Source organism: Ricinus communis, chromosome 7 (assembly GCF_019578655.1).
Source record: "Ricinus communis isolate WT05 ecotype wild-type chromosome 7, ASM1957865v1, whole genome shotgun sequence".
NCBI classification, from domain to species: domain Eukaryota; kingdom Viridiplantae; phylum Streptophyta; class Magnoliopsida; order Malpighiales; family Euphorbiaceae; genus Ricinus; species Ricinus communis.
This window is the reverse complement of record NC_063262.1, coordinates 4,201,309-4,453,012: the sequence shown is the minus strand read 5'-3', so window position 1 is coordinate 4,453,012 and position 251,704 is coordinate 4,201,309. Positions and strand designations below refer to the sequence as shown.

The window sequence follows — 251,704 nt, the reverse complement described above, 5'->3', positions numbered from 1 at the left end:
CAATCTTGTGTGCCAAATGCAGCCTAACAACGCTAATAAATCAAGAATGCCGCTATTTGGGCATACAGATTTTGACAATAAGCCCTAGTTCTGTCGTTAGTGTTAATTAAAGACATTAGTTATGGGGTAACAAGATTCTAAAATCAAGCACGAAATTTTTAAAACATCCCCCAAATTTTAGGACTAATTTGAGATTACTTTTTTAAAGCTTTTATGGCAAGATTGAGTGGCAAAAGCATGATAAATGTTGGTATATGGAACTACAAGAGTGAAGATATGCAATATCAGGATATAAGAGCAAAGCAGAAGTTTAATTGGTCATAAAAAATGGCTTGAGTAAAAGGTCTATACTCAACAAAAATTAAAGGAGATCCTCTTTGGGTTTTTATATTTGGAATGAATTAGGTTTTGAAAATACTATTTGGTATTGAATCGATTTAATTCCCATAATAGCTATTTTTTGTGAGATCAATATTGTCGTATTCCCTTCTATTTATATATTTTCTTTCTGTTTTATATCAAGGCGTTTTAGTGGTGGATCCCAACTATGTAGCTACATAGTTCTATGGCCAAGCAGTGCCGCTTACATTTAGTCTATACGTGCTATTTAAATTGTTGAATATTGTCGTGATTTTACTTTTTCGGGCCCAAATTGTATTTTTTATTTTGGTTTTGGACTTTTTACTCTTTATAAGTTTTTTATTTGTATTTTAATTTTGTCAATTGGACAATTATTAAAAATAGTTAAAGAGACTTTTAGATTAATTAAATTATTTAAATTAGCTTATTTAGACTAAATTAATTAATTTTTTTATTTCTTGAAATTATTAGATAATTAAAAGAGTTGGTAAACAAAAAATAAATTAAAATTAAGTTGATTTAAGGTTATTTTAAAAAAAAAGATATATGCTAAAAGTAAGATTTTATATATTTTACATACTTATAAACATTAGTCGTATATTAGCGTGTTGTACAACTTTCGTAATTATTTTGATTATGCATAACTGTAATACTCGTAGTTTTTAAATTTTAAATTTTATTTAATTTTGGAAGTATTTTAGTAAATAAATATTTTTTGGTGTTAAATTGAATATTTAATGAAATATTTTAATAATCGAGTAATATAAGTACTATTTAAGTTAATATTATCTAATAATTATATTATATTGATTTTTGGTGAATCTTAAATTTAGTTTTATGATTTTAAATAAATGAGTCAAAATTTTATTAAGCTAAATTTTAACATGTATATTTATTTTAAATATACAATGAGTCTAAATTAGAGTTGGATAGTTTGGTATATGATATATATGTGGGTGTTTGAATAATTATAAAAGGGAGAAATTGAACAAATAAATAGTGTTAGGGGCTTTTTCTATAACTATGCATTTTTTAGGAACTAAAAAGCAATTTTTTCAAAAAGAAACTAACCAACAGCAACCCCTGTCTCTTCTTCTTCTCCGCATATACCCACTCTCTCTCCCATTTTCCACTATAGCCACCACTATCTCCACCAACCTGCCACCCAACTACTTTTCCTCTCCTCCTCTTTCACTGGCACCACCCTCTTCCTCCCTTAGCTTGCTGAAAAACGCAAAAAAAAGTTGGTAGAGGAGCTGCATTTCGGCTGCCACCTCTAGAACAACCACTTGTCAGCCTTATTTTGCAAATCTGACATCAGAAACTGACTCCCCACCACCGAAAACCTTAAGAGCAGACCCTTTCTCTATTTTTCCATCGTCGGAAGCTGTGTCCAAGACTCACCGGAGCCGAAGCTTTACGGTCTCGATCCGATGGCTTCCGGTGAGATTCCGGTAAAGAAATTTATATATATAGACTCCACGCATGTCAAGCTTCATGTAGGCATATCCGGACTCGAATTCTGACACCGTTCACTTCACTGTACTGGCTTTCGACCCTAATGTTATCTGAAAGACCGAAATTTTAAATTTTTGGCTTGTTAAAATTTATTTGGACCTTAAAAATTATTTAAAAATCATTAGAAATTATTTACTCCATGAATTATTAATTATAAATAATTAATTAATTGATAGTTTAATTATAAATATTATGAATTAATTAGTGTGATTAATTATTATTCAGTTTTTGTGATAATTATAGTTGTGAATAATTAAATTAAATATTAAGAAATTATTTATGAGTTGGTTGTGGACTAAATATTAATGTCGTGGTCTGTTATTAATTATGATTTGTGGTGTATTGCGGAAGCGGAAAAATAATGCAGTTATGGGTGACCTGACTCCTGATAAATATGTAATGAATATTTGAAGTGTTTATAGCAGGTTTTGGACCCGTTATACGAGGGTAATGTCTGTATTTCAGGGGAGGTTTCGTCGAACTTTTAGTAAAATTTTCAAGTCGGGATAAGTCGAGATTTTTAGACAGTCTAATTCTAGACGTCGAGGACTAGAGTTAATTATAAATATTTTTATTGATGGAGTTATTTATGTGACTAGATAATCCGATGGTTTAGCTAGCTCCGCCCGAAGCGTAAGAGCAGTTAGAGAGAATTTGTCGAATTTGTGAGTTAAAGTCATATAATTACTGCACGTGTGTCATGTCTAATTTAAATGCAGTGTTATTTGATCAAATAATTATTATAATTAATATTAACATTATTATTATTAATTTTATTTTCATTGTTACCAATATCATCATTATTATTTTTACCATCATATTTATTATTACTATTATTATTATGAATATTACATTTTAAATTTTATGACTGTCAAACCGATAATATTTAATTTTAATATTTAAAATTAAATCAAATAATATTATGATTGTTTGGGTATCAAGACTTTTAATATTTTTTGATATTGTACGTGAAATGTGATCGGGATGAGACAACAGTAGAACATGCCACCTGATAGGTGGCATCAGGACTGCGTGCGCATCAGTCATAATCAGGGACAAGTAACATAGAAATAATTATTTGATGTGCCCTGGTGGAGCATAGCTCTCTAGGCTTACGAAAATTCTAATTTGCGAGAGGAAATGACCCTAGTCGAGCATTGCTCTTTGGGCGCTAGCTATATTGGTAATTAAATGACTAGACTGGATTTAACTATCCTGGTTGAGCTTTGCACTCTAGGTGCCAGTATTAACGGAATAAGAGAGCCGAATGACTGATAGCATTGGAGTATAGGGTTCTGTTAATGTACTCGTCTTATATATGTTAAAACTGCATCTTTTTAAATTATGACTTGATATGCATTTTAATTATTTTGAATTAATGATTTTAACTTACTCTTGAGATTGACAGTTTCAATTTTAATTTTTCAAGTGACAGCCAGGTTCTCTGCTGTCATTCTCTTTTGACAGCTCGACTTCTTTCATCTTCGGGACTAATGTAATTATTCTTTTTTTTTTTTACATTTTTAAGCATTTAAAATTTAAATTCTCCGCAGTAGTTCTAAAATTTAATATTTTATATTGGCATGTTAAATATGTGGAGGAATTATTAAATGATTATGTTGATGAATTGATTTAATTATACTCTATAAATGATATTATATTAATTTTAATAGATAATTTATTTTATCATTTATCGATAGTATATTGATTTTACTTTTTTCGAATATAAGTAATTGAAAAATAAAAGAATATTACTAATTATGTTAATTAATAAATTTTATTTACCTATATATATATTGAAATTTAAAATATAATATTTTTTGATATGCGATATTATATTTTGACACATTTTGACATGTGTATTTATTTTTAATATATAAAGTTTAAATTCATGTATAAAAAAAATTAAGGAAGACATTAAAAATATTTATTTTATTTTATTTTATTTATAAAAATATTAAAAAAATTATTTAATTTTATCTATAAATTCAATATACATTAATTTAAAATCAGTGTAATTATGACAATCACACAACGCACTTAGATAAAAATTAATTTTATAAATATAATAATATTTACTTAATGTATATTTTAAAATATACAATATTAATTCTCATTATAAATTTAAATATAAAAAGAAAAAGACAAACAAATACAAAGAACAGCAATCCGCCTGCACGTGTGCCCTGCCTCCGGATCACACACTCCAAGGTGGAGCGGAGTGCAGGGCATAATTTGCCTTTCTTAAACATATGAGAATCCATTAATGGAAAGAAGAAAAGAAGGATAACAAAGGGGGAAGGTGAAAAAGAAAAAGAGAAGGGAGGAAGAACACTGATATGGGGTTGGTTCCATATTATTTTGCCAACTTATTTGACACTCAGCTAAGCGTAACAAATATTAACTTTGTTTCTCATTTTTCTTTAAGAAAATTTTGTTTCTTAGTAAGGGCTTAAATTATAGATTTTTGATAATTTAATAGCCTAATTATACCAAAAAATAATTTAAGAGCTTAGTCACTCCTCCTACCAAATATTTACACTTTTTCCCTAATGTAATATTTTAGATGTAGGCCTAGTTATATTGACACCATCAAAAGGAAGTAAAGCCCTAAAGCCTATTATCTCTAATGCGTAGATGTTCTTGTATATCTTTAATTAGCAACTGGGCCTGAAGCCTGAAGTTAAAATGGCCCAGAGGACTATGGGTGTAAGGAATGTACAAAACAGACATAATCAAGTTCACAAGAAGAATGGTTGTTTCTTTGTAAAACATAAAACCTTTTTCTATGTATTGTTTACAATGAGATAAAAGGTATTTAAATATAATGATAGATATTGATTATGATAAATTACAATATCATGAGAAAATTTTGTCAACAATAACAAAATTTTGATATGAAAATGAGTTTCTCTAAATTAAATAAAGATTGCTTGCAAAGTTAGCCCTGCTTCTTCAATGTAAACAATTTGATTATATAACATGATGGTAAGTGTGTATCTAATTTTAAGCAATCCTCATTTGTATAAAAAAATGTCAAAAAAGAAGAAGGAAGAAGAAATCGCTTGGAAAGTTACTTAAGTGTTTATCCATGGCTGAATATAAAACGTTCAAGGCTTTGAATCTGATAATTTAATTAATTTATTTTTATATGTCAAATAAGTCAAACTCTTATTTAATTATCATCTCATAAGCAGGCTAATGCCACTTAAAAATAAATAAACAAAAAAAATACCCTTATTGATGGTACATAAGTCTCATCTATCTGAAAATAAGACATATTTGTATCAATTTATTAAAAATTAATCTTTTTATCTAACATTATCGAAATTCATTTTTTCTTTTTAATTATGCATATAAGAAATCTGATTACTCCTTGATGCAACTAGTTTTCTCCATTCAACAGATTCCATTGGAATAGATGTTTTAAGTGGATATCGTTAAAAATTATGCTTGGAAAAATTCTCTGCAGATATGATCCATATGACAAAAACAGGATAATGAATTTAAATTAAAATGTCAATGAAGAATATATAGATGCCTTAAAAAAAGAAGCATTGATATAAACAAAAATCATTTCTTAAAAGAATTAAATTTAATTAATCACTTTTTGTGTGCTAATCATCATTTAAGGAGACTATTTCTTGTTCAAAATGGGTTGAATGGGTACCATTATCTTTTTTTACCTAAATTTTGGTCACATCTTACAATAAGGTTATTCTTATTCTTGAAAAAGAAAGTTAAATAAATTATAAATAAAAAAAGCTCTTAAGCCTCAGGTTTGATTGAGATTGGCTAATGATCTACACATGGGATCAAGATTTCATCTAGGAGATTACCATTTGAGCATAATCACAATTATATTTTCAATCACCAATCAAAAGAATTACAATTTAGTGCTTAATTAACAATCAGTTAACTAATTATGCAAACTCGGCTGCCTGTATTATATGTAACTTGAAAAGCACCAGAGTGTTTATTTGAACAAAATCTGAATTTTGAATCAGTCAAATAAAAGAGAGAATAGTAGAATTATAAATCCTGCTGAATTTCTTTTGTCTCTTTCTGTGCAATTTGCACTAATTATATACTAATTGAAAATATTTTATTAGATTAAAATACTATGATAATAGCCTATGGAGTACAACATAAGAATTATATGTACGGACATGTGTTTATCAGATGATGAAGTTAATCTGCTTGCATCTTTATTATTTATTCTTATTAACGATACAACTTTTTAATGCTTTTCTTCCTTTCTTTTTTTACAGCCAATGTAAGCTCCATGTTGTAGGACAAGGAACTATAATGGAATCTAATTTCTTGATTAAATTAAAAAAGAAAAACAAAGACATGATTAATAATATGAATAGATAATGATATTTTATAAAAAAATTGTTAAATATCCCACGTCTTTAAAAACTAAGAGATATTAATGATTTATAAAAAAAAAAAAATCAATCAATTAAATGGTTAATTCTAGTCAGTTTGATATTAGTTGGACCTAAATCTAAAATCTATTTGTTAGACTTCTAATATTTTTCTATTTAATTAACTCTTATCTTAATGAAATTAATCCAAATTATAATAAAAGTACTAAGAGAGTTGACATTAATGCTGTTATTACATATAAGAATGGATATTCAAATTAATCTTAATTTATTTATTTTTTATATATAAATCTAAGGAGATCAGCTGTCAACCCAGAAAACAAAAGTAAAACATGTCACCCATTACACACTTAAACTAATAGCAGCCCGGACACTATCCAGTAACATCATCTCGCATAGTCTTCACCAACTTACAATCTTACATAATTAAAATCCAATTAATGAATCCTAGAAATTATTCACACAAAAAAAGAAACAACGAAGACTACTTAGCAGGACTCAATGGGTGACATGTATTACTTGGATATACTCATTTTATTTCAATCAAATGGCAGATATATATCATTTTTCTTTTTTTGGGTCAGGACCAGAAAGATACATGAAAGAAGAATTATTAATTGGGTTTATAAAGTCAATGATTTAGGTTGTACCAAAAAAAAGAAAAAAGAAAATATAAGAGGTCAATGACAGGTAGGTAAGAATCTGGTTTTGCATGCCCACTGTAATTACTTTGCCTGGTGGCTTTACGTACATCATCAACATCAGTAAATAAATCCCATAAACTCTAGTAATAATTCTCATCATATGTTAGATATTGGCATCAAATGCTGAAGGATGATTGATTTTGATGTTTGTATATTCATATCTAAAATTATGAATTTAGTGTTTTTTTTTTTTTAGTATATAAGTTATTTCTTTATTTAATTGAGCGTGAGTCTACTAAAAATGCTTAATATACTTTTTTTAGCCAGTTTTATGTTTATTAACTTACTTTAAATAGTAAAATAACTTAAATACTTCCCCTTTAAAGTTATAATATATATATTTATCAATTGCTAGCACTATTTCTTTAAAAAGATTTTTTTAAAATTAAAAACTAATATAATATCTTTATTTTTCATTACTAAAGGAATATTTAATAAAAAATAGGAAAAAGACCAAAGAAAAAGAAAAAGAGAAAAGAAGAAATAGAAAAGTTATAAATAATAACGAGTAAGGATATTTAGGTTATTTCATGTGTAAATTGAATTAAATTATTATTTTAACATGTAAAATATATGAGAGACACCATAATATATATATTAATAGAAAATAAAAAATTAAAACATTAAATTTATAATTCTTTCCATCTTAAATTTGAATTATTTTATCGGAATGGTTAGTCAATCAAATGAATCTTTTACAAAGTTATAATTATATGACTTTTCTTACAGGATATGATTGTTTTTTTCATGGAAGAGAAAAAGCTATCTCTCTCATTATTTGAAATGGTTTATTACATGATATGATTAGCTTAAATTTTCAGTCACTTGTGTACGATTCACAAAATCTGTACCAAATGTGTCATTTTCATATCTAATACATAAATCCTGAAAAAGAAAGAAGAAATATGGGCATCATCAATCCAGAGCTTGCTTGAAAAACTTAGGTTTTACGTTATTATTAATTAAGTTTTGTTTAGTCATTATACAGTGTAAGAAGCTAACTTTTGAATTCTGTATTAAGTTCATATTCTGCTTTTGCCAAACGAACTACATATAAACAATTGCAAGAAGAAATTGAATACCTCCTTGTAATCTAGCCGTAATTCAAATTGGAATTCTATTTTATCATAATATGGAAAACAAATTTAGTTAATTAGCTTAGCTAATTCTTTTTTACTTTTTGAGTTTTATTCACTTTTTTTTTTCATCAAGAGCTAAAAATAAGATCCAAAAGCAGTCAAATTCAACATTTTCATCTATGATTTAATTAACAATTAGGATAATACTGAGCACAGAATTTGAGAAAACATTTAGTCCAAAAGGCATTGAAGAAACCTATTTTAGTCTTATTATAATTTGAATTTAAGCATCAACAGTAGGCTGGTTCAAATTGGTATAAACAAATCATATATATATATAGATAACGTCCGGCCTTTACTTGGAAAAAGTCATCCAAATGCATTCAATAATTAAGTCCCAAAATGGCCCCTAAACCTTTTAATTAGTAGTCTTTTAATTGGAAGTATAACTCATTTGGTTTTAGTTTCTAGGGCTATGAAGATTCTAGTTCAAACCAATTAGAGCAGATTAACATGTAAATAAAAGCAAATCCCACCTATCCAAAATTTCCAAAATAATTAAAAATATAAATAAATAAATAAAACCAACAAAAGTAGTTCTTTTACAAAATCATCATTGCATATATACCCCATATATTCGTCTTCATAATCATAAGTTCTCTGTCTAAATCTAAAGATCTCCCTTCTAAGCATCCTCTCTCCATCCTTTCTAGTCACTTTCTTGCTGCATATGTCCTCTTACACAAATATATCAGAAAACAATAGAGAATTTCTTGAACTAGAAAACATGGCTACCAAGAAGCCTGTAAACAAGCAAAGCAAAATAAGCAAGTTTATCAAGTCACCCCTTAGGATCTTGTTAAAGGCAAGAGACTTCTATGTCAAGAGCATGACAGAATACTCCGATCGGATTGGTTATGGCACGTTCATGGGTTGCCCTACAGGTCATGTAGTCGAGACCTTGCCTAAGAGTTACAGTGTCAATTCAACAAAATCAAGCAGCCGCGATGATGATTACAGGGAGCTACTAAGGGCTGCTTCTACTAGAGGTTTAAGCAGTAGAAATGATTTGGGTGTTCTTCAAAGGCAACAATCAAGAAAATCTCCAAATAATACTAGGGCAAACATTAGTATGCCCAGAAGTCATAGTGTTGGTATTGGAAGAATCGATGAAGAAAAGGCATGTGATAATTTTGATGATATCAAGGTAAAAACTGATGTTTTTCCAAGAAGCAGAAGCCATGCTGTGTCTGCAACTAGAAGAACTACTAGAATGTACTAAATTAAGTAATTCAAGCAAGGATAAAGAAAATGGGCAAGTTTTCTTCTCTTTACTTATCAAGAATTCTTGGTTTCTATGTCCTTATCATTTTCCGAGGTTAAATTTTCTCTTGCCTTGTATTTAAACTTATACATATCATGTTGTTGACGAGGTTGTTTTGTTTGTTCTTTTGTCTATGTATGAAGAATTATTATGTAACTAGACAAAGAATCCGTGTATGAATTCAGATATTCATATATGCTTACCGCTTTAATATATCAGGATACAAGTCTGTGATTCCTGAGAATGTCTTCTTTATTTTTATTTCTTTCTGCTTCTCCATTCTTTGAAATTCTGATAGTGGCCTGCTAAATCATTTCTTCAATCGGCGAGTATGTACATGTGTGTATGTGATCCAAGGGTAAACTTCCAAAATTCAATAAGTCAACAATGTAAACTCCAAAGACAACCAAATTAATATGCATTAGCTTGACTGATTACCATCAAAGTGAGTCACTGCTTCAATGGCTGGATATGTATCAAACGAAGCAAAAAGGAGAATTGATAACCGATCATAATAAGGCCGAATGGTATACCATAAACTTATAATGCACCATTCTAAAGTTTTCCTTGCCCGTGCTCTTCGGCTATTCAATTACATACGAATTGAGCATAACTAATAGTTAAATGGCTTATTCATCTAAAAAGTCCAAATATTTGCGGATTTGATAAAATTGGTCCATTTTAATTTTGATTTAGCCAAAATTGAGAACGTTTTGACAAATCTAATAGAAAGCCAATGCTTATCAAAATTGAATGACATATCACCTGAATACTAATAGTAGTTTTAAGAAAATATGGATCCCACTTTACATTATATCGACACATCACCTAAAACTAAGATTAGTCATATGTATATCACTTGAATATATGCCACGTCAGATGACATGTCATTCAATTTTGAACAATATTAGTTTTAACTAAATTTGTCAAAAAATATTAAATTTTAACTAAATTTGTCGAAATTAAAAAATTAACCAATTTTATCAAAAGCCGTAAATATTTAAATTTTATTGAGCAATAACCATAGTCAAATTTATCTCTATTTTTGTTGTTGGATTATAGTTAATTTAGTGATTTCAAAGCTTACCTTATATATATATACACCTAGGTCAGTTCAAATCGTCACCATGTGCATCTATAATTTTTTATAACTACATTATTTCTAAAATCTTTTGAAATAAGTTATTTCTATCATTTGGGCCCAGCAAAGACAATAATTATATGTTTAAAAGGAAAAAAGCAAATGGGTGCCTGGCAGAACATCTTTATTGCAATTATTTTGTGGTCTAGGTTGCTTTCTAATGGTGAGTCTTGTATACTCATAAACAAGAGCAAAAAGATAAGTTAACCCTCTCTCTCAAAAAGGAGTTCAAATGTTATGCTTAAGAGCTAATATTGTTTAGAGAAGTGGCTGTCCATTCTAGAATTGCAATTAACAGTCATGATACCGCTTAAACCATTCATTAATGGAACCTGATAAAGAAATCACTATTGTTAAGGTCATTAACAAGGTCCACGAAAATCCATATTATTCGTAATCATATCCTACGCTTGCTTTTCCTTTTTTTTTTTTTTCTTTTTCTTTTTTCCTGAAAATAAATGACTTTCATTAAGAAGAATCACAAACATCAAAAGCAAGAGTAGCCTCTAAAAAGGGATAATGGATATATTTAACTATGTATTATATTAGTGTGAACATTTTTTAATAAAATAAATAATACATCATTATATTTGAAAAAATTAACATAACTGATATTTTTTCATGCAATCTATTTTATTTTTTTTATTATTATATTTCTTGATATTCTCATAATGATGATGTAATATTATATCAAGATGTAGAAATTTATTCTTAAAAATGACAAACATAATGATTTTGTTTAAATCAATGATACACTTACTTATGCGCACTTATGATTATATTGAAAAAAAGTTGCACATTATAGTGATAAAATAATAATTACTAAAGTTCATTAAAACAAAATAATCATAATAATTATCAACATGGGAATTCATAAGCCACACGTGTAGCTTGCTATTTTACACAGTATATTATTACCTTTTTCAATTGCGAAAATCATCATAATTCAATAAAGATACACTGAGACAACATCTGATGATTAGTAAATGGGATATCAAATTGTGAAGTCCTAATTTTTTAAAATTAACGCTATCATTAATTTATACTTATTAACAAATTTATTTCATTTTAAATAAAATAAATTTTATTTATAAATGAATTTTTATCTATAGTTACAAAAAATATTTATTTTAAATAATGTTAAACATGATTTAAATAAAAAATGTATAAAAAGAAAAATATAAGAAAACAGTAAACTAAAATGGTAAAATTAAAAAAATGCTTGAATCTTTGGAATATTAACTTATTAATATATAACTATTTGTAATTTTATATATTTTGTTAAAATTTATTTTAATTATAATAAATTATATAAATTTAATTATATAAAGCTTTAAGTGAATTTTTATGTCAGCTAATTATATAAATTGTATATTTATAAATAAATTTTGTAAAATTCATTTGAACAGATATAAAATGCAAGCATTAAAATTGAATAAAAAAGTTGTCTGTAATTCTAGTTTGTTAATTGCTGAGTTAACTTGATTAAACACTCCACTCTATCATATAAGCAGTCATATCATTTTAGGACCTCCACGTTATTCTTTATTGCCTTTTTCTTCCTCTTTCTTCTTTTTATCCTAATCAAACCTTAGCAACTATCACTACCACCAACAAAGTAACCACCACCCAAGTACCCTACGCGCCACCACTATCACTAGGTCCACCCTCAAACTATTAAAAAGAAAAGAATCAAAGACTTACTATCATCATTGTTTAATTATTAAGTTCGTCATGATTACAATCATCATCTTCACTCCCATCATCAAAATATTTATAATTATTTAGATTTTTAATAGGATTTTCTTTTAAAAAGAACAAAAAGAATTATCAAATTTTAAGTTCATATTCTTAAAATTTACTTCACAAATTTAATCTCAAATAGATCTTCTATCAATATTTATTTAATTCATCTCATTTAACTTCCTGATAAATTTATTAGCTTTTCGAAGTTTATTTGATGTGTTGATTCATGATGATTTAGCATACAGAAGAAGACAAACAGAAGGATTATGTGAAAGATTAATGGGTTAATTAATTTGTTGATATTTGAAAGAAAAAGAAGAAGAGGAGATGCAGGGTAACACTTCTAAGGTGATGTGGTTGCTCATGTGGTAAGATAAGTGTTCACTTAAGGCTGCATCTCTTAAAGAGTTGATGGAATTAGGATTAGGACTTAATTTAGAATTAGGCTAGCTGTTCTAAAGCATCTAATAGCAGCTCGGTATGGTAAAAAATTTGGAACCTTGCACTTCCTCCAAAAATCAAGAGTTTTTTTGTGGAAAGCATGCCATGATTGATTTCTACTTATGGAAATTTGTTTGATCGCAAAGTTCCTGTTAATGCTTTGTCCCCTCTGTGCTCATGTGCTAAGGAAACCACTTTCCATGCTCTTTGGGCTGCCCCTTGGTTAAACAAGTTAAAAAGAGTTGTGACTTTATTCAGGTTGGTAACTTAGGTGTTGCTTGTGATTTTCAGGAATTGGTGACAAACTGGATTTTCAATCTCCGGCAAGAAGATATGTGTAAACTGGCTGTTATTCCTTGGAGGAGCTGGTTCAGACGGAATAGCTTTATTCACTCCAGATTGTTGATTCCTGATGAAGACTTCGTTGGCTGGGCTGTCAATTTCCTCGAGGAATACAACACGGAAAATCGGAAGCCTGCAAGATTCAAAAGAGACTATCATTGTTGGAAACCTCCTGATTATGGCCTGCTCAAGCTTGACACTGATGCAGCTGTCCATTTTGATAAAAATATCTCTGGATTGGGAATGGTGTTGCGTGATCACAAAGGTTGTGTGAAGCTTGTAGGATCATATCCAATGAAGCAAGGCCTTCCTGTTGAGGTGGTAGAAGCTATGGCAATCAAATGTGGTCTTTCGGTGGCTTCGAGCCATGGTCTATGGCCTAGTGTGGTTGAGTCAGATTCTCTCCAGGTTGTCAACGCCATTTGCAATCGGGAAGTTATTTTTTCTGAGCTTGCAGCAGTCCTTTCTGAGATATTTGCTATGCTTTCTTTGAATTTCTCTTGTGATTTCAAGTTTATCTTTAGAGAATGTAATCAGATGGCTAATGCTTTGTCCAAATCTGCTCTGAATTGTGAAACTGAGGCTATTTGAATTGGAGCAGGCCCTCTTGTTTTCAACATCTTGTTACTGCAGATTTGCAGGAGATGTTGTAGCTTCAATGGTATTATTCCTTTCAAAATAAAAATTGTGAAATTTTTAGGACTACTCTTATTATATAGTTCTAAATTTAATAGCCTTAAAAAGAAAAAATGAATGAACAATTGATGGTTCTCTTCAGTAAGGTAAATTATAAGTCTTTAAAATTACGTTTAGTTGAGATGAATTTTATAAAATTTATTAGAATTCTATTTTTACAAAATTAGCTATAATTAAATTAATTCTAACTAAATAAGTAAAAATTATAAATTAATAAGACAATATAAATATCATCTTTAAATTTATCATTTCATTTCTATATTTTATATTTGTAAGTTTTATTTTAATTTTAATTTTAAAATAAATTCTATAGTTGTTATTTAGTAAGCTAAATATGTGAATTTATTTACAAATGAAATGGACCTTTTATTAAATATCAACCAATAAACTTTACAAATATTATCATCTTGTAAGAAAACAATTTTAAGAGTATTAGGCTGTAAAAATGTCAATGAATTCGATGTGTAAATGAATTCAATATTGGCATAATCCTAGTAACTCCACGAATATTAGGAATTCTGATCTTACTGAATTTCACATCAATAGCAAATTGTGCTTATAACACCTGATTTAAACAAAATTTGTGAGAAATTAATTAAAGGAAAGAGAAAAGTGGAAATAATCTAAATAGATAAAAGGTAATTGTCGTTAAAACTAATTTTTTTTTAAATTAACAATAAAACAAGTTCCTGTACCGTAATCATCACATGACCTTTTGGGTCCAGAGTATGTTGTTAAAAGGTAAAAGTTTTAAGGTAATTAGGATTCCTAATTATCACATTAAAGTGAAATCGATGGAGATTATGTTTAGTTCTTACTAATTAACTGTATTTAAGGAAAAAAAAAAAACAAAAATTTTATGATACCAGGAATGGTGGACAATTACGTAGTGAATGGGATTTTATGCAAGTCAAGAGGTGGGAATTGTCTGTAGTTCAAACACAAGAATCCAAAACCAGCCTCTTGAGTTGACAGTTAAGAGTTAAGACAACTGGAATCATTATTTCTAAAATTGCCAAGCAATAAATGACCATTGACAAGCTATATGCAACTTCAACTTTTAAATTATGATTGATAATCCTGTTTTTGAGTTAAAATTATCAAGAACTAGCATCAGAATGGGAGCAATAATCAGTAATCAGAAAACAATTCAGTTCTGTAAGAACTATCAACAGTTGGTATATATCCACATGACACTTACAGTAGTGTTTTTGTTCAAAGCTGCTGCCTCTTTCTCCATCATCAGGACTCTTCCTGGTTTTTCTGGTTCCGTTCCTTTTAAACTTGAAACTGGGTGAGTCGGCTGGTATTAGAAAATGGCCTGTGCTTGTCTTTGTGTTTGTGCATGTCATGTCATGATATTTTGGCGCGATTGATAAAGATTAAAAAGGACAGAAATGATAGAGTAATTATAAATGGCTGCAGATATATAGGTGTGGATGAAAAAGAAGACGTACAGCTTTTCTACTACTTTATTGAATCCGAAAGGAATGCCAGAGAAGATCCTCTTGTTCTTTGGCTTACTGGTGGCCCTGGTTGCTCTGCTCTCTCTGGACTAGCTTTTGAGATAGGTGGGCTTTTCTTTTTATGTTTCTTTTCCTTACATTGAAATGAAAAATTGGTTGACTGCTACTTGTTACATAAATACTACTATACCAACAGTAATTTTTCCCCCCTTATATCCCAGAAACGATTGAACAATGACCTTCTGCAATACAAGCTCAGAGAATATGTTCATCATGCTAAATATGATATGATTCTTCTAAATTGTTTTTTTTTATAGGCCCTTTACTCTTTAACATGGTTGAGTACAATGGGAGTTTACCCACTTTGAAGTTGAATCCTTATTCATGGACAAAGGTGGATTCAATTTATCGAGGGTTATACATGCAAGTAATATTTATTCTCTCTTTTTCTAAATAATTTTTTTTTTTCATGCTCTTATTTATTGAATATAGGTCTCAAGTGTAATATTTTTGGATGCACCTGTGGGGACTGGATTCTCATATTCAAGGAGCTTCCAAGGTTCCAAGACTGCGGACACTATCTATGCTACTCAGACCAGCACTTTTCTGAAGAAGGTGCAAAATAATTTCAATGTATATAGGAAGACATACTGGCGTCAGGTTCAATTTCTCATGATTCTTTTTCTTTTCATTTCACCTTCATTGGTTTATTATGCAGTGGCTGCTTTGTCACCCTCAATTCATAAAAATTCCACTCTATATCGCTGGAGACTCGTATTCTGGCATTATAGTTCCAATCATTACTAAAGAATTATCAGAAGGTAATGTCGACGTGATCCTTTTCCGTTTCATTTTTGGTACTTCCGAAACTTATAAAGGAAAAGAGTTGTTAGGATCTGGACCTCTGATCTCTTGCACTATGAGACAAGAACCAAACCAGTAGCTACTAGCCCAACGGCAACCCCCTTTGCTCCTTTGAACTTAAGCTTTAGTTCTTGTTAATTAAAACTGCTGGCGCAGGTATTGAACTTGGGGAACAACCACAAATCAATCTTGAAGTAAGTGATCTAGCTAGTAAGTATAAGATTCTTAAGGTGCAAGTTACCTAGCTAATTTTTTGGTTCAGGGTTATTTGCTTGGCAATCCAGGAACAGATTCGAAATTCGATGGCAATTCTAAAATCCCATTTGCTCACCGTATGGCAATTATTTCTGATGAACTCTACAAGGTCTTAGATTACTTGCTTCAGCAGCTCCCATGATACCATCCATTTACGTTTAATGCTATATTAGTGTCTGTTCTAACTCAATAGGCATAGATTTCTTCCAGTCTGCCAAAAGGAACTGCAAAGGCGAGTATGTAAAAGTAAATCCCAACAATACAAAATGTCTCGACGATCTTGAAGCTATCTCAAAGGTGGGAAAGCAAAGATGTGTGCTCTTTTCGTCCAGTATTGTAATATACATTGCTAAATATACAATTTGCATTTTGTAGTGCACTTCAAGAATAAAGAAATCACACATCTTGGAGCCCCAGTGCAGCACTACCTTCAGAGCATTAAACAAGATTTATGGAGTTAGAAGATATCTTCTACAGAACAATAAAGATTTCTTACTTCTACCACCTGGTTTTCCCCACTATGGATGCAGAGTAAGTCCATGTTTCTTCTGCAACTATTAGAAAATATCGGACTAAACTATTAGTTGACTGTTTATTGCAGGGCTACAATAGTGTGTTATGCAACATCTGGGCCAATGATGCCAGCGTACAAAGAGCACTTCATGCTTGGAAGGTGAATTCTTATATAGAATACTATAACATATTCTATACGTAGTACTTAACTTTGATTTTCATGACGACATAAAGGGAAATTTGAGGAAATGGATAAGATGCAATGAAAGCTTATACTACATTCATGATGTTCAGAGTACTCTAGGCCACCATCTATATCTCAATGAGAGAGGTTATCGAGCTCTAATTTACAGGTTTTGTTACAACTTGGCTGGTTCTAGAAATGTAGACAACTCAAATTACTTCATTTCCAAGTGCACTTAATGAGAGTGTTGTGTATTCTGCAGTGGTGATCATGACATGGTAATTCCCTACTTAGGAACCCTATCCTGGATAAAGGCGTTGAATATTTCCATTCTTGAACAGTGGCATCCGTGGATGGTTGATGGTCAAGTTGCAGGGTAAGCCTTGCTTTTCCTTTTTGGTAAATGGGAAATTCTTATAATTGAAGAGGGTTGTCAAGATTTGCACCCCTGTCCGTCTGCATTATAAAACAGGCATGTCATTTGATCGCTAGTTAACTATGTTACATTAGCATTTTTCATGCAGATACTCCATGGAATTTTCGAACCATTTCACATTTGCAACTGTAAAGGTAAGAATTGATTGTATTGTTCATAAATGAATCTACCAAGTCGGAGTGAAACTAGTTACAATAACATTGAGATTGAATTCTGACAGGGAGCGGGTCACACGGCTCCAGAGTACAAGCCTAGGGAGTGCTTTGCCATGTTCAAAAGGTGGATTTCTGGACAGCATCTATGATAACGAGTTACTAATTTAAAGATGAAGACTTATGTAGTGAACTCAAATAGATAAGAACTAAGAAGTTGCCACTATTTTCTTGGAACCAAAGGAGTGCAATTCAAATATGTAAGCCTTTTGCTTTCCACACCAATTTGGTTTAGCTGCGGAACTTTTGTGTAACACACCTAGTATAGGCAAGAATTTTTCAAAGCGCATACTCAATAAAACTTCTCAAAGCACAAATATCTTCCTTAAGCAGCTGAGCGTTGCTCCTTAGCTTTGCACAGCCAAAGATGGTCCACAAATAAGTTGCTAATTGAGTTGCTTCCAATGCTTTGGAAGAATCCATCGTGATTTCAATGGAATTTTTGAATCTCTTAACGAAGAGAAAATAGTTCAACAAGCTGAATATACATATTAATTATGCTTGCGGCTAGAAGACAGCTTCATGGACTTGCAGAGGAAGCTTTCCTTGCAATTAAAAGCACACACGCAGCCACCTGAAACAGTCAAGTGCCCGTGAGGCAAAAAAAAGAAGAAGATTTAAGTGTAGAGAGCAACTTGAGTGATTTATAAAAGAAACGAACTCCAGATTACTGCAGAGCAAGTGAATTAAAAGCTGTTGGTGATATAAAAGCTGGTGTTATAGGACTTGTTGATGCTGTAATTGCTCAAGTCCCGCGCATTCTCGATATAGCACCCACTTACTTGAACAAAAATTCATTTCCAGCTGTTTCCAAGTTCAGCTTTCCTATCATAGATCTTGAAGTTGTCGAAGAAGATTCAGCTCAACAAGTACATTGTCGAAAAAATCCATAATGCAGCAGGGACATGGGGATTTTTTTTCAAGTTGTAAATCATGGGATTCCTGTGAGTGTTCTTGATGACATGAAGGATGGTGTACACAGGTTTCATGAGCAAGATATTAAGGTGAAAAAAGATAAATTCACTCGCGATTCTTCAAGAAAGATTTTCATCATAGCAACTTTATTTTGTAGACTGCACCAGCAGGAAGGGGTTCGATTTCTTTTATAATGGCTCCTAATCCTCCAAAGCCAGAAGATTTCCCAGCTGCCTGCAGGTAAGAAACATGAAATAAAAACTAACAAATGCTACATATATATATATATAATCATTGTACTAATTCTTTTCTAATTTATGTCTGTCAAGATATGGCAATTGAGAAGTAATAAAATTAGGAGATATATTAGCTGGAAGTATTCTCTGAGGCTCTTGATGTGAACTCAAAACCACTTGAAAGACATGAATTACAGTGAGGGACTAGGTTCTGTGTCGTTACTATCCACGCCCCCACCCAGAACAGACCTTAGGTGTAACCAACCATGAAGCTGATAACTTTCTCACATTTCTTCTACAGGACCATATTCTTGCCTCCAAGTCCTCCATCAGGATCAATAGATTGATATTCCTCCCACGCCAGAAGCGCTAGTGGTCAACATTATAGATCTTCTGCAGGCAAGCCTCTTAATTTAAATTTTCAGCATTGTGATCGTAGATTTTGGTATCTATATATCGGCTAACAGTTGGTGCTGAGTGTTTCTTTTTCCTAGATGGTATTAAATAACAAATTTGTTATTGTTGAGCATAGAGTGGTGGCAAACAGCATAGGAGCAAGAGTGACGGGGGCAAAATGCTTTAGCACTTTTTAAAGGCCAAAATCAAGACTTTACGGACCTATTAAAGAGTTATTATCAGAAGAGAATCCTCCTAAGTATACAGAAACTACAGTAAAGAAAGTACTATGCCAAGTACAAAGAAAAGGCCTTGATGTCATACAAATTGCAGCTACTATCTGAAATTGACTAGTAAACTATCATTAGGCTCAATACGCACAATTTTGACGTTTGTCCTTCAACAGACAGCTCTAAAATAAAAACGACATCTCATGAATTAGGAAACACTGAAAAAGCCGTTTTGGATATTCAAGAGTTGAAATTGGAAGCTATATAGCAATTATCAGTAGTAGTAATACATGTTTTTTTTATGATGCGCCGCGAAGAGAGACGGCGCAAGTTCCACAAAGCGCTGCTTAACACTCTTTATCCGCCAACCCAACAACCTCAAGATAATGATGAAGAAGAAAAGGAAAACCCTGTTATCACGTCAAGCCAAGACTTAGATGTGAATCTTATTCCAGGTTTCGAGGGGCATTTTTATCACGTCATTTATCAAAGTTAACATTTATGAATTGAATGATTTGAGGGTTTTGATTCTTTCAAAAAAAAATGCAGATGATTACGGGCTGCAACAAAGTAGTTCCTCAACAAACGATAACAATGGTGATAGCGAGTCCGAGCAACAGAAGTTAACGAGGGCTCAAAGGAAGAGGCTTCGCAAGAAAATGCTTAAAGAAGACATCTGTCGTCGGGGACACATTATCGGGCCACTATTACCTTCATCAAGCAACGATATTGATGATGGTACTGGTGCAGTTAAACAAGATACTCCAGGTGTTCGACAAAATGCTGATGAGAGTCCTGGTAATGAAAATAGCCAGAAAAAGAAGCTAAAACAGAGGAGGATGGCGAAGAGATTGGCTAAAGAAAGACTGAAGTCTTCTGAAGTGGAGAATTGCGTTCAAGGTCACAGCTTTGATTAGCTAATGCGGTGAATCGTGGATCAAGATCAAAACTCTTTAAGTCCATTAATGTGGAGAAAATAACATCATAGTCATTCTCCTTCTGGTTGTTGAATCATGATTGCTAGCAAACACCTTTTCTTTTTTTGGAGAATAAGAATAATGATTTCATTGATGTGAAGAAACATGTGGACATGGAGTATATATGTGGCTTCAAGAGGTTCCAGCCTCTATTGAATTGTTACTTTCTTCAGATGTAGCAAACACTTTGAACAGGTGGTTTTAGGACCGGCATTTACTTGTCTACGTTTTGTTTCTCGGATGGCTAGTTACCGCCCAGTGGTTTACCACATCAAAATCATTCTGTTATCTTCTATTATTTTCAAATATTTTTGCATTTTCCAAATATAAAACTTATATTTAAATAATAGAAATACAATGTTTAAAATATTTTTTATGAATATATATATAGTAACATATTTTATGTTAACAAATTTAGATCGATTGAACATAACAAATCTAGTTCTGATAAATTAATAGTAAAATCACCTTAGAATCTACTTCCTTCCTTACTTTGTATGAGTAGTTCTAATGAATTAATAGTAAATTCACCTTAGAATTGGATACTATTTCCTTTATTTTATTTTTAAATAAAATAGATTTCATTTATAATAAAATTTTATATATGATGTGTTAAATAGTAATTGTAGAATTCATTTTAGATGAAACAAATATTATGTTAAAAATAAATTTTAATTAAAAATACGAAAGAAAATCTTATTCTTCCTTTCTCTGTTTTTTTTATCCTAATCAAATAGTTCATGGCAATATATATATATATATATATATTATATTTTATCTTTTAAAAACAATTAATTTAATTTTTTTACAATAAATTATGATGCTTAGATATCCTATTAGAAATTAAAGGAATTAAAGCTCACGTAGTTTTGAGTAAATAGCATAGCCGGTATTAAAATTATATATTTTATTTTTAATTAGTACCAAAATTTTTTTTTCTTTTTGCTACCTCATTTTAATTTGATAGCTGAATTTTTGTATTCAAAAAGATTCCGGTTGTATACTGCTGAAATGGCAAATCAAATTAGAATATTTTTTAATATTTGACACATAAATATTTATATAAATTCAATTCAATTATAATCAGTATATGAAATTAATATACATAAAGCATTTCTAAATTAATTAATTTTATCCAAATTGAAAATTTTAATCATATCTATTTTACTATCAGAAATTTTATTTCTTTACTCATTTCTCTCACTCTCGTATTTTCTCTCGTCCCTACTACCATTCATAGCTTTATATTGTGAAACCTAAGCTTGAATATCCATCTATACATTTAGAATAATAAAAACAATGTTCTATTATTTACTTCATTAATTATACATTATGAAAAAATAAATTTCAAGTGTACTCTGATTACATGAAATTTGTTTTAGAGAGGAGTAAGGATTTTCTTAAAAAATAAAATAAAAAACGAGTATGAGACCAAATCTCAACTTATGTACTGCCGCGCAAGTTACAAAAAGGGACCGTCTTCCTTGCATACAGAAAGAAAAACCCTAAACCCTAATTTTGTCTCTCTCTAAAATCTGAAACACTTTCTGTGTATCAAAACCAGTATCACCATGGCTGAACTCAAGCTCTCAGAGACCCGAGACCTAACCCGAATTGAACGCATAGGAGCGCACTCCCACATCAGAGGGCTAGGGTTGGACTCAGCCCTGGAACCGCGAGCCGTCTCGGAAGGCATGGTAGGCCAAACATCGGCTCGCAAAGCTGCTGGGGTCATCCTCCAAATGATAAAGGACGGAAAAATCGCAGGTCGTGCCGTGCTTCTTGCAGGCCAACCGGGCACAGGGAAAACCGCAATAGCAATGGGTATGGCGAAATCCTTAGGTCAAGAAACTCCTTTCGCGATGATATCCGGTAGCGAAATCTTCTCCTTGGAAATGTCAAAGACAGAGGCTTTGATGCAGGCTTTTAGGAAAGCAATTGGAGTGCGAATTAAAGAAGAAACAGAGATAGTTGAAGGTGAAGTTGTGGAAGTTCAAATTGATAGACCAGCTGTGGCTGGTGCTGCGTCCAAGACTGGGAAATTGACATTAAAGACTACGGAGATGGAGACTATTTATGACTTGGGTGCCAAGATGATTGAGGCGTTAGGGAAGGAGAAAGTGCAGAGTGGGGATGTGATTGCAATTGATAAAGCTTCTGGAAAGATTAGTAAGCTTGGAAGGTCTTTTTCACGGTCAAGGGATTATGATGCTATGGGTCCACAGGTTAAGTTTGTTCAGTGTCCTGATGGTGAGTTGCAGAAGAGGAAAGAGGTTGTGCATTGTGTTACTCTTCATGAAATTGATGTCATTAATAGCAGGTGAGTGTTCTTGGAGCTTCTTGCACCATTCTGAAATTAGAAAGCCCTGCAATTAGCACTTGTTATAGACTAGTCAATGTGCGATAATGTGCCTTAATTTGCTTGATGGGTTGAATATGAACTTGATTACATGGGAAGCTTGGAGGCATTTAGAGAATTCAAAGCATTAGATAAGTCCAACCAACTACTAATAGCACCATTGTGGCTCTCTTTTTTTTTCTTATGGTGAGATAGTTGTTTTGACTATGAGATCAGTCTGACCAAGTACTAATAGCACCAATGTGGCAAAAGTATTGCTTGCAATTGTTGATAGAAGAAAGAGTTTACAACCGATAATTTGGGAATGCTGTAAACTGGGTAGAGTTTACCTGAGTAGCATTTTCAGAATTATAGTTCATTATCAGCATTAGGAAGCTTTTGCTTCAAATAGTTAAACAATGTTCTATAGATATTTCTATGACCTTACTTCTGTTGTGGGTCATTAAACTGATATTAGTCTCGAGGTTCTGTAGAAGTTGTACTTGCTCCGTTTAGCCTTTGTCTCTAACGTGATTCCTTCTCTCAATCTAAACTTCCGTTAATTGAAATTGGAAATTTCCATTTGAGTACCCATCTTCATTTGTGGTTATCATGTCAGGCCAGGATCATTTTGCTGCTGGCTTATTTAAAATGAATTTCAGAATTTTCTAATTTGCAATCAGCGTTAGGCTTCTGGGTTCTGGTGATTTCTTAATGGCATTGAGTGAGTACGACTGTAAAATCTGGGTCTAACATGTAAACTTCTGCACTCATCATTCTTCTGAAAGACACCAATTTTCGTTTTAAGAGGGGAATGGGGACTGGAAAATATGCGAGAGGAGGGGTTTGGGTTAGAGAGAGAGGGAGAGAGAGAACTTGGCTGGAAAGAAGAGTTGATGAGAGAAGGTGAGACAAGAGGATAACAGCCTCTCCTACCTTATCTGTTTAAACTCATCCAAGTTTCCCTGACCTTTGCTTTGCCACAGCAATGTCAATTTAGGTCAATAGTGGCTATATCATTGACATGTTTGGATTAAAGGAGAAAATATGTGTTTGGATCGATGTCTCTCTCTAATCTGTTGGCATGGTTTTTGAAACTACTGCATGCAAGAAGGGGGAGTGGGGGAGGATATTAGAAATTAAGAATTGTTCGCAGTCATATATGTTGTGAAGTTATGTTTCCTACTTAATACGTCACTGTTAAAAATCTTCTCCCAACTAATTTCTATAGTTTATGTTTGCCCAGTACATTGGTTACCATATTTCGCAGAGTCTATAACCAGTTTCTATAATGATGTATCCAAACAGCCATGCCCAATTTGTTGACACTTTTTTACCATTTCCTTCTATGTTGAAGTTGAAAATTGCACATATTGCGAGCCTAGACACATAACCATACTACTGGACGCTGTGGTTGGGTCTGAGCAAATATATCTAAGTGTACAATAGGCTGTATGGCAATTACGTAGAGTTTATTCTATTTTTCTTACTCTATTTTATCTTCCCTTTCCAGAACACAGGGATTTCTAGCTCTGTTCACTGGTGATACTGGTGAAATCCGTGCAGAAGTAAGGGAACAAATTGACACAAAGGTGGCAGAATGGAGAGAGGAAGGAAAAGCAGAGATTGTGCCTGGTGTTCTCTTCATCGATGAGGTTCACATGCTTGACATTGAATGCTTCTCTTTCCTGAATCGTGCTCTTGAGAATGAGATGGCTCCAATTTTAGTTGTTGCAACCAACAGAGGGATCACTACAATTCGAGGCACAAACTACAAATCTCCACATGGTATTCCAATAGATCTCCTTGATCGCCTGCTGATCATCACAACTCAGCCTTATACAAAGGATGAAATCCGCAAGATTGTGGACATTAGATGCCAAGAAGAAGAGGTGGAGATGTCTGAAGAGGCCAAGTCTTTATTGACGCATATTGGGGTAGAAACATCCTTGAGATATGCCATCCATCTCATTACTGCTGCTGCATTGGCTTGCCAGAGGCGGAAGGGAAAGCTTGTAGAAAGTGAGGACGTTACTCGAGTTTACACTCTGTTTCTCGATGTGAAAAGGTCAACACAATACTTGATGGAGTATCAGAACCAGTACATGTTTAATGAAGCACCAGTAGTGGATGCTAATGAAGATAACGCCAATGCTATGCTTTCTTGAAAGTAACTTGGACATGGAGATTTTTGTAGTTTCTTTGTTCCTAATTTAATGATGATAGGCAGCAGCAACATGATGAATATGTTACTGTGGTTTTGGGTTTCATGTCAGCTCTGTGATTCTAATGTGCATTAATGAATGTGATCATTTTCATATCAACTACAGCATCAAATATTTGTTTTTGTTGAAGCTTGGGTTTGTCTGTGGAGGATGCTTGCTACAATTCATTTGGGTTTCCTAGAACAAAGATAAAGACCCTGCTGCTTGTCAAAATCAATGTTGATGTGTTCACTGAAATGAATGGCAATTTCAGACACTGTTATCAATTCATTGTGGATCATTTTCAATGAATCATGTTGATGTTTGGTATCCCTAAATTCTTGGAAGTTAAACAGAAAGCATGCACATCCTTGTCACCAGATGAGAATTATTATTAATCATAGAACTACTTAAGAGAAGTATAATTAAAACATAGAGATTGTTTAAAAAGGTGGTATTGACTTTCTTGCACTTCATTGTTTCTTCTTTGTCTCACCAAATGAAGTAGTTAAGGGGAGAGCTCAATATGAGACTCGGAAACCGAAAAATTAAATAAAAAATATTTAAAATAGAAAATATCCGTTGATGGTCTGATTTTTTTTCAAATTGAATTATGTCAATATTTTTTTTTTTCTTTTTAGATATAGTTCTGGAATTCATTACTTAGCAACACAACGTATAATTAACACTTGAATTTCCAAAATGATATGTTAAGTTCAGTCTTGACCATGGGCTCGATACTTGATTATAAGGTTGGATTCCGTCTCAATCATGACATGCATAGCAAACTATACTTGTTTTCTAGGGTTTGGTCCTCCATCAACAAGCATTAATAGTTGTTTTCTAGGGTTTGGTCCTCCATCAACAAGCATTAATAGTAAAAAATTAATCAACATTAGCTGGAATGCCATGTATGTGAATGCTACTTGTGAATTGTGATGTTCTATATTTGATTATTTTCAGTTAGCTCATGCCAAAGGAAAGGAAAGCATGTGAAATTCTATATGTGTTGCTCCAAAGCACCACAAATAAAAGGCTTTATCCAATTCTAGCCCGTGCTCTCTGTAATTGATGAATATATTAAAGAACTGGAACACTAGTTAGTGATTATAAAATTGTTGATTTGGATATTAAAAGTTAAATAAATAAATCAAAGTTTTTCCTCCAACATGGGGTGGGCTTATTTACAGAGATGGTCTCTTGAGATGTTTCCACTGTTAATTTTGTTGTAATGCTTCTCTAATCTTTCATTCAGATGTGGCCGGACCGACGGAGGAGGTCTATTCTACCCCTTAATTTCTCTGTAATCCACATCTGAAAGCTGATCTTACATAGTTGGTCATTATCCCTGGATTAGAGAAGTACCCCAAATCCAAATTCAAGTATGAAGGATTCGGGTTTTATTTTCCTGGTGGTGATGAGTTCAATACTCTTAGACCATGCCGACTTTCTTTGTTGATCTTAGACTTTTCTTTGTTGTGAGGCAAGCCTTCACCTGTAAATTTAAGATTTTAAGACCCTTGATCAGTGAAAAACATTTATATTAAAAAAAAAAAAATCAAATTACTATTCCAACAGAGATTAATATGGTGCATTATCATTATTTGGTTACTTTGAGAGAGTTTAAACGCAGACACAAGCTATGTTGGTGATGGGATTGAGAAACTCAGAGTTTCCAAATAAAAACAAAAGTAAGTAGAAATGTATTTTAGCCATTTTCTATGTGTGAAATACACAGGCCCCTATCAAATCAGGAACGCAAAAAGCGCCATAATTTAGTCAAGTGACTTCTTCGTATGAATGTACAAACTCTCAACATCATCATCTTTCCATCATATAAAGTCCTTAGATGTGGAGCATTATCCTTCAATCATGCCCTTGTTGAAGCCCTAAAAACCATTATATTATATATTAGCGCATTTGTTCATTACTTTTTTACATAAAAGTATAGACAACCAAAGAAAAAAGTAAAATTAAAATAAAGAGAAAAAGAAAAATATCACAGTCAAAAGATGAAGCTACCCCATCGAATACTTAAAAGACTCCTCGAGATTCCCATGTTTAATAAACCAACTTGTTCATTAAATAATGATTTCCATTAGATTTTTTCCCAAGTGATCCTGCTGAATTAACACACATAAAATAATTATAAACTTTTATATATGTATATATATATCATTTATTCATCTACTCAATTATAAATCATTCAATAATATGTACTCAAATAAAAACTTTAAATCTCTCTGCCAAAAATTAATAACATGATTAAGCATATTATATACAGCCTAATTTTAACATATATATCCACTCACTTAAAATAGGAGCAAATCAATAACATGAATCACCACCATGCAGAAATCGACACGCAAGATAAAAAGAAGCTCTTCATAGCTGATTTATAAGTTAATAAACAACACACCTACTCGTCATTCACCGTCTGTGTAAAAAGTTTACCATGGACCCTCATCAGGATAATCAAACGGTGTCTCCACAACCGTGTTAGAATTCAGTAAATCCGGATGCACAAAACCATATTTTCTGAGCACTTGATTATCAGCAAAGTTCAGAGCTCTAACCATCCCATCCCAACACGCGTCCCCTTCATACATCTTATTGTGTTCCCCACTACAGGGTTGACAGCCCGTGAAATGCGTGATAAACGGCCGTCTCCAGCTCCCTTTACCATTCCCAGCTGCCTTTAAATGTGGCTCTCTGAACGCACCGTATTGCTCGCTCACTTTCTCTGCGTGCCGTCTCCGTAACTTCACGTCCTGTCTCTCGATCTCCGTGTATTTTTCAGTTATGTTATCGTACGTAGGCACTATTTCCAGCCAATATCCTTCAAAGTAATACTCACCTTCTAAATAAATCTTGTCCGTTAAACTCTTATCCTTGTACAGCATATAAATCAGAGCCGTCTGATCATCCGAATCTGGGAATAGCTTGTCTTTAAATAAAGACCGTTGGATGTGGCCCCACTTCTGAAAATCGGGACTCATGGGACCCATATTAGCCCACGTGTCCATGAAATCCATGGACCACTGACAATTCCTAATTAAAAAAACGCCAGCATTCAACGCCGTCCAGCTTCTCTCCCCGTAAATCAACTTAGCCCAGCCGTGAACTACGAGATTATGGTTCTTGTAGTCGTAACGGCGTAACGGCAACTTGTATTCCATGTCGGAGATTAAAGCGTCGGAGTCAACCCACCAGATCCACTCGGCCTCGGGATGCGCGATCATAGCTGCTTTGACGACCGGATATTTCGCCCAGAAACTCGGCATCTTGGGATGGAGTAAAACGTTGTTGTAGAAAATATCGTAGCCGTGGATTCTACAGTAATCGACTTTGTTCTTAAAGAATCGTAAAAGAAAATGGTCGCCTATTGGGTTCTTGCACGGTTTGGTTTGGGATCCCGTCACCATCACGACTCGGTCACGTGCAGGTGCTGAGAATGATGGGTGTTTCTCTAGCCATCGTTTTCGTTTCTCGTCCCAGTTTTTGATAGGCTTTTCGATGGAATAGCTGAGGTCTGGGTCGTCGTAGAATGTTGTATCGGGCGGGTCGTACCCGAGATCAGGGGATGGGTTTTGTTGAACGCAGGTTTGTTTTCTAAGGTTGGAGGAACTAGAATCGGAAAGATTAATGTTAGGAGCGGTGTAAGACCAGAGAGACCATATGATCAAAAAAGAAAGTAAAGCGCCACCGAGATAAAGAAAGGTATCGCTGAAGCAAGATTTCCTTTTAGCCATTGGAGAATATTGAGACTTTGAAACCTCTGGAGAGACCATTTTAAAAGACCAGTAGCAGTGGATAAAAATAAAAAGAAGGAAGACAGATACAACTTTAACCTTATGCAAGTCGACAGCGATAATTTCAAGTTTGGTAAGGCCAAAAAGAAATTGGGTTTTTAATTAAGATTAGAAAGAGAAGGGTAGAGAGAGTGACATGAGGGAAGAGGTGAGTGAGCGAGTGAAGGAAGCGACTGGTGATGTGTGTCAGTTTAAAGAAAATTTCTTGGCATCGACTGCGGAAGTTTGTGAGAGAGTGACACGTTGACTATAACACGTGAGAGTTGAGACTGTGTCTGTACCGACACTTTAAAATTGGAAGAGATTTTCCCCGTAATCTCCGTTAATTACGTTTTAATTTTGTCCCCTTTTATTTTTTTGTTTCTTAAAAATCTAGGACTAGGATGTGCTGCTTCTTCCACGTGCTGCATCTGCCTGATTTTTGACCTTTTATATTATTTTATTAATAACTTGAGATGATGAGCCTTCGTAACATTGTCATTTGGGCTGCTTAAGATATCCTTACCTACTGGATTAGAAAGCATAAGCACCGATATTGTTTCGGATGCCAGACGTTAAGACTAATGCACCGACATTTTTACGTGAATCAACATATGGTTTTTTCGTTTTTCTTATATTCAACGAAAATCCAAAGAGCTGTGTGTATTATATAAGTGATTTAGTTCTCGCTATAAATGTCGTAAAGCTATCATTTGAATTAGGGATTTTAAATAAAATCTATGGATTTAATCCAGATCTGCAGGAAGCTAACCCAACAGCATGTGAGGTGTCAATTTAATCACAGGATGGAGGATTAGAAGCAGCCAACTGTAGACACAGTGATGCTTCAGTACACAATCGGCAACCTCATGTGACTGTCTGACATTAGTGGCCCAATTCCATCCTGCGCCTTATATAGCAGTTCTTACATATAATTGCAGAGCTTCCGGTATGCTTTCATAGCTCAGTTGGTTAGAGCACCCGTTTAGTAAGCGGGAGGTCTTGAGTTCGACTCTCAATGAAAGCACTGTATACTTTTTTTCCGATTATACAATCACAATGTCAGAGCACAGTATGGTACACACAAACCTGAAAAACTGAAAGCAGTCCTTGTCCGTATTAGTCAGGACAGGCTCCATCAATTCCTACCTTTGCTGCGTCAAATACAACAGTGTTATCATACATGATATATATAATCATGTATTCCACTATACACAGAACTAATGGAGGGCTAAGTATTCTGCTTTTTTCCGCTGCATTCCTATTTCTAAACCTACTTATACCTATTACAATGTAGTAGCATAATATTTCATCAGCTGATTAATTATTTCAAGCTTCGGGATATCATTTCTCTAGCATCCTTCCAAGTCCCGCCACTTGAGGTAAACCAGCCCTGCGTGATAATGAGTGTAAGCCCCAGCCACCACTAATATATGGAAAAGCTGGTGGCTGTGCCCAGCAATGTCAAATCTTCCAGGCATCCATCGTTCCGGTATCCTTGTAGCATAAACCACTGCTCCCATTCCATATAAAACTCCCATAAGAACTTCATAGCCTGTTGTGTGGAGTGCCTCAGGTTGGTTCCAGAACAAGATAAGCTTGTGCAGGATTGGTGCTATTCCTGACAATCCCATGCCAGAGAAGAGAGCTGCTCGAATGGGACGGAACTTAGGCGTTTGGAACATTGGCAGGAGAGAGACCAAAACAGTGGCAATTCCTAATATGGTGATGAACCCCAAATAAAGGTTGCAGAAAAAAGGGTTGCACATGAAGGAGTAGTAAACAGGAGGGTAAAAAGAGGTAGATATAAGTGCTGCAATTCCAGCATAGTCAAGCCTAAGCATGATGTATGACATGCGTTCGGAGTGGCAAGAGAGAAGATGGCACGTGCTGCTAGCTAGTAAGCAAAACATAGCCCCACCCAAGAACGCAAAAAATGGCCACCGTGTGATTGGCCTCACCATCAGAGGGGCTATAAGGTTAGCCACATCCTCCTTCATGCTTCGCTGTAATTAATAAGAAAACAGATCAGTTGCAGAAACTTTAAGATGAAAGAAACAAGCAAAGTGTTTAACTACAATATCAGCAATTATCCATCACCCTACATTATTCACCATGAAGTGAAGAGATTGGTTCCTTAATAGACCCCACTTAAAAGAATAGGGAAATGCTTGTGGTTCTGATTTGTGAAGCAACACTTTTTCCCAAATTTTGTTCAGAAGAGGTTTAAAACTTCTCTACTGACACATCACAACTATAAATGCATGACATGCGAATGATATGATGTGGCAACTAAAACTGGAAACGGTGCCCGCTATACAACATGAGCATGACTAGATCATAAAGACTAAACTGGAGAGGCTAAAATTATAGGTGATGATAAATAAAATGTTTTAAAATGTCTTCAAGACTCCATAAACCAAACAAGTTCCCCTCAATATTCAAGCAATTGGTCTCCATTCAAACGTTACCTTATTCAATAAAAGACATTTAGATATACCAGATCAAACATATCAAATTTGACAAATTTTATTTTGAGCCTCCTACCTGTGCAAATGCAAATTCACTGCTTTGCTTAACCTTCAAATATCCCATCTATTTTCAACTAGTAAAAACTGAAATCATATTCATGACCGGGCAACAAAAGTTAAACCCTGCATTCTGACTATTAATTAAAGCATACATCTTAGTTTTGCCATTTTATGTGGCATTCAAATCAGTTTAGGTGAAAGTGTATTGATTGCCAACCATTTGAATTGAGCAGCCCACACCCTTCCACTGTCTCCTTTTTGTTATTATTTATTCTCTTAAAAGCCCCACCATACAGACACGGTCACATGAATAAAAGACACAATGTCTGGCATTCAAGTTGATATAAAACTCGTTTTACCCAAGAACTCAATGAGTTGAAGGGTAAATCAATGCAAGTCCAAAACAATTTGCCTTTGCCAAATAATCAAATTGAAGCCCAGGAAACTATCACAATATCACAGAAAATCTTCACTGGCTAAATGGATCAAGGTTAATAAACATAGAACAAGAAGATAAACAAAGTGGCAGTAGAAAATCTACGGAGCATCGGAAAAACCAATCCTGCATGAGTTGATTCAAAATATCCAAGGTGCAAAAGATTAAAAATTTGTCCACATGATACTACAAACTGTTAAACTAACTATAGAAATGAAACACTAACAAAAATAATAAGAAAGATGTTATGATTAGATATTTCATAATCAAGCAGGCGATCACAACTCAAAGGCAATGAAGAAATAGAACAGTACCAATACACAGGCGTCTGTGTGGTTGCCATTGGAAAATCGCTCCGGCAAACAGTTGTATAGAAGTTCCATAATGTGCCACCCTGAAGGCAAGGTTGTCTTTAGTTCCTCCCTAAGTCTGTGCATATCAGTCATGGTGGGTAAAGAAGGGAGGCATTCATGCAATTTGTGCAAATCAGCTTTCAACACTTCCGGGAGTTGTATCGAGTGAAGGTCAACAACCTTTGGAACCTTCATGGCAGTGTATATGGTCAGGGAAAGGAAAATGAAGAAACCAATCAAATGCCTGCAATAAATAGTACCTTATTGGTAAAATAGGTCAAATAAAAGAAGAATGTTTATATTAGAATCAAGAAAACGGCAAAGAACAATTCAAAAACCTATGGTACTGAATTGTTACCATTTAAACATATGAACGAAATTACTTAATCTCTAGAGAAAAATAGAACTTTGGGAGGACGTTGTGACAAACGCTTACATTAGTAACCATCCCTCACCCTAGAATTGTCTGATAGACTGAGTGGTCTAACAGGGCACCATGGAGCAAATTGTTTGACTTGGTAATACTGTAACATAAACATTGTTTCGGCATATGATCTATCAACAACCTGAACCCTATCTGGTCTTTCTTATTACCTCTATGTGACTCTGCAATTCTATTTGAAATTGTTTCCTCTTCAACTATAACATCCATTTGGATGATTATATGTATCTTCTTAATAAATAATCTTGTCTTATTACAAAGACTTATTAGAAATGAAGACACTGCATTTATGGTATCAAACAAACAAACATGAAAATGTCCTAATTATGCCCGATTTCTTAATAAAAAGAAAGTAAGAAATACAGTGCACAGAACCTATACTACCTTATAACCAAAATAACTTGTACAGACATAAAAAGAAAATGAAGACTTACGTCCAAACATTTAATGTTTCATTGTGGACACTGAAGATGCTTAACAGAGTCTGCTTCAGAGGCCAGTCAGCTCGATAATGGCCCAAAATGTACTCATTATCCCTCAAATAACCTGGCAGAGAATGATATTCTACTAGTTGATACTTCACTTTATTCCATAATCTCTTCCCTTTACCAACCTTTGAAGAGCTCGTTTGATGCACCTCCATTGTTTCAGATGTTATATCGTAGCCATCACTGTTTCTCCTTTCACTAACCGTCATGGCTGCAAAATTATATAAATTGGCAAAAGGAAATGAGAACCCAAAATTTAGAATTTAATGAAAATATAAAAGCTAATTGACAATTGAATTGTTTATAGAGTTTTTTTAAAAAAAATTTCTTTTTCTCATTTTCTTCAAGAAAGCAACAAAATTTAATAAATGGTATTCCAATAATAGATAGAAAGAAGGAACCAAAAGAAAATACCAACCTGAAAATGAAGAACGCCAACTGAGAAAGAAAACCCAGATGGGAATTCTTTAGATAGAAAGATTTATATAAACAATTCACAATCAAACGCAACAAAAAGATTCAAGCCGCCAAAAGAAAATAAAACGACAAAAAAGAAAAAGTATTTGCAAGAAAAGAGAAAAAGAAACCTATAAAACAAGGGCAAGAAAGAAAACAGAAAGAAACATAGAGCTCAACGATGATAGATTGTGTGATCTTATTGATTTAAAGAGAGAGACGGAACAAAAGAGAGAGTCGCAGAGAAATGGCACAGATGAGGAGAGATGCGGAGATACCGAAGATGGATTCTTCGTGGAGAATAATAATAAATATTATTGAAAATATTTATGTGTAATAGTTGCTGGTTAATTTTGTTACGGCTTTTCTGCAATCACAGACAAACTTATTTTCCTTTATTGTATTTTGGTGAGATGTTTTATGTTGTTCTCTTTTTTCGTTCTTTTCTTTATAGAAATTGACAAGAAAAAGTAACAGAATGACATTTGTGATCAACATTTTAAGATTTGGCTTTCCAAATAATTACAATTTCCCATCACATACCAAATATGTTGTAATGATATGATACCAGAGGAAAACAATAATGATATAAAAATAAAATTAATGACAGTTCTACAATAATTAAGAATAATGATTTTATGTCATTATGCTGAATTTTTAATTTAATGCACTGACGTCTTAATCTAATCTCGTGGTATTGATAGCTTGTATTCAAAAAAAAGTTTTTTAAAAAATGAGATAACTTGAAATTGGATATTGTATTAATATTATTTTTCTTTTTTGTTTTCTCGGAAATTCTTTTTGTTTTCTTTTTCAATGCTAAAAGAAATTACAATCCAATAGTTTTTTTTTTTTTTTTCCCTATCTTGCAGTGTAGCAGAAGTCGAGGTTAATCCTAAAAACTTCTTCCTATATCATTGGAAAGTATAGTTGAGGCTTTAACAATTAATATATTTAATAGATTGAATATTTAAATTATTAAACTGTAATATTCAGAATTATAAATATAGTTTTAGAATTCTATAACTTATTTTGCTAGTTCATATACTAGTTCTTTTCTTAGAATATTCTCTTTAATAAATAATAATTATAAAAAAGTTATTACAATTTATTTTATTATTGATGATGAAGGCAGAGGAAACCCGCAGTCTAGGAATAGGAGGTTGAGTTCAACTTACATGGCAATAGAGGATGAGTCCCCTAGTGGCATTCATCTCCTCTAAATGAATTCTACTCCTGTTCGAATAGGATTCAGCCTCTGAGCCCCAGAGACATGTGCCGGTGGCTAAGCTCTCGCGGCAGACCAGCCGCGCGGGTCCTCTTAAATTATAATTTTTACCGAATTTATGTTTTCTAATGAAATTAGATTCAGTTTATGATACTACTGAATATGATAAAATTGAATTGTCGAGCCATATATAAATAATTTATTCAATGTACTCAAGTAAATAATTAATATAATATTCATTAAATTTTTAGTTAATTTGATTTTCAGAGTGAGTACTGGACATAGGTCCGATATTCCCTCTAGCTTTGTTTGCTATCAGTAAGAAAACTTAGCATAACTATATTGATTTTTTTGGGACTGTTATCAATTACTAATTTAAAATTAAAATTATTCAATAAAATTAGTTTTTAAAATTTAATTTAATTAATAAAATTATTAGATTCATTTAATATTAAATATATGAGGATAGATAATATAACAATTTAAATTATAGAAATTAGTGTAGTTATTTATTTATTATTTTCCTTTTACACTTTTTTCTACATATCATCAGATATTGTATAAAAAAATAAAACACGTACTACAGTAGATAATTCGAGTATATTTAGTGTTGATAGAATTTGGAGTAGAAGAGGGATTAAAATTACTTAGATCCTTCAATGAACTCTCCAACCAAAATAAAACACATTATTTAATTACTTTCCAATGTAAAGTTGTTTTCCAAAATAAGTTACTTGTAATTGTTGATCAGATAATGTCTTGCACATTATTTAAATTGAACATTCCCCCCATGTGGATAAAGCCGACAAAGTCTAAGAAACATCAGGTCAGCATCTACCTTAAGCCTCTACAATGAAAGAAAATTAACTAAACTTCTAATTTTCTAACCTACATTCTCAAATAATTTTCTTTGGCATCCATCGGACAATATTTTTATATTTAAATATAAAAAATAAATTTTTTTGTTTAAGTCTAATATATTCTTTTATATTTTATTCTTTTATTTTATTTTTAATCAATTAAATGTATAATAATTTATAATGTATTTATTAAATATAGAGTAGAGAGTGAAGTTTAGTCCCTATATTAATTCTTTATTTTATATTTAAAATATAAATAGTGCATTGAGTTATAACGCTTTAAAATAAAAAGTTTAACATATATAATAAATGCATTAGAAATGTCCTGATACAATCGTTTTTTTATTTGTTCGGGATAATATAGGGATTTCCTTTCCTAGAATCTGTCATATGCAATGTTCTCTAGTCTGCTTTGCCTCTTTTTGATTTCTTTATAAAAGAAAAAGTCAAAATAATTTGTTTAATTTGCTGACAGCTTAACAAAACATTTAATTTGAATTGAGAAAATGAGATCATTACTAATTAAAAAAAAAGGTTGTTATTCTAGTTCTGATTGCATAAAATTAGTGTAAAAAAAAAAAATTTACATAAAATTGGTAATCTAATGAGTTTATATGAATTATCCCTTTCATATCATATGAATGGATGGTCCAATCCAATTTCAGTTCCTACTTAATACTGATATTGTTTGCTAAAAGTTTTGAATTGTTTATTTAGTTGCTTTGCGATTATAAATTAGAATATAATAATTTATTACTAAAACAATATTATTTAATAGTTAAACAGCTTCAGAAATGCTTTGTAAAGATGAGATCTAGGCAAGTATTTTATTTTTGCAAAGTGTATTTAATTATTAGAGCTCCTGTAAAGGATTTATAGAGGATCACGAACACAATATATAGCATAGCAATAAAAGTCTGCTGCAAAGATGCCTTATCAGAATACGTGCAGCTTTGTTTTTCCTTTTGATTTGAGGGGGAAGTGTTAAAAGGGCATGCATGTTCAGGATTAGATGGCAGTGGATAAAAAGAAGGGACAAATGCTTCATTATCATCTCCTACTTACCAAGGGGCTCGGCCAATTATTTTTTTCACTTTCGTTGGTATTTATGCAATCCTGATCATACCAATTTGTGGACCTTTGATTTTGATGCCTTCTCTCTGTCCATTGGAAAGGCATAAAGCATTGTGCATCGCATCTAATCAGTCTCATGTTCTGCTCATAAATGGCTCTTCTACCCCACACAACAATCCCTGCTAATGGTCTCAGACAAAACGAACCCTACTCATTGATAATGCTTTGCTTGCTGGGAATCTTTATGATAGATTCAAGATTAACAGGAGATATCTTACTGTTTCTATTTTTATTTTAAGATTTTCATTGAATAAGGCCCAGTTGAGCATATCAAGAATACAAAAAACTACAGGCCGTTAGGAAGGCCTCAAACCCAAATAAGAAGAGAATTTCGAGCTACCCCGACAGCATCTTTCACTGGCAACTTTTCTGTAGTGTATTTAGACTTTGACAACCTGCCAACTTTTGAAAATCACAAAGACAGCTGACAGTCCTAGTTGGGGTGTTTACAAAAAAAAAATACCAATTTAGGGTAAAAATGAAAGAAATCTTAATTTTATGATAGTTTGACAAGTAATTCTCAATTTGAAATAGATTTTAATAAAATTTCGCATATATAGACATTGTCCTCCGGATGAATTGGCGGACAGGTTTAAAAAAAAATTAAAAGAGAAAAAGCCGCCTAGTGAGAGCCTGAATTCTCACACAATACATTCTCTGGACCTTCTCTAATTGCATTAGCAATAACAGAAAGGCCAAGACTTAATTCTCTGAGCAGAAATCAACATGTGCTAATATCTGCAAAACCTAGATCCAAGGCTGAAATTCTGCTTCCATGCTGCTTGCTTCAGAACATCTATCACGTACAATTACATTAGAGGAGAAGCTTTTAGTTAGATTCTGCCTACTATATTATATATAACCAATAAAATTTAACACCTAAAAGCTGAATAGACCTATAAAATATGATGTTACACTAATCAAGCGGCAAATTATAACAATACTCTTAAGAAGTTGTAACAAGATCTGTCCATTTTTATATTGCAGTCGTTGCCTCTGAAGAAAAGAGTGAAGTTCTCTGACCATGAGATGAGAGGCAAATAAAGCCTAAGAGAATCTTCTTTTTTCTCACCATTTCTTAAGGTTGTAGATTATGATGACTGTTTACACTGAAATTTGAACCAGAAGCAATGTAAAAGTAACTGAAAAGCGACTTTTTGGTCACTTTCTGTAAGATTGATGGACCCTCTTGCAAGCACCTATGATCCTTCCTTATTTCTGTCTTTTATTGAATGTTTGCTTTATGTTTAGATGCTTCGTCCTGATATCATACCATGTCATTAGCCATTCATTGCCTAGGCAAAAGGGAAAGCTAGCAGAACTTGTTGAGAAAATGGAATCACTTGCACACAAAACTGATGTCAACTTTCAAGCCTCACAGTTGCTATTCTTAATAATTTCTGACGTACAACTTTCATCAGCACTGCCTTGCAATGGCAACACATTCACGCACACACCAAAACAAAAAAAACAAAAGACAATCTGACAATTGTTTTGTTTTTTCCTATTCCTAAAGATAGAATTGGCAAAAAATAAATGCAAACTTCAACTTTCATCCCATAAATTTCGCGACTTCAAATTTTTAGCACTTATTTGGAGAGGAGCTGTGTCTTGACTTGAATTCCTTTGCACAAAAAACTTCTTTGCATGGCATCTTGCAGGAATAGTCCCATTGTGACAATTTAGACATGTTCTTCTTGACAAGATTGTAGCATCTTTTCACCTTATCCTGCATCCAATTTTCTTTGATGAATATATAAGACATTCTTGTTACTGTGGAATACAGCCTTATTGGCACATCTTGTGAGTACGCTACCTCCAATATTAAGTATCTTTTCAAATTCCCCTTCTTTTTCCATTAGAACAATAATCATTAGGGAAAAGTTGTTGCCTTATTATATCTATTTTTGTCTTTCCCAAGTAAAAAGAAAATATATGCGTTGCAAGTTCAAACTCCAACTCCAGTCAGAGCCCAATTAATTTAAAACAAAAACAAAAGAAAAATTGAATCAGAAAGTTTGGAATTAGCTGAAACTTCATCTTGAATTAGGAGATATGAGTTTGCTTCGGTTTTTGGTATGATATTTGGCATGTATTAACATATATAGCATTATTTCATAACTAAGACTTACTCTGTTCACCTTCTCGTGTAAGCACTCCAATTTTGGGTCATCAACTGTTTGATTAGTCACCCAAAGCACTGCACTTGCTGCTACTGCTGATGGAGTATAATCCAAGAAATTTATCACTGTTGTGGAAATCATAATCAGTTGTTATTCTTTTATGTATGAATCAGAAACAGAGAGATCTGAGATGATTCACCTCTACATATGTTGATTATAAGATCAGAGGAACGCGGAAAAACAGAGCTGAAATTATTACAATCAGGACTGGCACATGAAAGCTTGGCAATGAAATAGTGCAGAAAGTAGAAAGGTGTTATGATGTGTAATCGCCACTTGAGTTTTGCCATGACTAGAAGTTCCATCCTTTGAATTGTACTTGGCTTGAATAAAAATCTCGGTTCTAATATTTGCAACTCTAAGAGAAGTGGAACATTTGTTTCCTCCAATTTTGCAGCTACTGACAGACATGCTACTGCTAACAGCTGCATTGGCCATCCTTTCCCTTGCTGCATATAACAATAATAACGTCAGAATTTGAATTATGTTGCAGCAAGCTTGAACCCCAATTAGAGCCTAATTGACAAGAATTTAAGGTTTAATAAATGTGAATTTCAGTATGTGGACATCTTATAACTGGAGCATAACACAGTGCAGCTAGCAATCTTACATGTTAACTTGGACGGACTGTAGAAAAACTGACATTGTATGTAGCATTACGTATTAGGTACTTCAACATTAAGAAGACAACAACATGTAAAAGAAAACATTACTGGCAAAGAATGAAATGAGAGGAAACGATCCAAATAGTTGACAGAAAGATATGCAGTTTCAGGCCTAAACTGGTAGTAAGCATGCACCTGCAAGATAGAGATACTAGCATTAAGTGTAAAAAGAAACAAGTCTAAAAGGGAGCAAATAAAATTTGATATAGATAACAAGGAGTAAATTAAGCACCTTTAGTATCCAATTTACTGCATCTCGACGAGCAGTGACAATGTCTGGAAGCTCCAGAAGTCGCTTAACTAACTTGGGTTCCAGCATTTGATCAAGCTCAGAATCGAAAATACTATCAGTATAACTCTCATCATCAGCTAGAATATTGGAAGAATGAGTTTCAACAACTTCGCCAATGTCAGCTTCTAGTGAAACTACTTCAATAGCTGTTTCATTGCAGTACAAGTTAATAGTATCGCAGTAGTCTGCAGACACAGACATTGCCGCTTATATTTATTCAATGGAACCAAACGAAAATCATCGTTTCCATATCGCAATTTTCACGAAAGGTTCAGAAATTTATTGGGTACTATCATCTGTCAATAACCCATCCACCAGGTCATAATATACTTGATACTGACATTACATTACTGTCAAGCATGCTTTACATGAAATTGCATGAAGCTTCCTTGGAAACAAGCCAAATTTTCTGTAGGGCCAAAATCCTAGAATAGATAGAATGAACAAAAGTTCTGTCTCAGGATTTGTCCTGTGGCTGATTCACGTTAGTTCATATCTTATACTGAGTTGTTTGCCTTAATCATTGTACCTTTTTCTGTTCAAAATCCTGAATTCGTAGAGTACATACAGAGTTGATTTTGTAATGAACTGCGAATTTCCAAGAGAGGCAAACTATTCATTACAACTTTACAAGAAGCATAACATGTGCCCCCTGAAAACAAAGCAGCAATTTGTACCTCATATGCTAAATACTTCATTTACATAAATCGAATTTGACTAAGTGGGTACTGCAGTCTGTCATCAGGACTGTGAGGTTACTCCTTCCTGTTCACAAAATGAAGCTTTGTGTTTAGCTAGCGACTGTATGATGACTTTGGGCATGCCACATTAGGCAAAAACTTATTTTTCGGCTAATCTATACATCTTGCCTAATTTAATTTATCTTTCGGCCGTATTATACGAGAATTGTTATTATTTTGGTTATAAATATTTTCAATTCGTAAAATCTAATTATCTTTTTAAAAAATATTTATATGTATAAGATTTGATTAATACTAAATCATAATAAATATAATAATAATTTAATAAAAAATATTATTAATAATATGTCATGTAAGATTAGATTACTACATAAATTTATTAATTAATATACTAATATTAGAAATACGATTAATATATCATTTTTAAAATTAATAATCATTATTTTATTAGAAAAATAATTTATTAATTAACATATTAGTTATAAATTATATTTTAGAATTGGAGTTACTATTTAATTAAAAAAATAACATCTTAATTAATATATTAACTATATTATGATTTCTGAATACAATAAACATAAGAATTATACAGCATCACTATGTTTGTGTCAAAATTATTGACACAATGTCAGGAAAATTTATCATTTTGTCTATGTGTTAAAGCTGTAACTGATAGAATTATTTAAGTTCGAAAAGAAATTATTAGAACTATTAATACATGGCAAAAATTTTATGTGTCAGTTTTTTTATGGGAAAAATTAATAGATAAGCCTTTAAAACTTTAGCAAAAATACAATTAAATTCCTAGACTTCACAGATAATTCCATTCATGAAATTAATTCTGTCTTTTTCTTCTTTTACATATATAAAGAAATAGATACAGTTAATTTTAGGTGCTAATGGGATGAGACAGTTAATTTTAAGTGCTAAAAAAATCGTTTTAAAAGTGAGACATTTAATTTTAAGTGTTAAAAGAAGTCGTTCTAATCACCTGCTTCCAAAATAAATTAAAAAATTTATTGGAAATCCTATAAGATCCATTTGTTCTCTTTTCTTTAGAATTTCATTTAGATTTGAGTCCTATTGAGAGATTCACTAGAGATTATAAATTATTTAAGAAAGAACAAGAAAAGCTAGGTCTAGAGGGAAGTTATGCATGACCGTAATGCTCATAATTTCTCTGTACACCTAGTTGTTGTCGAAGCTCCATCTACAAAGGAATAAAGTCAGTCTTAGTATGCGTGAGTTCTTAAAAATAAAATAAAAATGAGGAGCAATAGCCAATCTCTTGTTCTATCGAAAGGGTTGGTATTGCTTCTTTTATTTAGTAATTTTTTTTAATAATATATATATATATATATGTTTATTTTATATACACATAAAAAAATATATTAAGACAGTTAATTTTAAGTGCTAAAAAAACTGTTTTAATCTTCTCAACCCAAGTTTTTTTTTATATAAGAGAGTATTAATTCTGCATTTTAGTAAGTAAAAATCATAAAATAAAAAAAGAATTTCACTTTGATAAAAAAAATTAATAACATCGTCATTTGTTAAGAAAGAAGGTATTTCCAATTATATAATTGTTATATTTTCAAACTTTAAAAATGTGATTGAGTTACTTTAAAGTTTAAAGGTTAAGTCATTTTAATGTATCATAGATATACGGTACCATATAAATCTATAAATATTGATATTATTTTAAATTTAATAATTTATTAATATAATTAAATATTAGATTAGTCAATCATATATAGTTGATCAATTAAATATATTATTTTTATTTATTAAAATTATTTATCTATTTTTAGAATTTAATTAGTGGCATTTAACAATTATAAGATTCAACAATAAAATTCTAAGTCACATAAATAATTAAAAATTATATATAAATTCATTAACAATTTATATTAATAAAAGAATAAATTATTTAGAATAATATTAGTTAATAATTTATAATTAAAAAATAAACTTATAAAGATAGAATACCCAATCGTAGTCTAGCAAAATTGCACTTTATCTATAGAACCTAATGCTTTTTTTCTTTCTTTTAATATGTACATAGATTCGTTCAATGGGCTTAATTATATATAGGCCGGACAGAGAAGTGTGGACATGGTGCGTCCGGGCGTATTTGATTGGAGTGAAGGTCCATACTCAATAGAAATGGTAAAAATGGGTTCGTGGGTTAGTGCCCATTGCCCAACCAGATCATGAGGTCCAAGAAAGAGAGAGATGTGTATAATTATAGGAAAAATAATAAAAATTTACAATCTAAAAAAATAATGATTTTAAAATATTTTTGAAAGTTACAATAATTATATTCACATAAAAAGTTGGAGGCAGGAATAAGAATTAAAATCCGAAAGTTTCTTTAGCTAATAATACTCCTTTCTGCATCATTGAATATACTGCAGTCAGTATGGTAATGGTTATGAAAACATGCATGGCGGCAATTTGTGGTTGAATGCTGCAAATTTTCAGTATATAATATTTCCTCACGATGAGACCCGAATTAAAAAATAAAAAATCCTGATGATCTTTCTTATGCCTTTCAAACCAAAACAAGTTGGACCCACAGAGTTCGTGCACTTATTTCTTAATTTCCATTGAAGTGCCTTTTCACCAGAAAGAAGAATTCTTTTATATAAAAAGAAGTTTGGTAAAGCACCTCATCTAATTAATTCGTCTGTATAGAGAAGCAAGACAGTTTGGTTTAAATCCCACTTCTGATCTTTTACCAACAACTGTGCACAAGGCTATAACTTTATGTATAATTAACTAACTATAATAACTAAGTGTATGACATTGCATGCTCAAGTTCGATGGTGAAAATGAACCCAGAAAAAAAAGGTTAAAGGAAATTCTTTGCCTTGTCGGCTACTAATTTAATTTTATTGGAAGTTAAATTTAAAAAATATTTAAATTTCTTACTGAATTGAGAAAAAAAAATTAAAAAACACGTACTAAATTTAATTTTTTTTCAAGGAAATTAAAGCTTTTAGCCTACTTAGTGGAGTGGGACCAACTATAAGTTAGAAACTTAATAGAGACCCGCCACGTTTGGACCAAAATCATAAATCACATTCAATATTATTGTTAATAATGGTTGAATAACTTCTTGGAACTTCTTTTCACAGGCGTCTCTTCACACGTGTAATTATATACACGGAATGATTATCTCCTTTTTTTTTTTTTTTTTTTTCATTTTATTATAGTCAAAGAACAGTTCCTTCTGAAATGAGTTTTTATTTCAGAAATAGTCGTGTATGCACATAAATTTTTAAATGAATGGTAGCAGCCAGGACGAAAACAATTTCCAAATAAGCTGAACCAATTATTCAGTTTGACTCGGGTTATATTTTTTTATTTAAATTTAATGCAATCTTTTAATTAGAAACCTATATTAATTTAATCTATTTTGGTGCTCAATAAGAAAATTTTAGTTTAATCAGAATAATTACTTTTCTAATTTTAGTTAAATCAAACTAAGTAAGTTTTCTTATTCATATAATAAAAAGTATTTTAGTATATAATAGAAAATTTTAATTGTTTAAAATAAATTTATAAAATTAAATTTATTTTAGTTAGCTCTTTATGATATGACTTTTTATTTAGTTAGGTAATATTCATATAAATTTTTTTTCGAGAGTTTCTTTAGTTTGGTGTCCGATTTAGTTTGTATTAATAAAATTTGTGGCAATAAATCCTAATTCAATTTAGCTTTCAACCGATTCAATTAAATTTAAAATTTAAAATTAAAAAAAAAAAATCAAAACCAAACTAGATTATAAATTTCAACTTAATTCATTACTTTTATTTTTATAAAAAATAAAATATACATAAAATAATATCAAATTACCATACTCAGTTTAGTATTAAGTGCTGTGTACTTTTATGGAAATAGCTGATATTAAACCTACTATATTGTTGCTTTTATATAGATTTATTTTAGTTCCATTAAATTTGATTTACCTGTGTATTATTTAAATACCTCATATTACCATTCAATTATTGATTTTATTAATTTTATTATCTTTATTTATAATAAAAACAAAAAAATTCTATAAACTTTTTTAATAAAAATATGAATTATGCTAGCGCTATAAAATAACTAATTTAAATAAAGTATATTACATAAACATTGTAATAGGATAGGGTGATCGATTATATCAAATTGCCAACTTTTAATCCAAACAACCGAGCGGTATCAAGTTTCAATAGGTTAGTTTGGTTCCACACCCCAAAGCACCTAACTACTAGCGGTTGTAATAGAATTAATGTGTTACTACAAAAAAAATAAATATTTTTCTTTTTTATTGAGTCATCACTTTAATAGTCAAATATGCATATTTCTTTTTTATACGCATAAAACACGTGTTGTCAAATTCATCTCTCATCCCTCGTCTAATTTGATTGTCGGAAATTTATTTAGTCATAAAATTTATTGACTTGCCGACTATTTTTCTTTTTTATTGATGGGATAACTCTTAATAATTTGATTCCGCTCTAAGTGAATCTTTCACGTTAGATGAGTAAATTTAAGAGAAAAGAATTCAATCTAATACTTAAATAATACAGATTGAACATAAATAACAATATTTGTATTTATACATTAATAATTGTTTTATTTTTGTTCTTTGAATTTGGAAATTGGAATGAGCCTTTCTGGTTCTGTCTCTGAAAGAAAGAAAACATCTGGAATGTCAAAACAAAAAAAGTCAGGATTAAGGGGAAATAAAAACAGCAAAGAATATTTTTTAAAAGGAAAATAATACGATAGTAAAATGAGTAAAGAGTTTAAGAAGAAGGAAAGCCAGCTTCGGGTCAATGGCTCTGCCCATAAATAAGGTAATAGACCCTTAGATACATACAGCGACTATAGATTCAGGGAGGGAGACCCCACTCCCACTCTTACCCAGGTGATTTGCTGATCAACACGTTTCCATTAATATCAGTGTTTTAATAAATCAAACCCATCATCCAACTGGTTATCGGTTTAATTGATTGGACAGTTGAATTATTACTCTGATACTGTGATAATGTCTGTTGATTTTTATTTCCTTTTAAGTAATTCAGTTTAATAGATGAGTTTTTTACCGGTTAAAGTTGATAAGCCGGTCCAACCGATCCGGTTATTAGGATTCGTAAATAATTGTTAATAAGTTATAGTTAACATTTGATAAATTATTAAATGAATTATATTACGTGTAAAATTATAAACTCTTTATTATAAATATGAGATGATTAATTTTTTATTAGATAATATGATAATATTAGATGTAAATACTTAATTATTATTGACCAATCTTGAAATTACATTTATTTACAGGATTTTATCAAAAAATTATTCTCTGAATAGAATTAGTTTCATATTAAAGTAGTATTGGGAAAGATAAATTATTATTTAAATTTAGTTATGTCAGTATTATATAAATAAATATTTGATATAATTTTATTATTTAAAATTAATAAATATAAAAAATTATCTATTAATTGGTACATAAATAAAATATGAATTTTTTGTAAAGAAATGGGACAAAAATTGAAATAGAAACCCTCCACGCTAATTGGCTGTTATGAATCTAAAACAAAAGGAAGAAAATATTACTAGCAATCGCGTCATTGGAATTTTTGTTTTTAAAAAGAAAATGTTTCTTGTTACCAATTGAAAATAACAACTTCGTAAGCATACTATATATCTAGCTGCCACCATCATATAATCAACCACCACCTCATTCTTCCATCATTTCTCCAACTCCAACTCCAAACCACCACCTCCACCGTCAGTGACCACCGGCCCTTTTCTTTGTTTTCACCTCCAAGCCATAAAAGCTCTGCTCATTGAACTGAAAGGAATCCTGCAAACTTCCTGTTCTGGGTTTTTCTTTATCTTTTTTGTTCTTTCCTTTCCTCGATCTTTGGTCAATCTCTGAGTCACATCTATGGATTCTAGCCGTACATCTTCAACGTGAACCAATCGTCAGCATCATTAATTTCCCGAATACCAGTTTTTCCCCATACTAATTATAAAATAGAGTTAAGACCTTCCTGTCTCATTTCAGTTTAGTTAATAAAAAAAGAAAATCTGTTTTGTGGTTTTGAAAGATGGGAAATTGTCAAGCTGCAGAAGCAGCAACAGTTGTTATTCAACACCCAGGAAACAAGATCGAGAGGATTTACTGGTCTGTTAGTGCTCATCAAATCATGAACTCGAATCCAGGTCATTATGTTGCAATGGTAGTTCCATCTCCAACAACGAAAACAGAAAATGGTTTGCCAGTAAAGCAGCTAAAGCTTCTTCGACCTGATGATACTCTACTTATTGGTCAAGTCTACAGACTCATAAGCTTTGAAGGTAAACTTATCATAATTCTGATGTGGGTTTTGTTGATTATGGCCAACTTTCTTCTGTAAAAATATGCAACTCTTTGTGTTGCAGATGTGTTGAAAGAGTTTGCTTCAAAGAAATGTGTTAAACTCGGGAAGCTGTTAAAACAGAGAGGAGGGCTTGGAGTTGGAGTTGAAATGAAGAGAAGCAAGTGCTCCAGCGCCCTAACCTTGAATCCAAATCCCAATTCTGTTTCTAAATCTGAAAACTTCAGCTCTCATGTTAAGGTAACAGGAACCTGAACCTTATTTTGATTCATTTAAACACTTCAGTTTGTGAAAATCTTTTCTGTGTATAAATTAATTCTCGATGCACTTATTCCAATAATTACAGATTAGTGCAATAATTAGGTTAGTCACAGTGGGTATATAATACGAGCTCTTTGGGTCTTTTCCATTCTCATTTCTCAGTCTCTACAGATTACAGAAAGAAACAGAGCATCTTCACTTTTATTTTTGTCATTTCATCAGCTGATATTAGTATGCTTTTCATATTGAAAAAAGAGAAATTTAAAGGAACCGGAATTATAAAGAATAAAAAGTAGGCTATTTTTCCTTGTTTTTATGGGTAAATTTAAAATTATATTATCTTCTGTTATTCGGAAGAATCTGAAATTTTGTTTGTAACTGCAGATCTCGAGGTACATCATTTATAGAACTGCAGACTAATTTTTATCTAATCCATATATTTTTTAAAGAGATAGTTTTTCTTTCTTTTTTTTAAACCGTTACAATTATGTTCATTTTTTTAATTATTAGTTTAGTAAGTAATTCTTAAATATGCTTTTTAATAATTAATATAACTATTATAATATGCAATTAATAGTAATTTTATATTTTAAAATTATAGCTTCAATAAAAAGTTTAATAAGAATAAATTACAAAAATAATTAAAAAAAATTGAAGAAGTTATATGGAACAGATGGGTACAATCGCCGTTTAAAAAATGTAATTCTTTTTTTATAGCATTACTATAATCTCCAGTTCCTTTATGGTTTGGAACAAGTAACCAACATTTAGGACTGTTCAATTTTCTCTTTTTCTGATGAAATGTGAAATCTTATTCTTTATCTTAATATACTAATTTTCTTTGCCATATCATCTTTTTAGTGGTTTTTCTAATCATCTTTTAAGTAATTTATAATCATCTTAACCCACTTTACAGCTAGTAAGAGCTTCCATAATAAGTTCAATTAGTTAGTAATTAACATATATAATTGTACACACGTGGCCAACTCCAACCCATTTTTGCTAGTCTTCAAAGTCTTGTCATAATAAGCTTGATTAGTTAGCAATTACATGTCAGTAGAGATTCTGTGTGTGAGAAAGCTCTATTTTGCTTTTACTGTCTTGAAAAGCAATTATACTTTTATCTCAATATATAATCGACCCATTTTGGTCACGAAAAGTCTTAATGCAATTATATAACATGCTCTATTATATCATGAATAATTTTATTTATTTCGAGAGTTGTGTATATCTAAACATACTTTCTGTTCATTCTTATTCTAATTTTAATTATAATAAAATTTTAAATATTTTGGTGGTAATAAAATTATAATTCATTTAAGAGAAAAAGTTTCTGGGATGCTACTAGATATGTGTATACAGTTTAAATCTTATTAAAAAATTACTGAAAATGAGTTTGTATAGTGTCTGGCCACCTAGACAAAATAGCAAAGATAACATTTTAAGAAAGCTCCTGCGACATACAGTAAATCTATCGTGAATCAGAAAAGGAGTTAAGTAGATTATAAATGGGGTGGTTATATTTAAACAGTTTCAATCAGGGTCAGGGGCGGCCTTGCTTTATGTCAGAGTAGAAATAATGAGTACTAATAAAAGAGGAAAGAAACTAATAATGGAACCATTGCTTTGGGATCAAGGTGCCAGATGATAAAAGAGAGAAGAAAAATAATAATAATAATAATCTGAATTGTCATTTTCTCATGGTGCATGTTTGTTTAATATTTTCCTTTGCTGCTTCATCTTTTGCAGGTGGAGCAGGAGGTTAACCGATTAGCAAGCAATGGTGGCAGTACCAGCAGCAGCGGCAGCAGAGGAGGAGTTGGCAGGCATTATGGTGGTGTTGGTGGTGGTGGTGGTGGTGGGCAATGGAAACCAGCCTTACAGAGCATTTCAGAGATTGGAACTTGAGAAACAAACACTAGTATACTATCAGCTCAGTACTGCTAGTGCAACTAGTTTCAACTTCTCCTTTTCTTGAATAAAAACAACAAAGAAACACATGCCTATCCTTTTCTCACTTTTCATTACATTTTTATTCTCTTCTGTTTTTCTTCTCTCTTTATTACTTTTTAGAACATGGATGCACACTGTAATCAGCTCTAACTAGACTTAGCTTTAGCAGCTTAATTAGCTACTAGCTAGGGCACTTTTGTTATTCTATATATGTAACTCAGTTCATACACTTGGAAGATGATTAAATTAACCCTTTTGCAATGATTGTAATTAACTAATTATTATCTTTATACCCTTTATGTTATTTAAATATTATCTACATTACGAATATATATTATAATAAATAGAACAGTGATACGTATATAATGTATTGTGTTTTACCATTGAATAATTGAAACATATTATATTATGTAATATTAATAAATATATAAATAAAAAAATATATTTAAATTAAACAAAAATTTTCCAATTCTCATAAATCATATTCTTTCAGTCCCACTCATCGAAGGGACACATTTGGTTGGGTTCATCGGAGTAGTTAAGATTCTACTTTGTCTAATTTAAGAAATGTTGAGTTTTGTGCCCCTGAAATTGCTTATGTATGGTAGTAGTGGTCAACTTGTCTTGGCCAACTATGAATTAAGTTACAAGTAAAGCTATGCATGCTCAGAAGTTTGGCTGGTGTGTCGAGTAAACTATTCATAAAAGCTTTGCTTCGATTCAATGATCTAATCTGGTATTTTACTGTTCTGTACACAGATAGAATGGAAAAGAGATAGATGTGTCCTTGTCTAGTACAAGCTATCAGATTGGCAGCTTTCAATTTCAGGATGCAATTAGGGTAAATGGAGGGGGCCACCACCCTCATTCTTAATTACACATATGGATGCATTGCATAGAATAATAGAATGCGCTTTCATTGATGAGCTCCTGAAAAAGAAATGAAATTCCCTTCAAATTAAAATATGGGTCAAATACATATTTATTTTAAAATTATATTAACTAGTCATTTATTTGTCACATTGTACGTCCCCGTTATTATTATTTTAATTATAAAATTAAATTTATAAATATAATTTAATAAAAAAATTAAAAATTAATATTAATTTATAATATTTTAAAAAAATAATAGCAAACAAATTATTTTTAAATATTTTTAACTGTTTTTATTTTATTTTATTAGTACAATAATATAAAAATTATTTTTAAAATATTTATTTATTAATTTTAATATTATAAAAAATTAAATTGATAATTGATATTACTATTTTCTAGAATAAAAAATTATTATACAATTAAAAATTAATTTATTAGTAAATATAATATTTAAAAATATTATTTTTTATAATTAGAATCATTATCTAATTAGAGAACTAATTTATTAGTTAACATAATATTAAATTTTAATATGCTATTTTTTAGAATAATTATTATCTAATTAGAAAACTAATTATTATTTAATTAAAAAATTAATTTATTATTAATATGTTTTTTTTATGATTAGAGCGCGTGTTTAATTAAAAGTATAACTTATTAATCAATAAATTAATAGAAAAAATTACAACATTCATATAAATTTTTAAATTTATGTGTTAAAAGTAATTGCACACAACAATTTTATGTGTCAAAAATCAAATACACATGGCAAAAAATTTAAATTTTAAAAATTAATATATATATAGATTAGTTAGTTTAACACTTTAATTTTTAATTTTACATAATACATTAGGATTTTATTTTTGATATTAAATATTTTTAATATAATGTATATCAAAATTTTAATTTTTGATATACGTGGACGAATTGAATGAAGACACGTATATGATCATAAAAAATAAATATCTATTAAATTAAATTAAAAATTAGAATAATAAATTTATTAAATGACCAAAATTCTGATGATAAATATACATCTGCCATAAAACAAGAGTAATAGTTTTGTGATCCCATTAATTTTTTTTATTTATAAAACTGTTGCACGTAAAATATAACAAGCAATAATAGTTTCTTTGGAATAATTAAGCAGAAAATGAAGATTAATAATTTAATTTTAGGAGTAAGGATAAAAATAATCGTGAAGTATGAATAAAACCTCAAACTCGGAAAAGAAGAGTCAATAATCAAGAAACCAATGATGATGTTACGGAATGCATGCATGTGTGGTAAAAACAAAAGAAAGCCGAATTGACATATGAGGCCCACCAATAAGCCCAGCTCAGCTAATTAAAACACCAGCAAGCATTAGTGCTGTCACCACCACCGCTATCTACTTTTTCTTTTCGAGTTCAAAATGGTACGGTTAAAATTGTTTTTCTCAATGAGATTAACGGCCCATAATTATTAACTTTGCTTTTGACATGTTTGTTGTATATACAAAATTGCCTTCTTTGTGCCATGGTTTAGTTTGTCTCTGCATGTATCATGTCAGTCATATATTACCACGTGTGGCTTGCTAACATTATTATTTTTATAACACAAAAATTAAAATTATTGATAGGAAATTCAACACCATGGCGAAATGGACTGATACCTGGTTTAGAACCCCACTTGAAATATGCTTTGAAGCTTATTTAATTATGCTTTTAAGAACTTCAATTAAAAAAATAATCATAGAGTAAATTCTAAAACTATTGTATATTAATGACAAAATGCTAAAATTAAGTTATGTAACTACAACTTTATCGTAACATATTATAAATTATTCGTGACAACTTTGTTATCACTATTGCTATTAATTTTTAGCTACACAGGTAACTCCATGGAGATTGTTTATTATAAAAGAAAAGTGATAATTTTTTAAATCTCGTGATACTTTTTATTTTTGAAATTCATTGTAATGTTGCTATTTATGTTATAAAGTTAGAAAGAAAATATTAAACATCTCGTATTTATTTGTTTTAATTCTTGAATGTCTTATTTGAATTATGACATATAATATTTTTATAAGACTGTCATTTAATATTTTAAAGTTAAAAAAATATTTTTATAAAATATTATAAGATAAAAGGTTAATTTACCTTTTGAACTTGTATTTAAGAATCAAATACATCTAATTTAAATTTTTTCAGTAGATAACTTCTTAAATTTATATTCAAGGGTTAAATATACCCGATTTAAATTTTTTAATAAGTAAATTTTTAAATTTACGTCCAGAGGTGAAACATACCTGAATTAGACTTTATAAAAGTAAAATAATATTAGATTTTTAGATTTTAATTGAGTTATAAAAATTTTAAAATATTTATTTCATTAATTTACTAATACAATATATAATGATGCGTTATACAAAAAGGCGTTTAGCAAACCCTAAATTTCGGGGGATGAAATAAATATTTATTTTTAGTTTTTATAATTCGATTAAAATCTAAATCAGTAATATTATTATTATTTTTTAATTTAAATTTGATGTATTTGACCATTGAATACAAGTTCATAGAGTTATTTGCTAAAAATTTTAAATTGGATATCTTTTTTAAGTCCATTGCACTCAATTATTGAATATCATAAATAATATGAATATTTCATATTTTTCCAGGAACCATTAATATTTCATATTTAGATAATAAGAGTAACATCTATTTTAAAAGCTTTTAGGAAAAAATTTATTAAACTATTTGTGCTTTTAACGTATTTTATTTTAAAATTTATGATTTATTTCTTGTTATTTTAGTATTCTGTGAATATAACTGTTAACAATAACGATCAAATTATACAATATCGTTAAGAGATTCAATTTAATTATTATATGATCATTATTCATAAGATATCTAAAACTAAAAATATATTAAATTACTGGATAGTTTACTAAGTTTACCGAAGCTTTTGACTCCTTGACCCATATCATTTATCCAATCATCTACCATTGAAAATAGCAAAATCAAGAAAAGAAAAATGAAGGATATCTCTCCCATTCCTATAGTCATAATCTCCTGATCATCAACAGCGTGCAGTGTCCATCTTTCTGCTAAATGATATATATCAAAGTAATCATTAATTGATTCAGTAAAGTTTCCTTATCATTTATGATTATATTGTTGGCGTTTAAAATGAGAAAGAAAAAGAAACTAAAGAAGACAAAAGATTTTCGCATAATTGTAGATCCGAAGAAGTTCAAAATGGGCTGCCATGTACAGCTACATAATGTTGTCAGATACAGAAACCTCTGCACCTTTCATAACATATTAATGGTCTTCGACTGCTGTTCTTCTATCTCCTTCTTCTTCTTCTTCTTCTTCTTCTTCTTCTTCTTCTTCCCGACAATTCTCAACATATAATTACAATGGTGAGAATTATTGTTGCTCGTTTTGTAACCCAAGAAATTGTTGAACAGCTTTAACGTTGTCAATGTCAGCATCAAGACTTCTTCTTTTCTTTTCCTTTTTCCTTTTCTAAAATAAGACTTACATATTTCATGTATAATGCTAAAATAAGTAAGTGTAAATATATAGTTTCAGTGTCTTATTCTGGAGCCTTTTTTTGAAAGAGATAATATTTGTCAGTAATTAAAAGGGAGGGAGGTGACATATGTGCATGTTGTGTTTAGTAATGGTTTTAAGAATTATAACTCCCTAAGCCAGAAGAAATATTTCTTAATGAAATTAATTATTAGGTGAAACAAAATTAAGGAAATGAGATGAAATGCCTCAATTATTATAGAGTATTGAACATGTAAAATAAAGGGTGTAATTGAACTATTTTCTTCTTGAATAATTTGAATTCATATAAATAGTTCATATTACTAACCTATTTTCAGCTAAACACTTAAATTTCATTTTTTTCCTCAGTTTTTCTTTCTCAGTATTTATTAAAGAAAAAAAGTTCTCATCAATATGATTTCTTTTAAAGATTTTTTTTTACGACTCTGTTTCAATTTTTTTATGATTTCATTTTCGAATATTTTATTTATGCGGTTTTTATTTTTTCAAAATTTTATCAAAATAAATACTAAAAATATCTCTAAAAGAAATTGAAATAATATCATTTATTATTTTTTGTATAATTATGTTTAATATTTATAAATTGAGTGATATTACTTTTATAGCAACTAGTAGTTTGACAGTACAAAGACATATATTCTAAAAAATATACTGTAATAATATTAAAAATACTAAAACACATTTAAAAATACATGAATGTATAATTAAAATAGAACTAAAAAAGTTATTTAAGGATGTCAATAAAAATAATAATTTTATGTTTATAACAGATTTTTAAATTTTTATTACAATGGAAAGATAGATAAAAACGAAAAATAAAATTATAGTCATAATTTTATTAACAAAAATAATACTAAAAAATAATAATGAAATATTAAAATGATATTATAATACAATTTAAAAAAAACTATATAGACAAAATATTTTAAATCTTAAATCATAAAATGTAATTTTGGTGTAAAAAACCTTGAGCCCGGATATCTTGTTAAAACGGGAGCTAAACCAGGGCCGCTATTCTGAAAGAAAGAGGCACCCTAATCTTGGACGAGTTTCAGATAAAAAGGAAACTCTTTGTTAAATAAATTTACAATTTTGCTGATGTTTGAACTCTTTTAGGCTGTTAGCCTGTTATTGTGGAATGACAGCCCACTAAGACAGTAGCCATGGAATGAGCCCAATAAGAAGCAGAGCCCGAGCAAGGGTTTTAACTCTTAGCCTTTTATTTAAAATGATGAAAATACCCTTCGTCCTATTTTCTATTTTCTCGCGCCTTTTCTCTCCACAATCACCACCAAACGGGAGAGAGAAATGCAATGGCTACTACTGCACAAACCTGTCTGAGCTCCCTTTTCATTATCCAGATTCTCTTACTAACCTTTTCTTTTTTTTGCTCAATTGTCTCCGCACAAGAACGCTCTTTGGGTACTCTTTTTCTCTTGTTTCTTGTTTCTATTTATCCTTTTCCTCTATTTTTATTATGCTATCAAATTCGACATTGATTTTTTTTATTCTAGGGTTTTCTTTTTTAATCTACCAATTAGCAATTTTAAGAAAATTCTTATAGGGAAGTTAAGATATGGGTTTCTTTCTTTTTTAGGTTCCTTTTATTTGCCTAATAAAACCCAAGAAAATTTACCGATGATATGAATGGAGTTGTTAAAGCATTAATTTTTAATAGTTTCTTTTAATTATATGTGCAATGTCTTAGTAGTTGTAACTAATTGTGTAATACCTTGTGTTTTAAGAGGTATTAAATGGTTTTCTTAATGATTAAGATATTTGCATTTTGGTTTTGTAGTTGTTGGCGAGTCTAGTAAATTGCAGCTCTCTCCTAGTTTGCAAGTGTTTAAGTCCCCAGGTACTAAGCCTGGCTCGTTGGTGCTCTGTGAAAGAGTTTATATTCATGGATTATCTAGGCTCAAAAACTTACAAAAGTTTTCCCATACGTTAAAGGTGACCATTTCACATTCAAGTTCAAGCCTCCGCCGGCCAAATGTTGAGGTTTGTTTCCATAGGTGAGTTGTTCTGCAGCTTTTTTAGCCAAAAGTTCCCTCTTTAATTACTTGTTTTCGCTATTATTATGTTTAAGAACTTAGTTGATTGCATACAACTGTTCGCTAAAAAGACAAGAAATGATGCCTAGATTTGTGATTGTAAAGCTTTTTCTTGTTACTTAGAGGTATATGTTTTTTTTGGTAGGAATGCTTCCCTTGCTACGGGGATGTGCCCTCAAGGAAAGTGGGAGAAGGTTGATAAAGGTCCATGGGTTCGAGCTATGTCGCCTTTTGACCACAAGATATTAGATGTAAGGATGGCTGGTTCATCCTTGGAAAACCTTGAACTGTCTATTGAAGAAGGTAACTTTGTTTTTCCTTTTTGTGTTCTTCAGACATCAGAATAATGTTTGAATCCCAGTTTTTCTTGATTCATTTTGATGTTAGTAACTTGTTCATTACTTTATTCCTTTGTAGAATTCTACTTATATCGCGTGATCTTCTTAATCTTGGGCATTGTCATGTTGAGCGTGGCGTCTGCTTTGAGCAAGTCATTAGCTTTTTACTACAGCAGTGCCATGGCAATTGGTATCATCCTTGTAACACTGGTGGTCCTTTTTCAGGTGATGCAGTTTTCCCATCCTTAGTTTGAAATTAGGAGTTCATAACTTTTTTGCTACTTAATGTTAATATTTTGACTAAAAATCATGTTTTCACTACAGTTGGTTGTGGTATTCAATTATTTTAATCAATGGTTTAAATGGTGTCTTAGTTAATAGTTCCAATCTGACTTGAAAGCTGGTTATACTAATCCTTTTGGACGTCTCATATGTTCTAAATTTGTTTCTATTTCCGTATGCAGTCTTACTATCATTAATATTAGGTGATTAAAAAAGAATGTGGATTCTTGACAGGGGATGAAGCTTCTGCCAACTGGCCGAAAGAACTCACTTGCAATTTTTGTCTACTCATCTCTTGTGAGTGCTATCTTCTCATCCCACTTTTGTTTATGGATTTGATAGACCATAGAATATCAAATTATGCTCAGCTTATCCTTATTTTATTCAGGTTGGCCTGGGATCCTTTCTTCTTCGATACGTACCAGGATTACTACGTTCATTACTTGTGGAGATTGGTATTAGTGAAGACATGTATTATCCTGTATGTAAGTTAGAAATTCATGATAATTATGGGTATGAAAGTATGTTTCTGAAGAAGAAAAACATGGAACTTTCTCATTGGGTGTACACATGCTAGATGAAAAATATATAGTCTTGGGTGTCAATAAGTAATTAGTCAACCAGGAAACAGTTAGCTCATTTTGCAAAGCTGTAGAGGCACATTTAGCAGTTGTATACATTATGCTTAGAAGTCAGCTTTATTTTGATGGTTGCAAATTATGATGTCGAAAGCCTTTTGACATCTCAATATTCTGAGCACGCATTCTGGTTATACAACGATCCATTGAATGAGAATCAGATTGATGACTTTTTCTGAAAGTCTCATCATTTTTGAGGTTTGCAAAATATTTTTTCACCTACATGATAACAGGCATTCTGTTATTTTAATAATGCTTTTGTAACTTGCCGAGTAAGTACATTTGTGCTTGTAATTATGTAAGTTTACAAAGTCCTTATTTTATTATCTGCAGTTGGCTATTTTTCTGGTGGCTTTTGTTGTTCTGGCTGGAGCATGGATGGGTTTCTGGGCTGTTCGTAAACTTGTCCTGACAGAAGAGGGTTCAGTTGATATAAGTACCTCTTATTTTGTTGCCTGGTCCATTCGGATTTTGGGTGTCATTATGATTCTTCAGGTAATTTTACCTCCTCTTTCTTGTACATTTCAAAATTTTATGTGTACTCAGATTATTCTGTTGTTCATAATTACTTCTATGAGACAATAATTTAATGCTTTTTTATAAATCTCATCATGGATATGCTGTTTCTAGAGTTCTTTGGATCCGCTGCTGGCAGCTGAAGCATTAATATCTGGAATAGTGGTTTCATCAATACTAAGGAGAATTTTCAGATTGAGATTTTTGCGTCGAATGTGCAAGTAAGTCTGCCTGTATCCATCCCAGGGCTTCTTCATTTTCTACAGGAGATAAATCTGCTTTCTTTTATTTAATAAAAGACTTATCATATAGTTTTTGGCCCTTTCTAAGTGTACGTGAGTTGATAAAACCCAGTCTAAGTTAAATTATTAAAGAACTGGAGTCTTTTTCTCCCCTATTTTGGTGGAATCTTTTCTCACTTCCTGGCAATTTCGAACCTAATTTGATCTGCTACCCAATTTTTGGGCCATGGAAAAATTTGGTATTAAACTACCTTTCTCCGTGATTTGTGTCTGTCTGTGTGCCTGGATGCTGTCTGTACTTTTCCACATTTTCTCTATTGCTAATCCATTGGATTCGCGGAATAAACTTGCAGGAAATTGGTCAAATTCATCAGAAACATCCAGATGGGATCTCATATTCTTCCTGATTTATCACCATTTGGGAATGCTCATGATGAATATGGATCGAAGACGCCTGAGGACCGGCGTCAAGCCAAGCGATTCACCCTAGCTTCTTGCAGTTCTTCTATGCAAGGTTCTTTTACACAAAAAACTTAATATAAGTTAGGAGTGCTGTTTATTCTGTTAGATCCTCTTTACATCAACTGTCTGTCACTCCTTCAGGTCTTAGCAGGACACCGCAACATCAGCTGTCAGATTCAGATGTTTACCCTTCAACGTTCCATGCCACTCCAGAAAGGAGAAAATTCTCCAAAGATGCATGGGAAAAGTTTACCAGAGACTCCACACAAAAAGCTGTCAAAGAACTTGTTTCCTCCCCTGATTTCAGCAAATGGGTTGCTGCAAATGCAGAAAGAATCACTGTAACTCCGAAGTCCACCAGTACTCCTAGCCAGTCACGTCGCAAGTGGCTATTTTGGTCTTAAAATTTATTTGCTCTGCCAACTCAAACGGCTAGGAGGAACGGAGCTAGAAACTTCAGACACAAGACCCATTATGAGGTGCAACATGTTGCTAGCCCAAGATGCGGGAATTACGTCTATTTCTTTGTAGAATTGTACATTGATGTCTGTAGAATGGCTAGTTTCTGTATCCTAGTTTTTGTATGCTAGATTACCTTAGATCCTAAAATTAAATCAGTAGGATCATAGTGTCATTCTTGCCCAGTAGGTAATTGAAATTTTCGATGACGATCACGAGTCTATTTCTGAATTTCATTTGAGACTACTGCTGTTGTGTTCTCAGTTTAGTTTAAGAAGACTAGGATCATAAACCGTTACCCCTTCAATTTAGACAGAATGATTATGCTGTGAAATGCTTTCACTAATAGTCTTGAGGGGGAAATTTTTTGTCGAACGCCTGTGAATAATATCATGAAATTTGTTGGCAAAAAGAATGGATAGCTTTTTCTTTTTTTTCCTTTTCTTTTGACTTTTAGAGTGCCTCCAAAAGATGCCATGACGGATTCGTTTCTTTCGTGTAGAAATTAATTACTTTTCTTTATGTAATATTAATACCCTTTTTTCTTTATAAGAAATTGATCCCTTTTCTTTTTTTAATGTCTTTTGGTCTGGTGTATGTTTTTTTGATGTCAGGTTTAGTTTAAAACAAGATCAATATATTTCTTCTGTAAATAATAATTGCATTGCAATTTGCAAACGTTTTTGGATTTTAAACCCTTTTTGTGTAAAATATAGGATTCTATTAACCCTCTTAAAGTTAAGATAGAAATAAAATTTATCCATTTAATTATCTTAAAATAGCATATAAAAAAACATATAAAAATTAGTTAATGACATTTGTCGTGGCACTGGCTAATTTTTATATTCAAACAAGTAAGCTAGTCAAATCTTACTTCACAAATGCTAGCTAAGATAGCAAGAAGAACAATAAAGAGTTTAAGATAATTTAGAGAGTTTTTATTATAAAGAGAACTTGTTTGATTTGCTTGATCTTTGCTTAATGGTTACAAATGAAGTTCATAAGCTATTTATAGGCTTTCATCTCCTCAACGTACACTAAGGATTGATTTGATCTAATGGTTAAGATCAAGTGTATAAAATTTTTTATATAATTCTATACTTTTCTCCATATTTCTGTATTATCGAAGAATATTTTTAAAATCTTTCTTTATATTTCAAAGAATTCTGGAGACTTTTAGGCTTCCAACCTCGTTTTAATATGAGATCTGGTGGGGTGTGACACACCTTATATCAGCCAAGTGAGTAGATTATTAATTAGAAACCAGAAAACTCGAAGGAACTGTGATAAAAGATTCTTTAACTTTCCTTGTAGTGGATGTCATCTTTAATCTAAATCTTCTTTCTATAAAAGCTTACATTTACACAGTACGCGCATACCGCGTTTTGTTGAGTTGCCTCTCCACCTGAATGTGTCGGTTTGGAATCCCTGTTTCTTAAGGAAACCTCTCTTTCTCTTCACTTTCCTTGAAACCCACTCTATAAAACAACCTTCTCTGTTCTCTGTCTAGCTTTTCATTCCAAGAATAACCCAAAACCATTAAGTATGAGTTATTATAATCAGCAGCAACCACCAGTTGGTGTTCCTCCACCACAAGGTATGCGTATGTCTTTGTCGTTAGTTTGATCCTCTGAGGATTTCTTTCTTTCTTTCTTTTTTTTTCTTTTGGTGTGTTGTGTAAAAGGATGTTCTTGGAAATGGGCTTGTCGTGTTTTTGTAATTCTTTTTTATTTCATAGGTTATCCTCCAAAAGATGCATATCCACCTCCTGGCTACCCAGTTCAAGGTTATCCACAGGGTTATCCTCCTCAGGGTTACCCTCCTCAAGGCTATGCCCAGCAGCCTCCTAGGAAAGAGACTGGTTTTCTTGAAGGATGGTATGTGCCTTCTTTTCTCTTTTCTTTTCTATATTTTTTCTTTTTTGGTTAACACATATCAATAATTCTTCCTTTTCCATTTCAAATTAATAATCCATTGCTGTTATATAGGATCTCTAGAAGTTAATTATGAGTTACGAGTGACTAGCTAGTCTTTTTGAAACTAAAGTAAAATATCTAATTAGGATTTGAATGTGGAAGAAAATTTGATGTTTATTTTACTTTTGTTTTGTTTTTGCTTGGCTGGTACATCAATATTGCAGCTTAGCGGCTTTATGCTGTTGTTGCCTTCTGGATGCTTGCTTCTAAGGAGACTTGACTGACTGATTGATTTAGTTCAAAGATTCAGCGAGCGGTTGATCAGTTCTTTTAGCTCATGACACACAGTTCCCTTATTATCTGTGCTAATACTTGTTAAATTCTGTTAGAAAATCTAAGTCTCAATTTTCTGCATGGAAAAGCTTGTCAACTCCTGAAATAAAATTGCCAGCAGTCCCGCACTGCACTAGCTTACCACTTTAGATATTTGATTATAGGTACAACATTTTCAATTTGATTCAGATTAATGTAAAATCTTTTGTTATTACTTAAAAAATATAGTCATGAAATTTACGCTATATATTTGTACTAAGCTTTTTATTATTTGATTTAATTTGACTTATTATTTATATTTCTCTTATTAATGTTCTCCAATATCATTCTTTCAATACTAATTTAAAGAAGAGAACATGATTTTCGAACAATTTTATTTATCATGGTTTCTTTTGAAATTTTTTTTTGCTTACTTATGGGATGAGTATCTATCAATATTACAGTGCCATATTAGACTGATAAAAAAATATTGGGATTAAACAACATTAGACCTTAAATAATATAATATAATAAAAGATCATTATATTTGCACTCCACACTAATTTTTCTGAAAATAAAAATGACACAGCTATCTTGATTTAAAATGGTTAATAATTTATTAATTAAAATATTAAAATTAATTTGATGAATCATCCTATCATGCTGCTAATTCCTTAAAAAATATTATTTTACTCAATATATACATAAACAATGCAGTAGAAACTTTTTTTGTTTGAATCAGCATTGTAAACGCGAGCGAATCAAGATTCCTGTAAGAAGCTTATAATTAATTCTCAGCCAAGAAACCTTACATAAATAGAAGTTAACCTAATGAATGAATCCTGTAATCAAGAACAAGAATGAACAGAAAAACCTCAGCAACTTTTAAACCAATTAAGCATGTATTTTTGACAAGGTAAATTTTCTCTACTCCTTTTTTCTTCCCAGTTTCTTACTACTCTGCCTGCATTCCCTTCAAAGTTACAAAGCTGTAAATGGCTGCAATCCTGGACATAATTTTTCCTGTAATCTTATCCAATCTTATATGAAGAACTCTTTCCTCCAAAGTATCTATATTATAAAACAGTGATTCATCTTCATTCTTGAACATCACCATATTTTTATTGCACAACTTTGGTACTAAATTTCTCTTCTTTTCTTCTTCCCCTTCTTCAATGAAGTTCAATGGGACTATTATCTTTCCGAAAAATTTATGCCTCACGAACTCCAGCAATATAACAAGAACCTCCTTCTTTACTATCTCAGCAAACCCAGGAAATACATCCCACCAAAAATCTGAAACCTTGTCCAAGTCTGAAAATAAACCCTCAGGCAAAGCGTTAGTAAAGCCACATTCTTCCTCCAAGTTGATAGATACCACTTGAGCCAAGTTGCTTTTAACTCTTATCAAATGAAATGCACGACCATTTTGGTATTGCAGATTCGGCCTAATCTTCTCTCTTTTGTGATCAAGATCATGTAAGCTAGGGATATCAAGGGTTCTCCATGAAAGATCATCACTCCCTCCTAGTGGTAGAATCTCGCAACCTCCTGCTCTGTTATTCGCTTCTTCATAATAAAATACAGAAATCAGTTTATGTAAATAATTTTTGTGGTCATAACAGAGGAAACGTGATGGATGGTAGTGAAACGCGGACTGGGTAGATTAAGTACATATCTAGTTGCAGGGTTTCTTGCGCGATTTCTTTGGGTACGATTGCCATTGCTCCTCTCCACTTATATGCCATAACTCATGGCTATTACTTCGAATGTCTGATGCTCAGTAGTGCAATTGCCTGCGATATGCCAGGTGAAGCTGCAGTGTATATTCTTCTTCATACGATCTTCGTGTTGTTCAATGAAATGCTGTCCTTGGATTAAGGCATGCCATTGCTTGCATACGCACTTGTATCTCATCACATCTCTTACCTCCAACCATTCAATATATCATAGATGATATCGCCTGGAATTGGGGAAGACAATTCTTTTTTTCCGTTTGTCAGGTTAGACAATTCTGCCTCATCAGAACCTAAATTTTTGTTGTTCTTCTTCTTCTTCCTCCAGTACTTTTTCTTCCCTATATTGTTCTTCTTCGATCCATGAGTCTCCACCTGTTTTCTTTGGCTGGTGTTTCTGGATCTTTTCTCTACCCAAAGATGTTAGTTTCCGGGAAGAGATGGAGAGTAGTTTCTTTCTACACTATCATATTTTATATTGATTTCTTTTGATATACACAATCAATTCCTAATAATATTGTGTTTGAATAAAAACTCTTGGTAAAGAACGATGCTAGAACAAAGATGCTGTTTTTTAATTTTTAGACTTAGTGTTAAGATGGCCGGAACTTTTTCAGTCGTACTATGTTCTTTTGTTACTGCAGAAAAGAGAAATTTCTGCACTTTGGCAAAGTAGCAGAATAGCAAAATCTTCAGCAAACCTTTTGGAGTTCCTGCAAGAAAATAACCTTTGATAGACCGAATGAATTAAAGTGTTAATCCCAACAAAAACTGACAGCCCATGGGCCACAGGATAGCATCAAAACCTTACATCCAAGCTATAAAATTATCTTTGCGTTTTGATATATGGGTGTCATATAAACTAAATCAAAAGCTCTGAATTGTTTTTCTTTTTAAGAAAAAGAATTGCAAAGGTGTGTTGATAGGATAAGAATAAGGGCAACTAATGCAACACAAACTCTTAAGATATTTAGATCACGTGTGTCCTGTCGAGCTTCTGGTAGGGACACCTGCATATTACAGACAAAGGACAAATGTGCTTTTCATTTTCCAGAGCTGATATAGCAAGCAATTTGTCCTTTTTCATATACTTGGTCCACGTGATTATCTCTCAACACTGCCGTTTAGCCGCGTCTCTTGATGATTACATCTCTCCCTCTCAATATATTCTCGTATATCTTCAACGAAGTTTTCTTTGGTTCTACATATATATCTCTGGAGAAAGTGAGAAATAATAATAATAAGAAGAAAAACATGGGCACCTTCAAACTGAAGTCAGTACAAATTAATCAGGTAGGGATTACTCCAAATCTCCTCGTTAACAAGCACCAGAAAGAAATTCCTGGTTGTAGGAGAAAACTTGGAAGAAAAGAGATAGCGATGAGCCTGAAAAGCAGCATCAGGAATGTTAATGATGAAAGAAGAGGAGACAATGTTATTGCAGAAGATGACAAGAAATATGTGGAGGTGTTGAGGGAAGTTCAGCCTTATATTCTTTTTCATAGAGGGAGTACTTTTGTTGTGGTGTTATCTGGGGAAATTGTTGATAGTCCATTCTTGGACAACTTGCTTCAGGTATGTCTCTCTCTTTCTTTCTCTCGCTTCTCTCCAGTTTATATAATATATATATATATATAGATGGCGTTCTGTTGTTAGATCATTCTCATAAGAAACCATGATTAGTAAGAGATTACTGTGAAATACCTTTTTAAATTATTGTAGGAATAATTTACCACTTGCAGATTTTTCTTTACTTTATCAGCTATAAAACAGATAATTCTGATAATGTTTGTTTTTTTGTCTTTTATTGTGGCAACATTCCAACTTTAAATCCTAAAGAAAGACCACGACCTTTCTTAAATTTCCAACAATTATAGAGAAAATGAACTAAAACCAAGCTCTCGCACCTGTTAAATTTTATAGAAATCAAACCAGTGAAAGAGACGCTGTTCTATGAAAGTGGGCAAGGCAAGGGGGAGAGCAAATTCAAAGACAGAGTGAGAGAGAGAATTAGAAATAGTACCTATATACTCCCTTTTCCTTTCTCCACCACACAAAGAAGAGAAAACAAATTTAATTTTTTCTTTTCTAACCTTTCTTTTGAAGTTTCGTTTCAATTCCAAGGTCGAGAGATGTTGATCAAACATCTTGCGTACTGTTTAAGAGAAACTCATTGACAGGAAAAAAATAAAGAAAGTCACACAGGGATAGGAATGACAATTACACTCTAATATCTGTCCGATTCCTGTCCGGTCAAATTGGATAATTTTCGAATTAACTAAGATAGAAATGATACTTTGTACTACCCGATTCTTATCGGGTAATGCCCGAATTGATTGGGTGATATACACTCGAAAGTAAATACTGTTTCTTCATACTAAATGCACAATATTATAATTGAACTTATACTTTACTTTCTCAATCTAAGAATTTGTGTGCTAGTGTGACAAACAAGATGAGCAGTAAAAAAGTTTGTTGGATAAGTAGCTTACCTGGCATCAAACTTTGGAATCATGTTTTCAATTACTATTCTTATTAATATTAATAAATTAATAAAATATATCGACTTAAAATACTTAACTAAATTATGGTTATCTGATGCTGATATGATGTCTGAGTAGGAATATTTCTTATGATTCAGCCATCAACATGTGATACATCATAAGGAATCATAAGAAATATTTATTTCAAATTACCACATCAGTATCAATAGGACTGAAATTTGATTAGGTGCCTTGAATTGATATACTTTATTCAAGTATTGGTACCAATAATGAAATACTAGTACAATTGAAAACATTGTCTAACCATTTGAAACCAGCTAGATTGTATGCCAAAAATTTGTTTGAATCCGTTGGTGCAAATATTTTTAACTAAGAAGGATGCTCATCTCTATATACTCTCTCCATTCTTCTCATCTCATCTGTCAATATATATATATATATATATATATATATATATATATATATTTTATATCTTTCAAATAAAAATTCTCAAATACTAAAGATTCAAAATCTATAATATTTTAGAATCTAAAAACAAGACTAATATTTATAGAATTTATATACTATATACTCAAAACATCTTATGACACTCTGTCTTCCAGTGTATATATTGTATGTTTATATAGTTTAAAGGGAAAGATACAAAAATATACTTTGTGGTTGGGCATTTTTACATTTAGAGGATTGTAGTTTTTTTTGTAATAAAGAAATACCCTATAATTTAGTTTTTTTTTTTTTATATTTTACTACCTTACAAATTAATATTTTTAAATTTTTATAATTTAATATTAGTATAATATTCATTTCAATAATAAAATTATTTTATAGGTGATTTGCTACCAAATTAACTACCGTGATACTCTTAAAAATATTATAATTTTATTTTAAATTTTCTTTTATTTTTAATAAAATTAAAAAATATATATTAATTTTATTTAACATAAATTCAGTATAATTAGTTACATGTTAAATCACTTAATTAGTAATTTTGTTATTAAAAATGAGTATTATATTAAATACTAAATCATAAAAATCTAAAGACATTAGTTTGTAAAGTACTTCTTTGTCACTAAAGAAACTATAATCTCTTAATTGCGAAAGAGCTAAATCACAACATACTTTTTTATACTTTTCCCTATTTTAAACTACACGTATTGTCAGATTTTTGCCACTAAACTCGTTATATGCCTTTATTTGACCTACATTTATATAATATTTACTTTTCTTTTCTGATATACTTATATAATAAGTTTGAATTCTCGGTATATACACAATAATTTTTGACATATTCTTTTTTTTAATCTATAATTTATATATAAATCTTGATAAAAAAATACAAATAATTAAAACATAAAGACTCTTTCTGAATTAATATATTTTCATTTATTGATAAATTAATATTCTCCCTACAAATATTATCTTTTAGTCCTAAAGCTCAATTCTCCTCGAACCTATTCTCTCGTTCTCCTCCTCCTCTTCCTCCCCCACCGCCATCTCCTCCTCCTTTTCGACCTCGCTTCTCCACCGCCAATGGCCTTTCTCTGTCCAAGTTGATCCTTAAGACACTTATAAGACATATGACAATGTATCCAAACTCATAACGTCGAACTCTTTCCTTTATATACTCCGTCGCCCTGCCATTATCAGCAACGATTGAAGCAGAGAGTGCATGACCGTTGAGGATTTTCTTGTTCTCTTGTTTCGATGCTGGAATGGCATCATTTCTAGAAACAAATTGAATAAAGGCGACGCCTTTTGACTGTCATGATCGCTCGTCTTTAAGGATGGTTACTCTAGTAATTTTCCCGAAGGCGGAGAGGAGAGTATTGAGGTCGGAGTTTGGGAGATTAATCTACCTCTGATATGTATAAGCATTGACTTTGATGGTGCTAAGCCTTTGAACCGTTGGATTTCGATTTAATTTAGTTTTTTTTTTAGTATGAAGATGGTGAGGCTGAGGTGGAAGTAGAGGAGTAGTCGGTAGTTGAAAGTTTTGTTTGTAAGAGATCTTTTTCTTTTTTCTTTTCAAGAAATCAGCAACTTTTTGAAAAAAGAAAATAATAATAAAAATTAAAACAAGTAATAAAATTAAAAATATAAATATTTTTTAGTATTAAAAAAGATTTTCTTAAGTAATTTTAAATAAAATCTAAACATAATTTTATTATATTAATTTTGGATATTTCAATTTTATCATATATTATAATTATATCATTCCAGTGAAAGAAAAAAGAAAGTTTGCGAGAGGTGGAAGAAAGCAACGAGTCATTTGTACATATAAGTAATAATAAGTGGGCCATACAAAGTTTATAAATTATATAATTTAAGTTGAAGTGGCTAAATTTTCTATAAAAAGAATTGGAAATGGTTAAATGGCTTATTTGAGAGAATAGGAGGTAGAATGATCTATCGTATCAAGTTCAGGGCCGCAGATAATTGTTTAAATAATTTGAATATTGAAGTACTAAATTTTTAATCCCTAATTTTGGATCATTAATCATTAAGAAAAACTTAAGTAATAGATATTGATATCAAATATCAAGTAATCTAACATTATTTAAATATATTTATGTATAAAAAAGTCTACTTGCTAATTAAAAAATTCAATGATTGGATTCTGAGGGATTATAAATCTTATAACAGGGACAACTGCGTTAGTTTAAAGAACAATTGTGCTTAATATTTCCTAAAAGCGGATCATTTATTAGGTAATATGTACTTTTCTATATACATACCTATAATAAATAAATCTTCCCTGTTTTTCTTTCTACATATATTCTTCTAACAATTAAAGCTGCAACAAAGTCTCTCTTTGATCGGTTGTCTGGAGAGAAAAAAAGAAAAAAGAAAGAAGAAACTCATGGCTGCTACCAAACTGAGACCATGGATTTATCTGCAATTTCATGGAGTAACTAGCTCTTCATGTCCCACTAGACCAAATATACACATTATCAGGTACCAACAAGATATTTCTGGTACTGGGTGGAGAAAACTTAGAGTGGAAAATGGCAGCATGAGGTGTATTAATGGTGAAAGAATAGGAGACAATGTTATTGCAGAAGATGACAGGAAATATGTGGAGGTGTTGAGGGAAGTTCAGCCTTATATTCTTCTGCATAGAAGGAGTACTTTTGTTGTGGTGTTATCTGGGGAAGTTGTTGATAGTCCATTCTTGGACAACTTGCTTCAGGTATGTCTCCCTTTTTAATTTAAATATCTCAAGTTTTCAATATTGGGTGTGTTAGTTCTACAGAAATCAAGCTTTTCAATTAGGAGTTCCAGAGCACGTTTAAGCTTGAGCTGTAGCAAGAAACCATTTTGCTCAAGCACTGTGAATTAGAATCTGCCTCCTCTTCTTTAGTGTAGAATTTGGGAATAAGCTATGTCCTATATTGTCAGTTGAACCTCCTTCTATTTAGGTGTTACAATGAATAGGATAATGTTATCCCTTTACTCAGCACGTAAAAAGAAAATATATGTCTATTTATGCCCGTATTCATACCTGTGTTAAATCTATTTTCGTATTTATAGAGTTTTGAGTAATTCACTGCTATTTAATATTAAAATAGTTATAAAATACGATATAATTTACTACCCTAAAAAATAAAATATTACAAAATATAAATCTCTATAAATAGTCATTGTTTTTACTTTTAGACTCTAAGAATATTTTTATTTTATACATTTAGCGAGACTATTAACTTAATACATTTATCTTAGAACTTAAAAATTGTATTATTTAATTATTTATTTATCAAAATTTTACTATATATAAAAAGAATCATAGTAAACTAAAACACTAAGTAAATTTTTAACTTATAAAATTATTTAACTAAAATAATAGATATGTAAAAAAACACAGATATTAGTAAAATTAATTTAAAATATAGAAGTTATATATTAATTTAATTCCAACAAATTTTTTTTTTTTTAAAAAGGGTGAATTGACTTTTTTGTGAAAAATTTAAGGGCCAAGTTGAGGAAAAAATATATCAGCCATGGACCACTAGAACTTTATAGAGTAGAGACAAGAGGGCGACGCGTACAAAGCGCTTCGCAGAGGCTAAGGAGACCATGGCCCCTATCATCCCCCCATTCTTTCAAAAAAAGATTCTAAATGAAACAGTAATCTAAGTATCATCAGCAAGGAAGTTAAATCACGTCTGAAATTCACTAGAAATTATAGAAATATTTTGTTTACACCAGGGTCTAATAAATTACAAGACTCATTATGATTTTTAATTTTCTTTCTTTAAAAAATACAAGTCGCATATCGATAAATTCTAATTCTAAAAGTAAATAGTAATTTTATATTGGTCCATGAATCATGGTCTAAATAAAGCAAATCTCAATAAAATAATAAATAGTTAAATCCTCCCCTGAAAAATTTCTTATATTTCTAAATGAAAGAATAATCTAAAATATTGTCAGGCTAATCATTGGAAAATATAACATAAATTTAAACCATTCTTTTTTAAAGTCAAAAAAAAAAAAAAAAACTATCAAGTGGTTAATTATAGTGGCCTTACTGGGAATCAATAAAATGTGAAAAGGGCACAAATGGAAAAGAGAACAAGAAAGAGTGAGTTAAATAATGTCCAGCGAAATAGTATAAGATTCTAATTGATTAAGAAGCATATACTTATATATGCCATAGCATAGTGCTTTGAAATAATAATGTAATCAAACTTTGTTTTGGTGGGATGCAATCAACCGGCAGGTCTATCAGTCGGACAATTATGGACCACCAAATGCTTGTGCTTTCTGCTTCTTGCAAAAGACTGAATTTCAATATGCACCGTCCCTCCACATTTTTGGCATTGGTACCCACTTGGTCGAGCATAATATATAGCTTATTGTGGTCGTCTATACCTATACGTGAACTTTCCCTGGTATATGGCTCCATGCACTTGGGTCATTTTTAACTTATTTTGTCATTAATGTAGACTTTGAAGTCAGTCATTACTATATATCTATAAAGGAAAACTAAAGATTTGTCTGGGATGGTTCATTAGTAAACATTTTGGACTTACTTTAAGAGATTTACCCTTTTAGAATAAGAAATTGAGCGCTACCAGAACTTGTTAAACTTACTTATTCATCTAAAGCTAACTTACAAACATTATAATTTTTGATATATTATTTCAATGGGTACGCATTTTAATTATTGCAAATTAAAAATTCGATTATATATTTACCATTTTGATTTAAATAATAAATCAGGACATCAGATTCTTTTAAAAAAAATATTGGAGACCGAAAATTCGTACTTATTGGAACTTGGAACTTGAACCAGCTGATAAGGAAATCAAGTATTTTAACCTTTTTATTAATTATTAATTAATGTTTCATCGGATTATTTAAATAACGTTAGTCCGACACGACATACTGTAATTTTATTATGGGTGACTTAATCGAATCTAGTAGTAAAATACAACTGTTTAAGTAATGAACGTTAGAATTCAAGGACTTCACAAAACTAAAAAGAAATTAATTCTTTTTTTCTATATAAATATATATTCTACATAATAAATAAAGAAAAAATGTGTGTCCTACCTTAGCCTATTGTAGGGACGACTGCATCATAGGGAAAAAAGAACATGTGTGCTTCAGATTCCAGAGCTCATTTATCAACCAATTTGTCCTTCTCCGTATACTTTCTCCACATCATGCTGATCATCTCTCAACTCTACCGCTCAGCCGCGTTTCTTGATGACAAATTTTTTGATGGCTTTCTCTTTATTCTTCCAAATCAATCTTCGTCCAAAGTTTTCTCTTTGATTTCGTATATATATAGACGTAGCTCGAGTGAGTGAGGAAGTAACACGTGATTAAGGAAAAACCACATGGCCACCTTCAAATTGCGGTCATGGATTTCTCTGCAAAATTATGGAGAAACTATCAGCTCTTCGTGTCCTAGTGCTAGCAGTAAACACAGCCTTCTCAGTTACACCCACCAGATAGATGTAATCTTGGGTAATAGGTCGAAAACGAGAAGAACCCTGGGAAGGAAAGAGATGGCGGTGAATGGTTGCGCCTGCTGCATTAATAGCGAAACAAGAGACAATATTAATGGTGATGTCACAGAAGATGACAGGAAATTAATGGAGGTGTTGAGAGCAGTTCATGGGTCTTGTGTTCTTTTGCATAGGAAGAGTACATTTGTTGTGGTTTTATCTAGTGAAGTTGTTGAGGGTCCATTCTTGGACGATTTGCTTAAGGTATGGCCTCTCTTTATCAAGCTCTGAACTTTAGCAAGTCTGTTTTAATTAATTCCACAGAAATATCAACATTTTCAATCTTGGATTTTAGAGTACAGGCAGTTGAGGTGGTAGACATGTGCTTTTAGGATGATTTTATATTTTTCTAAAATCAATAGCTAAATATTTATTATATATATTAATTATTAATATTAAAATATAAAATATTTTATATAAAATACTTATTAATTATAAAAAATCTGACTTTATAATTAAATAATAATATTAGTAAAAAGTTTAACAACTAAACAACATTAAAAATAATTTTTAATCTTCAATATTGTTCTCATCTTTCCTAACTAGCATTATAACTTGAGATGGCAAACATTAACATATTTATTATATCTATTTACTGCAAGTAAATATTTGTTAAAAGTTCATCTCTCTCTGTGTTTTCTTTTTCCAAACGACAGTCTACATTCCTTTCTAGGAAAAGAACAAATATCCACCAACCTCTCCTTGGTGACATGTGTGATATATTACTCATTTGACTGCCTTTTCAATAGATTTTATAACAAAATTAAAATAAATTTAATCTACTATAATAAATCATAAATTTGACTAGCACCATATATAAAAGAAATTATTAGACCTGCTAGATGGGTGAATAAAATTGGCGCATACCCACTAATAAATTAAAAAAAATTTAAGAAAGAAAGCTAATGAATTACGACCGTGGCCCGGGTATCTCACAGCATTTTGTTTGGACACAACCCCATAACCCAAAAATCTACTCATAATGTTTTTCAATTTTTTATAAAAAATATTTATTTTTTATTTTTTTTATATTAAAGTACCTTTTAAGAAAATATAATATTAGTTACTTTTTATTTTATTATTTTTTAGTAATTATCAAATAAAATAACACTAATGTTTTGTATTTTGAAAATTCAAAACATATTCCTTTTAATGTATTTATATGATAAAAATAAAAATAATTAAAAATAATCATCTCATCGTATTTTTTAGAAAGTATTTAAAAATATTTTTGTAAAAAATCTTATAATAAAAATAATATTTTTTTATTAGTTTTTAATTATTTTTTAAAAGTTTCAATTAACCTGTCCTGCTTAAATTCATGTACCAAATACGGTTCGATGGTTTTGTAGGGCATGGGTGGGTCACATATTCGCATCCATGTTTAAGCCCGTTTGGCAGTCCTTTTTGCAAATTTATTTTCATTTACTATTATTGTTCAGAGTTTAACACAATTTTTTCCATATTTGGAAAAATAAAGATTTTATCACATAAAATATTTTAAAAGAGCAGCAACGCGAAAAAATTGGCCTCTATTTATTTATTTAATAAGAGAAAAGAAAATCGAAATCTCGAGAAGGCGGGTGTTCGGATTTTTCTCGGGTGGGTCCTACCGTTCAGCGGTGGTGGCTGCCTCACGCTCTCTCTCTCTCGCGCTGCTTTGCCACTTTTTTAATTTTTTTTATTCTGAATAAAAAGATATACACTATAAATACTTTCTAATCTTTGAATCTTCTTCTTCTTCTTCTTCTTCTTCTGCTTTATCACATACTTCACACAATATTCACCCTTTTTCTTTTCCTCTGTTGGTTGTGTTTATGGCCGTTCCTAGTACAAGCCATAGCATTCCTAGTCTACAAAACAATCTCCAAATCTCACCTCTCTATGCCTTCAGAATAGAAGGAAGCAGAACAAACTTACAATTATATCCTCAATCGCGCTCTTCAAAATACTTACCTCTTTTAGCGTGTAACCACGAGGGGAGGAGGAACAAGATTAATTTGGTAAAACGGAATGTGTATAATGAGGAAGAAAGCGGCGGCGATAATGTTGTTGTTGAAGAAGAAGAAGAAGAAGAAGAGAGTTATAACTCAGTCGAAGACAAACAATTCGTGAGGTGGTTTCGTGAAGCGTGGCCGTACTTGTGGGCCCATAGGGGTAGCACTTTTGTTGTTATTATTTCTGGTGAAATTATTTCTAGTCATTTCTTGGATCCTATTTTGAAGGTAACTTCTTTTTGAATTTCTTTACTCAATTGTTTAAGTAGTTTTTAATTTGTATTTTATTTTATCTTTATGCAGGATATTGCTTTCCTTCACCACCTAGGTATCAGGTTCGTGCTTGTTCCTGGGACTCACGTTCAAATTGACAATCTTTTAGCTGAAAGAGGTAACTATCTGGTTACACATTCTTCATTTGCAAGAAATACTTTTTTTTATTCTTGAGTAACAATTGTTTAGTTCTGTTTAATTGCAGGACATGAAGCTCAATATGTTGGTCCGTACAGAATAACTGACACAGAAGCGTTATCTGCATCAATGGAGGCGGCTGGCAAGATTCGAATGCTGATGGAGGCTAAACTTTCACCTGGTCCTTCCATTTGTAATATTCGTCGACATGGTGATAGTAGCCGTTGGCATGATGTTGGCGTCAGTGTTGCCAGTGGCAACTTCCTCGCTGCCAAGGTACTTTTCTTATATCAATACCTTAATGTTCAATGCATACATCTTATAAGATGTTATTATGAGCTCTTTTTTTTATTTTTCAAATGGTACTCTGCAGAGAAGAGGAGTTGTTGAAGGTGTTGATTTTGGAGCAACTGGTGAAGTGAAAAAAGTAGATGTTACTCGTATGCGTGAAAGGCTTGATGCTAATTGTATAGTTTTATTGAGCAACCTAGGCTATTCTAGCTCTGGAGAAGTTTTAAATTGCAAGTATGCTATCTCTTTCCATCTTCATTAGAATGGAAACTACACACCGCAATTGTCTTATATGTGCTTTTGACTATTTTGCTTAAGTTGATTGATTGAACCTAGCTTTTTAATGTGTATGCTGAATTCGGTTGATAGCTTGATGCAAGATATATGTACATAATTGTTTCTTTATGATTTCTTTCGGCAAAAATAATAGTTTGCACCTGAAATTTGATGTGTAATTCTATGTTTCAGCACGTATGAAGTTGCTACAGCATGTGCACTAGCTATTGGGGCAGACAAACTTATTTGCATCATAGATGGTCCCATCCTGGACGAAAGTGGCCACCTGATTCGTTACTTGGCTATTGAAGAAGCAGATGCACTTATTCGTAAACGGGCTAAGCAAAGTGAAATAGCTGCTAACTATGTAAAAGCTGTTGGCAAAGAAGATTTCACTTCTATCGAACACAGTGATTCTGTCAGAGTCATATCTTCATCACAGAATGGAAAGCCTATTAATGGTGATTCTGTCAATGTCATGTCTTCATCACAGAATGGGAAGCCTGTTAATGGAAGGCATGGTGCAACCTTCCACTTCCAGAATGGTGTTGGTTTTGGCAATGGAAATGGGTTATGGTCTGGGGAACAAGGTTTTGCTATTGGAGGCCATGAAAGGCAAAGTCGATTAAATGGTTACCTTTCAGAACTGGCTGCTGCAACGTTTGTTTGCAAAGTAAGTTTATCATGGATGTGGTTAGATTTATGATGGATGATTTTGGCATTTTACATTTTTAAACTTTTCTGGATCTCTGAGACATTAGACTTGATGAATCACAATGTATACCAAGCTTGAATATCACGTTGCAACCTTTCTAATGGTTTCTCGCTTCCCTTCTTGTATATTCTGCATCTCTTGTAAAAAATAAAAAGAAAGGAAAACAACCAAAGTTTACTGTTTTGCTGATGCACATGTTAAGGCATACACATTGGGGACGTGATGGTGAAGGAGCACATAAGGTTCTCAGGAACTTTTTCAAATTTTCTGATACCTAAGAATTCCTCACATGATGTTCTAGTTGTTTTGAACTTCATTTACTATTATGTTTGGTAATCTCTGTTGATTTGTGTTATATTTTCAGGGAGGTGTGCAAAGAGTACATCTTTTAGATGGCACAATTGGTGGAGTTCTATTGTTGGAACTATTTAAAAGAGATGGAATGGGGACAATGGTGGCTAGGTATGTGATAATTCTGCCAACTCCATTTTCAGTGACTTTCAGTGTCCGATGCTGATTTAATCATTTGATGACAATGTTTTGAACAGTGTCACTCCTAATTGATGTTTCCCTGTCCTTGATGCCCATCATCATTTAAATGTCTAGGTTTTTGAGTTAATTCTCAGGAAGCTTTCTGATATATTGTTTGCTTAGATATTGATTTTTGATTTCCTGTCTTCAAATTACAAGTTGAAATAATGTTTAATGTTTTCTTTTTATATTATTTTTAGATGTGATTCTAGTGATAGTATAGTTTCTTGGGAAAAGTGGTCTAAAGTTTGAAACTTAGGTGCCTCCAATTGTAATGATCAAACTTAAGATAAGGTAGCAGCAGATATATCCTAGCTCATATACTCGAAACTAAATAGATTTTTATGCAAGGTGTTTTGAGAAATAAAACGGCCTTTTCTACTAGTTTGATGCTTAGGAGGTTGTTATACCATAAAATAAATTTTGAGAAGTTTAGGATCTGCTTGGATTATGTTGCAGCCATACCAGTTACTTATCATGTGATGTTGGATTTAGTTGTCGCTAGTTATGGGTAGGTAATTGACCTTAATTACTCGTGACAATGGTTTTCGTGGGTTTTATAACTTTGATATAGCATCTTTGACAGCTTTTATTCCAGCTGTCATGGAAGCTGAATGATATTAATTCAGCAGTTGAAAATTATGCTATATTGTTTTGATATATTGACTACTACTTCAGCTCTTGTGCATTCCATCCATTGACTTGTGGTTTATGTGTATTGTGTGCTTAGTGACCTATATGAAGGAACCCGGATGGCTAGGATGACAGATCTTTCTGGAATAAGACAAATTATTCAACCTTTAGAAGATTCTGGAGTATTAGTCCGGCGGACGGATGAAGAGGTTTGCTTTTGCTCATAATCTATGATTGTTAATTTAATCTGTTGGAATTTTGCAAAAATAGGGGTAGAATGGAAAGGACAGTTGAGACTGCTGGGCTTATGTTTGCTTTGAAATATAACTCACTGGTTTTGTCTTATTTGTGTTCATAGCTGCTTAAAGCATTGGATTCATTTGTTGTTATGGAAAGAGAAGGTCAAATCATTGCTTGTGCTGCTCTTTTCCCCTTCTTTGAGGAGAAGTGTGGAGAGGTTGCTGCTATTGCAGTTTCTCCTGAATGCCGTGGACAAGGACAGGGAGACAAATTACTTGGTATGTTTTATATTATCTGTTTGTGGCATGTCTGAGTGCAGATATTTGAGATGTGAATTGTGAAAATGAACACTCTTGTGGTACATTAGCTCTTTTTAATGCATACCAAATGCGAGTAAGAATGGTTAGTACCCTATTTTGTTGCTTAAGCATTTAGATTACTGAACTGGGAAGTAGGAATTATAAAGATAAATACAGCACAGCTTGAACGAACTGCATGTGTTGATGATTGACTGCGAGACACGGAGTATCATCTTCCAAAAAAGAAATGGTTCAGATTATTTTCTTAACATGATTGTTTTTTACTGAATACAAGTTCCCAATATTCATTTTGAAACCTTTACTGCATTAATCCAGTAGAAAAAAATACCTGCATCTAGATTCCAAATAGTTCAGCTTTGAACATACTGTGGTGTATTAACCATGAATCATGAAGTGGCAGCTATTTAACATTGGTTGTATTGGGATCTAGAACTATTATGTGATGAATGTACAGGAAAACCTTTATGGAATTAAATTGCATTTGATTGGCATTGTACTTATACAGAATGTTTATAAGACCGTTGTCATATCCTTAAGAGAATGGATGGTTTTCTATTCCGTTCTTTTTTCTTGTTTTAGTCTAATCTCATCCTACTTTTGCCATATGGACCCTGAAACTTCTTATGAATGATGTATGGATTTCGATCAATCATTTGCAGATTTCATTGAGAAGAAGGCCTCCTCCCTTGGCTTGGAAATGCTTTTCCTGCTTACGACTCGTACTGCAGATTGGTATGTTTTCTGCGTTACATATCTTCATGTACATGTCGTATGCATGCTAGTCATATTAACTGCTAATGGGTTAAGGGGAAAAAAAAAAACGAAAAAAGAACAAGCAAGAGAACAGCCATTACTAATCTGGTATAGGATTATTCAGTTAAAATTCATCATTTTCTTACCTAGATATCTTAGTATCTTTATGTCACAATGCATGGGATGCTGTATGTGCTCTATCTGTAGCTGGTGGGCTTTCATGCTGAATTATCTCTCGTTTCTGCATCTTAATTCTCATATTCTGAATTAAAAATGGTACTATTTGCACTGACAATTCTGTTTTCAAGACTTAAGCAAGCATGATGTACAGGTGATAACTGGTTTCCTGTGTAGTCTAGTTATGGTTTTTTGGTTTTGGGATTAATTCACTATCTTGATGCTCCACAAACAGTTGAAATATATTCAACTGCAAAGCTAATTACCACTATCATCTTATGTTAGTTGATGGATTGACCATCATGGTGGTTTTTAAGTTCTTTGGTGGAAGAAAATGGTTAGTTTCAGTAGTTGGAAACCTTATACAGTTAATTCCAATTTTCTGATAAGAATACAGAATTGTGCATTTGTGGAATGTGGAAAACAAAATGGGAATCCTTTTTTTAAAGGTTGTTTAGGGTCTAAACTGCCAAACCAAAAATGAGTTTACTAGTCCATGTAGCTTGGGTTTTGACTAGATATATTTTTCTGGAGGATAAATACAAGCATTTTGTTTTCAGGTTCAAGAGGCGTGGCTTCTCAGAATGTTCAATTGAAATGATACCACAGAAAAGGAGAAAGAAGATAAATCTATCCCGCAATTCCAAGTATTATATGAAGAAGTTGCTACCTAATACTAGTGGAATAACAATTAATAGGGTATTCATTTAGGGTTTTGTAACCCCACTGACTTCTGTGTAAATCGAGTCCAAGTTGAAGATGCAACTCTTTTTTGTCCCCTGGATAATGCGTGAAATGGCGAGTGGGGGGGAAGAAACAAACCTTTGAACCCTCTTGACCTAATTTTATCAAGCAATTGCAAATCAGAAGGTTGGTTGCAGTTATCTTGGTCGCATTATCATCATCTCCATCTGAAGCTGGTTTTGTCAATTATCAAGTTTGGTGGTCAGCACAATGCAAGTTAGCTAAGCTTTCAGATAAGATTTTGAGGAAATGTAGTATACAAGGTATCTCGGTAATTTGTAATGCTAGAAAGTGATTCGTTTTCTGTGCTTGAAAATAAATTAATAATATATATGTTTAAAATTTTCTTTTATTTTCTTTTTAATCTGTTTATTTCAGGCCGTGAAATTCAAAGCTGTGATGGATTTGACCATCGCAATCCTACTTTACTTTCTATTATCTATTATTATCTTTATGCAAAATTTGCTGAAGCAAACGTTGAGAAGTCTCGTCAGAGTTGAAACTAAGTGAATACAGGATATTGTGCCATGAATTCGATCAAGTGAGGGTGTGATACACTTATTTTAGGTCACGGCTTCATAAAGATATAGCCGAAAGCCCCAGGGGGTTCATTACATCACATGTTGCTTGGTTGATTGTAATGGTATACTCGATTAACTCTTCTGCCATCATAGTTGGGCAAGACTGAACCAGATATGCAAGGATTCAGACGTAGAAGAACTTGCCAAGTCAGATGATAGAATATGTGATTACAGATTTTAAACAATCAATGGTCCAACAAATGTAATTGAGATTCTTTTCATAGCTTTGCATAGACATAACAAAAGAAAAGTTACAAAAGGGCGGATCCATTAATCCCATTTTATTATGAAAAAGCTTCACTTGGGACGAGTGTTATCACAAGTGTATTGCTGCCGCATGCAGAAATGTGCAGTGAAGAAAACTGCAAACAATTTTGTGCAACTTCTGTCTTACAGTGCCAAGAAACAGAACGGATGAGAAATACAATCAGTTGCCCTCTGTTTTAGGAAGACCCTTAAACTTGAAATTATCTGCATATGACTTTACCTGAAAGCAGAAGAAACAAGTTCCAAAGGGTAAGAGCTACAAGCCACATGTAACTTTTTAGATGTAAGCAGAGATGGAAGTGTATTCATTTAACTGTGCACTATCACTTGAGGCATCAAATTAACCATCGGCTTAAAGACAAAAGATACTTTAAAAGCATGACACAATTCCCTAATTTCCCAAATAGCTGCTCAACAATAATAGGAATTGGTCTCCTCATAAATGTAAAGAGGTGTTTAGATGTGAGAGACATCCCATTAACTTGGAGCAAATATAGTACCAACCGCCTTCAACTTTCACTGAACTATATTTCCTATCTATAAGATTTTCAGTAATGCAAAGTTGTAAAAGTGAATTAACAAGAACTTCCTAGATCCTCAAAGTATGTCCAAGTTCGGAAAAGAAGACACTAAAAAGTGCTCGAAAAATCAATGAAGCATGCAATTATTCTATTCAGATTGTGTGGTCTGTGGCTCATGAGGAATGGAAATCAAGAAAGCTAAAATCATAATCTATCAAAATTCTACATAACCTAAGCCATTCATAATCTCAACCTAGATTATAACATCACATCCATAAACTAGTGTCAGTAACTTGGAAAAAAATTGAAAATCTGCTAATGCATTCAGTAAATATAGGTGGAAGGGGAATCTCGAACCTTCAATAATGGTGTGTGGCGCTTTTTTACCTGCAAAAGATATCAAGAATTACGATCAAAAGCAGGCAAAAGGAATTCGATATTCATATTAGTTGGAGGGAAAATAAATGGATGCAAAGACAACCACAACCGCAAGAAGAATCAGTCAGCACATAATCAGTCAAAATTAAACAGTACAACACTGCAACATAAAAACTCATCTCAAACCCTGAGTTACCAAGAATGTAAAATTTCAAGGGTCAAAGAAAACCCCAGCTTCAAAATTAGGGAAAAAGAAGTTCCAAAGAAACTTGTTTTAGTTATAAATTTGAGAAAATAAAGCAATTAACACACACCACATATTCCCAACCATGTCGCTCAGCAAATTCCTTTGCAGCTTCTTCACTGTCAAAACTGAGTGCAGAATCACCAACATTGGCATATGGGTCCCCTGTGGATGTCCAACCCATCAATGGATTTTCCCACCTACACAGACATTAGCCGGATACAAATATCTGTCAATCACATTTTCAGGGCAGCAATCCCAATACATTAATTACTTGAGCACAAGACAATAAAATATAATCCACAAAGTTCAGCTGTGATTGTTTTGAGGAAAATATTTTCTGCACTTCTCAATGTTCGGTGCATCCGAGAAAATAAGACAATAGAAAATATTTTCCTGATCAAATGAAAACAAGAAAATGGCTTCCTCTTTTTGAAAGGGGAATCATTTTACGGACCTGAAAAACTCATGACTAACAAAATTAATTATGAAATAATTACTAGGAGTACACCATTAATATATCAAGGCCATCACTGACCTCCAAATGGTGACTGGAAAATTTTCAAATTTGCGCTCTTTTTTTCCACTTAATATTTCAAAAGATTTAAAATCTTAATAAGTTTAAGTATTAGTCTAAAATGGAGAAGTAATAATTTTCAGTGTATTTCACACACCAGAAAACAGTTCACAATGAAGCAGACAAGAACATTTTCAAACACAGGGCTAATTTGGAATAAATCATGTGCAAGAGTTAAACTGAATTGAATTTATGCAAAGATCATGCTAAATTTGTTATAATTTCATTTCTTTCAAATGTTTAAATAGAATTCAAGTGAAAAGGATTGAATTTTAACAACTATGACCTTTCCAAACATGAAAATTGACTAAATAGAACTCAAATGAACTGAGTTTTTGTAATTTTTCACTTTCAAAACACACTCATAATCCGCCACAGGATAAAATAGAAGACAAAATCACGAATGCCAATATCATAGAATAGGTAAAAATGCTGAGAAGTAAACATAACATACTTTTGCGTGGACATGAAATTAATCTTCCACCTTCCAACTTTTCCAGATCCTTGTTGAGTTGCAGTTCTAGCTGGTGAGTAAATAACCACCTGTAATGACCAACATCATTAATAATAAAAAAGAAAAAAAAAATTAAAGCAAGCGTAAAGCATAAGTTATTGTTTTCAGAAAGGAAAAAAACTTAATTGATCCAAAATCAAAATTCAGAACTACCGAAACCCTAATCAATCAAATTCATGAAGACATAAAATAAAAATAATAACAAATGCATCCACCTGATCCTAAAAATGTGAACTTCAAAAATCCAATATTTTATATATATAAGGAGAGAGAGGGAGATTAAGAGACTGTACCCTACGGCGGAGATGCTCTTGCGGGATTCCAGAGACCATACCGATCTCGCCAGGCTTTGCTTGCGCCTCCACCAATGCGTCTGTTGTCGCTGAAAACGGTCTCGAAAGTGGGCCCATTTTCGTGCCCAGAGCTCGACCACGGCTCCAAATTCGTTGCAGAGAGCTCGCCATTTTTCTTAATTCTTTTTTAAATTCTCGGCTCAGAAATAAACTCTTTTGGGTGCGAATTGAGTCCGACTCTTTTTAGGAGGTTGATCTGTGTCGGAAACTTGCAAATATGCCCTTATAGTTTATGAAATATGACAAAATGCCTCTCATTTCGTACGCAATAGTACTATGATTCCACTTTTATCAGTAAGGGCAGCTTGACATACGTAGGGCATCATCAGCTTAAAAATATTAGCATATTCATATTTCTTCTTTCAAGAAAAACTATAATATAAATAATAAATTAAAATAATTAATAATATCATATGAAGTAAAAAATTTACTAAATTAATGTAATCGGAATAAATATTCAAACATAATATATAGAATATTATAAACTGATTGATAATGTTATTACCTATTAATTAATAATTTTGCGGTAGAAAAAGATAAAATCAAAATATAATAAAATAAATAATGATATATTTAGCTAAAAAGATATATAGTTACCGTTTTACAATAATTTTTCATAAAAAAAGAAAAAAAAAACACTTATACATTGAGTTAAAGAATTAGATAATTGATATTAATGTTAAAATAATATAATACTTTTTTACAATTATTGAGAGATGTTAGATTTTAAATAAATATCTTGCATCATAATATACGAGTTTATTTAATTTTTGAAATAGTTAAAACTTTTAAAATTTTTTGTTTTACTAAATTAATAACTAATATTGGTATTTATATTTTTATTTTGCTTCAAATTTTTTTAGTTTTAACAATTTACTTGCTGAAATCTGAATACAATAGTTAATCTATATATGTAATTTTTTAATAAACCATTTAAATAATGAATTTAGTGAGAGAAGAAAGGGCAAGAATATAAATATGAGAAAGAAGGTAGGAGAAACATTTTATACTAAATCAGTAAGGCAGGACTCTTGTCCATAAGATATTAGTGATTGTAATTTGTGGGTTTATAAAAAAGACAATTTTAAAATTTGTTTAAAGGATAAATTTGTCAAAATTATTGTTATAGAAACAATGACTGTGTCGAGCATTATCCAGTATCTGTAATAATATTTCAGCAATTCTTTTTTAATGAATATGGAAAGAGAATAATGGGGACTTTGTATCTCATAAGTATGTAATTGAAAGTTACTATTATAGAAACAGTGAAATGGTAAGCATTTTAGTATACACAATAATATAATTTATTATGTTTTTATGAAGATTCAGGTTTTAAAGACAGATATATAAAAATAAAAATATTTACATTTATCTTTCATGAAAAGATGAATTTAAAATTTTATTATTAGATCTAATTAAATTCTAAGCATGATCAAATTTATTAGATCAATACTTTAATATATAGATTTAAATATAAAAGATATAAAATTTAACTTCTAATGGAGTCGGTCGGACTATCCTGTCAAGAGATCTAACTTTTCTTTCTGCCTTCAATCCATATATAATATTACTTTAAGCGTTTTGAAGCTTGTATCAATATCTCTTTTTCCATTCGGTAGGAGTGCTTAGGCAATCTATCCAGTTAAAAAACTAGCTCCTCCCAACCAATTGGGTTTGTATAATACCTTTTCTTTTAAGAGACAGTATAAAATACTTTAACATCTCTGCCCGACTCTAATGTTGATTTTTATGAAAAGTAGATATATTTTTATATCTAAATAGAATTATTAAAATTGAATTTTAAGAAAACTACAAATCTTAGACTTATATCAATAAAATATTTTTTAGAATTAAAATTTATATTTAATTAAACCGATGAACGTTTGATATTCTGCAATAATTCTTTTTTCGTGTTTATAATTCTGCAATAATTACTAAAGAAAAAGAGATAAGATTAGGAAAAACAAGTAATGTTTATTATATAATGCTTTAGTAAAATAGGGACTCCACGAGAATTTTAGAGAAGTTTAGGGGCCGAAATGTAGAAAAGCAATTTACTACAACAATGAAAAATAGAAAAACAGACAGAAAAAGGAGAGTTTCCATTTCCATTTTCCGAGGCCAAAAATAAAAGTTCTTTCCAAAAAATATTTTCACTTCTCTCTCTCTTTTTTTTTTTTTTCCAATTTCATAATCAGAAACGTACAATTCAAAATCGAAAAGGTTTTTATAATATAATCAAATGATGTTCATGCGATAGTCTCTCACTCTCCCTCACATTCTCTCTGCCAACTTTCTCGTTGGAGTTCTTTAATCAGGTATAATTCACGCGCGCTGCACTCTCTTTCACCCACATGAATTTGATTTTTTTTTTTTGTTCCCTCTTCTCTAAATAAATGATCGTCAGATTGTGTATTTTTGTAAGTAGGAGCTTAATTTCTGCGTTCTCCCTTTGATCTGTGTTAATTTTATGTTTATTTTTCATTGAATAAGCAAAGAAACAACACTTCTTGCATTTTTGGGTTTCTTGTTTTTGTGTGACTTTTTTTTTTTCCTGTTTTTTGTTCTTTTGATGTCAAAATTTTTACAAGGGCAAGGTGTGATTTGACCTAATATGAGTATAATTCATAAGATTTAGCATTGTATCAAATTTTATGTTAAATTATAGTTCAAAAACAACATTAACATTTCCAATTTGGCACTAAAAGTGTAAGTAGATTAAATTTTTGCTGTCTTTAAGAGGTCTAGGTTGCCAGGCAATTGTTTTGCTGTTGTTGTTTCTTACAATTGCTGTCTTCTGGTTTAGAATTTACTTATTTTGGGCTAATTGTCGGTTGTTTTAAGTCAGTAGAAGTATGTGCAAGGTTGATGTAGTTCTCTTTTAGTGTCTGGATACTTATATGGGTGAATTTGCTCAAAGGTGGCGGAATTCAACTGTTTGTGCAGGTATTTCCTGCGAGGGCATTGATGGGTGCTCCTAAGCAAAAGTGGACTGCAGAGGAAGAGGCTGCCCTAAAAGCTGGAGTGCTTAAGCATGGGACAGGTAAATGGCGTACGATACTTATGGATCCTGAGTTCAGTGCCATCTTGCGGTTACGCTCAAATGTCGATTTGAAGGTACTTATGATGAAACCATTAGCATGTTTGTTGTAAAAGAAGCAGACTTCGTCTTCTGGTTAAATGCTCAGAATATTTATTTGCTTGGATGATGTTGCTACTACATTTTTGGAAATGCAAAGAAAGAGCTCTATGTTTTTCTTTTAGTTATGGATGCTGTATTATAGTGCAGTAATCATGTAGTTTAATTCTTAACAGGATAAATGGAGAAATATTAATGTGACTGCAATATGGGGATCCAGACAGAAGGCCAAGCTTGCCCTCAAAAAGAGTCCACAGACTCCTAAACGTGATGAGAATCCAAAGGCTTTGAGCAGTGTAGTCCAGGGAAACGAAGAAATTGTTGATGCTAAGCCTATAGCAGTTTCTAATGGAACACCAAAGAATGTTGGTTCAAAAGAACTATTGGCAAGGTTGCACTCTGTTTGATCATATGATATTTCCAGTTTGCTATTTTACTGAGAATGCATATTATTTGATGGTGCTTTATAGTATTTTTCTTTTTTGTTCATATCTGAAACAGAATCATTTCAAGTAGTTTATGGATTCAGTTTTTGTAGCTTTTGTAGGCCATCTTTAACCTGACTGATAGTCTGATACTTGACCCATGAATTCATCAATGTAAAAGCAGCATAACAATGATTACTGTCAGGAGCACTATAAGTCAGCCGGTTAAAATTGTGGATGCCATTTTTAATTCACAAACATTGTGGTAAAAAAAAAAAAACTTTTTTTTAGTCTGGGATGTAATTCTTGTCACTTTTGTTTTCCTCCATTCACTTGTTACCCAACTTGGCCTTTGTGCCATTTCAGATAACAACAAAGGTCTGTAGAATCTAGAATTTTATTTTGTATTTATTCCAGTTTCATATGAATTTTCTACTCATACACATAAGTTTGTAGTTTTACTGGCAACATTCTCAGTGAGAATATGCTTAATAATGATTGGTAAATTGAAATGTTTGACTGATGTAGAAAATGGCATTGTGGTGACAGTAGAGGTGGTAATATCTGAAACCCTAGATTGTGATGATGTACAAATGATTTTGTACATAAAGGAAAAGGAAGCGCATATGCCTGAATGTTGCTTTGAAAAATATGGTGAAAGCTTTTGGTTTCTCAAGTTTACTATTTATTTTGGAAACCTCTGTCCTTTAGCTTGATGCTATTTATAATCAATTTGATGGGACTACTTTTGTGGTTGCAGGTTGGATAATCTAATTTTAGAAGCTATTACAACATTGAGGGAGCCAAGCGGTTCTGACAGGCCTTCTATTGCTTTGTACATAGAGGTAATTTCACTCGATTACTGTTTAGTTCTGATTTCTGGAAGTTTGCATATCATTAGGAAGAAATAGTAAACAAGTAGAACAGCAGGTTGTTGTCATTTATTGTAATTCTTAATTGCCTATTATTGTGAAGCTGTTGTCTCTCTCCCTCTCTCTCTCTCTCGGTTTCTTGCCACTTACCTTCCTAATAATTTCCACAAAATTATGACAGACTTAGATTTTCTTTGTGGATGTAAAATCAAGAGTATCTCAAGAAAAAAATAATGTGTACATTTTCTAAAATAGAATACAAGAAAGTCAAAACCGCGGTTTTATTTTATATTATTTTTCCATCTGTTCATATGCATTATGTTCAAACTGGTAATAACCTTTTTAGCTCATAAATTTGTAGGAGAAATACTGGGCTCCCCCAAACCTTATGAAGCTATTGGCAGGAAAGCTAAAGCTTCTGACTGCAAGTGGAAAATTGATCAAGGTAATCTGATTCTGTTGCTTCATTATGCTGGACGCATCTTGGAAATGTAAGGCAAAATTTTTTGTTCGAAACTTTGGTGTCCTTGGCAGTTAGTACATTAGCTATTCAGGGACTATTAAATTCCTATCCAGAATAAGTCTTTACTTTGAAATCAGTTCAACTCTTAAAGTCAAGATTTTTGGAATTATTGTCTTTAATTTGTGGACTGATTTCCTAATTAAATTTTTTTTTTCTATTTTATTTCTTCAAAAGTGAAAAGAGCAAAGTATTTCTGTATATATACAAGTGTGAAAACAGAAAACTATGAAAAGACTAAACTAACCTCAACTAATTAAATATACTAAGCTAATAACAGAACTGAATAAACTATAATATTTACAGAAAACTTACAAAGTGGGTATCCATGTGAACTTAGGTATGCCCCTTTTTTTTTAAGATGGGGGACAGAGTCAAAATCCTTGGCCTTTGTTAGTCACAGTAACCTAAAAAGAGATTGTGCAGAAAATGATTAGAAAGAGCATGGTTGGAACATATATATATAGTGTGAAGAAAAATAGCTATTTTTGTCAAAAAAAAAAAAAAAAAGGTCTCAGAAATCCATCCATAATGTGGAAAGGATTTCAAGAGGATTTGAGAAGGGGCATGTGTGTTCAACAGAAGCTGGCATAGTTTTAACGTTCCAAATGATCACATGTTGCAGCATATCATCTTATTGTGTCTCTGCATGCTGTGTTGACAAATCACAGGTAAAGCATAAATACAGGATTGCTCCTAGTTCAGCAGTTTCTGAAGGAAGAAGAAGCTCTCCCCTCGTACGCATAGAGGGAAAGCAGAAGGATTCTCCAAAATCTGAGAAGAGTAACACCAAAATCCTTACTAAATCTCAGGTTGATCAAGAGCTATCAAAGATTAAGGGCATGACTGCCGAAGAAGCTGCTGCAGCTGCTGCAAAGGCAGTTGCAGAGGCTGAAGCTGCAATTGCAGAAGCTGAAGCTGCAGCAAGGGACGCTGATGCAGCAGAAGCTGAAGCAGAAGCAGCACAAGTTTTTGCCAAAGCAGCCATAAAGGCATTCAAGTATCGAACACGTCATCTGGTAAACACTGTACTCAGCCAAGTCTTCTGAAGTCATGTTTTAGTATAAGCTGTACGTAAAAATGTTTTCATTCTTCTTTCTGTTTTATGCGGGCCCACATCAAATCAGGTGATTGACAAAAGGAAAAAAAATTGATAACTATTTTTGTAGTTTTATGCACTTGTTTTCCTTTTTGTTTCCATGTTTTGTCTTGGCGAAATATGCGACTTCATAATATTTCTTCCACCAGTTTTGTCAGCCAAATCCAAACTTTTAATCATGGTTTTGATGTGGAATAATAGAAAGATTGAGTTTTAGCAATAAGTTTGTTACTAGAGTAATTTTCATTCTTATCTTCTCATTTGGAACTTTTCAGATGTAGTCAGTGCTTTGGTATACTCATATGAGATGCGCTTGTTGCTATTATTTTTTTAGCTGCCATTATGTAATCCTGCCTGTGGCATTCATTTCTCTCACTATGTAATAGGTTACTTAAGTTGGCACTATCTGTGTTTCTGATTGTTTTTATCTTTTGCATACTTGTGCAGATGGCTTAAACTCATCAAAACATTGGGCATGAAACATGCATTGGATTTCGCATCTTGCTGATGCAGTCTTATGGAACTCCTACTTTGTCCATAACTGTAAATGCGTTTAGTCTTGTAAATAGCAGAAATGCAATATCAAACTATTAAATCGTGTTCCTTTGGTTGGGAGCGCATAGGTTTTTTTGACGTGGAGACTCTTTAACGCGGTAAAGAGTAGAAATGGGTACAAGTATTCAGAAATAGGACTCTAGATTGGCGAAAATGAATTATGTGCCTATCTTTTTTAAGGTTAGTCAATCCAATGGAAGAGTGATTTTTGTGTATGAATTGCCCCATCTGTATGCTTGTTGAGTCTGGAATGAAAAAGGATTTTTGATAGCTCAATTTCGTTTGATGAGAAAGCAGGAAAATAGGAAAGGATTGGAACTTTAGACAAAGGCAGTTCAAAAGGAATAACACTTGTATATCCCTGTTCTTTCTTTTAACAGATTTGCTTTAAGAGTGCAAGGAAAATTTTAAGCACATCATGGCTGGGAGATGACATATCTCAAACCTTTTGATATCTTCGAAGCTCGCTAGTCATCGGCAAGAAAATACAATTTACAAAGCCAAAAATTAACTATTATGCCACTCCAATCAACCCAGAGATTGATAGTAGAAAACCATTCAAAGGGTAATCAGAAAGTGCCATTTTATTATCTCCCTGGCTCGATCAATTAGTGATGAATGAACTAATGAACTTGAAATTCTTTCGCACTGCGTCATATATTTTACCCAAAATGTCCCTGTTCCTTTTCCTATCTCATTTCTCAGCGACTTCTTGCCTAAATGCCAATGTCGTTTGGTACTGTATTTTGGTTATTGAGCTGACAAAATATCACCAACTTGGTATCAAATATGAACTAAAAACAGCAAAGTCCTGCGAATTCTGATTTAACAAGCTGTTCTACAGTATCATCTTGGTGGGTAAGGCAAGCAATTAATTTTTAGATAAAGCTGGTAACTGTACTCTCTAAAAATACAAAGACATCATTATCTGAAACTCCCAACAGCAACATGGCCTTCTTAGTTATGATCTACAGTTATTTTAGTGAACTTATGCCTTGATAACTCTATAAGAATTAGCAGGTAAGCGTTGTCTCTTGGTCTCAGGTGACAAAGATGTTACACTCTGGTTGAAGATGATGACACATTAGATTTGGCATAAAAGCAAGTCCAAGTCCGACTCTTTGAATCCTAAAACGTTCACCCTACCCTTCAGTAGTAAGTCATAATAATCTCGTTTCCTTCATCTAGAGGCTGCAATTCTTCAAGAAAGAAACAAGAAGCTGGTTCTGGATATTTACATTTCAAGAAAGTTATAATCTCTCACACGACACATCTTCACTAATCATTAATAGCTCATATAATTTAAAGAAGCCAGCCAGACAGACAAATAGCCTTGAAACTCTAATGAATACTAAAATCAAATCATAAGCAATAATTATGATAAACCCATTTCAAGAAAATCAGAACTAAAATGTGATTGATTTCCATCGATCCATTGGTGCTAAAAGACTTGTGTTATTCTACATCCCAAACACAAAAAGAAAAAAGAATATAACAAACAGAAATAATCATTTATTCAAGTACCACAGTAGCACCCAATGCTTTAAGCTTCTCAAGAATAGGGTTTGCCTCGTCTTTAGTGAGGCCCTTCTTCAAAACAACAGGCGCTTTCTCTACTAAATCTTTAGCTTCCTTTAAGCCCAAATCAGTAAAACCCCTAACTTCTTTTATAATCTTGATTTTCGCGGCGGCATCGAACTTCTCCAGCTTAATATCGAATGCTGTCTTCTCAGCAACCGGTTTGGTCTCCGTAGACCCAGACCCGGATCCGGGGGCAGATGGGCCGGATACGGAGATGGCTGGACCGTAGCGATGGATACCCATTTTGTGACGGAAGAGAATTGTGTAGTCATGTCTCTCGATTTTAGTAAGGTCTAGTAGCTGATCGGCGATTCGCTCGAGTTTCTGGGTTCGAGTTTCGGTGGCCGTGCAAAGAGAGCGAGAGATGAGTGTTGGAGTTAAACTGAAGAGTCTAATTAGGGTTTTGGAGCGCATTTTTGTGGAAATGGAGTTCATTTTTTTGTTGTAATCTGGGGAGTTTTGAGGTTTTGGAAGTTTTGTTGGATTGTGTAATGACAACAGAGGAAAGAGAGAAGGTAGCTTGGGCGTAGGGTGAGTGAGTGAGGACTGAGGAAGAATCAAACAGAGGCGTTTTAGGCAATTGGAAAAATAACAAAAATACCATGTTATTTTATTTTTTATAAAAAATAAAGTGTTTATTTATAAAAATATCAAAAATACGTTTTTTAAATTTTTTTTAAATATAGTTTTGATTGTTTTTATTTTTTTGTTATTTTTTGGTAAAATAATAAGAAAAGAATTAAAAATAACTAAAAACCACACCGTAATATTTTAAAAATAATTTTTTATTAAATAATTTAACAATAAAAGTAATATTATTTTATTATTTTTCAAATATTTTCAAGAAATCTCTTAAGCATTTTGCTTTTCATTTGAAATAACAAGTAACAACTTGGTGTAATATTTTATGTGTTTGGTTATAAAATTGGATTCACTGTGTCTATAAATTGTATCAAAATTAAAAAAATATAGTATATAGAAAAATAAGTAAATTTAACAAGCATGTCCTATTAACTTCTTAGTAATTATTTTTTTAAAATATGAGTATTTCAATCATTTGTTAATGGATATATTAATGAGAATTTATATAAATCAATATTAAAAATATAATTAAAAATTTATTTTAAATTATTATTTTTTAAGATAAGAAGAATTATATAAATTATTTTCAAATTATGATAAATTATTTGAGTAGAATACAAAATGATGATAAATAAATATTCAAAATCTTTTGAACTGAAGATAATCAAACATTAATGTATGATGATGGTGATGCTGATAATAATAATAACATGTAATATTTTAATTAATAAATATATAATATTATTGTAATACAGAAGTTATTTTTTAATTAAAAATAAGTCATTTACTATTAAATAGTAAATTTTAAATAAATTAATAAAATTTAAATTATATTTAAAAAATATATCATTTTTATACAAGAAACTCATTGACTGAAAATAGTTCTAATTATCCTTTCAAAAAAAAAAATTCTAATTATAACATATAATTTAAGTGTAATAAAAAATGATAAAAAAGTAAATATCAAATTTTTAAAAATTTGAAAAGAAAAGTAAATACAATAATTATCATATCTTCATATATTATTGTAAGTCGAAATACATGTTTAATTATTATGATTGCTCATATTAATTTTGTAATTATAAAATTATGTTTTTAATTATTACTCTATTAGTCAATATTGTTACCTATATTATATATTATGAGATTTCAAATAAATTTATATAATCAACAAACCAATTATATCTGTTCACACCTTGTCGAAAAGCTAATTATTAATGGGACGTACATAAAAATATAAGTGGCTTTTGTTCTTTTAAATTAAAAGTATAGTTTACTAATTGCCAAGTTATTCTTTGAGCTAATAATAATAGTATCCAATGCCTCAATTCAACTATTTAACACTCGAGAGGAACTCTCAAAAAAAAAAAAAAAACACTCAAGAGGAAAGTAGAGCTCTCCATCACGCCAAACTGCAAAAGGCAAAAGAAGGAAAACCTAAGAACTGGCCATTTCAGAACTCCATTATGTACATTTGAAAGCACTATATAACCTCAATGCTGTGTTTTTTTAACAGTCAACAATTCCTAAGAACTGGTTCCTGTCTAAATTTATCCTTCATTTACATTTTTGGGTACAGAAGTGGGTTCATTCTTGTGCAGCTGAAAGGGGAAGAATAATCTACCTTTCCTGCTTTCCTTCCAGATATCCAGTATTTCATCTGCTGAGGGCAATTTAGTTCCACAAGAATCATCAACCTGGTTGATGGGTATTCCATATTCCATCTCATCAAAATCTAAGCAATCAGTAGATGCACCAGATGCCTCGTCATCACCAAATATCTTCACATTAGTGCATATGCTAGCTATTCCATCCCGATCCGTGCTGTAATTTCTTGGGCTGCTAGACGCCTCGTCTGTATCATCACTACCTTCTCCTCCTGTATTACTGCGAGTAACACTGAGATCACCATACGCGATATCAGTTTTATCAATAAGAGTATCCTCATGCATCTCTGGTCCTTTGTCACCCATAATTTTCCTACTACCAGAATCCAAATATGAACTATTTGTCACGTCAATGCCCAGACTAGTGGAACCTGATAAGTACTCTGATCTGCCACGTCCACATAGAGAATGCAGTGTTCTTGACAAATTTGCAACTGTGGGTTCTGATGCTACATCAGAACTACGAAGTGCATCTAACAGCTTCTCTAAACCGTCCTGAGTGATTTTATCTCCATTTTTCTGGAAAAGATCTATCCATTGCTTTTCACTGATTTTAAATGGGGCAAGAGCGAGAGTATTGACTAGGACGACAGCTCTCTCATAATTCTGCTGAGCTGTGGCTTGAAATACCATTTCAGTGAACAACAAATGATGAGGAATTTCTCCAGCTTCCAATGCAGCATCAAATGCATGCTCCAAAAGATGATACTACATTAAGAACAAACCAGTAAGCAGATTTCATAATCTACCATGTGTTTAGATCATTTAGTAATATAGTGAAACAAGATTAGGACCATAAATAGTTGATGGTGAAAAAATTTGAATGATATAGAACTTCAACGAGCAAAGTTATCTATCAGCACCTTTCCAACTCTAGATGCTTCCACAAGTAGCGAGGCATGCTTCTTTTGATCTAGTTGATACCCACAGAATGTCATCTCCTTATACACAAGTTCAAAGTATTCCCACTGAAGTGCACTAGCAGATGCCTCGAGCATTGAGCTATAGGTGAACTCATCTGGTACAAGGTAAGTACCATCATTATTGGTGCCTTTAATTTCCCCAAACAACTCTTTAGCTTTTGAGAACAAATCATTCCGGCCATAAACTTTGAGCATGATATTTATGGTCCCAATGTTAGGGACACAATAGGCTTTCATGTATTCAAAGATAGAGATGCAATCACTGACATGTCCACCATCTAGGGAAGACATTATCAAGCCAGTGAAAGTGACTTCCAAAGGTTTACTATGACGAAGATTTTTCATCTTCTTAACCTGCAGGCATATTACCAACAAAAAAAGTAAGAAAAGGGAATGAACTTTCTGCTACGAAGAAAACAAAGAAAATGAACCTTCTGTAGAAAAGAAAAGTAAGGAAGTTCAACATTGTCACCTAACCAACTTTCAAGTTCAGGAGCAACAATTTTGATAACTACAAATTCAAACTAACCTCTAGCATAGCATCTTGCCACATCCCATAGTAGCAGAGGCAGCATGCCAGTTCATAATATAGACTGGCTGTTCCAACTACCCCTCTATTTTCCATATCCCTCACTGCTTCCATTGCTTCATTGACTTTGCCTTCCTCCCAAAAAGCTCTGACAAGAACTGAAAAAGCTAAAAAATGTATGAATCAGACACCAAATATCAACCTTCCAAGAAATAGAGACCAACTAAACTACCTTTATATGTGAGTGCTTTGGGAGCTTCTCCACTTCTGTTCATCTTCCTAAACAACTCATGGACAAGGTCATACTTGCCAGAATTCAGCATTACCTTTAAAGAAACACCTCCTGTAAGACTTAAATACAAAATTATATTGAGGAAAATAAACAGTATCTTTTATGTGCATTTCCATTTCTCCATCCGAATTATCAAATTGTTTCCCTATGATGAATAAAACCTTAAATAAATTTGGGTCTAATGTACTACTTACTTACATGTAAGATACCAAAACCTAAGCATAAGTACAAATGTCCTGCTGCAATATAGTTCTTTTAGATATATTACAGCACAGTGATTGACTATTCAGCCTTTCCACAGTTTCATACATGACAGCATGTAGACGTGTTTTACAGCTTTCACTTCCTTATCTATAAAATATATAACTAAGACTTACAAAGAACATGTAAAACGTGTCTACAGATGTCATGATCCAGAAAATACCTCCATTGCCAATCCATATGTAGCTCCATTGGGCTTAAGACCACTCTTTCTCAACTGCTCAAACACCCATGCTACGCCCTTCCACTGCTGGGTTGGAACACAAGCATTCAATACCTAGCAAACAAGTTGGAAAAGACCAAGTAATTATGTCATTAGTATGCAGATTAAAGTACCTAGGGAAATTTGAAAGGAAGGTCTGATGCTCTCTTACAGCATTATATATAACTATATCTGGTTCAAGGACTGGATCCCAACGCTTGTAGCACATTTTATTAATTCTTTTAGAAGGCTGCTGCTTCATGCATTCAACAATTTTAAGCAATTCTTTCAGATTGCCAGCTTGACCAAGCGTAACCGCAATGACGTGATACGCAGCCATGTCAGGATATAAATTGTGGTCTTCCTGAAGGACTTCAGAGTAAGAATTAATCCAGAACCTCATAAACAAATAAATAGAAAGAAGCAATAAAGTTAAACAGATAATTACACGCATCGAATTAAAAATACGAAGGGCTTCCTTGGGCCTCCTTTCAATCCTGAGCACTGATAAGAGTTTTGTGTAAACAAACCTACAATTTCAGATTTGCACAGCGATTACACAGTTTTCCAAGCACAAAAAGGGGATATGCAACAGTCCATTAAAACAAAATTTAACTCTATTAGATGCCAACCATATAGAAGTGGAACAACAGCAAAAGCATTTTAAGTTGAAGCTTCTGCAGGCCAATGCATACTTTCAGAAAATGCAATGAGAACTGTACCTTACTTTATTTGATCAAGAAAACTTCTATAGCCAGACATCAACTCAAACCTATGCATGAAACTTCAATCTAAGATCGCAAAAGTCTGCCATTCTCTGGACTCATCAATGGATAAAGATCATTATACCAGACAACAGTGAATTTGTATTACTCATGCTTAAGAAACGTGCATGCCACTTTCTAGAAAGCAATATTAGAGACGGAGAACTAAGTTTGTCAAAAATCATTTTGCATTCCCTCAATTTCTACCGTTAATTTTTTAAGAACTAACCACTGCGCAGGTCTGATTTTAACAAATATATAAAAACTAACTCGTTATTAAAATTTCTGAAACCAAAAAAACAAAGAGAGAATGCAATCACCTGCTCTTACTATCTCTTCGTTCCTTGTCATTATACACCCATTCCACAACAGCCATCGCTTGTTCCCATTTTCCCTTGTTCCCAAGTCCCTCAACAATCTTCATCAACTGCCCTTCACTAAACCGCAATCCGGACTGCTTCATTATTTTGGCTAACTTCCAATCTCTCACAGTCACGTCTCTTTTACTTAACCTGAATATTTAAAAAAAAAAAGAAAACCAAAATAAGTGATGGCCAAAAGAAAAGCAATAAAAGAAAAAACTCTATTATAATCACAAACCTATCAACAAGAAACCGTATTTCTTCCTTATCATTGCGTCTCCTCTTAGCTGGATCATATTGCCATTGATTTTCACTACTCAACCAATCATCATTATTTTCCAATTCAATATCATTATCCAAAACCCAATTCAACCCATCTTCAAAATTTTCTTTCAATTCTCTTAAACTTTCAACGTTTAACTTATTTCCATTAAATTGATTACTTCCGCTGACAATTTCTCTCAGCTTCACTCTCTCTATTCTCTCCCATGGCCGACCCACTAGCAAACCGCTAGTGCTAGACCGTGTTTCGCCTTTTATTGCTTTAGTAAAGGTTCTGTACTCACTTGTTAAGGTTTGGAAATGAGATTCTTCGGCTAGAGCTTGCTTCTGAGAGGCGGTGAGCTGGGCTTGGGAGACTTTGGTGATTTTGCGGTTGTGTTTTTGAATTTGCTTCTTGCGAAGAGCACGGATGATTTTTGGATTTGGGTATACGCCGTTTTTTAGGAGTCTTTGTCTGATGACTTCAATGTTTGGTTCGAATGGGGGAGTTGTTGAGGGGACTGTTGAACCTGCTTCCATTGACAACTGATAAGCAAGGGACGGAAGTGAACCACTGAAGTGAAGGAGAACTGAAACTAATCTTTCAGTTTGGTACTTGTAGGCCCATTGAGTTCGGCTACGGCTACAAATCTTTTCTCTACTACTATCATATTATTTTTAAGTTAAGGGTTTAATTGCTAAAAGATTATATAATTTGCACTTATATTAAATCTATCGTCTAATTTTTAAATTTTTTTATATCATATATTTTAATAATAATTTCAGTTTCAATTAAGAATAAAATTTATCAAGTTTTATTATAATATTATTATTTAAAAATACTTAAAAAAAATATTAATTTTATATGCTTAAATAATAATATTTTAATAATTAAAATACTGATTTAATATTATCTTTTAATCGCTAAAGTTCACATCATTTTAATAAATTAAAGATGATAAAATTAAAATTAAAGTTAAACTATAATTAAAGAATTGAAAATTTGAGTACTATGTGCTAAACTTGATAATAATTAAAATTATTTGACAATTAAGCCTATTTTTAAAGAAAATGAGCCCATGATACAAGTTGCGGATTTTACAATTGAATTCTCGTACATGTTTTATTCCAAACAAGGCCAGAAAACAGAGAGAATCGTGAACAACCTGGTATGGATAACTAAAGAAGACGACTAATCAGAATAGAGAATTAATCATAGAAAGTTATATGAAGGAAGCGTTGAATCAATGGTCCCATTTATGGATCCTTTAAATTATCACACATGATACATGACTTAGCTCTTCGACTTTGAATGCTTTACAAGCCAATCAATAACAGAATCTATGTTCGTTGAGTTCTTGCAAGAGATCATGAAGCAGCAAACTTCCCTGTCAGTAATTGACTTCAAACCCCTGCAAAGCACAAAGCCAGTTTCAGTATCAGAATAATATTCATCTCTGATAACTTTAAAATTAATCACTTTCACCCTTTTTATTTATTTATATGGAAGTTGAATTTTTATCATACATTTCATCAGTCAATGCCTGCTTTGATAGAGCTCCTGGCTTGTCAATCTTGTTCCCTAGCACCAACAATGGGATACCACTCAATGATGGTTTGCTCAACAAATCATGAAGTTCACTTCTTGAGATGTTCAGGTTATCAGGATCAGCAGCATCAACCACATACCTGCAGCAATAAACAACAGCAAACCTCATTAATCACCATCCAAATTAAGAAGTCCCAAGAGCAAGCAATAGCCAAGTTTTTACTAACAAATCAGTACAAATAAATAAATACAACTTCAGATGAATGAGCAAGCCATATCCACGACAGAGAACAAAGAGTTAAATCACTCGCGAAATACGACAACAACTCCAGACCTGCCAAAATTAATATCTCGAGAAGCAAGACTATGCAGCAAGAAGCTGCATATCACCAGAAAGACCAAAGAGGGAATTTGAGTCCTGTCGACCTTTAGATAGAAACAACAGATGCTCTACTCTGAAAACTGCTGTCCAGTAGAACATAAAAATTTTAAAATATAAAGAAAGCACAAAAGAAACATGAGAATTGTAAACTAGCTTCTAAAAAACAACTTAAATATACCAAGTAAATTAGATTTATATAGACCTAGACTTCTAATGGATTACATGGTGGCCACAATAATGCTTTACAACTGAGCCAACATCTAATAAGTTGATTATGAGAAATATATTCAGGCAGAGTACATAGACAAACACGTCAAATTTTCACCTGATGTAACTGTCATTTCCAGGAGAAGAAAAGGAAAAAAAGTACATCGCTGAGAAGAACAATGCCAATAGCATTTTAAGGATATACAAATTTCTGGCCACTTTGAAAACATTTAGCATTATTCATGCTCCAAGAGGCTAAGCAATTTCGCAAATACTTATGATACTAAAAGCCAATTTAGTAAAAGAAGCGATGTCATACACGATAGCAGAAACTGCACGACAATAGCGCTCCCACATACTGCGGAATCTAGGTTGACCTCCAAGATCCCACAATTTTATTGTGACATTCCCCTTAGTTACTTTCCTCATGTTGAATCCTACCTGAAAATTAAAAGAACTTTTGTTTAGTTACTTTCCTCATGTTGAATCCTACCTGAAAATTAAAAGAACTTTTGTAATACATATCCAGAAAAGATATAGAGATATAAAAATATGGAATACAGGGAAAATAAAAATACTGAAAGGATATCTCTATTTGCAAAAGGCAGCTATAAACCTTCTGGAAAGATAATTCATGTAAATAGCTAGAAATAATCTCCTCAAATATAACTTACCGTAGGGATCATGTCTTCACTATATCCGCCAGTCTAGAAATAATGCCAAGCAGTCAGTTTCCAACAGATCAACCCCAGAATTCAACAAAGTAAAGACATATCTGATACATGCAAGAATATACTTACTGCAACAACATTTACAAGAGAAGTCTTTCCAGCATTCTGAAGTCCTATCAAAGACAACTCCATCTCCTGCTTAAAGAACAGGCTGCCCCATATACAAGAAAGTGAGCTAGGCAACATGAAGACCTCAAGGCCAAGTGGCCAACAGTAAAAGCAACTAATAAAGAAAATTAGAGATTTTTTCTCCTAGCATAGTTTGGGCTTCCAGACACAAACAAATAACCTCTGGATGAAATGCATTATAGTTAAAGCAAGCATCTTTCTAGTTCTAGTTACAGTAACCATATCAAAGATGAAAGATGCCTGTTTCCTGTTTTTTCAAAAAACAAAACACACAGTTATATGTCATAGAGCTCTTATGAAAGGAAAATGAGTACTTTGCAGGATATATAAAATCTCTGTCCTGAAAGTGATACCTAATAATATATCTTGCCTTTTCTACTTGATAATTGTAATCTTGGTTATTTCTCCAATCCTTAATTTGTAATGCTTATATGCACAAACACCTTTCCCTTCAAATTTGAATAATGTATTGCAATTGCCAATTAGCGAAATACATTGCTGAACAAAAAGAAGTTCTAATAAACATAATTAAATTACACCAAAAAAAAAAAAAATTTAAAATTTGATTTGAAGGCAGCCTACTGAAATTAAAAATCATGTCCTAAACAATCAAAGATTGAGAATCGAGTAATCTAAAGTCAAACACTATATAAAGAATTTTCTCAAAGAAGAAAATGCAGAAGCTTAACCAGCAACAAAAACAGCCAAAGTAGCAGAAAGAAACAATAAACAAAAAGCAAGGAAGCTTAGCTAACTAAAACTGACCAACTGAAAACAACACAAAACAACAATCTAAACTCTAAGCAAACTACAAAACCTATAACAAACAAACCAAATCCAAAAGAATGAGCAATTTACAGCGTTCTAATTTTAACATTCAAAAACTTTCAATTTTTACACTTTGTACATAAAAATCAACCAAAAGAATTAATCATAATAATTAAATCAACAAATGTAAATAATAAGCAAAGAAAAAAAAAAAAAGGAAAGCGAGTGCGGAGAAGCTGACCTGCGTAGCCAATTCAGAAAAGCTTCCCATAAACCCATGGATGATCAGAGAAACAAAAAGCAGAAAAGCAGAGATCTATAAGAAGAAAAGAATTATAAAAAGAATAAAGAAAAGAAATCTTTATAGAAAATAGAAATAATAATATCACATATAGAGAGAGATCTGTTTCTCACTCTATTTGCCTTTGAAATTCTGTCAAACCCAAAATTTAAACAATGGGATAGCTATCACATTTTATTTTTTTTCCAGAAATTGTACACAACGACGATAAAAAATTTGAGAAAAAAATTTAAAATTTGTTTTTCTAAATTACCTTTTCGTTTTTGTTTTATTTTTTCTTATATTTTTAAATAGAGCCTTACTGTCCAATTTAATCGTGTTATTAAGAAAATTGCAACATTGCTTAACCCCACCTAAGATAATTCTTTTCTCCTAACTAAGAATTATGTTTACTATCTCCCTCAAAAATAAAAATATTTGGCTAGAATTTATTTAAATAAGTTTTTATTTTTGATGTGTTTGATAACATTAAAAAGATTCACTTCAAATAAATTAAACATTATGTTTGAAATTAAAATAAATAAAAAAACTCATGGAGAAAAATATAAAAAACCTGAGAGGAAAATCAAGTAAAATGAGAAAATAAAAAAAAATTCCGAATTTATGAAACATAATGGCATATTAATATAAGATTCTACTTATATTCTATTAAAATTTAGTTTAATTGAATAAAATTTAAGTAATATTTCATTTTTATTAATTATATAATATATATATATATATATATATAATTTTAAGATTTAAAACTTTTTAATATATTTTTTCTTTGGAATATAGAATTGTTATTTTGGTATATGTATTTATTTTTACTTTGATATTCTATATTTATTTTTGACATATAAATTTTAAATTTATATATAATTTTATAATTTATTTACTAATTTATTGACTAATAACCTACATTTCTAATTAAATACAGATTTTAATCTTATAAATAACATATTAATAATAAATTAATTCTTAATTAAATAATATTACCCGTGAAATAATATATTAATTATATTTTAATATTATTAATTAATAAATTAATTTTAAAAAATTAAAATATTAAAAATATCTAATTTATTATTATTTTTAAAATATGATAATTAAATATTAAATATTAAATATTTTATTTAATTTTATAATCATATAATAATAGTCACCGTGTAATGCTCGATAAACGATTAATATAATTTAAATTTAAAAAAAATTAATAAAAAATAATGTTAATAAATTAAATTCTTTCACCATATATTTTATATTGTAATTTATAAAATTATCGTATTCAAATATTATTATTGAAATAAAAACATATATTTTTATGTATTATATGCTATTTTAACACTATTTTTTATATTTTTTTTAAAAAAATAGTATATTTATTAATCTTTATTCCATAACACCTTCCACTGCGACCACACTAAGTAATGATTTTTGTTTTGAAGCATAGCATTGATTTTGATAATATAAAATGGTTAAAGAAATATAAATGAATATCTATGAAAATTAAATTTTTTTAATATGTATATTTATTTTTATAAATAAAATTTCTATATTGACAGCTATATTTTATTTTTAACATATAAATTTTTTAAATTCATATATAATTTTATAATTTTTATTAATTTATTAATTAATAAATTAAATTTCTAATTAAATATTAATTTTAATTTTAAAATAATATATTAATTATATTTTAATATATATTAACTAATAAATAATTTATTAATCGGATAATGATACTAATTATATTATAAAAAATAATATATTAATTATATTTATATATTATATTAAGTAATTTTAATTTTAAAAAATAACATCTCAAATTATTTTAATATTATATTTAATAATAAATTAAGTTTTTAAATATATAATAAATTTTTATTTTTAAAAATTAGAAATAGTAATTGTTTTTATATATTAATTTATATAATATTAAAATTAATTAATTAATAATTTTTATATTAAAATTTTAGAGAATTTAAAAATCTATTAAATTATATTTTATTGAAATATTAATAATAAAACATAAATAAATTTATCACTTCACGTTGCCATCCTAAAACTACAGAAATAACATTTTGAAAAAAGAAAAAAGAAAAAGAGAATATCGCGGAAATAAGATGGAAAAGTATATAAATTTAAAAAAAAAAGAAAAAAAAGAAAAGTGGGTTGTTGTTGTTGAGGTAGAGGAGAAGACAAATATGGAAATTTCGGTGGTTTGTAGGAAAAAAGAGAAGATTCCATGTGATAGTGAAAGGACTACTTTACAGTTGCCAGCTTCTGCGGGTGAAAACCACGGCCGTCCCACTGAAGCTGGAGTTAATTGCTTTTGCTTCCTGTTTCTTTAGAGCTACGCCTGCACCATGGACACTGTTAACTCCCCATTATTATTTCTTTTCTTTTAAAAAATACGTTCTCTTTAAATAGGGAGTACAAAAAATAGAATATATGTATTTCAAAATAAATAAAAATAAAACTTTAATCATTTATAATTTAATAAATATACATATACTTGTTTACAATTTAATTGAAAGGCATATAATTAGTTGGCTAACAATAATTCATTGGCTGCTAATTTAGTTGTGTACATTGATAACTTATCATTTTGTGTGATACGTTACATGTTGTGGTTGTAATCTTCAACTTAATACTCTTAGTGACCTCCTAGGCAAGTATTTTTATTATTATTTTAGTGTTAGCTTATATTCATATGACTCTTCAATTTGGTGATCTCATTTATTACACCACAATCTAAATTTGCATCACATGATAGTATCGTTTGACTGGTTTATCAGAAATGACGAATGATGGTGGAGAAAATAATATCTTTTTTAGTTTCCCACAAATCTGAAAAATTTTGGATGACTCTAATATACTTATCTATTAGCTTTCCAACAATACTAATTTTAAAATAATTTAATTGATGTTTGAAATTTTATAGCCAAAATTGTTAAAGACGTGAATGCATTTATTGAAAATTCTATAAATTATTTTTATTAAAAAATATTTAAAATTAAAAAAACACAAAATGCAAATATATATTTACATTTGTTTTTCTATTTTAAACTTACCATGATGTATTCTGCGACCATATACTTAAAGTTTTACATTTTTTTTATTGATTTTTTTAATGGCATCTAATTAGCTTTATTATTTGGTTAATCTCGTATCAACATCTAATAAGAAGCAATCAATCAAATTGTTTAGATTAATGGATTGCTAAGAGGGAGAGAACTAGAAACTAATTTAGAAGAATTGATTTTTTTGAAAATAATACGTGGAGCCAAAATGAAATATATTTATCTAGGAATAAATATGACCCCTTCTCATTATCCACGGTTGAATTTGAAAATGGATGTATTGCTTCCATTAAACAAAGACATTGTTGGTTTATAAGAAGTGAAGAAGATAGGCAACCTTTTCTTATACACACATTGCTGAGAGCCGTTAAAAGGGTAACGTTCTGATCCGCTATTAGTCTAATGTAAGATGGTCAATTTCTAAATATTTGAATTAAATATAGTTAGCTCTTTCCTAATTGAGAAATTTACTTAATTAATCATTTGGAGATTCTTTCAGGGTTCACATGTTACAAAGAAAAATCTCTCGAAACATGTATAACAGAAAGAAATTTTGATCATTAAAGATGGCTTTGGGTAATTACAGGCATTCTTTCCAAAATATATAAGTTGAGGATAATTTTAGATTTAGAAAAATGCATTACTGTCAAGATTGCTTTTTTTCTGAAGTTGTTTCACACCAATATGCAAGCCTCAGAGAGCTTCGATCCCATGGTTATGGTCATTGATACTCCCTCTTTCGATATGCATAGTGATTTTATAGTATTCATTGTAAAAGCTTATAAGAAAAATGGACACTTCTCTAGATGTTGCATTGTCCCTGCCTCATCAGCCTAGAAAATCTATATAGAGTGGATCGCAAGTATAAGTACATATACTAAAGATGAAGATCAAATCATCAGTACGTATATATATAAAAAAAAATATAAAGAAATCGGTAAAATATTTAGCAAGATCATAAAAAAAGAAGTCCTAGTAAGCATGAAGAATTTGTGTGATTTAAGGTAAAAGAAAGAAGAAATGCACCAATTCTTGGCGGAGAATGTATGGCATCAGTAGAACTTCTATGAGGCAATCAATATGAATAGGATTGATGAATTTAGAGTACCTTGCAAGGAAAAACCTCCTCATCTTTAAACCTAGAACTGGAATTACACCGACCACACAAAAATTCAAATTTTATTTGCAAAATCTATTATTAAAGTCCTAATTTTTTCTGTTTTATTCTATTCAACCATTAATTTTTATTTTATCCTTGCATCTTGATTTTTGATTTTATTAAAGACTTTTTATATATATTTCATGATATTTTTATTTATTCTAGTGAGTTCTTATACTTTTATTTTTACTTTAATTAAAGACTATTAAATTCTTACTAAAATTAAAAGTAATAACACAATAACTCAATAAAACAAAATAAAAATGAAAAGTTCAAGAATTCAAATGCATTTTGCCAATTTTATTTTGTCTCGTAAGTTGAACATCATTGTACCGGTATCAACCAATCCATTGGAATATATACATATGTATACATATATATTAAGAAAATTAGAATTGCACTTGCAGATTTATGCTATGTTTGATTGAAATTCATAAAAGAATTTATTTCATTTCATTTAAGAAAAAGACATCAGAGAGAAGACAAAAATAGAAATAATAAAATTGAAAAAAATACTTTGATATTATGAAATGTATTAACTTACTAATGTGGAATTCCTTTAAAAATTCTACCTATTTTGTTATAATTTAGTTTAGCTATAACCAATTTTATACAAATTTGATTATTTAGAATATTAAATTAACTTTCAATTCATTTTAAGTATATACATTTCATAAATTTTATAGATTTCAATCAAATACAGTGTTAGTATAATTTAAAAAATGTTAGTATAATTTATGAACAAGATTTCAAGTTGGAGTGTTATATATAACTAAAAAAGATATAGAATTCAATTATAGTCATTGTGATAATCCATAGAAAAGGAAATGCAAACAGATTACTTAATTATTAATCGTTTGTTGGTTGTACAATGGAATTTAAGCATCTCCTCTTTATTCGATGAGTACCTAAACCTAATCAATGGTTCCTCAAATTTGTAAAGAATCTCTCAATTTAACAAAGTGCTGTGCTCGTATTAAACTAATTAAAGTATTCTATATATATGCTTATTTGATAAGATACTTGTTTGGTTGCGAGGAATACATTGTGAGTCACCACAGCTTCGAATTTGTGCGAGTAAATGTTTTGAGAAGGCTTATCATTTTCTTTTCTTTTTTTCTTTCTTTTTTTGGGTTTTTAAGGGGAATAAGAGGGAGAGCTGTAAAAATTGCATTAGACATTAGCATTCTAAATTTAATAAATAAATAAATAAATAATTTGAGTTAGTACATAATCGTTATATGTATATAACTCAGCAATGAGATTTAGTTAAATAGAAAGTTAAGAATTTGAGTATGTATATATTAATTTCTAAAATCTATATTTTTTTATATGTTTCTTTTTTTGACGCATAAATTTTTTATTTTAATATGTGTATTTATTTTTATTTTGATATGTGTATTTATTTATAACACATGATATTCAAGTTTAGATGTGATTTTATAATTTTTTCTATACTTTATTAATTAATAAATTACATTCATAATTAGATACTGATTCTAATCTTAATAAATAATATATCAATAGATAGTTATTAATTTTTTAATTAGATAGTGATTATTTTAAAAATAGCATATTAATTATATTTTAATATTATATTAATTAATAAATTAATCTTTTAATTAAATAGTAATTTTAATTCTAAAAATAATACTTTAAATATTACATTTACTAATAAATTGATATTTAATTTCAAAAAATAAAAATATCAATTATATTGATGGTATTAATTTATATAATACTATAATTAATTAATAAATATCTTTAAAATAATTTTAATATTAATATATTAATAAAAATTTAAAATATTGAGTTTGACCAATTACTAGAAAAATGAAGTTAAAGTCTTTTTATTAGGATAAATAAAATTTAGAGCCTTAAACTTTATTACTGTATTTTATTCCATGTATATATAGAACAAACGTAAGGCATAAATTAAAAAAAGAATAAATGGATAGATTTCTTTTTTGACAAGAGTATAATTGAGAGACTATAGATCAATTAAGCCCTCTCAGAGACTTGCTTAAGAATAAAAAGGAGGAAAACGCTATGAAATAAGATTTGATCATCCTATTTATGGGGATTTCGTAAATATTCTATTCCAAATAAGAAAGAAAAAGTTTAAAACAATTAGAATTTTTTGGAAATTGGATGCAGTTACTAACTCATGATCTGGCATGTACAGAATGAAAACTTCATTCTCGATTCTATGAGAATTTTTATGAAAGCCTTTCATTTAAGAAATTAAAAAAATTAAATATATGCTGCTATTTTTGAAATATAATAAATAAAATATTAAATATTAAAAAATTATTAAATTTTATTTATAAACTTAATTTGATAATTACATAATAATAAGATTCGTACAACATACTTAATAATTTAGAAATATTATTAAGAAATCAGCTAACTAATATAAACCAGAACTGTTGAGAATGCCTCACAGGAACAGAACTTTTGCAAGTGCAGCTTTGCTTCCTAGCTGGGGAAAATCAATCATGGTCCATCGACTTCAATCAACAATTCGGTTTCCTGCATCTATGACCTACCAAGCACAAAATTTGGCTAGCGTTTATTAACCGAGTAAATCTCTCCATAAATTCTTCAATTTATTCATTTTTAATACTGTAATTATTATTTTTTCAATCCAGAGTATTAATATTTAGTGAAATTTCGGTAACTTTTACTAGTACAATACCTAAAAATCTAAATAAATATAATATTAATTAACACATCACCCGTTGATTTCATTTTTTAAATATAATCAACAAAGTGATTTCACTAAGAATTTAATTATCATGTAATTTGTTAATCAATATCATGCTTAGTAAAAAAATCATTGTAATTTTAATAGATATTAAACTAATTTCAATAGATATTAAATCAAAAATATTTTAAAAAATAAATTGAAAGATTAGTACTATTTGAATTTAAGCCATAAAAGTTGGGCAGATAATAAAAATTGGTCAACTAAGCCAACGCAACATTTAAAAATAAAAAATAAAAGATTCTGGCAGTAGTTGTGTGGATAATTACCAAATTGATTTAGCTGGCAATGCTTAATCCTAGAGCAAGCTTACCAACTTATTCCAAGAGTTTCTTCATCATTTCATAACTTAAAAAAAAAATAATAATAACAAAGAGACGAAATAACTATTTGGAAATAAAATTAAGCTTTGATCTTATCTCAGTAGGCTAAATGCATTATAAAGGAACAAGTTTTAGCGGATGGTGCAGTGACTAATATATTAGTTTTGTAATTAAATAATATTTTAAATATTATATTTAATAATAAATAAAATTTTAATTTTACTTAATCTTAAAATAACAGTAATATCAATCATATTGATATTTTAAATTAAAATTAATTAATAATTTTTATATTATTATATTAAAAAATTTATAAATAATTAATTTGTACAAAGTAATGTTAAATATTAAAAAATTTATTAAATTATATCTATTAATTTAATTTTATAATTAAAATAATAATAACAGTCGTACAGTGCATTAATAAACGACTAGTTTTATTAAATTAAAATATTTTCTGATTAAAATAAAGTAGAAAAAGAATAATTGGGTAATAATTTCTCATAAATATGACTATATAAATTCTTTTTCACCACGACGTTCGTAAAATCATTTGAAAATTTAAGACACTCAATACATATTCAAGTAATTGTGATATGCAAATAATTATGAGAAACAATTTGGGCACAAACTACATGTACTACATGAAAAAGTTGATAACGAACATGTACAAATTTCCAAAAGGAGAAATGAAAATCTAATCAAAATCCACTATGATTGGCGACGTGAAAATAAGAACATACAACGGATTAATTATAACATGCAAATCTAATTGCATCATGGTTGACAAAAACCATCATGCTTCTCATGATAATGTACAATGGATCTGTCATATGCATCAATTTCTTTTATCAATCAAAATAACTGGCTGAAATTCACTAATTCTCAGAATTCTTCAACAGATTCTATTTACCATACTTATAGATAGGTGCCACGCCAAGTAATAATGTTCTTTTTACAACATGTATATTTATATTATAAAATCAATTAATTCAAGTATATGACATCATTATGTAACTTTTTACTATTAAATATGTATAAATGATGGGAAAAGTCTATCTAAAAAATTTATTGTTAGATATATATATACAATATTGGTAAAAAATCTTGAATTTCTGGTGCAATAAAAATTTTGAAATTAAATTACATTAAATATGTTGCTGACATCAACAGGAAAGCACAATGAGGTTTACTGTTACGTAATCCTGTATTGAATTAACATAATTTCAACCATGAGTATCAAAATAGTTTAAAGAAGGAACTAAATCAACAAGTGAATTTTACTTAACAATATTGACAAGGGTGTTGCACTTAAAGTCAGAATATCTAAACAAATCTCAAAAGAAAATCAGAAAAAGGATTTTTGTTTGAATATCATTCTTCAGATTGAGGTGTCTTGTTTGAGATTAAAAATGTCAAAACTCCATTGGATGCTGTAAAAGAAAAAGAAACATCATAGAGGTAGAGAGAAAATTAAAAGAAAGAAAGAGGCAAAGCAAGCAAGCAAACCCATCAAATCATTAGTTCATTAGACAACACCATATCTTTCTAGACAACAAGACCCAAGGCCGAGAACAGAAATCACCCCAACAAACGCTATCGAGAAATAGATAGATATAAATATATACATCTACATATATGTAAAGATTATATAGTGTTTTATATTCTTTTGGTCTTAAGTCTTTATCAGTCATCAAACCTCGTCAGATCCAAATTGAACCAGAAATAAACTACCCAACCTCTCTGTTTTCTTTTTTAATCTTCTGTCTCCCTTCTTGTGTTTTCCTTTTGACCCTCATTCACTGGGTCTGTGTTCTTAGATGAGAGGATTCTTTATAGTCAATGATACAGTGAAGTGAGCTGTGGAGTGTGAATTGCTTTTTCTTTTTAAGTTCTGCTTGAACTCAAAAGAGCATCTGCAGTAAAGCTCATGTCTGGAAATTTTGATCAGCTCATGGTCCGGAACTGGTCAGGTGAGTTGTTTTAACTTTGGTCTTTACTTCTTGTTTTTTTTTTTTTAGTATTGTTTTAAAAAATGAATTGGGAAAGAGTAAAGACCCTGTTGTTTTTTCTTTATAGATAAATAAGGTTTGTTCTATCTGTCTTGAATTCTTTTCTGGACAGCGAATTTAGAATTTGATAAATATTTTGCTTTATGAAAAATGGGTTTGGCAGTTGAAGTTTGCAAATGTAAAGATTTTTTTCATTACAAATACAGTTTTAGAGTTTATCCTGAACTTTGTTGAAATTGAAAAAATTTGGTCACTTCTGTTTGGTCGGGTTCATTGGATCTCTATATGTTGCATTTTTTAATTGCAGCATTATCTTGGAGATAAAAAGAAAAGAAGTGAGAAAATGAGGATCAGGAACAAATACAGGAAATCAACAACTTTCCCTTGCAATGCAGGGGGCAGATGTTCTATGTCTGCTGTGCTGTGGAGCTTGGTGGGGTTTCTGCTTTTCCTTCACTTATGCTCCCTTGTTGGTTACAATGGTGGAAAAAGTGGAGAGATTCAATTCCGTGCAAGTCGTCACCCTGTCATCCGTGAACTTGAAGAGGTGGAGGAGGAGAATATCCAAATTCCCCCACCAAGGGGAAGAAGATCGCCACGGGCTGCAAAACGAAGGCCTAAGAGGCCAACCACATTGATTGATGAATTTCTTGATGAGAATTCCCAACTTAGACACGTATTCTTTCCTGGCATGAAAAATGCTATAGATCCAACTAATGATGCTGGAAACAATAGCTTCTACTATCATCCTGGGAGAATTTGGTTGGATACTGAGGGAAATCCTATTCAAGCTCATGGAGGAGGTATTCTGTATGATGAGAGATCGAAGACCTACTATTGGTATGGAGAGTATAAAGATGGACCTACTTACCATGCTCATAAAAAAGGAGCAGCACGAGTAAGTTATTAATTTACATTAGCATTTTTGGTAGCAGTTGATGTAGCTAGCTTGTGAATGATGTTCATTTCCATTGTATTGCTCACAGTTGTTAGCTTAGACTTGGGAAAGTTGTCTTTTATACTGAGCCACAAAATCCTCAAGTTCTAAACTGCTTTAATTCTTGATATAGAATTTGACATTCTAATGATGGATTCTGTACCACTAGATTAGTTTCAGCTTTGATGGCCACTCCTAGGATGCATAGCGTCTACATGATGGTTTTGGAATTCTCTGGAACAATTTACATGCCCCATCAGGTTTCTGCTCCTCTGGTATGCTGTAGTAATAATGTCCTGGAGTCACGGGTAGATATAGTAGATAGTTAAACAATTGATGTTCTATTTTCTCTCTTAAAGCTGGTTGGCTTCCATTTGTCCAAATTCTTTTAAGGATTGGGTTGTTTCAATCGACTGTAGAGGATGTTAAAACTCCTATCTGTCACACTGCATTACTGAGATCAGAATTGCAAGAGTGATGTTTGACAATAGAATCTATTGAGAAGTGGATGAGTACGTTTTATATTTTAGATCGAATATGAAGCTCATAATTGCTAATAAAAATACAGCCTTCAAATGATGTTTTCAATATCTTTTCCTATTTATTTTGAACTACACAAACCTAGTCTAAGCCTTTAGAGCATTACTTGAAGTTTATGGGTATAATTTCTCTAACCCTCATGTCCTAAAAGTCCTGTAGGTTAGATAATTATGCAATTTTCTGCCATATGTAGACAATATAGCTTAGGTTGTGTGCTTTCACCTTACAGTATGTCTTTTTCTTTCGACACATATTAGCTCATGCATTATTATGCCATGAGTATGCAATGTGGATACATTCTTTTTTATCCTGTACCCAGAGCTAAATCTGCAAATAACCACTTTTAAAGACCAAGGTCTGGTTGGAGGTAATGGAGCATGAGCACTATATGATTCTATATTGCTCTAGAGCTTGGACTTGTCATTTGCTACCATTTGGCTATGGGGTTTTGTGCTCTTTTCGTGGGTTAAGGCAAGGCTTACACTGATTAGAAGGGATTGCAGTTGGGTAGTTAAGCAGGTGATATTCTATTTACTCTTTTATATTTGGATTGCCTCCTATTATCTGAGTTCTGATCTGATATCTTCAAGCAATTAAATGAGGCTGAGAAACTCCTATTAAGAGTTCAATAGTGAGTTTGTGGAAGGAAGTCTGTAGTAAACGAGACTGTAGCCATATAATGATGCTAGACTATCCAATCTGCAATCATGTTGATCAGTGTGTTTAAAAATGCAATTATGTGAAACTGTAAACTTCTAATTTTCTGATCAGATCCACATTCACTTAGCCTATATATAGAACACTTAGCCTACATATAGAACACTCCCTCCATTCCATAGTAATTGACTCTTTTTCAAATAGAAAAAAATTCCAATTTTCTGTCGTTTTTATATATCTAATGCAACACTAATTCTTTCTTTCCTATTTTATCCTTGTGTTGGAATAGGTGTAATAAAATTTGACATTATCTACAGAAGGGTAATTTAGTCTTATTTAGCTTCTTCTTTTTTTCTATAGTTAAGCTTATTAAATATTTTCTTAATCTAAGTGAAGTACTAAAAACAAGAATTAGTATGAAATGGAGAAAGTGTATGTTATGTAGCCATGACTTTTTCTCTTTTTCTTTTTGTTTTCTTTTAAAGTTTAGCACCTTTAATACAATCTTGGTCTGAGTCCTTAAAAGGGGAGTTGCTTTTCTTGTTCTTGTGACCAGGCCATGCACAAAAGAAAGATACCTTCTAACCATAAGATTGTGCAATTCTCTTCCTCACTGCTCGACATGTCTTAGAATATAGGCTTTTATCTTATTCTCATACATAAGATGTAAAATGTGTCGATGTAGAATATTCTTGCACCTTTGCCTACAAGGTTAAATTTTTAGGCTAAGATAAATAAGGCCCAATTGCAATGGATTTTTGTGAAAGAAAGGTGTCTTAGAGAGATAAACTTTGTCTGAGCCTTTTCAAGTTTCAGTTTGAGTTATGTAGTTTCTGCAAATTTGAGGTTTTAAATTGAGCAGTTTGTTTATATAGTTCTAAAACCTATCTGATCAAGTTGTAACTTGTTAGGGACATCAAGTGTCACCTGTAAGTTTGAGCTTTTTGGTTGTGTAGATTTTTAATATGAACCAGTTTTTCTTTTTGCTTCCAAGGCAAATTTGCTTATTTTCCATGTCAACTGGATGGAGTAAGCTATTAAATTATCCTGTTTTCCTAGTCCATTGTAAGCTATTAAATCATCCTGTTTTTCCTAGTCCATTGTAAGCTATTAAATTATCCTGTTTTTCCTAGTCATTGCCTGCTTAATAATTTGAATCCTTTCTTTTTTTAGTGTACATATATCTAGAGTTAATCTATAGCTTTCCGGGAAAGACCTTTACGGGTGTTAAAACACTAGTTTTAATGTAACTGCATACGCAAGGCTCGAACTCAAAACCTTAGTTAAGCTAACCTTTAAATGATCAAATTGCTTAAAATTACAGATGTGTCACCAGTTAATGTAATAAAAGAACTAGGAATAGGAACTGCTAATTTTTTATTGGGATGTATCTAAACTGTAAATTTAAGATATTGCTGGTATCTACTTGTGGTAACATTTTAAGTTCGAAATACTGTCTTAACATGCTGAGTATGATTCTTCGTCCCCTGAAAAAAAATATAAAAAGTCGCTACACTACATTTTTCATTAAGCAGAGATATCTGTATTTGGAATGCTCTTTCTGTTTTAGCTTATAAATCAAAATTCTAGTTCAAATATGAATGCTGTTTACATGCTGGATTTAAGTATTTCTTTTTGTTACTTTTTTGCATCGTCTGACTAAACAGTAGCCTTTAAATATTATATTTTTGGTGTTTAATGTAAATAAGATGTTTTCTTGTCTATCACATGTGACATGCTAACTAATAATTTGTACTTGAATTTTGGTGATTTGAGATTCTCTTGAATTCTTTTAAAAGAATTATCATTGTTAAACATTATTATTACCTTAAAATGTTTGAAACTGTGGAAGGCTTGTGCTCTTTAGTAATATGAAATAGAAAATATATATTTTCCAGTTTGAAATGGTCCATACATGCTATTATTCTGTTTTATTGGGTTTCTAAGAGACAGTATTGCGCTGTAGAACTTTTGAAAATTAAGTGTCTTCATACAAAGGAACAGTTCTAATTTTGCTTTAAATCTCATTATCCAGTTTAAGGATTGATACTAATAGATTATCATATGATTTTATTTTTGTATGGGTTACTTTAATTTATAGTAATATACTCTTTAAAAGCAAGTGAATAGGTTTTTGTAAATGCAGAAAGATTCTTTTACTTATCATATAGGAAAGTTAAGACAAGAACATTTTATTTATGGTTTTCTAATAGAAGATTTTCTTTTTCTATAAGATTTTTTCCAGAACATCAGTTACATGATGTAGTTTCTAGAGTTTATTGAGGTGTTTAAAAGTTTCATGACATAGATGTGAATCACTTGTGTCATGAGATATAAGTGAATTCATTGTGTCAGGAGATATAAATGAAACCATTCTACCTTCTGCAGTTACACTAGATGGTCGTGTATTTGTGCTTATTAATTGTTAAAGTGTGAGAAGAATAAACACACCGCTGTATCAAATTCATGGATCCTTTTATGATGATGATTCATCATAATGGATTCAAGCCTTTTGTGTGTGCATCTAAAATGAATGCGATTACACTCGTTTTTACCATGAACAGAATTTACCATGCTAAATCCTGTCTTGTTTTGTCCGACTCTACACATTTCTGTTTATTATTTTTTTATGCCATTCTTAGCCTTCTTATTAGCATGCTCATCAGAGTTTATGTGCAACTCATTAGGGTTTTTGTACACTTTCATTCAGGTTGACATTATAGGAGTTGGTTGCTATTCCTCCAAAGACCTCTGGACATGGAAGAATGAGGGAATTGTATTGGCTGCAGAAGATATGAATGAAACCCATGACCTGCATAAGTCTAATGTTCTTGAAAGGCCAAAAGTGATTCACAATGACAAGACCGGAAAATATGTGATGTGGATGCATATTGACGATGTCAACTACACTAAAGCTGCCGTTGGTATTGCCATTAGTGATTCCCCAACTGGTCCCTTTGATTACGTCCATAGCAAACGGCCCCATGGATTTGAAAGCAGAGATATGACAATCTTCAAAGATGATGACGGTGTGGCTTATCTTATATATTCCTCCGAGGACAATAGCGAGCTTCACATTGGACCGCTTACGGACAATTACCTTGATGTCACACATGTTATGAGACGGATACTTATTGGACAACACCGGGAAGCCCCAGCACTATTTAAGCATCAGGGGACTTACTACATGATCACATCAGGGTGCACTGGCTGGGCGCCGAATGAAGCCCTAGCTCATGCAGCTGAATCAATCATGGGGCCATGGGAAACTATGGGAAACCCATGCATTGGAGGGAACAAGATTTTCCGCCTTACAACATTTTTTGCACAAAGCACATTTGTAATTCCTTTGACAGGGCTTCCAGGTTCATTTATTTTCATGGCAGATCGGTGGAATCCTGCTGACTTGAGGGATTCAAGATATGTATGGTTACCTTTGATAGTTGGCGGACGGGCCGATCGACCACTTGAATTTAATTTCGGGTTCCCAGTATGGTCAAGAGTATCAATTTACTGGCATAGAAAGTGGAGGCTCCCTTCTGGATGGAGAGGGTTGAAATGACAGGTTAATATCTTATTTAATGTATCATAGTGAAATGCTCTTGGCATATCCTTTCACCCTTACAGTATAAATTCCCCATATGTAGGTGATGTTAATATTAGCTTTGAGGAGGGCTGGATGTTTGTTGGGAGAAAAAATTCATCAATTGGAAATTTTGCTATTAACCTTACTTTACAGTTGAAGCAATTGCTGTCAGCTTCTCGTACATGCAAAATTTATGCTTGTGACAAGACTGTTATGAGAATCAAATGGCAATCCTTTTTCTGTTTCTGACAATCTAAAAATGGTTGAATTTTAATGAAGATTATAATCTTTTATATTCATTTTCAACTTCAAATCGATAGAACAGCAAGTCGTCTACGAATCTGAGAATTCTATATGGATTATTTTTTTGTTAGAGGCAAAACTGGGGATCGAGTTATAGGAATTTGATCTTTAATTCATAGATGAATTAGTAAAAACCTAAAATAGAAAACAACAATTACTTGCACTGAAGTAATTTTGGCAATGATTATGTCATGATTGTTGATTTTTCAAAACCATGACAAGTAAACTGCATGTTAAGTAAAGCAGATAAGTAGTTTCAAACTCCTCTTTCCCTGTTAATGATATGAGACTTGTTATGAAGAGTCTGAGATGAGAAAGAAAGAAATAGAGGAGTAAGAAGTGATGACATTGATAATAATGCTACAAGCATATATCAACTACCATTTTCTTTGGGCCAAATTTACGAAAGGGACCATGGAAATAATACATTATGATGAAACGTCTCACCAAAGGAAAAGAAAAGAAATAAAAGATTATATATGGTCCCCAATTCCATCCCCAATCAAAACGTTGAAGATCGGCCTAATGGATAACTCCAAGACAATGACCCCCACGGAGTGGTTGCATTCATATTCATTTTAAAAAGTTCAATTAAAGTCTTTCTGTGAATTGTGGCCTGGCCTGCGATGATATCATGTATGGTCGGACTTAGTTTATAATAGATACATGAATGTCTCAATTTAATCTTTATTTCTAACCAATAATTGCCATATCATAAAACCAATTTACTCTTTGTATCAAATTGATTTTTCTTATATTCATCCTGATGTTATGGTTTTTTTTTTAATAAAATAAATATATCTCCTTTTAGTCTAATGCTACAATTAAATAAACAAATATTCATCAGGAAGTATTTAATTGATATTTTCCTTTGAAAGATTTGAAAAGATTTAGGTGATTTCTTATTATTTTTGTAATGAGAAATAAGTCACTATTGGCCCTTCAAAAGAACAAAAAAAATACATAAATAAAGAAAAGGAAAAAGAAAATAAAGTGACAAATCCACGTGGCTACCGTTGCTGCTGCAAGTGGAGGATATTACAGCTATATAACTCGCTTGCTGCTCGTTTAAAATTGGGATATGAGGCTGGGCCTGAACCGAGTCTTGAAGCCCAATGTAAAGCAACAGAGTGCATCCAGTACCCAGTGATTTCGGGTGGTTCCCTTTTACACCAACTCATGCTTCCCCAAACTATCTAACTTCTAATTTTAATCCCCAAAATAAATAGACAACTTTTTCAAAATTATATTAAGATCAACCCAAAAAAAAAAAAAAAAATCATTTTTACAGTGTGAATTTTCTTTTTCTCTTACTAGTAAATAAAGGTTTTTATTATTATTATTTTTTTCAGTGTGGTTGTTTTTAATTGATTTTCAATCGAATTTAATTTGCTTTTAGTTGTTTTCAATTATTTTACAGAAAATCAATACGAAATTGTAAATCTAAAAAATAAAAAATTCGAAAAAAACATAAATTTGATAAAAAGAAAAAAGACCACAGGGATTTCTGATATTTTCTTCAAAAGAATAATAATAATAATAATAATAATAACTTTAAGAGAAAGTGCAATCTTGAAGGCCAATAATATCAATAGAGGGACATCACCATTATTAGAGGCTTGGAATGGTCTTTAAGTTTGAATTTCGCAACATTGGGTGAATATAATATGGAAATAATAGAACTATTTCTATATGTACTTATTTCAAAACACATGTCTTATATAACCTTGTTATACAATTAAATTTGTACTGGAAATCTGAAAATTGTATATAAATATTACTAAATTTTATATTTATATTATATATAATCTTTAAAAACTAATTTATTATTCTATTAATAAATTTTTCATTCAACAACTATAATTAAATATCATAATTTAAAATATACTTAATACTATGTTATATGCGTCATAATTAAATATCCTTTTTATTTATGCTTTTTTTTTTCTTTTATAGATACTTTCAATATTATTTTATAAAAAAACATTTTCTTCAAATTTATTAAACTTAAAATATAAGATTGATAGGTATTTCTTTATTTTAATATTTCAATTTCACTAGGCAAATAATCAACATTGATATCTAGAGTAATCCATCTTATTCTCTTAAAGAATATACATATACAGAAACGCACATATAACTAAATAACTTTTCTCTTTACACATAGCCCAAAAATGCTATATATGTGAAATTAATTAAATTAATTATGTGTTCTTGATAACCACATGATAAAATAAATGGAAGCTGTTCATCTTCTCCACGGAGCTGCCACATGAGATTGGACCCATGAAAAGGATTTGGAGGCAGAGACAGCTAAAGCTAGATAGGTGGTCATTCACAGTCAATAGTAGAAAAGATCGAAGCTGTGGAAAGCTTTAAGATAAAGAAGGTATGGGTCCAATACTACCTTTAATAAATTTACAAAGCAAAATGTGCCCAAACTGCAAACACACGTAAACAGAGGATAGACAATTAATTTAATAAAAAGGAGAAATTTCAAAAGAAAAAATAAAAAAATAAAAGAACAGTTTGGCAGTGGAAAGGGTGTGGGTGTGTTAACATGGAGGAGGCAAGTCTTATCAGAAGATTAAAATGGGAACCCTAAAAAGAAGTTCCCATTACAATTATTCTTCTTTTTAACTTTAATTTTATAATATCGTGGGCCAAAAGTACTCACTTCTTAACGTTATATTACACCACCATTCACGAGCTTGTTCTTTTGGTGACTCATGGAGTTGGTGGTGGGGGCAAGATTGTGTATATATATTATATATATATATGAACAATTTGGTTAAAGCTTCAATATCTCTATGGTTATTAAAGAAACAAAGAAAGAAAGAAAAAGAAGATGAAAGGCTTAAAAAAGAAATGGAGAAAGACCATATTAATAGATTAATGCAGAGTGCAGCATGCTGGCCACTTAAAAACCTTCAATGCCACTAATGACCAAACACCCTTTTTCTTCTTTTTAATGAGATTCCCCACAAACACATCCTAACCCAGTTGCCGTCCTAAGATTCTAAAGGACCCATTTTAGATGACGACCTTTAAATATTTATGAGTAATTTATTTGATGATATTTGTATACCCTTTTGCACCTGTAAGCTGATATCACCTCCTAATATATATATATATATTCCCTATTGCTACCAAATACCAACCTATTCAAATTTGGCCTCATACATTAAGAGAAGAAACTATAATTTAATTAATCAAATAATAGGCTAATTATAATATGCAGTCATGCACCAACCATTTATGTCAAGAATTAATAGATAATAGCGGTTTAGAGAGGCAGGGGCGTTCTCTAATTAACAAAAGAAATTACAAAATGTCCATCTTTTTAGTTACCTGCCTTTTTTCTTCAATTGTACCCTTAAAAAATTAGAGCTAATGGAGCAGGCCAGTTATAGTCAACAGCGGACCCTTGATTATATTATGCACATTTCTTGTTGTTAGGGGTGCAATTATGGCCATGAAATTATGTTGTCTTTTGCACGAGACTATTAAGTATTCATTAGCTCTTTCGTTATGTATTAATCAGGATTTGAACTAGTATAATTAATTAAATAAAAAAAAATTTATTTATGTTTTTTTTTATATATAATAGTTATATAAATTTATTAATTTTAAATAATAGAGGATATGTCAATATATATAATTTTTTTTTATTTATAGTGGAATAACAATTTTGTATAAATAAAATGGGAAATAGACATATTATAACTAATTGAGCTAATTAAATTCTGTTTTAGTTTTAATATTAAACCTGAAACCAAATTCCCGATCCTGATTAATTTGACCAAACAAATTGTTCTCTAATTAAAGCTAGGACCAACTAATTCAACCAGCCACTTTTTGTCTTAATAGTTGCCAGTTCAACAACCCTTTTGGTACGAAAGATTATTAAAGCTTAAAAATCTGAATTACTAAAACTTTTCATACTCTGAATGGAAATGGAGTCAATAAAATCAAAAGACATGCATGAAATTTACCAAAATATTATACAATTTCCATCGCAATTAAAGTGCCATAAGCTATTTTCCCAATAAAAATAATCACAAATGGTAAAAAGAAAAAAAAACAATGATTAATGAAAATTAATTTACTTCAGTCCTATTCAAATCAAAGCAAATTCCCTACATCTCTCCCTTCTCTACCACCACCGCGCCCGCCGTCACCACCAACACCACCCTCCACAAACCATCCCATTGCACGTGCCAAGAAAAACACATAACTATTGCTAATCACTCACCAAACTTTGATTTTAAAAATATGAAAAGAAAAATTAAGATTAAGAAGAAAAACATCAATCATCAAGGTTTCCATGCACTAGCCCACACGACCGGCTGTTCCTTCCAGCATAGGAATATTCCGGCGTGGCCGCTCTGTGTCATTGACCAGCCTTCCTTATACCTCCTCAAAAGGGCGCGTACATCATCGCATACCTCATCACTAAACAGAATAGGGCTATATCCACATGCATGCAACCGTGAGGACCACCGTGTCGCCTTTTCCCGCCGTTCAATTGACTCTGATGGCTGACATGCAACCAAGTCAACTATTGCACGTCCAGCACTTCTCTCTAGCATCAATCTTTCATTGCTTGTTCTTGAAAAACTTTCTTCTAATGACTCAAAGTAAACCCTAAACCATCTTAAACATTCTTGAAAACCTCTTACAAAGTCTAACCCATCAATACCCACATCAAGATCAGCTTCTTCTTCAACAATAGTGATGATTCTTGGTTGTAATCTTCTAAAGTTTGATATTATATAATCTCTACGATTAGCAACTGTTGTAACTGAATGCAGTGACCCTATACAATTGATGGCTAAAGCTTCATCTTCTTTAATATCCAATTCAGATAAGTTCAGGTCACACAAGTCACCAGCATGGTGTATAACATTGAATTTAAATGGTACTCCCATAAGCCTAGCAAATTTTTCCATTCTGCTTCCAATTTCTTTCATTACTTTCTGGGCTGAAACTAAACCACAATTGCCACCGCCGCCGCCCCCACCACCATTTGTTTTACTAGCCACAATGGTGGTTAGCCTCAAGTGGGGTGTCTCATCGGTGCGAGTTGCTAGGGCTTCTAGCAACGTTGGCCACTGAGTGCAATATGTGTTACTAATATCAATAATATGCAATTTACTTTCACCTTCAAATGCTTCCATTATTGCACCATTACAAGATACGTGACCAAAAGTAGTCCAAGGACTCACCTCTTGAAACTTCAATACCATCTTTCTTGTTGACTCGAAAGAGCAAGTTTTATCCGATGCAGAGGCTAAAGTACGGTAACATCTCTCACCGGAATCAGTCATCCGGCTGAACAAGGCTTGTAGAAAGTATGATGCAAGCTTTTTGTCTATGTCCCCATAAGGCGAGCCAAGTTCATTAAGCATCCACATGAGTTGCTGAACACGAGCACTGTTTTTATCAGCAATAGCACGAGCAGTTTCGAGGAGGATATCGGTTGCCCACCTGCTGGAGAAGTCAAAGTTTAGGTCATGGGAAGGAGAGAAAGAGAAGTGATCAGTGGATTCAAGAGTACTAGTGGTAGTGTTAGGAGTGGTCACAGTAGTAGTAGTAGTGGTGGCGGTGGTGTGTTGTTGCTGTTGTTGATGGTGATAAGGATAGTAGTGTTTAGAAGAAGACGAAGAGAAGTCTTCTTCATCCATGAAAAAGTTGAAGCATTCTTCGTCTTCTTGTTGGTACTGATGATGATGATGGTGGTGGTTGTTTTGTCTTGAGGATCTAGAGCTGCTAGAGGTTCTGCTAGTAGAGTTATTGAAAGATTGATCAGATTGCTGTTGTTGAAGACTAACTAGCCTAAACAACGTATCCATCTAACCAATTACCAACAAAGACTCACATCAATAGAAATTACTATGGATTTGACGAGTTTGTTGGGTTGTCTTTTTTCTCCTTTCTTTCTTTCTTTCTCTTTTTTTTTTTCTTTTCTTTTCTTTTTCTTTTCTTGAAGGGAAGAGAGGGGGGGTGTGTTTTTAACAGTGAAAAATGATTATAGGGTCGGTTAGGATCTTGAACTTGGATTTTTAGTTTTAAGTATTGTTATTCTTTTAATAATCTTTTTTTGCTTAAGATAATTAGAGAGAGAGAGAGGGAAAAGAGAAGAACATAAGAAGAGAATCTAATACCAAGGAAAAAAGGAAAAAAAAAGTGCTTTTCTTTTGTAGCAATCGATGAAAATGGAGTGGGGCTTGAGTTTTTCTTTTATATTTTTTCTTCTGTAAAAGAAGAAAATAAAAATGAAGTTATAAGCAGGTGGCATATAATAGTCAAGTATGGAGAATAGAAATCAAATCTGACAAAAGATGATTAACATAAAAAAGAAAAAAGAAAGAAAAGAAAACAAGCTAGGTCAAGATGGTTAGTGGATTAGCTTTTCAATTCTTGAAAGAGAAAGAGAATGTTATAGGTTTTAGTGGGAGCAGGCGTGCCAATTGGGCTTAGGAGAGAGATAGAAAGAAAAGAAGAGTAAAGCTGCCGGCGTGCATCATCATCATCAAACCCACCATCACTTCTCCAACACATAATCCTATTCATGTTCTCTGCCTCCTAATCCCTCTCCAAACACTGCCAAAATCCTCCACCATACACACCACACCCACTTTTCTTTCTTTCTTTCTTTTTTTTTTCCCCTTCTTTATACTATATAACATAAAAACCCATAACATCCAACACATACACTTGATATAAACAAATAATGCTCCATACCAATACCGATAATTGTACCCTTCTCTAATATGTAAGGCATGCCTTCTTTCACTTTTGTTCCTCTTTTCATCCACTTTCCACATGATATATACTCCACTACTGCTACTGCTACCACTCCATTCACCAACAATACCTATATTAGGCCATTTCTCAAGATGGGTATGTAATGTATAGCTTCTCTCCTCTCCTGTACATGCAAATATAATACCCTAAACCTTTCATACCCACTTGACTACTCAAAGCTCATTTTTAAGTTATCTTCATTACCCAAGTCGTCTCTTTATGATTGCACCACCAAGCACTACTTGGCCTTTTATTGTCTCCACCTTGTTGTCCTCAACTCCAAACTTAATTCTCTCTAGAAACAATATCCAGATTTGGTTGGCCTACGCATTAGACACATATGTATTCAGCATCTTTATTTGTTTCTGTGTCAGCTTATATATAAACTCAACTCAAGGGCAGAGATCAATCTATTTTTCTTCTTTTTTTTATTTGATGGTTCATATTAGTAATATATTTTGGTGCAAGTTTGAAGCTTTTTGGGGGATATTTACTCTTTGGAAAAATTAGACCTACCTAGATATATACATATGCTATATGCTATATATTCTCCTTCATATATATATATATATATCTTGTATCAAGGTGTATCTATATGTTTATTGTGTTTGAAAAAAAGTTTTCTTGGTTCTTTATTGTCCTTGGTTTTCTCTATCAATCATTAGTAAAATTCCATGTGTTGATTCTTTGTCTCTTGCACAGAACTTGGTTTGTGGATACTTTCTTGGAAAACATCATTGCTTGCTGGCAGAAGCAGCTATAAGGCATTACCTCAAACTCCAATCCAAGTGCACCCATAGGTGGTGGATGGCTCATGTGAAAGGGCAGTTTAGTCACACTAATTTAACTTGCCAACAATGAATATCTGCACCCCCTCCTTTATTTATTTAAACATACCGAATGCTATATTAAAACGATAAACTTAGATCTCTCGAAAAATTATAATGACATTTATTATAAAAATTAATTATTAATTAAAAAATATTAAAAATAAATCTAAATATTCTAAATTAACATTTTAAAAAATATAATGTTCATAAAATAATAAATAATTTAGTAAAATAAATATGTAATGAGATAATTTAAAAAAATTATATAGTAAAAAGTATCTAGTCTAGTCAATTACTTAACAATCTCTTTATTTTTATTTTAAATATAGATTTATTAAATGAGATGGTGATATTTTTTTCTTTAATTACTCAAATTAATGATGCAACTAAGATTTATTATACCAACATAGATTGAAGCAAAGATAGTATCTATAATACATTCACTCAAAATATTTTTATAACAACTATTATTACTAAATTAATATGATGGTTAAATAATAATTATAGCTGGTATTAATAAAGATATATTAATAAAAAATTATTCATTAAATAAAAAGATTGCAAGATCCATACAAGATAGAAGAGCTAAACTAAATACTAAGAAAAACTTAGTTTGACATTTCTTATCCCATGATCATGCTAATTAAATAATTAAACATAAAAAATCAAAACTCTCTCAATATCCAGATTTCTTCAAGAAAATAAGATAATTGGTCCTTATTCATGACTTTCCAAAAGCTTTCTTGATCTTGAAAAATAATTAAAAATCAAACTAAAGCGTTTATGAAAATGGACTGGAGTCAAGAATAGGGTTGTAGTCGAATGGATATTTTCAGGTCCCCAACCTGACCGAACCTTAATAGGACGAATTCGAATAACAATAAATGGATTTGAAATTTAAATTTACTACTTGTGTCGGGTTCGGATTTGAACTTTCAGATATCCGTTATTCGAATTCGATTATGTTAAATTTTATTTTATTCTTATTATTTAGAATATTATTTTAAATTTTACTAAATTTATACTTAGATTATATTAATATATTTAATATTTAATTTGAATATTTTGATTTGATTAGTTTATATTTTATATTAATTTTTGTTAATATATTTTAAAATTTAATTATTACAAATGAGTTTGGTAAATGAGTATCATTTAACTATCTATTTAAATATTTATAAATATATTTAATAGTTATTTGATTTTAATCGAACCTAGATAGTATGTGGGTATTTTTATTCGGATTTGAGAAGTGTTCGGATAACAAAAATAATTTCTTAAATAGATTTGGGATGGATTCGGATAGGTGTCTTTTAATCATATATGAGAGACTTCTCTTCCTTTTAAATATATATATATATAAATGAGTTATTCATCAAGATAAATCTCCCTAAAGATAAGTATACCTAAGATAAGCTTATTAATAGATAAGACAATAGATATCATTATCTCCACTAAATATTATCCTATAATGATTCTTAATATAAATCATAATAATAATAATACAAAATGACTAATTCACATATCATGGATCATACGCCACTAAACTTAAACAAACCAATTTAATAATAAAAAATAATATAAATCATATACTTCTAATTATACTTAATTCACATTTGTTAACCTACTCATCATGTGCATATGTAAAGAATGGATACTTGATCATTTAAGTGTAAATAAACTCATGAGTCCACACACATATATATATTAAAACCTAACTCAAGGATTCAAGAACTAAACATAATAGCATTCTGTCATTGACTTCTTTGTAGAATAATAACAAAAAACTGAGTTGAAAAAAATAAAAATTTCACAAAAATTAACCAGAATTGCTAATTCACATGGCATATAAAATTTATCAAAAGAATTATTCTATTTATCTCTCCCACACTTAAATTTGATATTGTCCTCAATGTCATTAGCATATATGAAAACAAGGAATAAAAAATGAAAAGAAAGATAGAACACTCCCGTGGATTTTAGTAATGCAAAGTAAGCCATAAACTTGAATTCAAAATTCCACCATCCAAATCTTAGAAGCACACTCGAACATATATCATTAATAATGAAAGAAAGAAAGAAAGAAAATAATTCAAGTCAAGTACATTAATAATAATAAAAATAATCTTTAAAAAACTAGAAAGATAAAATACTAAAATAAAATCTTAGATCAATGATATGCTTATGCATAAGAAGTGGATGTGTATTCTTGAAAGGTAAAGAGATAAAGATAAATATATCTAAAATAAGTTTATCTAATAGATAAGACTATAAATATTTTTATCTGCATTAAAAATTATTTCATAGATCCTAATACTAATACAAATGACTAAATTGCTCTCGGACTATGTAAATTTCTGCTTTACAAATATCCAATCCATACGTCTTGGGTCTTAACAGCAGTACATCTTATTAAGTCCATTTTTAAATATTTTGCTTCATTATTTCATATTTTGACTAATATTATCTATAGATAATTAAGTTTAAATTAGATATAAATATATAATTAAAATATTAAAATATATTAAATATCTATATATAATTTGTACTTTATAATATATATATATATATATATATATATATATATATATATATATATACACACTTTATATGATTTATTTATTTTAACACCTTAACTTATAATGTAATTCAATAAAATCACAATTAATTTAATTATTTTAAAGTAAGGTTCATCTAACTCTACCATGTATATTGTATGTAAATGTGTAAATGTTATAAAAAATAGAATTCATATGTCCGTTAAATTTAATTAAAATTATAGATATTTAAAAATTAAAAAAATAGAAATTAAGTTTTTACTAAGTGAAATTAAAAGTTAACATATTAAAATATCTAATTATGTAATTCTTTTTCATAATTATGAACTAATTTATGTTGAGAAGGTCTCATATCTTCTCCTCTATTTCCTAGTTATCGGAAGGAATTTTTCTCTTTAATCAATTGATACACTCTGGGCATCCGTCGGTATTTTTTCTCTTTATAATTGAATAAATTTTGATAAGCTTATTATAAATAAATAAATAGATAGAAGGAGAAAGAAAAAGAAAACCTGGTCCAGGTGTACTTGGATGAGTGTGTCTGACGTGGCATGAGGCCATTAGGATATTTGTGACAAAACTAAGGGGTAAGAATAACTGGTGCCATCTCTCCCTTTCTTAAGGATTTGCTTTTCTTTTTTTTTTTTTCATTGGAACTAATTCTCTTAATTATAAGATAATTGGTGAATGAGGTAAATTCCAATTCTGTTGAGATGGCTCCCACTAGTGGAGGTAATGGATTAGGAGTTGTTTGTTAACCAAAACAATTGTCTTATTAATGTTTTGATTATGGAGCAAGAAGAACTATTATTCAGTGATTAGAGTTGTACAGAACCTTAAATCCATTAAAGAAGACTGCGTGTGAAGCATGAAGCTACATATATTTATTAATGGTACCAACCAATTAAGTTGCTAGCCACCTTAATTAATTAAGGCTCTTTTTTTTTGTTTTCTTTTTGGGAATTCTTTTATGTTTAACAATGACTGGAGTTTGTGGCGTTATTATGTCATTGTTACGTTTGCTATCCAACAGCAGTGTGATTTTTTTTGAAAAATTAAAAGAAAGGTAAGAGAAAAAAAAGATGAAGAAGAGATGCATGAATTGAAATGACAGACAAATGGGCACACAATTTTCTCTGTCCTTGTGGCTGTCAGTTTTAACCTTTTTAGCCAATATAATTTTCCTTTTATTACAGTCTGGATACTATACTTGTAGCTACTGTGGTATTAATTGGTTCATATGGTTTTAATAATTGTTGTTTTAGTTACTGCATATGTATATACAAAGAGTAAAGATTAATAAGTCTCCTTGATAAGGAGTATCTTCTTCATTATCCAAATCAAACTTGTTGTCTAGCTGATAAATTTAGATACTTACATGATACAAGAATAACTTTAAGCCATATTATGCATATCTAGTTAAGTCCAAATAATAACTTCACTAGTGTGTCCCCCAAAAGAAAAACATTCCAAAACCTCTCGCCATGGTGGTCAATACCCAAAAGCTCATACTTAGTTCAGCTAATGGTTAACTATAAATGTGTTTCCTTATTCAACTAGGATAAATTATGATTAATTCCTATCTGATAAAAAGACCATTGAAATCGACAAAAAATAAAAGAAAAACAGAGGATGTTAACTTTCAGAAATGCAACGAAAATAGAGGTGGAAATTAGTTGTCAAAAAGTTAAAAATAGAACAAAAGGTGGGACTGGGACTGGGGTCTCCTTGAGTTCAGAGAGAAGAAAGAATTATATATATATTCACAAAAAAGCCATCAAATATGGTCCTAGAAGTTCATCATGAGATTATGACAATTCACCATCATATTAATCATACCTACATGTAAAAGGCTGCAATAGAAAGGGAGTTGGAATCCTGATTTCACCTTTACGCATGTTCATTTTTCCTCCTGCACGATTGTTGTTGTCTGAGAAAAAGGAGAGGGGGAGGGAGAAGGCACTCTTTGGACTGGACAAACACTGCATCTGTGTTTGTTATCAGACTTAAAAAATTATGTCTCTCTGACTAATACATCTTGGAAAGAATATAATTCAGTGTTTTTCACAAAATGCCTCAGCAGTATCTATTTGATTTTCACCACCTCAAAAGAATATGTTATACTCTGGTTACACTATTTACCTACCGCTTTCATGTTTTTCAGTTTCAGGTATTGTACAATATTTGGTAATTCTCACCAGCCGGAGAAGTCTTTGAACTCTGAGGTTGGAACACTCACTTTTCTTTTCTTTGACGCTGTTATTGTCGTTAAACCGGCATCTATTGCAGCAGATTCAGGTTGAGAATTCCTTGCTTTTAAGTACTTTCCAACACCACCACCACCACCCACTGTTCTGGATTCTGTTGTTCCTGTACCTGGATTACTATACCATGACCCAACTTTGTCCTGAAATGTCAACAATCAAGCTAAACTTTAGAGAATTTCCAAGAGAAAACACAGCATAAATGAACAGAAAATCAAAAGCTGCTAATACACAGAGTTCAGAAACTAACATTTTCTTCATCCTCTGCGTCCTTCTCATCTTTCGCCTTCTCCTTTTCTTCTTCTTCATCAGTTTCCGTGTAAGGATTGACAAATATTGTCACACTAATTATCTTGATCTCCTCCTGCATAAGCAACAGAAAACCGACCCAAAAATGAGGCCCCTAATCATAAGAAGCTCAATCTGCATTTACTCAATGAACCTGACGAGCCAAACACTATAGATTACGTTCAAGTTTCTAATCTATTTTTAGTTGCCGCGCAGCAAATGTTCCAATGAATAATTATTACAAGCATTATAACCACAAAATATGCAGTAAACACATTTTGCTGAATCTTAAGATAAGCCACATGCAATTTCAACCCACAACTTATTACATAATATAATATAACATTTCCAAATAAACCATGCTATGTAATCATCTCTGTGGTCCAGAAAACCCCAATGTGTATTTTAAAAAATAATGTCAAGTACAACTATATGGAAGTCATTAAGCCAAACTACAAAGACTTTCCATTAACAGAAAATGTATGGCTACATTTTCCATTTATCATGGCAACTATATTTCAGTAAAAGAATAAAAATGATGCCTATAACTAAAATAATAATAAATGAAATTCTAAGAGAAAGAGCTCCAAATAACTAACCAGAGGTCGGTCATTGTCATCAACAGGAACTTTTTCCATTGTTGCCAGTGTAGTCAAGCCACCAACAACCCCACCAAAAACTGTATGTTTAAAGTTCAAATGATTGGCAGACTTGTAGAGGATGAAAAATTGAGAACCATTAGTGTGAGGCCCACTGTTCGCCATACTAACAACGCCTCTTCCAGAATGGAGCAATTTGGAATTCGGCTCATCTTTGAAAGGTTTCCCCCATATAGATTCGCCTCCTCTCCCAGTACCAGTAGGATCACCACCTTGAATCATGAAATTCCTACACAAAATTAACAAATCTTTGGTTAATATCCATGTTGCGCTGATGCGACAGGACCAAACAGTATCAGAATTAATAAAGTTAATAGCAAAGCGGCGAATATACCGAATACTACGGTGGAAAGCAACTCCATTATAGTAGCCTTGCTCACAGAGAGTGATGAAGTTCTCACACGTTCTTGGAGTTATATCACAATGCAGCTCAATGTTCAAATCACCATGTGTTGTATGCAGCTGAACATAACCTTTCTTCTTTGGATTTTTCTCAACTTTGATATACTCAAAATCATTTTTGGTGACAGGATCAAAAGAGGTAGAAGTGAAGGATCGCGAAGCAGCACCAGTGGTATAACGGCTCCTTACCTGAAACAAAGTCTCAAGTCAAAACAGAGCATAGCACATTCTAGCCTTCCATATCTTTACATGTTTCCTCAAAAGAATGTAAAAGAAACACTGCTAGTAATTTCAACTGCGTCTAAAAGAATAAGTTAGAAATAAACAACCAACCAGAAGTAGAATTTCCCATCATTTGAATTGTGACTCTGAAATCACAAGTACATAAAAACTAATAATTTTTGACATCTACCCCCTAATACTAGCATAACAACAATGCGAACAATTAGAGCAGCTCAATCAGCTATACGACACTGGAAAAGAACATAAGCTCAACAACCAGAGAGCAAAGAGGCATATTGAATATAGAATCAAAATAATTATTGGTTGGTCTCTATTGTATGGTGTGGCGTGTGAAGAAAGCCCAAAATTGTAAGAAACTAACCAGCTTAGCATTCACAGGTGCCCTCTCACCAGCCATGTGCATCGCTATCCGAGCAGCAGTTTTATCACCTGACGTAGCTTTAGCAGCAGCAGCACTTCTACCGTGTACTGCAGCAGATGCAGCATCTACAATACTATAAGTTTGTGGGGGTTTAGAATTTCCATTTGAATCAGATTTGGAATCCTCTTTAATGCGTGACCTTGCGGCCAAAATGGCCTCAAGGGCAGCAGCCCTTTCATTTTGTGCCTTACTGCCACCCCCACCATGAAGTGCAGTTTGCCTTCCCTTCTCAGTTCCAAGCTCCTCCAGCATCTGCTTGATATCTCCCGATATATTTATGTTATAGGCTGGATCTGAACTCATATGCTTTAGCTCTGAAATATGAAAACTGAAGGTCATAAGAATACTACAAATGGAAGAAAAAAGAACAGGAAAAGAAAAAAGAAAAGACTATATTTGATCAAATGAAGTTGGCAATGGCGAATATCCCTTACCTTCATCATCAACTTTTAGACCCTGCTTAACATGATCAAAATCCAGAGTTACCCTAGTGTCTAGTGCATTGGGATTCTGCAAAAGCACAATTGCAGATATAAGAACGGGTTTATATATCATTTCCCTTGTGCTAGGTAGTACTACTAGGTGGTAGGCTGCTTCAGCATGGTAAAAAATAATGCATCTCAGAGTTATCAATACCTGTATTGTTATCAAGTCTTCCTTACTGAATGGCTCATCAGTCAGGAGCTCCCTCCAGTTCTTGGTCTTGATATTTAGTTCTTTAATTGCCTGTAAAGTAAAAGCAACAAATAAAGACTCGTATGAAAAATTAAGGGAAAATCACTGATACTAATACCAGCACGCAACAAACCTCATAACAGAACACATTCCCTGTAGTCTTCACAGCAACTATATGCGTGAATTCAGTAAAAACCTTGTTGAGCACAGGGCAATGATACTCTCCTGCAGTCAGTATCGAGGACAATAACATGGATAAGATTTACTGTACACTACATAAGAATAACTAGGTATTCTCAACATATGCATTCAAGGATATGAAACATTAAAAATACATGTAGCTGCATTGAGAGCACTGAAAGTGATACAGGAATACACTGCATATGAGGAAAGTTTTATGCAAAAATATAGGAGTATTTAGCTAAACATTAACTTTGAACGCATATTATCTACAAGGATAGTGCTATCAGTACTTTCTTTCATCTATACAACTACAATTGAACTCATTGGTCATTGCAAGAATACGATTCCATCTTCCTGTAACACCTCGTCCAACATTGGAAAGTGACTGGGTTTGATGTGCTTATAAGAGTCTCAATGAGTTACTATTGACACCTAGGGGTTGACTTTTGGGCCACGTGTGCAGGCCCAACCCCACCTCTAGTTGTTGGATCACAAAGTCACAATCTTAGCCGACTACTATCTAGTAGTCCCATCTCTTCTTTCCCCTAATTAGCTTGGAAATCCTCCTAAGTGCTAACCATATTAAGGCAACCCACAACTGTTGTGGGTTAAATCCTCCCAAGCAATTTTCCTCATGTCTTGGGAAAAAAAAAATAGTAATAAGAAATAAACACCATATTTGGTGATTATATAAAACTTTGAGTCAGGCAAGAGAAAGCATTCACCTAGTGCCAATCTACATGAATTTTCAGGTCCAAACAGGTTGTACTCAAATACCACCAGTAGCTGATAAACAACTAGTGAAGCAACAATAACCATTAAAAACAAACAATAATCCATGAAAAAATCGCATCAGGAAATTAGCCTATTAAGTACTATTGAAGACTTAATCTCCGTCTAAGTACTCACTCTCATTAAGTAGCATATTTTCAGGCTGATGATATGGTTAAATTTATAGATTCTATTTCCAACCATTACATAATTACATACAGGATTCATTATGCATGATATGGATTTGAGCCTTCAGTTGCATACTTATGAAGGTGAACAAAAGAAAGCAACAATTAAAAGAAAAAAACTCTAACCTTCAGAGTTCTTATGGAAATTGAGCGGAATAAGATCCTCCTGCTTAAGTGGAGCTCCAGTAACCGGATGCTTCCCATACTTCCTTATATACGGGGTAATGTGCCTGCACATTGAAATATCATTATCTTTTGGTCTTCTAAAAGAACTCAACATCAATAATAAAAAGCTAAATAAAAATCAAACAAGAACACTGACATTATCTCGAAAACGCTTCCATCAGCTGTGCATACTGGAGACTCATATGGGGTAAATGTAAGTCTGCAACGAAATTAAAAATTAGGCCATAATTAAACAGACACTAGCTCATAACATATAGTAAATAATATGATCACAATGGAGGTGTGTGTACATACGCGCAGCAATAGAAAGGGAGACGCTTGAAAGGAGTATGGACCTCTTTAGATTTAGCGCCGCCCCATTCGGTGGCCCATTCTGTTTTTGTTATATACATCCGATCCTTGCTGTGCTGTTTCTTCCCCATCTTTGCTTCTTCGAGATTAAATTCTGGTAATTTGAGGAATTAGGGTTCTATATTGTTTTAAAGTCTCAATATCAAAGTCTGCAAAGGTATGCTTCTTTGCTAGAGGAGAGAGGGAGCGGTGGTTTTTGAGATTTTATTGTTATTTGATGAGACGGTGATGTTCGCCGATTGCCGGTGGGGGAAGCCATCATAATCCGATTGTGTCAAAAATGGCCCATTTGAGGGCCCTATAGATTTCTGGATCATTTCAATTTAGTGATAGCCCAGCTATATTGGCTCCAAATCAGTAGCTTTGGTCCCTAATATATACGCCTTAGTCCCTACTGTTTCAATTTAATCCAAAATCATTTGTCTTTAAAGAATAACTCTATACTTCTCCCTCTCTTTTATTATTTTAAGGTCAACTAATATTTACTTTTACTTTTCTTTCTCCAGAGTAGTGTAAAGAAACGAAGAAACAAGAAAATAATGTTTACTTATGTCTCATTTTTTTGATTGAATGAATGAGAAAAAGATAATAGTTTTTCCTTTTTGTAATAGTTTTTTTAAAGAAGAACAACAATTAAAAAATTGATATAAAAAAGAAAAAAAATATGAGGTTACAAATTAATTTATTTTTATATTTAAATTATATAAAAATTTTAATTTATAAATTAGGTTAAAAAAATAAATTAAATATTCTTAGACCGGTTCAAAAGCAAGAAAATAATTTACACTGTTAAAAACTGAGGTTATAAATTTTTTCAATTTGAAACAACAACTAAAGTTTGTATTAAGATAAAGTCTAGGGATGTTTTAGTAATTGATCGTTAGCAAAAGTCAAAAATACGACACGGCATAGAGTTGGGAAGCTTGGGGTTTTAGCACCCAAACACCGATTTTGGGGATTTAAGCACTGAAAATGGGAGCTAGTCCAACCAGTAGCGGGAGCAGCAGTGAAGAGGCGGATGCAAATTGGAGAGCGGCTATTGAGTCAATAGCTGCAACTACCACTTTTGGTTCCAAAAATTTTGGCACAACGTCCAATGGCTCAACATCTCATTCCACTTCAAATAGAGATAATGAAGAGCAAACCCAGAATTCCCAAAAGCTCAAACACTACCAACTCAAGGTCATTTCTCTCTTCTTCAAATTCACTTTCTTTTGTGTTAATACAATCACTTTTCACTTCATGGGTTCGAATTGTTTCTGTCCAAAGAATCATTCTTTTTCTGGTTTTGTATGATTTTGGTGATAGTAGAAGTGTGGTTTATTCTAAAATGCTACACTGGACTTATTTTTGAAACAGACTGATCTTTTTACAGTGTTTCAATTTCTTTCTTGTTGTTTGACTTTGTAATTTAGCAGTGGAACTTATTGGCAGGCACAAAAACTTTTGGATGATATCTTAGGAAAAACATTAGAGATGGTGAGTGAGCCTGCTGATGTCCCCGGTAATCCTATCGTGGAAGATGGTGGTGTTCGGCTATTTAAACATTCTCCTGCCGGGATAGTATTTGATCACATTGGTGAGCTCCTTTCTTTATGTTTTTGTAATGCTTTAAGTGCTTCTTTGATGGAGATGTGCTGAGTCCTCTAAGTTGGTCATCCACTAATCTTTTATTTCTAATTTTGCACTACTCAACCTATTGATTTGGTGATGGCAATCAAATAAGGTGAATTATCTGTTTCCTGAATTATTTATGCCAAGTTGAACTGGAAAATGAAAACAAGTGGTGGTTTTTTTGCATAATGATCACACCCATCATGAGTCATAGATTCAAACTTTAGTGTAGATACACACCGTAGATAATTAATTTAGATAACTAGCAAAACAGCAGCTCACTTGGAGCACATGCTGCTTCTCTATACAAATATTCTTATGCAGCAGATTGGGGTGCCAACTATTGTAGTAAATATTATGCTATGTACCAACTGCAAGATTGATTTATTCATGCTGGCATTGAAGGGGGTTTTATATTTGAGAGTTATCATTTTCTGGAATCAACTTTGTAATGCATTCTGCACACAATTGCTACGTCGAATATAAGGACTGAAGCTTACATGTTTTACTGCCAGATGAGATTCAACGGCCCACAAAGCGACCACGACTCCTTCCTGGATATGACATTGATGAGAAATTAAAAGAGGTATGCTTCTTTCTTTATAGTCTTTCCTTTGTACCATTTAAATGTTAAGGTAGATAATATGGTACTTAGGATTTGTGGCACCTTGCAGTTTAGACTGCGGACCAGATTTGTGGCTGTAGATGGTCTAGACATAATTGCATCAGCAAGAGAGGCAAGCCAAAAGGCATTAGCTAGGATGGAAGCCAAAGAAGCAGCAGTAAAAGCCAAGGCCAAAGAGGAGGAGGAAAGGGTTGCAGAATTGAAAAGAATCAGGGGGGAGAGATGGCTACCTTCTATTGCCAAGGAAATGCAGGTGATTGTGAGGCTCCAATACAGTTATCTCTTACAATTTGTACTTGGATAGTTTTTCTTCTTTAAGCTCCAGTACTTGCTTTATCAATTCATTCACTTTACCTTTCTGATTTTTCGTTTCCATTGATTCAGATAATTCCATGTTTTCACTAGCTGTTACATCCTTGATTTTTTATTTAATTCATTTACTAATGAGTTACCTGTTCTCTTGTTGCTCAGTTCAATAGAAATACTAGGCAACAAGTCTAGGCAGATGTTCAAATGCCATGGGGCTTCCGATTTTCTGCTTTACAGCATGGACTGAGGGCAGTTGCTTCCTGAAATACACCTCCAATGGTCTTAATTCTTCCATCAAAATGAGCAATCACGAGATACAGAAATTTAGTCTGGATATCTGCGTATGGATTACATTATAAAAAAATATTTGATGCTGAATACTTGTATTAGGCCTGTTGGCAGACACAATTTTTTAGTTATGGATTTTAGAAATGTCACAGATATGTTGATTGCTTTAGATGATTAGCAATCTGGATTCTGGACTCATTAAAAGTCTAAATTTCTGAAGGAATGAATGAATTTCAAAAAGGTAATTTTCTGAAGAATTGTCAGTGTTGCTGCTGGTTTTAAGACCAGGTCGTTTCTCCTCATTAAAGAGAGGGTGCAACAGTCTTAAACCTCTCTCTTTGGGTGCTGGAGGCCCGAGTCTGTGCCAGTTGGCTCTGGCTGTTTGGAGAACAAAACGTGTACCTATTGTCAATTTTGGATGTTGGAGGCCAACTGAATTTTCACCAACAGAACCTGGTGTGCTTGCACTTGACATTAAAAAGCTTGTAATTTCAGTTTGAAAGTTTCGGGTTTGTATTAGCTGATGTGAGGAATTTATAAGATAGGGGATAGTCTCCATTTTCTAGCCCGTTGCCCTTCTTCGAAACATCTCTCCTCCCTCTTCCAAAAGGAGAAAAAAGTAGAAAGATGATATTCTACGGTGCAAATGGGTGAAATTATGGTTCCTAAAAAATGCATAACATAAAGAACAATTTCTCTATTTTGAGGAAACATAATATTAGTGAAAATATATGATTTTACACACTATTTCCATAAATATCTGAAGCTGCGGAATAATTAGCAGTTTTCTTGCATGATAACACCTAATCGAGCATTAAATTCACTCACTTGAATGTCTATTACTGTAAACGAGAATCTGTAATGTTTTTGCTTATGCAATGATAATGCCAATTTGATCGAATATTTCATAAGCTCCAAACCTCTCCGTAGAAATTATTTGCATATAATATTTTTTTTTTTCCTTCGGATTTAAACACCTGAGACTTAGCTTGACGATAAATGAATTCAGGGCTCCTTTTTGGCATTATTAGTTGGTTGGTTTCCTTATAGTCTAGTTATTGAATCCGCAGCAATGGTGTAATGACCCACATAGTAAAAACAAATTCCTTCCCTATTTGACTATCTACTCTCTTATGAAAGCAATCTAACCGTGAGACAATGGATTTTTTCTTTTTCAAGAAAAAAAAAAGGTTAAAAGAATGAGAAGTAACGTGGAAATAACGGATAGACAAAATTGCACAAAGTTTAGGATAAAGAGCAAAAAAATGAAGAAGAGTCATAATCACCCGTTTGGCTATGTAGTCTTTCCATGCCACTTGGAGACACATTGCCTGATTAGATATCTAAAAAAGGAGATAGCCTTCAGACTTCAGTTGATTCTTTGTCTGCAACAATCTCAGGTTATTTCAGGCTCAAAGCTTTTCTTGCTTTGTTGAAGAAGATGGCTTTTTTACTGGCTATGGTGGTAGATGGCTTTGGTGGGTTTGTTACTACTCTTGTTGGCTTCCAGGAGCAACGCTTCGCAGCCAGCTTACAGACTGTGAGATCTGCTATGGTGTGCTTGAGTATGGCACTGGTTTTCTGCTTCTTGTCCTTAAATAACCATGCAAGAGCAGAAATAGGCCTTGCTTTGCTTTAATTTCTCATTCTTAATGATGCTGTTCTTCGCTATTCTGCAATTTTTATCTACAACTAGCAGCAGGATTAATTAGTCACTCCTTCTTCTTCTTCTTCTTTGTTCATGAGTTCCTGCTTAGCATGAGAAAAATAACAGCCTGCATTTGTAATTAATTCGTATTTTCTATGTCAATAATCTGGGCAGATCTACCATTCAGTATGAGATTTTACTGACCTGACTTATATAATCCTAGAAAATCAAAACATTTTTGTTTCTTTTACTAGGAGAAATGCATCATCAAGATTTACACAACTGTATATAATCAAATATTACTTTTTTCTGTTTCTTGTAGACAGAATGCAAAGATGGCATTCTGAATCTTTAAGCTGTGTTAGAACTTAGTACAATTATAATACATTTCTGTTCAAGTTTTAGTTAATTGTTTCCTATAAGAAAATAAATTTATTTCCTAACACAAGTGGGGATGTTTGATGCATGTCTCTTTTTGGATATTCTTGTGAACCTTCTAAGGGGCCTGACAGAAGATAAATTGAGGAAGGGACAACGTGTAAATTATGGCTATTTTTATGGACCTTTTTGAGGGGCCTGATAGAAGATAAATTGAGGGAGGGAGGGAACAACATGTGGACTATGTTATCTTTTGAAAGGTGCTTACAACATAATAATGCTACGCTTACTACCGGTAATCAACATTCAGTCTTTTTTTTTCTTTGCATTAGTTCATCTGTTTCTTTTGTTTTTCACTTGCAATTGTAACCAAAGAAATCAATGTCCTGTCAAACGGTTTATACGAAAAGAAAATTGAATTGAGATGATTATCATATGCTTCCCAAGGCCACTAGTAACACTATTTAATTACCGAGGATTAAAAAAGACAAGTAAAAAGATTAAAATCCATTATCAATAAGAGAGAAAATAATTGTATTTGACAAATTTCAATGTTAACAAGATTCAATACTATTGGGAAGGGGGATATAATAATTAGACGAATGTATTAACAATTGTTCATAACAACATTTCCCTCTCCTACACACAAAAGTACTACAAAGTATAAAGACCTTCAAAGTAAAATGAAGAGAATCCAGGCATCTGCAGTAGTTGCACAAATTTACAAGCTCTACGAGCCTGCTTGAATGTAAGCATTCAGTGCATGCGTTGGACAACTTTATTCCAATTATAAAAACAAATTGCTACACCATACAAGCTATACACCAAACCCATACTATTCTAGAAAGGACATACCACTGGTTGCAGGAAACGAGAAATTTCCTTGATGCAGGAAACGAGAAGTTTCCTGGCTGCATGGAAACAAATTAATTCCCAAATTTACAGCATTTTATGTTGCAGTGAGTATAAGCTTCAGCAAGCAGGAACTTAAGACTTTCACAAAGAAGCAAAAAAGGGCCTTTTTTGGTTCTTGCATATTAGGCCCGCAGGTACCCTTTCTCTTCCAAGTAACTTATAACTGTTTCAGCCATATCACATGGAGAAGCACAATAATCGCCCTTCTGTTCTAGTACTATCTGCAAACACCAATTGATGGTTTGTTGTCACAATCAGCATACAATGTTGTCCAAAGATCAAGAACAAAAGGGTTCACCCAGACCCTGTGTAGAAAGTGCTCTCCGGCTAGTGCAACGTAGGGGAAGGGTGGACAATATGGACAGAAAGAAACGGAGTAATGAAGAGAGATTAATTAATTAACTTCGAAACCATTTCTATATTTCTGTATAGCCATTCTAGGAACCTCAAAGTCTAAAGTCTAAACTCTGTCTCATAGTTGAGCGGAGTTGGATAAAGTCTAGAGTCCACTTCATGCTGATGCTTGGCCCCAAGAGATATAGACACACACAGCAGATGAACAAAGGTTCCAAAATCTAGGAAAGATCAGAAACTTCCACAATAATACGATTTCACTTCATCTCTCAGCCATACCACAGTATTTCTTTCTATAGGTGATTGACTTAGCAGGTACTTGGGGGATGACAGCTAATATGCTCCAGGGCAGTTTTGTATTTGATAAAGCAAGCAATTTCAAAACACTTAACATGCATGATTTCCCATTAAGGCAAACACACCTCACAATTTAGTGGCGGCTCATATGGATCATCAATCCCAGTAAAGCCTGCAAAATCCAATTGCAATAGACCATGTTTACTGAAACTGGGAACTAACAACTCTAGCATAGCGTAAAAGAAGAGGATTAAGAAACACCAAGATAATTCCATTAGTACTGAGTGAAAGAGAAAATCTGAGATCCAAATGTACCTTTGATCTTTCCAGCTCGAGCAAGCTTGTATAGGCCCTTTGGGTCCCTTGTCTCACACACTTGGAGTGGCACATCCATGAACACCTGTCAAAAAGAAAATCGTGCATTATCGACACCAACAGAACCATTCATTTTCTTATAAATATGAATCCCTAAATTTCAAATTTTGATTTGCCATAATGACTAAGAAATACCTCAATGAAATCTCCATCAGGTAATAATGCACGACAAGCATCTCGGTCCTTCCGGTAAGGAGATATTAAACAAGCAATGCAAATGACACCAGCATCAGCAAAAAGCTTTGCTACCTCCCCTACAAATCACAATAACAAGATATCTTCAATCATCAAAATGAAAATAAAAGAAGATACCAGGAACCCAAATGAACAATGAAAGTAGTTCATCACTAAAGTGAAGAACAATAACCAACACTTACCAACTCTTCGGATATTTTCTGCCCGATCTTCTGCTTTAAACCCAAGGTCACGGTTTAGACCATGCCGGACGTTGTCACCATCAAGGATGTAGGTCAACTTTCCTTTTGAGTGCAAACCTTGACTGAGAGCACATGCCAAAGTGCTTTTCCCTGAAGTTACAATTTAATAGAGGGGGAAATCTGAATTAGGATCAAGAATGAGAAAGGATGAGAATCCATAAGAGCTTATCACAATTTGCAACACAAAATCTGTATGATACCGACAATAGTGCAACTTTTCAACATGAATACACTGTGGATTAAAATCCTATGTTCCATATTGACCTAACTTTCAAAGACAAATGAGATTCTTATTTTGTTACAGTTAAAGACTGATTCCTCAACAATTATAAAAATTCATCAGTCTGTAGAGGCGTAGATGGTCATCAGGCATATTCCAATTCTTATTTTGTTACAGTTAAAGACTGATTCCTCAACAATTACAAAAATTCATCAGTCTGTAGAGGCGTAGATGGTCATCAGGTATATTCCGATACCTGACGATTATGTACCATCAAGTTCAGAAGGTTGCACTTCTTTCTAAAATACATGTTATGCTTAGCTTGCTCTAGAAAACCATCATACTAACCATAAAAAAATGCGCCTTAAATTTCTTTGTGGTGGTGCTTCTGAGCATCCATGTAGTAAATTTATCCCTTGCAACCTCATAGCATAGGACACAGGTTCAATTACAGGCAACAGATATTTTTCTTGGATGGTGTCAAACATCATCAAGTTAAAATATAGCAATTAGTAAGATGTATGCTATTGACAAGCCAGTTCATGACCACAATATCCTTTGTGAGCAGCATTTTATGGGCAATCTAGAGTCAGATTCTGTAGTTCCATTCGAAACTCAACAATTTATTGTTCATGCAGCCCATTAGAGGCAGATGAAAAAAGCTTAGAAGTACACTACTACAACTACCAACTTAGACATGTTCGACCAAATTAATTAACCAAGTTGAAATTAAGTAACATCAAACAACACTAGCTAGATAAATTTGTGCCAAATTCATTACAATGGGCTTCCGCAGCGGCAAAATAATTTATCATTTCCATACAAGAAATGATATAACAGAAACCAATTAAAATTCACAAAATCAACATATAACAAACCTGAGCCACTGAGACCAGTGATCCAAATCACACAACCCTGCTGCTGAAGTAACTCCTGCCTATTACATTTTTCAACTGGACTTTTATGCCACACAATATTTCCATTGCAAGACATCATTTGGAGATCTTTCCCTAAGTTAAACGGTTAAAAGTAGAACTTATAAATACGCATAAAAATAAAGAGGAAGAACAGAAAGAGCATATACTACTTCCAATCGATCATAAATTCGATACTCATGCTCAATCAGGATTAATATTGCCAGATACAGATCAGATTAAATTAAACAAAGGTTCAAAAAAAAAGTAGATGTTTGAAGAAATCTCTTCTCACAGAACCAGTAATAACATTTCTAGAAAGGTGTATACCAGACCAAAATTAACATAAAAAAGAAAGAATTTTAAAAGAAATGGTCAATACTGAAGAACAACTGAAATGCCTAGTAATTTTACACATTGCACGAACGGTATGAACGCTATCAGCATATCTACACGTATACACATAGGAAGCTGAGCCTTGCTGCGTATACCATACGTATCTACCCCATAAAGTCAAGTTGTTCCTTTTAACTTGTCAAAGTTACTGTTGGTTTTTATAAAGTTAAAAATGACTGTAGAAAAAAAAAAAAAAAAGAAGCAAAACAGATCTCGTATATGAAAACAAAAGTCAAAGCCGTTTCAACTTGTATTTGAAAATCTACCGGAAGAAATAGCAGACTCGTCCATTGCCTTGACTAACGGCGAAGATCTCAACCTCTTTAAATCACAGCCACAACAGAGCCTCAAATTATTAACGGCATTATCACCGAAGGAGGATTTCAAAAACCCTCGTTTCCAGGACCATCGCGACGGCCCAGATTCAAATTCCGATAAGTAACCAGAAATCAAAGGCTTAGCTCCTTGTATCACAACCATCTCCCAAAGAAAAATCATCAAAGCTAACAGAAATTAACAAACGAACAGCACAAGAATCGTCATGTATAGGGGGCAAAACAGAGAAATTAGATTCTAATAATGATTCTGACAAGCCAACTCTATTTATAGAAGTGTATGTTCAATTATTTGTACGGCTTTTGTTTGGAGGAGAATGGCGAGTGGCGTGTGTTTTTCGTTGGGAGAAAAAAAAGAAAACCCAAAAAAGAAAAATACAAAAGAAAGGATTACAAAGTAATGAAGTGAAAGATTGGCGCGGTTGTTTTATTATTTGATTAAGAATTGAGAATGGGTTCTGATGAATGCCAGAGCGTCAGGCTACCAATTGTGTCATTTTTATTTTTATTTTTCTGATTTTTGTGTTTCGTGTTATTGCTGGTTAGTGACAAGTAGTGCTGGCAATTTTTGTCACGGCTTATTTATATAAAGAAAAAATTAAATAAACAAAGAAAAAGAAAACATCACTTAATAATTTGTGGTTTAGGAGTATCACGCTTCAAGATTTGGGATTAATTTAAGTAATCCAGTTTTTTCTATGGTAGCTTACGTCTTGATTTACCGATGTTACACTAATCTGATTTTGAAGTATTAAACTTCTCTTTTTACTAATTTTGGTTGATTTTGATGAAGTTATTAATATAAATTTACTGATATAATTATAATTTCGATGATAGAAAAAAAATAAATTAAACCAATATATAGAAGTTTTTAACTTATTACTAAGTGAAAGATTAAGAAATAAATGACTAAATCTTCTTTTAAATTCCAATCTAATATAAGTAAAATATTGGGGTGGAGTATGTGTTGCTTTTTTGTTTTTTAATTTATTGGTATGTTTTATATATATAATATGTAGAAATATGTATTTTTTATCTCATTTTAGTCTTTTTATTTAATTTCAAGTGATAATAGCTAAAAATGGAAAATATGAGCAAAAAATATATAAATAGATTTTAATTAGACTGCGATTATAAAAGGCTTGAAATAAAGCCACGTGGACTATCAAAATCGCACGCCTAGTCGAATTTATCAAGACCCATAAAGAAAAAATTAATTAGTTATAATATAATTAAAGATAGTTATTTTTTAAGTTATTTATTTTGTTTAAAATAATTAAAAAGATAAATATAGCCATGTTATAATGAGAGAATGACTCTAAAAAAAATCTCTACAAGAAGTAAAACAAAGAGAAGGGATTTACTATTATTTTCTATGCAAATTTTTTACAGTGGATCTTCTACGATATTTAATTAGTGTTTACACTATTCTTTCAAGAATCAAAAAAGTTTTTTTTAGGACGTAGAGAGTGAAGATCAATCTTCTTTATTCCTTAAAGAATTTCTGAATTTCGAGGGAGTTTTAATTTTCTATTTTATATATGTTATATCTTTCTATTTAATTATAATGACCATTGGATTAAATATGTCAGACTATTATTCCCTAAGTGTTTAATTTGACTCTTTACTTATGTATGAACCTTATATGTTATGAGTTTAATGAATGTTCATACATGTATTAGTTTTATCTACTATTATTAGTTGACCATCATATCAATTTAATAGTAATATTTGTTATAAAAATATTTAGGTTAAAAGTATTAAAAATATTATTTTAATTTTAACTTATGTTGGTATAAAAAATCTAGGTTGCATTATTAGCTTAAGTGATTTAGAAAAAAGATACATCACCATCTCATCCATTAAATTTGGACGTAAGAGAAATAAGGAGATTACTGAGTATAAGCTAGACTAAGTGTTATATTATCATATAGTTTATATTAATAATTATAACTGCATATTTATTTTTTTTAGTTTATTTAATATCTTTTATAAACTTTAAAACTATTTTCAAATATTAGCTTACAGCGTTTAGATTTATTTTTAATATTTTATATGATAATTAGTCTTTATAATATATGTTTTATAATTCATTATGAAATTGATCTCGTGGTGAACTTGCTATTACTATCATTTGATTCGTACACTTATCAGTATTAAATTTAAAACATCATTTAGTTAATAATAATTTAATATTAAAGTAGGTTGCTAAATAAATAAATAATTTGTATTAAATTTAATACAAGTTCTATGTACATTATTTTATCGGGCAATTAAGCCTTTTAGTAGTCTTGCAAGTTTTCTTAATCAGGATTATTGACTAAAAATGAGTCTTAAAGTACACGATGAAAAATTTAAAAATATTTTGGCTGTAATAGGAAGATTAGAAGTTATTTTAGACCACCCTTTATTAGTTTCTCATAAAAGTAGCACTATTAATTGGTAAATAGGCGATTATGAATTTCACCCTTATTCAATTTTGCTTTATAAAGATATTAATTTAATATAATTAAATCTCTAAGCTTATATTTAATTTTTTGCTGAAAAGATAAGCTTATTTCAAATTTGGCTGTTTGTGACTTGCATAAAAATAATTAAATATACACCAAAATATTATTTCATATTTTAATTAAATTTAAATTTAAATAGCACCTAGATAAAATCATAATTTTTAATACTCATAAGACATATTTTTATTATAATAAATGTTATACAAAACATAAAACAAATAAATTAAAAAGTTTGGTGAACCTAGAGCCAAACCGAAACCAAACTGTAACGGAATTATAAAGAATCTAAAAATATAAATCGCCCTTTTCGACCTTTAACCATAAACCAAACCTATATACAGACCAATTCAATATTCAACATCTGAATGAATCATGAACCGACAGTTTACATCGGCTTCCAGGCGCGGTTGAGGCCCTTGAGCAGGTCTACACCGAAGAACTCACAAAGAAAATGGGATAGTACAGTTGATAAGCGAATACAAACAAGGACATGGTTAGTCGGAGGGACTTCTAACCAATCGTACAACAAATGTCCACCGCAACTTTAGTTTTCTTAACAATCTCTAGTAGTTATAGATTTGATATTTCCTTCTTGTTTTCATTCCTTCTTATCTTTTCTTTCATGATTAGGAAAATTTTTATTCTTTTTTTATTAAATTAATAACTTTTCGTTGATCAACACAAACTTAGCCTTATTCTTGTAAAATCATGGGTTTTTTTTTTTTAAAGTAGCAATTTTGTTAGAAATGGTTACACAAATTTATACATATATTTATAAAATTATAATTCTTTACTTAATTAAAAATTATAAGTGATATCTGTTTACTGAGCTACAAATGAGCGAACTAGTTATTATATGAAACCTGCAAAATAAAAATCAAGTGAAGTATCTTATGTGCAGTGCTTCGGTCCGACGATTAAGTTAGTATTTATCTAAGAGTTTAAAAAAGTGTACTTAAAGGGGACCAATTATCTCACTTGACTCGCGTCTTTTTTGTGATATTTATAATGTGAAAAGCTTTGATGTCTATCGCTTGATAGAGAGGGCTTAGTGGTGTCGTAGTGATGGGAGAGTTGGTTTCTATATAAAGTGCTAGTCATGAATGTGACCAAATACAGGTTTGGATATCCTGATACAAGATTCAAGTATATAGGGACAAGCTATTACATACTATAGAGTGATATTTTTATACCAAATTGTATAAATAAAATATTAATATAATTCACAAAAATATAGAAAAGTATTATTTTTTATAAAATAATAATTTTTTTTTATGGTTTGGTATTCTTTATTTTTATTTTTTATAAAATAACGATTCATTTGATAATTAGTTTAAAACTATAGAGAGATGAGATTTAATGTTTCATAAAATTATGTTTTCTTTAATTTCTCTTCTTATAGATATAGTTGATGGCGTCTCGGTGTCCCCACTCGCCTTCACGTGCTCTTCGTGGCCCACGAGGAAAATAAACTTTGAATCCATGATTTTCAGTTTTTAATCTTTGTCGCAAAAGATGTCCTTTTGGATCTTTATAAGAATTTGGATATTTGGCATTTACAAAAGAAATAAAGAAGAATTTGGAAAATGGCATAATCACACTTACGTTTTCAGGAGATTTCTTCTTAACAAAAAAAAAATTTATACTTTTTATTTTTAATTCTAACAATTAGGTCATGTAAAAACTATTATTTTTCAAAAGATTATTCATGATATAGCAATTTCATTAGAACAATAATGATGCATGTTACTCCGAGAGGATCGCTCCAAGGGACCTTAAAGGCTAGATAATAATGTACCATTTTATGGTAGAGATAACATGATGTATATGTGACCGTGTACTTGTTCAAATACCAAGTTATCCACTCCCTAAAAATTAGGAACCATTTATCCCACTACACCAATTCTTGCAGGCCCGCCAATTCAACGCAGGGATTATAACAACTTTTAAGGATACTCCGAAAAGAGGTAAATACTTATTGTCTTAAGCGTTCAGAGTAAAATTTCAGGCAGATTGTTTGAATCTATTGTCTTGCAAGTTTAAGAAAAACATTTTGTGCAAGAGGATATTATAAATTATCAAATAGTTAGACTTTTAAAGTTCCACGTCCACAAAGTTCTTAAAAATAATAATCTTGTCAATGAGTTATAATTTATTGTCATTGTTTTATGTTTTTTATTTATTTTTTCGAATAAGTAAACAAAATGTGTTTTGTCAAAATTGTTTTATTCTACTCTTGCTATTTTTTTTTAAATTTTTTTTTCATCCACTTGATGTGATATCTAATAATTTTATAAAATTATCCTTTAATATTTTAAAATCAATTAATAATTTTATTAAAATAATACATATTATACCAGGTAGGCAAGATGTGAGATAAAAAATAATGAAATGTTTAGTATTTTTTATTTTTTTATTCATTTTTTCTCTCATTACATTTTGTGTAAAATTAAATAAAACAAACTATTTTAGAAAAATAACAACTAAAAACATTAAACATTTCTTAGTATTTTATAAATAAAATACAAAAGAAAAAGTTGATACCAAACTAACCCTGAAATTTCAGCATCCGCAGATTTGTTTAAATCGCCATGAATCCTTCGTACTGCTACACTTGAAAAATCGCGTGAACTCCTCCCGACTATGGCAAGGCAGTCTATGGAGTCCTTATTGTGTCGGTAAACAAACACAAAAGAGAAGGTATTAGCAAAACTGCATTGCTTTGGAGGAATCGGCGTTCCTACGTGCTTCTCCCTATCGACTCTACTTAGCCAGGTAGCCCCCTCTCTCGGACATATTGTGGTGACGTATAATATTATTTTATATTTTTAAAACTTATATAAATGTAAAACTAATATACTAATTATTAAGTTATTCTCAAATGAAGTTGTAGAAATTCGATTAAAAAAGAATTCTAAAATATTAACTTTGACAAATATTAATAAGAATTTATATAATATAATACACGGATAAACAACTAATTAAAATAGAAATGCATTAAGTTAAATGTGAAAAAAAGAAATTATATGTAAAATATTAGAATTAATGAAATAAATTGAAATTTATGTGTATTCACCAAAAAGGCTAAAATAGAAAAGTAAATACTTTTCTTTGATAAGGAAAAAAGACTTGAAAGAATTGTAAAGGAAAAAAATATCAGTATTATTTTCATTCCAATCACTTATTAGATAGATCAAAGCTACTATATATACAATCAGCTAATATCCCTTAAACAATCATGAAATAAAACAAAGGATACAAGTTCAGACCTCAATGGCTACACATAAAGATTAAAAGTAAAACCAACTCTTTGATTAAAAAAGAAAAGGAGAAAAACAGAAGGAAAAGGAAAATATAGCAATGCCAAGGAACATCTCCTGTTGTGCGAAGCTATATATTGCACTATCATCTTTGGTCATAATTCCCTCCTATTTGCCAAAAATTTTACTCTTAAGAGTTTCATTTTGAAGCAGATTTTGATGACCATAATGTACTTTTTAATCTACTAATCCATCCCATACCTGTGTTCTTCTTTGTTCTTGGACTATCCTCGTTCTTTGCTACCCTAAGACCAGCAAAAGAAGTTGACCCTCTTTCCCCTTTTTCGATCTTATTAGCATCTCTCGAGCCATAATGGAAACTCGCAGATCTAGATGACTCCATTACGCTCCTTTCTTCCCTCGTTATAATGCTACTTTCCTTTTCTGACCCAAGAAAAAGCTTCTTCTCCATTAGGATCCTCTCATTCTCAGACTTTTGCAAAATTTTCTTCATGCCAGCAAGCTCTTTCTCCAGGATTTTAATGCGTGAGCCCGTCGAGTCCATCTCTGCTTTGAGTTGAGCTGCTTCACGTTTTGCTGCATCCCTCTGAAGGATTGAGCCTAAGGTGGTGGGCTCTTTATCATCGGACTGATGTTGACGTGCATGGTGCTTGGTGGCGGCAGCGGCAGTGGAGGTGGTGAAGATTGCACGGCGTGTGTTCAGCTGCTCAATTAACATAGCTCGGACTATGAATCTTAGTGGAAGTCTAGGGTTTTGCACTGCATGTATTAGGAGTTGAGGTGAGAGCTTGTCACAGTCTATGAAATTGCACATCTCAATCTTCTGTTCTTCTGTTATTTTGCCATTATGTTGCTGCAGTACCAAATATTAAAGAAAAACATATTTATATATTTAAAAAAAAAACTTTAAACAGTTCTTCTTCTATCAACCCATATTGTTGATTGATAATAATATGGATTCCATTTGGTCATAAATTAAAGCTTGCTTATATTAACTCAACGTATCCATTTAATTAATATATATATATATATATATATATATATATATATATATATATATATATATATATATATATATATATATATATATATATATATATATATATATATATATATTAATTTTTAAAATTTAAATTTTTTAATATATATATTTTATTTTTGACAAATAATTTTTTTTATTTTGATATATATATTAACTTTTAATATATGAAATTTAAATTTATATGTAATTTTATAATTCTTTATTAATTTATTGATTCATAAGTTACATTCTTAATTAAACATTAACTTTAATTCTATAAAATAATATATTATTATATTCTAAAAATATATTAACTAATAAATGGTTTTCTAATCAGATAATGATATTAATTCTATCTTAAGAAATAGTATATTAATTATATTTTAATATTATATTAATTAATAAATTAGTTATATAATTATATAATAATTCTAATATTAAGAAAATTATTTTAAAATATATATTTTTAATATTATATTCAATAATAAATTAATTTTCTAATTATAAAGTAAATTTTTAATCCTTAAAAGTAGTAATATAAATTATACTGATATATTAATTTATATAACTATAAATAATTTTTATATTATTATATTAATAAAATTTAAAAATTTGAAATATTTTAAAATAGTTAGTTTGCTATTATTTTTTAAAAAATTTATAAATTAATATCAAATATTAATAATTATATTAAATTATATCTATTGACTTGATTTTATAATTAAAATAATAATAACAGTCATGCAATGCATAGAAACAACTAATATATGTTAATTTATGATATCTAAATTTCTTTTACATGTATGTTTAATTTTGAACACATAAATTTTTTATTTTAATATGTGTACTTACTTTTGATACATGAAATTCAAGTTTATATGTAATCTTATAATTTTTTCTCTTAATTTATTGATTCATAAATTACATTCTTAATTAAATCATTTACCCTATTCTTAAGAAATAAGATATTAACTATATTTTAATATTATATCAACTAATAAATAATTTTTTAATTAGATAATGATACTAATTGTATTTTAAAAATAGCATATTAATTATATTTTAATATTATATTAACTAATAAATTAGTTTTGTAATTAGATAATAACTCTAATTTTAAAAAATAATATTTTAAGTTATATTTTAATATTAAATTCAATAATAAATTAATAATTTTTTATTATAAAAATAGTAATATAAATATAATTTATATATTTAATTTATATAGTATTAAAATTAATTAATAAATAATTTTGTATTATTTTGTTAATAAAATTTTAAAATTTCTAAAAAAATAAATATATTTAAAGATTGGCATTTATACTAAGCCCACTTAAAAAATTTCATATTATATTTACTTATTTTTATATTAAATGTTTAGTAAGAATTGGAAAAATGGATCAGTTAATAGACATTAGCCGACAAAATGTTGTAGTTTAAATTTAAAATACTTACCTGGATATAAAGGTCAACGATTCTATACAACCCATCGTGGTTACTAAACCTGCGTTGCATAGCCTCAGCGACGATTTCAAACTCCTCGGCTCGCAACCCAATCACATCGTCAAGAATTCCGTCCACCTCCTCATCATCAAATCCTGTCAAATCTAGCACTTCAACGCATCTGCTCAATAAACAAGCTGTCGTTTCCGCCTCTGGGAGCAACTGCAAGCACGAGCGGAAAACAATTTGAGCCAGCTCCCTATTGGAGGCGATCAGTCGACGGAAGTACGTTTCCGTTATCTGCTTCAAGTTATCGTCATGCTGACCTTTTGTCGCCGTCATCCCTAGCAACTCCGCTGCAGTTCTTAAGGCCGTTACATTAAACGGCGTTAGGACTATCTGAGTGCCGTAACAGAAGTGGGCAATAAGGGAGAAAGTCTCGGCCGTTATGTTCAACGGGAGCGTTATTTCAGAAAGTTCCGTAAGTTGACGTTTCAAATATGAACTCCTTGATATTAGCGGGTCCTACAAAAATGAAAAAGAAAAAATCTATAGCAGACTGGATAGCTCGCCCAGGACTTTCTAATTCTATGAATGGAGATAGTGCATTTTTGCCCCTCATGTTTATAGTGAGGAGTACATTTACCATTCAACTATTTTTTTAGCACATTTAAACACAAATTCAGCCTTTTACTATCATTCATGCCCCTCTTCTAATTTACAATTTAATAGACGTTATCCAAAATTGATGTGGCAATTATTTTCTTTTCTTTTACAAGTAGGACCCACATAATGCCACGTTAGCTCCATATACGTCTTCTCCTTTATTTTTCTTTAAATTCAGATACAACCACCTTCGAACACATCCAAGAACAGCAAAAACTAAATCAAAAGGAAAAAAAAAAAAAATTAAACAACAAAAAAAGTTAAACTTATAACGACTGATTTAGCTGACATGACTTGCCTAGCAAATCAACAATCAAAGAATAATGTTTTACGTGGGCACGATGGAGTAGTAAAGCCTCATGCTATTAAATATAAACTCAGTACTATAATTATAATCAAAAAGCTCTTTTTGTCCGAAAAATGATTAATACTACCAGTGGGCACAACATATACGAATTGAGCTTCTCCTAACCATTTACATCCAGTGTTGATTTATCGCTCCTTTAACCCAAAATATCTATGGTTTTAGAATTCATGGACCTATTTATTGTCTTCATACAACGGTACTATGAACTGATGAACTCAATTTGCTAATGAATTGATAGAATGTTTTTTTTGTTAATAGGAATTATTGAAAGAAAAAGAGAACAATTGTACTTTGAGTTTATATGAATTTTTTTGAGGGTTCGGCTTTTCACTCTCAAGAAACGAAGATGTGAAAATTATAGAGAGAATGGACCCACTGCATTTTTGTCTTTGGGAAGGTCCCTTAGCATTTAGAAAAACATTATATGAAAAGATAAAACAAAATTCTTCAAAACAGTGCTTGGTTACTAAAATCCGAAGCTTGAATTTTCAACAATTCATTTTCCAGTAGGAGAAGGAAACCCTGAGTTTCAGTAAATCGCGAGCTCAATCACTAAGTTTACTCTTCAAGTTCTAGAATTCCTTTTTAGATTCAATTAGTTTTTTTGTTCACCACGAATCAAGAAAAAAAATCTAAAAATGGTCAAGTTGTTCTTCCTAAAGATGAAGTTCTTCAAAGAAACCAGAAAATTCTAAGAAAAACAAAAACAAGGCATGAGAGAGAGGTGATGAGCTAATTGACAAAAAGGAAAAGAAAATGAAGGCATTATTTGAAACTTCAACAACAAAGAAATCTCCACATCTTGATTGAATTTATAACTAATGTTGAGGAAGAAGACGTCCTTTTGCTTTTTACTTCAGATTAGGGTTTTAATTGTAATGGGACTGATTGATTTGTCAAATTTTTGTAAGAGAATTAGAAATTATTAGAAGCAGAAATAGAGCTTCAGGGTTTATTCAATATTGATAATTAAAGATTGAGAAATAATAAAGGAAAAATTAGAGAGAGGTGACAGTGGAAAAACGAGAGGAAATAGAAAGGAAATGAGGGAAAAATAATTTGTCTTGTTGTTGGTACTGTTAGATGGGACCTACATCGTTGCCACATCATTCATCTCTAACGGATGTTAGAGCCGTTAAAAGACTTCCTTATACGAGGGCTAAAATAACAAAATTTACCAATTTTTGTGTTTAAATGGCTCAAAAATAAAAGATGAGAGGCAAATGTGAACCTCACTAGTTAGTTACTTTAGAGGCAAAAATGCACCTTTTCCCTTCTATTAATTAACTGCTGACTGTTTCACTGGTAATCACATTCATAAGGGATCATGGTTTACATAAAGGGTACCAGAATAATTTTATTAAAAATTAAAAGAGAAAAGGGCTAATTTGATATCTAAATTTATATCCAATGATAAATAGCCATTTGAATCTAAGTCTAAAAGTCAAATACAACAAATCTACACTTTTTCAACAAACAGCCTCTTGAATTTGAATTTGTGTATAAGGGTCAAATACATCTAATTTAAATTTTTTTAAAAATAAATTTTAATTAAATTATAAAAATTAAAAATAATATTTATTTTATTAATTTATTGATATAATATTTAATGATGCGCTGTATAAGAGTGTTGCTATATACTTTTCAAGCTCATTCATACAAACACTTATATTTACTATTTAATAAATTAATAACTTTTATTAGTTAATAAAATTTTAAATAACCAACTTCATTTTTTAGATAATTAAATTTAATAAATTAATAATTTTTTATTTACTAATTATATGAATTATAAGAGAGTCAATTGTTCCGATAAATATTTTGGAATTCATACAAATATTAAATATATCAAATTTAATGCTATATCATATGTTGGTAGTGGAAATCTTTTAACAAACATTTCAAAAAAAGAATTGCGGTGAATATCAAAATTAGGATACTAAATAAAAAATACACTTAAATAAACAATAAAATTTACCCCTTAAACATAATACTTAGCATCAATGCATAAAATGATAAGACATCTCCTTTTTTCAGTTAAAGATTATAACAGAATATCTACTTTATATGGTGTATCTTAGTACCAACGGGATTTTATTAATTAAAAGATATTTTCTATATGAATTCAATGTAATTAGAAAATGATTTATAATGTACATTACGAAGGATAAAGGGCGCATTATTCAAAGCATGTTATTGATGTGCAGATTATACATAAGCATTTTATTGTAAAATCCTTTTAATATAAGCTTTTAAAATCTTGTATGGAAAAAGAAAATACAAATAAAAATAATCATGTATTATGAATAATGTAAACTATAGACAGCGACGGAAATGGAAATGGAAATGGAATATTAGTGGTACAAATCAATGTAAAATAATTGTAGAATGAATAAGATATAACTCAAAGTAATCTTGAAAATAAAAATAAAAATAACATTTAGCTCAGGTAATTATTCATTTTTGTCGCTCATCTATTTTCCCCGGAATATAAATGAAAGGCGGTTGAAATGGTAACCGAAAGCTGTTTTGGCCAGTAATGGGCAAGTAGCAATTAAGAGTGCTGTTTCTAGCTCCTATCTTCTTTAATAAAAATAAGAGTGCCAATGTCACTAAATTGCTGAAACTGAATATCACTCTGGTGGAAGTAAATTTTGTGGGACAATTTAAAACCAACAAACTCAAACTCTAATAAATCAATTTCTAATCCTATATTATTTGAAAGTTTGCTCTGTAATATGAACATAACAAACAATCAAGCATGAAACCAAGTAAAATGTTTTATCAAAAGGGGTTTCCCTTGTTGCAGTGATACTTGATAAGTGCAACATAAGTATTAGTACAGTTAAAAAGAAACAAAAAATGGTTATTTTCTTTTTATTTTTTTCCATTCTTGCAAGTACTTTGTTGAGACTGAGGTAAAAATTCACACTGCCCTAGTTTAGCATGATGCAGCAATGGATGTTGACATGTTAACTGAAACCTACTAAGATAAATAGTTAACCCATTTCAATGATCATACAAAGTCTTGGTCAGAAACTAAGTGATGGGCAATACATGCATAGCTTCACTATTCACTATTGCCCAAAACCTGACAACTTCTCCCCCCATTTGGAAATTACTTCACATAATTAATGTTCATGTACTATTGCTGTCCTCTTGTTATAAGTCCTCAGTATGTTGTTTTTTACTCATTTTTTCTTCTTTTGTTTTTTTTTTTTGTTTAACATAAACATGAAAAGTAAACTTGTGGTAAATTTTCACATTGTTTTACTGTTAAAATTCTAAGAGACTGAAACAAACTCCTCCTTCTTATTCGTTTCTCATCGAGCACAAGAGAAATGTAAAAGTAGATATTGATAACCATCTTTTAAGCAATTTTCCAATTAAAAGATGCAAGATTTCAAGATAAATTAACAAATTGAGATCAAAGAATGACCGAGTGCATATGTAGAGCATTATTTCCTAATCCTAATAGGAGAATGAACTGACCTTGTGTAGATGGAAGCACGTTCCTTGAACATATATCAACACATCTGTCTTTCTGCCGGTTGCCATTGACCTTTTATAATCAACCCCCAACCAGAAAAAAAAGAAAGCACATTAATATTATATGGATGCTGTAATGAAAGCTTAAATAAGAATAACAAAGATCCATATATATATATATAAACCTATATAAACAATACCAGGATTCCACTCTAGAATGGAGGGGTGTGGGAGGAGAAGAAATGGAAGGAGAAAGAGAAGGAGAAGAAGAGAATTCATATTCTTCTTCATAGATGGTGTCCACAAGGCTTACATCTTTCCACCCTCTCATCTCTTGATCTTTGTTTGATTTCGGTTTCCTCTTTCAAAAGAGATAAAACAAATAAATCACAGTTTTCAAGGAGTTTTGAATGACAGAATTATTGGCATTTAGGGTTTTTGAATAGGGTTATGAGTTGTGAAATTCTCTGCCTGTTACTACTGCCGCTGTTGGGTTATAAATTCTGCGCAGAGTGAGTATTAATGGGTGCATGTGATGACTCATAAATGCCTACCTTAAATGACCTTCTGCTTTTAATCAAAATATTTTTGGTATAGCGACCGAAATTGCCATGGATTTATGATTTAAGAAATCTGAAATTCCCCACTTTGCATTTCAAGTGGGATCTGCTAGATTTTAGCCTTCCCTACTTTAGGGTATTTTCAGCCTTTTAATGGATCTTTCTTCTTGTTTTAGTGTGATTTGTTTATAGAAAAGCACGGGTAAAAGGTCAACTTTTGCATATAGTCTTGAGTGAGTGATTGCCAAGTGCAGCAGCCATTTGTTAACCTAATTTTTGTGGTAGATTTGTGTACATCTCTTATATAGTAATCGCACAACACGTCAGGACTTGAACCAAAGCCAACAAATCTTATACCTCTTCTTTCTTGCTTTTTCACCGTTTATAATTTTATTTTGTTTAAAAAGAGTGCATCATAATTAAGGTTTTAAAAGATAAAACATAGTGTTTTGAACTTGTTGCCATTTCTATTAACCGGTCCAGCTGTGGTGTTAAATGAGATTGGGCCTCATGACTCTTGGACACCATCTTTGAAATCTGTGGCCCAAACAAAGCTGAAGCCATGCAACACATTTCTTTCTTTCTTTCTTTCTTTTTCTTGAACACATGAAACAATTTTCATATCCATACGGCTTACACCTCAAACTTCAAAACTATTCATAACCTGCACTAAAATATCTCAATTTAAATAATTCAGATTTATTTATTTTTTATTTTTAAAATAAAAAAATTTGCTTATAACTCTAAGATATCCTGAGATTGGAGCTAAAATATCAACTAAGGTCACTAAGATATAAATTTTACTTTGAATATAACATTTTAATTACTTTTCAAATTAATTTTTTTTTTCTTTTTTCTTAGCCCTATTTTACTTCAAGGAAGAAAGTATCATCAATTTCAAGCCCAAGTAAGTATTCCAAGCCCATAAATCAAAGCCCAAACAATTCAACCCAGCAAGCCCGGAAAACTTCACAAAACCCTAATCTCTTAATACACTATATATTTACCACAAACGCTCACTCTCTTCCACTTTCTCATTTTCGCTCTTATAAACAAAACAAAACCCTAGCAGCCACCGCAGCGGAGCAGAAAATGAAGTACAATCCTAGGGTTTCATCATCCCGGCGCAAGAACCGGAAGGCGCACTTCTCAGCTCCATCGTCAGTCCGCCGGATCTTAATGAGCGCGGCTCTTTCTACCGACCTCCGCCAGAAATACAACGTCCGATCAATGCCAGTGCGCAAAGACGATGAAGTTCAGGTTGTTCGTGGGACTTACAAGGGACGCGAAGGTAAGGTTGTTCAAGTATACCGTCGCAAATGGGTTATCCACATCGAGCGTATAACTCGTGAGAAAGTGAACGGTTCGACCGTGAATGTTGGGATTAATCCATCGAAGGTTGTAATTACAAAGCTTCGCCTTGACAAGGATCGTAAGTCTCTTCTTGACCGTAAGGCTAAGGGTCGTGCTGCTGCTGATAAGGACAAGGGTACTAAGTTCACCTCCGAGGATATTATGCAGACCGTTGATTGATCTGTTTTGACTCTGGTGAAATTTATCGAATATTTTTGTCTTTTGATTAAGAGTTATTTGTTAGTTATTATGCTTTTGGAATGGTGCAAGGATATTTTTAAGGATTCTGCTTTTACTGTTGAACCTGGATTTTGGTAATGTCTTTAAAGTTTATATTTCACTCATGTTTCTCGTACCATTATTTTTTTTATTATGCTTTTCTTGCTTGGCTAAGTTTTGGATTTGGTTGCTGCATGTATAATCTGTGTTGTCATTTTATTTGGTCTTTTCTTTTAGTTGTTTGAATTTGATAATGTTTAATTTTTTTGATCTGATGATTCCATACAGTTTTACATAGGTATGTTCTTGTAAAATGAATATTTGGAAATACTTATTGTTTTATTTCTATATTCTTGTTACTGTTACTGAATTGCAAAGTGTAAAGGAATTGTTTGGTTTGACAATTTCTACCCTACATGCTATTATTGTTAAAGTCTGTGTTGCTAGCTAGTTTTCATGCCTTTGTTTTGCCTTCTGTTTTGGTGTAGTGGTTCTCTTTGGACTGTTTGGTTCTTGAAAATAATAATAATAATTGGGAATTTTTTAGTTAATGCTAACATTTGATTGGGAATTGTTTTACTGTCGAGTTATTGTGATTTGTGTTCGGTATGTGATTAAATGTTTTGTGGAATTCTCATTGGTTGGAAAATCTCTTTTCTTTTAGTTAAGTGTTTTGTGTTATAAGTTTTTCCTCTGTGTGATAAGGCATGTATGTGAACCTGGATTAGGAAGGTTATATCCTATGTTTGGAATTGGTTATGTGATTCTTGGCTATGAGGTTTGTAGTAATAACACATTGATGGACCAATATGTTTTAAATTAAATAGCAAATGACATGATGCAAATCGCAGGATGATCTTTGACTCTACTTCTATATTTCCTGCCAATCAATGTACTGAAAAGCGCTAGTCTAAGACATATTTAAAGCTGTTTGCCAATGTAACTTAATTAAATCTAAATTGTCTGCCCGAGATGCGTGTGATTTTTTGTTTATTTGATTTATATAGAAAAGCAGCACTAAAGTTTTAAGTCTGAATAAACATATTTTTTACCAAATGCTACATCAGAAATAGGAATGTTATTTGGTTGTAATAAGTTTAGTTATTAGGTTCGAGGCTTCGATTCAGTTTGTGTCGATTATATCAAGGTATGGACGTATATGCTTGCATTATATAACATTATTTGATGCGTGCAAGTGAGGCGGCCTTGTGATTTCCTTTTTGCACTAAATTAATTCAAATTGAAACCAGTGTGCGTAAGCTTCTATTGGGAACAACCAGTAACCAATTTCCTTGAAAAGCTTCACACGGGCAATAAGTTCTTTAGCCAAACTAAAAATACCATTTTATTCTAGAAGTTCAAGATAAAATATTAGTTTATCAGGTGGATGTATAAACGAAGTACTATAAAGAAAAGAATTTCTGCCATTTTTCCAGGAAAAAGTGAACTTGGAAACTGTAAATAGCACCAAATCTTTAGATATTTTGGCGATAGAATTAATCTCTGTGCAAAAGAAAGTCTAAATTATTGTATTAAAATATTTAAAATATTTAAATAATACATGAATTATTGATAAACGGTAATTCTCCCATGAATCAAAATTTATATTTCTCCAAATAAGGAGAGTAGAATATGCAAAAGTGTGAACATGCCTCCAAACTCTACAAAAAAATCTTGAGGAAAGAAATTGAAGTTCATGGTAAAGCCTAGGGCATTAAATGAATCCATCCAGTCATCACAATCCTACAACATGCATCTGTGGAATTACTTATTGACACTCCCTTCAAATTGCCACCCAGGGCAGAAAAAAAATCAAATGTGTTAAAATTTAGAAACGCTTCAGACATCCATCAGGGCTTAAGAGCAAAGGCAAACCCGAATTTTGGATGCTTCTCCAAGGCTTTGGTGTCAAACTCACTGGAGATTGTCACCATGGACTTTGGTATTATCTCATGCTGCAAAAGTGCCCCAAGTTTCCCATAGTTGTTGAGCTTTGCTTTCACCACTGTCAGGTGATCAACAGCATACGACCCTCCAACTGTGATCGTGTTCTCATTTGTAGAAAACCTTCTAGAAATTTCTGCCACACCAGCACTCTTCTTAGACTGATCCAGATAATGCAAATACGATGCTTTAATAGTGTCTCCCTTGTGACCCCTGAAAGGAATAGAGCAACTAAGTACTGCAGTAGATTTATATTCCAAGTCTTGCATATGGAAGAAGTAAGTTGCAGAAAGAACATTCAGATGCGTGAAAAACTTACAAAATTATTGAGGCACAGGAATCTGGTTTTGTCACGCTAATGCCAGAAGTGTATTTTGTAAAATTACCAGTAGTAGTATCATAGCTTGCTTCTGCACCGAAAGCAATTGCTGGGGTACCAATGGTGGCAGAAACATCAACTCCAGGAGACTTGCTCAAAGCAAGGGCTGTGGTGAATGTTGCATGGTCGTGGAAATACTGAACCTCCAACTGCAAAAAGAAAAAATGAATGTCCAAATCCATCATTGTAAAGAAGAAAGTCCAGCAGTCAGGTCTTATTTCAGGCTTGTCTCCATTCTCCACCCAAACTAAGGAAAAGCTTCAAAGGAGCATCTCTTGATCCTAAAATCTATCACCTATCTAAAAAATTGTTTTACCTGGAATTCTAGATTAACATAAGCGAGATACCTTGCCAGAATTGTAGTCAGGTAATTTGAATGAAGCAATAGCCTTAGTAGATGGAAGGATCTCAGTGAATGTGAGGGTGGTAGAGATCTGCAAATCCAAAGTGATACAGTTAGCTGAAGGGAATTCAATATGATTGTTTCAGACTTAAGGAAAAAGGAAACCTACATTAGATTCTGTATCAACTTTGACATCAAGTAGAGTGTTCTTGTACTTGTACAGTGCTGCAACATCCCCAGTTGAGAGCCCTCCTTTTTTAAGAGCAGATGATGTCAAGGCCTAAAAATGAGATGATAAGGTCTCTTGAAAACTGTATCTAATTGAAGTAATAGCTTGAACATATTGTAAAATAACATTTAGCCAAAATGTACCACACAACTTGAGGGAAGTTATTCTAAAGGTGAACAATAGTATAAAAACAAGAAAAACAATTAAGTGATACATTATTTCTTCAGTGATGATTCATCAAGCATTCTGGAAATCACAATAACGTTAGTGCATAATCAAGATGCATTAAGAATTTAAAATCTACCAATAATCCATCCATCATGTATCCAGTCCTAATAGTGAATAAGGTTCATGGCATTGCTAGAGAATCGTTACCCATCTCAATAGAAATTGGTTTACAACAATATATGTAGTTCTGCATGCACCTAACAAACATTAGAAAAAAACAATAAACCAAGATAATTTTCTATTAACATATCAGTAGTTATTCTAATTTATACAATAAGAACTGAAGGATAAAACCTGTATATATTCGTAATAAACTCAAATACCTATACTGGTACCATGGAACATCAGTTTCTGTTCCATTGCAAATGAACCTTGATGTTCTTCTCCATCATCAATGTCATTCTTATCTTCCCAACACCTATATGCATGATCATCACAGTAACTGAACACTTCAATTCTGTTAACATCAAGTTTTCTTTTCCCTTTTTTATTTATGGTGCAACAGAAGGCTGGAAAACCCAAACAAGGCGATTGCTGAGCCCAAAATATTCCTATTCATCGTCATCAATATCACTAACATCGGCAGGAGCCGCCTCAAGGAATAAATATGCTATGGGAGAGTACTAAGAATGCCAATACGTAGCTGCATACAGGCACATACTACATTTTATTAAAGAAAATAGCATTTGAAGGCAAAGTTGCTCGTTTGCCATTGCATGCATCACGGCCCAAAGCTCAGACAAAATAGAAGTAGAAGAAACAATCATGATCATAAGACCTCACAAACAGTTACTTCATCACTGTCAGACCCTAATAGACCACCTCCCGAATGAATCTAGCTTTGTCCAGCCACTCGTCAATGGGCACCACCATCCAGGACCTGCAACACCTTCTATTCATATCAACCTATTACTTACCTTACACATTCAAACTCCATTCAATGACTTAGGCCCTTTAAGAACCTAGGCTTTTCCTCTCACGCTCAAATATTGTAGCCCCAAAAATATGTTACTTTAGCAATGCCATTAGCTCCGAACCGCCATAAACCTCATCAACTTTTCCATTCTTAGATCTCTACCTGCAAATTTCCTTCTAAGCCATCTACTTTTAGTACCTCCCAACTCAACTCTAGAATGCACTAAAAATGAATTCATGTAGCATTTAAATGTTTTCTTGAGTTAACATTCAATTCTGAAGAATTTTTCATCACTCGAGATCCAAACTTCCAGAAAAATAAAAGTTGTCACTAATCAATTGTGTAGAAAGACAATCACTAGATTTATTCACACTTAGCATTCAAACAAGAAAAAACATTGCAAGGAGAGGAATCTGAGTTGCTCTGTGAACAAGCTTGTAGCTAAAGTAACTGAACCGCAACACTGAATGCCAAATCAGAAAGATCTAAAGTCACAAGAATCAAGCATTGAGCACAAAGGAACCACAATTACTAACTTTATATTTTCACTTTTTTTTTTTTTAATTTCAAAAAAGCATGTGAATAATTTAAAAACAGAAAGTAGTATAGCTGAGGACTCTACAAGCACATCAATTTACACATAACAAGGCTGCTCCATTCAATTTAATACACAACCAAACTAAACTCTATATTCAGATATCCTTTATCTAAATCAATTCCACATCATAAAACCTGAAAAATCAGGTAACTATCCACAACCAAACGTTACTACCAGACACAAACTAAACGACTCAAAATCAACACAACAACCTCTTGGCGTCAGGGTTTGACAAAAAAAGGACCTAGATTAGCAATCGGAAACCTAATTTTTCAAAAATTACTAATGTAAATGTAAAATAGCAACAATAGATCATGGTCGAATAATAGTAGGACACGTACCACGCCAGCGTCGCTGTAAGTTGAGACGGCGAATTTCTGATCGGAGCTATAATCCTTTATCAACAGATCTAAATTTACGCACATGTAGACATAGAGATACATATAGTGTCACGAATCTTAATATTAGATGCATAAATTTATTGTATTCTACACAATTTTTATAAAGAAAGAGAGGATTGGTCACCTTTGGCTTTCTTGCCGATATCGGAGAAAAGTCCTGGTCCCTTGCTCATCGTCACAGCGGGGGCGAGATAGACAGAGAGAGAAAGAGAAAATGAAATGAAATGGAAAAGAATAAAAAAATTGTAGGCCTTTGTTCTTATTTTGTTTTAGTGGCAGTAAGCGGCACAATTGGAAATCTGAATTTTTCTTCTTCAATTTTTCTTTTTGTTGGTGTGATAGTTTTTGTTGGGGACAGATGATTTCGGAACCGTTCGATTTGATTGATGAGGTGTATTGTGGGGTCATACAAGAGAATAAGGAGGAGACAACAGTGTATCAGTGCTCGGGTCACGACTTGTGACCGTTAAGTTCTAGTTTTAAAAATTTGTTAAATTATTTTTTGTTTATCTATTTTTTTTAACATAAATATTTATCATATAAATAATATCTCAAAATTCTAATTTCTAAAAAAATATTTTATTAAAATAAAATCATAGAAGAAAAATAATCCTTCTTTAATATATTAAAAGGATATTAATAAATATCTAATTATAAATTAGATCTTAAATTTTACATTTTTTAACAATTTTATTCAATTATTTTAAAATGTAAAAATAAATATTCATTCTTTTAATTTATTTTTAAAGATATTCTATGACAATATTTAAAATTTTAAAGTAAGAAATGATGTAGGAAGTTGATTATGTTTATTAAAAAAATAATAATCATGAAACAATAAAAATAATTTATCCTATATTTAATAATATAACCATTAAAAATTTAATGTATGTATATTCTTTTTTATATTTTATATATAAATATAATAAAAATTTATTAACTCACTAAGTTTTATGCTAGTAAGCATAATTGACTTACCATGTTATTTTTTCATTTTAATATTTTATAAATTATTACTGAAAAGTAATTCTGATAGTACATTGAAAATATATATATTTATTTTAAAATTTTAAAATAATTATATAAAATTATTAAAACAGTATAAAATTTAAAATATAATTAATAATTATATCATTAATAAATTACAACTGAAGAGAATTTTACCATTTAGGGTGATATAAGAGACCTCAATTCAAGTTGTTGGGGAGATAATTTGTTTTTGTTTGTGTTTCTTCTTTTGGCTTCCAGGTTGATGATGTAATGATCTAAGCTAGTTACATTTTTATAAACATTTACAGTTAGAAAGAATAGGCTTAATTGCTAAAAAAAATTTCAAACTTTTTAATTTAATCATATATTAATTTCAATTTTGACATTTCGAAGAATTTTGCACATAAAACTCAGTGACGTGGCATTTTTTTGGTGAAACTTATAAATTTCTCTTATAAGATTTTTGAGTCAACATTAGTGACTCATCATTCTAAGAAATAGTACCGTTTTATCTTCTTGTTCTTCATTTTATCATAGGATTTAACTCATTTTCTCTCCATCTCTTTACTGTTCCTTAATAATTGATTCCCTCTTCATTTCTCAACAACAAATCAACAAACTTGTTAAGAGGAAGATATAAAAATCTCCTTGAGAATAAAAACCCAAAAAGTAACAACACAAACAACTCAAATTTCATCTTAGAAAATATGATAGATTCAACAAGTAACTCACCTGCAAACACCCAACTCAATAAATTATCAAAATCATTGCAAATATTAAGGGAAAACGCAATCAAACACAATTGTTCAAATTTAATTACTTATTTGTCTCACTGTGATGACTATGATGACGACGTCAATGTCGATGCTAACAATGCGAGATATCTCCGCCTTGCTATGATGATAGCGAGGCTGCCACATTACACATGATGAAGTGGTTTAATCAACTAAAAGATGGGAGGAAGAAGGCAAAAGGGAAGAGAATAAGGAGGTATGAATAAATATAATAAGAGGAAGATCATCATTGCCACCACTAGTGCTAGTTCCAAGTTACAATCTTGCATGTGGATCTGATTTTGAAAATGGATTTAACTTATTTAAAGATACTAGCTACATCTTATGTTTTGAGATCAAATAGGTGTTCTAATATGACTTTTCTTAATGCAGTTAATGGATGGTTTTAAAGGAAAGGGATGACCATTTGTTACTTTGATAACAAGATTATGTGGAAAGAATTGTCGTACAGGATGGAGTTTGATTCTTTCTTGATATATATTAGATTGAGTGGCTTGTTGTTCATGGCGTTACTGGAATGTTTGATGGACTAGATGAATGAGAAAAAGAGTGAACTGAACGACGATGTTTTGTTTGGTGAGTTAGTTGGGAATTTAATTTGCTGACTCGTTTTCTTTGTAATGTTTAAATTTTGGCTAAAATGTCGTCATTAAGTCATGTTTGTAAAATTTATCTCAATATTAAAATTGAAATAAATATGGTAATATGTAAACTTAAGGGGTAATTACTATTTGTTTCCTGGATTTTTTCATATTATATTAGTTACTATCTAACATTTAAAAAATATATTTTTTTTATTTTTTTATTTTACAATTCTATACTAAAGACTTCTTCCGTTAAAATTTCTATTAAAAAATTGTTAATTAGGTTTAGTTTTATACTATATGTCTTTATATTTTGTATTATATACAAATTGCCTCTTATATTTTATTTATTTCGTTAAAATTCCATTGCATTTTGAAAGTTAATGTAAATAAAGATCTAAATTGATAAAAAAATATAATTTGTCCTCAAACATCTTATCAAAATTACAATTCTACTGTAATAAAATTAATAATAATAATATTGTCTATTTTATTTTAACAATTTAAAGTTAAATTATATGAATTTTCAAACACTAATTAATTATTATTGTATAAACACTAAAATTAATTTTTGTATAAAACTAGATAAGAGGTAATTTATATATTACACTAAAAATCAAGAGGCAAATAATATAAAACTAAACCTAGTTAATGGTTGTTTAAAAAAAATTCTGATAAATTAAGTTTTTAGTATAAAATTATAAAATAGAAAGATGAAAAAATAAATTTTTTAAATATCAAAAAATAACTAGTATAATATAGATAATGACAAATATATTAAGTAAATAGTAATTACCCCTAAACTTAATAGTTGAAACTATAATCGATAAAAACATTAAAGTTGAAGATCTTAGAAGCAATTAGCCAAGAAAAATATACAGTCACGTTGAACAACAGTTACTATCACCACTCACTTTTTCTTTTTAAGGAATTAAACTTTATTTTTTATTTAATTTTGGATTTGTATAGTAATTATGTTATTATAAATTTAATGAAAACTACCGCTAATATAATTTTGAGAAATTTGCAGAAATGTCTAAAAACAGAGCTTCTTAATTTTTAAACCACCAACAATAAAATCTTATAGAAATACAGTCATATAATCAAAATAATTTATTTTTGCATAATCTATGAAAAACATGTCTGCTCAAAGCTCCAAAACAATGGAACCAAAATGTCAAAAGATTGTAGCAATTTAATTTAACAAAATTACAACATCAAATCTCAAAAAATCAACTAGAAATCTCGACAATAATCTGTGATGCACAATAGAAATGGGAGAACAAAAAGTTTTTTCAACATATATTCATCAAATTCAAATATAAAAATAAATAATCTAATCTCATTCATCTATCTCTTTGATTTTTTGTTGTTTTGAAAAAAATTACATAAAATCCTTCAAAACAAATATATTATATCATTTATTTAAGTATTTAAATGCAGAATAAAACGATTAAATAATTTAAATTCTCAAATCTAAAAATAAAAAAGTAATCAAAATTATTCTGTAGAAAATTGTGTAGGTATAATATAAGTATATCTTCTGAAATTTACAAAAATAGATTCAAATTTGTGTATTATTAATATATATCCTATAAGGTATTTGTATATTGACTATTACATTGATATAAATAATAAAAATAAAGAATAAATCAATAATAACTTATAAAAAGAAATTTAAAATAAAATATAAAATAAGTTTTAAAAGTTACAGTAAAAAATATATAATGAGTATACAATAAGTATATATTAGAAAAAAATAGTATAAAATTATATTAGAGCTAATAAACGAATTTAGCATGACTGACAATAATTTGTTAGCGGAGTAACTTGTAAAATAATATTTTTTTATAAAATAAATTACAAATCCGTGTTTGCAAATGAGTAAAATCACTATCCTTATATATAAATGTAAACACGAGGAGAAATATTTTGATTGGGGAAGATATTTTAAAATTAATTTTATTCAACTATAATTCTATTATATTTGTATATATATTTCTAATCTTTTAAATGATTGATGTCAGTGATGAATTTCAAATAATTTAATATAAATTTTGGTGTTTTATATTTTTATTTATCACACGAATATTTTATTTCAATATTTTTTAATTAAAAAAACATTAAAATAGTGTAATCAAATTATTTTAAGAAATTAAAAAACTCTTAAAACTATTGATATAAAAAAATAAATAATAAATATATAAATTCAATTAAACCTAGATACAACTTTTACCTTTTATTATATAAATGATGAAGTTGCCTTATCATTCAAAGTTTTTATATCATTTATTGGCCTAATTTTATATTCAGCTGGATGAGAGTAAATCGATAATTTTTTCACTATCTGTTCAAACAACACCCTACGTAACTAAATAGATATGAATTTTAAAAAAATATAATTCGAAATATAAATTAATCAACTTATTTATATAAAACAAATTAAATGAATTGATTTGCCTATTTCCTAAGTGACAAATAAATTTATTTATTTAAAAAGGTTTACAAATTAACAAGTAATATACAGTACATAGAAACATATTTAAATATATTATATATATAATTTTATCACTTGTAAATTTTGATTACATGATTTAAAATAATAATTCAAATTTGAATCATTTTATTGTTAAATAAACATATATTTGAAATTTAAATAATTAATTTTTATTTAAAATTATTATTTATCTTATCAAACAAACTATACAAATCTATTTATATAACCTAGTTAAATATGTATGTATTTAAATTTAATATTTGACATAATTAATAAATGATCATATTCTTAATTTAATTTTTATATATATATCGCAACATAATACAAATTACCAATCTTCATGCTTTTTCTTACTTTAAAAAAAATAAAATTGTACGGTTTTAATAAAAAGAGATTTATATTTATATTTTATATCAAATGTGGCGTAGACTTTAATCTTAACACCAAACTATAATATTTACTTTAATTTTAGTATCCATTCAAAACTGGCCTATTGGCATATAAGAATTCCAATGAAATTTCAAAAAGTAAAAGAAATGAGGCAGCAACTAATATTGACTCGTCGCATAATTTTAAAATGGGCATCGTTTCTTTTTAGTTATAAATGGTTAATCCTAACTAATAAATACTTTTGTTCCTAATTCTCAAAACCCTGAATTGAATAATATTTAATATGACAGAGCCACAATATAAGTAAGAGCAATTTACATTTAAATACGTCATTTTTTACAAATAATTACAAAATATTTCATGTTTAACTTTGTTACATTTTTACACGCTTCTTTCTTTTAATTTTATGTTTTTTATTTTTTATTTCATTTTTGATGAAGAAATTTTTCTTCTTTCTCTTTCTCTTTTTCTTGAAATCGAGCATTGTCATCCTCTTCTAGCTCCTTCACTGTTGTTCTAGTAAAAGAAGAAGTTTTTTTTTATTTTCTATGTTTTTCTTACTGAAATGCTAAAAGAACCCATTAAACTTTTCTCTTCAATTTTTTCTTTCTTTTTTTACCGATCAGTTCATCCAGATTTTCTTCATTTGTCTGTTATTAAAAATCTTTTAACTCTTCAACACATTACCCGAATCAACCATGGAGCTCTTCAAATACCTACAAACCTTGCAATGGATCTTAATGGCCCACATCTTTAGAACAATTTTTTTTTTAATATTTTACATGTAATGCCCATTTGCTCAATTTAGTGTTGAATGCAAAATCAGGCCATAAGAATTGCAATCATCATTCAGGTTGTGATTTTTTTACACAAAATGACATCATAACAGCAGGAGAGCTTGTTGAGGATGCGTTAGTGAGAGTAATTGTTTATCTCCCTTCCCCGGAACGACAAGAAGAGAGAGAGAGAGAGGGGGGAAAAGTAGAAGCTTAAAATAGACAATTTGTCCAAGTATATGAGAGTAATTTCTTAGAAGTCCAACACTATGATTTACTGATAGAAGTTTGCTATCCAAATCTGTGATCATAACTTTTTTTTTTTTTTAGATTATTGATATATGTTGTAAAACAGTTTCAGCTGAAATCGAAACAATAAATGCATATTGAAGCTTCATTACAAGATTCTACTTTCCTACTCAGATTCCACATGTTGAAGTGCTCTAATATCCACTTTGCCATAAACACATGCAACAAACAAACTTTTCCGAGCTATTTATTTTGACTTACATCAAAGTTCATTACAAACATAAATTGTAATTACTCCTTTAACTTAATCAAATAAAATTAAATAAATTAATTATACAAATTATTATTGTGTTTTATACTAATCATACTTAAAATAATTCTTTAATAATAAAAAATTATATATTCAATTTCTATTAAATATTGTTAAATTCTATATTATTTATTTAATTTAATTTAATTATATATTAATTGTTGATATTTGATTGATGTTAAAAGGGTATGATTTATGTTTTGTTTATTGCCTAATCTATTTTGTTTAAATTTTAACTCTATTTGTTGGTTTTTTTATTTAATATTTTTGTCACTCAATAATTTTATTGATTTTTAATTGATTTAGGTGATGTGCGATTTTTTTTTTAAATTTTGATGTAGTGATATTTAGTTAATACTTAATTTGAGCGTGTTTTTGTAAATATATTTTTTTTAAAAAATATGTTTGTAAATCTTTTCTTTTGAAATAAAAATAAAATTATTCTTATAAAAAAAAAGATATTTCTGTAAATAACCCTGCAAGTAATGGTGAGAGTGAAGCTGGTACTGATTCATCACGCGGCTATAAAAATTAACATAACTTTTTCCTCTCAGTAACTACCCTGGACCGAAGATTTATTTGGCAAAGTAACATTAACTTTTTGCAACTGCTAGGTTATTTACAGGTAAGGCCCATCGAATCTAAGCCCATTAGGCCCAATACTAAAATAATAATCTTTATCGTACTTTACCTGCTGTAAGGGTCAAGCACGTTGTCTTATTATGAATAATGCACCCCTCTGCTTTAGTTTTTTTGGGTTTGGTCTTTCACGCGTACTTACCGCGTAACGATCATGACTGCTGACCCCTTAGCCCGCGTAATAATTGTTGCTATTAAATTAAATTACGTTAACTAATAAGCTAATTAGCAAAAAATAAAGACAAAGAGGGTCATTTTGACTCTGGCAAATGCAGTTCCAAGAAACAGGGGATGAATTGAAAGAGAAAGTCGCAGTACTTATCGCGCTATTGCCATTTCTTCTTCCTCAAAGTCTCTATTTTGTTGCTTATCACTCGAATCCAAAGTCAGTGTTAATAGAAAGAGAGTGAAAAAAAAAAAAAAAATTAGAAGAAAAGAAAAGCTGAAAACAAAGAATTGATAACTAATGCTTTGTTTCTTCTGTTTCTAGTCTGGTCCTTCACCAAACTTTTTTCTTACAGTGTTTCCACGAAATGACATTAGAAGCTTCCTAGTTGCCGTCGCAAAGCTTTTCTCCCTTTTCTTGAAAATAGAAGAAGAAGTTGTCTACTAAGGCGTCTTGGTTCTGGTATATAAATATAGTTATAGTTGAAGAATTCTGAAGAGTTGATTATTTTTGTCGTTGTGATAAAGAAAAGAGAAGAGAGGGACAATGGAAAGTTTCTTGAATGATAATTTTGATGTGAAACCGAAGCATTCTTCTGAGGAGACTCTGCAGAAATGGAGGAAGGTATGTGGGTTTGTGAAGAATCCTAAGAGAAGGTTCCGATTCACTGCAAATCTCTCCAAGAGATATGAGGCTGCTGAAATGAGAAAGACCAATCAGGTATATACATGTAATTGGCGAATCTTGTTTGCTAAAAGCTATCGTATATATATACCAGCTAAGACTGTTTCATGTACAGTGTGGCTCAAAATAATTTTCACTAATTAGCATGCATAATCATTTATCAGGCTTAGCTATGTATAGGAATTTGGTTGTCGAATTTCTCTTGAGTTTGCTAACGTACATGATAAGCTCATACCAATTTCACCATTTGGAGTTTGTCACCTTACAGCCGTTTACTTCACTATTCGCTTCGCTTGTTATTTGCCTAACATAAAACTAGAAGGAAAAAGAATGTTTGTCCTAGACTGACAATGCCATGTTATAAGAACTAGTAACTTTATTATCTTATTATCGTGCATTCTTTGTATGTGTTAATCTCTAACGTGTAGATGACATATTGTTCTACCTTTATAGAGATTCCACTTTGGTTGTTGTTCTTGATGATATTTTGAATTTTGTTTGTGCTAATTGGTCCTCATAGTCAGCTTCCACGTTCTTTGTTGTTCTCTCCTGATTGTTTGATTATTTATTTCCTTAAAATTGTTACCATGATTATGATGTTTCAATGTTCACCTGAAGAATAAGTACAAACTTAATCTGTCAAGTAGGATCTTAATTTTCTTTCTGTTGAAAATGCAGGAGAAGCTAAGGATTGCGGTTCTAGTTTCTAAAGCTGCGTTTCAATTTATCCAAAGTGAGCTACTAGATTTCTTTTATTAACTTAAGCTCATTATCTTGAAGTTCTTCTTTTCCCTAATCACTATTAATGGAATGTTTGCAGATCTGTCACCAAGTGACTATGGTGTACCTGCAGAAGTCAAGGCTGCGGGCTTTGATATTTGTGCTGATGAGTTAGGATCCATTGTTGAAGGCCATGATGTGAAGAAGCTTACATTTCATGGTGGGGTAAATGGTATTGCAGAAAAACTCTCCACTTCAACTGATAGTGGGCTTCCTACGGATAATGATCTTTTGACTCGTAGACAAGAGATTTATGGAATCAATAAGTTCGCTGAGAGTGAAGTTCGAAGTTTCTGGATATTTGTTTGGGAAGCCCTTCAGGACATGACTCTAATGATACTTGGGGTGTGTGCATTTGTGTCTCTACTAGTGGGCATAGCAACAGAAGGATGGCCAAAAGGGGCTCATGATGGCCTTGGAATTGTTGCAAGCATCTTGTTAGTTGTGTTTGTCACAGCATCAAGTGATTATCGTCAATCATTACAATTTAAGGATCTGGACAAGGAGAAAAAGAAGATTACTGTTCAGGTCACAAGAAATGGATTTAGGCAGAAATTATCAATATATGATTTGCTTCCAGGTGATATTGTACATCTTGCTATTGGAGACCAAGTTCCTGCAGATGGGCTTTTTGTTTCAGGATTTTCCGTATTAATTGATGAATCAAGTTTAACTGGCGAAAGTGAACCAGTAATGGTTAGCTCAGAAAATCCCTATATGCTCTCTGGAACAAAGGTCCAAGATGGATCATGCAAAATGTTGATTACCACTGTTGGGATGAGAACCCAGTGGGGTAAACTGATGGCAACTCTTAGTGAAGGAGGAGATGATGAAACACCATTGCAGGTGAAATTGAATGGAGTGGCAACCATTATTGGCAAGATAGGGCTTGCCTTTGCTGTAGTGACTTTTGCAGTTTTGGTGCAAGGGCTCTTTACCCGTAAGTGGAATGACAGCTCCCACTGGAGTTGGTCTGGAGATGAAGCATTGGAGCTGCTTGAATACTTTGCAGTTGCAGTTACAATTGTTGTTGTTGCAGTTCCAGAGGGGCTTCCACTGGCTGTGACATTGAGCCTTGCCTTTGCCATGAAAAAGATGATGAATGATAAAGCCCTTGTTCGACATCTTGCTGCTTGTGAGACCATGGGATCAGCAACAACTATCTGCAGTGATAAAACTGGGACACTGACTACTAATCATATGACAGTTGTGAAATCATGCATCTCCATGAATGTCAAGGAAATAGGCCAACCTGATAAGGCTTCAAGCTTGTGCTCCGACATCCCTACTTCTTCTCTGAAACTTCTGCTACAATCAATTTTTAATAACACTGGAGGTGAAGTTGTTGTTAGTAAAAGTGGTAAACTCGAGATACTAGGAACACCCACTGAGAGTGCTATATTGGAGTTTGGCTTGTCTCTAGGTGGAGATTTCCAAACAGAGCGTCAAGCAGTCAAACTTGTTAAAGTTGAGCCTTTTAACTCTACAAAGAAGCGAATGGGGGTAGTAGTGGAGCTTCCTGAAGGAGGCTTGCGAGCCCACACAAAAGGTGCTTCAGAAATAGTTTTGGCTGCCTGTGACAAGGTAATCAATTCAAATGGTGAAGTTGTTTCCCTTGATGAAGCATCCATCAACCACCTTAAGGTTACTATAGATCAGTTTGCTAACGAGGCTCTTAGAACACTATGTCTTGCCTACATGGACCTGGAAAGTGGATTTTCCCCAGATGATCCTATTCCAGTAACTGGGTATACTTGCATAGGAATTGTGGGTATTAAAGATCCTGTTCGTCCTGGAGTTAAGGAGTCTGTTGCAGTTTGTCGTTCAGCTGGTATCACTGTACGAATGGTCACAGGAGATAATATAAATACTGCTAAGGCTATAGCTAGGGAATGCGGGATTCTCACTGATGACGGTATAGCCATTGAGGGTCCAGACTTTAGAGAGAAGAAACAAGACGAATTGCTTCAACTAATTCCCAAAATTCAGGTGTCTTTACTTTCTTGTATAATAGAGTACTTCACAGCAATTAAATTTCCCAGCACAGAGAAGAGTATTTGAGCTGCAACTCAACATTTAATTCATTTGTAGGTGATGGCTCGATCTTCACCTTTAGACAAGCACACACTGGTGAAACATTTGCGAACCACGTTTGGTGAAGTTGTTGCAGTGACTGGTGATGGAACCAATGACGCGCCAGCTCTTCATGAAGCAGATATTGGTCTAGCCATGGGCATTGCCGGAACTGAGGTGAGTTTATCCTGTCCTAGTACGATACTGATAGTACTGTCATCTGCTGTTTATTGTTTTTTACTTCTGCGTTTGAGCAAATCATGTTTGCATTTCACGGAACAATCTCTACTAGTGCATGTCACTGTTTTTGTTTTGAACTAGCATGACCAATTATTCCTCATCATATGTACATCTCACTTTTAAGAGTGTGGTGAAACTTGCAATTGGGAAAGAATGCTGTTCATTTCTGTTCCACCACTACGATTTTCCATCTGCTATTTTGAGTTAAAGCCATTGGTTTAAAAAAGTTCAGTCCAGATAAGAAAATAACAAGAATCACAAATATGGCATAATGAGAAAAGAATCAGAACTTAATGCATCTCTGAAAATTTGATGGTAGCACATCACATTAAGGGAAATTTTTGGCTTCTATACTTTTGGTTTGGGATGATAAAGATTGTACATTGTACCAAGGAGTATAAAGGGGGACTCTGCATCTTGCTCTGTATGCATTTCTTATATCTTTATGGAATAGGCGGATTCTCAACTACTAAAATTTCGTAATAGTGAACTGCAAAGTTTGACTAATTGATTTTGAAATTTCAGGTGGCCAAAGAGAGTGCTGATGTCATAATTCTGGATGATAATTTTTCTACTATCGTGACAGTGGCCAAATGGGGACGTTCAGTTTACATAAATATTCAAAAATTTGTACAATTCCAGCTGACAGTTAATGTTGTTGCATTGGTTGTTAACTTCTCTTCAGCTTGTTTGACAGGTAAGAAAGTTACTTTACTTCCTTCAATCTATTAGGATTAGTGTTCTAGCTTTCTTTTGTATCAAGGAACCAATTTTCATACTTTACTGATGCTTGTGGTAAAACCATAAATTAGGTAGTGCTCCCCTTACTGCTGTTCAGCTTTTGTGGGTAAATATGATCATGGATACGCTGGGAGCTCTTGCACTTGCAACAGAGCCTCCAAACGATGAATTAATGAAGCGCACACCAGTTGGAAGGAAAGGGAATTTTATCAGTAATGTCATGTGGAGGAATATCCTAGGCCAGTCTTTGTATCAGTTTATGGTAATATGGCATCTTCAGGCAAATGGGAAAGCAATATTTAGTCTTGATGGCCCAAATTCGGATCTTATCCTGAACACTCTTATATTTAACTCCTTTGTCTTTTGTCAGGTAAGCTTCTCTAAGATTCAGATCTATTTCTGTTTCCTGAAAACTCCTACATTAAGCTTCTCTGCAGTCTTTAGTTTTCTTTCTTCACTCTACCAGGGTTCAAGTACATGTTTAGCTATTGGCCTGAGCTTAATTGCACATTGGTGCTGCTGTTTAGTTTGCATAGATATTTGCAAATAATGAGCTTTTGTAACACCCCATCTTCTATCTTCTAGGCTGTCGGTAACATCTTCCTAATAAGGCCTTTTATTTCATTCTGCAGGCTTTCAATGAGATAAGCTCGCGTGACATGGAAGAAATCAATGTTTTCAAAGGCATACTGGACAACTATGTATTCGTTGCTGTCCTTGGTTGCACTGTCATTTTCCAAATCATAATTGTGGAATTCCTGGGTACATTTGCAAATACAACACCTCTCACTCTCTCTCAGTGGCTTGTCAGTGTATTCATTGGATTTCTCGGCATGCCAATTGCTGCTGTCTTAAAGATGATCCCAGTATAAATTGCATTTAAGAGATGCCGTCCTTCTGAATGAACTTTAAACCCTATGTTTGGTAACTGGCTTTAAGGTTCCCTCTTCTTGTGATGGAAAATTATCATGTAATGAAAGTTATTGCACAGGAGAGTTCTCTTGGCACGTCTTTTAGACGGAATAAAGGAGAAATTTGGAATGTCAAAAGTACAATTTCCAAAACAGGGGGTTTATGAGATCCCACTTTTCTTCTTTATTGTCAATTTTTTCTTGGCAATTCTAAAAGATGTTGCCACTTTTAGATGCATCTTGTAGGTGGAATTCAAGTTTGTAGGCTCTATTTAAGGGTGCTCCTGATTTTACAGTCATCTTGTAAAGGAACTTGTTCATTGGATCATTATTTTACTCTTCATGTAGTTAAATATTTCTTCATTTTTGTAATGTTTTGATTTGTAAGTTTTGGATTATTCTGTTTCTGAAATGAAGGTATTACTCTGACAATTACAAGGTTGGCTTAACCTGTTGGCCTGGTAACCTTTCTGTTGACAAATTGGAATCATAGTTTTGTTTTGCTTGGTATAAGCAGGCCTGGTAATGTATCCTGAATATTATATCATCAAATTACTGGTTGTTATTGGAACTTGTTAATAAGCATGAAACGATCAAATAAATTTGATTGGAGTCTATTATTTATTTGAAAATAAATAGCAAAAATTTACATAAGTATTCCAAATAATTTCAGAATACATTATTCTATCACAAAAGTAAATTTAAATAAGCTTGTAAAGTTTTCTTAAATGGAAATCTTCAACTTATCTGTAAAGATGAGACATACTTTATTTAGGGAGTGATTCAATATTTGTAGCAGAGATGGCAAACAATTTAATAAGTTTATCATTGAGATATGTCAGTCCTCAAGATTCCTTAATCCTTAATTACAAATCATAACAAGAAGGTACTTTATTAAGTTTAAGACTAATGTACTTTTGTACCAATTTATTGTAACCATCTGATGTGATGTTGCAATATAATATCATTACATTACGTTGTTATTATTCAAAATATATTTAACATTTAAGACATTATTCGATGTCATATTCTATCTCATATTAAATTTTAATAGTTAATTATTTTAAATCTTTTTTTAAAGGATAATTATTTTAAATTTTAATCATCATCCACTTCAAGTAACTAGTAAACTGATTAAAGAATATTTTTTGAACAAATAAGGACAAATTTGTATCCATATCATTTTTAAAATTAAATTAATTTTTATTTTGTCATTTTCTAGTCAAAGAAAACGAATTAATTTACATTGAACAATATTCCGATAAATATACACCATTGGATTTCATTCCATCAAAACCTTGATGGTTTGCAAATTTGAACTTTCATAGTGAAAAAGTAATAACCAACTAATTGGATAACAATACCCAGTTTTTCTTTTATTCCCTCTAAGCTCCAAAAGCTTTTGCCGCCACATTATTTCATTACAAATTATTTATACTATTTTCAATTTTATTTTGATTTTTTTGGTAAACTTGTTTATTATTTTGGCCTTTCTTTACTTTTTTTACTATTCTAATTTCAAAATGCATTTGGTGAAATAAAAAAAGAATAAATATACCATTCGTTTGCAGAATTCTATTATAGTGCAATTTATAAATAAAAAGCTAATGAAATTCTCTGAATGAATATTTAATCAATAAAATATTATTTATGCGCATTAACACAGTATGTATGCGGATATATATATAGTATCGGTAAATAATTAATAATGCTTATAGTCCGTGCATATTAATTTTGTTTTAGAATTTTAGCTCAAAATATAAAGGCTTGAATTTTGAAAGGAAAAAGATTAGTAAAAAATGTTTTACTAATTACAATATAGGTCATAAATAATTGAAGAACAAAACTAAAATATTAATTTTATATCTAAAATTACTATTCACATTTAAGAAGCTGTTAACATATAATATTACAATGAATCAATTGAAAGATATGAGGAAATAATAGTCATTAATTTGTAAAAAGACAAAAGAATAATTTATTTCTTTAAATTATTTAGATTAATGTAATAAAAAAATTGTATGAATTGATAAATTAGTATCAAAGTATTATATAATAAGGATTAAACTATTATTTTACTTTTCTATATTGTTCAAAGATGGACAATAAAATAAAAGGTGAACTTGTTATTTACTGTTGAAGTGTTTAAAAAAATAAAATAAACTGATATTTTTCATTACCATCCTCCTCAAATCTTTAGAGTAATTATTTTAAAATTAATAATATGTAGATATTAAAAGTTGTATCGAAAAGAATTTTGACAGAGGAATGTAGTTTGTAGCACTAAAGTCACATTACCTATGTTAATGCAACCCAAAATGCATATTTAATTAGTCATTCAGTTATTTTAGTTTTAGTTTTGAAAATTCTAAAATTTTATTTATAATTTTTTCAACACTTTTAATCGTTAATTTAATTTAATAAATTCATGAATTTTTTTATAACACTTAAGCACCTATATGTAATAGAAATTGATATATTTAATAAAACCACATGTAAACAATATTTAAATATAAAAAGAGTAAATTAAAAAATCAATTAAATTAAGTGACCAAAATTTACACATAATTGAAAGCCTTCTGCAAGGCAAGGCATGCAGAAGATATAATTTTATAATTTTTTAGTAATTATTTCTTCTACTTTATTTTGATAAGGAGTTGAGCCATGGATATACTAAAATACAAGGAAAAAATTAAGGAAAGAAAGTTTTTTTTTTTTTATATTATTTTTTGTATAAATGAATGAAAAGGAGAGTGACTAAAATTCAAAATATTACTTTTAATTGATATATGCACATGCTATGCTATGAAGCTAACATTAACTTATTATGCTTACTTTTATTTATTAAAAATAATGTTGACTAAACCGGCTAGTCAGTCAATGTATCACTTGAAAACTGAACTTCAGGGAAGCTTGGTTCAGATTTCTTAGTAGTTTCTGCTTTATGAGTCCTTTTTCTTTGGCTATTTGGATTATCATAGCATATACATCTCTCTCTCGTCTCACTGTCTGTGTATTGTTAGGCACATTTGTCGCAGAAGAAGAAGAAGGAAGATCAGAAGAGTAAAAAAGGAAAAAAAAAAAAAAGGAAAAGGAAGGAAGGATCAGGAAGAGGGGATGGAGGCATATTTGAATGAGAATTTTGGGAACGTGAAGTCGAAGAACAGCACGGAAGAGGATCTGTGTCAATGGAGGAAGGTAAGTGGAGTTGTGAGAAACCCAAAGCGAAGGTTTCGATTCACTGCCAACCTCTCCAAGCGTTATGAGGCTGCTGCTATGAGAAGAACTAATCAGGTACCGACATTGCATTGGCTGATATTATTTGCTGTTTTGTTCATGTTTTTATTCTGTCCGTAACTCCCACCCAAATCGAAATATATGGCTACTTGAAAGTCGAGGTGTGCTCTCTGGTACGGCCCAATCCATTATATGTGAAAACTAAACAATTTTTTAGTTTCAAAACAGAAATTTATTTTTACTGTCTGCTGAGAATTTTAGGAGAAGCTGAGGATTGCGGTTCTAGTTTCCAAAGCTGCATTTCAATACATCCAAGGTGAGATTCTTCAGCATATCACAAGCTTAAAGCTTGTTTGTTTGAAGTTTAACCTGAACCGCTGGTAATGGCATGTTTGCAGGTCTATCCCCAAGTGAGTATACCGCACCTGAAGAAGTGGAGGCTGCGGGTTTTAAGATTTGTGCTGATGAGTTAGTATCCATTGTCGAAGGCCTTGATGTGAAGAAGCTGAAGTTTCATGGCGGCGTAAATGGTATTGCAGAAAAGCTCTCCACTTCAGTTGTTGATGGGCTGTATACAGATAATGATCTACTAAATATCAGACAAAAAATATATGAATATAACAAACTTACAGAGAGGCAAGCCTCGAGTTTCTGGATATTTGTTTGGGAAGCCCTTCAGGACAAGATTTTAATAATTGATTCAATATGTGCTTTTGTGTCGTTAATAGTTGGTATAGTAATAGAAGGTTGGCAAAAGAGGGCGTGTGATGCTGTAGCTGTTGTTGCAAGCATTTTCTTGGTTGTCTTTATCACAGCAGTAAATGACTATTGGCAATCTTCACAGTTCAGGGACTGGGAGAAGGAGAAAAAGAAATTAGTGGTTCAGGTCACAAGAAATGGATTTAGGCAAAGAGTATGGTTAGAAGATTTGCTTCCAGGTGATATTGTACATCTTACTAGCGGAGACCAAGTTCCTGCAGATGGGCTTTTCGTTTCAGGATTTTCTGTATTAATTGATGAATCGAGTGTAGTAGGAGAACGTGAACTAGTAACAGTGAATTCGGAAAATCCTTATATGCTCTCTGGAACCAAGGTCCAAGAAGGATCATGCAAGATGCTTGTTACCACTGTTGGGATGAGAACTCAGTGGGGTAAGTTGATGGCCACTATCAATGAAGGGGGAGATGATGAAACCCCATTGCAGGTAAAACTAAATGGAGTAGCAGCCATTATTGGAAAGGTAGGCTTATATTTCGCCTTAACAACTTTTGCAGTTTTATTGCAACGCATGTTAACCCGTAAATTTCAAGAGGCAACCCACTGGAGTTGGTCAGGGTATGATGCACTGGAAATGTTTAAATACTTCACAATTTCCTTTACAATTTTTATCATTGCAGTTCCAGAAGGATTGGCACTGGCAGTGACATTAAACCTAGCTTTTGCCATGAAAAAGATGATAAAAGATAAAGCACTAGTCCGGCATCTGGCAGCTTGTGAGACAATGGGGTCAGCCACAACTATTTGCGCTGACAAGAGCGGGATACTAACTACAAACTATATGATTCTGACAAAAATATGCATTTGTATGGATGTTAGGCATGTAATTGATCATAGTAATGCATCTAGCTTGTGCTCTGAGATCCTTGTTCAGCTCTTAAACTCTTGCTTCAGTCAATATTTAACAACACTAGCAGTGCAGTTGTTTTCAATGAATATGGAAAACTCGAGGTATTGGGAACACCTACTGAGAAGGCTTTATTAGATTTTGGCTTGTCTCTTGCTGGGGATTTCCATAAAGAGAGACAAAGAAATAAACTTGTTAAAGTTGAGTCTTTCAACTCTGCAAAGAAGCGGATGGGAGTAATACTACGGCTTCCTGACGGAGGTCTCCAAGCTCATTGTAAAGGTGCTCCAGAAATCATTTTGGCTGCGTGTGACAAGGTGATGAATTCAGAGGGTGAAATTGTTGCTCTTGATGAAGCATCTGCTAAACATCTGAAAGTTACAGTCGATCAGTTCGCCAATGAGGCTCTTCGAATTCTATGCCTTGCCTATATGGAACTGGGAGAAGGGTTCTCTGATGGAAATCCTATTCCAGATTTTGGCTATACTTTAATAGCAATTGTGGGCATGAAGGATCCCATTCGTCCCGGTGTCAAGGAGTCTATTGCAGTTTGTCGTTCTGCTGGTATTACTGTACGAATGGTAACAGGAGATAACCTTAATGCTGCTGAGGTTATTGCTAAGGAATGTGGAATTCTTACTGAAGATGGTATAACTATTGAAGGTCCTGATTTTAGAGAGAAGACACAGGGGGAATTACTTCAGCTGATTCCCAGAATTCAGGTGCTACTAGCCACATTAATTTTCAACATTTAGTTTTCTCCTGTGAAAGAATGCTATTTATAGTTTTGGTCCTGAAACTTTCTTACCTCTACTATTAGTTTATTATTCTTTTTGTAGGTGTTGGCTCGATCTTCACCTCTAGACAAGCATGAACTTGTAAAACATTTGCGAACAACATTTAATGAAGTTGTTGCAGTGACTGGTGATGGAATAAATGATGCCTCATCACTTCTTGAAGCAGATGTTGGAGTAGCAATGGGAAGTTCCGGAACTGACGTGAGCATTTACTTGTGCTTTTATTAGCAAAATACTAGTCTTCTATTATGAGAGCCAATGTGGTATCTAAAAGGCATGGGAGTTTTCAAACTATTATGTTCATTTTTAGCATGAGATGTAGTTTCTTGATTGTAGTATTGCAGTGCTAAAACATCCATTAATCTTACCCCGAAAATTCTAGGTGGCCAAGGAGAGTGCTGATATCATAATTCTAGATGATAATTTCTCCTCAGTTGTAACAATGATCAAATGGGGACGTTCGGTTGTCATGAATATCAAAAGTTTTGTACAGTTCCAGCTTACTGCTACCATAGTAGCATTAATTCTCAATATCACTTCAGCTTGCTTGACAGGTAGGATAACTTACACTCTCAACTTTGGGTATTTAATAGTTTGTGTTTTATGCTGACAACAATCTCCCCCCAGCTCCATTAAGCTTATGTCTTGATAAAAACATCATCTTCCAGGGAATGCTCCATTTTCAGACTTAGAGCTTTTGTGGGTAGGCTTAGTTACAGATACATTAGTAGCATTTGCCTTTGCGACTGAACCTCCGCATAATGACATGATGAAGCGCCTGCCAGTTGGAAGAAAAGGGAGCTTAATTACTAATGCTATGTGGAGGAATATCCTTGGGCAATGTTTCTATCAGTTCATGGTAATTTGGTATCTTCAAGCAAAAGGAAAGGCAATATTACATCTTGATGATGGCCAAGACTCTGATCTAATCTTGGACACGTTTATATTTAACTCATTTATATTTTGTCAGGTAACCTTCCCTTAAATCATCCTTTGGCGCCGTCATGTTATGAGTCATTACTATCTCTCATCTAGTCCGGAACTTCTGACAAAGGTCTTGATTTTTCCTTAGGTTTCTAATCTTATAAGCTCACGGAAGATGGAGGAAATCAATGTATTCCAAGGCATACTCAATAACTACGTTCTTGTGGTTATCGTCTGCTGCATTGTTCTCTTCCAAATAGCTATTGTCGAATTCTTGGGTGCTATTGCGAATACATCGCCTCTCACTTTATCACAGTGGTTTTTTAGTGCATTTATTGGACTCTTAGGTATGCCAATTGCTGCTGGTGTTAAGATGATCCCCATGTAAGCTATGAGCATCTACTCACTATGTCGAGACTAATGCATGTTGTGATTTTTTGTCTAAACTTCAGAGTTCATGCTAGGCAGCAGAGCTCTAGTGTCTTTTGACAAGATAGGTTGATATTAGTTTTAGTAACCCTTTTCAGATCGAGTTATGTTTGATAGGTAATTGCAAGAATCTTCTTTGTTTACAGTCTTTCTCTGTACCAAATCACAGTTTGTAGGATGATATAACTAACCACCTTTGTTATCATATCTAGCATTGCCAAGTTTTGAATAGACCTCTAATTCTAAAGATAGTTTACTCACTAAACAAAAAAAGAAGAAGCAAATTCCATTGCTGCTTAAACTTTATTGTTTCTGTTGGACCTTAAACTTACTAGTGTCTACTCAAGCATTTGTATACAATAGCTTCACCACCCCTTCCTGTCACTCTCAACAGAACCTCAAGTTCCAATCAACTTGGAATATGGTCACTGCAATGTTGAATACATGTAAAAATGCATCATTAAGTCATGCAGACAAGGCCACTACCAGAACCCAAACTTTCATGTGTTCAAAATTCATAATTTATGCACAAAAAAGCTTGCAATGAAACCTGAAGTTCAATAGCTTTAGGTTGGGACAAATGGAATTTTTGGTGTTCGGACGTACTACTAAGGTGTAGCAATATTACAATTATAATTTAGCTTAAACTAAAATAAACCTATGAACTCCCTATGGCAACATAATGCTTTCATTTCTTCTTTCTTTCCACCAATGTTGTTCCCTGTTGAAGAAAGAAGAGGGTCAGAAGCTGAGGTCTCAGAAGCTGCACAAGCTAGGTTGCTTGTGAAGACCTATTATCACTGACCTTAGGGTAAACGGAGCAACCTTTCCTGCAAAGCAGGAAAGGTCACTTCAACCTTACCCCAAAACAGAAAGAGTCGTTAGTAGGCAATCGTTAGAATAGAAGTATGAATCAGATGAATCATGTATATATACCAATCATCATCTTGTAAAGAACTCAGAATCATAATACGAAAATAATACACACACTTTGTTCATTCTTCATTGTTCTTTTTCCACATGGTATCAGAGCTGGTTTAACCAGTGCTCATCATCTACTAAATTCGTTTCTCACCCAGCCATGTCTCAAAATGAAAAATTAACCAACATCACACTTAAAGGAAATTTCAATTATTTCGAATGGTAAAAAACAGTGTATATTGCCCTCAGCGGCAGAAAAAAGCTGGGATTTATCACTGGGACAAAGCAAAAGCCAAAATCAGAGAGGCCGGAGGCCCCAACAGAAAAAGAAATTAAAAGAATGGAGGAATGGCAGACGACTGATCATTTGGTCATGTCGATGCTGACAAATACTATGGTACCACAAATTTCCTGACTCTGCATTTTGTTGGAATCATCAAAATCAATTTGGAAAAAAATGCAGAGCCTTTACGACCATCAACATAACTTCACTCATATATTCAGACTCAAACAAGAGTTATCTCAAATCACTCAGGGAACAAAAAGTTCCTCTCAATACGCAATAGAAATCCTCACAAGGTGGGAAGAGTTGCAGAACTATCTTCCGCCATCAAACGGCCCAGACGAAATACAGAAAAGAGCATAACAAGATCTAGTTTATACTTACCGGACTGGTTATAATCTTGACCCGGCCCACTCTGGATTCGGCCCACTCTACTCTCCAGCCCATCAGTCTCTATGACCCAACAGGCCTAGGCCTAAGCGACCCAACAGGCCCATCAGGCCCAGACCCAGTCGACCCAACAGGCCCACCAGGCCCATCAGACACCATAGGCCCAAATGACCGAAATCTTGGCCCAACTTCAGACCCTGGTCCAGCAGCCCAACCGGTTCGGTTCATCCTCACCCGACGGGTCAGGTTCGGTTCAATCCTCTTTAATTTCATCATCAAAAAATCACAAAGTACTGTCATAATACTTGGATTATTGACTCTGGAGCAACAAATCACATGACTTGGGATCCCACACAATTGCAAAAAATTCATTCTATCAGGGATTCCCATTATGTGACAGTTGCCAATGGAAACAAAGTCAAAATTCAGGGATATGGCACCACAAATTTATTTAATTCCAATCTTAAAGATATTTTATTTCTGTCTGACTTTAAATCTAACATTTTATCCATTGGTAAAATTATTCGTGATTTAAACTGTAACGTTATTTTCTCATCATCTTCAGTCATATTTCAGGATCGAATTTCTGGAAAGATGATTGGTGAAGGACAACTAGAAAATGGCATATACTATCTCCATAATCCTCCCAAGAAATGTTTTGTGTCAACCAATCCCACCCACAGCAAGCTAATACATCAGAGATTTGAGCATCCTTCCGATAATGTTTTAAATAAATTATCTTGTTACAATTTGAACTCTAGTAATTGTGATGTGTGTAGATTTTCTAAACATACTCGATTACCTTTTTCTTTGTCATCAAGCATGTCAGAAAATGCTTTTGAATTATTACATTCCGATGTTTGTGGACCTGCCCCCGTTACCGCATATAACCATTTTAGATACTTTGTTACCTTTATTGATGATAACTCTCGCACCACCTGGATCTATTTATTAAAAAGGAAAAATAAAATTTTTTTCGCGTTTCAAAGAGTTTTTTAATTTTATCAAAAATCAGTATAATGCCAATTTAAAATTTTTTCGCTCCGACAATGGTACGGAGTACATAAACCAATATTTCTCCACCTTTTTTAAACAACATGAATTGTGCATCAAACCACACGTGTTAATATCCCCAAACAAAATGGTGTTTCTGAACGTAAAAACCGACATCTTCTCAATGTCACTCGCACTCTCCTTTTTCAAAATCACGTCCCTTCTATGTTTTAGTCGGATCCCCTCTTAACCGCCGCCTACCTCATCAATAGACTACCCACTGTCACCTTAAAGAATATGAGCCCTCTAGAAGTCCTCAAGGGTCAAAAAATAGAATTAGGTCACCTCCGGGTTTTTGGCTGTGTTTGCTATGTGCATATTAAATGTCAGCATAAACTAGACAAAAGCTCGGTCAAAAACCTCTTTCTAGGATACTCCTCCACTCAAAAAGGGCACAAGTGTTATGATCCTTTGACCCATAAAACCTATGTCTCTCGCGATGTCACTTTTGTCAAGATTGAACCCTACTACAACCACCTAACCAATGTTGACTTCACTAATGGACCATGCCAGTCTTTATTTCCGCTTAACTCTGATTTCTCTCTTAGCAGCTCTGAACAGGATTGTCAACTCCAGGGGAAGTCACCTCCAGTCTCAAGGCTAATTCCTTCAGGGGGGAGAAGCTCAATCTCAAGAAGAAGAAGCAATTGCCTTGAGAAGATCTACTCGACAAACTATACCACCTGTGAAATTTAGAGACTATGTGTCTCATACGATAACATATCCAATTCAGAATTTCATTTCTTGTAATGTCTTATCTAACCAATATTGCAACTATCTATGCCAGATCTCAAATCAAACTAAACCCACAAACTTCTATGAAGCCAACACCAACCCCAAATGGTGTAAGGCTATGGAAGAAGAACTCTTTGCCCTAGAAAAAAAAAATGATACATGGAGTATTGTACTTCTTCCACCAAATAAAAAAATCGTGGGATACAAGTGGATATACAAGATCAAGTACAACAGTGATGGAACCATTGAAAGATACAAGACCAGACTTGTAGCCCGAGGCTTCACTCAAACCTATAGAGTTGACTATCAAGAGACCTGTGCTCCAGTGGCCAAAATGAATACTGTCAGAATCCTTCCCTCAATAGCAATCAACCAGGGCTGGAATCTATTCCAAATGGATGTCAAGAATGCCTTCTTACAAGAAAATTTAGAAGAGGAAGTTTACATGATGCTACCTCCTGGACATAAATCAACCTCAGACACTTCCTTGGTATGTAAGCTAAAGAAGGCTATCTATAGCCTAAAACAGTTCCCGAGAGCATGGTATGTCAAACTCAACCATTTTTTATTAAGCATTAATTTCAATAAATGTGAATCTGATCCGTCTATGTTTGTTAAACACACACACAAACACACTATTATTATTTTAATGTATGTTAATGATATCATAATAACAGGGAATGATGATCAAGGGATAGATGATGTCAAACAAAGTCTAAAAAGAGAGTTTGACATCAAAGACCTAGGACAGCTATCATATTTCCTAGACATAGAAATGGCAAAATCCAACAAGGGTTTATTCCTATCTCAAAGGAAATATACCCTTGATCTATTGAAGGAAACTGGAAAAATATGAGCTAAACATGCCATCACTCCAATGGAAACCAAAATTAAACTCAATTTAGAAGATGGAGAGCCTTTAACCAACATAGGGCATTATCAGCGCTTGGTAGGAAAACTGATTTATTTAATCGCTCACTAGGCCCCGACATTTCATTCTGCGATTAGTATGGTAAGCCGCCCATGCATGCCCCTCGCACTACCACCTATACAGATCAATCCTCAGATACCTCAAGAGAACATCCGGGCAAGGAATTTGGATGAAGAAAAACAAATCTACTAATATAGTTGGTTTTTCTGATGCAGATTGGGCTGGAAACTGTGACAGGAAGTCAACTACTGATTTCTGTGTCTTTGTAGGAGGAAACTTGGTGACATGGAAAAGCAAAAAACAAAGTGTAGTTGCTAGATCAAGCGTCGAAGCCGAATACCGTGTAATGGCATCCACGGCTAGCAAACTCACTTGGATCAAGCAAGTTCTCAAGGACATGAAAATTGAGAGTAAAGAGCCAATGCAAATGCATTGCGATAACCAAGATGCTCGCCATATAGCATCGAACCCGGTGTTTGATGAACGAACCAAGCACATTGAAGTTGATTGCCACTACATCAGAGAAAATGTTCAAAAAGGAGAAATTGAGACACCTTATATCAAAAGTCAAGACCAACTAGCAGATATATTCACAAAAGCCTTGGACAAGCAAAATCATCATTCGATCCTCAGCAAAATGGGTTCAATAAACTTGTTTGAACCCACCTTAAGGGAGAGTGTTGAAGAAAGAAGAGGGTTAGAAACTGAGATTTCAGAGGCTGCACAAGCTAGATTGCTTGTGCAGACCTATCATCACTAACCTCGGAGTAAAAGGAGCAACCTTTCCTGCAAAGCAAGAAAAGTCACTTCAATATTACCCCAAAACAGAAAAAGTCATTACTAGACAACCATTAGAATAGAAGTAGGAATCAGATGATTATGTATATATATCATTCATCATTTTGTAAAGAACTCAGATTCATAATACAAAAATAATACACACACTTTATTCATTCTTTATTGTTCTTTTTCCACATTTCCACTTTACATTGGGAAATATGTATTCCCATTAAGATTCAATTGTAGAAGCTGTTAAAAAGGATTAAATGATTATAATAATCTACTCTTCCATCGCAGTAAACCTCCCAGTTTCATATACATGGTACAACCAAACAGGTTCAAGCAATGCCCTAGCACTTTCTAACTTCTGCCTTGCATCTTCATTAATTTGTTCTTCTGATTCTCTCTCAATCTGAGGATAAATGTCCGGCAGAGAACTCAGCATCATCTCAAGTTCAGTCCACTCTCTATCTTCTTGGCCAACTAACTTAACACGGACGAAGTGCAGGAGTCCTAATACCAATCCAAAATCCTTCCTTTCTAGGCCAACAATTGAGTAAGTTAAAAAAATCACTCCAACTGCATCCAGCACCTTCGGATTTCCCTTCAACAGTGAAAGTATCATTTCTATAAATTTCTCAAACAGAGGAAACTCATCTGGTTCTGAATCTCTATCATCCTCCTTTTCTGGACTATCTTTGCTTATCTCACAGAGCTCAATCTCCGCTAAAATTAAAGGCCATGATGGAAAATGGAGCTTAACATGAGATAATGCCGTCAAGTATGTGCTTTCTGCTGGAGTTTGTTGAAATATGCACCTGGATCCCAAGGCAAGAATCAGATCAGGCAGCCAAGATTTTGCTCCTGCAGCAAGACGTGCAGCAAAATTAGAGCCCAAAGACAGCTCAATTGACGTGATTAGGTCAAGCATATCATTGGCCAGATTAAAAGTTTCCGTTGGAGGAGGTGAAGCTTCATTGGTGTCTTTAAGGATGAGATTGAGTAACTTGGCTGCATAGCTGAAAGAGCTTTTCAAGCATAGAATACATTCTTTCAAATTATCCTCCTTAAATTGCACTCTTTCGTTAGATTGTTTCCCTAAGACATGGATGACATATTTTATATACGATGAAGTAAAGCTCAAGCACCTTCTGTGGGTGTTAGAAAGAAAGCCCATTGCAGTGGAGTCGACAATGAACTTGAGAACTGTAGTAAGCAGCTTCACCTTATTTGACATTATCTTCTCTTTACTAAGAAGAGATCCTGCATGCAAGTTAAAAAAAAAAAAGAAAAAAGAATGACAGCGGTTCTTTTACTTTTCTGTTACGCTTCTGTGTATTTACAGAAATATTCAAGTAAAAGTGCGGCATGAAGGGATCTTACTGAAAGATCTGGTGGTTGAAAATTATGGTCATGATCTTTTGTGTATTTGTTACCATTCAATAATTAAACAGCAGTTTCAATGAGAATTGCATTAATTGCCTCTAGTTAATTGCTCACCATCATTATTTGCACTGGAGGCATCTTTTTGAAAATCCTTTTGCTTGACTCTGTTACGGTGGCCCTTCTTCCTTTCTTGTGTTGCGTCTGCAGGTAAATTGCAAGACACTCCACTGTCACCTGCTGCAAGCAGCTTGTCGGTACAATTAAGCAGATGATCTGTTGTCTCATCCAGCAACGTTGGCTAAAAAGAAAATTTATAAGGAAGAACAGGAAATCAGCAAAATATTGTTCTTGTTTACCAGAAATAGAAGCAGCTATGTGAGCAGTCCATAACCAAATAAATAGGTGAAGTAACAAAGGTGTGCTCCTTCAGAAGTTCATAAAGGTTAAATGAACATTGTAACATTAAGCTACATACACATACACGTGTAAACAACGAGAAAAGCAATTCCTGTTCGAAAAGTATCCATTAAAATTTTAAATTGGAAAACTTAACGGGAGTTTATTAACCAGGGATCAAATGCCACGCTGGACGAGATTATGATTCAGCAACCCTTTCTAGTATAGTATAAAAAAAGACAGCAATACAAAAAAGGAAGTATTATGTTAAGAGATCAACCAACCTATTCTAGCTTCAAGCAAGAGTGTCCCAAAATTAAGTATAAACTACTGATTACTTCCTGACTGATATCTTCATCACTAACTATAGCATGGGTGGTCTGTTAATAGTGCATTTAGTGTACTACCATTACAAAATTAAACGTACTCAAAACACTTCATTATGACAAGATATATAGTAGGGCAGTAAGAAGCACAATTTGAAAATGACAGATACAAGTTTATCCAAATGGCGAGAATTTTTTGACTTGACATCTAAACAATGACAGAATGAGCACTGCTCCTTTGGCATTATTATTTTCACAAGCAATCACCATACTTCTGTCCATTTTTTATATAACAAATGAACAAGTTAGGAGAAACTGACGCTCTCATACAATTAGTGAGTTCAAAGTGAGTTCATATAGAATCTGGAACTCAATTTCACAAATCTCATACAATTTGTGGGATGTAAAGAAAAAAAAGACCACAAGTGAGAGTAGAGAGAGTGTATTAAAGAAAGCAAGGACTTTAATATGGGGAAAAAAGGAAAAGAAACTGCAACTACTTGCCTCCAGAATTGATGAAGAGTCAGTTCTATCATTCTTCTGACCAGATTCATGTGTACTAATTTTTATATTTTGAAGAGTCATATGCAAGGCAAGAGCCGTATATGCTAAAACAGGAGATGAGTCCAAGTATTCACAGCTGACGCACTGCATAATGCTAACTTCTGAAATGACTTTTAAAGCAAGGAATGGAAGTTCTAGAGCTTGTGACCCAAAAATGGCTTTCCGAGAGTCCTCAGAACCAAGCAAGTCTTTTATTTGCCAGGCTATACCTAGAGCAAGTGAATAATCGTCCTCAAAGTTGGATGCAGTTTTTCCACTTACGTGTTTCCATTTAGCTGATATTTTAACCGCATACTTGCATTTCTTCCTTTTTCTAGGGGAAATTCTCTGCTTTGGCATTTCAACCCCAAATTTGATATGGCAACGGTAGGCAGTTTTTTGCAAAAGCTTTGTTAGAGCCTCAAACAAATCATCAAAACTATCACAAGACAGCATCAATTTGTGGGCAGACCTCACTTCGTCTTGCAATTCCACGTTATCTGAGATGCCACTACAATTGGTGATGAGATGCATACATTCTTCAACAAGCACAGCCACATCCTCTGGAGAGATGGACGAAAAAATGTTGAGAACAGATGATTGAGCACACCTAGTTGATGCATAAGCAAATAGGCTCTTTACTTTTCCACCAACAAATAACTCTTTCAGAGCATTCTTGTAACATGGCTCACCCACTAGACTATTGCAAAGATGGGATGCAGCAGCAAGAAAACCCTCCTTTTGATCTGCTTCTAACTTATCATGTCTTAACGCCAAACTTATCAATGCTCTGACTAGCTCCATGAGAGATTTAAGAGATGCCCCCTCTGATACAGCAAATTCACAAAACCTTGCACCAGCCATGGGAGACCTTTTTATAAGAGTAACACAGCGATTGCATGCCTCTTCAGTGCTTACTTTTGAGGGAAAGTATGATGGCATAAGCAATCTTGTTATCTTCTGAGCAACCTGTGGTTGATCATTTGCCAGACTTGACAATAATTCATCCAAACCTACAACCTGAAGGACATGATTAGAATAATTTCAGCCAAAAAGGAATATAATAAGAATGGGATACATTAAGAAATTACTAATTCAAAGCAGGGGCTACGGAGTTCTTGATACCTTATTAAACTGGAAAGATGGAATATCTCTTAGAAGAAGGAGGAGATCCATAACAGCAACACGAATGGATAGAACATTATCTAATATCAGATGCCCCACTCTTTGTAAGAGCACTTTCAGAATTTCATGAGATTGTGGATTTCCAAGCAAATAAACAATCCCATTCAATGTGGAAAGCCTGACCTCATTGGATATATCATGTGACATGTCATCGAAAATCTTTGTAAGTACCTTTGTAATGGTTGATGAAGGGATGATCTCCCAAAATAAATGGAGAACACGGCAACAACCTTCCACTGCAACAACTCTCACATTTGGACAATCATCCATGAGCAATCTCTCTAGTAAGAAGAACTGTTTATCAAGCAGTGTATCCTTAACTTCTTTTGTTACATCAGGATCTTCAAGAGGAAACAGATCTAAAAGTAAATGCAATGCATTGAGGCGAACATTTGAATTAGCGACCTGTCAGAAAATAACATAAATTCTTCATAATTCTCCAAGAAATTAAGTAATTTTCAATGAATGATTCAAAAATAAATTAGCATGCATTTTAGTTGCTCCAAAATTTGCAAATAAGCTAAATTCAGACTCAATTAAACAGTCTAAGTCCAGTTTGCAGTGTCATTAAAATTACAAACCAATTTGTTGTTATATCTTCCTGCGTGTACTAAACACAATTCAAAGATGTTAGCCACTTATAAATATCACAAATCAGAAAGACAAAAAGACTGAAACTTTTTAAACAATCAATCAAGCTTTCATCCTACAAACAATCAAATACATCATTCTTAGCTCCAAAAACACATAGCAAAAATGACTCACCTGAAGCGAGCGAAAGATAACAGGCTCAGCGAGCCGGAAAAGTAATTTTTCGACACCATCGGTAGTCCTTTGACTAACAAAAGCTCCCAAAACCCTCCTAACAGAAGATGCTAAAACACCTGAACTCGAGTAAATTGCAGCCTCAATTAAACCCTGCAAAAACCCATTCTCAATCTCATCCTTTAATTCCCCATTAACTCCTTTCCACGCCCTGAATAAAATCTCTCCATACGCCTCCAATATCGATTTCCTTCCAAAAGGAATCTGAGACTTTATCATTGCTAAAGCCTCCTTCAGTAATTGCATACTCAACCCGAATATAAACGCAAGAAACCGCCTGCCATCCTCTGTTTTTAAATACAGAGGCGAAATTACACATCTCATTAACAATAATTTCAAATCCTCTATACTCTCATCTTCAAAATCAAACAAATTAAAAGCCTCACGCAATGCACAGACTCTATGCACATCGATTTTCCTCTTCGAAGTTAATGACCTCGAAACTAAAAAGGGTATAAACTGAGAAATTAGCATTTCTCTACCAGATAAATTCTCTTTCCAATAAAACTCACATAAGCTTGCTATTTCTAATGATAAGCTTAAATCCGACTCGAAAAGAACCAGATTATCATGCAATAACTGAACAGCAGGTAACAAGTCAGACGGCGAAAACGCCTTTTTTGGTTGCGAAACACATAAGAAAGTAATGTGAGCAAGAATTTGAAATTTATCAATGGTATCTTGCTTCTCATGGGTGAGATTGGTTTCATGTTCAAGGGGACTAGGTTTGTTTTTCCGGGATGAAGCTCTGCGTGGGCGTTTTGAAGGAGGGGATTTTGCAGGGTCCAAAGGCTGAGGGGGGTGTTGTAGAAGGTTCTGGAAGGAAAGGATTGAATTGGAAATGGAATGGTGGAGAGAGCAAGGGAGAGTGGTGGAGAGTGATGAAGAGGTGGAGATGCTGTGAATTAGGGTTTTAAGTGTGGATTTTGAAGATTTCAAATTCAGCTTTGTCGCTGAGGAAATGAAATCCTCTGCTGAGGATTTGAGAGATGAACCAAGTCGCTTCTCCATTATCAGAAATCTCGGTTTCTGTGATTCGTGGAATTGTTTTCTTGAAATGCATCTGAAAGAGAGGGAAAGGGAGGGAATTTGAAATTGAGACTCTGATGAATGCTGAGCCTTAAAATTGGTTGAATTTCAAATGGATTTTGGGCGCTGAAATTTGGGCCTGAATTTCAATTTCCAAAAGCTATATAGAAGCCCATGAAATGAAAAATGTATTTTAGGCCTGGACTTGGAAACATCAATTCAAGTTTTTTTTTTTTTTTCTTCTCTTCTTTTCTTCTGTCTTCTCAACTCATTGAGCTAGATCTTTATGTGCTAATAAATTAGCTTATTAATATATTATTCCTCTACTAACTAATAAGTTGAGGCCTCCCATGTTTCACCAAGTTCTAGAAAAAAATAACAATAAAAAAGAAGGGCAGGGGAGGAGGGGGAAAGAAAATCATCACTCAACTAGAAATTATGCATCTCAACAATTGAGTGATAGAATTATTTGTGGGGGATATAATTTGATGTTTGTCACTCACATATGACATGTGCCAAGATCAATTGGAGAATGGATGCATGTTTGTCCCACTGTGTACCTAATGATATCAACAACCTTGATAATATTTACTTGCTTTTGAAGGGACAATGAGTTTGGGGGCATTCATGGTTTCCAAGGGACAAAAAAGGTAAAACCACCAAACCAGAGGGAACTAATGTATGTATTAGATAAATAAACTATACAAAACCAATTCTAAAAGAAAAAAAAGAAAAGACCATCAAGAAATGAACTACTCCAACAAAGAATTGATTGCCAATGGTAAATGGTCATGTCATTCATGGTCAAATTCAACTTTTTAGGCACTCCCTTCCATTCCACCTAGTTGGCAAAATGTCTAATGTTTTTCTTCTTCTTCTTCTTTTTTATTTTTATTTGTTTGTTTATTTCAAAACAAGAGAAATGATTCTTCTTCCCAACATAACAACACAGCTATACTCAGTAGTACTCACCATTTAATGTGGTCCATTCACTCATTTGAGCATCACAAAGTTTAAAATGGAATACAATATGAAAGCCACATTTTGAGCTTAGTCATTAAGTGACAATTTTCAATTGAGTACTTTTGGTCATACCATCTTTGACAAAAAGGATTAACTTCTTTCAGGGTGTGAAGAGAAGCTGAAAACCCAAAATTTCTTGCAGGTTGGACCATACGCCATACCTTTTTTATCCTAATCAAATTAAGCACTTATGCATGGATTATTGCTCCACTTTTCCTTTTCTCATGCAAGAAGCATGGCGTTTTTCAATTCATTTCATGATGCTTCACTATGTATTTTCTTTTTCTGCCGCTCCAAACAAGTATGATTTTGATCTTTCTTTTTTATGGTAGAAAATTAGCTCTTTATGTAATTTAGACAATCATAATTTCTTTTATCATTGCACCCAAGCAAAACATTAACAAATCATCACTTTAAAAGAAGCAAACATTTAACTGCTAATGAACATGCAAATCCTTTGACCTATAGCCTCATAAGTGGCAGCAAATTTTGACATTTCGCTACCCTCTCTATCGATCTATCATGTATTTTAATAGAAAAAACATGACATCTATACATAATGTATCTCCAAGTGAACGTATTTTGCCTAAAAACAATAATCATCTACAAGTTGATTATAAGTTCTTTTTTATTTTATTTTTTAAGAAGAAAATGCAAAAAGTTAATACAATATTAAAAGAGATTATATTATATTAGATATAAATTATGGATACACTTCTTGAAAGGTAATGATATTGGGTTTAAGTTTTTTATTTTCGCAATGACTTATTATTTTTATATTGAATATAAGAGAATAGTTATCTGACTATATTAGACTTTTTATAAATAAATAAAAATTATATATAAAATAAATTTTTTAATCTCATTATAATAGGATAAAATGTTAATGTTTCTTATAATTTAAAATAAAAAGAGATAATTATTATTCTAACACATTTATATTGTATCTTTTAGTTACAAATAAGAAAAAATAACTCGAAATTGAGACTTTACAGAAATTGAAATGTATTATTACTGCTGGTGCTTCATTTCCAGTAATTTTCTTGAGAATTATGGGTGATAGCAGAAGAAAAAATGTGAGAATTTATTATCTTGATGATTTTGATGGGGGAAACTAGGCCAAAAAGGTGGACCTAGTGAACAAAACAAAGAGACACAACTTGGTAACAGAACCATTCACCCACAAACAATATAAGTCTGTCTCCTATGATAGGCACCAGTGTGCAAATACTGAGACTAGAATACATACATGAGTTGTACAAATGCCAGACTGGATATATGTATATATATATATATATATATATATATATATATATATATATACATATATCCTAGGACCCAATATGGAGTCATGTGGAGGGGTGGAGCCTCTGACACCAATTTTTGTTATGAATCTTATGAGTCATATGTCCCCCCTCTTTCCCCCCAATCCACCCCAAAACAAAGACTCTTGTACCTTCTTCTTCATCATCATAGATTTGGGTCCTACCAACTTCCATCAAAGGGAGAGAGCAAGCAACTATCAGCATTCACATGTATTGGTGAAAACTATGGCCTTTTTGGGTGCGTTAGGTAGCAACTTTGAAAAAGAATGGCCTCTAATCACAACAGCAAAACTGGCTTCTTTTTCATTGCTTGTTCTTGATTGAATTCCCCTTTCAGAATGACCAAGAAGCAGTTCACTTGAGGATCTTTTTACTTGGGAGAAAACTTCAAAAACCATATAATTTAAAGCATGTTGCTAGCACTTAACTACCTAATACACTAAGAAAACCTGTTTAGTTAACAACCATTTTAGCTTTTGATAATTGTTGAGGAATTATGATCCCTAGAGACAGTGCTACCAGCTATGTTATAGTTAAGAAAACAAATTGGGAAAATAGAAGAAAAGAAAACTTCCCACTCATAAAAGAGGAACACCCTGCCAACATTCCAAACAAATCTAATCACATTCACCTTTATATACTTTTTTTTTTCTATTTTATTCTTTTTTAATATGAATGGCCAAAAATACAAAGTATGTATCAAATCAAACAGAAACAACTCTTCGTTCTTCATGGCTTTCAGCCTTTTGAAAGACGTAGGAAGCATCCCAAGCCCCTTCCATCAAAAGGAATACAAGGGGTTTACAATGGATGTATACATCATCAAAAACTCTCATTTGTTTTGTCCCAAAATTGAGAGGGAAAAGAAAGAAAAGAAGTATATAGAGAGGGGATAAAGAAATACAGCAACTTGAGAAAAGTGCAAGCAACAGTATAGGATATTCATGAAAGCAACAAACAAATACAAAGAATGCTATATAGACAAAAAATATATATTTATTATATATATCTTCGGTGGCTTCTCTGGCATTCTCTTGGCCTTTCTTCCCATCTTAATGGCTTTTGGACTCGAGTCAGCTGCTTCTTTACTTGTTACTGTTGGTTAAAGCTATCCCCTTTCTTATTTATTTACTTTCCCTTTTTTTCTCTTTTTTTTTTCCTCTATCCCCTTCTCGGGTAGGCTAAGCTGAAACTTTCCTTTGTTGCGTATTGGAAATTGGAACTCCAATCATCAACTCCAAAATCCATACCATCAAATTGGCATAAATAAACACTCTTTAGACCTATAAGCCAACTCTCCTTGTAGAAAAATTGATCAGTTTTCATAAATAACAAAGAAAAGAATCGTATAATTCAACCAATGAAATGAACCCAATTCAAATCCCTTTATATAGAATCAAATGTATTAATTTAAGGCTGATGACAGATTTTCTTTACTGGACAATTTTGATCACAGTCATTGTATGTGAGTCTTCTTTTAGTGCCAGCTCCAAAAGTAGTGGAGGAAGAGTTTTCAAGAAGAGCCATTGAAGTAGAATGGATTGATGATGAGTTAGGAGAAATCACTTGCTTTGGTGTCTTAAGTTTTCCCATCTCTATTTCCTGCATTACAATATAACAGGAAAATATATGTTCCTGTTGCAGTGAAATATGAGATGAAAATTAATAAGGTTAAACATTGATACCAAAATCAATATCAATATCAATATCATTATCATGATCTGTTCTGTTCTGTTCTTTTCTGTTCTGTGCTATTAGTTATTTCTTAGAAAAATGGTATAAAACAGAGAAAGAAAATCTCACATTTTGCAAAGAACCCCATGATGAAATTACTTTCATCTTGAGCTCCAGCTCTTGTCTTGTTAATTGATTGTCAGATGCAGCTAATACTGCAGCCATAGCAATAATCGATGGTCGATGATCCAGCAAATTAATTTCTGTAAAGAGAAAAATGACTATAGATTCACAAATCAAGAATCAAATTGGACTAGTAAAGTTTTCAACTTAATTTGAAAGCTAAATTACCTTTAATCACTGCAACAATAAGTTCCCCAGCTCTAGAGACTGTTTCTTTTTGTCTAGATTCACCACAAATTTTATTGATGAAATAATGTAGATAAGAGAAAGGAGTGATTGAACCCATTTTCCATTCTAAAGTATTCAATACCAGCAACTCCATTCTTTGAATTACCTTATTTTCAAAGCAATAATCTTCAATTGGAAACTCTGATAAAGGAGGCACTCTACATTCCTCCATCTTTGCTGCTAATGATAAACATGCCACAGATAACAATCTAATAGCCCACAATTTACCATCCTTCAGAAAAAAAAAAAAAAAAAAAAACACCACCATTAACATCCATTAATCAAAGCAATAAAAAAAACTAAGAATCCAACCAAATTATGCAAAAATTGACAAGAGTGTTCTTTTCGTTGCTTACATCAATAGATCTTTTTGAAAGAAACCGATCAAAGTATGTCACTGAAAGATAAGCTGTGTGAAACCGGAATCCGAAGATTGCTCTTGTCTAAATCAGAACAGAAAGAAACATTTTTTTCAAGAATTTAACTTACGAAAACAAGAATTCAGAAAAAGAAAAAAAAAAAAAGAAGAAGAAGAAATCCTGACAGGAAAACACAAGTACCAACATTGAAAATCCAATCAATGGCATCCAAGCGGGCACATCTTAACCAGCTATAATTAGCGAATGAGGAATCATCAGAGCATGTAAAACTTCTACTTTCCATTTCAACCATTTTCTCAATGTATTCAATCTCTTCATTCTCCAAAACAAAACAAGAAGAAGAAGAGGAAGAAGAAGACTCAAAGTTCAATTCTTGAAAAGAATTGTTTTCATTAAAACAAGAAGCATCGTCTTCTTGACAAAGAAGACTGGACAAAGACAAAGAATTGTCAAAGTCAGCCATAGCTTTCTACAGAAACAACTGAAAGCAGAACATGGGTATTTGCAAAATATGGATTATTTAAACTGCAAGATTGAAGAAATCTAGAGAGAGAGAAGTGGACTCTGGTAAGTGGGTTAGTGAGTGAGTGAATGAAAGAATGGAGGGAAAGAGTGGAGGGTAGCGGTTTTTCTGCCGCCAAAATAAGCGGATGAGATATAGAGAGGCGTTATTTAGCAGTTACGTGCACTTTTTATTAGGCCATTTTAGCTATAAGGTATAGTTACTCTTACTATAGTATCTACAAATCAATGCTCCAAAAATCTCTCTATATGTTGGGATTTTCTGATAAAAAATTTAGGATACATTTTTCTTGTAAATTCTATCTATAAATACAATTTTAAGGGTGTGGGGTTCTTAGATACATTACTATATACAATAAATTGTTGGTTATTCCTAGATTTTAGACAAGTGTACCATTACATGTATTGTCACACTCAATTATAGGGTCTCATTTATTTTATGTTTTCCTTCCTTTTTTTGGGACAAGGTGAGGTGCCCATGGAGGAAGAAAAAGAAAAAAAAAACTTGTAGTCCTTTATTCATTTTGAAAGAGTTTTTCTTGTGATTTATTTAAAGTTTTTTTTCCTTGCAACCTTGATGGTTTAATGTCAATTCGACTTAATATTTTGATTAAATTGTGTTTTAATTAGGAATGGCAACTGTTAGAATGTCTGCCCGTTTAAGAATATTAAAATTTGCATTTAGTTAAATAAATATATATTTGAACTCAATCTAAATTCGTATAAAAGATTATCGTTGTTATTTGAACTCGTTTCAAACCCAAATAGAAATACCTATATACTATCTGACCCCGATTAAACTCCGTTTAGATTAAATATCTATTAAATATATTTATAATATTTAAATGGATAACGAGTACCCTATATGTTTATATAAATATTCGGATAATTAAATGAGTACTTATTTACTGAACTCGTTTACAATAATTAAATTCTAAAATATTACTAATAAAAATTAATGTAAACAAAAAAGTTATGAAATATAAACTAATCAAATTTAAATATTCAACATTATATATTCAATAAAATTTTAAATAAAATTTTAAATAATAAAATATAATAAATTTTAATATAATCGAGTTGAGGTAATGGGTACACGCGGGTTCAAATCTGAATTCGACCTGAATCCAATATGGGTAGTAAAATTAATTTCCAAACCCATTTATTATTACTCGAAATCCATCCTATTGGACGGATCGGGTATTCGAAAATATCCGCCTAAGTGTCATTTCTAGTTTTAATGTATATAATGTCTATAGTTTAAAAGAACTTAATCACAAAAGTCAAGAGTTGATATTGTTAATTTTGTTTTCGCTTTTAAATATTTTTATATATTTATATTTGGACTTTAATTTATATATAATTATTTTGGTATTATTTAAGTTAAAAGAATTAAATAAGAGATTTTATAAAATTTTCAATTTTTAACTTAATTTAATGTTTAAGATTTATACATATTGATCAAAATTTATAAATTTTGATGAGACTATTATTTTTTAAAATTTATACACCCTCTATTCTATTATAATTATCAGTTTTTCAAATAAAAAAATTTCAATTATCTGTCATTTTTATATATTTAATATAGCATTAAGTTTTTTTAATTTTTATATTAATATATGTATAATAAATTTTAAAATATTTATGAAGTAAACTAGTCTAGTTTAGCTAGTTTTTTTTAATTATAATTAATCCTACTAAATACTTTTTCAATAGGAGTAAATTACTAAAAAGTGACAGTTATAATGGAACTGAGAAAATAACACTGATAAATTTTTTTTTTTTATTTTTTAAAGTTTTAATCTTTTACTTAAAAAAGCAAAAGAAAATTGATATAAATTTCTTTTAATGAACGGTGAATCTTTCCTCACTCCTGTTAGTTAATCCATAGATGTGATAATGTCGAATTGATATGAGATCTTAGAATCGACAATTGCAAAATAAAATAATGTATATAAAATATCATATTACAGGTAATTCCTTAAAAAAAGTTTGGATCTAATCGGAGGGGGCTGCTTTGGATCCGTTTTGAATGCCTATTGATGACATTAGGTTAGTTGCAAAGTCTTTTTATTTCTATTTGTTTCCATTTTGTCGATAAGAGAGCAAATCAAGTTGCTCACCTAATGGCTCAGTGGGCTCATTCCATCACTCATCATTCTATTTTTATGGAAGAGGTGCCTCCTCGGATCAATGCTTTTGTTTTAAACGATATGCTTATTTCTTGACTTCTTAATGCGGTTCTTTTTTTTTTTTTTTTCCATAAATTAAATAAACAATTTAGTTTTTAATGTATAAATACAGTGGCCTTCTTATATTATAATATTTAATAAATTTTAAAAGATATTAGTTTCATTTTATTAGATAGTTAATAATTTTAATATTCAATAGATAATAATTTCTTAGAATAAGTTTTATCAGTTATTAAACTAAAATATGAGCAAGTAAATTTAGTTTTATTATTTTTGGTGTAATAACATATTAAAAGTCCTTTTAGTGTATATGTATTTTTTAGCACTTATTAAATTAGACAAAAATAGTCTCGATTAATACTAATTTTAAATACGGACAATTATTTTGTCTCTAAACAAGCCCGATCTAGAAAAAGACTAAAAAACAGATTTATTTTTTTAATTAATATTTCTGCAAGAAAGATCAAATAGATTTTGCAAAGAAATCAACAATATATCTATGAACAATCACGAAAGTTTATTAAAATAAAAATAATTGAAAGTAATAAATAAAACATATAACATAAATTTGTATTCATTAAATAAAAGCGAAATTAATATATATATATATATATATATATATATATATATATATATATATATATGTTGCTTAAGAGAAAATTCCAGAACTAGAAATAAGAAATTTATTAATTCAAATAATTTTGCAGATAGAGGTGTAAATAATTTATTTATTTATTTAACTCAATATTCAATTCGAGTAATATGTATAAATAAACCTATTAGAAAAGTATTACATTTTTTTTTTTCTTTGGTTCCTTTTATATTATGGTGATGAGAATACTTTATTCTTTTGAGCACTGAGCTGAGATGGTGTCATTTAGACCCTCTGGAGCACCTGCGATTTAGTGAATGACTGCATCTTTGTAAGCCATTGAGACTCCACTGTAAGTTGTTTTCCAACTTATTCCACAATAAGCTTGTTACTTAGAAAAGAAAAAAGTTAAAACTAATGGTCAAGTGATGTTCACGCATATTAGTAAAGGTGAAAGGTTTATATTATTTCAATCTAGTGAAATTTGGTCTACTTTATTTAAACTTCTAGAGAGAACAACTATTGGCTTTTCAATCCACACTTAGGATTTCTTTTTCAAAAAATTTATTTGTTGAAATTTAATAATTGTAAGTTATAATTATCTATCATCATATAAATTATAAATTTTTATTAAAATTTATAAATGGTAATAGAATCCGATACTTCTCTTATTATTATAGACAAATATAGCAATCAAATTTTTGCTTGATTTACAATATATTCTTAGAATTTATACTTTTTATTTGTTAAATGGTAGTTGTTATTTTTTACGGTGTATTCAACCTCGAATATAAATTTTTTCTAACAATATAATAAATTAGCTTATTATGAGTTTATATTTAGTATGTTTTATAGTAGATTTGAACGAAAATTATAAATTTGTGTTGCGCTATAATACATGCGCGTGCCCCTCTCAATTGTGCACCCATGTGTAAATTTTGTTCTTCTTTCGTCTATTTATTTATATACATAACCATAAGTTAAATCCAATTATTATCTATTTTCATTAGATTCCTTTTAGTAGCCGTTAAATGATCATTCAAAATCAATTTAGATTGTTGCTTTGTTTCTTATGGATATAAATATACCTAAAAAAGGAGTATCAAATGCAATAATGAATATCTATTTACTACCCACATTCATCTTTTTCTTTCTTCCTTCTAATCTCTCAATATTACAGAAGTTTTATTTTCTGGCGAAAGAAAACTCATTACTCACTGAAGGTCAGTGTTTGAGTCAAGTCCGCGATTTCTCAAGACAAACCACATTCACATACTTCGAAAGGGCAGAAATTAACTTTTAAGAATAAGGAATACAGATTTATGGCTGAGTTCAATTCTTGGCATTTTTGTATGTCCATATTTCATACTACTGATCTGAAATTGCATTGTCGAAAACAATTTCAGTGAGTACGAGGCATGCAACTTTCTGCCCCTCCAATGTTTCTTTAGAGAAGCAGCGGAGGAGTAAATGGCAAAAGAACAATATGGAAGCAAATAAAAAGAAAACAGGACACAAGATCCAAAATCTGTTTATGGATAATTACAATCAGTGGGATGCCATCTTATTCAAACTCTTAAATGGGTCAGATAGAGAATAAATTCTGGTCTGGAACAAATTAAATAGTGAAATTCCTGCCCCAGTTTTATGGATTACGTTCTCACTTCTCTCACAGACATGTCCTTTCTCTGCTCTTCCCTTTTCTTTTTTTTTTTTTGTTTTCCTTTAATTTCCCCTTTTGTATTAACAAGTATCATTACGCTGTGTAAACAGGCACTTCATCAATCATGTTGCCTGTAACAATGTCCTAATCAGAGTTGTCGATTCTTTTTTCTTTTTTCTTTTTTCTAAAAAGAAAAGTACTTAATCGAGAGTTTAATTTTATTTTCAAATCCAAATACGTACAAATTGGGCAAAATGCATTTGTAAATTCTTTTTTCTATTTTATTTTATTCATGAAGTCTTTGTATTTTTTGTTTTTATTTTTATTAAGAGATCAGTAATTTTTAATAAAAACAAAATTCTAAATAAAAATCTCATTATATAAATGAGAAAACTTCTTAATTCAAATAAAAATATAATAGCTTAATAAATAAAATAAAAATTTAAATACGTAATAAAATGAAACTTATTAATAGATTTTGCTTAAAAAGTGGAACTTGATCAACAAACGTTGACTCGCACAACTATAGAGTTACAAGTTATAAACTAATAATTGAAGAAAAAGTGATAGGTATAATATATGTATTTTTACTGTAAGAAAGTAGAAAAATTACATTATTCTATTGAATAAAGTTGAGACAAATTTAAAGGACCAAAAAAGTTAATGTCTGAATTCACATACTTAAATTGCCAATTTGGAAGGTAAATACTTCTGATGAAAGAGGAATCTGATTAATATTCTTATTTGTGAAAATAAAACAAAAAAAGTCTTGAATTGGAATAATTTATTATCTTAAAATATAAAACAAGTTAGTAAATCACCGCTATTGAATCTCAATAAATTAAAAAGAAGAAAAATCAAAATTTGATTATGGTCCAAAATCTTATCATATAGTAGGAACGTGCCTTTATTAAATGAAACCATAGATGTAACACAAGGCACATGACATTATTGATAGCACTTTATCATAATAAAATAATTATAAAGAAAATTGTCATGCTTAGCACTCCTGATGATATTTTGTGATTTAAATAAGCTCAAAAAGACAACAACAATATTATTCCCAAAACTGAGCCCTGTTTTGTCTGAACCAAAACAGAAGCCAAGTTGGATTGACAACATGATGCAAGTTAGCTTTTGGAGTTTTGTAAGATACATCACCCCATTCAGAATGATAGCATATAAAGTATCCTAAGTATAAATTAAACACTTTAACTAATCGTTTATTTGTTACTCTTTGATCATAAATACCAGTGTAATACGAGTCCATAGATTTTAATATTTAATAATCTCTTTATCATATTATAGGGAATAATAATAAATTAAAATATTCTTAAATCTCTTTTTTCAATAAAATTCTAATATTTTAAAATTTTGTTTCTAAAATATAAAAATTATTTTAAAATACTAATTAACTAAACACAAAATTGATGTTACAAATATAATTAATATGTTATTTTTAATAATTAAAAATTAACTTATTAATTAATAAAACAATAATTATATACATAGATTATTTCTTTTTTAACTTCTTTAAGTAATCAATTGATATTATATATAAATCACCTTGCATTATATTAAAATTCATATTTCTAATCCGATCATAGACAAATTGTTCCTCTTGCAAAGACTATTGACGTGTCTATCAGAAAAGAGAAGACCACTGATGTGTGATTGATAATAAGAATCCTTTTGATTTTTTTTTTTATCTAATTTTAGAATTAGTTCTAAATTATATTAGCAATATCTTTTGAGATAATAAATCATTATCTCAAAAATTTTAATAAAGTCTTAATATTAATAATAAAGTCTCATAATAATTTAAGTTCTTAATAGTAAATTTTATAATTGAAAAATTTTATATGTAATTATTAATTGTTAGATTTTATCAATTAAAAATTTTAAATAAAAACGTAAAATAAATATTTACTTATTTATATTTTAAATATACTTGGTATTCAATATGTCATATATCAGAGATATTAAAACTACTTTTTTTTTTTTTTTTTTTTTGGTCTAGTAAGATGATTGTTCGACACTAATAGCATAGATGGAATAGTCTCACTCTCGTGTCATATAAATAAGTATGATACTGGTCCATCGTATGTATAAAATCTATACCAAAAAATAAATTTAAGGACCCACAAAAATTTGGGTAATAAATTTAAAGTGATTAAAAAGACTAATTAAAGGTAGGAAATATAAATTTTGTTGGGGAGGACCGGAGGAGGGGCCAAAGATAGAAGCCAAAGAAAGTATATTGATGATGGTGGTGATATCACACGTGACTATAATTGCAGGCAGGAGCGTCTTCACGTGTGAAAGGCTGGACCACTCCAGTCTGGTACTGTTGTTGTTTCTTTTAATCTATGGAGAAGTGAAGTTGAAGAAGAAGAAAAAAGAAAGAAATCAAAGAAGACGCTCCTCCCCTATCCCAAAGTTGCCCACCCACAAACAATTAAATTTATATAATAATAATAACCATAATAATCCTCAACCCCAAAAAAATAAACTATGTAATATATAATATAATATGATGTGATGTGATGTTTAATTATATGTATGACTATGAATGATAATAAATAAATGAATTACAAGTATGCAAGCTGTTGTAGCTTAGATGTTAGTGCAATTGGGACATAGAACCTTTGACTCTGCTGCAATCTGCTGATACCAATACCAAGATGGTCAGTTGCTTTGACTGTGTTTTTGTGTGTGATTTGTTGATCCTTAAAATAGGTCTTGTTGCGTTCTGCATACAAATTGCTGAAAGGTGGCTTGCTGGACAGAATCATGGTTTCCTAAACCTTGGCCCTTCTTCTTTTTTTCTCTCCATGCCATTAGGCTCCTTTTCTTTTTCTTTTTCTTTTTCGTTAACAAGCAAAATAGGCCATCCTTAGATTTTCTTTTAAAGTAACATAATATATTTAATGAGACTATTAGAAATTATATTTTGAATTCCTTTGCCACCAAATGGGTATCAAAAATTTAACTCGGATGATAATAATATTTAACTTGGATGGCCTTTTTGGTTTTTACCATTTCTGAAAAGGCATAAATTATATGACTAATCAAGGCAATTTGACAATGCATTGGCTTTTCTATCCAGGAGATGAGGACTTTTTCCTTTTCCCTTTTGTTTGTAAAATCTCCTTTTGTGTCACTTTTGATCAAGGAATTTGAAGTGAAATCCCACAAAATTATGAAATGGATGGTGTACAATAAAGTGATAGCATTAAGACATTGCACAATCTTTTTCTATTTGTTTAGCCTACATAATATAAAGTAGGTGTCTATTGCATGCATTGCATATATTAATTTATAATATTGTAATCCAAAATCTCATAGATGAAACATTAAAGGTTTATTTTATATTAACTAAAATTAAATTGAGCTTTAACATGTAGATATTTTAAAACTCTTAAAATATTATTTTACTACATATAAAAATTCATACTCAACGCCCACTAAATCGCTTTAAAATATTAAATAAAAAAAAAATATTACATCAAATATTGTATAGACATGTAGTTAACAATTAACTATATATATATATATTCAGAAACTCTTATTATTTTCCATGGTATAGCTGTATATTCCAAAAGTAAATACTAATTTTATGTCTTGTCTTGCTATTTCTAATAGTAGAACATGCATCAACTCAATGTCAGGATTTAAAGGAGAAAAAAAAAGAAGAAAGATATATAATGGAGTAGACATAATTAAGCAAGGAGATAAACAAGTCATTCGTTTCATAAATTAATAATTTATGAAGCAGAATTTGATGCTTATTAGGAATAGTAAACAGGCAAATTATTTGGTAGGTCCATTATGATGGAAAATAAAGAAGAAAGGGAAATGCTTAATTAAATATAAAAGGGATGGAGCTCCTTTTGTTAGTGCCGTAACTTTAGAATTTCCTCCCTTAGGTTATAATGTCTAGCTTGCTTGTGCGGCCTCCTATATGCTGTAGTAGCTCTTAATTTGCCTGGTTATCATCTCCATTTTTATGCATAAAAACTTAAAAGGTATCTCTCTTTTTATCTAATTACCTTTTCCCCTCCCATTTCTTATTTCTATTTTAAATTCTTTTACATTATTATTATTGATCTTTATATGTATATAATCATTCATTTACTGTATGTTTTGTGTTGTACTTAGCTGATTACAAAATTTACAATACACATTCTTTTCTTACTCAATTTGTAGTCTTGGTGCAGTATTCTTTTTTCTATATGATACTCTGTTTTATTCAAAATAAATAAAATTCCACATATCTATTGAATCTAACATATTTTACCTTAATTGTCACTTCATATTTACTCAGTTTTCAAGTGTAAATGATAATTTATTTTCCTATATTAAATTAAAAATTAAGTATTAATATAGGCTCTATCTTGAGTGTAAGTGAGTCTTGTAATGACAAAGTGAGAATCTTCTGTTAATGCGAAAAAAGGCATTTAGATTAGATCTCTCTCTCTCTTCTCTAGAGATGTGTTTGTGGCCCACTCTAATTTAGCAGCAGGAAGCAATTTGTACTTTGCTTGTGCCGTATTTCTGGTTCCAAATCTATTATCTTTACTCTCCACTCTCCAAAGGTTTAAAAAGTCTAAGAATTTGTGATACATGAATATCATTTCAAATGAGATACAAATTGAGAAAAATGTATACAATTTGTTTGCAACTAAGATTAATCCGATTTGAGAAATTGTGTTCTGTTCAGCTCTGAAAGTCTCAAGTACCAGGTGGGTTGCTACGACATGAAAGCCCATTTTTCATGGAAGTTATGCTATGAATTCAACTGTTTCCACCCATTGACCCATAAAAACCATAGGATCTTCATCTTCCCACTTCCAGGCTAAAGCTTATTCAGCACATCAGTGCTTACTTTTGATTAGCCAAGCCCTCGGCTTATAATACAGTAAACTTGAGATCCAATAAATAGAAAACAGATCTAAGTTTCCATTACTTTGATTAAAAATATAATTAGTATTTTATTTTTAGGACTGTAAATTGTTATTTAGTTAGCAAAGTAATTAATTTATCAGTTGTGATAAACTAACTATATTTATGAATTAGTATTAAAAAGTTTAATTAGCATACCAGTAACATTCATTTAGAGTTGATAAAAGCTGAAGGTTCATAACCTTGTCTAGATTCATATTCTTACAGAGAGAAAGCAAAAGAGTACATCCAGAAAATTAGCAATTAAAACTCAGGTTTAATGAAATACGCGGGATCAAATTCTTCATCATCATCATGAACAAAGTTCATAGACAGAAGAGTGCAATGGCGGTTCTGATTCTTCATTGTTGACATCAGTTATACTTCAGAGAACAAGAAGCTATAAGCTTGCAAAACGACGTCATACTTTTCGCGATCACATTCTTTGGTAGAAGCAACGTGATAACACAAAGAAACCAGTGTAAGGACGTACAAGAATATGCGGTCTTGATCGCCAGACAACAAGGAAACATAATTCACCAGAAAATCGAAGACACCGTTTCTTGCCTTCAAGTTTGAAGGGAATTGCATGTGGAGGTGAGAAATAATCTTGGATATAAGTTCTCTTGATGATTCCTTGGCGATCAAGTCAGCGCGTAACACTCGAAATTCTCTTCTGGTCACTGTTCGTAAATCTGAAGAGCGATCGTTTTCTATGGTAATCACGATTACCATTTCGTCGTCTGCTAAAGGAGAATTGATATCAGCTTCTCCAATCTCATAATCGGACATCAAAGAATCATCATCCCACTAGAATTCTCTGCAGCTTCAACATCCGCCATCTTCGGATTCTACCAGTCTGCTTTCTTTTCTTTGTTTGATTTCAAGATTGATGTAATGCCTGGAGAGGAGGCTACGTTATTATATAGGAAAAAAGGGTGGAATGAATTTCTATCCTGCAAGGAGCAGGACTGTGTAGCCTGCAGGAGTGCCGTGATAAATTCCCTGAAAATTGATCGAATTGTTTCCAAGTCTGGACGTTGGTGAGCCGTCTTTAATTACATGTTAATGGGCTGTGCTTAATGTTAATGGGTCAAGTATTTAAGTTGAGCTCTTAATGGGTTCTCAGCTTTTTTTGCCCAAATCCGATAAATTTTTGTTCTGCCAATTGCCAAGGATATCATTATGGAAGGCAAAACTGGGTCTACCTCAAATTAATTTTGCTCCATTTCATTTGATTTGCCTTCATATATTTATTTAATGAAAATTTATAAAATTTAAATTAGATTTACTTATTCTTTTTTAATCAATTTACATAAAAAAATATGATATTTAAAATTTTATATAGAAATTGCATATTAAAGTTTCAATGTGAATTTAATTTAAATTTTATAAACTTTCAATAGATAAATACATAAAAATATTAAAGAAAAATAACATTTTAAAATTTTATCTGAATTTAATTTAGAGTTATAAATTTTTATTAAACAAATATATAAAGATATTAAAGAAAAATTACATATTAAATTTTGTATGTAAATTTTAATTCTAATTTTATAAGTTTTCATTAAATAAATGCATAAAAATATTAAAGAAAAATTACATATTAAAATTTTTATGTAAACTAATTTAAATTTTTGTTAAATAAGTACATAAAATATTAAAAAAAAATTACATCATTATAAATTCAACACTCTAAAATAGATAGCACTCATATATTTTGTCTATTTTTCGCTTAAAGCACTGTATGAATCAGACTGTATATTAAGAAAAAAAAAATTTACATGCAGTGTAACGTTGGCCAGCCTTGTCACCCATCCACCTAAGTTTCCATGCAAATGAGTAATGACCATCCAACCTTCCTGGCTTTACAGAAGCCAAGAAGATTTGGTGGAGATTTACAAGGAAATCTTCAGTTAAAAAGAAGAAAAGAAAAGAAACATACAAAAAAGTTCCCTAGCTTGATATGGAGGCAACTCTTTCAAGGACAGAAGGCCACATTGATTGGAAAGCACTAGTAAATTGGGCAACAAAGATAAAACCTCATTGCCTTATAGGTAGGTTTGCAAAATTACAATCTAAGTTGTTCCTGGAAAGTGGAACCATTGCAGTTGGCTCAAAGGATTCAAACAAAGATCATCGCACAGAAGAGCTTGTTGGGCAACAAATTGGCCCGTCTATCACCAAGTATATATGCCCAACATAAAGCTGAATTCTTTCTGCTCGAAACTTGGCAACAAAAAATAGCAAAAGACCAGAAAGGTTCTATCTTACCCTGAGCAGCCTCAATTAATGATATTTTATGCTTCTCCCTCTATATGATCCCATCCCTCAGCCCTTTTATCTGAGGTAAGGTGGCTGCCTCACTAAGCCCAAATAGTCTCTAACATAATTAGCTGCAGAAATACTAGTCTAGCCATAAACAAACAATGATTCCTTGCCACGATCCCAGTTGTACATCTATCTTCTTCAAATTCAAATTCATGGACCACATTCACAGATAGAGATAGGATACTGACTGGCTGTGCCTCTAATTAATAAAACTCACAATCAAACAAACTTGTCAGATTTTACATTAGCTGCATGTATTATTTTACTTTTCACATATCTTATATATATAACCAAAAAAATAGATATATAAATCTTTAATATCCAAAACTAACGACCACAACATACTCCTCATTAAATAAAAATTCTCTTGAAATAGGTGTGAGATTAATAACTGAATCTGTAATTATACAGTACAGTTCTTTAATGTCTTATTTATAAAGAGTCTACTATTTATAATATTCTTGAAATTAATTCTTTATTTTACTGCATACTTTATTTGTAAAAAAAAATCTACGAGCCCATATAAATTAAGTTAAATAAAACTACCAATCCTCCGGGGCTTGCCGGCATATGGTAATGTTAGGAATGTGCTTCTAGTTGTAATGCTTTTATGGTGAGTATCTGCCTTTGCATAACCGCAAAAAACTAACAGTCCAATTTACTGTTTACTAGTCCAATGACGTATTAAATACAATTATTACTATCTTAAGATTTTAATAGAATTTTTTTACTATCTTAGGAATTTGTGAAAGTAAGTAAATTATTAAAATTTAGATTATGATTCTTATGTTCTTTTTAACCAAGTAAAAAGAATAACGGATGGAACATGAAAACTTTTCAAATAAATGTGTATTAGTGTTGCTACAATCGAACTCAAATTTAATTTTTATGCTATGCATTATAAAAGAATTTTAAAATATTAAATTATTGTAACTTAAATTTACTTGTTCTATTTAAATTAAACTTAAAAGCAGTGCTCGTATCAATTTTTTAAAATTTATCATCTTAAAATATTTATATAATTTTATTTTTAATGTATCATTTATTCACATTCACATGTCTGAATTTGAAAATAATATTAAATTTAAATATTTTTACCTTCATTTATGCTAAAATTAATTATTTAATAATAATCGTGAGAACCAAATTTTTAGCCATACAAAAACATAAAAGTAGACTTCAATATCACTCAGATTAATCATATAAAATAGAACACAAAAGAATTAGGACTGTTAGAAGAATGAGACATCTCCCGCATGTTGTCATATATTATAACACTAGTGACATTTTACAAGTTGTGTTATAAAAGTGGGTTGTAATGATAGTTATTGTTTGTTTTTTCCTCTAATGAAAAATATAATAGTTATTGTTAATAGATTATAATAATGCATAATAATTGAATATCAATTAATTAGCCACCGTTAATTTGGCATAACATTGTTAGATATTTCTTATATGTCAATTGTCATGATTACAACCCACAATTAGTCGTAAGGAAGAAAAAAAAAAAAGAAAAAAAGCGCGGGAAAGCGCGTGGAATGAATGGATTAAGACATGAGCGATGATTATGTGTACGTGAGTCAGCTCAAGCAATTCCTAACCTTCCGATTTGATTGCCACTAAGATCGATGACTGATAGGTAGGATCACCCCCTTCACATTTCAAGAAAATGGAAGATATGTATATATATTGAAATATTTATTATAAAAAGCAGTTCTTTTTTCTCTGTCTGTGGGAGAAAGAAGGAAAGAGATCTCTGTAACCTCACCTTCCTTCACAAAGATTGAAGTTTTTTTTTTTTTTTTTTGTGCATGGTGTATTGGTGAGGAGAGATCTCTTTTCTTTTCTTTTTATCTTTTCTTAACGAAATAAAGAAAGCAGAGAAAACAGAATTTATCCGATTCTTGTTTCTACAGGATAAAGACTGATCTTTCCTGCTCTTTTCTTTCTTTAGCACAGGCATGTCATTTCTTTTAATGTTTCCCTCTCTTTCTTTTTGTCTCAATGTATTTTTCTTTCTTTTGTATGATGATGTTGCCTGAATTAGAATAATTGAACATGTCGAATTGTATATATGTGAATGCACAAAGAAAATGCCATTGCCATTGATATTGTGAAATTTATTCTTTTTCTTGATGGCTCTAATGACCTTTTTGTCAGGACTTGTTTTTCCCATCGAGATAATGGTTTTTTCTTTTCTTTAATTGAATGTTTGATTTTTTGTATTATTCTCTTTTTTTCGATCAGCAGAGGAGTACTATTAGAGTTTTGATAATGGAAAAAATGGATGAGATATGTGATGAACCTGCCGAAGTTGACATGAAAGAGCCTCCATCGCCACCTCCATTACCGTGTTTGGCGACTACTAGCCACCACCGGAGAATATTAAAGGCGGAACACGGCAGAACCTTGAGAGGATATAACTGTATCTTCACCACCGCAAAGGATATGTGGGAGCGGTTGTTTGATGAAGGATATAGAGCAGATGTTATAATTAATACCGATAATGGTGGCTCTATCTACGCACATGCTAATATTCTTGTAAGACAGTTTAAAACAGTACCCATCTGGATCATATTTGGTTTGATGATAATTAGCGCCTGTTTCAGTATTGATCTTGAAGTTGTTCTTTGGGAAAAGATAGTGGTTTAAATGCTTGCCAAAAATCAGTTTGAAAGTACTGTTAAGAAACATGTGAAATTTATATATATAATTTAACAAATTTAGACTGGGATAGTGTATAATTGTATAGTATTGGCAATGATGTAGCATGTTGAATTAACAAGAACACTTGTTCATCAACTGAATAGGATTTTCTTCGTTTAGGGAATGGCTTCTCCTGTGATGAAAGGCATGTTAAAACAATCAAAAGGCCGTGGTCGACAACGATCAATCTCAATTCGGGGCGTTCCCCATGATTCTGTTCGAATTTTTATTCGATTCTTGTACTCTTCCTGGTATAAAACTTTTCTCCCCACATCAGTGCTCGTTTTGGAAGAACCCATTTATGGATTTTACGAATTGATTATAGTGCTTATGTTATTTGTGCAGTTATGAGAAAGAAGAAATGGTGGAATTTGTGTTGCATCTGTTGGTGCTGTCTCATGTTTTTGTTGTTCCTGATTTGAAGAAAATATGCGTACAGAAGCTAGTGCAAGGTTTTCTTACAACAGAAAACGTAGTTGACATCTTTCAGCTTGCATTACTATGTGATGCTCCTCGGCTTAGCCTCGTATGTCATCGCATGATTGTGAGAAACTTCCAGGAAATTTCCATTACAGAAGGATGGAAGGCGATGAGACAGAGTCATCCTGTGCTTGAAAAGGAACTTCTCGACTCCATGGTCGATGAAGACAAGGTAACATTTCATTCCTTTTGTTTCTTTTAGGTTCTGGCCAGTGTTCAAACTCAGCTTATTACGACTCCTGAGCCAAAACTAGCTATTATTATTTGAAGCAAATTAATCTGAAGCCATGTCGGAAATGTTATGTATTTTGCAGAGGCAAAAGGAGAGGATAAGGAGATCAAAAGAGAGGAAGATCTATCTACAATTATACGAAGCCATGGAGGCACTCGTTCATATATGCAGAGATGGCTGTAGGACAATCGGACCACACGATAAAGATTTCAGAGAAAATCAGGCACCCTGCAATTATGAAGCATGCAAGGGACTGGAACAACTCGTTCGCCATTTCGCCAGTTGCAAGCTCAGAATTCCTGGCGGTTGCATCCATTGCAAGAGAATGTGGCAGCTTTTGGAGCTACATTCCCGTCTTTGTGCTGATTCGGATGCATGCAGAGTTCCTTTGTGCAAGTAAATATCAATCCTCATCATCGGACATTTTCCTTTGTCGAGTTCCTTTTGATATTTGATCCTATCATGAGATTAGAAAGTTATTCTGATTAAGAAATTTTCTTTTTTTCTCAATTCAGGAATTTCAAGGCGAGGATCAAAAGACAAAGCAAGAAGGATGAGATTAAGTGGAGAATACTAGTGAAGAAGATCATTAGAACAAAGAGAATTGGAGGATCACCATTTTTTACGTCAGCAATCTCTTGCTATTCCTGATCAAACAAAAATCTTCCAAAGTGTAAATTTGCTGCGACTCTCTCTGTGTAGAAGTCAGGAACAATGTTGGATTCAATAATTGTTGCTTCCTTCTACCTGTATAAGATCATGATTTATGATAAATCACAGAAATCACTTCCTTGTCAACACATATTTGTTTTAAGGATTCCCATGTAAGCCCTGAAAAAGATTTAATGAGGCGAAGGAAATTGTACATTGTATGCGCATTTTAAACCTCATCAAGAACTATTTTCTTTTTGAGTGGCTATTGATATTAGACCATCATAAATAAAAATTTCCGTATTAAAATATTATAAAATTATAAAACTATTCTAAAGATACCATTCAATAGTTTAAGTTTCTAAACTAAATAATTCTTTTTTCAAATATATAAATTTCTTTGGTATTTATATAATTCTATCACACAATTGATTTACATAGCAGTTAAAAGAAAAAGGGTTGTTACACATTGAATAGCATGAGGCTTATTAATCACCAGGCAGTTTCAAGTGAAGTGAAATAGTCAACATTCTGTTGATAGCTTGATTTTGAGTTCCTGCATAGAATCCTTCCACCGACACTACACTTTGTTCTCTTTTTCTTTTTTTGTTTCTTTTCTTTGAAAAGTTAAAGGGATAGATTCATATGAGGGCCATGGAATATAAGATCACTGATTCGATTTAATGGGCGACAATGTTGAGGACCATATTTTATTTTGAAAAGGAAAGAAATGTATTAAAAAGGAGATATACGGTATTTAGAAAGTTAGAAGTTGATTTGGTGGCCTGACCTTTTCCTGTTGAGGAGAGTGGCTTCATTTGTTATTTGTTTTGTGGGAGGCGTTGATTGAGAATGTCAGCTCAGCTTCATACATATACGTACTTAATGATGTTAAAGCTTGACCCACAAAGCACCTAACTTTTTCCTTTTCTTTTTCTTTTTCCACACACAAAGAAATATAATGCCAACTTTCCTTCTAAATTCGAAGTGAACCAGCAATTAGTTCGGATTTTAATTTTATATTGAACATATTTTTAACTTGTTAAAAGTTTAACTCATACAACTTAATGTACAGATAAATTTATATTTCAATTTGAGTAAGGTTTGAAATTAGAGTCTCTCTTTTTATTTATAATTTAGAAAAAAAATAAAAATGGTATCCGAATAAAATAATAAAAGTATTATCCTTAAAAAGAAAATGATTTAACCCATAAAAAAATATGATTTATACCAAAACCAAAGTATTACACTTTATAGAATTTTTTTTAATTGAATTACAACAAAATTATTTAATTTTTTATATTTTAAATTTTAATTTTTGGTAAGAGTATTAAAAGAAATTAATAAAAATATTTATTTTGTAAAGAACATTCATATCAACATATTATTTTTGGTAATAATTCTTCTTTATTTTAAGTTTTTTTATTTTCTATTATTTTTGAGTATCTGCTTTGTTGTTTTAGCTGTAAACTGCTGCAAAATGTTCAAAGCATGTTAAATCTATTTTTTAAGAGTTAATTTTTATCTATACAATGTACTTGCATTATTGACAGCAGAATTATCAGAGAGCACAAAAAAAAAAAGAAAAAAAACTGCTAGTTATTATTTATTAGTAAAAATAAAATAAGTGAAGACCACAGTACTGTAAGTAATATCAAAAACATTCCGCTTTCTTCACAATATATTAGAATCTGACCTAAATGAAGAAACCTAAGCCATCTTTGCTTAGAGCAGACAACACAACAGAACTCCTCCAATTTCTTTTCCTTCTTCTGCTCAGAGAAAGCATTTTGGTGCTCCATTCTCCATTTGTTTTGATGTTTATTATTATATAGTAACTTTTGGGCTGTGGACGAATTCTATCTAACAATTCTCATACAAAATGTGTTCTTCTTTTGTGGTAAACTAATAATTGCTTCTTTACATGAATTGGGATTTCCTTGATAATTGAACACCACTTCTGACTTGCCCTTCCTTCTCCATCATCCTCTACTTGACACGCTTGTAATTAAAAAACAGATGTACCATATGATGCTGCTTCAATTGAATCCCAGCCTTGTAACCATTTTTAGGTTTCAGCTATTTCGGTCCTAAAGGTTCATGTGTTTCGTATAGACATGGTTGGTTTCAAGGAGAAGAGCTTTCCTCATCTGAACTTCTATCTTGTCTCATGTTGTATCTGTTAAGAACTGGCAGTGATGCAGTTGCAGATATTCGGAAAGAACGAGCAGAGCCCATCACTGTTTTGTCCTGCATCTTTCCTACTTCCTTGCACACGTGATCCAATACGGTTAAGAAATCTCTTACAATCATGAAAATCCTGAAAGGGTGAGCTTCCTCTTTTGCTGCATCCCCATGAAAGTATTCAGTGGCCTCTTTCACGAGTGATAAAGCCTTTCTTTCGTCTGCCTTGATTCTAGTGATTTCCTCTTCAGCCTCTCTTAGAAACAGCTTCATTGAGTTGAAAAATTTCCCTTGCATATCTGGCTTCTCATATTGCAAAACTGATCTGACTTTCTCTAGCCCCATTTCAAGTTTTATCACATAGCTGCTTAAAACATCAGAGTCCATTCCTGCTGCCTTCTTGACATTACTGAGGTCTCTACTCAGTCCAGACACAACCTGCAACCCTTGCTTCTTGAAATCATCCTCCCTGAACTTTGACTGGGCGCTGCTCTGCAGATTCTCATTTGCAGAATCAGTATTTGCACCTTCAGATCTAATGATTTCCTGAACAACAAAGTGGAGCAATGTTGTCTTCCCATCCGTTCCCTTTATATCTACAAGTTTTAAGAGTGTGTCAAGTTTAAATGCTTTAGCATCACCACGGTTTGTGCCAACATTCATCCGGTTCCCAGTTCTGAGAACAGCCTCAAGGAGTTTTAGGAATAACCGGCTGTTCTTCAGTTCCTCACTCGCTACCTAACAGATACAAAGATGCGAGGAATAAGTTTCAACGAGGCACTGTAGGCAAAGTTGTAAAGATTAAAACTAATGAGAATAATAATTTCCTTTAAAAGTAAAGAGGCTGCTTCATCCGTGGGAAACTTTAAGCAAATTACCTCAAGGGTTTGAAAAGATTTCCTCAAATATTTAACTTCTGTATCAAAATTGGCTCTGTAAAGCATGGCCTCAACTCTTCTAAAAGCAAATGGAATATCAAGTACTGCCTTGAGAAATCGTTCTGCAGACCCTAGTTTGGAGGTGTCACCGCTGTATTCCCGAAGTTTTATTTCTTCCTCTTTGGTTGGAGCCATCTTCACGAGAGTTTCCAAAAGCTCAGCACCCAAGCTTTCTGGGTTGCCTGTTGCAAGCAAAAGCATAATGTATCTGAAATATTAGCAAACTGAAAAGTTAGGATCCAATAGGAGAATCTGATATGTAAAAATGAAACATGTATTTCCAACTGCTGAGGTTTTCTGCTGCTACCAATGAGCAGTTGCAGTATAACATGCATTTATAGCAGCAAATTAATTTTACCGAATCAAGTTCCCGAGGCACAGCCTATACGTAGCTTTGAATTGTCCACATGCAACTATGCAAGTGATAAAATAAAAAAAAGAGCTTTAAGAGAAAAGTGATATATTATACGAGAACCAGAGTGGCAACTGCGCATGACTATTGATCCAGATACACAAGGTGGCATTGAAGCAAGAGAGATCTTCTCAAATTGGTGTATCACTTGTTGTCTCAGTTATTCCCCTGCTCCAAAACTCAGTGTGCCCACACAGCCATGCGCCTCCACAACAAAGCCAGAAAAGAGAGGAAAACCTTTCTAACAGATAATCATAACACAAGAAGAGACTGGATTTCTTCATAAACAAGCTGAACTATATCAGTGTCATTTGTCCTCACAGATTGATTTGTTAGTATTCATTTTTTATTTAACTACTCATAAGCATTCATACTTGATATTGCATTGTCTATTACACTATGTAGCTTGATATCTGCTGTATATGTACTTAGGCGGGATCGAGTTTTGAGAAATCAAGGTAGTAACCAAACTGACCTTAAAAACTAGTCTTATCGTATATGAAGCTTAGTGTTAAGTTTAATTTTAGAATACCCTCTCAGATAGTAATTTTGGAAAATGAAGATAGATACCTACAGAATGGATAAGGTAAGCAAGCACAATCAACAACTTGAAATAAGATATTGGCAGCTCAGAACTTAATATTATCTTTTGGCAAAATGAGATTTAAAGGAAAGAGTTTTTATTATAGGGCTGAGCAGAATAGTCCATCCAGGAAGTATTCAAAGCTATAAATTAAGAGTACATTTTTATAATCCGCCATACTATTTTGTGAAAAGTGATGACAGATTTTGATATATAGAAATGAATAGAAAGTGTTTGGAAGTATGAATGAAAACAGAACTAAAATCCAATAGAGATAATATATAAATGAGATTCATTCTCAAGGAAGCTTAACACAATGATGCATATGGTATAATACTGCCTAATTCTTTACTACTTTGCCTTCAATTGGCAATGATGATAACTTCTAATTTAATCCCTCTAACTAACAATAGCTTTTTGGGTATTAGATCTAGACACAGTTTATAAATTATAATCATAACTTCTAATCAACAGTGAATGCAATATGATGATGTAGGAACATAAAACACGGGCAGTCATTAGGTTTAGTCCTGGGTACAGTGAGGCATGCGTATTGGCATCTTAATGAAAAAGTTTAGACATACTTTTGAGTGTCAAAAAAAGGTTGATGAGTTAGCAAAGGAATTAGCCCTATCTTTGAGCAAGAATCAGCATCTGCAGTTAGTATTGTGCTGCTTGTGCCTAATTCTCGCGTCTCCTTATTCTCTTCTCTCCCTCGTTTCTTCCAGGTGAAGTTTAGGCTAGGCCCCCCATCCATGTCTTTGTCCATTTTGATTATTATATTTCAGAGGACAAATATAAAAAGAAAAATTGTAGATTTCCTTGTGTTTTTTTAATGATCTCGAAAGGCATTGAAAACCTTCATTACTTTAAAATAAGTAAATATTTTCGATTTCTTTTTTCTTTTTAGGAAAAGAAAACGGCAGATAAATTACAGAAAATAAGAAAAGAAAGAAAAGAAAAGAAATAGTTACCATCTAAAAGAGCTTCAGAAACTTCATCTCTGGTAACATTGAGTGCTCTTAACAGGATAGCTATATTCTGTGATTTCTTTGGATCTAAAACTCTGTTTTCATGGTCTACGACAGGCAAAACAGATCTTCTAGTTGTGGGTTCTTTTGATAAAACCGGATTGGTCGGATTGCAGCCAAAAAGAGTCTCCATCATATCCTCATTTAATCTATAAACAAAATGAATCAAGTTAATAAATGTAATTGGGTATTTTAAGAAATGTCAGGAAACCAGAGTAATAATACGTACTGAAAGGAGCTAGAATTGAGGTGGTCCCACACTGTAGCCCGGTCTGAAGTAGCCCTGACTTTGTCCCAATGCAGAGGCTTTAACTTGGGTCTTCCTCCATCATGTTCCTCGGCATCAGTTTTGTCCGATAAACTTACCCCTCTATTTACACTTTCATTCTTGGAAATGGCAGCTCTTGGACTTGGTGTCCACGACTGTTGCTTCCGTGATGACACTGTGCTAGGCGTACAAGAAACACTTGTTTCAGAGGAGGACCCTGTTTTTCTTGGCATTGACATCGCCATCGGTAGCGGAGGTGGTGGTGGAGCTGGAATTTGGCCTGGTTGCTGGTTGCTTATTGATCGGAGAATTGCCATATTTGGTGGCGGTGGTGGAGGAGCTGAGAATTTTGGCCTTTGTGGTGGTGGTGGAGGAGGAGGCGGTGGCGGTGGCGGTGGCGGTGGCAAGGATGATGGTAATGGCTGCTGCTTTATTGAGGGGATGATAACATGTTTCATTTCAGGCGAAGCAACTGAAGATAATCTTGACTTGGGAGAAGTCCTTTTAGAATGAGGAACACAATGGCCATTAACAGGAGCATTAGCATTACCACGCTTTGCCGAAGAGCTGTTATTAACAATTGCAGGGGTGTAATAGGTGTCCTCATTGCTGATTAAGGAGCCTTGCGGGGTATAAAAAGCAGTACCCTGACTCTCCTCATCAGACGAAGAAGATGGAGAATTATCACTATCATTATGATTCTCATGTCGCGAAGGAGGTCTAGGCAATGGTGGAAGCGGCTGCAAATCGGGACTAGGCCTATAACGATCAGATCTCTTGACAGAATTCAATTTACGATAAGGCGAAACATTGGGAGCAGATTCATTTGTTGTTACATTAGCGACTTCTCCTGATGTCCTGCCTGGATGTACAGTACCCATATAAAGAACACTGGAAGAGGGTACCATTGATTCATCATTGAATCTCTGAGAATTATTATTGATGCCAGTGCCACCCACGAGTTTTTGAGTCTCGATTGGGTGTTTAACACGGTGACGGTATAAAAAGAATGCAAGACCAGATAACATCCCGAGAGTAACAATCCCAACTGAGATTGCAATTGCAACCTTTTTAGCTGGTTTAGCTGGCTGTGTTGCTGTTGGGATTGGTATACTTCCATTTGTTGCTGCTTGTGATGCTGGTGGCGGTTGATGTTGACTTTGATCTGGGTTAGCTCCAGCGGGCACTTCTGGGAAGAATGGTTGGTCCGGAGTTGGAAATTCTTGGTTGTCAGACGGCGGAGGAGGCGGCGGTGATGATTCTGTTACTGTTTCTGGTGGTGGAGCTGAATTAGCTGGAAACAATGGCTGGTGAAGAATTCTTCTGTGACCAGGTAATTGTGGAGATGAAAATGACGAAGGAAATGATAGTGATAATAGAACTAAAGAGAGGATGAAATGATGATGGTGACTATAGCTATGAGCCTTCATGGTGATAAATTTTTGTGGCTTATTGTTAATTTGTTCTGCTCTTCTTTTTCTTTCCCTAAATTCATCTCTCTCTCTGCTTTTTTTATTTTTTGGGTTTTCCTCTCTTTCTCTTTCTCTGGGCTCTCTGTTTTCGGTTGCAAAAGATTTTCTTTGGCGAGACAAAGACACAGAGAAAGTGAAGGAAAAACAAAATTACAAAACACTGTGTGCGTGTGTGAAGGGAAGCTTCTTTTGGTTGCAAGATCTGGATGCTCCAGCTGCTGACGTCATCACTATAAGCCGCATTTTTCGTTTTCTTTTAATTTGTGAATCAGGTAAGTGGTAAGAACAATAAAGAATTAACTTCCTTCTGTACTAACTATTAGGCTTAACGGGAAAGCCAAATTCACCGGATACTGGAACAAACTCTAAAATAGATCAACTAGTCATTTTTCATTTCAGATTTTTTGCTGATTTATATCTATGTTAGTTTTTTTTTTTTTTTTTGTTCATTCGTGTATTTTGATTGAAATAGTGATTAATATACTGATTAATTTAATAAATTGAATTGATAATTTTACAATTTAGTTTATCGATTAATTTTATTGCTAACAGTTTAATTTATTAAATTATAATTATTACTATCAGTTAAAAAAAAATAGAATTAAAATGAATTGAGTCTAAATTTTAATTTTGATTCGTTTCAAATTTATATATTGACGAACTTATAAAATTTTAGATTAATTTCAGTGCAATTTGAATCATGACTTTGCCCGAATACAGTGAGGACTTTAACTTATCTAGATCTTCATTTTCTGTTAAAAAAAGAAAAGACAGAGAGATTGAGGAGAAAATAATCGTTTTATTAATTATTATTATTATTACAACGAGTGAGAATGAAACGTGGGCAGAGAGAATCGAATTCTAACTTGTCGTTTGGGTCTGGTTTTGGTTGGCGACTTGGTTGTCAAAAGCAAAAATAGAGGAAGATGGGCAGGGGAGTGGTAATATCAAAAAGGACCACGTTGATGGTCTTTTTTGTCCATTAACAAAATCTTCTTTTGTTTCTACTTTTGTTGGGATCGAGGAGTGAAAGCGCATTATTCCACTCATCCTCTTTTTTTTCTTTCCCCCTTTTTCTTTGCTTAGAGCCGTTAAATTACTGCTTCCACCGCCTTCTCCTTTTGTCTGAGCCCGAGCTATCCTCTACAACCGTGACCATGCTATCCTAAAAGTTTCAGCCTTCCTTCCCTCTCTACCTACAAGTCAGGATGCTCCTCTTTTCCTTATTGAAGAGCCAAGAGAAAGGACGGAAAATTACATTAAATTATTTTATGATTTAATTTATTTTAAATAAATATAATTTATTTTTTATTATTTTAATACTTTACAAATATGTCTTTTAGTAAATAACGATTTAGTTGTATAATAATATTAAAAAATCTTAATATTGTATACAGTAATCATTATATTTTTAATTGTCACGTTAATATCTACTAATGGTGTTGTATACAATAATCATTATATTTTCAATTGTAATGTTAATATCTACTAATGGTGTTGTATAATTTACATTTATTTACTAACGGTTATTTCTACGTGATATGAAAATAACAAAAAATAAATTATATATTTTAAAATAAAAATATGCTAAACCACATTATAATTTAGTGAAGTTTTGATATATTTACTTTGTAATTAAATAGTATAGGATATAAAATAATAAAGAAATAGAATGTAATGCATATATAAAGAGTATTGATTAGCTCTTTATAAAATACAATTCTCTATTTGAATGTTGAATAAAATTATAATCTTACATATTTATCCAAGGTTCAAGAAAGAAAAAATTTCTCCAACGAACCAATGGAAAAAGAAAAAGAAAATCTCAGTAATTGAAAAAGAACCTTAGCTATCTGGACTAAATCTATGAATTTTCTTTTATTATTACAAACTAAATGTGTGGACTCGATTGGCCATAATAATTGTAAGCAAAACCTATTTAGACTAAATGTGTTGATTTGATTGGCCATCCAATCATCTTTCTAACTATTGGTCGGTACATCCCAGCCGTTTAGAACAAGGACACTTCAGTGTGCCCTTTTTTTTGGAACATAAGACTATTTCACTCCATGGATTGCAAATTTGGTAACCCGATTTTCAAAACTATAAATATCAATTTTTCAAATTTTTATTATTTTAATTCATAGAAAAATAACAAACTTTCTCCTGAAAGTATAAAATTTATCCGTACAGCAAACTATAATATGTTATATATATGATAATATAATGGAATCATATAATATTAATTTATTTTTTCTAATCTAAATTTATAATATCCTTTTTTTATTAGTATTTTGAGTTTAGCTTTATTTATATTATATTTCAACACTCACGGCACCATAAAATAATTATATAATTATTTTAATTATTAGGATTGTAATTTAAACCAATAATGGTCATTATTTTTGGATAACCAATAATGGTCAAAATTATCATAAATTAGTTTGTTCTTAATTACTGCAAAGGGAGAGATGGAGAAGAAAGGAGACGTTGTCAGACATGATAAGGAAATAACAAAATAAAATTTTAAAAATAAAATAAAAGAGAGACAAAATTGAAAGTTAAAAGAGAAATTGAAGATTTTTAAACAAATTATTCCTAATGAAAGTAAGAATGGAAGAGAATATATTAAAAAAATTTATCTTCTTAATTACTTTTTAAAAATAAATTATATTAATTTCTATTAATTTTATTAACTAACGAAATGTATTCTTAACTTTTAACGAAGAAGAAAGTTATTAAGAGAAATAAACAAAATGAATGTGATCGTATATTTCAATCTAAGAATGTTAAGTTGTATATTTCACTAAACATTAGATAATCACAATATTTTACCCTAATCATAAATTGATATTGATTTTAATCTTTTAATATATCTTAATGTCAAAATTTAAAACGAATAGAGATCATAAAAGAAAAATAAATAAATACATGAATTTAATTATAATGTGGATGTATATATTACTGAACATAAGCAAGTATCCGTCATGTAGCTTTTGAAATTGATGGAGGGCACAAAATGAGAGAACAGAAATGGAGCATAGCAAGAAGTTAAGGTTTAGCACTTTTGTGCTGGGGGCTTTAGATTAGATTGGTACAACGCACTCGCCACTCCCTCACCGACGCTTTCTTTGTGTGTGTGGAATGGAATAGATTAGGATTTAAGAAAAGCAAATGCGGAGACATTGCACACGCATATAACCAATTCACCATATGCTTTTCTCTCTTCAAAACCCCTTTTTTCCTCTTTTTATTGGACACCCAATCCCACCTTTCTCCCCTCCTCAACCAAATCACCAAACATTTTCCTTTTATACCACACATAAAATCTCACCAATATATTATATTAATTTGGAAGTATATAATATATTAAAAAAGAAAAACATATATTTCCTTGAGAGCACTCCTTTTGTACGAGCTTAAGTGCTGCTGATAGAGTTTTTAGGTACTGCGCGGGCCTTGTCATGTATAATGTATTGTTGGACTTGGACTTTGACTAAAAACATGTGAAACTTATTACCTAAGAAAATATACAGCTTCGGTAACAACATTCACACGTGTATTTATTATTGTTTTTTTCTATTGGAAATGCACTGAATTTCTTACTTTATACGTTCGTGTCTTATTTATAATTACAAGTTCAATATAATTAATAGTAAAGAAAGTATTTAGTGCGACCCATAAGAAGGTAGAAATATTTCCATGTGTTATATATGAGCCTAAAATGCTGACTTAATTGAACAAGAAAACAAAGGTGGGAAACGTATACAGTGGCTAGTCAAAACAATGAAAACGGATTGTTTTCTTTTTTTTTTTTTTTATATAGGAATAATAAATTTTTCATTTTCCCATAAAAGAAAAGGTTCTATCTTTGATACATAAATGCAATTTATATAAGAACAAGAACCAAAAAATAAGTATGAAAATACATTCTCATGTGTGGAGGTAATAGATTTATTTTACTTCTTAATCGAATTAACTATTATAAATTACAATATATGCCAATAATAACTTTCATAAATCAAATTTTTTGATATCATATCAGTCTAATTTTAAAAGCTTTAACATTATCACTATAAAAAAAATTTAAAAAATATATTTTTAATTGCAACTGAAATTTTTTATTTTTTATTTTATATAGTCGAGATTAAAGCAAAATAAATATTACAAATAATAATATTTTATTATAATTCAGTAAAAATAAATTATTTTTTCTAAAATTCATTCAGATAGCAATAAAAAACGAAATAAATAGAAACCCAACTAGGAGATCATCTTAAAGCCGTATTGCTTTGAATACATTAAGACAAGAATTATGCTGAAACTAATAAAAAGGCATTTCGTGACGTTAAACAATCGTCACTATATATATATATAATATACCGACAATAATAAGCAAAGCGTTGCCCCATTGCATTGCTTACAATGCTGCCAGGAAAAAGAAGAAAAAAAAAAGAGTAAAACGGCGAAGCTTTTCTATGGACAGATGACTTATTAAAAAATTTATAATAAAGACAACAATTAGCGAGAAAAAAAAAAAAAGAAACAAAAAGAGAGAGCATGAAGAAAGCTAAGAGTTTGCATAATCTGTTATTGCAATAACCATTTTGAAGAATTATGGATGTTGAATTGTTTTAACAGTGAAACAGGCAAATTTACAGATCAAAGTTCAAAAAAGAACTTAATTAGCTCAGTTTACAAACAAAGAAAAAAACTGAACAAATTAAACATTTAAAACACACATGGGTACAGAAGTCTCCTATCACGAAAAATAAATAAATAAGAAAATCAGTTAGCACATTGGAGATGCCTCAGAAATCGTTTCTGTAAGAAATTGAGTGACAGATAAAGAAATGAGCAAAAAGTATATTTGTTTTCTAGTGTTTGATTTTTAAAGCAGCTGAGGATAGAGAGATTCCCATTTAATGATTAAAGAGATTATAATTATTGCCCCTGTTGCCATTATTAGAACATAATCAGAGGAAACCAATTTTATAATTAAATTATTGGTGGTAATATGTTATATACCACCCAAAATAAATAAAAGAAAAAGACCTTGGATTTCTTGTTCCGTCTTCTTTATACAAATGAGATGCAGTTTCACTCTGCAGTTATTTCTCTCTCTTTTTCTAATATTTTCACTTTCCCAAACATGCAAATTGGCTTGTAGAAAGTGGGAATCACACCGCCTTTTTCTTTTTCGAATTCCATCCCAAATTCACTGGAAAATAATGAAAAATAATTTAAATATTAAATTTATAATTTTTTTTTAAATATATTAATCGCTAGCGACTCATTTGTGAAATTTATTATTTATTATATTTATAGTGAGTGAGAGATAATAAAAAAATAATTATATCTATTTTATAATTTATTTTTTTAAAGACAATATAAATCTTCATTCATAAAAATTAATAAATTATATATTTTTAATATGTATATCCTTTACATGTACAACTACAAAAGATAAGAAAAAAGGGCTTGCTAAATTTCTTCTAAGATCTATTGATAGAGATTCAAAATTAGAAAATACGATACACTTCTTTTCCATCTTTTGGATTATATGAAATAATATCAATAAATTTTTTTTAAGATTTTTATGATAGAAGACTGAAAAACCCCATATTCATAACGAATACTAACAAATTCTTATAAAAGAATTCATAAATTTCTATCTATACTAATAAAAAGAAAACTAACAATTTAACTAAAAACAAAACAACTGAACATATCTAATTATATACTTTTAAATAAAAAAAATAGTAACGAAGCAAATAAATATAAAGGGTAGCTACAATCAGTATTCACTCTAAGTAAATTACGAAAAGATACAAATATTATAAGATGTGAAAAAATATGACAGAAATAAGAAGAAAAAAGGGATAATTTTTGTTTTATTTCTAACTGCTGCATGTATTATGTAATTCTGGTCCACTGGAATTTAATGAAAAATGAAAATTTAGAGCAAGCCAATTTAGATTTTGACAAGCCTGTTCATAATCTATTAGGTTATTAATAAATTATTACTCCTTACTCTCCCTCAATATATGTCATGAAAATTCAATTAAATATTTGGACGAGAAATTCAATTCATAATTATCTTCCCAAGTGTGGCCATCAATCCAATCCCATCGTCTGTTTAGTATATGGTATGACCTTGATTCTTGGCAACTTGTTTAAAGAAAGTAATAACATAGTACAAAGTAACATAGGAAAGGCGGAAAAGGAATAAAATAAAATAAAATAAACAGAAAGACAAGAAGTAGTGGCACCTAAGGCTACTACTACTACTACTACTAAAGGCTTTCATGGTGTATCTTTCATTCAGAATAGAGTGGATGTCAAGGTAAAGTGGAACCCTTTTTGTTTCTCAGTTGAGTTGCCAAGGCATTTCGGGCTCACAAGGCAAATGTACATTATCACTTCCTTTATGCTCCTTTTCATTTATTACCTTTTAGAGTAAGGTTAGGGGAGTCCAGTCATCTGTAACTTCAATTTCATTCACCAATTTGCAGAATCCACTTTTCCTTTGGCATCAATCACCAGAAGGAAATTGGTTTCATTATTTGATTTTAAAGTTATCGCCAATTACAGAACACGTTATTATATGATGTGGAATTAAGAAAAAAACTAAAATTAAATGATTAAACAAAACAAATTAGTAATTGTCGTGTAAAGATTTATTAGGAAGAATTAACTAAGGTTCTCATTGAATGAACTCAACTGATAACAATGTTTTATATATAGCACAGGAATGAAACACAAAGGTTCTAATAATCCCTAGCTGGCATATGCCTTTCTGTGGGATTGAAGAAATAATTAGGTGCAGCATCGGGTGTATCTGTCTGCTTGTTCTGTTTGGGTATCCATTGATAATCTTTAATCCAGTCCTCGATTAATCCTTGCTGTTATCAGAATCAGTTTCAGTTGTGTGGGACTGATGGGTATGGTAATGGTATCATGGGGCTCATGAATACCTTAAACTGGGCCAGACTCTCTCGCTAAAGACATGAATGTTGGGCCAAAGGCTCTTGCCATATAATGCCCATTCCTCGCAAATCAAACAATGATTTTCGTAAGTATCACAATCTTTTTCAAAGATGATAGCCCTTTGATTTGATTTCACATGTTTTGAGTTACCCCACCAATTCTTTTTGGCTAATAGCAGCGGAGCATCAATGATCTGCCGTGGTCTGTCAAGCTGTCAAGGGTTTATTAACTTATCATTGGTCGCCACGTTGCTGTCTTTATCTCTCTCCTAACACCTCATCATCATATTTCTTCCCTCCGTCTGATCACTTCATTATCTTCAAAGTAACCAACCAAAAGGGCCCTACAAATCAGACAACTATTCCTTTTCTTCATTTCTTTTTTACCACGTCAGATTCAGTCCTGGGGCCCCACTGCTTCTCTTTCCAAGTCAAACGGCACTTGGCAAGAAGAAACTATGTCGTTCCCGGTTTATACGACAGCGTTTCACCGGATTGCAAAGTCCCTCGGATTCCCAAAAGAGAGAACGACAACTCTCCCTCTCTGTGGAGATGGTACATACAGGATCAATTTTGTTGGTGCCTCGGTAGCTTCAAACCTCACACTTCCCACAATCTTTTGCTGTTGGTTCCACTTCCACGCGTCCCGAAATTTGCATTTTGCAGAGGCAGACACAGACCCTTCTCAAAATCGTGGTGCCCAAGCCTCTCTTTCATTTTCCTATTATATATATCATTACGTAGCTATTAGTTCCCGTTAGGCCTTACTCCATTAGCCATCTTTTTTCTTTTCTCTTTTTAAATTACTTACCGGCAGTTCTTTTTGATGCTCTGTACTGTACTCTTTTGCTTCTAGTCAATGTTTTGCTTTGAAAATACAGTTTTTTTCCAAGGTCCAGAGGTACCGCTACTAAAAAGGGTTGATATTTAGGAGTGCCGAAGACAGTATAGTGTAGGTACATTCTTTGGTTAATAGCTTCCTTTGCACTCTTTAAAAACCCAAACCTTACCTTATTATTGTAAGGTACACTGTACACATTTGCAGACAGAAAAAGAGAAAAAAGAAGGAGAGAGCAGAGTGGGTTTTGGCCGTTTTACACAGTGGGTTTTTCTTTTTCTTTCGAGATTTCATATCCTTTCTTTCTAGGCTGAAAAATGTTGAAGATGGGGTTTCTTCTCTTCAACCTCTTCCTCCTCTCTTTTCTGGGTCTTACTGGTAAGCAAAAATAAAAGTAAAAATCTTTACTTTTCTTGTTGCAGTACTGTCCTTCGAAATTCTTACGTTTAGTTTCTTTTATTTTTGTAGGTGCAGGTCAAGAATCCATTCAACTACTTAATCTTTATGATGCAACTCCTGAGGTTATTCAAGCAATGTCTCATTCAGCTCATCCACTAGCTATATCTGTGAGTCTTGAAGACCTTACTGGAGTTTCAAGCAGTGTTTTGAAGGCTGAGAATTGGCTTAGAACCCATGTTCTAGCTCACTTTCCTGCTACTAAGATCACTACTATTGTTGTGGGTAGCACTATTCTCTGTCAAAATGAACAAGATCACAACTTGGGTATGATTCTACCATCTCTTAGGAACATCTATTACTCACTTACTAGGTGGGGTATAGAAAGAGAAGTCAAAGTTTCTGCTGCTTTTTCTTTTAACTGTTTTAACCCAAATTCTATACTTAACAAAGATGATTTAGCTGAGAAAGTTATCAGACCGTTGCTACATTTTCTACATAGTGTAAACTCTACTTATTCTATAAACCTTCCTCCAAATCTCTCTTCTTTATCACATGAAGCAATGAACTTGCTCTCTTCTAAAACAGAATCATTCAAAAAGTTTGGATCTTTTGGCCCGAACAAGATCAATGTGGTAGTTAACAGCCAAAGACATAAACTACTCATGAACAGAAAACTCTCAACTGTAGAATCCAAGATTGCAAACCCATTTCCTGCAAGACCAACTCCATTACCAGAAACCTCACAACCCCCAATCCATTCCTCAATTGGGTTTTCAGTCCCTGCCAATATAGCCAAAAACCCTCATCCTCCACTATCTTATGCTGCCTCTCCACCACCATTGTCCTATCCCCATGCCTCTCCACCTCCAATGGTTTTTCCTTTTGCACCGCAACAGCCTCCTTTTGCTGGTCCACCCGCAGGAGGACCGTACGGTTACTTGCCTCCTTGTAATCCAGCTGACACAACAATAGCACCAGCACCAGCTCTGGGAGGTATAGTGCAGGAACTTTGGTGTGTGGCTAAGCCTAGTGTTCCTGCAGAGACATTGCAAGAAGCATTAGACTATGCTTGTGGTGATGGTGGTGCTGATTGTGCTGAGATTATGCCTAATGGAAACTGTTTCTATCCTGATACTGTTGTTGCTCATGCTTCTTATGCCTTCAATAGCTATTTTCAAAAAAATAAGAGAAATGGCGGTAGTTGTAGCTTTGGAGGTACTGCTATGCTAATCACTAGTGACCCAAGTAAGCTCTTTTTAGATCCTTCTGATGTTTTACTTAATTATACATTACACAATTACAGTTTTGGAAAAATCATAGGAAATTTGACGCGAAATGTTCTTGTTTCAGGTTTTCTTCATTGCAGGTTTCTCCTCAGCTAGAGATAGTCAAGCAATTATGCAAGTTAGAAATAGAGAATATTAATGGTTTTTGTTTTGGTACAAAGTAGAGCTGGTAGGGTATGATTGGAAGGAGTATCTGTCTACTTTACTCTTACTATCTAGTAATTACACTAGCAGATGGCATGTAGAGATTGTCTTTCAGGAAATTTTGTTGTGTTCTGTTTATTTAATGTAGCTTTGGTGGTGCACAAAAATGCTCTTTTGAGTAGTATCTTTGATAGATCAAACCATGTTAATTTTCTCTCCATTGATATCAGAGATTGCATCTCTATATATTTGATCCTCTTTTGTTCATTTTATTTGTGGATAGTTGATAATTTTGTTAATTCATCTAAGGTTTTGCTCTTCTGTGTCTAAACTCCAATTACATGATACTAAATTCTTGGAGATTTATATAGAAACAAAGAAGATTTTATCACAACTATATTCGTCTATAGGAAATCTATTAATAGCAAACAAACAACAAAGATTACAACTCACTGCTAATTAAGCAAATCGGAGCCAGTTACGAACGTCAAGAAATAAAAAGACTATTCACTTCCATCTGCCGAGCATCTCAGAGACATACCCTGTAAACACTCTAATTTTCAGTTGTACTTGTTTCTCATTAACACGAGAGACTTGAAGACTCTGGTTCATTGCAAACCAAATCAAGTATAATGGGGATGTGAAAGCAAATCTTCTGATTTTGCTAACTTCAGATTTGCCGGTAACCTTTCTGAAAAGCCAGGAAACTTTCCTTCCAAGAATATGGACTTCTAGTAACCTTACAAGCCTGCGGATGATTGATAGTCTCGCGAGCCTTCTCACATGAGGCACGCTTATCATCTTGGACAACATTACATCTCATTAATCTAGAATTTTTTTTTTTAATCTTCTTCTCATGGCCAGCCAACAGATGAAGCTGTGTCTGGGTATATTATTTCCTCAAATCAGCTTTTGAACCAGGCACCTTACTATCCGTTCTTCTCACGGCTTCATAGGCATCACCTATTTTGAATCTACCAGAATTACTAAGCTTCCATTTGATCTCTTCTTCAGTATCTTCTCTAATTCTGGAATTTCTTGACAAAATCCCAACCCTACAGTGTTGTTTCATCAACTGTATCAGGCAAAATCCAGTTGTTATTCCTCCATACAAAAGCAACATCGAGCCTATCTAGAGATATCAGCATCAGCTAAACTGATTTCTAGAAATAACTCAGTCTTAGTCCTGCGTCAAGCCAAGGATCTGAACAGAATTTAAAACATTAACCATTACCAAGTGTGAAGTCTAAGAAATTGTTGCAACTCACATTACAAAGCTATCAGGTGCCTCCAAATCCAAGAACCACAAATGGTTTGGTCAATCCCCAGAAAACTCAATCGTTTGAGGCTTGACCCACTTCTACCAAAGAGTAGTCTTACTGCAAATGAGATCCCCAAACATGATTTGAAGCTGCTGCTTCGTTCCAGGCAGTAAAATCCTTTTTGCCCAGCTCCCCTCGTTTGGGAGGACATTACATCCTTCTAAGCTACTGGAACACCTTTGGCAACAACTTCTAATATTATCATTTGCTATTAACCACAATATGATAAAAACGTTTTTATATATGAACCATGACGCTACTGGGTTTGTATGAATCTAATGTTTGCTAAACAATTTAGTCTAAGTTGATATCATGCTTAAATATAAGAATATATGACAATCTTCAATATAATAAATAACATAGCAATATGGTTAATTTCACTTTTTCAACGAAGTAGAAGTTTTTCTTCCTTCAAAAAAAAAAAATTTGCTTTCAGGAATTTTGCTTTTTTTTCTGGAAAATCCAAAAAAATAAGTAACAAAAGGTAAAATAATTACTTCGGAAGCCTCTCTGATATCAGAGCCAGGTTTCGATCCTGGGACCTGTGGGTTATGGGCCCACCACGCTTCCGCTGCGCCACTCTGATTTGTTATCTAGTGACATGAATCAATTTAAGTATTTTTTTGGTTAGTTGTGATCTCATACCAAGCATTGATGTGACAAAAGATTAGTGAAAAGAATAGAGATAAATAAACTGGTGGTATATGATGATACCATGCCAAAATAATCAAAGACATGATCATGTTTGCTGGTGCTTTATTTTGATTGGAGATTTTCTTTACAGAACTTTGCTCATCTTGTTAAACTTGTGTCTTTGTTTCGCAAACTGAAAACTTTTGCTGCTCACTTTCAATTGGTCTACAAAGCAACATTTAACCAGAGAAATTCCCAAATGAAATTGCAGGTTATCTTCACTTATGCTTGAATTTTCATAAGAAAAATGAATAATTCCTTGCAACAGACAATCCCCCATACATAGTACTGTGCTACAATATTAGTTCTTTTGAGGCTTATGGCCTTACTCCTGAGCAGCATATTTCAAAGCCTGTCAAGGCAGCAGAATGAAAATAAGCTCTTCTATGGAAAGAAGAAATGCAGAATCCGCATGACCTTACAAATTTTGCTGATGTGCAGTCTGTTCATGCAATCCATTGGCTGTTCATATTCAATTGCAGTTGATATTTGGACATTTCGAAAAAAAAAAAAAGAAGGAATCAAAAGCAGCTCATGTGTATCCCAAAAATTCTAGAATTTCAGATTGTCTATTCAAATTGTTAACCATCGGCAACAATGATAAAGATAATTATCGCTACAAGGTCAAATGATCAAAGATAAATCAAAGGACATTCACATCTTATTCTGCCAACTCAGTTCTTCACTGGCAAGTTCAACAAATTTCATCTGATAAAATTCAAGCAACAACATAGCGTCAACCTGAATAGACATCTTGTTATCTGAAGAAGTCTGCAGACAGTATTTACAATTGATGAAACTATTGCATCAAACAAACATTTTAGTCAACAAAATTTGCAGTTGTATTGGAGGAAAAGAGAGGATGTTAAAAAAAAAGAAAGAAGAAATGCCCACAATAAAAGATAGAAGATCGTCATAAATTCAATACAAAATTGATATCCTCATTCTTGTTCATTGCTACTAGTAGGAACTAATGCAGTTGCTTGCCCATTTTCACCACTGATGGAATCATCGCTGGTATTTGTCAGTAAAGCAGTAGAATCTCCAACTCCCCTCCCATCTTTCATCTCGGCATTGCCTTCATTCTGAAAAGGATTTGACATTAAAAAATTCTGACCAAGAAAACTGACAGTCATACACTGCCAATACTTGGATTCTAAAGCAATCAACTTTCCCTAAGTATCAAAAGATCAAGATAATTTTCAATGGTATAGATGTTCACTTAGCCTTCCAATGAGTATAGGCATTGCAACAATCAATCTTTTTCCATCCCATGATCATAACAAAAATGAAAAGTACTTCTCACTTTCATGGGCAACATCAGAATTCTGTTCTTGCAAACCAACACATCTCACTTAAAAGTGTTCAACTTCAATCATGTATATTATTGTTTCAGTCAGCAACTGAAAGAGATCTTAACATACCCGGAAACACATAACAGAGCCTTAACATATTTTATCAAAATTCAACAACTATTCAAAGCTTCACAAACATTATTTTACCCATTATTCAATCCTGACACACTAACATTTGACACTTCCTGATCACTCTCCTTGTACCGTAATTTTTCTTTTGAACAATTATTATAAAGTCTACTGATATAATGATCGAACATGGAAGATAAGATAAGAATACCTTTTTAGGTAAACCGTGTGCAGCCATAAGTTGATAAAATTTGCGCATCAGCATTTCTTCCTCAACCTGCAAGTGATGAAATGACCTTAAAGTGGATAAAAAATTAATCATATTTTTTTTAGACCATTCCAATTTCTTTCTGCATTTTATCCTAATTCATAGATTCACAATCAAAATATAAATGTCAATATTTGGAATATTCAAGATTCAAGATAAACAAAAGCAATAGTCTTAAACCAAAAAAAAAAAAAAAAAGAACCAACCTGAAGCTTATGCAATTCATGAGACACTGAATTATATGCGTGCATTAACAACTCATTCTGCTTCTCCAAATGTCTTCAATAAATAAATAAATGAAAACTCAGTTTCAACAACTGAAAGGAAAAAAAAAAAAGAAGCAATGCTAACTAAAATTGAAGTTGATAAAAACTTACTTCAATGTCTCCCCAGAATATCTAGGATCCATAATTGCAAGTTCTGATCAAAACCCTAATATACGATGCCTTTCGCTCAACTTAACGGTTCGTAATACAGGCTCTTTCTCTCTTTTTCGTATTTTTGGAGAGAAACAGGGACTTTCTAGGGAAAAAAAATTATTCAGTAACAAAATTATGAATGAGAGAAAAATTAGATATATGTTTTTTTTCTTTTTTCTTTTTCTTTTTTTTCTGTAGAACAGTAGTGGGTGCTCGTTAAAGAAAGCGTTCTGGGACAATTATATTACTTTTATATATAGGGATTGCAACGAGTAGGTACCGCCCATTTAAAGATATCCGACGATTAAAAGACAGTACCCGAATCCGTTTAAAAAACGGCTTCTGTTTGATTCAACACTTAAGATTAATTCAGAAACTCTCACTAGTATCTTCAGAAAAGTCTCTATCATAGTATGACACTGTAAATTCTTAAACCATTATTTATATACCTTTGTTTTGATGCTATCATGGGAGTCACTTCCAAAGCAAAGAACAAGAAATTGAAATTAAAGAACAACTGTTGCATATAGATCTGATTGTCTGCTGACCATTTTGGCCTTGCGGAGGCGACTGCAACAAGGGCGACGGCGACGACAGCAAGGGCGGAGGTGACGGCAGCAAGGGTGACGGTGAGACAGCAAGTTTTGGTGACTGCAAAGACGGTCTGTGAGGGTGGAGGCTGTGACGTTGAGATGAAAATAGAATTAGGATTTTTAAAATATCATTTGTGTTATATCAAAACTACATGGATTGTTTTGATTAAGATTCCATAATTTCTTTTATTTTTCTTAAATTTACATGTAATATTTTATTTTAAATTTAAATATAATTAATCATTTATACATATATTTTATATAATTCTTATTATTATTTTAATTACATAATTAAATTGAGAGGTATAAATTAATAGATTTTAAATATTTGACATTAATTCATAAAATTTTAGAAAATAATAATAAATTAATTATTTTTAATGTTTTTAATTTTTTAAAATTTTATTAATATAATAATATAAAAATTATTATTAATTAATTTTAATATCATATAAATTAATATATTAATATAATTGATACTATTATCTAAAAAAATTAAAAATTTATTATATAATTAAAAATTTATTTATTTCTAAATATAATATTATAATAAAATTTAAATTGTTATTTTTAAAATTATAATTATTATTTAATTATAAAATTAATTTATTTATTAATATAATATTAAAAAATAATTAATATATTATTTTTATGATAAAATTGATATTGTTATATAATTAAAAAATTATTTATTAGTTAATATAGTATCAAAATATAATTAATATATTATATTTAGGATTAGAGTTAGTATTTAATTAGAAATGTAATTTATAAATTACTAAATTAATAGAAAAATTATAAAATTATATATAAATTTAAATTTTTGATGTGTCAAAAAATTAAATACACATGTTAAATTAAAAAATTTATATGTCAAAAATTAAATATATATATAAAAAAAGATTACCGTGTATTGCATGACCGTTATTATATTTTAATTATAAAATTAAATATATAAATACAATTTAATAAATTTTTAATATTTTAAAAAATAATAGTAAATTAATTTTTTACATATTTTTTATTTTTTAAAAATTTTATTAGTTTGTGAATATAATATCTAAAAATATTATATTTATATTATAATTATTTAATTAAAATATTAATTTATTAATTAATATAAAATTAAAATATACTTTATAAGTTTCCAAAAATTGAAGATACAGAAATTGAATTTCAATTATTTATGGAAACATATCCCTTGTGTCTTTGACTCCTTCGAGGTAGTTTTTGACAAAGTCCTTTCCTACATTTTGTCTTTGTGGACCGAGGAGAAAGGGGTATTTTCCGTAGAAATAGTGTTTTTGCTTATTTTGACGATTCTCAATACCGAAGAAAGAGTTCGGAAATTACTAAATATGGGGTTATAGGGGTGCATTCAATTTAAAATAATATTTTTTAAATAATTATTATTTAATTAAAAAATTAATTATTATTTAATTAAATATTAATTTATTATAAATATGTTATTTATTAGGATTAAAATAAATATTTATCCCTGCTTTCAGGAAAGTGTCTCGTCTCAAGCAGCCTCTCGTTTCAAGCGGATGTGTCATTTCTTCAACCTCTAGCTGCCTAAAAGGGCCACATTCTATGCCTAGTGCAATTCGAAATGGGAAATCCCTTTCCCAATTGCATAGAAATGAAGTATTAGGAATAATTATTAATTAATAAATTAATAGAATAAATTATAAAATTATATATAAATTTGAGTTATATATATATTGAAATAATAATTTTATATATCAAAATTAAATATACACGTCAATAAAATTTTAGGTTTTAGAAATTAATATATATATATATATATATATATATATATAAAATATATTTTATTTTTATTTTATTAATAAAAATATTTCTTAAATTTATATATATGCTTTTAATTTTCAGATAAATATTGAATTTTAATACTATAGAAAATAAAAATAAAAATTAAATTTTATAATTTTATTTATTTTAAATATAATAACACACTATATGTACTTATTAATATTTTATTTTAATAGTAAAAATGAAATTAATTGATTAAAATTAAAAATAAAAACTAAATTTTAAATTTTACTGTATAATAAAATAATATAAATTTTTTATATCAATATTAATTATTAAAAATTATTTAATAATTATAATTAATACTGTATTAGTACTACATAATTATAAATTGAAAAATTAATATCTTAGGTTGGATACTATAATAATATTTTTGAATTTAAGTTGCTAACAAAAAAATTTTACGATATCTTTTACATTTTAACACTGTATGAATAAACAGTCAATAGTTACGACAACTAATGATGTAATATTAATTTATTAAAAAATTAATAGAAAATTATATTAATTAATAAAAAGACACATTTTTAACATAAATTATTTAATGAATATGATTAATATTATATTAGCACTATATAATTAAAAATATTAATATATTGGATACTAATAATAATTTTTTAATGATATATTCTTTTACCAATAAGTAGAATTTAATTTTCACTTGCAATAAAATTAATAAATTTATTATTTTATTATTTTATTTTATACATACATCAATTATTAATATACATGTTTTTTAAAAAAAATCTAAATGACTTAATGATAATTTTTTTTTCTTTTTATAAAAGATATAAGATTCAAATATTATGAAGAACAAAATAATGAAGAATAAGGTATCAGGTAGGGTACTTTGTACTTATATCTGTTTATATAATTGATTCGAGTGATGAATATATGCACATATAAATTCGAATAAAATCCGAATCCGATATGTAAAGTCATAAATATATTTATTAATATCTACATTCATCTAATTAGAGTCTAATGGAGTTAAATATACGAAATTACCTGCATTAATGATCTAAGGTTCAAATCTCGAAAAACAAAATGATTAAGAATAAGGTATCAGATATATTTATATTTATTTATAAAATTGAATTTGAATAACGAATATTTATGTATTTAAATTTAAACCAGACTTAAAACTGACACCGATAATAAAATTAAATGTTAAATCCATCGTAAATCTATTTATTTTTATCCAAATCTGTCCGATTAGATTCACTCGTATTAGATTAACAAAAATACGCGTCAAAGTTTCATCCCCGATTATATGCACCGCAAAATATTAAGAGCCGCTTCTAAAAGCTTCGGAGAGCCTCATGTTATATCAGTGAAATGGACAGCAGCACTTGCGCAAGATATAAAAATTGGGACAGTTTATGTTGGGCTTGGGCAATCTAAATCCTTACGAGTAAACAGTTTAGCCTAGTCGGCTTACTTCCAAAAACCCTTTTAAGTTTAATATATAAAAATATACATATAATTTTATATTTATTTATTCACATATGTTGCATATAAATATTAATAATTAAATTCATTAATTTAAAAGATAATTACTAAATTTATAATAATATATATTATTAATGTTAATAAATTACATAATTTTTAAATTATGAGTAGTTCATTTAAATTTTATTTTTGAAAACTAATTGCATTAGTTAACTTAATTTTTAAAATTTTAAATAATTAAACTCAAATATTTTATAGTCTAAATTAATATTAATAAATTATCATAAATAAGTTGATTCAATATTAATGAAAATCAAAATTTTATTTTTCTGAGCATCTCATTATATTTTTGTTTAGTAAATATGATTCATTCAATTTAATATTTATAGGCTTCTAAATTTATATTCATCTCAGAAATATGTTGCATATTTTTTAATCTATCTATATTAAATCCGATAATGTGTACTACGAGATAATCTATCATGCATTTTTGTAATATATAAGTAGAATTAATTCATCTAGTGCTATTTCACAATTAAAATATATATAAATTAAACGAGTTTTTGTTTATAGTTTTTTTGATATAAATCATTAACATCGTTTAACTATATTTTCATACTTTGGGTTCATCATATAACTTTTTTAATAATTAATATCCACATATTTTATCAGATAGATTTTGTTATTGATTTTATTTCTCTTACAATTTTAGTTTTTTATTCAATTAACGTTAATATTCCATTTTTTTAGTAATCTAAGAGTCTATCTATTTTGTAAGGAAATACATTTATCACATAATTACTCTATCAATTCTATCCCAATTATATTATTTTATAAAATAATTTATATTTTGTATTTGTATCTATAGTTGTTATATGTAATTAGATTTTATATTTATGAATTAAATTATAGTTGAGACTAATTATATAATTTTACTGAAGTAACTAGACTTTTAGACAATTAATTTATATTTAAATATTTCCAATTCATTAAATTAAATTGAAATACTCTTTATCTTATCTAAGAGTAGTTGGACTTGTTAGTTTTCACATAATAAAAAATAAAATAATTATATATATTTGAATTGAGTGAATATAGAGATGTTATATAATTATTCAAGATAGAGTTAAATCAATAACGATGATCAGTTAAATTAACTAATATTTATTATATTATAAATTTTAAATAATTTAATAATTTATTATAATTTATGTTTTTTTTAAGAATAAAATTTGAAACTTTTATTATTAGTTAATGCATGACATATTACTTTAATTTTTCCTCATATCTTTCCGTATTGGACATATAATAATTAGTATTTTTCGTTTTTTAATAAAAATTTAATTATTTTTTCTTACAATCTCATAGTGTTCCTCTATATAAATTTTATTTTTATACTATTACTATTTAGTATTTTCTTTATTAAATTATATTAAATCAGTGAAAGAACAAATCAACAAATATTAACAACACTAATTGTATGAAGCTTTCGGATGATATATGAATTTATGAAGAGGTCTAATTACTGATTAGCCTTATGTTTCTTTTGAGAAAAACCGATCAACCTTAATTGAGTTCATGCTTTTACAAGTAAATTCTTTGAATAAATTGAAAGATTATATAAGGTGTGCAATAAGAATAACTCTACCTTGCCAACGTATATACTGCTAAGGTTTTTAATGGAGATAAAAAAAAAAAATTTAGAGACTTATGCCAGCGAAAACATATATTTTAACAAAAGGTATCAAAATACGAGTTGTTTTTTTTATATTAAAAATAATAATAATAAAGGCAAAAAAAATAAAATCATAGCATTAAGGTCTCATTTCCTTATTCAAAAAGGAAATAAAATATAGAAAAACCATATTGATGGAGTGCTTTAATGGTTTATTTATATAGAAGTCTGTATGGTACATCTTGCAATTGCTTTCAATTACGAGTGAATTAGATTAAAACCAACCCATGCAATTGCAATGCATTCGTCTAGAACAGGATTTAGACAAAACGGTTCAATAAATTAAATTTTATAAAAAGACTAAAGTCGCTTTCTATTCCTTCTAATAATATCCAAAAGACTTACCAGTGCATTCTTTTCTTTTCATTTTTTCTTTAATTTGAAACCAGTGCAATTTTATATAAGATTCTGATGTCATTGCAGTATATATATATATAAATCGGTTGAATTTAACCATTTATAGTATGACCTATATATAATTGCTTTTGATTCCAGTAGTAATCACCTATTGTGTGGATATATACATGGGTAGATTCAATTGATCCCGAACAGCAGCATGATCATGCTGGCTAAGCAAAATTATACATAGAATACAAATGAATGTTTCCTAGGTCACAACAGAGTCATGTGGAGTCGTCATGCAGTGGTGTAATGCGAATGGATCTTTCAATTGGGCCAAGTCACACTAAGCTAGCAGCCGGAGAAGTTTGGGGTCCATGTGCAGCGCCACCTAGCAAACATGGCAGCACCATGTTGGGCTGCTCCCTCTAAGATGATGGTGCTTGCTTGCCACCGTCCCATTTGAATTGTCGAGTAACATGCGGGTTATAAATCGGGATAACCCTAGTCCTTTCCAGATGACTAACCACTTAGAAACCATGTCCAACCTCAAGCACATTATATTCTCTTAAGTTTCGTTCTATTACAAAGCCATCTTATAAGATTATAAGATATTTGGTATATAGTCACTTGACTTGCTTTCTCCCGTACATTTAGAATTCAATGCAAAATAAGTATGTATCACTTGCAAAGACAATAAGAGGTTGGCGTGGTCAATACGAAAAGCCAATTGAGCCAAGAACCTTCTAAGAAACTAGGTCTTGTATGAATTATTGGAGGGTTTATGCTTTAGGTTCGCTCAAAGCTTCATTTGAATGATCAACTCAATGTCAATGGATAAGATGGAGAATCCCATAACTTAACTCAGTTTGTGAGTATTGCTCCCATCAATCATATTCTTAGATTTAAATAAGTTTAATTCAGATTGTCATTTAAACGTTAATAGTTGTCTGCCTTATTTTATAGATAAACTATATAACAATATCAATATGCTGTAAAATTTTTAACATTTTGCCTTCTTAATATTAGCTCGTAGCTTCGACCTAATAATATAATATCTCTGAGAATGGCTACTAGTAAAACTAAAATACAACAGGCAAAGCTAGCATTTTCTTAGAAAGTTCTCCGGAAAAAGACATACAATTGTGGATTTGCTCTTGGAGAAGTGACACAGTCAGGTTGTTGACTTGGAACGAGTAAACAAACTACTATGGCAAAGTCCTGAATCGCCGATCAATAAAGGAATAGGCCCACCATGTCCAATATACTAAGATTTTTTGCACATATCGTCCCATACTTCACTCCCAACAATTTAAATTAGTCGACGTTCTCCCACTTCCCACTTCTCACTTCTCACTTCACACTTCATCATCATAATCTCCCCACTCTTCAACCAGACCATCTTCTTTTCTTTCTCCGCCTTATAAAACCCCATATATAATCCCTCCCTCCCGTCAATTTTCCCTTTCTTTTATAGATAAACTCTATGGCTCTTGAAGCTCTAAATTCCCAGTCTCCTCTTTTGCATAGTAATCATGATTTAGACCTTCACTCTGCTGAGTCTTGGGCTAAAAGGAGACAAACTAAGCGCCCTCGCTTCGAGAATTCACCTACCGAAGAAGAATACTTAGCTCTTTGCCTTCTCATGCTCGCTAAAGACACCACCACCATACAGGACGATCTTGACCACAACCGTCGTTATGAATGCAAAGTTTGCTACAGAACATTTAGGTCTTATCAGGCTTTAGGCGGACATAAAGCTAGTCATCACCGAAAACCTATAGCAACTGACAACAACCAATCTGTCACAACTTCTTCCTCTATTGCTACTTCAAAGACAGCTAATTCGGTTAGTTTAAGTGGTAAGACTCGAGAGTGTTCCATCTGCCACCGAACTTTTCCCTCCGGACAGGCTTTGGGTGGACACAAGCGGCGGCACTATGATGGTGGCAGTGGTGGCGGAGTCGGTGGGAGCAGCAGTGATGGAGATAACAAGGGTTTGAAGGATGTGAACTCCAGAAATACCACTACAATTAGCCAACGCAACTTTGACTTGAATTTACCTGCGATGCCGGAATTTTCATTTATTGGCGTTGACCGGCATTGACCGCAAACCAAAAAAGTCAACTTTCCAGTGAGCAAGAGGTAGCAGTCGCTTATTGAAAGAGAATTAGGCAAGGAACACGCAGTGATGCATGGAATGAGCATGTGATCAGAACTTGATCCTGAAATTATTGGAATGGACTTTCTTTTCCCTGTGTTGCTAATGTGATTCTTTACTTTTATATAACTTTATATTTTTTAAAAAATTGTGCTAAATATACAGTCCATTTTTTTATATTTATTAACAATTAATTTCGTTATTTATTAAATTATAATTAACAGTGTTACTATTTAATAGTAAAGTTTAAAGTAGTTGTAACTATTAATTATCAGAGAAGATTTTAAAATATATTAAATATCTATATATCATTTTTTTTATCGATAGTTATTTTAATATTTATGGATATTGGTGGTAAATTTTAAACTTTAGAAATTATCGGATAGAAGAATTTTTTTTATTATAATTATAATATTAATCATAAACATTTTTATAATAAAAATTATATGATATAAGAAAGTTACTTATATGCTCCGCAAAAATCCAATTATAGATAAATGGATTTGTTCATAAGTTTTAATATTTATTTGTCCAATCGTTTAAGTCCGCTAAATTCTTTTAAGATTGGACATGTATTTTACTTGAGCCTCCAGCCTTGAAAACAATTTGAATATTTTTTAGACAGATATGAAAATGTCATTTTCTTGAAGTTCATCCAATAAATCCGGTCTAAATTGAAAATTTTATCTTTTTTTATAATTGGTAAACTTAATTAAATTTTAGATTCGTATAGCTGAATTGGGCACAAACTAGAGTCTAGATTTAAAATGTTAAACCCGATCAAATCTGAATCAGACCAAACTTTAATCTTTCTATAAAACAATATGTTGTCATCTTGAAAACTTTTTTAAAGAAAATTATTTTTATTGAATTGAAAATAAAGTATTTAAAATTTGTCTTTAATAATTTTTATATATTAATTTATTGGTGTTAAAATTTTTATTCTTATAAATTTTAATAATCAGTATAAAACTTAATAGTTTTTATCTACTAAGAGTATTAATTATAACAGAGTCATGCTTATTAATAATCAGTTTTTGTGGGAATGACATGTGATATATTTTTATAGAAAGTGAAATAAAATTGGGAAAGTGAATGCAAATCTACGGGCAATGGTCGGTTCAGCTTTGACTAAAAATTAAATTCTTAAGCTTATAAAATGAATCAAAATATAAATATAAAGTGTAATCGAATCGAATCGAAGTAAATCGGTTAGAAATTTTAATTTTTTTTATAATTTAAGCTTATATATATATATATATATATATGTAAATATTTATTCAGCATCATCAATGATAAAAATATATTCATATATAAATAAACATATTTTATAGTTAAATAAATTGATTTTTTTCTTTAAATAAATAAAAAATATAGTATTGTAAATTTTTATATAAATTTCGATGAGTTCAGTTATAATTAAATTTTTTAACAAAAAATTAAACTGGGTCGAATTTTAAAAATAACTAAACTAAACTAAACTATTGAGTTCAGATTATTATTTCTGGTTTAGGTTTTTTAGCTCACACCTATGCAAATCCATATGAAAAATGCTATATAGTGCGCGCATGCACCCCAAAGAAAGGTGAGCAGCAGAAGTGTGATTGAAGAACAGTTTTGAACAAGTGCATTCATATTGTTCATTTCGTATGTTTCATAGTAGGTAAGTGATACTTAATAGTGGAACAATACGAGCAAAATAGAAGGACAAAAATATAGTTGAATCATAACTTATTTTGCGCGACACAAATCATATCATATAATAGAGATCAAGAAGAAGGAAAAAGAAAAAGAAAGAAAAGAAGATGGACCCTGCCAATCAAAGACGTACCAAGTTGTGAAAACCCAACACAACTTGTACAATGGTAAACTGGCTGTCACTTGTACAATTGTGTTGGTTTGGAGATCCTATGCAACACCCAACTCCCATAAAAAACTCTTACACCCCTCCACTATCATGCATTGATGGGCTTGTCCTTTTCTACTGTAACTACAAAGTCTTTCTATTGATATGCGAGAGAAGTAAGTAAATGGCTTAAGTACAGAAAGTTCTTCATGAGGACAAGAAACTCATTCCAAGTTGGTTGTCTTGACTTGCATGAATTTAAGTGGTGAAAATGTTGTTCCATAAGACAAGAAACACATTCCAAGTTGGTTCTCAATTATAATTTGTTAGTTCGATAACTGGATGATTTCCATCGGCACAACATACATAGCTTCTTCTTTCTTGCCAATCGCCCCACAAGGTACATTTTAGTTATGCTTTGGAATTGTCCCAGTGGTTCTACCTAGGGATGACTTGGTTTTCTGCAGACTAAAGTTCGATCGGGATATTATGATTAGATAACGTAATCATGATCATTAACTATGATTAAAATGATTATGAGAATATGAATACCTTATGGGTGTTGGCACTGAAAGTTTATTGTAAAATAATGATGATATTTCAATTGAAAGATGCCCGTTTATATAATCTTTTTTCCAAGAATGAATTCATCCTATTGTTATTGCCAAGAGAAAGAAAAAAAAAAACATGTAAATTTTAGATAAAATTAAATCTTAATTTTTATTTTTATTTCTAAATCGAACAAAAAAAATTTAGTGTCCACTTGTAATAACATATGAATATATATCATTAAGTGTCGATTGATATTATTATCGGTAGATGTTTGTCAAAAATTAAACTTATTATTTTATTTTATTTTATTTTTGAATGGAAGGAGGCTAAGCAAGCCTAAAGAAAATTAGGTAGGGCAAATCCTGCCAAAGTCAGAGGGACTTGAAAAAAATGATAGCCAAGAGCAAAAGTAGCACCCGTAATTAGCAAGGCAATCTGGATACCAAAATTAAAGCAACAGCAACAATTTAAGAAGTGAATGATTTTATTACTCTAAAGGAATAAATACAAGAGAAAGAATTAAAACTGAAGTAATGCAGAAAATTGAAAATTACAGACCTTTACTTAAACTAGAACTCCTAATTGACTAAAAAATAGCTAACCATTCCTACAATTATTCCACAACTCAAAGACTAATTCTAGTACGTAACAGACTCCTAAGCAATAGAAATAATAAAAACAACTTATAAACTAACAGTAGGCTGCACTAATTTATGACAGTCCCCTTTAGTGTAGACTTACGCTTAACAACACCAAGTGATGTACGAAAGAATTCAAACTTAGCCTTAGCAAGTGCTTTTGTAAAAACATAAGCTATCCGGTCTTCACTTTTTATTTTCTTCATCTCAATGTCTTGAGTTAGAACCTTCTCTCGGATGAAATGGAAATGAAATGTGCTTTGAACGCGCATGAAACACAGGATTTTCCGAAAGCTTGATTGCGCTCTCATTGTCGCAATAAATGGGAATCAGATAGTTGACAGTAGAAACCAACTCTTGAACGAGTCTTTTAAGCCAAACACATTCTTGAGTAGCCATAGTCACTGCTACGTATTCTGCCTCACAACTTGAAAGTGCAACAGTGATTTGCTTTTTACTACACTAAGAAATTGCAGCTGAACCTATAGTAAAATAGAAACCTGTTGTAGAACGTCTGTCATTCACGTCACTAGCCCAATCAGCATCAACAAAACCACTTAAAGAAAATGCTGCACCATGCTTGTACATTAATCTATAGCTTAAAGTCCCTTTCACATACCGTAGGATCCTCTTTACTGCAATCAAATGACCCTTACATGGTTTTTCCATGAATTATGAAATGACTCCAACAACAAATACGATATCAGGTCTTAAAATAGTTAAGTAGAATAAGCTGCCAACCATTTACCGAAAAAGTGTAGCATCGTCTAGCAGCTTTCCTTCATTCTTTGCCAACTTTAGAAGAGGTTCTATAGGAGTATTCATTTCTTTTGACTTCTCCATATGGAAACGTTTGAGTAGACTCACTGCATATCTACTTTCACAGACAAAATAGCCACCTGATTTTACGATTTTCAACCCAAGAAAACAAGATACTTCACCCAAGCTTTTCATTTTAAAACGAACAGATAAAGCATCTCTAAGACACTTAGTTTCGACATCATTATCTCCCGTAATAACCATATCATCTACATAAAGAAGAAGTAAAGTGCACATAGTGGGTGATTTTTTAATAAACAGACTTGGATCAACATTTGAAGACTTGTAACCACAGAAATGAAGATATTGAGCAATCTTACCAAACCAAGCACGAGGAGCTTGCTTGAGGCCATACAACGCCTTCTTGAGATGGCAAACATGATTAGGATGCTTGCTAGAGTTAAAACCTTGCGGCTGCTCCATAAAAATATCGCGATCCAATTCTTCATACAAGAAGGCATTTTTTACATCAAGTTGCAAGAATTTTCAGCCTTTACTAGCTGCTAAAGAGACAATTGTTCGAATCATTACCATCCTCGCAACGGGGCTGAAAGTCTCGTCATAATCTCTACCATATTGTTGAGAGAATCCCCGAGCGACAAGTCGAGCTTTGTATCTCTTTATTTCACTATCAACCTTTTTTTAAATTTGTACACCCATTTAGATGTAACTAACTCAGCATCTACCAGTTTCGGTACAAGCTCCCACGTGCCATTCTTCTTTAAAGCTGAAATTTCTTCTTGCATTGCCTCTTCCTGTTCAGAAATTCCTTTAGCTTCATCATTTGACTTTAGTTCTTTTTCATATGAGTCCCCCATAAAGAAACAAGATAAAACAGAGAGCTGATTTATTTCAACCTCATAATCAGCTAGATGAGCAAGTTGTTTCTTCTGTCTCGCCGATTTTTTTCTTGTGACAACCTCTGAATTTTCTTGAGTGCTTTATACAAAAGAAGAACCATTACTCTCCGCAGCACTTGATGAAGAATCATCAGGAAAAATAGCAAGATCAATTGTACTTTTGGTATTTGAATCAGCCATACAAGATGACAATTTATCGAACACCACATCACGAGACATAATAACTTTCTTTATCTGTAAATCCATACATCTCCATCCCTTCCTGTGAGTGTCATAGCCAACAAAAATGCACTGCTTGGCCTTAGGGTCAAGTTTAGTTCTATTATTTTTTAAGATATGAACATAGAAAATAGACCCAAAAACTCGAAAATAACTCATATTGGGTTTACAATGATACACTAACTCGAATGGAGAAGATTTTGTCCCAGGCCATGGAGATAATCGATTTACGACATAACATGCCATATGACATGCAGCTGCCCATAATTTTCTCGGTAGACTCTTCGAGTGCATCCATGACAGACACACAGATGTTAAATGAGCTAGCTTGTGCTCAGCAACTCCATTTTGCTGTGGTGTTTTCGGACAAGTCATTTGACATTGAATCCCATGTGCCTTACAATAGCTTAAAAACACATATGACATAAATTCTCCTCCATTATCGGTGCACAAACACTTTATTAGCTGCCCAAGTTCTTTCTCCACGTCAAGCTTAAATTGAACAAATTTGGAGAAGACCTCACTTTTACGTTCTAAGAAATAAATCCAGCTGAATCGAGAAAAATCATCCACTATAACCATCACATACTGAAATCCAGTGTAGCTAGGTTTTTTAGTTAGCCCCAATAGATTAACTTTAAGCAATTATAACACTGCCGATGCTCTATTCTCTGACTTCGCAAAAGGAAGTCGATGAAATTTTCCATATTGACAACCTGGGCAAATTTCATTATAATGAACATCTTTGAAAATAGGAACACCTTCAAGAAGCTGATGTGTTGAGATTTTCTGTAAGGACTGATAGCCAACGTGACCCAAACGAGCATGCCAAAGTGCTGAGCTAACATTCTGACCCGTCTTTGCAACATACACATCATTTATAGACAATACATAAAAAGACTCCTTTCTTTTCCAGTGAATAAAACATCAGCTGAAATACTATCTGCATTTGAAAGAATTTTTACATCATTTGGATCAAAAAGTACATACTTTCCTGAATCAATAATTTGAGAAATCGAAGCGAGATTCTTTTTCAGCCCTGGAACATGATAAACGTCCTTGAGAAATATGCCTCCATTATCAAAATCACCTTCTTTAACATTCCCTTCTTTTACTACTGGATGTAGAGAATTATCGGTTGTCGCAATGACCTTTTTCCCACAATATGTGTGAACATCGGATAATAGAGCATCATTTCCTATTGCATGATGAGAACAACCGGAATCGACGATCCACTCCTTCTCATAATCAATAACAACATTTGCTTCTGTAAACGCAGCAGCATGGTGCACAAGAGAAATTATTTGCTGATCAAAGACTTCAATGGAAAATATTTCTCCCAATTCGGTTCAGATTCACTACACTTATGTGTAACATTTTGCACCTGTTTCCTGCAATTTTACATGATATTTTGACTTGATATGGCCTGGTTTTCCACATCGATCACAAACTAACTTCACTCGACAATCACGCTTGATATGCCCTGCTTTTCGCAACGATAACAAGTGATTGAAGTCTTCTTAGGCTGTTCATGACTCTTGCTCCTAGAGGTATAATTCCTTCTCCTTTGGTCCTTAGAGAAAAGAACTTCCTCTTTCTGAAATTTTTCATTGCTTGCAACTTGTTTCACCAAAGCTTCCTGATTAGAAAGTAAATTTTCTAACTCAACAATTGAAGGTTGATTTGCCCAACCCTGTATCGAAGATATAAATGGCATAAACTCGCTCCTTAAACCACGAATCAAGTAACGACGCAAGCGAAAACTGCTCACAGGTTCCTCTGGATCCAAATATAAAATTTCAGAACACAAATTCTTAACCTTCAAAAAATATTCTTCGATTGAAAGGTTCTCTTGAGTTGTAACAGCCAATTGATTCTCAAGAAATTGCAGTCGAGTTGTATCCTTCTTGATAAACACCTTACCAAGTGTCTCCCATACATCTTTTGGTGAATTCAGATCACAGACATGCTCAATGCACTCTTTGCTAATTGATGTCCTCAAAGCAAATAAAGCTTTCCCACACTTTATCCTCCATTTCCTTCACAATTCGGCATTTTGGGGAATATCTTCTGAAATTGTCTCATCATCACCAGAGATAAGATCCCACAAATCCTGTCCTTGTAAATAAGCTTCCATACATAGTTTCCAATAATTGTAATTACTACCAACCAGCTTGTCTATAGAGGCCTGAGGAGCACTTCCACCATTCATCTTTTAGAGTAATAAAATCACGAGTTTGAAAGACCAAGCTCTGATACCATGTACCAAAATTAAAGCAACAACAACAATTTAAGAAGTGAATGATTTTATTACTCTAAAAGAATAAATACAAGAGAAAGAGTTAAAAGCAGAAAATTGAAAATTGTAGACCTTTACTTAAACTAGAACTCCTAACTAATTGACTAAAAAAAATAGCTAACCACTCCTACAATTATTTCACAACTCAAAAACTGATTCTAGTATGTAACAGACTCCTAAGAAATAGAAATAACAAAGATAACTTATAAGCTAATAGTAGGCTGCACTGATTTATGACAATCTGTTGGCTTTTCTGAAGGAGTGGTTAATCCTTACCGTCCAATTCCAGTCAAGCATCTTGATAACCTCATAGTAAAGAGCAAGATATTGTGTAGAAGGAGCAACTTCCCTCAACCACCCAATCAGCCTCTCCTCATAGCTAACAGACTTGCTCTAGTAATCCCCATTAGAGTAAGCATTAGCAAAACAAGAGGCTTTAGGCTTAATCATTGCAGTAGGATCCTTAGGAATACGAAACTCTTCTTCAAACAACGAACCATTACGAAAATTCGAAAGAATCCAGCTAGTAGTCCCATAAAAGGTCCTCCAACCAGCATACTAAATTACATATTCGCATTCACCAAACTTTTAATTTTTTTAATAAAATATATTATATCAACTTTTAATTTATAATTAAATAGTTACTAAATTTTAATTTTAATAATACTAATGAATTCTTTCGACATGTTTAGAAATAAATCAAATGAATAGTCATTAAAATTTTATATTTTGTAATAAAAGATATTAAATTTTTAATTTATTACAAAAAAAGGTGAAACTCATAGTTCTTTTAAAATTAAAATTTTGATGTATTTTTTATTACAAGGTGTATATTTTAGTGTCTGTTCATATAATTTATTCTCATATTTACCGAAAAAATTTATTATTATTAAAATTAAAATTCAATAATCATCTACTTACAAATCAAAAGTTTGGTATTTTTCATTATAAAATATAAATTTTAACGATTGTCAATCAATATGATAAACTTGTTACTTTTTAAGGATAAATATAAAAAAATACCTTATGGTTTCATCATTTGACAATTTAAAATATGTAATTTTAAAAAAAGTATATGGTTAAGAATTATGGCAAAAAGAAATATTTTATCATTAAAAAGTGTTGATCGATAAAGATTTAGCTATTTTTGTTCTAATAAGTTGTTATTATCATATTTCTCATGTTTAATAATATGACTTTAGAGCATAATAACTCAATACATCATTGTTTGAACGTTAAATCGATCTCATTGGATCAATGATTTTTAAAATTGTGATTTAACAGTCAAATAATAGTATTATAAGTTGTTAAATTTTAAACTCATATTATTAAATATGTGCAATTTGATAATGATGGTTGATGTGAGTAAAGATGGTTAAATTTTTATAAATCGAAACTTTTAACAATGAAATATATTTTTTTGGTTATGATCTATAATCACATGTTTCTTTTTATTTAAAAAAAATACTTTAAATTGTTAAATAGTGAAACCTGCAATATTTTTTTTCACGTATTCCTATTTTTTATGTTTCTATTTTATAGAACCTACTTTTGGTTGAAATATGATTTGCTTTACTTCTTTTAAAAGCAACTATATATTAAAAAAACAAATTCTTAATTTTGAGGTTGAGTTACATCCAAATTTGCAGAGAGTACAGTGCTTCAGTGGACATGGGCTGTAAGGACTTTCCAGTCAAGATGGCCTAAAGTAAATACAATCTGGAGCAATCCTTACTTGTATCAATTTCCAAACCCATCACAGCAGCTAGGCCTTCAACCTCTTTTATTACTGGTGTTGCAAAAATTTTGCCCATATGCACATCACTAGATGCTCACGTCACAACAAACTTAAGCAGTTGGGCGAATCAATTCTCGCCTCACAAAAGAGAATCAACAAATATTCAAAGATTCAAAAGAACAGCCAAAGCTGCTGCAATGGCAGCATGGAGACATCCATGTTTAAAGACAGGAAAAAAAAAAATTTACAGAAAAGTGAGAGGGAAGGGGACTGATAAAGCCATCTCCACCCCTCAGAATTGTAGTTTTAATTTATGTGTCTTTCCAAAAAGCCTGGCAATTCAAGGGTTCATATCAGTAAAGAAATCATCATCATCATAAAGAATCAGCAAAAGCATCTCATGGCTGTTCATATTATATATATATATATATATATATATATATATATATATATATATATATATATGTCATCAAGTGTTTTCTTGATTCTTACAATGCTGATACCTCTTTATCTAATCTAATGTTATCCTGATAGAAGATGATGGGTTCATGTGACCATAGAGAAAAAAAGCTATCATTACTCTTCTTGTACTTGGGTTAGAAAAACAAAAGCCATGCTCATGATTCCTGGCTGGTACTTTTGCCACTTCAAATAATTAAATTAAATAATCAAAGCCTAATTATCAGGATTATGGACCACTTAATTTAAGTTTAGTTAAGCAGTTTGGTTCCGTGTAACTATCATATCAAGAGAATAATATTATAAGTAATGGGGTTTTTCAGTTCTTCTATTAAACTATCTAGAACTGTTTAAGAATATTAACTAGTAAACGATCATTAATTACTTTTATATTGAGTTTTATTTTCATAGTGCTTATTGTTGGGTTTTTTTTCTTTCTTTCTTTGTTTTTTTTGACCCATGAGGAAAGCCCAACCATTGAGCATATTAAAGTCTTATTTAGACTTTCTATTTTGGGAGCATATTATTATAAAAACGTCTAGGGCTAGGGTTTTTTTTTACCAAGACTTCATATATTAAAAGAAAAGAGAGAGGTGAAGAGAGGAGAATACACAGCAGCAGAAAAGTTCCGTTTCCCGTAGATTGAACCGTTGGATCGTCGTGATTTTTGGACAGCAGCTACACAGCATCTGGGCCAATATTTTGGACGGTGGAGATCGGTTTTTGAGGTCCGGAGGTCGGATTTCGTTGGTCTGGACAGTAGCTAATTTTCTAGTGATATATTTCTTATCTTGGCTCTATTTTGATTCCATACACCTTGATGTGCTTACTTCCAAGGATATGATGATTTTGTATGCCTCT

The 251,704-nt window shown here is 31.6% G+C and overlaps 34 protein-coding genes, 1 long non-coding RNA gene, 1 other non-coding gene and 1 pseudogene across 60 annotated transcripts; 20 read left to right on the top strand and 17 right to left on the bottom strand.

Annotated features, from left to right (window-relative positions):
- The first annotated feature begins 8,522 nt into the window (after positions 1-8,522).
- On the top strand, positions 8,523-9,620 carry LOC8283388. Its single transcript, XM_002525249.4, has one exon. The coding sequence runs from the start codon at positions 8,783-8,785 to the stop codon at positions 9,332-9,334; it is 552 nt and encodes a 183-aa protein (XP_002525295.2). The 5' UTR covers positions 8,523-8,782; the 3' UTR covers positions 9,335-9,620.
- Positions 9,621-12,451: 2,831 nt separating this feature from the next.
- On the top strand, positions 12,452-13,751 carry LOC8283387. Of its 3 annotated transcripts, none has more exons than XM_048377124.1 (2): positions 12,452-12,611; positions 12,996-13,751. In XM_048377124.1, the coding sequence occupies exons 1-2, from the start codon at positions 12,591-12,593 to the stop codon at positions 13,635-13,637; spliced, it is 663 nt and encodes a 220-aa protein (XP_048233081.1). In that variant the 5' UTR covers positions 12,452-12,590; the 3' UTR covers positions 13,638-13,751. The 3 variants fall into 3 exon arrangements, with proteins under 3 accessions (XP_048233081.1, XP_002525294.1, XP_048233082.1); XM_002525248.4 differs by having other exon boundaries at positions 12,455-12,631; XM_048377125.1 differs by lacking the exon at positions 12,452-12,611 and adding an exon at positions 12,656-12,746.
- A 998-nt stretch (positions 13,752-14,749) lies between these two features.
- On the top strand, positions 14,750-18,001 carry LOC8283386 (serine carboxypeptidase-like 17). Of its 3 annotated transcripts, none has more exons than XM_015723063.3 (14): positions 14,750-15,036; positions 15,168-15,313; positions 15,526-15,602; positions 15,701-15,823; positions 15,927-16,029; positions 16,229-16,266; positions 16,335-16,436; positions 16,538-16,624; positions 16,703-16,858; positions 16,929-17,000; positions 17,075-17,193; positions 17,287-17,400; positions 17,535-17,594; positions 17,681-18,001. In XM_015723063.3, the coding sequence occupies exons 1-13, from the start codon at positions 14,810-14,812 to the stop codon at positions 17,590-17,592; spliced, it is 1,422 nt and encodes a 473-aa protein (XP_015578549.1). In that variant the 5' UTR covers positions 14,750-14,809; the 3' UTR covers positions 17,593-17,594; positions 17,681-18,001. The 3 variants fall into 3 exon arrangements, with proteins under 3 accessions (XP_015578549.1, XP_048233156.1, XP_015578548.1); XM_048377199.1 differs by having other exon boundaries at positions 14,751-15,036; positions 17,135-17,193; positions 17,549-17,594; XM_015723062.3 differs by having other exon boundaries at positions 14,751-15,036; positions 17,549-17,594.
- Positions 18,002-19,561: 1,560 nt separating this feature from the next.
- LOC8283385 lies at positions 19,562-20,651 on the top strand. Its single transcript, XM_002525246.4, has 2 exons — positions 19,562-19,904; positions 19,999-20,651. Exons 1-2 carry the CDS (start codon positions 19,751-19,753, stop codon positions 20,364-20,366), a joined length of 522 nt encoding a protein of 173 aa, XP_002525292.1. The 5' UTR covers positions 19,562-19,750; the 3' UTR covers positions 20,367-20,651.
- A 1,202-nt stretch (positions 20,652-21,853) lies between these two features.
- LOC8283384 (ruvB-like 2) lies at positions 21,854-25,088 on the top strand. The gene is made up of 2 exons (XM_002525245.4): positions 21,854-22,746; positions 24,278-25,088. The coding sequence occupies exons 1-2, from the start codon at positions 21,998-22,000 to the stop codon at positions 24,930-24,932; spliced, it is 1,404 nt and encodes a 467-aa protein (XP_002525291.2). The 5' UTR covers positions 21,854-21,997; the 3' UTR covers positions 24,933-25,088.
- A 939-nt stretch (positions 25,089-26,027) lies between these two features.
- On the bottom strand, positions 26,028-28,959 carry LOC8283398 (putative glycosyltransferase 7). 3 transcript variants are annotated; one of them, XR_007216717.1, is made up of 3 exons: positions 26,991-28,959; positions 26,581-26,857; positions 26,028-26,463 (listed from the first exon to the last, which is right to left on the bottom strand). XR_007216717.1 is itself a non-coding variant. In XM_002525244.4 (2 exons), exon 1 carries the CDS (start codon positions 28,757-28,759, stop codon positions 27,419-27,421), a length of 1,341 nt encoding a protein of 446 aa, XP_002525290.1. In that variant the 5' UTR covers positions 28,760-28,959; the 3' UTR covers positions 26,028-26,463; positions 27,388-27,418. The 3 variants fall into 3 exon arrangements, 1 of the variants encoding a protein (XP_002525290.1); XR_007216718.1 differs by having other exon boundaries at positions 27,388-28,959; XM_002525244.4 differs by lacking the exon at positions 26,581-26,857 and having other exon boundaries at positions 27,388-28,959.
- A 753-nt stretch (positions 28,960-29,712) lies between these two features.
- On the top strand, positions 29,713-29,786 carry TRNAT-AGU. Its single transcript has one exon. It is a non-coding gene; the product is annotated as a tRNA-Thr (tRNA).
- A 63-nt stretch (positions 29,787-29,849) lies between these two features.
- On the bottom strand, positions 29,850-33,864 carry LOC8283382 (heptahelical transmembrane protein 4). Its single transcript, XM_015723065.3, has 4 exons — positions 33,428-33,864; positions 32,956-33,220; positions 32,041-32,323; positions 29,850-30,765 (listed from the first exon to the last, which is right to left on the bottom strand). Exons 2-4 carry the CDS (start codon positions 33,216-33,218, stop codon positions 30,112-30,114), a joined length of 1,200 nt encoding a protein of 399 aa, XP_015578551.1. The 5' UTR covers positions 33,219-33,220; positions 33,428-33,864; the 3' UTR covers positions 29,850-30,111.
- A 4,184-nt stretch (positions 33,865-38,048) lies between these two features.
- On the bottom strand, positions 38,049-40,088 carry LOC8283381 (cyclin-D4-1). Its single transcript, XM_002525242.3, is given in 7 exon segments — positions 38,049-38,323; positions 38,326-38,362; positions 38,364-38,416; positions 38,820-38,935; positions 39,010-39,319; positions 39,584-39,670; positions 39,768-40,088. Coding segments are annotated over 7 exon segments (918 nt in total). The 5' UTR covers positions 40,029-40,088; the 3' UTR covers positions 38,049-38,269.
- Positions 40,089-46,175: 6,087 nt separating this feature from the next.
- LOC8283380 lies at positions 46,176-49,398 on the top strand. Its single transcript, XM_002525241.4, has 3 exons — positions 46,176-46,886; positions 46,971-47,146; positions 48,917-49,398. Exons 1-3 carry the CDS (start codon positions 46,637-46,639, stop codon positions 49,073-49,075), a joined length of 585 nt encoding a protein of 194 aa, XP_002525287.2. The 5' UTR covers positions 46,176-46,636; the 3' UTR covers positions 49,076-49,398.
- Positions 49,399-54,760: 5,362 nt separating this feature from the next.
- Positions 54,761-58,959, top strand: LOC8283377. The gene is made up of 10 exons (XM_015723036.3): positions 54,761-54,978; positions 55,355-55,571; positions 55,756-55,913; positions 56,028-56,173; positions 56,465-56,527; positions 56,619-56,711; positions 57,202-57,363; positions 57,499-57,605; positions 57,980-58,140; positions 58,230-58,959. Exons 1-10 carry the CDS (start codon positions 54,870-54,872, stop codon positions 58,490-58,492), a joined length of 1,479 nt encoding a protein of 492 aa, XP_015578522.1. The 5' UTR covers positions 54,761-54,869; the 3' UTR covers positions 58,493-58,959.
- An 838-nt stretch (positions 58,960-59,797) lies between these two features.
- On the top strand, positions 59,798-61,041 carry LOC107261742 (protein CYSTEINE-RICH TRANSMEMBRANE MODULE 13). The gene is made up of 3 exons (XM_015723054.3): positions 59,798-60,144; positions 60,286-60,424; positions 60,688-61,041. The coding sequence occupies exons 1-3, from the start codon at positions 60,093-60,095 to the stop codon at positions 60,731-60,733; spliced, it is 237 nt and encodes a 78-aa protein (XP_015578540.1). The 5' UTR covers positions 59,798-60,092; the 3' UTR covers positions 60,734-61,041.
- Positions 61,042-63,340: 2,299 nt separating this feature from the next.
- LOC112535735 lies at positions 63,341-70,287 on the top strand. Its single transcript, XM_025158467.2, has 3 exons — positions 63,341-64,086; positions 67,810-68,205; positions 69,736-70,287. Exons 1-3 carry the CDS (start codon positions 63,652-63,654, stop codon positions 69,865-69,867), a joined length of 963 nt encoding a protein of 320 aa, XP_025014235.1. The 5' UTR covers positions 63,341-63,651; the 3' UTR covers positions 69,868-70,287.
- Positions 70,288-70,686: 399 nt separating this feature from the next.
- LOC8283374 (probable amino-acid acetyltransferase NAGS2, chloroplastic) lies at positions 70,687-78,472 on the top strand. 2 transcript variants are annotated; one of them, XM_015723053.3, is made up of 10 exons: positions 70,687-71,236; positions 73,333-73,420; positions 73,508-73,716; positions 73,814-73,965; positions 74,200-74,680; positions 75,087-75,184; positions 75,984-76,095; positions 76,245-76,404; positions 77,106-77,178; positions 77,937-78,472. In XM_015723053.3, exons 1-10 carry the CDS (start codon positions 70,862-70,864, stop codon positions 78,085-78,087), a joined length of 1,899 nt encoding a protein of 632 aa, XP_015578539.1. In that variant the 5' UTR covers positions 70,687-70,861; the 3' UTR covers positions 78,088-78,472. The 2 variants fall into 2 exon arrangements, with proteins under 2 accessions (XP_015578539.1, XP_015578537.1); XM_015723051.3 differs by lacking the exon at positions 70,687-71,236 and adding an exon at positions 72,389-73,257.
- A 382-nt stretch (positions 78,473-78,854) lies between these two features.
- Positions 78,855-81,824, bottom strand: LOC8283373 (NADH dehydrogenase [ubiquinone] iron-sulfur protein 4, mitochondrial). The gene is made up of 5 exons (XM_002525234.4): positions 81,496-81,824; positions 81,143-81,231; positions 80,182-80,311; positions 79,847-79,876; positions 78,855-79,188 (listed from the first exon to the last, which is right to left on the bottom strand). The coding sequence occupies exons 1-5, from the start codon at positions 81,664-81,666 to the stop codon at positions 79,129-79,131; spliced, it is 480 nt and encodes a 159-aa protein (XP_002525280.1). The 5' UTR covers positions 81,667-81,824; the 3' UTR covers positions 78,855-79,128.
- Positions 81,825-83,659: 1,835 nt separating this feature from the next.
- On the top strand, positions 83,660-88,441 carry LOC8283372 (telomere repeat-binding factor 2). Of its 2 annotated transcripts, none has more exons than XM_015723060.3 (7): positions 83,660-83,873; positions 84,476-84,672; positions 84,871-85,085; positions 85,880-85,964; positions 86,353-86,436; positions 87,183-87,530; positions 88,058-88,441. In XM_015723060.3, exons 2-7 carry the CDS (start codon positions 84,523-84,525, stop codon positions 88,064-88,066), a joined length of 891 nt encoding a protein of 296 aa, XP_015578546.1. In that variant the 5' UTR covers positions 83,660-83,873; positions 84,476-84,522; the 3' UTR covers positions 88,067-88,441. The 2 variants fall into 2 exon arrangements, with proteins under 2 accessions (XP_015578546.1, XP_002525279.2); XM_002525233.4 differs by having other exon boundaries at positions 83,661-83,873; positions 84,502-84,672.
- A 1,113-nt stretch (positions 88,442-89,554) lies between these two features.
- LOC125370693 (50S ribosomal protein L7/L12) lies at positions 89,555-90,331 on the bottom strand. The gene has a single exon (XM_048377166.1). It carries the CDS (start codon positions 90,179-90,181, stop codon positions 89,678-89,680), a length of 504 nt encoding a protein of 167 aa, XP_048233123.1. The 5' UTR covers positions 90,182-90,331; the 3' UTR covers positions 89,555-89,677.
- Positions 90,332-91,755: 1,424 nt separating this feature from the next.
- LOC8283371 (pentatricopeptide repeat-containing protein At5g67570, chloroplastic) lies at positions 91,756-96,246 on the bottom strand. 2 transcript variants are annotated; one of them, XM_025158469.2, is made up of 9 exons: positions 95,567-96,246; positions 95,287-95,478; positions 94,651-94,732; positions 94,375-94,566; positions 94,164-94,277; positions 93,680-93,773; positions 93,448-93,614; positions 92,859-93,272; positions 91,756-92,703 (listed from the first exon to the last, which is right to left on the bottom strand). In XM_025158469.2, exons 1-9 carry the CDS (start codon positions 96,127-96,129, stop codon positions 91,879-91,881), a joined length of 2,643 nt encoding a protein of 880 aa, XP_025014237.2. In that variant the 5' UTR covers positions 96,130-96,246; the 3' UTR covers positions 91,756-91,878. The 2 variants fall into 2 exon arrangements, with proteins under 2 accessions (XP_025014237.2, XP_048233078.1); XM_048377121.1 differs by having other exon boundaries at positions 93,448-93,605; positions 95,567-96,245.
- A 536-nt stretch (positions 96,247-96,782) lies between these two features.
- On the bottom strand, positions 96,783-99,910 carry LOC107261740 (ADP-ribosylation factor-like protein 8a). The gene is made up of 7 exons (XM_015723037.3): positions 99,770-99,910; positions 99,597-99,671; positions 98,528-98,609; positions 98,402-98,434; positions 98,047-98,168; positions 97,117-97,278; positions 96,783-97,001 (listed from the first exon to the last, which is right to left on the bottom strand). Exons 2-7 carry the CDS (start codon positions 99,632-99,634, stop codon positions 96,884-96,886), a joined length of 555 nt encoding a protein of 184 aa, XP_015578523.1. The 5' UTR covers positions 99,635-99,671; positions 99,770-99,910; the 3' UTR covers positions 96,783-96,883.
- Positions 99,911-108,312: 8,402 nt separating this feature from the next.
- On the top strand, positions 108,313-114,864 carry LOC8283370. Of its 3 annotated transcripts, XM_048377188.1 has the most exons (4): positions 108,313-108,943; positions 109,290-109,880; positions 113,827-114,681; positions 114,764-114,864. In XM_048377188.1, exons 2-3 carry the CDS (start codon positions 109,326-109,328, stop codon positions 114,676-114,678), a joined length of 1,407 nt encoding a protein of 468 aa, XP_048233145.1. In that variant the 5' UTR covers positions 108,313-108,943; positions 109,290-109,325; the 3' UTR covers positions 114,679-114,681; positions 114,764-114,864. The 3 variants fall into 3 exon arrangements, with proteins under 3 accessions (XP_048233145.1, XP_015578555.1, XP_015578553.1); XM_015723069.3 differs by having other exon boundaries at positions 109,378-109,880; positions 113,827-114,864; XM_015723067.3 differs by having other exon boundaries at positions 108,314-108,943; positions 113,827-114,864.
- A 4,107-nt stretch (positions 114,865-118,971) lies between these two features.
- Positions 118,972-122,401, bottom strand: LOC8283369 (protein SHORT-ROOT). The gene has a single exon (XM_002525230.4). The coding sequence runs from the start codon at positions 120,858-120,860 to the stop codon at positions 119,322-119,324; it is 1,539 nt and encodes a 512-aa protein (XP_002525276.1). The 5' UTR covers positions 120,861-122,401; the 3' UTR covers positions 118,972-119,321.
- Positions 122,402-127,175: 4,774 nt separating this feature from the next.
- LOC8283368 (peptidyl-prolyl cis-trans isomerase CYP65) lies at positions 127,176-132,153 on the bottom strand. Of its 2 annotated transcripts, none has more exons than XM_002525229.4 (11): positions 131,778-132,153; positions 131,620-131,682; positions 131,424-131,527; positions 130,289-130,380; positions 130,117-130,206; positions 129,915-129,990; positions 129,421-129,794; positions 128,749-129,005; positions 128,355-128,643; positions 127,718-127,831; positions 127,176-127,610 (listed from the first exon to the last, which is right to left on the bottom strand). In XM_002525229.4, exons 1-11 carry the CDS (start codon positions 131,903-131,905, stop codon positions 127,398-127,400), a joined length of 1,800 nt encoding a protein of 599 aa, XP_002525275.1. In that variant the 5' UTR covers positions 131,906-132,153; the 3' UTR covers positions 127,176-127,397. The 2 variants fall into 2 exon arrangements, with proteins under 2 accessions (XP_002525275.1, XP_015578514.1); XM_015723028.3 differs by having other exon boundaries at positions 131,819-132,153.
- Positions 132,154-132,729: 576 nt separating this feature from the next.
- On the top strand, positions 132,730-134,927 carry LOC8283367. Of its 2 annotated transcripts, none has more exons than XM_002525228.4 (5): positions 132,730-133,016; positions 133,269-133,413; positions 133,964-134,034; positions 134,123-134,326; positions 134,545-134,927. In XM_002525228.4, exons 1-5 carry the CDS (start codon positions 132,807-132,809, stop codon positions 134,572-134,574), a joined length of 660 nt encoding a protein of 219 aa, XP_002525274.2. In that variant the 5' UTR covers positions 132,730-132,806; the 3' UTR covers positions 134,575-134,927. The 2 variants fall into 2 exon arrangements, with proteins under 2 accessions (XP_002525274.2, XP_015578533.1); XM_015723047.2 differs by having other exon boundaries at positions 132,776-133,016; positions 133,253-133,413.
- Positions 134,928-135,861: 934 nt separating this feature from the next.
- On the bottom strand, positions 135,862-141,470 carry LOC8283366 (adenylyl-sulfate kinase 3). Of its 7 annotated transcripts, none has more exons than XM_048376771.1 (7): positions 140,871-141,470; positions 140,173-140,304; positions 139,015-139,164; positions 138,773-138,891; positions 138,578-138,662; positions 138,388-138,488; positions 135,862-136,419 (listed from the first exon to the last, which is right to left on the bottom strand). In XM_048376771.1, exons 1-7 carry the CDS (start codon positions 141,100-141,102, stop codon positions 136,375-136,377), a joined length of 864 nt encoding a protein of 287 aa, XP_048232728.1. In that variant the 5' UTR covers positions 141,103-141,470; the 3' UTR covers positions 135,862-136,374. The 7 variants fall into 7 exon arrangements, with proteins under 7 accessions (XP_048232728.1, XP_048232729.1, XP_048232727.1 ...); XM_048376772.1 differs by having other exon boundaries at positions 138,388-138,434; positions 140,871-141,466; XM_048376770.1 differs by lacking the exon at positions 135,862-136,419 and adding an exon at positions 137,207-137,832.
- Positions 141,471-146,656: 5,186 nt separating this feature from the next.
- On the bottom strand, positions 146,657-154,208 carry LOC8283365 (BTB/POZ domain-containing protein At3g49900). Its single transcript, XM_015723032.3, has 4 exons — positions 153,917-154,208; positions 153,720-153,789; positions 149,207-149,719; positions 146,657-147,583 (listed from the first exon to the last, which is right to left on the bottom strand). The coding sequence occupies exons 1-4, from the start codon at positions 154,045-154,047 to the stop codon at positions 146,909-146,911; spliced, it is 1,389 nt and encodes a 462-aa protein (XP_015578518.1). The 5' UTR covers positions 154,048-154,208; the 3' UTR covers positions 146,657-146,908.
- A 1,085-nt stretch (positions 154,209-155,293) lies between these two features.
- LOC8283364 (60S ribosomal protein L26-1) lies at positions 155,294-155,973 on the top strand. Its single transcript, XM_002525225.4, has one exon. It carries the CDS (start codon positions 155,369-155,371, stop codon positions 155,807-155,809), a length of 441 nt encoding a protein of 146 aa, XP_002525271.1. The 5' UTR covers positions 155,294-155,368; the 3' UTR covers positions 155,810-155,973.
- A 1,458-nt stretch (positions 155,974-157,431) lies between these two features.
- LOC8283363 (mitochondrial outer membrane protein porin 2) lies at positions 157,432-161,204 on the bottom strand. Its single transcript, XM_002525224.4, has 6 exons — positions 161,011-161,204; positions 160,827-160,894; positions 158,684-158,794; positions 158,519-158,605; positions 158,112-158,320; positions 157,432-158,005 (listed from the first exon to the last, which is right to left on the bottom strand). Exons 1-6 carry the CDS (start codon positions 161,057-161,059, stop codon positions 157,699-157,701), a joined length of 831 nt encoding a protein of 276 aa, XP_002525270.1. The 5' UTR covers positions 161,060-161,204; the 3' UTR covers positions 157,432-157,698.
- Positions 161,205-168,349: 7,145 nt separating this feature from the next.
- On the top strand, positions 168,350-174,191 carry LOC8283362 (calcium-transporting ATPase 2, plasma membrane-type). The gene is made up of 7 exons (XM_048376831.1): positions 168,350-169,001; positions 169,644-169,698; positions 169,786-171,734; positions 171,837-171,995; positions 172,584-172,755; positions 172,871-173,169; positions 173,432-174,191. Exons 1-7 carry the CDS (start codon positions 168,828-168,830, stop codon positions 173,669-173,671), a joined length of 3,048 nt encoding a protein of 1,015 aa, XP_048232788.1. The 5' UTR covers positions 168,350-168,827; the 3' UTR covers positions 173,672-174,191.
- Positions 174,192-176,408: 2,217 nt separating this feature from the next.
- Positions 176,409-180,926, top strand: LOC8283361 (annotated as a pseudogene).
- A 5,030-nt stretch (positions 180,927-185,956) lies between these two features.
- LOC8283360 lies at positions 185,957-192,269 on the bottom strand. Of its 2 annotated transcripts, none has more exons than XM_015723070.2 (5): positions 190,416-192,269; positions 189,591-190,055; positions 188,427-189,485; positions 187,315-187,498; positions 185,957-187,077 (listed from the first exon to the last, which is right to left on the bottom strand). In XM_015723070.2, exons 1-5 carry the CDS (start codon positions 191,484-191,486, stop codon positions 186,095-186,097), a joined length of 3,762 nt encoding a protein of 1,253 aa, XP_015578556.1. In that variant the 5' UTR covers positions 191,487-192,269; the 3' UTR covers positions 185,957-186,094. The 2 variants fall into 2 exon arrangements, with proteins under 2 accessions (XP_015578556.1, XP_015578557.1); XM_015723071.2 differs by having other exon boundaries at positions 185,957-186,678.
- Positions 192,270-194,549: 2,280 nt separating this feature from the next.
- LOC8283359 (cyclin-D5-1) lies at positions 194,550-197,043 on the bottom strand. The gene is made up of 5 exons (XM_048376330.1): positions 196,502-197,043; positions 196,294-196,380; positions 195,878-196,169; positions 195,656-195,789; positions 194,550-195,487 (listed from the first exon to the last, which is right to left on the bottom strand). Exons 1-5 carry the CDS (start codon positions 196,778-196,780, stop codon positions 195,263-195,265), a joined length of 1,017 nt encoding a protein of 338 aa, XP_048232287.1. The 5' UTR covers positions 196,781-197,043; the 3' UTR covers positions 194,550-195,262.
- Positions 197,044-210,267: 13,224 nt separating this feature from the next.
- Positions 210,268-212,777, top strand: LOC8283358 (BTB/POZ and TAZ domain-containing protein 4). 2 transcript variants are annotated; one of them, XM_015723030.3, is made up of 6 exons: positions 210,268-210,520; positions 210,812-211,102; positions 211,388-211,518; positions 211,613-211,919; positions 212,062-212,375; positions 212,495-212,777. In XM_015723030.3, exons 2-6 carry the CDS (start codon positions 210,836-210,838, stop codon positions 212,628-212,630), a joined length of 1,155 nt encoding a protein of 384 aa, XP_015578516.2. In that variant the 5' UTR covers positions 210,268-210,520; positions 210,812-210,835; the 3' UTR covers positions 212,631-212,777. The 2 variants fall into 2 exon arrangements, with proteins under 2 accessions (XP_015578516.2, XP_048232599.1); XM_048376642.1 differs by having other exon boundaries at positions 210,809-211,102.
- Positions 212,778-214,211: 1,434 nt separating this feature from the next.
- Positions 214,212-219,752, bottom strand: LOC8283357 (formin-like protein 6). The gene is made up of 4 exons (XM_002525218.4): positions 218,008-219,752; positions 217,722-217,927; positions 215,693-215,934; positions 214,212-215,552 (listed from the first exon to the last, which is right to left on the bottom strand). The coding sequence occupies exons 1-4, from the start codon at positions 219,474-219,476 to the stop codon at positions 214,758-214,760; spliced, it is 2,712 nt and encodes a 903-aa protein (XP_002525264.1). The 5' UTR covers positions 219,477-219,752; the 3' UTR covers positions 214,212-214,757.
- A 7,373-nt stretch (positions 219,753-227,125) lies between these two features.
- LOC8283397 (glucan endo-1,3-beta-glucosidase 3) lies at positions 227,126-229,441 on the top strand. The gene is made up of 3 exons (XM_015723029.3): positions 227,126-227,723; positions 227,814-228,989; positions 229,095-229,441. The coding sequence occupies exons 1-3, from the start codon at positions 227,663-227,665 to the stop codon at positions 229,124-229,126; spliced, it is 1,269 nt and encodes a 422-aa protein (XP_015578515.1). The 5' UTR covers positions 227,126-227,662; the 3' UTR covers positions 229,127-229,441.
- Positions 229,442-229,557: 116 nt separating this feature from the next.
- LOC125370733 lies at positions 229,558-230,827 on the bottom strand. The gene is made up of 2 exons (XR_007216828.1): positions 230,443-230,827; positions 229,558-230,249 (listed from the first exon to the last, which is right to left on the bottom strand). It is a non-coding gene; the product is annotated as an uncharacterized LOC125370733 (long non-coding RNA).
- A 1,001-nt stretch (positions 230,828-231,828) lies between these two features.
- On the bottom strand, positions 231,829-234,013 carry LOC8283355. 4 transcript variants are annotated; one of them, XM_002525216.4, is made up of 5 exons: positions 233,750-234,013; positions 233,259-233,403; positions 233,088-233,160; positions 232,825-232,890; positions 231,829-232,274 (listed from the first exon to the last, which is right to left on the bottom strand). In XM_002525216.4, exons 2-5 carry the CDS (start codon positions 233,288-233,290, stop codon positions 232,131-232,133), a joined length of 315 nt encoding a protein of 104 aa, XP_002525262.1. In that variant the 5' UTR covers positions 233,291-233,403; positions 233,750-234,013; the 3' UTR covers positions 231,829-232,130. The 4 variants fall into 4 exon arrangements, with proteins under 4 accessions (XP_002525262.1, XP_015578528.1, XP_015578530.1 ...); XM_015723042.3 differs by having other exon boundaries at positions 233,259-233,399; XM_015723044.3 differs by having other exon boundaries at positions 233,849-234,011.
- A 6,356-nt stretch (positions 234,014-240,369) lies between these two features.
- LOC8283354 (zinc finger protein AZF1) lies at positions 240,370-241,510 on the top strand. Its single transcript, XM_002525215.4, has one exon. The coding sequence runs from the start codon at positions 240,739-240,741 to the stop codon at positions 241,357-241,359; it is 621 nt and encodes a 206-aa protein (XP_002525261.1). The 5' UTR covers positions 240,370-240,738; the 3' UTR covers positions 241,360-241,510.
- Positions 241,511-251,704: the final 10,194 nt, after the last annotated feature.

Coding starts and splice junctions, on each gene's coding strand:
- LOC8283354 (XM_002525215.4), top strand. CDS start 240,739: ATGGCTCTTGAAGCTCTAAATTCCCAGTCTCCTCTTTTGCATAGTAAT.
- LOC125370693 (XM_048377166.1), bottom strand. CDS start 90,181: ATGAACTCCATTTCCACAAAAATGCGCTCCAAAACCCTAATTAGACTC.
- LOC8283398 (XM_002525244.4), bottom strand. CDS start 28,759: ATGGTCTCTCCAGAGGTTTCAAAGTCTCAATATTCTCCAATGGCTAAA.
- LOC112535735 (XM_025158467.2), top strand. CDS start 63,652: ATGATTACATCTCTCCCTCTCAATATATTCTCGTATATCTTCAACGAA. Junction 64,087..67,809: donor TCTTGGACAACTTGCTTCAG/GTATGTCTCTCT, acceptor TAACAATTAAAG/CTGCAACAAAGTCTCTCTTT. Junction 68,206..69,735: donor TCTTGGACAACTTGCTTCAG/GTATGTCTCCCT, acceptor ATCAACCGGCAG/GTCTATCAGTCGGACAATTA.
- LOC8283397 (XM_015723029.3), top strand. CDS start 227,663: ATGTTGAAGATGGGGTTTCTTCTCTTCAACCTCTTCCTCCTCTCTTTT. Junction 227,724..227,813: donor CTCTTTTCTGGGTCTTACTG/GTAAGCAAAAAT, acceptor TTATTTTTGTAG/GTGCAGGTCAAGAATCCATT. Junction 228,990..229,094: donor GCTAATCACTAGTGACCCAA/GTAAGCTCTTTT, acceptor TTCTTGTTTCAG/GTTTTCTTCATTGCAGGTTT.
- LOC8283374 (XM_015723051.3), top strand. CDS start 72,850: ATGGCCGTTCCTAGTACAAGCCATAGCATTCCTAGTCTACAAAACAAT. Junction 73,258..73,332: donor TCTTGGATCCTATTTTGAAG/GTAACTTCTTTT, acceptor ATCTTTATGCAG/GATATTGCTTTCCTTCACCA. Junction 76,405..77,105: donor ACAGGGAGACAAATTACTTG/GTATGTTTTATA, acceptor AATCATTTGCAG/ATTTCATTGAGAAGAAGGCC.
- LOC8283366 (XM_048376770.1), bottom strand. CDS start 141,102: ATGATTTTTCTTTGGGAGATGGTTGTGATACAAGGAGCTAAGCCTTTG. Junction 140,305..140,870: donor CGAGTCTGCTATTTCTTCCG/GTAGATTTTCAA, acceptor CGTTTAACTTAG/GGAAAGATCTCCAAATGATG. Junction 138,489..138,577: donor TCGAGCTGGAAAGATCAAAG/GTACATTTGGAT, acceptor ACGCTATGCTAG/AGTTGTTAGTTCCCAGTTTC.
- LOC8283370 (XM_048377188.1), top strand. CDS start 109,326: ATGAGGATCAGGAACAAATACAGGAAATCAACAACTTTCCCTTGCAAT. Junction 109,881..113,826: donor ATAAAAAAGGAGCAGCACGA/GTAAGTTATTAA, acceptor ACTTTCATTCAG/GTTGACATTATAGGAGTTGG.
- LOC8283382 (XM_015723065.3), bottom strand. CDS start 33,218: ATGACGGTTAGTGAAAGGAGAAACAGTGATGGCTACGATATAACATCT. Junction 32,324..32,955: donor GAAACATTAAATGTTTGGAC/GTAAGTCTTCAT, acceptor TATTTATTGCAG/GCATTTGATTGGTTTCTTCA. Junction 30,766..32,040: donor ACACAGACGCCTGTGTATTG/GTACTGTTCTAT, acceptor TATTAATTACAG/CGAAGCATGAAGGAGGATGT.
- LOC107261742 (XM_015723054.3), top strand. CDS start 60,093: ATGAGTTATTATAATCAGCAGCAACCACCAGTTGGTGTTCCTCCACCA. Junction 60,145..60,285: donor TGGTGTTCCTCCACCACAAG/GTATGCGTATGT, acceptor TTTATTTCATAG/GTTATCCTCCAAAAGATGCA. Junction 60,425..60,687: donor ACTGGTTTTCTTGAAGGATG/GTATGTGCCTTC, acceptor TCAATATTGCAG/CTTAGCGGCTTTATGCTGTT.
- LOC8283364 (XM_002525225.4), top strand. CDS start 155,369: ATGAAGTACAATCCTAGGGTTTCATCATCCCGGCGCAAGAACCGGAAG.
- LOC8283377 (XM_015723036.3), top strand. CDS start 54,870: ATGGCTACTACTGCACAAACCTGTCTGAGCTCCCTTTTCATTATCCAG. Junction 55,914..56,027: donor TGAACTGTCTATTGAAGAAG/GTAACTTTGTTT, acceptor ATTCCTTTGTAG/AATTCTACTTATATCGCGTG. Junction 56,712..57,201: donor GTGAAGACATGTATTATCCT/GTATGTAAGTTA, acceptor TATTATCTGCAG/TTGGCTATTTTTCTGGTGGC.
- LOC8283362 (XM_048376831.1), top strand. CDS start 168,828: ATGGAAAGTTTCTTGAATGATAATTTTGATGTGAAACCGAAGCATTCT. Junction 169,002..169,643: donor AAATGAGAAAGACCAATCAG/GTATATACATGT, acceptor TTGAAAATGCAG/GAGAAGCTAAGGATTGCGGT. Junction 173,170..173,431: donor ACTCCTTTGTCTTTTGTCAG/GTAAGCTTCTCT, acceptor TTCATTCTGCAG/GCTTTCAATGAGATAAGCTC.
- LOC8283360 (XM_015723070.2), bottom strand. CDS start 191,486: ATGGAGAAGCGACTTGGTTCATCTCTCAAATCCTCAGCAGAGGATTTC. Junction 189,486..189,590: donor CATCTTTCCAGTTTAATAAG/GTATCAAGAACT, acceptor CATGTCCTTCAG/GTTGTAGGTTTGGATGAATT. Junction 187,078..187,314: donor CTCCAGTGCAAATAATGATG/GTGAGCAATTAA, acceptor ACTTGCATGCAG/GATCTCTTCTTAGTAAAGAG.
- LOC8283365 (XM_015723032.3), bottom strand. CDS start 154,047: ATGAGAGGGTGGAAAGATGTAAGCCTTGTGGACACCATCTATGAAGAA. Junction 153,790..153,916: donor CATTCTAGAGTGGAATCCTG/GTATTGTTTATA, acceptor TGATTATAAAAG/GTCAATGGCAACCGGCAGAA. Junction 147,584..149,206: donor TCGTTGACCTTTATATCCAG/GTAAGTATTTTA, acceptor TTGGTACTGCAG/CAACATAATGGCAAAATAAC.
- LOC8283385 (XM_002525246.4), top strand. CDS start 19,751: ATGATGCGCCGCGAAGAGAGACGGCGCAAGTTCCACAAAGCGCTGCTT. Junction 19,905..19,998: donor AGATGTGAATCTTATTCCAG/GTTTCGAGGGGC, acceptor AAAAAAATGCAG/ATGATTACGGGCTGCAACAA.
- LOC8283367 (XM_002525228.4), top strand. CDS start 132,807: ATGGGAGCTAGTCCAACCAGTAGCGGGAGCAGCAGTGAAGAGGCGGAT. Junction 133,017..133,268: donor TCAAACACTACCAACTCAAG/GTCATTTCTCTC, acceptor ACTTATTGGCAG/GCACAAAAACTTTTGGATGA. Junction 133,414..133,963: donor GATAGTATTTGATCACATTG/GTGAGCTCCTTT, acceptor TTTTACTGCCAG/ATGAGATTCAACGGCCCACA.
- LOC107261740 (XM_015723037.3), bottom strand. CDS start 99,634: ATGGGTTTATGGGAAGCTTTTCTGAATTGGCTACGCAG. Junction 98,435..98,527: donor CTCTTGTAAATGTTGTTGCA/GTAAGTATATTC, acceptor CATTATTTCTAG/ACTGGCGGATATAGTGAAGA. Junction 98,169..98,401: donor GTGAAGACATGATCCCTACG/GTAAGTTATATT, acceptor TTTAATTTTCAG/GTAGGATTCAACATGAGGAA.
- LOC8283371 (XM_025158469.2), bottom strand. CDS start 96,129: ATGGAAGCAGGTTCAACAGTCCCCTCAACAACTCCCCCATTCGAACCA. Junction 94,733..95,286: donor CGAAGAGATAGTAAGAGCAG/GTGATTGCATTC, acceptor CTGAAATTGTAG/GTTTGTTTACACAAAACTCT. Junction 94,567..94,650: donor GTATTTTTAATTCGATGCGT/GTAATTATCTGT, acceptor GAAGTCCTTCAG/GAAGACCACAATTTATATCC.
- LOC8283387 (XM_048377124.1), top strand. CDS start 12,591: ATGCAGGGTAACACTTCTAAG. Junction 12,612..12,995: donor TGCAGGGTAACACTTCTAAG/GTGATGTGGTTG, acceptor TGTGATTTTCAG/GAATTGGTGACAAACTGGAT.
- LOC8283372 (XM_015723060.3), top strand. CDS start 84,523: ATGGGTGCTCCTAAGCAAAAGTGGACTGCAGAGGAAGAGGCTGCCCTA. Junction 84,673..84,870: donor GCTCAAATGTCGATTTGAAG/GTACTTATGATG, acceptor AATTCTTAACAG/GATAAATGGAGAAATATTAA. Junction 85,965..86,352: donor CTATTGCTTTGTACATAGAG/GTAATTTCACTC, acceptor ATAAATTTGTAG/GAGAAATACTGGGCTCCCCC.
- LOC8283388 (XM_002525249.4), top strand. CDS start 8,783: ATGTCCTCTTACACAAATATATCAGAAAACAATAGAGAATTTCTTGAA.
- LOC8283368 (XM_002525229.4), bottom strand. CDS start 131,905: ATGGGGAAGAAACAGCACAGCAAGGATCGGATGTATATAACAAAAACA. Junction 128,644..128,748: donor GCTTTCCACCGTAGTATTCG/GTATATTCGCCG, acceptor AATTTTGTGTAG/GAATTTCATGATTCAAGGTG. Junction 127,832..128,354: donor ATGACAATGACCGACCTCTG/GTTAGTTATTTG, acceptor TTGCTTATGCAG/GAGGAGATCAAGATAATTAG.
- LOC8283384 (XM_002525245.4), top strand. CDS start 21,998: ATGGCTGAACTCAAGCTCTCAGAGACCCGAGACCTAACCCGAATTGAA. Junction 22,747..24,277: donor ATTGATGTCATTAATAGCAG/GTGAGTGTTCTT, acceptor TTCCCTTTCCAG/AACACAGGGATTTCTAGCTC.
- LOC8283380 (XM_002525241.4), top strand. CDS start 46,637: ATGGGAAATTGTCAAGCTGCAGAAGCAGCAACAGTTGTTATTCAACAC. Junction 46,887..46,970: donor CAGACTCATAAGCTTTGAAG/GTAAACTTATCA, acceptor TTTGTGTTGCAG/ATGTGTTGAAAGAGTTTGCT. Junction 47,147..48,916: donor ACTTCAGCTCTCATGTTAAG/GTAACAGGAACC, acceptor CATCTTTTGCAG/GTGGAGCAGGAGGTTAACCG.
- LOC8283369 (XM_002525230.4), bottom strand. CDS start 120,860: ATGGATACGTTGTTTAGGCTAGTTAGTCTTCAACAACAGCAATCTGAT.
- LOC8283357 (XM_002525218.4), bottom strand. CDS start 219,476: ATGAAGGCTCATAGCTATAGTCACCATCATCATTTCATCCTCTCTTTA. Junction 217,928..218,007: donor CTCAATTCTAGCTCCTTTCA/GTACGTATTATT, acceptor TTTTGTTTATAG/ATTAAATGAGGATATGATGG. Junction 215,935..217,721: donor TTCTGAAGCTCTTTTAGATG/GTAACTATTTCT, acceptor TGCTTGCAACAG/GCAACCCAGAAAGCTTGGGT.
- LOC8283373 (XM_002525234.4), bottom strand. CDS start 81,666: ATGGCGAGCTCTCTGCAACGAATTTGGAGCCGTGGTCGAGCTCTGGGC. Junction 81,232..81,495: donor AAGAGCATCTCCGCCGTAGG/GTACAGTCTCTT, acceptor TGGTCATTACAG/GTGGTTATTTACTCACCAGC. Junction 79,189..79,846: donor GCCACACACCATTATTGAAG/GTTCGAGATTCC, acceptor TTCTGCTTTCAG/GTAAAGTCATATGCAGATAA.
- LOC8283355 (XM_002525216.4), bottom strand. CDS start 233,290: ATGGATCCTAGATATTCTGGGGAGACATTGAA. Junction 232,891..233,087: donor ATGAATTGCATAAGCTTCAG/GTTGGTTCTTTT, acceptor CATCACTTGCAG/GTTGAGGAAGAAATGCTGAT. Junction 232,275..232,824: donor CACACGGTTTACCTAAAAAG/GTATTCTTATCT, acceptor AATCCTTTTCAG/AATGAAGGCAATGCCGAGAT.
- LOC8283358 (XM_015723030.3), top strand. CDS start 210,836: ATGGAAAAAATGGATGAGATATGTGATGAACCTGCCGAAGTTGACATG. Junction 211,920..212,061: donor CCATGGTCGATGAAGACAAG/GTAACATTTCAT, acceptor TGTATTTTGCAG/AGGCAAAAGGAGAGGATAAG. Junction 212,376..212,494: donor TGCAGAGTTCCTTTGTGCAA/GTAAATATCAAT, acceptor TTCTCAATTCAG/GAATTTCAAGGCGAGGATCA.
- LOC8283363 (XM_002525224.4), bottom strand. CDS start 161,059: ATGAGCAAGGGACCAGGACTTTTCTCCGATATCGGCAAGAAAGCCAAA. Junction 158,606..158,683: donor AAGTTGATACAGAATCTAAT/GTAGGTTTCCTT, acceptor TTGGATTTGCAG/ATCTCTACCACCCTCACATT. Junction 158,006..158,111: donor TCCTGTGCCTCAATAATTTT/GTAAGTTTTTCA, acceptor TATTCCTTTCAG/GGGTCACAAGGGAGACACTA.
- LOC8283386 (XM_015723062.3), top strand. CDS start 14,810: ATGATTGATAATCCTGTTTTTGAGTTAAAATTATCAAGAACTAGCATC. Junction 16,625..16,702: donor ATCTTGAAGCTATCTCAAAG/GTGGGAAAGCAA, acceptor TGCATTTTGTAG/TGCACTTCAAGAATAAAGAA. Junction 16,859..16,928: donor TTCCCCACTATGGATGCAGA/GTAAGTCCATGT, acceptor TGTTTATTGCAG/GGCTACAATAGTGTGTTATG.
- LOC8283359 (XM_048376330.1), bottom strand. CDS start 196,780: ATGGCTGACTTTGACAATTCTTTGTCTTTGTCCAGTCTTCTTTGTCAA. Junction 195,790..195,877: donor TATTGTTGCAGTGATTAAAG/GTAATTTAGCTT, acceptor TTCTCTTTACAG/AAATTAATTTGCTGGATCAT. Junction 195,488..195,655: donor CATGGGGTTCTTTGCAAAAT/GTGAGATTTTCT, acceptor TCACTGCAACAG/GAACATATATTTTCCTGTTA.